Below are 288,358 nucleotides of genomic sequence, written 5' to 3' on the forward strand. Positions count from 1 at the left end.
CGCAGAGACCCCGCGATAGAGAAGATAGGGACTTTGTAGGTTTGGCTGACACAGTCATGGAGGACTATTGATACCGACCGGGCTCCATTCCCCTTGGCCGAGCGGAGCCTATGGTCGATGTAGCAATAGGGGAAAAAAGGAGTGCATTCATGATCGATACTGGTGCTGCACATTCGGTGGTGACTGACCTAGTTGCTCCTCCATCTGGAAGAGCTATCACCGTAATAGGAGCAACTGGAAGGAATTCTGCTAAACCGGTTCTTAAAAGTCGACTCTGTACATTGGGAGGCCACGTAGTGAAACATCAATTCCTTTATATGCCTGAATGTCCAGTCCAACTGCTAGGACGTGATTTGTTGTCAAAATTACAAGCGCAGATAACGTTTCTACCTAATGGAACAACATCTTTAAAGTTCAATGGACCTTCAGGTATAATGACACTATCTGTACCAAAGGAAGAAGAGTGGCGACTTTATATAGTGTTGACTAGCCAAAACCCTAAGAGTGATGAATCCTTGTTCAATATACCAGGAGTGTGGGCAGAGAACAACCCACCAGGACTTGCTCGCAATATTCCACCAATTCGAATCGAACTGAAACTTGGGGTTTATCCAGTGAGCTTAAGACAATACCACATCCCACAAAAGGCCAAGAAGAACATACAATCATATTTGGATAAGTTCATACGGTATGGTATCCTAAAATTCTGTACTTCCCCCTGGAACACCCCATTGTTGCCTGTTCAAAAGCCCGGTACAGATGAGTATCGGGACTCATCTGTGCAGGACTTGAGAGCAGTCAATGATGCGGTCGTAAGTATACACCCAGTTGTGCCCAATCCATATAACCTGCTTGCTTTAATTCCGGGCGGGGCTACCTATTTTACTGTCTTAGATCTCAAAGATGCCTTCTTTTGCCTTCGAATTGCTGCAGAAAGCCAGTGTATCTTCGCATTCCAATGGGAAAATGCTGTGACGGGCTCGAAACGCCAGATGACTTGGACAAGACTGCCCCAAGGGTTTAAAAATTCACCTACCCTATTTGGATCAGCTTTAAGTCAAGACTTACTGGATTTCAAGTCCATCCCAGGAGAGTGTGTACTATTGCAATATGTAGATGATTTGTTGATAGCGGCAGTTACTAGAGAAATTTGTCAGCAAGCAACACATGATTTACTACACATTCTCTGGAAGGCAGGATACAAGGTGTCCAGGAAGAAAGCTCAGTTGTGTCAGCCAACTGTCAAGTATCTGGGATTCCATATCTCTGAAGGTCAAAGAATAATGGGGCCAGAGAGAAAAGAAGCTGTATGCCAAATACCAATACCCAAGAATAGAAGACAAGTGCGGAATTCATGGGGGCAGCAGGCTTCTGTAGGATATGTATTCTCAGTTATGCGATATTGGCGAAACCTCTTTATGCAGCTATAAAAGGTACAGAACACGATCCCTTCCTGTGGACCCCTGAACAGCAAAAGGCATTTGAAGATGTGAAGAAGGCTTTGATGAGTGCCCCAGCATTAGGTCTACCTGATCATACACGCCCATTCTACTTATATGTACACGAGCAAAGAAGAATGGCTGTGGGAGTATTGACACAGTACTTGGGATCATGGCAACGACCTGTTGCATATATGTCCAAACAGCTGGATGCAGTGGCCAGTGGTCTTCCACCTTGTCTAAGAGCCGTAGCTGCCGCTGCCCTGCTGGTAGCCGAAGCTGATAAACTCACTCTGGGTCAAGAACTCTATGTGCGAGTCCCGCACGCAGTACAAACGTTGCTAGACTATAAAGGCAATCATTGGTTTAGTAACAGCCGCATGACTAAGTATCAAGCTATGTTGTGTGAAAGCCCAAGAGTGCATTTAGAGACTGTTAACACCTTAAATCCAGCTACCCTTTTGCCACAACCTACTGAGAGTCAACATGATTGCCTGGAGGTGATGGATGAAGTATTTTCAAGTAGAACAGATCTTCGTGACTTTCCCATCCAGAACCCTGATGTCCAGTACTATACGGACGGCAGTAGTTATGTGAAAGAAGGGATTCGCTATGCAGGATATGCAGTAACAACCATAGACAAGGTGATAGAAGCCTGGCCATTGTCAAAAGGAACATCGGCACAGAAGGCAGAACTAATTGCACTCACACGAGCGTTACAATTGGCTGAAGGTTTAAGAGTGAACACGGACTCCAAGTATGCGTTTTTAACCACTCATGCCCACGGAGCTTTGTATAAAGAAAGAGGATTATTGAATTCAGAGGGTAAAGAAATCAAGTACGCAGCTGAGATATTACAACTACTGGAAGCCGTGTGGGAACCGAAAGAAGTTGGTATCATACATTGTCGGGCGCATCTGAAAGGAGATGGTGATGTAACCAAAGGAAATCGGATGGCAGATAATGCAGCTAAGCGTGCCGCTGAATCAGGAAGACAGGAGTATGTGGAACATATAGCTGCTCTTATACCGACTCCACTGTCTCAATGTACTCCAGTTTATACAGCTCAAGAAGAAGAGTGGTTAAAGACTGAAACTGGGAAATACCTGGAGAACAAATGGTATCAGTTAGAAGATGGAAGAATAGTTATTCCAGCATCACTAGCTGTAGAAATTGTCCAGAACTATCACAACGGGACACATTCTGGAAGAGATAGTATGGAAGAATCTCTCAGGAAACATTTCTATATACCAAGATTGTCCAACTTGACTCAAGCCATTGTACGAAGATGTGTGATATGTGCCAAGAATAATGCAAGGCAAGGACCAGTGAAACCACCGGCAGTCCAGTATATGGGGGGACTCCCTATGTCCGATCTTCAAATAGACTATACTGTAATGCCTAAATCCGGTGGACATCGCTACCTACTAGTAGTTGTGTGTACCTATTCAGGGTGGGTAGAAGCATGTCCTACTCGGACAGAGAAAGCAGGAGAAGTTGTACGATTCCTGTTGCGAGAAATAATACCCCGATATGGACTACCATGCTCTATAGGATCGGATAATGGTCCAGCCTTTGTTCACCAGTGCCTACAACAACTGACTCATATGCTTGGTATTAAGTGGAAGCTTCATACGGCATATAGACCTCAGAGCTCTGGTAAAGTAGAAAGGATGAACAGAGCTATTAAGAACCAATTGGCAAAGATGTGTCAAGAGACTCAGCTTAAAGCGGCACTGTCATGCCGAATCCCGTTTTTTTTTTAACCCCCCTCCCGCCTCCACTACATCCAATTGACCCCCTAGTCACCCCCAAATGCCCCTAAGCCCCCCAGATTACCTATTTTTAAATCTGTATCTTCTGCCCCGATCTTTATTCAGGGCGCCGCCATCTTTGTGTGGGTAGGTGAAGTCCCTGTGGGACACGTCATCTACCCACACTAGACAGACTGTGAGATTTCCGCACATGCCCAGTGAAACACCTGGACATGCGAACGGGAATTTCATCTATTCATTCATTCATCAGACAGACGAATGAATGAATAGAAAAAATCAGACGAACAAACTAACACTGAGTATCAGTGTTCGTTTGTTCGATCAGTTTATTACAAGGAGGGAGCTACCGACGTGCAGCTCCCTCCTTGTAATATGTAAAGACAGAAGCGGTGGGGAGCTGTGCTCCCCACCACTTCATAAGCCCCCCAGGTCCCCCCCCTCACTCTATGGGGGTCAATATGACCCCCATAATAGCACAAGGGAGATTAAAATCTCCCCAATGCCCCTACTCGCTATACCGCGAGTAGGGGCATGTCCACTAAACAGTGAGCAGCCTGTGGCTGCTCACTGTAAAAACATAAATGGTAATAAGGGGGGGGGGGACCTACTGTCCTCCCCCCTGGCCCCCACCCCTGCGCGGTGGGTGGGGGCACTAATAAAATAATAAGGGGGGGGACCTACTGTCCTCCCCCCCGGCCCCCACCCCTGCGCGGTGGGTGGGGGCCCTAATAAAACAATAAGGGGGGGGACCTACTGTCCTCCCCCCGGCCCCCACTCCTGCGTGGTGGGTGGGGGCCCTAATAAAACAATAAGGGGGGGGACCTACTGTCCTCCCCCCCCGGCCCCCACCCCTGCGCGGTGGGTGGGGGCCCTAATAAAATAATAAGGGGGGGGGACCTACTGTCCTCCCCCCCGGCCCCCACCCCTGCGCGGTGGGTGGGGGCCCTAATAAAATAATAAGGGGGGGGGACCTACTGTCCTCCCCCCCCTGGCCCCCACCCCTGCGCGGTGGGTGGGGGCCCTAATAAAATAATAAAAGGGGGGGGACCTACTGTCCTCCCCCCTGGCCCCCACCCCTGAGCGCTGGGTGGGGGCCCTAAATAAAGATAGGAGGGGGGGACCTACTGTCCTCCCCCCTGGCCCCCACCCCTGCGCGGTGGGTGGGGGCCCTAAATAAAGATAGGGGGGGACCTACTGTCCTCCCCCCTGGCCCCCACCCCTGCGCGGTGGGTGGGGGCCCTAATAAAATAATAAGGGGGGGGACCTACTGTCCTCCCCCCTGGCCCCCACCCCTGAGCGGTGGGTGGGGGCCCTAAATAAAGATAGGGGGGGACCTACTGTCCTCCCCCCTGGCCCCCACCCCTGCGCGGTGGGTGGGGGCCCTAATAAAACAATAAGGGGGGGACCTACTGTCCTCCCCCCTGGCCCCCACCCCTGCGCGGTGGGTGGGGGTCCTAATAAAATAATAAGGGGGGGGACCTACTGTCCTCCCCCCTGGCCCCCACCCCTGAGCGGTGGGTGGGGGCCCTAAATGAACCCTCCCCCCCATCAAGGTGACTAGGGGTCCCAAGCCCCTAGTCACCCCCCCCCCCCACCCCAAAACATTCTAACCCCTACCTACCCCCCTCACCCTAAAAATAGTGAGGGGGGAATAAAATAACTAACCTGTAAAAAAAATAATTAAACTTACCATTTGACGTCTTCTTTTTTCTAAATTCAGCCCCCAAAAAGGCCAAATAAAAATCCATCATACCCGTTGCACTTAAAAAAAAAAAAAAACGAGCGCAAAAAAAAAATTAATCCATGTTCACCCATGGAGGGCACGCCGCGGACTGAGCTCCGCAGGGCGGGTCAAGGCTTATATAGCCTTGCCCCGCCCTGCAATTAGGCTTAGAACACACTGATTGGTTGGTTTAAGCCAATCAGAGTGCTCTGTGTCATTTTACAAGCGTGGGAAAATTCCAAAGAACTTTCCCACGCTTGTAAAATGACACAGAGCACTGTGATAGGATGGTTTTCAAGCCATATCGGGATTTCAAGTGTGTTTAAAGAGATCAGCAAGTGAGTGTTTTGACGGCCATAATAAAGCCTGACCACTTACCCACGTGTCATAGTCAGGGTGTCTTGAAGGGACCTCTGTGAAGGGAAGAGAGGACCTGCAGAACTCCATTCCTTGCTGCCCTTACATCCTGGAAGCTGAGGTGCCATCGCACGGACGAAGACTGAGGATGAAGACGTCGAAAGAAATGCTTTTGATAATGTATATATTTATGATTTTAATTATTTAGGAAGGTAGAGGTACCGACACACCTAGCTGTGAGGTTTGCATTAAGATTACTATAACAGGTAATCCTATTTCCCAGACCCTTATTTGGCATTCACAATATGAGTGTAAAGGATATGTATCTAGGTGTAGATACTTAGGTATAGAGTATAGTGTATGCCATTTAGGAGTAGGAGAACCTAAGTGCTTCAATCCAGAGTATCAACCCCGTACAATTTGGTTGACCCTCCGGAATGGAGACCCACAGGGGACCCTAATAAATAAAACAGTATTAGAAACCGTACATTCTTCGGGTGTTCTGCTATTTGATGCATGTAAGGCGATATCAAGTGGTAGAAAACCGTGGAATGTATGCGGGAATCTTAAGTGGGAGAGAACCTATGGGTCTAATGATAAGTATATTTGTCCCAGTAGTAAAAACAAGTATGTAAATCCAAAATGCCCAGATAGGGATTATAATTATTGTCCATATTGGTCTTGTGTGGGGTGGGCAACTTGGGGACAGACAGTAGATAGGGATATGATTGTTACTAAGTTGCCTACCAAACCACATTGTAAGTCTATGGAATGTAACCCAGTCCATATACTTATTAATAATCCCGAACAATTTATAGATAGGTTCGGAAACTTATTTGGGTTTCAGATATATGGGACGGGTTTGGATCCTGGGACAATATTATTTATAGGGATAGAGACCGATACCGTAGCATCCCAAACTCATCAGGTTTTCCATTCTTTTTATGAAGAGATGAGTATAGAAAATAAGATCCCCCATAATGCTAAAAACCTGTTTATTGATCTAGCTCAGAGTATTGCTGGTAGTCTTAATGTGACCAACTGCTATGTGTGTGGAGGTACTAACATGGGAGACCAATGGCCCTGGGAAGCAAATGAGGTAATGTATTCTGGTTCTGAGACAATTGAACAAATAATATCTTCTCAAGCCGATTATCAAATGAGTGTTAGAGGTAAATCTGAGTGGCGATTAAAGACCTCCATTATAGGTTATGTTTGCATAGCAAGGAAAGGAATAATGTTTAATACATCTGTAGGAGAATTAACTTGTCTAGGGCAAAAAGCTTATGATGATAGTACAAAGAATACAACCTGGTGGTCGGCTTCAAATGTCTCAGAACCACCTAACCCGTTTGCAAGTTATGCCAATTTAAAGGACGTGTGGTTTGACCTATCTATCACATCTAGTTGGAAAGCCCCGGCAAATTTGTACTGGATCTGAGGTAAGAAAGCCTATTCGGAGTTACCACAGGACTGGGAAGGGGCATGTGTGTTAGGTATGCTCAAACCATCCTTCTTCTTGTTGCCTATTGAAACAGGAGAGACTTTGGGAGTTAAAGTATATGATGTGAATCATAGGAAGAAAAGGGGCCCGCTAGAGATAGGTACCTGGGAAGATAATGAATGGCCTCCCCAGCGTATTATAGATTATTATGGGCCAGCTACATGGGCAGAGGATGGTACTTTTGGATATAGAACCCCAATATATATGCTCAACCGTATTATAAGGTTACAGGCAGTGGTTGAGATAATTACCAATGAGACATCACAAGCGCTCAATCTCCTAGCGAAGCATAATACTAGGATGAGGGCAGCCGTTTACCAAAATAGATTAGCTTTGGATTACCTATTGGCAGTAGAGGGAGGTGTATGTGGGAAGTTTAACCTAAGCAATTGCTGTCTTCAAATAGATGATGAAGGGCAAGCAATAGCTGAGCTTACTAGCCATATGGTTAAACTTATGTGCCTACTCAGGTATGGAAAGGGTATAATCCAAGTAGTTGGTTTGGTAATTGGTATGAGCAGTTTGGAGGACTTAAGGCATTGGTAGGTGGAGTCATGCTAATCTTAATGCTATGTCTTCTCCTACCATGTCTTGTTCCTTTGGTAGTTAGGTCTGTGCAGGGCATTATAGAAAATATAGCAGAGAGAAAGGCTGCTGCACAGATAATGGCCATATATAGATATGAGGCTCTAAATCAGGGAGAACCAGTACAGGAAGAGGAATGTTGAGGGATTCATGTCTTTTAGGGAGTCGCAAAGTCTGGTCTGGTTCATGGCAACCTGAGGTATATGCAAACTATGGTTAAGTGATGCCTCCGGAATTGTGAAAATATCAGAGGCATCAAAGGGGGGAATGTGGTGGAATCTCGGTAAAAATAAATTTAGTAGGCCGAGATTACCACGTGGCATGTGTACGTGCATATACTGGTGTATCGGTCGGTTGGTTGCACGTGGCAAAGATACAATCAGTAGGGTACGGAGCTTGTGCGAGAATACCGGATGTAGTATTCCCCTCCTCCATTGTGCTGGGCAAGCCATGCGGTCAAACAGGAAGTTAGTTCTTGTTCGATTGATTGGGTAAGAGTATGTGTGGGTGGAGCTTATTATGGGAGGAGTTACATGCCTATATAAGGAGCCTACACTATTGTCCGGGGCTCAGATCTTGTTGTATTTTGGTGACATTAGTCCCTCTGAGTCCCGTTCGGTGAATCGAATAAAGAATATCTTCCTTCCTGAAGAAACCTGTGTCCATCTCTCTGTGCTTGGCTTCCGTCAGTTTCTCCGGTATCAAAAGTAGCTCAGGTATTATCTTAACTGCAGGAATCCTCCTAATAGGTTGGCAGTCAAGTTCCGCACCTCCTCCCCCCTCAGTTGCCTTAACTTAACCTATGTTACAGATTCCACCTATGTTCCAGCCAGTGGAGTAACAACTTGACTACGAAGCCTCCACAGTCCCAGACCGGGAGGTCTGCAATATTCACCTCTCAGAGCGAGGTCTGAGACGCACGCCGTCTTTACCGGCAGCTGGAAAGAGGAAAGTGTTTACACCATCCGCAGCCATCCGAACCGGTCCTTGAGGCTGACTCCTATCACTCACATCCACTGTGCTGGTAACCATTTTGGATTTCGTTCCTGACATATTTTTTATCTATTTATATTTTTAAATTGTGAATAAACTGGTTTTTATCTTCACCCAGTTTTTATTATTTCAATTATTGTTCTAGTGGGTTTTTACAGCGATATAACAATTATATTGCACTGCAGGAATCAGTTTTTGCAATACTGTTTCTTTTGCCTTACAAGGTTTATATATTTTCACTAAAAGTATATGACTTGGTGTTTATTCCATATGTTCTGCCTATAGCAGTTTTTAAAGGTATACACACCATACACATTGGTTGCACTCTATCTTAGTTTCTCACTGTCTCTTTATAGAGATAGCGTTCTCTTTAAATAATTTTTATCACTTTTTTCATATTTATTACTTTTATTACCACATTACCAATAGATCACTATTTTTATGTGTTAGCCATTTTTTGCCAGTCAGCTCCTGGATCACGTACACTGCACTTAGGGTGTTACCCTTCATTTTATCTTTGGATAGTTTTTTAGGTGAAACCCTATTTTCATCCAGTTTTGAGCGACCATCCAAGAGTCCGACTCCCCCATTCCTGTGTGTTGCATTAGGCATACCAGATCCTTTTGTTCTTACAACGTACATATTGTTTGATCTTTACGTATATACATAGTCTTTTCTAATTATTATGAAAAGTATGCACACTATACAACAAATTGCTACTACCGCTGACAATATGTCACCTGCTAGTAAACTATGTCAAGGAAGAGAGACCAGACATTGGCTAAATGGTAATTATATGTATATAGATGTATAGACCCTATTAAAGGTCATTGCTTGTAGGGTGTGCAGAGAAACACTCAGCAGATAATTGATCTTTTTCAGCACACACGTCAGAGTGCTAATATCACCTTTTGTCAGAATTCACAGAATTAATAAGTTGTGATTTTTTGTGTGCAAACAAACATTTCCAGTGAAATTGATAATTGCAGGTGAAATTTGAGGAACATGATTGCTGATTGTGGCCATAGCCCCACCAAAACTAGAAAAAAACCCACACACTTAGGGTAAGGAAGACCTCAACAACATTACTCGGAGAGCCCAGGCCCCATCCAGACCATGAGGAATAGAGGACTAAGAAGGGGTTCTGGGCTGGGAGGCACAGGCTGGAGGGTGAGTTCATAGTGAAAATAGTCTTTTACGAGAGGGGTGGCATTTGGGGAGACATGAACCCGACTGAGGTGACCAGATGGCCCGTCACAATTTTTTTTCTTTTGTATTACAGGGAGAATGCTGGAATGGGTTACTTTTATTCTTGTGGCCGGGGAATTGAGGATCTCAATAGACATGTGAATGGCCTCGTAGTAGCCATTCTAAATGTTTCATCAAAATGTGCTTCATAGCAACTTTATATATGTATAATGCCTAGCTGGGATGTTAATTAATTCATTAAGAGTAGGAATATGTTACAAGCCCCCAAACATTAAACATTACTGTTTGGGAAGAGCAACTACTATCTTAAATCAATAAGGCTGCACAACTATAATTAGAGGGGTGGGCCCTATATAGGTGTGGAACAAGTCTGAGGGACAGATGAGGGGATAACCCTAAGTAAATGAGTACAAAGAAATAAGAGAACAGTTCTGTCCCTGTATAGTATCGGAGAAAATCTCAGAAATTAATCAAATTGATCCTTTATTAGTTTAGTTTAATTCTCAACACACGCACTGGTAACAACAAGATCAGTGGTCATTGCTGCCCCAGTGATGGATAACTGAGGTAGAAACAAATGACTCAAACTTAATAGTACTAAGTGAGGAATATGTACAAACGGGAAGTGAAAAAGACAAAAGATATATACATAAGAAAAAACAGGGGCACAAGTCACCGAAAACGGTGAAGTAGGTAAGTCCCTAAACAAGGTTACTATGTGTACTGTGTGGTATGTATAGACCCGAGAGTAACAGAGTAACTTATTGTCAGTTACCCGTGTTAATCATGATCTGAACATCTTAGTCCGATATGTGCAGTACACCTTAGAATACAGAAAGCTCCGATACTTGCTGGAGTAGCTAATATATACACAATGTATCTGTGCCGTCTAGTTATATCAGTGGCACACCCGAGCGTCGGGACAATAATCTGCACTATATGGTTGCTCTGATCGCAAGAATCTGCAGGGTGTTGATACAATTTAAGGTATCAAGGAAATATGTCCCTAAGCAAGGTTGCTATGTGCACTGTATGGTATGTATAGACCAGAGAGTAACACAGCAACTTATCGTCAGTTACCAGTGTTAGTCATGATCTGAGCACCTTGGTCCAGCACACCATAGAAAAAATCCGCAAATTGCTAGAGTGGCTAGTTTATACACTGTATCATTGCCGTCTGGTTATTTCTGGGGCATACCCGAGCATGGGGACTGTAATCGGCACCATATAGTTGCTATGATCGCAATAATCTATAGGGTGTTGATACACTCTAAAGGTATCAGAAGGGGGTTCCACACAGCGGTCCGATACGTGCAGTCCACCAAAGTAATGCCCCTACGGAGAGGGGGCTATTGTGGTCTGTTGGTTAGTACCGGGGGGGGGGGGGGGGTATGTGTGGAGACAGTATTAAAAAGTACGTGCCCCTTAAAAACAAATAATCGTTGCCCAGTCTAGTGGGAGCCTGGCAGAATCTCACTGTTAGAGGTGAGATGTCTGGGTGGCACAGTTGCAATGGCAGGAAGGTTGTACCCCTTGGTTAGCACACAGTGAGATAATGAAAATAGACCCTAAACTGTGCCTTCAAGGGCACCTGTGTCTAAAGAGTAAATCTCAAATAACTGTCTGTCAGAGGAGCAAAAAATGCCCTAATCTGTGCCTTCAAGGGCACCTATCTGTAGTGCTAACAGTGCTAGGCTAAGCTAGAACTTGAAGACAATCTTAGTCTTAGTGGACTACAGTGTATAAACTAGCCACTCTAGCAATTTGCGGATTTTTTCTATGGTGTGCTGGACCAAGGTGCTCAGATCATGACTAACACTGGTAACTGACGATAAGTTGCTGTGTTACTCTCTGGTCTATACATACCATACAGTGCACATAGCAACCTTGCTTAGGGACATATTTCCTTGATACCTTAAATTGTATCAACACCCTGCAGATTCTTGCGATCAGAGCAACCATATAGTGCAGATTATTGTCCCGACGCTCGGGTGTGCCACTGATATAACTAGACGGCACAGATACATTGTGTATATATTAGCTACTCCAGCAAGTATCGGAGCTTTCTGTATTCTAAGGTGTACTGCACATATCGGACTAAGATGTTCAGATCATGATTAACACGGGTAACTGACAATAAGTTACTCTGTTACTCTCGGGTCTATACATACCACACAGTACACATAGTAACCTTGTTTAGGGACTTACCTACTTCACCGTTTTCGGTGACTTGTGCCCCTGTTTTTTCTTATGTATATATCTTTTGTCTTTTTCACTTCCCGTTTGTACATATTCCTCACTTAGTACTATTAAGTTTGAGTCATTTGTTTCTACCTCAGTTATCCATCACTGGGGCAGCAATGACCACTGATCTTGTTGTTACCAGTGCGTGTTTTGAGTATTAAACTAAACTAATAAAGGATCAATTTGATTAATTTCTGAGATTTTCTCCGATACTATACAGGGACAGAACTGTTCTCTTATTTCTTAGGCTGCACAACTAGGTCATGTGTTAATCTTAGGAGATTTTAATTATCCAGCCATTGATTAGGCCAAAGGGACTAGTTGTACAGTTGTATGGAAACATATTTTTAAACCTGATAAAATATACGTTCATGTCTCAATTGTAGATTATGATAGTTTTAGTGTACCTATAATCTTAGTGACAGGAGGTGAATATTTTGTTTTACTTTCTTTATTGAACTCCACAGCAGCAAAGAAGCAGATCAGAACATAACACCCAATCAAAAGAGTAGTAGGAGGTAAAATAAGCCACTGATAACAAAGTCACCTCCTCTTTCTTGATGCGATGATGAAACAAAAATCCAATTATACTCGATTTGCATAGAAAACAAGAAATAACAACAAGAAATAGCAGGAACTATAGAAATAGGAGAAGGACAATCCACTGGAAATCAGACTGAAACAGAAGAGGATACACGTAAAAAAGGTATCTCAAAGTGAAGAGTGGAAGCATAGTATCCAACTATAGACATCAACATTGTCAAAGGAAAAACTATTTAAGTCTTTTTTTTTTTATGAATTCTTTATTTTGCAGTTTTAAATTTTCACTGGGGGTTGGGTACAGAAAAAAACTTGGGAGTGGGGTTAGAGTTACAGAGTTTTTAAATCATAGTTATGCTGTTTGTTACATATATAGTGTTTTAATATCTTTTCTTCTCTAGTTACAGTAGCGATCGTTTGCTCACATAGTATTAGGTTGTCCGTTTCATTTGTCGCTGTTGTTGATCTAAGGGTTGGGGTAGGGTACAGAATAGGAATGGGGGGGAGGGGTACCCTTCCTGGTGTTGGTGCCAGGAGGTTTTGAGTCTGGTCATCTTCGGTTACATACCATATCTGTCTTAGCAGTTTTGTGTTGCGTCTTAATTGTTCTTGTTGGGTGCGGAAGTCAGGGTGTTAGCTGGGGTTATTGAGTGTTTTTCCGTTCGTGTATAGTGTCGGGTCATTGCTGATGTCTATTGTCCTGTGGGGAGGGGATGAGTGATCGGGGCTTGGTTTCGTGGGTCGATCGTGTGTGTGTTTGGGGTTGTACTGTGGTGCGGGGGTGTGAAACTAGTCGTGGTGGGTGTTTTATGTGGGGTTCTGGTTCTAGCTGTGGGTGCTAGGTGTGGGGGTGCGGTGCATGCACTTTCCTTGCCGATGTCTGCTTGAGTTGGGCCCCTCTGTTTTGGGGTTGCTTATAACTTGTCTGGGCAGGAAGGAGGAGTTTAGGTTCCGTCCTTTCTTTTTCCGTTTTATGTTGTGTGTTTCCGAGGGGTGATTATGCCAGGTTGGTGTCCATGGCGCATGACTCGTCAATTTGTTGTCTTGTAGTGTCTATGTGGTTGTGTGGGGGGAGGTGCAGGGGGAGGAGGGGGGTGAGGGTGGGGTAGAGGTGGGAAGGAGAGGGGAAAGTAAAAAAAAAAGGGGGTGGCGTTGCTGCCCCAGTGTCTGGCTATGGTTCTTCGTGTGGCGAGTGCCACCCGGGCTGTAAGTTTGTTTTGGGCCCGGGTTAGGGATTCGTGTAGTTTTGAGAGGAGCCAGATCCAGGGATCTAGCGGGATGTTACTTTGGAACGCCCCGTTTATTGTTTGGGCTATCTCTCTCCATAGTGGGGCAATTTGGGGGCATTCCCACCAGAGGTGGAGGTGTGTACCCTGTTCCCCACATCCTTTCCAGCATCGGTCTGAGGTGGAGAAACGCATTTGTTTCAGTCTCAGGGGGGTGATATACCATCGGAACATGGTCTTGTAAGCCTGTTCCTTGTGTGTGATGCAGATGGTGAGTGAAGCTGTGGCTTCCCATACGTCCTTCCAGTCTGAGGGGTCTTACGGGTGTCCTATGTCTCTTTCCCAAGCTGCTGTGTATGAGAGGGCCTCGTGGGAGGTGGAGTTGTGGAGAATGCCATATATGATGGATATCTGCCTTTTTTGTATTGGGGTGTGCATGCACATCCTTTCAAAGGTCATGGTTGGTGTGGTGGCTGCTTGGTGGTTGGACGGTAGGGACAAGAAGCTCCTGATTTGTAGAAAGCGAAAATGGTCGAACGTGGTGAAGGGTGTGGTGTTCGGGAGGTCCGGAAAGGGGATAAGTTGTGGCCCTTTGAAAAAGTGGTAAAATCTGACCAGGTCATTGTCTTCGAACCGTGCAAAATCTTTGGGGGTCACTCCCGGTTCGAATTGGGTGTTACGCAGTATTGGTGTCAGTGAGGATGGGGAGTTGATTATGTCGTGTTTGCGAGTGGTCCGATCCCATAGTTGTATGGAGTGCGTTAGTGCTGGGGTTGTGGGGGGGGTCTGTGGTCTGTCTTGTTTGGGTAGCCATAAAAGTAGGGAGGGGAAGTCCCGTCCGAGTAGATTGTGCTCCAGGTCCACCCAGATCTTGTGCCCCGCGGGGGCCTGTAGGTGCTGGATTTGTGCAAGCTGGGCCGCTTGGTGGTAGTCCCAGAAGTTGGGGAGGCCTAGTCCCCCCATCTTGTGTGGTACGTACAGTGTTGCTCTCTTTACTCTAGCTTTTTTCCCTGCCCATATGAATTTGTCAGTACGAGTCTGTAATGATTTGAAGTCCGTTTTGGATATGGGTATGGGTAGGGCCTGAAAGAGGTATAGGAAGCGCGGGAGGAGGTTCATTTTTATTGATGCCAGTCGGCCCAGCCAGGAGATCGAGAGGTGTTGTCTAGTTTCTAGGTCTTGGGTCGCTTTAGTTAGTAGTGGGAGGTAGTTGAGTTGCTACGTTAAGTGCAATTCCGCCGGTAATCGTGTTCCTAGGTAATGTATGCATTGCGGTTCGTATCTGAACGTAGTCGTCTAGGAGGGCCAGTAGTGGGGGGAGGGAGGATGTGGGTTCTGTCAGTGTTAGCAGATCGTCCACGTAGGCTGCTACTTTGTATTCTTCGCCCCGGAACTTGATGCCGGTGATGGCTTTGTTCTGTCGTATTGTCTGTAGGAGGGGTTCTAGGGAAAGGACGAAGAGAAGAGGGGAAAGGGGGCAGCCCTGTCGTGTGCCATTGTGGATCGTAAAGGTGGGGGGTTGGGCGTTCGGGATGAGAAGGTTTGTTGTGGGTTGGGAGTATAGTCCATTGATCATTTCTATGAAAGTCACAGGGAAGCCCATTTTATCGAGGGTTGCGAATAGGTAGGGCCAGAGGATGCGGTTGAATGCCTTCTTTGCGTCAAGGGAGAGGAGAAGTGAGGGGTGCTTACGACGGTTTGCTAACCAGATGAGGTTGAACGTTCTCCTAGTGTTGTCGCATGCTTGGCGGCATGGGATGAAGCCATCCGATCCGGGTGTATCAGTTTGGGGAGGAATGGGTGTAGTCAGTTGGCTAGTAGTTTTGTGAAGATTTTGATGTCAGTGTTGAGTAGTGAGATTGGTCTGTAGTGGCCTGGGTCTTGGTGGTTTTTGTTGAGTTTCAGTATTAGGCAGATGTTTGCCCGTAACATGTCTGGGGGGGGGGGGGGGGGGGGGATCGCCATCCATGATGGAGGTGAACAGTGTTAGGAGGTGCGGAAGGAGTTCCGTTGGGTACGTTTTATAGTAGAGGCCGGAGTAGCCATTAGGGCCCGGGAATTTGTTTGGCTTCGGGGTTTTTATCGCTTGTGCAATCTCCTCAGTGGTGATTGGTGTGTTGAGTGTTTGGCGTCCCTCTTCTGTTAGTGAGGGCATGGGGATGCGTTCCAGGAACGTCTCTATTTTCGTCCTCGTGGAGGGGGGGTCCTGTCGTGTTTCAGGGGCGTGGTCGTAGAGCGAGGCATAGTAGTTTTGGAAGGTGTTCTCGATTTGATGTGGTAGCGTGTGCAATTGTCCATTGAGTGTTTTTATTTGCGTTATGTGTTTGGCTCTTTGCCTCCGGCGTAGCCTGTGGGCTAGTAGTGTGTCTGCCTTGTTTGATTTTTCGTAAAACATTTGTCTCGTCCATTGGAGTGCTTTTTTAGAGTTATGTGCCATGAATGTTTGCAGTTGGGCCATCAGGGTAGGGCTAGGGTTCGTTTTGTGCAGGAGTTCTGTGGTTCTGAGGGCTGTGAGATGTGTTTCAAGTTCTGTTAGTTGTTTCTTTTTATGTGCTGTAGCTGCTGCAATTAGTTTGCCTCTAATGACGGCTTTATGGGCAGCCCATAGGATGCCCGCTGAGGTGACTGAGTTTTTATTGAGATCGAAGTAGTCAGTGATGTCTTGTCGGATGGCTTCCTTGATGGTTGTGTTGTGGAGGTGTGTTGAGTTGAGTCTCCAGGAGGTGGTATTTGGGATGGTGAATTGAAGTAGGATCTCTGCGTGGTCTGACCACGTGATTGAGCCTATCGATGCGTGTGTGATATGGGGGAGTAGGGAAGGGGATGTGAGGAACATGTCGATGCATGAGTACGAGGAGTGGGGGTGTGAGAAAAAGGTGAAGTCTGCGGCGGTGGGGTGTAGCATTCTCCACGTGTCTATCAGTTGCGTTCGTGGCACGAATGCTTGCAGCATTTTGTCTGTGCGGTTTGTTGGTGGGGGTAGTGTGCCCAGGGTGTGGGCTCGTCTCCTATCTACTTCAGTGGACAGGGTTGCGTTTAAGTCTCCACCTATGATCATATGGTGCGATGGGAAGACGCGGAGGTGGGTTTGGAGGGTGTTCCAGAAGTTGGAGTCTGGGAGGGTAGGGGCATAGATGGAGGATATTGCATATCTGTGGGGTCCTATGTGTCCCCGGTGGGTCTGTCACTGTGCGCGTAAATTTGAAAGGGCAGGAGTTGCGGACTATGACGGCTACTCCGTTTTTCTTTCCGGTCGGGGAGTTTGCTAGGTGGCACTCCCTGTAGTGTCTATTGAGAAGGGGGAATGCTCTGGATTGTTCATAAAGCGTCTCCTGGAGTAGGATAATGTCGGCCGCGGAGCGGTTCGCCCAGCGGAGCAGGCGGTGTCTTTTGTTCGGATTGTTTAGGCCTTTACAGTTTATGGATAAGCAAGTGAGGCGTATTGGTTTGGGCCCTGGGTTGCCTCAGGGTCCCGATGGGGGCCCTTGTGGTGGACTGCGCGGCATTCGGAGAAGGGTGTGAGGGGGGGGTCGGCAGGGGGAAGAGGAGATGGGAAGAAAAGGGAGAGAGAAGAGAAAAAAAAACACGAGGGGGGAGTGAGGGGGAGGTGGAAAGTGGGTGGTGTGTGTAGTGAGGTTGTAGGTGTCTGTACAGTTAACCTGGTCTTATGTCAGGGTTGCCAGGTCGTTTTGGGGGTGGTTGTGAGCGCTGGGGTCTCTGTCGGTTTTGTGTGGACTATTGGTCCTATGTGGGGGGTGAGATGAGGGAGTTGTGGTCCGTTGTCTTGGATACGAGTTGTTCGTCGGGTAGGAGAGGGCAGACAGTGGAGGCCTCTAGTGGGCTTGTTGTTTTCCCCTGTGGGTTGAGTTGGGTATCGTCGTGCCTACCATGTCCTCATGTCGAAGGGGTAGGGATGTATTATAGGCTAGAGTTGAAGGGCTTTTGTATGGTGTATCTGTGGTGCCTGCCTGGAGTGGAGGTGTACTCCGTTCTATGCTTAAACTTTGTAGTTGGGGTAGGGGTTGCGTTGGCACGTTGGTGGGGAGTGAGGGGTGTCTCGTATTACCTGCCACCTGTGTGGGTGGGTGCCATGGTGGGTGGGTTGTGGGGACGTAGCGGTTGCGCTGTAGCGCAGTCTAGCGAGGCTTGATCCGTCGCTCTTTGTGTATGGGCCTGTTGAGGGTGGGGTATGGTGCCTCGTGGGTTCGGTGGGTCTGATCTCCCAACCTTGGGGGGATTCCCCTTTGGGGGGGGAGAGGTGATATGTTCCTCTTCGTTTGGGTTTATGGAGCTGTGGGATCCCCTTAATTGTGTAATGTGCCAGGCGGTCAGCCTACCTGTCTTTAGGTGCATTGACGGGTCAGGGATGTTGTGCGTGTCACATGATGGTATCTCTGGAGTTCAGTAAGGTGGTGCCTGTGGGCCCTCATGTCTCCACTCGTGGTGGGGGGCTCGGGGGCAGGTGTGGTCTGATGTCTCCCTTGTCTGAACGTGTCTCCCGTTGGTGCCCTGTAGGTGGTCTTTGGCTTGTCAAGGGGTGTCACTGTATCTGTTGAGTGAGCCTCTACTGTCATGTACAGTTCATTTACCACATCATACAGTGCACTGCAAAAGACAGAACGAACAAAGGCATTTTGAAAGACATCATGATATATAGCTTGATGGACTTTTTGGGTAATGTTTGGATGTGTACCCTGGGGCGACCTTTGAGCCCCTCTGGTCCCTGCTCGGCCTGTCATTCGGTGCGGTGGTCGGGAGGGAGACGGTTGTTTGTTCCCTGTTGTACGGGTGATTGTCTTGTATTATCCCCCAGTGGTGTGTCGGTGCTCGGGGGGGACGGGGGACCTGGGTCCCGTAGTTGCTTGGGTATTGTGTCGTGGTGTGACGTAGGGACAATTCTTATGTGTTGTAGTGCTATGCGTTCCATTTCCCTCGCCCCTTGTTCTGCTGGGCCTCCTTAGTTGGTTATGCCCTATTTTAGGTTCAGGAAGGTGCGTCCGGGGGTGCAGGTGGCTATCTGGGGTTTCTTTCATGGGCGGGTTTAGGTCGAGATGGTGGTCCCAGGGGTCCAGTTATCGGGAGTTGGGTGGGAGCTATTAGGGGGGGGGTGCGATCGGTTCATTCTACGGGACGGCTATCCCCTGGGGACAAGTTGTGTCTCGTAAGTCCGGGTTCTCCCATGGCTCCCAGTTTTGGTGACATGTATCAGGAGTGGGAAAAGGAAGCACTAACAATGTCACATTACATTACACAGTACAATACAGTACAAAACAATACAATACCCCTCCGTAGTTAGGCGATTATGGTTGCCGGGCACCGGTTAGTTGAAGTCAATGGCTTTCGGCATGTGGTGTATGAGGCACGTGTCGGTGCCTGGGTCCAGGTCAGGGGGTGTTGTTGGTGGGATCCCTCTGTTGAGGTGGCTGTGTGGAGGGCATCGAGGAGGAAGCGTAGTGGGGATGTCCATGTGGGTGCAGCCGTTGACCTGGCTGTGCGGTGAGAGTTGAGTCCTGGGGGTCTGTATAGCCGTGAGGTGTTTCATAGTGGGTTTCGGGGCTCCGGTGCTCGCTTGTTGGGGGGGAACGAGATCTAGGGCTATAGGGTTGAGGTGGGGAGAAGGGGGGGTATGTTTGCCAGTTCCAAGTGGTCTGTCATCGGTGGGCAGGTGCGTTCAATCATGTCAGTCGGAGGTGCATCCAGGAGGTTACAGGTTTGCGTTTAGTTCTGGTCTTCAGGTCTCGCAGAAGCCCTCTTGCGCGGTGTTCGGCGGGGGGAGTCCGAGAGTCTGTCTCGTTGTGGTCGCGGCCTGCTCCTCATGGTCATGGAGGCGGTTTGCTGGGCAGGTAAGAGAGTGAGTCCCAGCGATTCTGCGAATGGGGTCATTTCTGCAGCTCTTGTCAGGATATGGGTCTTACCTTCTTTTCTGACGATCAGCTTGAAGGGGTGACTCCACATGTATCGGACCCCATAGTGGTTAAGCGTGAGGGTGAGTTGTTTTAGATCTCTTCTCTTCTTTAGGGTGGATAGGGCTAGGTCCTAGAAGAAGGCCAGGCGAGTCCCTTGGTGTTGAGGAGGGTTAGCCCTGGATATGTTGAGGATCCGTTCCTTTATTGCAAAGAAGTGCAGGCGAACGATAACATCCCTAGGTGGGTCGGGATTGAGGGTCGGTGGTCAGAGTGCCCTGTGGGCTCAGTCCATGAGGAGATCTTGCGGGGAGGCCTCCGGTAGGATAGTTCGGAATAGGTCTGTGAGTGTGGTGTGTAGAGCGTCAGGAGTGACGTTTTAAGATAGGCCTCTGATCTTTATATTATTGCGCCGAGACCTGTTGTTTAAGTCTTCCATGTTTTCTTCCAAGGTTTCGATTTTCGCATGGAAGTAGGCAATATCTTGGGAATGCTCCTGGGATTTGGAGGTGAGTTCGGTGATATGTTCCTCGGTCTCGTCTGCTCTCTGTGCCAGGGAGTCAATATCCTCGCGGAGGCCTGTGAGTCTCTTATTGTGCTCCGATGCCATGTGGGACTTAATGTCTGTTGCAGCATTCGCCACATTACTTGCAGGGTTACAAGGGCGTCTGGTGTTGTGCCAGTGGGTTCAGCCGTGTCTCTTCCTGACCCTTCCATGTTTTGGCGGGAGGACGGTCCATTGGGCGCTTGCTGCGAGCGGAATAGCGTGGCGACCGACGGGTTCTGTTCTTTGGGATCTTTCTGTATTTTTCCGCCACCCATGACTAGTTTCGCATGTGGGGTGTTCGGCGTGCTGTTGTCTGGGCTTTCTTTTTCCTTTTTTAGCGCTCGTATGTGCGGATGTTTGCGGATTGAGTTAACTGGGAAGAGGGAGCTGCAGGATTATGCTGCCACCTTCCCCAGCAGTCAGGCCACGCCCCCAAACTATTTATGTCTAACATCAAATCACACATAAAATGTACAATAACAACAATAAGTATAGCATAATCTAAAGAGAACAAAACAATAAAGAGATGGTTTAGATGAAAAGTATGTGCCTCCTGTCATAAACAAAAGTAAGATTATAGGTACTCTAAAGGTAGCATAATCTGCAATTGTATAACATGACAGAAGGCTTTATATTTTAAAGTTTTGAAGCTCAGAAGAAAAGAAAATAGAGACAAAAGAAGGTCTAAAGTTAAAGACACAAAAGATAGCTGCCAAACCAAGATGTCAAACACAGTAGCACTGGGAAAAAAAGCCTGTAAAAGTAGCCACACCCTGAACTGTGGAAGCTCCAAAAGACTAATTTTCTGCAAGGGATAGAAGTTGATGTACCCACCAAGACAATGTGGACGTAGAAACAGGCTTGTGGGGATGCATGAAGGAAATGAGAAACTGCCCCGAGTGAGAAGAATGTAGCAGATCAGTTACCTCTACTGAAGGAGAGCAGAAACTACAAAAAGTATGGGAATGGAATATCATGAAAAAAAATGTAAAAAAATACAGAAGAAGAATCCAATTTTGCCCTTTACATAATTGTAAAGATGACCTCATCGGGGAAGAAGTAAAGACCATCCACATCAAACACTCGGATATCAGAGACAAGACACCAAAAGAGTAATCTTAGCTGAAAGTTGTCAGAGAGACAGTTCCTCATTGGTTGGACATGTCTAAAGTACATAACAAGGTTCACATCCCAAAGGTGGGAACACTTAGTGACCAGAAGTTTGGACAACTTAACGCCTGCAAAAGACAGCAATTAAGAGGATCCTGACTGATAGGGAGCCAAAAAACCACAGTGTGAACGACTCAGATGGCAGACCGCAACATGATGATTGAATGATAGGTCTTCCATAAGAAAAAAGGGTATAATAGAACATTTTGAATTGTGGTTACAGGTCTTGTAAAGGGTTAAATATATCTCCACATAACCTACCACTCCGAAAATCCCATTCAAAAAGGTAGCATCTTCTCACACCTGTGTCCCATTGTTATAGTGTAATTTAGAATTAAACAAATATGTTTAAATGTCTATCTGTTCCTGTCCAAATCTGAGATGATTAAATTGCGTATACGCAGAAGTAAGTTCACACTGACACATGGAGTTCAGGTTAAAAGCACTTCAGAAAATTTAATGGCATCTGGTTAGAAAACGGGTATGCAGACCCTTTTAAAGGCAAAATTACATCATCATTGAATATCAGATAATAACAAATAAACATCATTAATTGGATTAAATGTTAAGTGGCTATATCAGTGTCCACCCATCAAAATTATTAATTGGCTCAGGGATTTGAGTGACTAGCTAGGTGTCCTCCCACCGGGAGGTGGTATTGTTCTGGACACGGGTGTGGACAGATGGCTCAAGCGCCATCTCTCCCAGCATGAGGCTTACTCGGTGGGAATGGGGGCTTGAGCGTCATTTTGGGCAGTTAGTGATGTCAGACTCGTGGTCAGGTGCAAGGTTCTTTTATGAATAGAACATTTCATTAGGCCGGCGTTCTCATGGCCTTCAGATTATACTATGTTGCAAATTACAGGAGATTCAGCAATTCCGGGGTTAGTCATATCTTTATAGAAAATACAGTCTCTATTCATTATACTAAATGCTGTTAGGAAATTCTGTCATGTAATGTAGACAAAATGGAGGGTCTGTCATAATGTGAGGTTATGTGAGATTAAAATGGAGTTAGTACAATAATTCAATACAGGTACAATACAGATTTTTAAATAATTCTACATCAGTCCCCCCTATGAAATGTTAGATTCTAAAAAAGATAAACTTTATTGGTTAGTTCCAGAAGACAGGTTAGCCCAAAGGCACAAAACCCTATGAAGTAACGGTTCTTAAAGTCTTCTTAGTTCTTCAGAGGGACATCATAAAATAGACAAGCTTACATTACCATATGGACCTGTGTTATCTGGAGTATAGGCACAACAAGTCATGGTGACAGGTAAACGTTGTTGGTTGCAATAGATATAATAAATGCAAATCAAAATATTATTATTAGCAGTGACGGTTGGGAAAATGGACTCAAACTTTCCATTTACTGCAAAATCATCTGGTACCCCCCTTGGCACACCTATGGCATCAATATATATATGTGTCAAACTTTCCCTTTTGAGGGGTGCTCCTCTTTGTGTTCTGAAGCATGAATGTGGTGTGTCAAGAGTACCTTGTCATGTATTATGTGTATGGACATAATAACCTTGGCTAGGGCACGTTTGCTTATGCATTGTAGAATTAAACCTGTCCCACGCTACATCAGCGTAGGTGGACTCGGATCATTTAGTCAATATTAATATCACCACAAACTCAGGATGGGCAAATAATCCTGAGGAAGCTTGGCGTTTGGATCTCTTTAGCTTCACGAGGTCTCCTTTTGGGGTCCTCGGCTTTCCATCGATGGCAGGTGGTCAGGCATTATTATGGCCATCAAACACCTACTTGTTGGTATCTTTTTATTTTTTTTAACAAGTCATTTTTCCTTTAAAATCAAAAGTGTGTCAAAATCAACAAATGTTACTTCTCATGTTGCAGAGAGAGAGAGAGTCTTGAATCTGGAACAATGAATCCACTGAGTGATCTCTGCAACTTTCACAATGCACTATTGGGTATATGGTCTTGGTTGTCACATTGATGACCGGCTAGGCTTCTGGCCATCCTGACAAAATGTCTATTATAACTAGTGCATATTTAACCCAGCAGCTCTTTGTCACCTGGATTCTTGAAAGGGATAGTGAGAGTTAGCTAGGTGCTTAGGATTCTCCTCCTCTTCTGCCTGAGCTGTCCTTGGCACAAATAACACAGGATCGGCAGTAACTGATGATTAGAGGAGTAATTCTAGGTGCTTTAGAGTATTTAGAGATCAAAGAATTCATGAGGGTCTTGGATTGGTATAAAGTTCCATGGGCCCACTGCCCAGTACATGTTTTTGGGTAAACAGAACTTGAGAGTGTTGGAGTACAGCCCGTCTTCAAGGGTTGCCCCTTTCTGTTTTTCCAGATTTGTATTTCTTCAGGGTCAGCAGCTGCTTGTCATTCTTTCAGAAGCTTGAGATCTGTGGGTAGGATCTACATGGTGAGTATAGAAGTTTCTTTAGCGGACACCCTTCTGTCCACTTCCCTTGGTGCACTTGTGGCTTGGTTGGCAGCTTTTGGTCAGCTGAGTGGTGCTTCTTATCTTCCAGATTGATCCAAAATAATGTGCTGCACCCAGGGCATATCTTGAGTCAGTGTAGGTATTGGCATGTCTTCCTTCAGGCATTTTGTATGCCACTGAGAAGGCTGTCAATTCAGCGTCTTGAGCAGATGTGGGTGAGGAAAGTGAAGATGCTTGACGTACCTGATCTTCTGTAGCAACAGCAAATCCAGTATGGTACCTTTCCTCTTTATCCGCAAACAGAGTGGAGTCAGGATCTGGAAAAGCTACTGCATGCTCTGTTGAAAGGTGTCTTGTTTCTTCTTTCATCTGTTCAAAGCAACCATGAGGAGCAGTAGAAGAGGTTTCCTCACCTATTTCTGTGTGAGATTGGGGGGTATTTGTCTTTCTATTTACAGTTCTCTTGCTGACCCCCCTCTGTAGAGAGTTGTAAATTGATTGTTCATGTTTTGTTCTAATGAGTCAGGTTCCTTTCATGAGATTTCTGGGGACTTAGTGAAGAAAACATGAGGGACAGCCACCTCCCAGTGATGATACAGGTGTCTTACTTCCATGGGAATCTGGATCAGGACCGCACTATTTCCTTGAGAGTGCCCAAAACAGTTCTTTCATGATGAAGTGCACCTCCACCAGTCTGAATAATTTTTTTTTTTTCGTTAGAATAATTTTTCGTTAGTGTGGTATTCCCCCCTGGGAAGTGGCGGAAGAGTGGCCAGAGCAACTTTTCTTCAAAATATAATATTGTCAGGTAGAGGCAGAGTTGTCTATGAGCGGAGGAAATTGGTAAGGAATAAGAAGGGAGGAAGCATATAAAGGATATAGATATGGTAGTGGGGAGATGGAGGAATGAGTAGTGGATAGAGCGAGAGGGGAAGAAGGTAGAGTAGGAAGGACAGGGGAAGTAGGAGGAGGAGAAGGTGGAGTAGGAGGAGGAGAAGGTGGAGTAGAGGGAGGAGTATAAAGAGGAGGGAGGAGTAAGAGCAGGAAGAAGGAGTAGGAGGAGGAGAAGGTGGAGTAGAGGGAGGAGTAGGAGGAGGAGAAGGAGGAATAGAGGAGAAGTAGGAGGAGAGAGGAGAAGGTGGAGTAGAAGGAGAAAGTGGAGTAGAGGGAGGAGTAGGAGGAGGAGAAGGAGGAATAGAGGGAGGAGTAGGAAGAGGAGGGAGGAGTAAGAGCAGGAGGAAGGAGTAGGAGGAGTAGAGGAGAAGTAGGAGGAAAGAGGAGAAGGTGGAGTAGAGGGAGGAGTAGGAGGAGGAGTAGAGGAGAAGTAGGAGGAGAGAGGAGAAGGTGGAGTAGAGGGAGGAGTAGGAGGAGAAAGTGGGAGGAATAGAGGGAGGAGTAGGAAGAGGAGTAGAGGAGAAGTAGGAGGAGAGAGGAGAAGGTGGAGTAGAGGGAGGAGTAGGAGGAGGAGTAGAGGAGAAGTAGGAGGAGAGAGGAGAAGGTGGAGTAGAGGGAGGAGTAGGAGGAGAAAGTGGGAGACTGTAGATGAAGGGGAGGGATCGGTGGAAGGAGTAAGCGGGGGTGGGCAGGTAAGGGAGCAGACAGGTGATGTAGCAATGGAGGATACATCAGAAATCAAGACTAGGTAGAAATGCAATGGAGGCTGCAAATAGCCCATGTACAACAACTATTAACTGGCCCTATGCTTTCCCTAGAGAAAAATAATAAAAGGCTAACATGCTCATCTTGTCTGCACAGGCCTCGAACGTTTCACTCCGTGGGTGTCCCGCAGTGGCTAGCCCACCACTTCTCCCACACCAGACTTGTGCCCGTGGAGACAGACGCTATCCCTGACTCTCGTTCTTTATTCTATTAATTTATATCTAACATCTCAAAATGTAATTCCTACTTATATCACAAATATACATTATCACATTTTTATGTCTCGCAAATGGGATAAAATTTATTCTACTCTTCACTGATAATGTATTTTTAAAACATACAAAATAGACAAATAACATTGTCTTCTGCAAAATAAATGAAAAAGATAATGGGGATTCTGTTAAGCTTATAAATAGCTATACATTAATTCACATTTCTTGTTCTCCAGTTTCTGGCTGTTAATGACAATGTACAATGTAATAGAGCAGCAGAAAATGCTAGCAGAATGCTTGGTTGCATAGGGAGAGGTATTAGCAGTAGGAAGAGGGAAATGCTCATGCCATTGTACAGAACACTGGTGAGACCTCACTTAGAGTACTGGATACAGTACTGGAGACCATATCTTCAGAAGGATATGGATACCTTAGAGAGAGTTCAAAGAAGGGCTACTAAACTGGTTCATGGATTGCAGGATAAAATTCACCAGGAAAGGTTAAAGGATCTTAACAGGTATAGCTTGGTGAAAAGACGAGACAGGGGAAATATGATAAAAGCAATTTAAATACATAAAGGGAAACAACACAGTAAAAGTGGAGACTATATTTAAAAGAAGGAAAACTACCATAACAAGAGGACATAGTCTCAAAAATAGAGGGACAAAGGTTTAAAAATAATATCAGGAAGTATTACATTACTGAGAGGGTAGTGGATGCATGGAATAGCCTTCCAACTGTAGTGGTAGAGGTTAACTCAGTAGGAGTGTTTAAGCATGCGTGGGATAGGCATAAGGCTAAGCACTTGCTGCTAGTAACAGATCTAGAATTAATACACTATAATGCCCAAAGTCTCAAAATATCTGGGCTTACAACAAAAATTATGTTAGTCAGTCTTTTAATCTTGGAGGCATAAATTATCCAGTAAAAAAAAAACAGATTGGAACACACTCCCACCTTATTCATTTGTTAATAGTTATGCTTATAATGTTAACTGGTTCCTTTTCAATTAGATCAAAACATTTTGAAACCAATCCTTAATTGTATTACAATTTGTTCAAGAAATCTTGGTTTATTAGAACTTTCTTTTAGTAAATGTTCTTTAAGATAACCCTTCTTCCAGCATGTTATCAATCTTTGTATACAAAGGTCAAACACACTTGTTACTTACACGTGAATCGATACACATATATATTCTATCTACATATTAACCACCACTTGTCACAGACACTTTCCTGATATAGGGAAACTAATAGCAGGATTATTTTAGTAATTGTAACTTTTTTGTTCATAATATGTGGGAATTAAGGAAGACAGCATGTCTTAGGATAGGATGAGCATGGTAGAAGTAGATCTCGAATTGACACGATATATGGGCGGATATGACCTCACTAAGGGCAGAGTGAGGGCACTTAAGGACAACCTTCTTTTGTTCTAGGGGCCATTTTCTTTTTTTAGGGCATTTCAGCTTAGCTACACTAAGTTATAGCCTAATAAAATAAATCAGAGAAGCAACATTCTGTTAGGCAAAATGAAATACTAAACTATGGACAGACTTGACGGATTAAATAAGACAAATGAAAACATTATACATTTAACAGTCCGTGAAGCTTTGGAATAACATGGTGCAAAAATAAACTCACGGGATGCAACTAACCTCCCCCATCATTCACCAGCTATTAATCACCCAACACGTCCAAATACATATACAATGCCACGGAACCTGCTGGCGTCACACAAATGGCAACAACAACAACAATACACAAACCCTAGAAACCTCCTATACGACACATCACTCCTATGTAAGTAGCAAAATACACAATTAGAATATTTTCTAGCAAAAATTCCATTGCTAAGTCTTATCAGTAGTTCTGAATAACTCCCTTCCCCCCGAACCTCCATCTCACAGAAGGCAAGGAGAGAGAGGCGGGGGAAGTGGGAGTGAGGAACAAGAGAGAGAGAGAGAGACTGCAAGCAGAATCTCTTTAACCATGTCAATGCTGTACAGTAACAAGACAGAAGGATAGCCACGTTACAGTTATTGCGAAAGCAAAGAGACACAAAAACACAACATTTAGTAATACTCTCAGTGAAACTCAATACAAAACCCCCACCCTCTACCAGGGTAATGGCTAACACAAAATACAAAAACAATTATTATGATATACATACATTCTTAACCCTTTGTGATCTAGTTCTTCCTCAACCCAACCTTCCTGCTGAATAGCCTTCGCTACTCTGTACCATGCTTCAGCAGTCCGCAATAAATCATTATCTGATATCTGTAAGCTTGCCTTTCTTCTCTGTCAGTAATCTACGCCAGCTTTCTGGCTGCAATCTACCACATGAAGGGACAGCAATTTTACACACTTTTGCAATCTTTTCAACACCTTTAACCATCTCCTCGCCCTCTCTGTCTTCAACTAGATCACACGCGCTAGCCAGCCCTTATTGGGCTTTTCTAATCCCTGTCCCCCTCCCCCTATAAAAGGCGTCCCAGATATAGAGGAAAAAGGTTTTAAACAGAGTGTCTACAATGGTGGACTGCCACTCGAGAGGGGGTGGGTCCCCCCAAGTGCGTCTTCCCAAAACGTAGACTAGTCACTAATTGGAGCGAGGTGAGAAGTGTGTGACCAATCACTTCTCTCACAATAGAAATAGGAGAGGATAGTGTATATAACTCAGGAAGTATAGAAAAGGTAAAAAAGTAAAGTGGAATTTTAGAGACAGACACAGGAGTTTGAATGACTCCCAATTTAAACAAAAACAACAATACAATTGAAATACAGTGCATGCATCACAGTTCAAATAAAATCAACAGTAATCCCTTTCCTTTACTCGTGTGACCAAAGTCACCTCCCTCAACCTCGTAGTGTCCCCGCTCGGAGAACAACTTTCGTAAGTTTCACTACCAGCGGCCAAGGATAACGACTGACACCGGCCCGAAATCCATATGCCTCCCTCGTTACAGCAGTCCACTAAGTGTGGCCACCTCTATCCTCACCCTCGTAGTGCCCCTATGAACCCACTCATAAGTCTCACTACCCCGTGGTGATGGAGACAGCAATGCCTGCCCGAATCCACACACCACAAATAACAATTGGAATGGCTCCAGCTCAGCGCTCAAAGCTGGAGGGTACCACCTCTCTGCAAGCAGAGCTATGTGCACAATGAGGCTAGCTAGGCTATCAAAGTGACACCAGAAGGATCCCCAGGAAACTATGAGTCTACACAATCTCCACAGATCCAACACCCCTCTTTTTCCTTACAGCCACAGCCACGAGGCTCCTAAGACCCCCAGGAAAACTTCCACAGGTCCACCCCCCTTTTTCCCTACAGCCACAGCCACGTGGCTCCTAAAAGGAGTAAACAGGCAACAGAGGACCCCAGGCAAAACCCCCACAGGTCCACCCCCCTTTATCCCAAAAGGGGTAAACAGACAAACAGACAAACAGAGGACCCCAGGCAAAACCCCCGCAGGTCCACCCCCCTTTATCCCAAAAGGGGTAAACAGACAAACACTCTACCCGGGCACTTAAGCTAAAATAGGCCAATACAAACACACCCAGGCAACAGATAGACTAAATGCAGGTAAACAAGTGAGTAACAAGACACCGGGCAAGATATTACCTGTCTTTGATGTCCTCCCGGGAAGCAGTCACAGACACGTGGACGGGTCAATCAAAGGGGGCTGGAACATACCGGCTAGGCTCTGCAGAAGTCTCTACCGTGTAATCGTAGGTGATCAGTCTCCCTTTCCTTCCCCCCGGATTCCTCCGTCCAACAGCGTCTTCCTTAGGACGGCTTACCGGCCAGAGGCCATAGCCCGATGCCCCACGTTCTGGGCGCCAAATTGTTATAGTGTAATTTAGAATTAAACAAATATGTTTAAATGTCTATCTGTTCCTGTCCAAATCTGAGATGATTAAATTGCGTATACGCAGAAGTAAGTTCACACTGACACATGGAGTTCAGGTTAAAAGCACTTCAGAAAATTTAATGGCATCTGGTTAGAAAACGGGTATGCAGACCCTTTTAAAGGCAAAATGACATCATCATTGAATATCAGATAATAACAAATAAACATCATTAATTGGATTAAATGTTAAGTGGCTATATCAGTGTCCACCCATCAATATTATTAATTGGCTCAGGGATTTGAGTGACTAGCTAGGTGTCCTCCCACCGGGAGGTGGTATTGTTCTGGACACGGGTGTGGACAGATGGCTCAAGCGCCATCTCTCCCAGCATGAGGCTTACTCGGTGGGAAGGGGGGCTTGAGCGTCATTTTGGGCAGTTAGTGATGTCAGACTCGTGGTCAGGTGCAAGGTTCTTTTATGAATAGAACATTTCATTAGGCCGGCGTTCTCATGGCCTTCAGATTATACTATATTGCAAATTACAGGAGATTCAGCAATTCCGGGGTTAGTCATATCTTTATAGAAAATACAGTCTCTATTCATTATACAAAATGCTGTTAGGAAATTCTGTCATGTAATGTAGACAAAATGGAGGGTCTGTCATAATGTGAGGTTATGTGAGATTAAAATGGAGTTAGTACAATAATTCAATACAGGTACAATAAAGATTTTTAAATAATTCTACATCACCATGATCCTTAGCTGTGTGCAATAGGCCATTGACATTCCAAGATCCCCTGAAAGAATCCAAGCCATTAGATTTGTTTTGGTCTTGAAGAACAAGAGGATGAGAGGCTTATATTACCTCTTACTACTCTTTTGATTGGTTGTTATATTCTGATTTTTTTTTCTTTGCAGCTGTGGAGTTTAGTAAAGAACTAGAGCAAAATATGAAGCCTCCTGTCATGTTATAAAATTAGTAGAAACACCAGCAAGTATACGCATGACTGGATCTTGTCATAACTAAAAAGGTTGACCGATTTTCAAACATTCAAGTTAGGGAAGGTATCATTTGAGAATAACTGGAAAAAAATATATATGGACTATACAAAAAACGCTTATTTTTAAAAAGGCTAATTTCAATAGGATAAGGTCATCTTTATAACAAATTGAGTGGCAGGAATTATTCATTGGCAAAAGCACAGAAGATAAATTTAAGATCTTTAAACAAATTCTGCAAAAGTACATTTCTCTGTGCCTACCATTAGATAACAAAAATCAGAGAAGCAAATTAAAACCAATGTGGCTTAGTAATAGGGTCAGCCAAATAATAAATTATAAGAAAAGGGCATTCAAACATTTAAATCAGAGGGGTAAATAGCATCCTGTAGCAAACATTAGTATGCCAATAGAGCTTGAAAAAGGGCAATTAGATGGGCTAAACATGAAAATGAAAAGCAAGAGCAAACTCATAATGTGTTTTAAGTACGCCAAAAAGTTAAGAGGGAAAGTGTTGGCCCATTGGAATCTGAGATGGGTGAGTTAATTAAGGAGGATCAGGACAGAAATTCTATGGCTGTAGATTTGCAAATACTTGTTTCAAAAGTCTTAGGAAAAAAGATGATTGTTTAAGACAGCATAAAGTGCAACAAAAAATAAATAAAGTTAATGTAAACAAAGCCCCATGACCAGATGGTATTCACCCACACATGTGTAGGAAGTTGTGTTGAAATATACATAAAACTGGTTTTAAGCTTTCAGGAACCCCATCCCTCACTTACCTTATCTATAGGCTGTCTACCTCCCCCCCCCTTCCCTAACTTATCTGATCTATAGGCTGCCACTCCATCCATCCCTACCTTACCTGATCTATAGGCTGCCTCTCCACCACCCCATCCCTCACTTACTTGATCTATAGGTTTCCACCCCATCCCTCACTTACCTGGGCTATAGGCTATCTCTCCTCCCCCATACCTTCACTTACCTGATCTATAGGCTGTCTCTATCTCCCCATCCCTCACTTACCTGATCTGTAGGTTGCCCCCCATCTCTCACTTATCTGATCTGTAGGCTGCACCCCCACCCCTCACTTACCTGATCTATAGGCTGCGACCCCACCCCATCCCTCACTTTCCTGATCTATAAGCTGTCTCTCCCCCCATCTCTCACTTACCTGATCTGTAGGCTGTCTCACCCCCCCCACCCCTCACTTACCTGATCTGTAGGCTGTCACCCCATCCCTCACTTACCTGAGCTATAGGCTGTCTCTACCCCTCCACCATCCCTCACTTACCTAATCTGTAGACTGCCACCCCATCCCTCACTTACCTGATCTACGGGCTCTCTCTCCCCCCTATCCATCACTTACCTGATCTATAGGCTATCTCTACCCTCCCATCCCTCACTTACCTGATCTGTAGGCTGCCCCCATCCCTCACATACCTGATCTAAAGGCTGTCCCCCCATCCCTCACTTACCTGATCTATAAGCTGTCTCTTCCCTCCCCCCCCACCCCATCCCTCACTTTCCTGATCTGTAGGCTGCCTCTGCAGTCTGGTAGTTTCTGGCTGCACTCTGTGCTACTCCCCTGGGGATTCAGACAGGATAATGGCAGGGATAATATGTAGTTTCCTATCCCTGCCTCTCTCCACACACGGTATTGCAGTGTATTCTGTGCCCCCCCTTACAGACGCCCATGGTTAGGGGTACTTCAATCCAGTCAAGTCCATTTGATAGACTTGTTTGGGCAGATTTATTATATAATATATATAACTAAGCAACTTTACCATTCAGATTAGAGTTAACGGCTCACTTTACTAGTGTAATGTATATTGTTTTCTTTAAAAAAAAAAAGCGTCAGAGAGAATATGATAGCACTATACAAGTGCATATGTGCTACAAATGTGCTAACCTGTTCACTAGCAGGAATATACAACAAACAAGAGGTCACCCATTGAGACTGAAAGAAAAGTGTGTTCGCCTACAGCAGAGAAAAGGACTCTTTAAAGTAAGATCAATATCAAGATGTGGAATTCTCTACCTAAAGAGGCTTTTTTGTCAGATTACTTTTTTTTTTTTTAAGGCTCGGATGTGTTTTTTTGCAAAGACAGAATATTGTGAACAGGTTGTTGATCCAAGGAGAAATCTAATTGCCATTATGGAGTCATAACATAAAAGAATGGGTTTGCAAGGTTGAACTAAATGGACTTTAGTCTTTTTTTTTAACCTACATTGTAGCTATGTAACTGATGCAGCAGTAGAAGGCAATTAGCATTTGGACAGCCTGACTAGGAAATCCCCCTTTACAAAAACATAATTTTGAAACTGTGCAAATTTTGAGAAACAATTACATTTGAGCATAACTTTATTATGCTAAAAACAAAAAAATACATATTTAATTTGCACTAAATTACTATAAATTAAACAACATAGTTGGCGTTTTCTATGCATAGCAATCTTAAAATAAGTTGTGAAGGAATACCCCATCACTTTTGGCTCCTTTCGTATAATGGATTCATATTTAATTTTGCTTTGTTTATTTTGTTCGGTTTCCGAACCAAGACCAGCCCAGAGACCCATTAGAACGTGGAAAGTTGAGTATCTTGTACGAAAACTGCTAAGGAACTAATTAATAGAATGCTCCACTGGGTGACCGCCATTTCGTGCATGCGAACACACGTGGTCGGGACAATGGATAGCGGCCATTTTGTCTCCCGAACGCTGGTAGCGGGACTTGGTCGTCGAGTGACTGGAACTGATTACCATAGCAACTAAATGAATGTGTCTGCTGTAGAATTTGCACATAGGCAACACTGTAAAACATTTTCGTTCTAATGCTGTAAAAATGCTAAAATCCACAAAGTGAATGTGTAAAAAAAATTTTTTTTTTCATTTATTCAAAAAAATATTATTGAATTTTACTTTTTTTTTTGTTCGTTATTAAAAAGAAGTTGAGCACTTATTTCCTGCACCAGAGCAGGTGAGTATATGTTACATAGTGTAAGGTTTGTGCTCTAGTTCAATTTAAAAATGTTTTTAAAGAAATGACATTAACCTTAGGGAAAAACACAGTGCCACTTTGTGAAACTTTACACAAGGCAATTAACTCTTACTTGAAACATTTATACAACATGAAGAAATAACACATATCAGGAATATTTTTTATTTTTTTTTTATTAAAAAGAAAAGTCAAATAAGCAGTTGTGAAACAATTTGAGTATTTGGGTTGCATAGGCACTGGAAGCCCAGGCCCCAAACTTAAAAAATGCATTTTTTTTGTTTAATTATTATTAAAACAGAAATCTGCTTTTGTATTTTTTTCTCCCCATAAATAAAATCATTGTCAACAATTTAGAATAAAGTGAAATTATGACAAAAAAAAAAAATAGAAGAAATTCATAATTTGATACAGAAATTCTCTTCTCACTGTAAAAAATAAAAAAAGGAAATAAAACAAAAACAAAAATTTGGCAGTATTTTTTACACATCCTATGTATAACTAAAAAAATGTGCTACAATTAATATAAAATGCTTTTACTATAAAGTAAGCTACTAGTTTTATTTCTATACACAAAAGGAAAAAAATTGTAAAGATGTCTTTAGCACAGTCCTAAACCACATGATAAATCTACTTACAACTATTCAACAAATTATATTTTTCATAATTTTATCACATTGTGTGTTGTGTGTATTTGCACAGGTTTTGTTTAGTTAGGTATTTATTTAGCTCCCACTTATAAGAATCACTTGTTTGCTTATTTACTTGTTTAATTTTTGGCGTGGGGGTGTTTATTTAAAATGTACAATATTAACAGACCTCTTTACATATTTTATGTGGCTGGATGAGCTCTGAAAGAGTACCTTCCCCCATGTAAACTATATATCCTCCCGTGTTCCGTGGCCAATAGGGTGGCAAGTAGAGGTGTCTCTTTTGTTCTTTAGGTTTAAGGGGGTTTGGCTTCTAATTTCACCAAGAACGCTTTCCCAAACAAAACCGGTTCTCTGAGACTGAGGAGAACCAACCACTTTAGTCTGTGCGTCTTGGTGACCGTGATTTCCTTGGTCTATCCCTAGATGTCCAGTGCTGTAGACTTTCCAAAATGTTCATTCTTTTAGCCTTCATTTATAGTTGCGCTTGTGGCTCTAGGTGAGGTAGAGAGACTTATCTCCTGGCAGAGAACTGTATGGAAACACAAAAGAAAAAATACACTTTTAATACACTAATGTAGCTGCATAAAACTTTGCTATAATGATAACTATTTCATATTTAAAGGGATGGCTGGCAATAGGCACCAAAACAACTTTAGTTTAATGAAGTGGTTTTGGTGCATAGATCATACCATTGCAGTCTCATTGCTCAATTATTTGCTCTTTAGGAGTTAAATCACTTTGTTTATACATCCCTAGTCACACCTCCCTGCATGTGACTTGCATATCCTTTTTAAACACTTCCTGTAAAGAAAGATCTAATGTTTAAACTTCCTTTATTATACATTCTGTTCAATTTAGAATTGCTTATCTTCTGCTTGAGCACAATGACCACTTCAAAACATGGAACTAGTTATGGTGCTTAGAGAAAGCCTTTAATGAACCATGATATTCTAAGCTATCATTACAATATAGACCCAAAATATAATGCACCAGGGTGGAACATTGTTATTTAGCATCTGCAGATTCTAAATCCTGTAGGACATTTTATGTTAGTCTAAAAGCTTCAGTTGGTGTTGGTATCATAAAATATTGTTTGCTAAAAGACACTCAGAGAATAAAGTTTAGTGAATCAAACTGATAAACACACCAACTGATTGCGGTTGGTATGGATGCTTCACTGTCGCCTTATAAAATAAAGATTTGGTATCTATAAAATAATTGTTTTCCTCAAAAAAGAACTGTAAGAGTTGGCTGTTTTCAGACCGATGAATAGATAAATACATTTTGAAACACAAGCCCTGTTGTGTACTCACTTGCAGTGGCTGATCCCGCATTCTCTGTTGGGAAATTCATTGTCCCACTCCGTATTTCCTGGGGGATTAGAGGTGGCTGGGGATCGCGGACCAACACTATTTTGGAATTCCGAAGGGAGATGTGAGAAGTCCTATGTTGAGGGATAAGAAAGGTGAAAAACATTAGAGTGTTCTAGAACATAGTGAGAGAAAAGATGATGATAAAAGAGAGTACAACATGCACAGCTCAGAGTAGGTATGGGGCGGGGGATTTAAAGAAAATGTGACTATAGAATTTTTTTTACAAATAGCTAAGCATGAGATGCCATAATAAGCTAGGGTTTTTGAAATCGGAGGTAGTACAAAGAATCATGGACATGACTAAATTAGACAGAGGATAGGATAACGTTCAAAGGCAGCACAGAATTATGAGATTTGGGAATAGGACAGGTACACTGGCTAGTAAAGGCAGATAAATATGTAAGAGTTGAAGGCAAGAATTTAGGTTGAAATAGTTGAGGTATGGACACGACAGAAGAATTAATGATATAAGGAAAAAGAGACAGGTAGAACAGTACATAGTCTGTTGTAAACATGGAATACAAGTTAAATAGAGTAAGACAAGATGGAAAAGAGATAAAGAAAAAGGTCATCATTGTACTTACCTGTTGACCTGTGGGAGATGAACTCATGGGGGACTGCATTGCCATGGAGGGTGGAAGGATGGGGGACTGTGATACTTGCTGCATATTGAGGGACTGGTTGAGGAGGGAGTTGGAAGGGTGACGCAGGTGCTGGTGGAGTGGGGGGCTGATCTGGAATGGGGGTGGAGGAGAGGCACTAATGCTGGGTAACATGGATTTGGCATTGAGGCTCCTGGATAAACTGGGGTGTGGGTGCCCACGGTAGCTCTGCAGGTCTGCAGGGGACAAAAAGGAGGCCAGGCCTGGGTATGGGGAGGAGGGCTGCGGAGGCAGATTGTACATAGACTGCTTTGGGAGGATCATTTTGGAGGGCTGGTTGGGTTGGGCGTTCTTGGTTTCTCCCTGGTCATTGTAGCTCTAATGAGAAATAGAAAATAAAATTACTGTAATACTTAGTGATATAAATCAATTACACAAATCTCTTAACAAGATAATTACATAGCACAAAGAATGCATAGATATGCGTTATAGTATGATTATTCATAGCATGGCATTCTACATCTGAACAATAAAATATGTTTAACACTGATACAATTTTTTTTTTTTAAATTCTTTATTTTGTTCGGGTGATACAATATAGTTGAGCAAGGTAAAAGACAATTGGTAGCTAAACAATATGGTTATACTCGTGTGATGTACACCTCCTCTGCTTGTTGGAGGTGTTTGTATCCCGGTCACTGCACTTGTTTCCCGCTTTATTAACGATTTTGTCGTGGCTTGCCACAGAGCTGTGGGTAAGTGCGTCTCAACACTGATACAATTTTAAGGGAAATCATACCAGTCCTCAAAATAAAAAAATATAAAATATTTTTGGTAGGACAACCGTTAGAATATGTAAAAGGTTTTCCGTTTTTCTGTGTATGTAAGTGCAATATTGTTATATATTATATACTGGAAATGCCAACAGGTAGTTTTTTTTTTAATCTATTATAGATATTAAACTCTCATCAGACTATGGCATGCTTTGTGATAAGTTGGCAAAGCATCACAAATGTTCTTTAACAGTAGTACCTAGTTCAAATCATTGAACAGAAATCTGTTCTATTATTTTCTATGGGGCTCATAACGTATACAAGCAGAGTGCCTAAGCAATGACATATATAATGGTATGGTTAAAATCCAACTGACTGTTTTTTGTCCAACAACACTGCCTAAAAGAACACTCCAAGCACCATAACCACTACAGAGTGCCCTGTTGACCCACTCACTGCAAGCAGCCCAAACATTTTACAAAAGTTTAACTTATTACTTGGGGTCTACAACTCCCTGCCCCCACTACAGCTGGGAGCCCTCAGCTAAACCTTGCAGTGCAGGGTTTAGCTCATTGACTGAGAGCGATCAGCATAGGAGAGCTAACAGAAGCTCCCAGCAGGAGCTTCTGGTCCTCCTGGAGGCTGGAGAGGGGAAGGGGCACCCGCAAGACACCTGGTAAGAAATCAAAACATTCAAAAACAAACTGACTACTGAAAATAAGGGGTGCAGGGTACTATAACCACTACAGCATGCTCTAGTGGTCATGATGCTTAGAGTATCCTTTTGATAAATTAAGCCTAAGATTTATGGAATTATATAAACATACTCATATACTCAGTGATAGTTATAAGGGTCTCCTGCAATATAAATATATGTTTCAGCTAGTATTGGTGTACACGTTGTACAGTTCTGAATTCTATAAAGTGTTTTATTTATTAGAATACAATTCAGGATTCTGTTACCTTGGAAACCAGACTTGCTCTGTACGCTGCAAGTGCCTTTAGATACTCCTTCTTGGCTGCTTCTGTCTTCCTCTTATAGGCCTATAATAAATAATATCTAGCATCAGGCAAGAGGGAGGAAGTACGATAAGGCAGACACAAATAGTATAATCTACACAAACAGTAAAATATATAGAACATAACAGTAAAATATACAGAATGTAACAGGAAAATAAACAGAATATAACATATACTAATGCATGTTAGAGCAAACACACTTTTATGATCTTTCAAAAGTATTTGTATCTTAATACGCTGCTAATAAAGCGAGGGCTTGTTTAATAATGCAGTATCTGATACTACTTTGTTGAGCAAGGCCGGCCTATAAAAATATACAATAAAGAGAAAGGAATCATACATGATTTATGGTATTACCATATTAATGAATATTAACATTCTCCTACAAGTCTATTTTTGCCACATAACAGAATTGCACATAAGACTATCCTATACTGTTATTCTGACGTATAGTGCAGGTGGGGGTCATATTGATGTTGTATGTCCTGCAAGTCACAAGGATCCGACAACTTGGAATACAGGTTAGCATCAAAAGGATTTTTATAAAAAAATAGTGTCAGTATTGTTTATTTACTAAGTTCCATCATATTCTACAATGATTCAGAATTTAAGTAAGGAGCAATGGATAAATACCATATCTATTTGATGAATCACCTATAGCATTAAACATTATAATATCTGAGAATTTGATGTGTTTGCCCCTGAGGTTCTGGGTTGGACAACAGATCAGTATGCCTCCAAAGTAAGGTGTGGGGGTTAGTGTTTTGTCTGATTAGAGCCCACCATCAAACTCCGATGATTTTAGCAACGTCTCAATCGCTTTAAGGTCAGTTCTGACGGGCAGTGCAGAATTTTGCCCAGGTCAGATCACTTCCTGTCCCCAGTGAAAGTTAAATACATATAATATATATATTTCATCCTACCATTAAACACTCTCTGGAGGCTCATTGCTGAGCCTGCTTATATGTAATGTGTTTATATCTGAAATTAGAAATATGTTATAGTTCAGACCTTTTGCTTCCATCCTGAAGCATCAAGGCTACAAAAAGAAAGCAGGGGAACCGTCTACCTCTGGCCTACTTATGCTTCAACGTGTGTTCTTTTCGAGCATCTAGATTCATTAAAATAGTTCCTAACACAACAGTAATAATTAAATGATAATCATTAATAATAATAGTAAATAACATTCCAAGTCATGTAATCACTTCATCTTGAAGATGTTATGGTGTGTGAAGTCCCCAGGAGGTGTCCTACAGTTCAATGTTCCCAGGAGGTTTCCTACAGTACAACGGCACCTTTAGCCCTGCTTCTCCCTGCTGCTTGAACAACCGCCCATTTTGGCATGAGCTGGTATGGCCAAGGAGACTTAGACATATCTATATGTAATGCCAGGCAACCAGGGACCCTCATTCAGTGTTAACCCATTCAAATATGGGCACTAGAACTACTTAATTAAAATTAAGCAGTTATTTTGTATAGACAACCCTTTAAGTATAATTTTTTGCATGCGGTAGTGTAATTTAGGTAATGAGACACTAACCTGTTTCTGTTCTTCACCAAGGCTGTCCCACATGGATGCAACAATTTTGGACACATCCCCAAAAGTAGCATTGGGATTTTGTCCCTTGATTGCAGCTTGTGTGTCCCTAAAGAACAAGGCATACGCAGACACAGGTTTTTGTGGCTCATTTGGGTCTTTCTTCTTCTTTTTCTTCTGATTCTTGGGCTTCTTACCGAGATCAGCTGAGGGTCGTTTCTCTCCAGCAACCTGCACAGATGAAAGACAAGTTGGTGAACATTACAGTTTTATACAATTCAAGTATTATCAATTATTGGTTCCTTTGATAAAAATTAGGTTTTGAAAGACAAAACGCTACTATCTAATGCATCCTAGAAATTTTGTGTTCCAAAAATGTTTACAAATTTTAATTTTAGAATAGGATCCCTTTGTTTAATAAAAACACTTGCAAAATTATAGGAAATTTTACCAATATTTGAGGTGGAACACCAACTTTGGACTGAAAATGTATTTGCTGTATAGATCATGCCAGTGGAGTCGTGCATCTAAACACGTAGATACATTTTCTGGAGGATAGGGTGATAGGCTTTCTACGGAGACATATACTGTGTGGGAATCTGTGTATTGCAGTTCTGTGTAATCCATATGAGTGATCCTGGCTGTGTGGGACAGTTATGAGTAACTCCAAATTGTGCCCAGCTCTATGTGTTATTTTTCTGTATTTTAAACAGATCTACCTGTCATATGGGTATCTCTGTAATCTACCCAGCTCTGTGCATTATATAGGTATCTCTATATTGTTTCAGTCTCGCATTATAGCTCTATTTTTCTCAGCTCTGTTTGTGGTATGGTTATCTCTGTATTGTATTCAGCTATGTGTTTTATAGATATGTTTATAATGTGCCCAGCTTGTTTTATTGTATGAGCTTATCTTTATTATGTCCAGCTTTCTGTATTGTATGAATATCTCTGTACTGTATAGGGAGAAATAACATTCTGGGAGAGGAGTCTGGCGCCCCACCATCTTAAAACTTCACCAGCCGCCATTGGTTCATGCTCCTGTGGTCTAACTGCTCAATACTCTGCTATTTGGAAGTTAAGTCACATTGTTTATACAGCTCTAGTCACACCTCCTTTGCATGTGACCTACACAGTCTCCCCACACATTTCTTATTAAGAGAGATCTGATGTTTAAACTTCCTGTATTGCATGGTCTGTTTAATTTAGAATTTATTATGCCCTGCTCTGTTCACAACCTGCAGGAGCATAGAGTGTATGATTAAAGTTCAATTATTAAAGCTGGAGATAAAAAAAAAAAGTCTAAAGTAAACCCACTGTGCTGTCAAATCTGATTGAGAATTAAACCATGGTTTCATGTAGACTGTGTAAGTCACAGCTAGAAGAGGTGTGGCTAGGGCTGCATAAACAGAAACAAAAGCAATTTAACTACTAAATGCATAAGAATTGAGCTGTGAGACTGCAGGGACATGATATTTACACCAACACTGCTTTATAAGGTAAAGTTGTTTTGGTGCTCAGAGTATCCCTTTAACTGAACAGATTCCCTTGTGATGCACATGGCCGGTAAAAATGTTAACAATAATAATTGCATTTCTATAATTACCTGCTGACATTATTTAATATTTACCTAATATTACAGTATTAGTTTTAACAACAAATATCTTATAAAATAACACGTAAATGGAAAGATCGCTGATGTGAATTAAATCCATGTTTATGCAGCGTAACATAACACATTTAATATTGTCACAGATATTTCACTTTTTTTTTTGTAATGGTAGATTCTGAATTGCCTTAATTGCACTGCTGCCATGAAAGAAAAATAGATACTCCCAGAAAATCCATTCTTATTTTGTTCATACCTATTTCTCAAACGCCTAATAGAGAAGACACTACACAATGTATTAGGGCAATTATAACTAACAACTATTTTTCCGTCCGTTTTCACTTTACGTCCTGCTAAAGTTTGGAAATTTCTACACGTGTATCTGCGAATGTTACTAAATTCTCTTTTATTGAGGAAAAGCCTTTTTTATTAAGCAACAAACATAATAAGAAAAAAAAAATATTTAAAGCTGCTTATCAAAACTCTTTGAAATCCTGCACTGGTTTTAAAAGTAATCGTTGTGGTAAACTCCAGATGGATTATTCTAGATAAAACTAGCGCGCAATGTCCGTCACCTGCGGCAGAATAACCAGAAAACCATTCAGAAATAATAAAGTATAACAAATGTTTTTTGGTTTTACATGTTTAGAAATATACTAGATAACCTCCTTCACTGATATCACTGTTAAAAACATAGAGGAAGGGGCACAAAACATGGACTTGTATGGGATTCGAAGAAAAATATTTCACAATAAAATGGTGATCAATATATACCTCGATAAAATAATGATAATCTAGGTCAAGGGTATTGGTATTTATTAAACATGTAAAAAAAAACAAAAAAACACTAATCAGAGTGTTTATAGTATTCACATATATATTCACATGTTTATTGTATATATATATAATATATATATACATATATATATATATATATATATATATATATATATAAAATCAACATGTCAGTCCTCTTGTAGAACCATTTTCAAAATACAAGCAAATCACCAAACCAACCAATTTAGTACCTGAAAAATTTGCCTAAATGTATCTAAATCTGAAGTGATACAACAGATTCAAGAAATCAGACTCCTCCCAGCAATAATGGGAAAAATATAGAGTTTGACCTTCTTCACTTTTTATAATTTTCTTAGTAAATTAATATTTTTGAATTTTTTTTTTTGCTTTTAAATGTGACATGTAATTTGATCTAATTATTTTCCCTCTTTACCCACCCCCCCCCCCCCCAATTTCTCTCTTTTTTTTAGGTGCAGGTATCTGTATTTTTTTTTATTAATTTTTGTTGTGTACTGTTGTAGTATATTTTATGAGCTATTGTACTTTGATAGGTGCTGCTATATAGTATTTACATTCTATTGGTTTTAAAAAAAATAAATAAGCGCCATTATCACTTGGGGTTATTTTTTCATTTTCCCTCTACCAATAGTGTAGCTTATCTAAGAGTAATGGAAAAGAATACCCAAGCCTTTTTAAAATAAAAAAGTTAAATAATGTGCACGAATTCCGCGGCCATAGACAAAGTGTTTAGAGAAACAGTGACCAGGGTAGGGAGGTCTGTAAGTACTGACTGCCCTACTCTAAGACTGAAACACCAAACAGACACTCCAGTGGTGTCTTGGGGCTTAATCCTGAGTATTTGAAACAATAATGACAGTGGTCTACTTGCCAGAGCGACTTTTTCCTCTTCAACGTCTAGTGAACAATCAGATTAGTAGAGATTTATAGATCGTCAATTATGTTTACACTTTGGTCCTAAGTTGACTTATAGCTAAAGACTATTTGTCTGGCTGACATAGATTTAAATATGAATGCCTAGCAACTCATTTTCATATCTTGAATGGCCATTTGCTACATATAGCTTTCTTTTAAGCAAGTTTAAAGGCTGATAGACCTAGCCGTCAAACGAACACTTAGTTCAAACTGCAACATTATTGCAATACTGTTTCACAACAGAAATTGCAGAGTTACAGCCAGCAGACCTATGTGTCCTATCAAACAATCAACATAAGGACGTTAACTTTCTCTACTACTTAGTAAGAGAATAGCTGAACAAAGCATTCATACCTTTTTCCCTATCTCTTTATAACTCTCTATCAGCAATCTATAGAGTTGGTTTTCTGATCTCTATTACCTAGACTACCACTCACTTTTATATTAACATCCTACTCCAGATATAGACAACATTTATTAAAGTCTAAATTCTGGAGATTAGGAAGCATTATATTCAGAGTAACTAGACCTTCGGCACTGCAGATGTTTTGGACTACACCTCCCATGATGCTTTGCCAGCATTATAGGTGTAAGAGCATTATGGGGGATGTAGTCCACAACATCTGGAGTGCTGAAGGTTGCCTAAGCCTGAACTAGAGGAATAGTCATTTGGCTTTAGAAAACTTCTATGACCTTCTATATTTATGGTAAAATACATGGGTTAATATGTACTTTAGAATATCATTAATTTTTTAAAACAATTTCGCTATCATCTTCCAGTTGACATCTACTTACAGAGCTTCTACTCTGGCAAGTAGACCACTGTCATAATTTTTTTATAATGTGTAGATTCTGCTCTTTTACCATTTTAATCTGAACATTTCTAAAAGTTACAACTTTAGAAACACTGTGTTCTATTCTTTTTTTTTTTATTTTTCTATAATTTTGTGGCGACCAGAATTGCAAAAACGTATCTCTTGTATCTTTTTGTAGTGTACGTTAAAAATGGAGGGTACAGTACTGTAGGTTGTCATATAACCACAAAGATCATCCTGTGACTATGGGCAGGGTAGAATGAGTATGCTAACCTCTCAGTATCTATTGTATACTGTTTCAGTTTCAGAAGGCAGCAAGCTCTTTAACCCCTTAGGGACACATGACATGTGTGACATGTCATGATTCCCTTTTATTCCAGAAGTTTGGTCCTTAAGGGGTTAACCAGGACCCCCCTTTTCCCAGTGGTTTAATTTTGTAGATAATGAAGTGGAGCTTGAGGTAAGATACTATGAGGGTTATTCCCTAAAGTGAGAATTCAAAGTGCATTTCAAATTAAAGGGTTGAAATAGCCAAACTAGAATAACTCTCTTAGTCAACTATATTTCCAGTTTGCCTGCTTTGACTTACACACGTGTATTCCTGACACTATCATCCTGGTATGGCTGTTTAGGTCCCCAGCCACCTCAGATTGCAGTAAAAAAAGTGTTTAAACTCACTTTCTTTCCTACGCCATCCTGGTCTCGCCATGGTTAACTCCGCCTCCATTAGATCACCAAACTTGATGATCTCAGCCAATCGAATGTTTTCCCATAAGAAAGCATTGGGAGGCTATTGCGCATTGTGCAGCAAAATGGCTCGCTGCCTGAATTAAGGCATCGGTATGGGGATTTTTCAGCGTCTCCACGCAGAGCACACTGTGCAGCACTGGACTAAGAAGCACCTCTAGTGGCCGTCTAAGTGACTTCCACTAGAGGTGTTACTAGGCACCAATGTAAACACTTCTTCCTTCAAAAGGGAGCGTTTACATTGACAAGCCTGCAGGGACATGCTATAGACACCAGAACCACAACAAGCTGTGGTTGTTTTGGTGAATGTAGTGTCCCTTTAAATGTAAAATTCAAGTTAAATTCGCATTTTGGGGGTAATCCTGTATACTGTAATAACCAGCAAAATAAGGTTGCAATATAATGTCAACTTGCTTAGCATTAGACACCAATCCAGAGTAATTTATAGAAAAGCATTTGGTTAATGGCAACAGAGTGTGTGCACAGTTCATTTTTAAATCATGCACTATACGATAACCTATTTGTTTAACCCCTTAAGGACCAAACTTCTGGAATAAAAGGGAATCATGACGTGTCAGACACGTCATGTGTCCTTAAGGGGTTAAAGGAACACTATAGTCAGCTAAACTACTTTAGCTCAATGCAGCAGTTTTAGTGTATAGATCATGCCTCTCAGGTTTTACTGCTCAATTCACTGCCATTTAGGAGTTAAATAACTTTGTTTCTGTCTATGCAGCCCTTGTCACACCTCCCCTGGCTATAATTGACAGAGCCTGCATGAGTAACTGGTTTCACTTTCAATCAGATGTAATTTACCTTAAACAATTTTATCTCTTGCTCTGTAAATTGAACTTTAATCACGTACAGGAGGCTTTCTAGATCTAGAAAATCTAAATTAAATAGAACTTGCAATTAAGGAAGGATAATCTTTAGATGACTCTTTATAGGAAGTGTTTATGAAGGCTGTACAAGTCACATGCAGGTGTGACTATGGTTCATAAACAAAGTGATTTAACTCCTAAATGGCAGAGAATTGGGCAGTGAAGCTGCAGGGGCATGTTCTATACACCAAAACTGCTTCATTAAGCTAAAGTTGTTTTGGTGACTATAGTGTCCCATTAAGCTTATTATACGGTAAAAATGTTATGGCTCTCTATAATTAAAATAATAAACCCCAGACAATACATCAACTCTGAATCTGCACATAACAAACAAATACAATTCATGATTACCTTGTAATGAGATTCGGGCTCCTCTTCCTGGGTGGAGCTAGATGGCGATGGTGTGGCCGATTTGCTGCCTGGTGGAGAGGGGGATCCATGGTTTACTGCATTCCTCATGCCCATTTGTGATATCAGCTGTGATTGGCTGAGCGCATTCATGTGGCTGGGGAGCATTCCAGAGCGGTTTATCAGTGAAACTTGATGGTTGTGGTCGTAGGAAGACCCATCTGAGTGGACCAACTCCTGTATCTGAAAGGAGGAAATACAGAATGAGAGAAACGAAGGAGCTAGGCTAAAAAGAAAAAGTCAGCATTGCTTGATATATCAAAGACCCTTTAATGGCCAACTAGCTCCATAAATGCTTTGAGCACACATCTATTGAACCATGTAAAATCTCTCAAAAACCACTCTGATTAACAACCTAACTTCTTCAATTACTTTAACCATGTCAAGTAATGTTTAAAAGTACTTTCCATTACAGTATGCATACATTTTAACTTTGTTAATTCTTTTTAATAAACTGTGAAAAAAACTCAAGTTACAGAATAATTGAGTTAAATGGGAACTGTCACTTTCCTGAAAAGTTCCTTGTTCTGCCACCCTAGTAAACTCTTTTGCTGTGTTTACCAGGGTGAATAAAGTAGAAGAGGTAAGTAGAGGTATGTGCACTTCAGCATTGTGGGTGACTTTGTTGTCCTATGACAGCTCAGATTGGTCATTTACACTCAGGTATTTGCACAAAAATGGTGTACAGGCACACGTGTGATCAGGTAATATTTCAGCAACGCCACATGCTTGCATGTTCCAATCGTACACAACTGCAGATGTTACTAATTCAATACATACTATTCCCAGCGTGCTTTGAAGGGCATGACAATTATTTAAAAAAAGGATCATGTGAAATTTAAAAAAATAAAAAAGTACTAGCACAACTAGTAACACATTTTTAGTTAGTCCATTTTTAAATACCAATATACCAGAAAATGTATTAAAAAAAAAAAAAAGACATTGATAACATTGATGTATACCCTGCGACTTAAATAAATGTTATTGGAAGTGTAGGAGTTAACCCTTCCTAAGATCTTCTGAAACGTCCAAAAAATTTGTGCCTACTAACTATTACTAATCTAAACGTTCCATAAACTTCATTTTAAACTCTTCATAATCAACTCTCTATTGGTCATATAATTCCATAAAACTTCTCAAATTAAGTACTTTGATTTAATCCCTACCTATAGAATTGCAAAACTGACTCTTTACGGCTATTTATAGATATAAGCTGCCATACATAAAGTAGAACATATGATCTCAATAACCTCTGTAAACATAAATATTAATCTAGATTAGTGCACTGATCTCACTACAACTAATCAAACGCATAATTCATTACTGTGCAGAACTGAGATTTTAATTACCAATTAATGAATCATTAGCAGCCTGATTGAGCCACAAAGTGAAGTAATGTCAAGGTAAATCACACACAATCCAGCTGATTAGCTCCCTAACACTGGCTGGTATAAGAATTGTATTAATAATGACTGCTGTACTAAGTGGAATGTAAGGAAAGCTGTATCCACATTCTATATACGGTACATATATACATACATACATACAAATGACATAGAAACAAGTAATGAGGCTCCTACCGAGGGAATATATAATGAAGGCTGAATAATATAAATGGCCAAACGTGTGTTTCACCCACCAATAATTATGTATCCAGATATATAATTCAGTGTCAACTCAACATCTCACTAGAGATTTAATATACGAGCAGATACACTAAACCAATGGGATTTTAGAAATGACTAACACCGTGGCGTAAATTTATTTTCATTATTATTAATGTACTTGTGCAGCAAAGGAGAATCAAGCTAACCACCCTTACTGTTGGCAAACCTTTGCAACATCAATTTCTGCTAGATCCGTGGTACTGGGAGTATTTCTTTAAAGGTACATGGTAGGCACTGTAACTGCTGACCTGGATATAGTGTCTGGAGTTTCCTGGCATTGTCCTTCCATTTGACATTAAACTATTTTAATGTTTAATGTTAAACAAGAGTCCACAGCAGCCCGTTACGTCTGTGCTGCTTTAGCCTAAGCAGCAATGGGAGGCTGTGATTGGCTGAAAATGTCAGCTGACTGACCTGGTATGGATAAAGGAAGTGTATAATCTGTTACTTAGCCACACCTCCTGTCAGTGGTGTATTTTGGATTTGTGCGGCCCTAGGCATGACAGAACTCGGGCATGCTCTGATTTACATTTGCCCCACCCCTTCCTCTCAATGCCACACCTCTTCCTGTTAAAGACTAACACACACTTTGACTGACAGACACATACTCTCAGATACACTGACATACACACACTGATTTGACACAATCTGACACACACACACACACATTCACTGACATACACACACAATGACGCAGACACACTCACTCACTGGCACACACACTCACAGACACACACACACTGACAGGCATAGGCAATCACTCAGACACACACACATACACATTCACTGACAAACACAGTCACTCACAGATACACACTGACAGACACACACAATCACTCAGACACACAGGCTGCCTCACAGACACACACTGACAGACATACACATACACTCACAGACACACTCACAGACAGACACACACAATCACTCAGACACACAGGCGCCCTCACAGACACACACTGACAGACATACACACACACTGACAGACACACACAATCACTCAGACACTTAGGGATCCCTCACAGATATACACTGACAGACACACACACACACTCTCTCACTCACAGACACAAACACTCACAGACACACACAACCACTCAGACACACACTGACAGACATACACTCACTCACAGACACACACAACCACTCAGACACACACTGACAGACATACACTCACTCACAGACACACACGACAGACATACACACATTTACTGACAGACACACACACACTCACACACACTGACAGATATACACACACAGACACACTGACAGCCATACACACACACTGACAACCACACACACACACACACACACACTGACAGCCAGACACACACACACACACACACACACACACACACACTGACAGCCAAACACACACACACATTCAACCCCCCCAACACTCAGAGATTATTTTAAAATTTTAATTTAAATCCACCCAGCCTCCTTAACCTAATTCAATGAGATGAAACTGTAATAGTGCCTACAGTGTCTCTTTAACTTTCTGTACAGTGACATCAATTGGCAGCTGGTGAGGTTTGAAGATGGTGGGTGGGCTCCTCCCCTAAAATTTTACACCTCCCTATGCCTTACAGAGATACTCATACAATACAAAGAGCTGAGCACAATTCAGAGACGCTCATATCATACAATAAAACAAGCTGGGTACAATATAATATATTTCTATAAAATACAGGGAGCTGAGTACAATACACAAATAACCATACCACAAACAGAGCTGAGATATTTTATAGAAAAATTGAGATACAATACATAGAGCTGTGCACAACACAAGATACCTATACAACACACAGAGCTAGGTAGACTACAGAGATACCCATAGAACAGGCAGAGCTGAGTAAAATACAGAGAAATAACACACAGAGCTGGGCACAATAAGGATTGTATCATAACTATCCCAGGCAGGATCAATGTGATGGATTACACAGAGCAGCAATACAGATATGCCCACACAGTTCATATATCTATATAATGAGATGAAATGGTTATAGTGCCTACAGTGTCCCTTAACGTACTGACATATTGACTTTGTTTGCCACCTGCACTGATTGTGGACTCTTTTAACCCCTTGAGGACGGTAGACGGTTCAGGACCGTCATCGGCATTTTTCCCTTGCCGACCGACGACGGTCCTGAACCGTCCTAAATTTAAAATGTACTTACCCGATCGCCGTCGTTCCCCCGGCGGCGATCGGCGGTGCTCCCATTGTGGGGAGACTGCCTGCAGCCCAGACAGTCTCCCCATGGCTGATTAGGACCCCTGGGGCCATGTGATCGCCCAACAGGGCGACCACATGGTCACAATAGGTGTCCATGTGTCTGCCTGCAGGGGGACTGTCTGTGCTGACAGGCAGTCTCCCTGCCAGTGTAAAATCCTAAAAATAAAATAAAGTTAATGTTAATAAAAAAAAATATTATTATATATGTGTATATATATATGATATATAGACATATATTATACCTATATAATATATGTCTATATATCATATATATATATAATGTCATGCTAAGTGTATTTTTATATTAATATGTACATATATTAATATAAAAATACACTTATAATTAAATTACACACGTATATATATAATATATATAATAACTATATATATTGTGTATATATATATATATTATAAAATACAAATAATAAGTAATTTAAATTAAATTAAACATGTAAAAATAATAATAAAAATTAAAAAAAAATTATATATCTATACGAAATGTTATTCTAACTGTATTTTGATATTAATATATATATATATTTATATCAAAATACACTTAGAATGAAATTGTATATATATCTATGTATATATAAATGAATAAAAAGAATACGAACTATTCATATGACTAATATACAAAATTACATAAATAATTATATAAATATACACGTAGACTTCAAATATATAAATATGCATATATATTTAAATTCTACGTGCGTATTTATGTAATATTTTTACATAATTAAGTTATTTTATTGATTGCAATTGAAGGGACCTGCCTGCCAACCCAGGCCGAAAGTCCAGAGAATTTAATTTGCTGTCACTGTATTTTACCCTGTAACGTTTTACGACACCCTAAAACCTGTACATGGGGGGTACTGTTTTACTCGGGAGACTTCGCTGAACACAAATATTAGTGATTCAAAACAGTAAAACATATCACAGCGATGATATTGTCAGTGAAAGTGACTTTTTTTGCATTTTTCACACACAAACAGCACGTTTACTGATGATATAATTGTTGTGATACATTTTCCAGTTTTGAAACACTAATATTTGTGTTCAGCAAAGTCTCCTGAGTATAACAGTACCCCCATGTACAGGTTTTATAGCGTTTTTGAAAGTTACAGGGTCAAATATATGGGTCAAATATTTTTACATTGAAAATGGCCAGGTTGGTTACGTTGCCTTTGAGAGCGTATGGTAGCCCAGGAATGAGAATTACCCCCATGATGGCATACCATTTGCGAAAGAAGACAACCCAAGGTATTGCAAATGGGTTTTGTCCAGTCTTTTTTAGTAGCCACTTAGTCACAAACACTGGCCCAAATTAGCGTTCAATTTAGTTTTTTACTTTTTTCACACACAAACAAATATGAACGCTAACTTTGGCCAGTGTTTGCGACTAAGTGGCTACTAAAAAAGTCTGGACATACCCCATATTGAATACCCGGGGTTGTCTACTTTAAAAAAAATATGAACATGTGGGGTGTTATTCAGCGATTTATGACAGATAATAGTGTTACAATGTCACTATTGATACATTTTAAAAATGTATGTTTTGAAACCGCAATATCCTACTTGTACTTATAGCCCTATAACATGCAAAAAAATAGCAAAAAGCATGTAAATACTGGGTATTTTTAAACTCAGGACAAAATTTTGAATCTATTTAGCAGTTTTTTCATTCGCTTTTGTAGATGAGTAAAAGATTTTTCACATAAAAGTCAAAAAACATGTATTTTTTCAATTTTTCATCATATTTTTTCATTTTTTAAAAATTAAATTACATGAGATTATATAAATAATGGTATGTAAAGAAAGCCCCTTTTGTCCTGAAAAAAACAATATATAATTTGTATGGGAACAGTAAATGAGAGAGCGGAAAATTACAGCTAAACACAAACACCACAAAAGTGTAAAAAGATGCCTGGTCGCAAATGTACAACATCGCAAAAACAGTCCAGTCCTTAAGGGGTTAAAGGCATACTCTGAGCACTATCAGTGTAAGTGTAAAATGCCTTTCCAATCATCATAACCACTACAGCATCTGACCATCTACCTGAATTAGTGGAGGTGGAGAATGGCAACCGGTGTACCCTAAGAGGTCAACATTCTAAAACTGTTTCACACCTTACAATAGGGGGCACAAGGGCACTCCTGGCTTCTGCAGTGGTTATGGTGCTTGGAGTGTTCCTTTAATACAGAGGTACCCTTCTAATGTGTGCGTTTATTGCTAGTAACAAGCTTCTATCTCTAACAAGTTCCCGTTTTTGGTACTGGTGTGGTATTACTGTTGCCATAGTTGAATGCGGTGGATTAGTTACAAAATAAAATCTGCTTAATTGGGCCAAATTAGGGTAATATTTTAAGGAATTATCCAATCAGCTAGTTTAGACATTTCACACATAGATGAAAAGCAAGTAAGTCTCACTAGAGAATAGTCTTGAAACATCGCTGTATCATGACTTTTGAAGTCATCCTTACTCGTCTGTATTTTTTGGAAGCCATGTTACTTGGAGTCAGATTGCGCAATGAAATGAATGATTTCTGTGTTTATTAATTCACCGACCCATCTCGATCTTTGCTATTTAAAGACAATACATTCTAATAAACCTGCACATCCAGTAAAACATTCTGTGCTCTCAAGAATTCTGTGCGTGGAACTTGAGCTGTCTCTCTCAGCAGAGTAATAATGTCTTACACACAGGTGCCCAGCTGCTATTGTTAAACCAGCAAGCATTTAATTGAAACAAACGACCATAATAATGGTACATTATAATGGTACATTATCTCTGCAGGCTCGAAGCCATAACAGTTTTAATTATTGAGTTAAGAGTCAAACTAATTTATCCGTTAAAATAACAGAGGCGCCTTTGCCTGCTCTGATCATCTTATTAGGAAAGAGAATATCAGGGGAACGCAGTGGAAAGGCACAGGGACGCGTTCTGCTCTCTCGCAGCCTGCTTTTTAGGAAAAATGATTTCTGCATAATTTTAGGGATTAGGCATTTTTAATTTGGACAGAGCTCAAACATGCTTGCAAGCAAAGAGCCAAACATAGTAATTTTATGGAGGCAATGAAATTATTAATGATCTCATCATGAGGACTTTGGTGACCATCAGCAGTAATTAGGTGGATTAAATTCTAACGCAATAATACTGATACGTGGATTGATACAGCAATAAATACATATATAGGAGGTGTTATAGGAGAGGGTATAAGGAGGTGCTAAAGTAGGTTAAGGGCATTTTTGGAAAAAAACAGGTGTTTTTTTTCTCTTCTTTCCTGCCATATCTAATTTTTAAATTAAATCTCATACCAAATATTGACATAAAAATCTCTGCATGACGCAGTACGTAAAACTATAGAAGGACATGGAAAAAGTAAAAAGTACATATTACGCAATAGGAGGTTTAGATATTGTCCTGGGCGATATGGTGCATTATGGAGCATTAAAACACTTGATTTGTAGTCAGCAGTAATGGACTTGTAAATAGCAATAAGCCATTATACCGAGAGGGTTTACATTAAGCAATATAAAGTAGTTGCACACCACAATACAAGAGGCAACAAAGAGCAAGATCAGACCTGTCAATAGTGATTTAGTGCCACAAGAGGACTTGGTACATATAGGATTTGTTATTGACTCACAATATCTCTCAATATTTTTATTTTCCTTTAGGTGACAGTGAGGTAAGATGTGTTAAAGGTCAGTAGAGGTTTACTGTAGAAAGAGGTCTGCTAGAAATGGGGAAAACATGGCTCTGTTCCAAACAGGGTTTCTTGGAATGGACATAAAGATAATGGAACTAAACACAACACCACTCTCCACTCATGACAATCTGCTGTGAGACGCAGAGAGCTTGGGTCAAACCCACCCATTTCGTATGTATGTATTTGGCGAGGAGTTAGTAGTAATTTGTTAATAGTAGGGAGGAGTTTTCCATAAACTACCGAATAAGGTTAGTGTTTTATTTTAAAGAATTGCGTGATTACTATGTGAGGGAGGGATTAAATAGACTGATAGTAAATATAGCAAAAACACTTTATATAAACTACTCGTAAAGTAGTATACAGAGATAAACAATTACAGATTTCGAGTGAAATAGCAAATGTTAAAAATATACAATGATACGTTTACAGCAAACACATTTCTTATTTATCTTTACTTAAAATATATAAAAAGCTACAAGCAAAGTTAAATCTTGTAAATCACATCATATAGCAAGTTAGTATGTATCGTAACTTTTAAATATGTAGAAAAGGAAAGGGGGAGTACCAAGAAAAGAGAGAATGAAAGAAGACAGGGCAAGAAAGAGAGGAAGTGGAGAGGCAAATACCTAGGAAAGTGAGGTGAAATAGCAAGAGGAAAGTGGAAATGGTAATAACGATGAGAAGAAGATTAAGATGGAAAGGAACTAGATGAGGCATCTAAAGATCAGCCAGATACCACAAGTGAACGATATGATATTCAGTAGATTATCTAACAGAAGAAAATCAGGTTAGAAAGTGATAAATCAAAAAAGAAAAAATTAGAACTATGCGAACAGAGAAAAGCTTAGAGTAAACTTAATAGCTTGCCCTTCGGTACATCCCCACTCAGGTCTCAAAATAGTTTTTGTTCACTTGTGCTATTACAGAGAGAACATATCTGAAGCATATCAAACTGGTCCCACCCGTACAGGCAGTCCAGATCCGAAATGCCAGCAAGTTCCCTCTGCACGAGAGATACAGCAACCCCAGATGATCGTTTCGGACTTCGTTTGGGCCTCGTCAGTGAGGTGTAGCTGATATCCCTCTAGGCACAGTAAGTACGTGGTCCACGTCTGGATTACCCTTTTAACTTCGGGTGAGCCAAGTTAATGCATTAAAGCAAAAAAGAAAGAATGAGAACACGAAGAATGGACAAAAGCTTAGAGGAAACTCAATAGTTTGCCATTCGGTTCATGATGAATGTCAGGGTCACCACCTAAAATTTCAGATGGTGGAAAGAGCCTGACTCTAGGTAATTATTTCAGATATACTATACTGTAATAATGACAACAGTAGTTCCATCGATTTGAGAGCCGCTATTAGATGTATCCCTTTGCGCTCTGTTGAGGGGCTAATAATCTCTCCAATGGAGAGGTATCAATAATCTGGTCGCAGTCACGAGATGTCTAAATAGCAGGTTCTTGAAAGGTCGTTGGGAGAGAGGTGCCTAGAGCAAGAATATAAGTGCGATGGTAAACTATACTGGAATACATGGTTTGGTGTCCTGTGATCTTGTCCAGTAAACCACTTTGACCAACTATATCTTTGGCAATCTCAGGACATGACCTGATTGTCCAAAAAAAGCAGATAATTGCATAATTCATTTAATCTTAAATAAACTGATTCTGAGTGCCCACGTAAGCCTTTAAATCTGATTTCAGCATAGGGAAAATGTTTTCACAGTTATTATGGAAAATGGAGAAAAGGTCACTGGAATTGTTTATAAGCAGATATTTAATCATTGAAGGGACCCAATAAAAAAGGTAAGGAAGTTTGTAAACAGGTGGCATTTTCCTTAGGAACATTGAGGTTCAAGATTTATGATTTTGAGTAGGTAAATAAATTAGCAAATCTTTAAGAATGGTGGAGAGAGAGCAAGTCAAGAAGATCAGGTCATCTGGATAAACAATGACTTTGTAACACGTTCTTCTAGTAATTAATTAATTAAGCCCACAATATTTTACATCATTCTCACATGAACAAAAGAGGGAAGTGCAGCCCTATATCATGCTAATTCAGAGAGGGAAATTCTTACATTTCATATGGGGAAACCTACACTCTCTGTGTCATCAGATTGCAAGATCCTTGAGGTGAAAGCCTAAAGGTGATACATGGATTACAATGATAAAATGAATATAAAAATGTGTATAAATCTTTGAACCTAGAAACTAATCCATGTAAACTCATCTACTTAGAGTGCTATAGTAGAATGGCATTGTTTTATAAATAAATATGTTAATAAATATTGTATTCATGACTCTACTGGGAAAATTCAAATATGTCATGAGGACATCCCATAACTGCAAAGAAATATCTGACTAAATTCACTGAGATTTTAATGTATATGCATGACTCATGAATCTCCACAAACGCATCCCCAAATATATCCCAGCATGCAGTCGCATTATTGGAACTTCTAATAAATCTACTTAGGCATCCATTATTTTAATGAAAATACGTTCCAACATTTAAAAAAAACTTCCTGTCATTCTATAAAAACATATTTCAACGAAATGGAGCACTATATATCTGAAGTGTAACCTCACTGGAAATCCAATAATGTGCGCCTACACATATACTTAAAATATTTTATAAAAATACTAGGAACATTCGATAATTTATTTTAATTCTTTATTTTATTGTGCAAGGAGTAACATACATGCATGCAGTGCCACGACAGCATTAGCAGGCTTAATAGAAAAGTGTTATACATGTGTGACATTTGAGATAACTGCACATTTTATAAATTTTATGGGTCAAGAGTAATACAGATATATTCAATGGTAGCTACCTAAACAGGCTAGTACTAATCCGTGATGGTGTCGGTGCAGATTGACAGTTACAATACAAGTTTGGTAAAGAGTAATAGGTTTGAGTAATGTGAGTCTATGCTTGTACTGACACTTGTGGTGCTGGAATAGAACGTAGGTTATATGTGTCATATATGATTATTACAGTATGGTTTTAAGCAGCTGGAAACAGTAGATATTCATCTCAAGCTAGGTATATGTTACGTAAGCTTAATCCAAACCAACAATTCTGCTATGCTAACCACATTTTACAAGGGTTAAATAGACATAGGTAGTGCTGTGCATGAAATCAAAACATAAAAATGATTTTTGCAAGTTGGGCTAGGATAGTCACTGGGTCAGTCCTGTGGATGAGATCAGATAAAGTCCCGAGTGTTCAAGATTATGGAACATATTCGAGTTGGGCTGTGCATTAGGGGAACGGTGTGGGTTTGTGTGGTCCATACCCTGTGCTGGCAGGCTGTTTGCGTCTCAGAAGGGAATCCAGGATGGAGGTGCAGCCATTGCAGTCGTTTCCAGGGCGTTTAAGGTGGGCCCAGTGGAATGCTGATGCCCTCCACAGGTATAAGGGTTTTCTTTTTTCAGCCTAAAATATGTGATGTAGGCATCCCTTTGGTCTGCTCAATGTGGTCAGCTGGCACTTCTCTGGGGCAGGTTTCTGTAGAGGTCGGATGGCGTTGGATGGCTGCCTCTGCAGCAGGCTCCATCTTGCTGGCAGGTCGCACATGTGGCAGGCGTGCGGCAGCCATCTTGGGGGATGCCGCCGGAGAGTGTGCCGCAGCAGAATGCTAGCTTACAGCCCTGCTTGGAGTGATGGTAGTTGCTTGGGCAGACCGGGATAACCCCCCCCGGTCCAGAGGGGGGGGGGGGGCGCCAGACGCCGGCCGGAGACCCGGGAGAGCGGCCGTCTCGTCCCGGCTCATGCTTCTACGCGCCTTGGGCCTTCGTCGGGCCACTGTAGGTGCCGGGCTGATTCCTAAAAGGTATCCCCTCGTAGCTCTGGATCAGGGGATCATCGTGATCTGCTTTGCGGGTGGATGGGGGGGTGTGAGCCCCCAGTTAGCCCCGATTTTCCGGCCCCAAAGCGGGAGCTCAGACGGAGCATGTCTGATCCCGTCGGAGGTCCGGCCCCGCCCTCCAACATTCGATAATTTAAATGGTTACTCCAACCATGACCGCTTTTACTTTTAGTGGTCGACAGAGGAGGTGTAGAATCCAGTGACGGGAGGTCCACCCCTATAGTTCCACCCACCCTAGTTAGCAATGCCCAAATCCCATATCTGTATGTAAAACGCATTGACACATGGACATTTGAAGCACATTGACACATATGAATAAATCCCAATTTCTTTTGAATAAAAAAAAAAAAAAAAGAACACTCTTGTCACACATAATTCACTCTAGCAAGCTGAAGTGCTTTAGGAGTCTACAGTGTCTCTTTCAACAAGTACTTCGGTTGTAGTGCTTGTAGTAATTCTGTTTAGAGTGTGGGACCAATAACATCATTAGAACATTCCACACAAAAAACGAAAAAAAAAGATGTTTTAAGAAAACTTTATCACAGAGGTGTTTTGCGCATTAACTGACACACACTACGTAGTCTGTGACCCAGAAGCAACCGCCCTTCTCTAGGGTACATTGGGATAGAGTGTTGCAAAAAGCAATCAGCGCCTGATATAATATAAAATCCATAAAACTGAGGGAAGGGGAGGGCTGTAGATTGTTCTATTCGCTGAATTAATTTGCCAACATCTGAAAAGTCTGCTGTAAAATAGAATAATCTATTGAAAAACCCAACACAATGAATGAAGACCTGATGAACAAAAGCCTGGAATTTATCATTTTCAAATTATCCACACATCCTGTGACAGGCAATACATTGTTATATTTTATCACACTTACTCTCTGTGGCCTTAACACACTTACACGGTGTACGCCCTTGTGGTCAGTGTGTCAAAACTAATATTTTGTACGCCTGTTTTGTATGCCTTGTATGTAATTCAAGTTATAGACTAGGGGTGGTCTTCTTATCCTCTATCCAGTAGCCAAGTAACAAAGTGTTCTGACTTTTAGATGTATTTTAAAACATTTACTAAAGCAATCACAAACCAAAATTCAAAAAAACATTTAACTGCTGAAATTTTACACCAAAGTAAAAAAAAAACAAAAAAACCTTCTTGTTTTAAAACAAGGCCAAACTTGTGATTTGCATGTTATTATCGCAAGGTTAACAAGAAAAAGATTGGCACCTTCTCAGTGTGTTCAATTACTTTATAGGTTAGAGGTTAAGGACAGCCAAGTGCATTGCTGATGGTAATAAATGACAGGTGTGTAATTAAACCTTTATTTTCCTTAAATACATAAATAATCCTACAGGGTGTATGTTTCAGAAACTGTGCATATACGTATTTGTTAGGTTATTGATTTTACTATGTTATATATTACCTCCAGTGTTTATTTGTCCTTTAATTGGTCCTTTAATAATGATTATTTTTCGATGAATGAGTAATCATTATTTAAAGGGACACTCTAGGCACTGCAACTGCTTAATCTTATTGAAGTGGTTATAGTGTGTAAAGTCCCCTGGTGCCATCTATCCATTCAGCATTAAACCGTTTTTAATATTTTAATGCTAAATGAGAGTCTAAAACAGTCCATCCCCTCTGTTCTGCTTGGCCTATTAAGGCAACATAAGCCTGAGCAGAAATGGGCGGCTGGAATTGAGAGTGTCAGCTGACAACTTTCAGCTTATCTGACCACCAATTGCTTGTATGAATTTGTATTTCTACAAAAACTTGTGTAATCTCTGCTTTAGCCATTCCTAAAGTAGGGCCGTACTGTTGGTGGCCAGAGATCTTCATTTAGTGTTAAAATGCTAAACCACTGAATGGAGGGACAGCGCCAGAGAACTCCAAACACTCCAAAAACATAAGAAATTCAGTGAGATACAAAGATTATAATGCCTACAGTGTCCCTTTAACTCTGCTTAGACCTGTCTTCAAGTCAGAGAAGTGTTTGTGTTTGGACATTGCTGAGGAAGCATCTCTGGGTAGACTCGAAACGCGTACAGTAGGTTCTTTATTATTCTTGCCCCCCTTCATATTATTTTTTGTGGTCTATGGATGTATTTTTTGATAAATAGCTTGATTTGAACATCTCCATGTATTTTTTTTCCCTTCACAGTGGGTTCCAGTGACTTTATGGAGTGTGATTTAAAACATTATTTTATGTTTTACTTTACTGGTTTTGTTGAGGAACTTTAACCAGAACCGAGGCCATCTGCATGTCTATCGAGAAGTAAGTAATACCATTATTTATTTATGCTGGGTCTTGCTGAGGTAGTGGCATTTGCCATATGTTACTCTAAATGTTTGTGCTGTCTGTTCTGCTCATGTGCAATCACTTTGTTACTGTGTTAATGTTATGTTAATTATTGGCAGACTGTTTTCAAGTCCTTATAGGACCGAATGCACTAACAGGGTTATTCACTAATATAAAAATTTACATGCATTCCAAGTCAATTTTAAATGTATATCCAAAAACAGCAAAACTAAACACAGAGTTGACTTATATTTTTCCTAAATTTTCTATTTTGATCAAAATTTGGGAATTAATTTTGAATTCACTGTGAATTCCTTGTAAATCTCATTTTATTAAATACATTTGTAAGTGTCCAATGATCCTGTTAATGTCTTGATTAGTATCTTTAAAACTGATTAATGTAAGGTATTGGGTCTTTTTTTCCTGAACCAATTATGGTCAATGTGCTGAATAGTTAATGCCAATTGTCAATGAATAATGGACATGAGGTTTTAGTTTTCTCCTTTAACAACAGTCGTAAAAAAAAAACAGTACAAAAAAATGACAGTGAACATGGTTACTCTTATAGAAAATACTTAGAATGGACATTGGTCTCTTTCTTAGGCCTTGTTTTAATATTGTTTCATAAGCTTTCCAGATAAGTTAACATTTTAAAATAAACCTTTAAAAATTATGAAAAAATATTTTGATACATTTTTTGTATATGATATATTTCTTTATATTTTAAAAAGTTTTAAAAAAATATTTTAAAACATTAAATCCAAAAATATTAAATCATTTATAAAGCTTGTTCAACAATATTAAATCAAGGCCTTAGTAGGAAATGTTTGTTGACCATATGTGATTACATCTATGGTATAAATTAATATTTTCTATAGCTATAGCTACCTAGCTTTTACCTATTAATAAAGCATAGATTTTATTACATGCCATTAAGATATATTGACGATATATTAAAATGCATAAATACATAAATAAATATACATTTATAAAAATAGAATAGGGAGGGAACCATTGTCCATAAGATATATAAGTACTGAAAACTGGGTCAAATGTAGCAGTCAGAAGGCATTGGCTTATTTGCCTGATTTATTGCACTATTGGAGGCTATATATTTTTAAGAACTCATTTATTTTGTTTTAAAGTCTGCAGTCTTGAGTATTTAACTGCATGCATATGAATATTTTCATAATTTTCATCATAATGAATGATATATAGTCAGATAGCACCACAAAAATCATAATTTTGTAGGTTTTTGGTTTTCATATGTTTGAATAATCTGGGTGATATATCTAAAGGCTATTTATTCTTTTTTTTTTTTTTATTCCAATTTAATGTGAAATATATTCACACACCCTCAACTGCTTATCGTTTACGTGAAGCTTATCTCTCATCAAGTGTGTAAAATTCTTTTTTTTTTAATTATAAAATTTTTGGTATTATATATTTTTACTCTATTTGTAGTATGGTTTGTAGAGTTTGACATTATCATTTTATTTTTATATACATAGGATTTATTATACTTGCTTAATCACCTTCTAGCTGTGTGAGCTCTTTATGCTATCAGGTCTCCAGAATACCTTTAGCCTATAAATATCTAATTGATATGAAACGCGTTAGGAGAGAGCTCACACACAGTGCTGTTCTTTCAACTCTGTATCATGTAATTATTCTTTGTGTTAACCATCTGGATTTCAACTTACTCATCTTACATTAACCATGGTCTCAGCTTTATTCTTTATATCATAACACAAATTAGCATATTATAATATTACAATAAATTTGACATTTGTGAGATGTGTCTATGCAAGTAGTTTACCTTTTGAATTATTGTTGCTTCTTATACTGTACTTTGCTTCCTCTTTTTTTCTTTAAAGGGGGACCATCACTTCCCGAGATTTTTAATATAATGTCTGCTATCCCTTATATTTAACAAATACACATTTGTGATGTCAGAAAAATAAAATAATCTTTACAAGTGTTCACGGATTAATTTACTTCTGTCCTGAGATTGTGTGTCTCCATCTTGACTCTACATTAATAATTGTTATAACCTTAATACCGTTTTAAAACACCTAACAGCATAATCACTGCAGTCGCTGTACAAGCTTCTGGCTCCATATAACCCACTGGATCTCAATGGACCCAATAGATCCCAAATAATGTGTAAAACTCTTCACAACTGGTTTAAATACCTAACATGGGAGTGTGCTAGGGCACTTTGGGTACCATAAGCACTATAGCGGACAAGAGTGATCGTTTAAAACAACAAAGGTGGGACAGCGAGACAGGATCAGAAAATCAAGACTGTTCCGCCAAAATCGAGACTGTAGGAGAGGCATGAAATAGTGGATACATTGTATTGTGGAATGAGCTCTTTTACTGTGTGTATTTGAGCAAAAACACTTTTATGGTTGCACTCAATTTGAGATTGTGTTGCATCTTATTGATCTGCACTGGAATTCGAAATTGATTATAAAAATTACAGCACTTTAATAAGCGCTCCATCTTTTACGTTTTGAATCTTTCGTACCTGTCAGTCACTTTCTCCTCCTCCAATACAATATGTGCTCTGGCTGTGTTAAACTGAACTGAATTGTGATGTAATTTGCAACTTACAGAGAAGTGAAGTTTCCCTTTAAAAGGAAATTAATGTGTAAGAAAAACAATATCTATTTATATCCATACATGCAGGTAAACTAATTTTCTTCACTTGAGGACTACTCGAACTTCCTGAATCTACACTTAGCGGGCAGGTGGATTCCCTACGGAGGACTATTTATTTTATTATTCTCCTTTTCCCGGTGGTGTAAATAATGGGACTCTTTTAAAATATGTTGTTCTTTTTCTTGTTGTTGTCTTACTTTTAGAAGCCTAATAAAAATGTATGACTCCCAAAAGACGGAAAAACGTGCACGTGTTTCATGCACGTAGCTGTTTATTTGATGTGCTGAGTTGCCCCTGCAACCCTTCTTCTGTTACCTGTGCTGGGGCAACCAGGTGTTTTGTGAACAGGCTGGGGATGTAACAGTTAGGCCAAAAATTATTTATACAACGTAATACAGTTGTTTTAAGATTAGTTTCTGCTTAACTACTTAACAATTGCTTTAAAGGAACACCAAACATGGAAAATGTGGATTCAACATTTGCTTATGAAATCAAAAGAGATGTAGTCTCCTGTTTGTTGTTGTTCAATGGACATGACATGCGAGAAAATGGTCCGTATCCATATATTCTAGTATAAAAAGCACCAGACTGATAATACAAGTGGTTTGGCACTAATTTGACAATTTTGATTGTGTAAAAAGACACACAATTTGTCACTAATTTGGCAACTGCAGGGAACCCACCACATATGTATGATGAGAAATGGCAAGTTTAGATCGAAATTGAAAAATACTAGATTTAGAACTAATAGAATTAAATATAAAGCACCGGACATCAGTAGATAAACGCACCCAAAGATATATTTAGCTTAAGGATGGCGGCAATTGTCCAAGTTCCCAAGTTCTGAACCAAAAGAAAATCTAGAATTTAAACTGTATGTCGGTTCAACCATAATTTAACTCATTCATATTAAGATCACGCACACTTATTATATATCATCTTGTTCAGGAGAAATAGGGCGTTTATTTCCTATCAAATATTTATATATGAAACATAATTTAATATGAATAAAATCTAAAAAAAAAAAACTGTGAGAAAGTCCTGCATGGCATTTTAACTGTAAATGTCATAATACTGTTAGCATTTACTGCACTAAATTACACATATCTGTATGCTGTAATGCCCCACAAGTACAATGATGTCCCCCATGTACAGGTTTTATGGTGTTTTGGAACGTTATAGTGTCAAATGAAGTGCTTGCCCAATTCAGTTTTTACACATTAAAATTTAGCAGATTGGTTTGCTGGTCCCATGTAGCACTTGAGACTGTATGGCAGCCCAGAATTTAAAATTATCCCCATCATGGCATACCATTTGCCATGTCCAGTTTTTCTTAGTAGCCATTTAGTCACAAACCATGGCCAAAGTTACTGTCACTGAAGATATCACCGCCATACATTTTAATGCTTTAAAACACTCATATTTGTGTTCTGCGAAGTCTCCATGTACACTAGTAAGCCCCCCACCCCCATGTACAGGGTTTATGATGTTTTGGAAAGTTAAAGGTTCAGATATAGGTCTTGTAAATTAATTCTCTGGGATTCCTGCCAGGGTTGTCAGACAGGACCCTTAATATATAATTAACACAATAATAAATTATATAGCTATACATTAACTTTCCAGGTGTGACTTTGGGGTTTGCCTTCCTTTCCTGGAGAACCAGGTGTAAATACTCCATATAATTTTGTGTGTGCATTTCTCACAACTCGTACATATACTTACATTTTTTTTGTTTTAAATACATAAATAAATACGTTATGTATTTATTTATTTATTTAATACATATTCTGCAGAGTAGGATCTGTTAAACTAGAGTACTGTGTGAATGGTGGTAGGCTTCTGTAATGTATGATCCTTTAGTGTAACCGAATTCCCATTATTTTTACCCAAATAAGAATGTTTTTAAAAATGTAACGGTCTGTAAAGCAAACTTTTAGTTGAAAGTACTGTATTTTGTATTTTCTTGTAACCTTATAAAGCAATGCAACCTTTCACTTTATTACTATTATGTATTATTACAACCAGACCAAAAAACTAATGTTGCTACGGACCAAACCCTAATTTTGCTACATACTTTTCTCCTGCTAAACATCGCCTAGTGAACATGTCAGGGAAGCCCTTTTCAATGGCAGTTATTGTTGATTCACACAGAGAGCAATCTGTATTCTCTCTAGGAAGAATTTGAGCCTAATTACCTGACTTGGTAACCACTGCAGATTTGGCTGCGTTTCAAACACTTGCAAGACGATACATTAATTACCCTGTTAATATATACAAACAGCTTTGCACAGTGTTCTTCTCCAAACTCTTAATTGAGTAAGATAATGCTTTGTACACAGCAGCTAAATATTGTGTTGTCTTTTTTTTTTACTATATTAAAACAGACATTTAATAAAAAACTAGAAAAGCTAAAATAGTTGAATTTGTTCATGCTACGAAAAAGACATCGCTGTGGATACATTAATTGTGCGAAAAAATATACTCACACGCAGACACTATACATCATCTATATATCTGCACTTTGTCTGTCTAGTCGTCTATACAAACAGCCCTTTGATCACCTATTCATTAACAGGACTGTACAAGTCATTGAGACTTGGGGGAAAAGGAGATTTAATTTCCAGCAAAGGTTCTTTACAGGACATAAAAACAATTGAATGCCTCTCTGATTTATGAAATTCAGTAGATATATTTAAAGGGTCTGGGTGTAATTAATTTTTTTGGCAAACAATGACATTAAGGGTAGTAATCGGTAAAGTAAACAGTAAAATTAGCTTGGTGATCCAAAGAGAAATCTGATTTTACTGGGGGTTTTTTTTGGTATACAATTGGATTTGCTTTCAGATTTTTTTTAATCTTGGGCATCAACTTGCAGGTGTGACATATTGCACCCTATATTACTATGTTACATTAAAAAAATTGTATCAGTTCAGAGAGGTTTTTTTTTTAGCTTGTCTTTAACCCCTTAAGGACACATGACATGTCATGATTCCCTTTTATTCCAGAAGTTTGGTCCTTAAGGGGTTAAAGGTACAGGAACATCTCAGCAAAAGTTCTTTATATCACAAACAGTGCTAAGTACACAGATAAACTTACAACATTTTCTTCAGCTGCAAAGCAACACTAGCAATAAATATTATGGGTGCCACCGAGGCTCAAATTTGTTTAATAAAGTAAAATAATGCATACTAAATTAATGCAACAAGCTTTAAAATGATATAATGTAATAATATAGAAGATACGTTTTAAAAAAATGATTTTCCTCTCCTGAAAGATTCTTGAATATATGTGGTTAGGTTTTACATTCATTAAGTCTAAATTAAGGAACAAAGGTTCTTCTCATATTATAATAAAAAAAAAAAAGTTAATTTAGTGGATAATTCTGCTATACTTCAGTGCTATGCAATGGATAAATTGAAGAAAATATACAAGTGATGCATATAGGTGTAAAGGGTTAAAAGAAGTAACCATTCATTTATAAAAGTGTATAACATAATAAAAAAAATTATAATAATAAAAAAAAATAAAAAATAATAATCAATGGATAGATAATACAGGCCATAAGAAAACAGACATTAAGACGTTTAAAAAAAAAAATTATCCAAAGGGTTAACAAGGCAACAGGGCAATGTATTCTATACTGGAAGGAACAATGTGAAGGCTGTCAGTGTGTTCAGTAGCAGATTATAAATGACCCTCACTACTGAGGCCTGTTCATGCAAATCCAAACAGATGCAAATTTTCTCTGTAATGAAACATATTGAATAAATATTGTAATAAGATTCCTCAGGAAAATGCAAAATTTATGACAGAAATGTGATCCTTCCAAGCATGAATAGTTCTTCCCCTCCCCCATCCTCGCCAATAAGCTTTAACTCCTTTAACTACTTGTTCCCTGGAGAGAATTCAACTGATGGATGATATATTAGAAGAGACTGGTTAATGTGTAAAAAATATATACATATATATTTTATATGTTACGCTATATAGGATGTACTCTAAATGCACTCAGTAGTAAATGTGCTATAATAATTAATATAACAAAATATTTTTTAAAATTCCATTATATAAAATAAAGCACAATCCATTTTTGCTATTTTATTTTTTTTACATGGTGCGATACTCAAACACTAACTTTACAAAATACACAGGAATATAATAAACTCTAAACAGGCTTGAAAAAAACAGGGCAAAAATATAAATATATATGTATTTTTCTCTCCTTCCAGCCTCCTGCTCATTCATCATCACGTACGTGTGAAACCTCTTTCCCCAGAGATGATAAAAGAATTGAATTTTTTTTTTCTCTTATCGGTCATCTATTTTCCCAGCTCAAGCCATTACTCTCCCCCCAACGGTTGCCGGGCAACAAGAAATATTAATAGTTACCTTTATTAGCTTAGCTGTAGCGGCCCTGGCTCCGGGACGAGAAAATTGGAAACATAAACGTGTTACATAAATCTCTCAACCTTTCAGGCTCAGCGTTAGTCTGTGTTTTCATAATGATTTATGAAAGTAATGGTTCATTTATGAGAAAAAGAAGTGTGAAATAGGAAAATGGAACATTACCCCCATAAGACTGTTTGAAAATAAATAATTGCGGGCGAAAGTGTAGTAGGATATGCGGAAATGCATTTTTTTTTCTATGAGGCATTTTATGAAATTTAAAGAGTCGTAATTCTTTCGGTTATTGGCTAAGGGAGTTTATGGCGAATTAAAGGGTCAGCCGCATGTAGAGGCACAGTGACCTAATGACAGTGAGATTTTTACAATCCCATGGAGTGGCTAATGAACGTGACATTCTTAAAGGGTGTTCGCCATGTAGGAACCAAGCGTACCCTTTAATAATCTGGTGTTTTAAAGGTGAGAAATATAAATAAAATGGTAAGGCATATCTGGGTAAATCGCAGCCATGAAACTGTAAGCGCTGTGGAACAAGTTGGCGTTACATAAATGCCAATAAAAATAATAATTTCGTACACACATTCACTGCAGAATAATCTTTTGATATCCCCAGTGTGATAATATACGATTGCAAGTATCGTACACAAGCTACATTGAAATCAGGATGGTGAAGATCTTTTTGGGTTAAAATGAACCATATTTAGATTTTATGAATGGGTTAACAAAGTGTTGTAGCTTTTTAATAGACAGATTTTAGAAGCATTGACTGGGCTGAATCCAATTTAATAATAGCATCTAGTTATTAAAACCTGTGATTTATCCAAAAAGTTATTTTAAAAAAAACCTTGGGTTACCATCAGGACAACCCTACGTTAGTTGGTCAGTATTGGGTTAAAGGCCAATGCTAAGAATCAAGTAACCTAGTCAAATGTTTAATGGTTTAATAGTTCATTCCCCTGTTTGGACAAATAATTTAAAGATCGTGACATGGCCAACTGGTTTAGCCCCTGAAGAAGCAATGTGACTTATAGGCACTGACGGTCACGTTTCACTGATTAAATGGTCAATGTCGTGTATGTGTCTAACCACAGTCATAGTGAAAAAATAGATGATGTATGAGTGTATGAGAAAAAAATGAATATTGTTATATGTTAAAGAGGACAAGGAGTCAGTTCGTAAGGTGACATGACGACAAGCATATCATTAATGTTGATCACAGTTTGTTTTTTTCGAAGAAGAAAAATATTTATAAAATGTTGTCTTTTTGGTGTGTGGGTTATTTCCATCTACCAGTTGCAGTTATGTAAATTTAGTACTACTTTACCTTATTGCCCTTCATTCTGACAGCTATATAAGACAGAGCCAGAATATTCATTGTTTTGCTTCTTTGTTTTGTTTTTTAACAACCCAAGCAGGTTACCGACGAAGCTGTGAATTGTGGGTAATGTTCTTGGAGCTTGACATATAGCTGACTTTGATTTTTAGGCGGTTAGGCGATTTGTCCCAAAATATTTAATTCCCTGGTGTATTCCTGACAATTTGTAGTTTACTGCATAAAACCTTTGTGTAACTGTATGATTGACAAAAACTGTGTGTAACCGTATGATTGACAACCTAAGGTTGACCTCGGTTGTCAATCAACTGACAGAGTAGAAAAAAGCCAGTTCACATTCTGATAATGTAAGGCAGAAGAGAAGACCATGTGCTTATGTATATAAAACAATAAACTGTAAAAAGGACAAACATACACAACATAATCAAGAGAAAACTGTATTGTGCAACTATATCTCCAGATTATGGCAAATATAAGTGGTTAGTTGGCTCCATGTAAGAAAATGGGTCTTTAACAAGGCTGATTACATTTTAACCCATTTAAATTTGCACCGATTATGAACAAAACTCTGTCTAATAACGATAATGCAGTTGGATGACATAAGCTTGTCCATCCTGATCATTCCATTAGAGTTTAATTATTCCACTAAACAACTATCCATCAGTTTGTTTTGTTGTTTAAATCAATAATAAACAGCAAAGATAATTAATCAATAATCAACAGCAAAGATAATTTTATACCTCCGAGTATTTTAAAAAGACAAAGAGGCCCACTTTAGGGGTGTGAACGGGGAAGGGCTTTTTTGAGAAATTTTAGGTGACTTATTAATAACAATTTCTGTTAATATAAAATGTAATTTATATCTCGACCAATGTATCTTATTTACACAAACAGATGTCTTAATATATGTATTGTACTTTAAAAACACATTACTGTGAGTATTATTGCTGTGGAGCTGTTATACACTCAGACACGCCAATACAGAGCTACTAGAAAAGAGGTACATTAGAATACAAAAGAGGGACATAGAGATTAGCGTCCAAAATAAGGACTGTTCCTCCTAAATAGGGACACTTGGTGTGTATGTTTAAATACAATGGGATTCACTTTAAACCTGGATTTGATAATGAGTGATAATTGTTGAGAGTTAGAAGAGCACATTATCTCTTTAGCTCCACATATATCTGTGATCATTATTAAAATGCTAGGTACAACTGTGTACTCATGTTGAAACCCCATATTCTTAGTGTACAGGGGTAAACACCCTTAACAGTTTTGGCAGAATTACCATACACAGCGTGCAGATACCCCATTAACCAATATGGGTAGACCACTAATCTGAAGCACCCACTGACCGAATGTAACCCCAAACCTAAATACATTTTAATGTACCCCCTTGTTTTATAATGCCCCCTTTTGTATCATGTGGATGCTTGATTCTTAAAGGTTTATTAGGCATGAAAGTGTTAAATGGGGGGGGGGGGGGGGGCGGGGGAGGGAGGGGGGGGCCTTCCAAGACTGCTATTTACAATTCTCTTTAATGTCATAACAGATTTATGTTCAAATGTTTCTCCCGAGGGTAGAACTGCTAGGAAAAATAGAATCATTTCAGAATAGATTTTAAATGCACAGAGGATGCCCCTGCCCCCTTAGAAGCTCAAAAAAAAAAAATGAAATAAAAACATTATATATGCATTTCTTTACATTAAAATAAGGCGGATGTTGGAAGGCATTTTCATGTTTATGGGATGGAGTTTGATGGTAAACTAAACACTTCTCATCTCGGCTAACTCTGATTTATTGAAGCCAATGCTCCATTTGTAAAACGAAGCCATAAAACAGAAATATAGAACGGTTTCCAAGGACTGCTCAAAAAATACATTATTTCAGAATCCTAGAAGCTGCTTAATAAATCCAAACCCTCCACCCCCCCCTTAATGTCTCCCTAACCCGCTTCGATATTTTACAGACTGATTTATACATATTCTATTTCTGCAGCAGAAAGAGTGGAGTAAATGATCATAATCTGAAAATGGGGTCAAATACAGTAGTATCAGAAAGGGAATGGTTTTGATATGGGGTCTTGGCTGGAGGGTTTCTAACATACATATATTATCTGAAAGATGAAGAGCTATAACAATGCCATGCTACTGGGACTACCAGAGATTGTTAGGAAGAGTGACAAATCAAAGTATTGTTAGTAGGTAGGTGACATGACAAGAGTTAAAATGAAGAAGTTATAAGGAAATGAATGGAGCGACAGTAGGCATTATAAAATGTGGTTTTATGGCGCTATATAGGAGGAGTTATAGGAAGGGATATATGGAGCAATGGAGGACTTATATGGAGTGTTATAAGCAGCTGTAAGAGTAATTATAGGGATGTTACATGGAGCAATATGAGGACTTATAGGGAGGGTTATGTGGCGTAATAGGAGGAGTTATGAGAGGGGTATATAGAGTGATACGAGGAGTTATTGGGAAGCTTATATTGAGAAATAGGAGGAGTTATAGGGAGGGTTATATGCGGTAAAATGAGGTGTTATATAGGTAGTGTTATCTTGAGTAACAGGAGGAGTTAGAAAAAGCTGTATATGGAGCAAAAGGAGGAGTTACTGGGAGGGTTATATGGAGTTATAGGAGGAGTTAAATGGAGCAATAGGAGGAGTTACCGGGAGGGTTATATGGAGTTATAGGATGAGTTAAATGGAGAAATAGGAGGAGTTACCGGGAGGGTTATATGGAGTTATAGGAGGAGTTATATGGATAAATATTAGAAGGAGTCACCGGGAGGGTTATGTGGAGTTATAGGAGTGTTATATGCAGCAATAGTAGGAATTTAAAAAGAGGTATTATATGAAGTGTTATATGGAGTAAGAGCAGTAGTTGTAGAAAGGGTATATGGATAATATGAGGAGTTACCGGGAGGGTTATATGGAGTAATAGGAGGAATTTAAGAGTTTGTTACAAGGAGTAATATGTTGAGTTATTTGAAGCAACATACCTTTTAAACTCCCAAAAAGGAATGAAGTTCCTAGGTCAATGAATCTTTAAGAACCATTTTATGATTAAAATTGTCAAGGCATAGTGCCATGTTTATTAAAAAAAATCCTGTAAATTCTCAGTAAAGACGATTTATATTTAGACTGTAGATAAAAACTGCAATTTCGAAAGAGAGGGTCCATTATCTGTTCTTGAGAGGTTCCTATACTTTTCTGAGCAGCTTCTGAATCCACTTAAGCCAATTGGAATACAATAATAAACAATGCGTTTTCTAAATGGGAACTTGTAATGCAAAGAGGCACTGGAAGAATCATGCAAATTCATAGCATACGATCTGTCCTGTAGGGCTTGATTTGACAAACATGCCCCATCAGACAGTAGGTCCATTCTCTCCTTCAATCACCAATCAGCAGAGAACATTCATACATATGCATTGAAGACAATTACACTCTTATACTAAGGACAATTCAGGTTAGAAAAAAAAAACACTTGTACAATAAATGTGCTTTTGCTTGTTTTTTTTTAAATTATTATATTGTTGAATGCTTTAACCCCTGTAAGCAGCCGCCCCTCTTGCATCACCAAAGGGATACTCAACATTGAAGTTCACATCACACCTCTTTATTGAATTATGGAGATAATGTATTAAAAAGATGAATAATAAATAAAAAATATTTTTTAAAAAAAGTAATGAAAATAGAAAAAAAACTTCTCTCCTCTGAATTCTCCAATTTGCTGCAAATCCACAGCTTGTCCGTGGACCAGGAAGTCACAATCCTGGCATTTCTATTGCTTTTATTAGAAGCATGAGCATAAAGGTTAAACCACCTGCTCATCCGGGTTTATCGGATATGTAATTTTAATTTGTTGGTAGCAATTCCATTAATTAAACTATTAGAACCCGCAAAATGACTTTTATTGGAGTAAAGATTTGCTTAATTCATGTTTCTTTTTGTGAATAAAGCTAGGGTCAGCTGTACTTAATATGTATGATGCAGCGCAGACTCTCTCATTGAAAGCTAATTCCTATAATTATTTCATATACACTATATGGACAAAGGTTTTTGGGCACCTGACCGTTACATCAACAGGGACTTTTATGACATTGCATTCTAAATACATAGACATTAATATGTAGTTGTTCCACCCATTGCGGCTATAACAGCTTCCACTCTTCTGGGAAGACTTTTCACAAAATTTTGGAGTGTTTCTGTTGGAATCTTTGCCCATTCACATAGTGGAGCATTTGTGAGGTCAGGCACTGACGTTAGACAAGAAGGCCTGTCTCGCAATCTCCTTTCCAGTTCATCCCATAGGTGTAAGCTGGGGTTGAGGTCAGGGCTCTGTGCAGGCCAGTCATGTTCTTCCACACCAAACCCTTCCAACAATGTCTTTATGGACTTTGCTTTGTGCACAGGGGCACAGTCATGCTGGAATAGAAAAGGGCCTTCCTAAAACTGTTCCTCCAGAGTTGGAAGGATAGCATTGTCCAAAATGTCTTGGTGTGATGAAGCATTAATATTTCCCTTCACTGGAAGTTAAGGGCCTAGTCCAACCACTGAAAAACAGCCCTATACTATTATCCCTCCTCCACCAAACTTTACTGTTGGCACGATGCAGTGAGACAGCTAACGTTCTCCTGGCATCCACAAAACCCAGATTCAAACCCAAACCCATCAGACTGCCTTACAGAGAAGCGCGATTCATCACTTCAGAACACGTTTCCACTGCTCCAGAGTCCAGTGGTGGTGTGCTTTACACCACTAGATTCAAAGCTTGGCATTGTACTTGGTAATGAGAGGTTTGCTTGTGGCTGCTCGGCCGTGGAAAACAATTCCATGAAGCTCCTGCTGCATAGTTTGCTGATATTAATGCCAGTGGAAGTGCCTCAGCACTCGTGGACCCCGCATTGTGACTTTATGTTTTCTTCTGCTTCGTGGCTTATTTGCTGTTGTCCCTAAACGCTTTCCAATAATACCACTTACAGTTGATCGTGGAATATCTAGCAGGGATGAAATTTCACATACTGACTTATTGCAAAGGTGGCATTCTATCACAGTACCTTGCTTGAATTCATCAATTTCTTCAGAATGACCTGTTTTTTTTCACATATGTTTGTAAATGCCAGCTGCATGGCTAGGTGCTCTAGTTTATACACCAGTAGCAATGGGTCTGATTGAAATACCTGAATTCAATAATTAAGAGGTGTGTCCCAATATATATGTCCATATAGTGTACCTGATAAGTATAAAACTCCCACTTAAACCCATGGCAAGACTAGGATTGACTGATAGATTAACAAATGGTATGGTCTCTGCAAACATCACTGCAGAAGGAAAAGATTCTACAGATGTCCTCCAGTTGAGGAAAATTCTAATCTAAATCTAATTTATTTAAAAATAAAAAAAAACATGTATTTTTGTACTCCAGTTACATACATGTTAGTTATTTTATTTCTAAGGTGTTTCTTGAATGATTGAACTGCAGCAACAATTTGATGAGCAAGGTTTACTGACCCAGAAAACACAGACGAGGTTGTTGGGAAATTTAAGGAAATTGTTCCTTGTTTTCACAGCACAGCTAAGCGGAAACCAAATCCCTCAACCATAAGTCTGTTGTATTTTTTATTAGATAGTTTCTATCTCTATAAGATCTAGGGCCTCAATTTAATATTGTTGGATAAAATTTCCAATGTATTTAATAATTGTGGATACACTTTTAAAATATCCTTTTCAAAATATTCAAATACCTTATAATAGATCATATTTAAAAAAAAAAAAATCTATATAAATATATCACAATATTAAACATTTTACTATATTTTCATAATATTAAATTATTTTAAATGTTTATCCAAAAATATTAAATCATCTGGAAAGCCTTTCCAACAATATTAAATCAAGACCTAAGTAATGAAGCAGAGCCTGGAGATGACCTGTGACACTAATGCCGATTCTATTTAAATATAGTTTAAATAAACATTACTGTGAGTATTATATCTGTAAAGCTCTGTTATACACTCGGACACACTAACAATATGGAGCTCTTAGAAGATAGGGACATTAGGGTAGAAAACAGGGACAGGGGGATTTGGGCCCAAAGTAGGAACTGTCCCTCCTAAACAAGGACTCTTGGGAGGTATGTGTATGGATGCATGGCATGGCCTTGGATAATTCCAATGCATAATTTAAATATCACACAAGCGTCAATGAAAACAAGCTCAGTACTTACTGTGGGGAGCTGAGAAGAAAGAAGATGTCCTTCTTGGCTCAACATATTGGACACCATGATCGCAGGTAGATCCATGTTTTGATAAGAGTAAGTTGGTATCAGGCTATTTGGAGGGAGGCTATGACACAGTGAGTGATATCCAGACTCATGGTCCACCAAGTGCAGGAGGGAAGGATCCGGCAAGTTTGGTGGAGTGATAGGAGGAATCTCATAGTCTTCATTATTTTCGTTTTGACCATTATATGTCTGAAATCAGTAAAAAGATAGATATGTTGTATATGTTTCCAATATTTGTAATACACAATCGATATGACAATAGAAAATTGAAAGGCAACCTTCAGCACTTAAGATGTTGTGGACTACATCTCCCATGATGCTTTGGCAGCACTATGGCTGTAAGAGCACTCTTGGAGATGCAGCCCACAACATCTGGAGTGCCTACCTCTGCTCTAGAAAATGTCATATACAGAAGTCATTACACATAAAAGCACAAAATATGGCAAGCACATCATTTGCGTTTGGCTTACATTTTTTTGGCACATTAGATATGGCTGTTCAGAATGAATAAAAACAATTTTCTTGATTACAACATTAATTTCCCTTTGTAACAGGAAGATAACTTCCCCCCCTCAGTGGAGAATAAAGAAAATAAATAAATTTTCTCTTTGCGTTTCAGCCTATCTTCCTTGGCGACCTGCACCAGTTTTTTGGGAAACAAATAGAATGAATACACACAAAAAAATCCCAAAAAAATCCAGAAGAGATTTGTATGTTTTTTTTCTATAATGGAAAGGGGAGTCTTCTAGCATGTGAGAGAAAAATATAAAATATATGATTAAAGATATTTTAAAGAATACTGGAAAAAGGGCCAGTTATCTATCAGTCGTTATGATAGGATGCGGTTAGCGCCAAGGATAGCAATAAAAAAATCTCTAAGGCAAGTCAGCAGAGCTGTCTTATTAAAAATATATTTTATTAAAAACTGCTGAGACGTTTAAAAAAATGTTAAGACAACATTTCGGTATAGTGTATTGTTTCACGTGAAGATATTTTTAGATGACAGGTTCATTATTTGGCATTAGACTTAGGGTCACTATAAAGACTGTGGTGACCAGTAAAGGCTGTACAGATTGTTATATGTTTCTCGTAGTCAGTATAAAAAGATAGTTTTGCTAAAAGCACAAACAAAATACTGTAATAGCGACACAAAATGCTAAGCAAAAAATTACAAGCAACGAGCTCTATGTTCATTGCATAAATAACTATAGTTTGTGATTTTTACCAGCTCATTGGGGTTGAAAGTAAAATTTAGGAATACCCAGGAAGTGAACTCAAAGAATAGAAATGGGCAGCAATAATATCGCAGAGCGACGTGCAGATATTCTACACATTCATAGGCCATAATAGAAATGCTAATGGGCCGTTATCAGCTTGACGTTGCTGCTGTCAGAGTTACTCGGCCCCACTATGGGATGAGGATCCTAATAATGTGCCTATTGTGACAGCTGCATGATCCTTCTTAGGAATAATTACTTTCACAAAAATCTCTCCGGATTGTTCTTTTTATATGTGTAAAAAGAAATGCTATGTTCTGAGGGTATTTGAATTTAACTGCCACAAAAACTGCAACAGTGGATTTTACATAAGCACATTTCTACATATACATAGATATTTTTACACATATAATATACACACACTCGCATATATATTCATATACAGTATTTCTCTTTCTCTCTCCCCCCCCCCTCTCTCAATCTCTCTCTCTCTCTCTCTCTATATATATATATATATATATATATAAAAATATATATATATATATACCGGTATATATAAAATACAACAAAACTTTCTTGGAATAGAAAACCTCTATTATATTTTTACGTTATCATTTCCAAATAGCGAATCCCCTGTATTTCTGACATTATGGTGTTAACTAACTATTTAGGTGACCGTCTCTCCTCCGATGACATGGAAAAGGTGTTTTTACTAAAGCCTGGCCCCGCCTCCATGGCTAAGATTATCAATCTTGATGATCTCAGCCAATCAAATACTAAAGAAAAGCATTGGGAGGTTATTGTGCATTTCCTCATAGAGATGCATTGAACCATGGGGGAACATTCAGCGCCTCCGTGCAGAGCATGGAGACACTCAATGCCAGGGCTGCACACTCTGCAGCAATAGACTATGATGCACCTCTAGTGGGCGTTGGTGTGACTGCCACCAGAGGTGTTACTAACCAGCAATGTAACCACTGCCTTTTCTATGAAAAGGCAGTGTTTACAGTGCTTAGTCTGCAGGGACAGGCTATAGACACCAGAGGCACTACATTAAACTTTAGTAGTTCTGGTGCATATACTGTCCCTTTTACACTAGTACGCAACCTCCATATTATACAGCAATAGGATTTTCCACGTTAGAGCAATTCTTTGGAGTCACGTATCTGCTCTGGGCTGTGGAGAACTGACTACCTATCTCCTACGCGAGGAAGTACAAGTACTTTGTATTCCTTCCACGTATTGGCTGGTTACTAAGGTCTTATTGGTTAAATATGGTTTACATCAGTCTTCCGTTCTGGCTGAGATTGATTGATTGTCTGCTTTGGATGGCCCAGTGGGTATTTTTGCCTTTTTGCCCTAGGCAAATGGTACTTTAAGTACAGCTATCTCTAACCCCCTTAGAAGCACTTGCATTTGGTGTGCTTGAGAAGATGCTCCTCCTTACTTGATGCCCTAGGCTCTTTCAAGTAACTAGAAGAATGAGCAGTATATTGGGTTTGTGGGTTAAATCATGGCTGTGTTTTGCTTGAGGGTAGTTTTAGTACGCCTTTAGTCTGATAAGATGACGCTGTGTAGGTCTCTCTCTCTCTGACAGGTACATCTTCTACAATCTTCTTCTAAACAACATACTAGTTAACTTTTGTCTGTGAATTGTCAGTATTTTTGCTTGAGTAGCTATTTTCTCGTGCCTTTATGCCCCGTGTTTGTGACTCTCTGCGTGCTTCATGCTGAGAACAAGCAAACGGATGTCTAACAGCATAATATGAAGCTATATTATTATTTATAACTATTTATTTTAAGAAGCAACAGCAATTATGAGCAACATGCAATACGGACATGATCGCAGAGCTACATTTTATGCTGAAATAATTCTACTATGTTCTTCTTATTTGTAACCTACCAAGGCTATGAAATGAATAAAGAGGTGCATTTGTCGTGTTATTAAAACTGTATTTAAATCTGCTTGTGTTGTGCAAAAGCCAGGGAGAGTAGCTCAGCTGGTTAAGTCACCAATCTTTCACTCTCCGTAAACATTTTGGCTGCTTTTCTGTTCCTGGCAGGGTCAATTAACCTTTCAGCATTATGAAGTTGATAAAACGACTTCCGTTAAGATGAATATACATTCAGAGAGATACAAACAATAGGCGTGATGCATGCTATGAGACATCTGTGCATTTTATCAATACAACATCCCATAATTTCTAGGTATAATGATATGTTATATTCTGTATATATCGCCAATAGTTCACAACATATATTGTATACACAGCATAAGTGATGATGGTGAAGACTTAAAAACATGTTTCAATTCAAACTACATTTACATTTTTTGAATTTGGTATGCATTTTATTAGTTTGAAATATGCATAATGGCCTTGTACATAACCAAAACAAATTGTAAGCTTATTGATTCAGAAGTTAAAAATATCCCTGACCGTCAAGAAGAAGGTAGATTGCAAAGATGATGCAGGTATTTAGTCCCAATTTGCATAGGTTTCTCTAAAACAGGAATAATAGTTAAACTACACAGATTATTCAATAACGTAATCTTAAAAAAGGAGTTAATGCAAATTATAGAGTTGAACTTTTTAAAAGCAAAGTAAATGTTATGCCTCAGAATTATATTAAGTTTCATTAAAAAAAAAATAGCAAAACTACAGAAACAAACCCCCACTTTTTATATCACACTCTTAAGGACTACATCTGGCTAATTCACCCATAGCAACCATTTAAAAAGCAGTATGTTCCCACTTTCAGGGCTGATCGAGAAAGCACACGGACTCATTAAGTAAATTCAATCTCTCTGTAAATTATAATTGACTTTTATAATACTGTCGCGCACCTGTTCAGTAAAAAAAAAAAAAAGCTTTTAAAACGGGTCAGAAATACATGCGCAAGGCCTGCCTCTCTAGATGAACATGTACGGTACACACAAGCAAGAAAAATCACTCTTCACAATATGCAATCAGCGTAATTATACAGAGACATGTGCTACTAGTTATAAACAGGTCTGTGCACACGAGGTGATGTGTAATCATCAATGTATCTTCCCATTGGGTGTTCACATAATGTTTAACACCTGTGCTGTTAACATATTACAATAACAGCAACTTAACACTGTTATCGTGGACACCCATTTGCAGGGCTCTGGACAGACAATTTTGTGGAATTCTACTCATTTACATAATAATAGGCATAAGTAGCCACTCACATATAACCTGCCAAACACACCTAACTAATTACAGACAGACTCTAGTACACAGGGAAAAACTAGGATGCATACAAAGACAAACACTAGCGCACAAACATGCACACTAGCACACTTACACGACAGTGAAGACATAATTGTACATACATGACACCTTGATTTATATTCTTCCTATAGATTCCTAATATATCATGATGGCAGAAGCTTTCAGGGGGTAAATTAACAAGGTTATTCACTAATGTGAAGATTCAAATTACATTTAAAATTTAAAGTCAAAATAGCCGTATTGCAAAGCAGCCTGGCTACTCTGGCCTTAAATTTGCAATTTACTTTGAATACTCACTTTAATAATCAACCCTGTGAGTGTTTGAAGACAAGGTGAAAAAACAAAACAAAGTTAAAACTTATTGGTCACATGTAGGGCTGTCCAACCTGCGGCCCCCCAGATGTTGCTGAACTACAACTCCCATGATTCTTTCAATTAAAAAGACAGACAGGGAATCGTGGGAGTTGTAGTTCAGCAACATCTGGGGGGCCGCAGGTTGGACAGCCCAAAGTGTCCATTTTGCTTCATGCTGGTTAGTTGGTTTGCGATTAAAATCATTCATCTACCATGAAATGGAGTGAACACTGCTAATTTGTTCTTTCTAAAAGAGTCCAAACAAGAGAGGATGTTTGCAGTCGATGAAAAAATATAATCTCAAAAAAGGTGGGGGGAGTTATGCAATAAGTATATATAAACAGTGCAGCTTGTTGTAGGATTTAATTCAATGGTTGGTGCCCCCGCGTTTACAGGTAGTAGTTACTGAGCTTATTATATCTTTTCATAAATTGCATACATCCTCCCTTTTTTGGACTGTTTTATCGCCTTTATTATATCTCATTTGGGGTTGACAGCTTGATCCCATGAGAAACGGCCCTATACTGGTTAACTGCTATTGGACTTGATTTACTTATTTTTGCTACAATATTGCATAACCAATCAGTCTAGACTCTAGTAGAACTATTGTTTTCATTATATTGCATATATTACATTGTTGGCATTCAGTGGCTACTATTTATATAGATCCATTACATCCAGGTTATTCAACGATCTATATATTGCGTCTTTGCTTGAAATGTATATGTCAAGTTTATTTTTGTACGAGAATTGCCCTAATCACATGTTGTTGTTTGTTGTTTTTTTTAGCAAAACTTTGAGGGAAAAAAACTGTAGTTAATTTTGAATAAGTATATATTTTCTTGGCACACCCTAACTCTAAATTTAAGTCATACTTTAAGTTCAAACTTTGTTTGGCGTAAATAACCAGTGCCAACAAAAATAATTTAAAGTGCAATGTGCAACATTGTCAGCCCACCATTTTTACATCATTATTACATCATTATTACATCATTGTTTCTTAGCATTCTCAGAGCTTGTTAACAAAACGTCAGCTACGTCTTGCAGACAGTTAAGGACAGGTAAATTGAAAAGTGTACGGCTACTACATTAACCACTGAATCAATGTAGCGCACTTGCAGCACCACTGAGTACGCATAGCACACCTACAGCACCACTAGCAGTTTAACCAATGAGTGTATGTACTGCACGTGTAGCAGCAATCATTTATTAACCAGATAATTAAGACACTGCAAGTTTTGTCTTTGAGTGTGTGTTGTGCACTTTTACACTGCTATCTTGTATACTATGCCTGCAGCATCAGTACTAATTTCACCACTGACTATTAAAAAATGGAAGCATTCCTACTAGTTAGCCGTGTGTGTAATTACACTTACAGCATTGCTTTTAGTTTCCTCATTGAGTGCATTTTTTGCACATTCAGTTCCTGTTCTAGTTTCACTACTGAGTGTGTACGGTGCACCTGCACCACCACTAGTAGTTTCACAACCAAGTGTGGGTGGTGCAGCTGCAACTACTAGCTTAAGCACTGATTGCATGTACTGCACTTGCAGTACACCTCACTATTTTCACCAGCAAGGGAGAATGGTGCAAAAGCAGCACCAGTGCAAGCTTTACAATAGAGTGCCTTTAGTACAACCGCACCATCGCTGCTAGTTTCAGCATTAAGGGTGTATATTAAAACTGCATTAAAACTGCTCGTTTCACCACCAGTTTTGTATACTGCAACTCCCTCTGGTGCCTGCAATGGACACATCAGAAAGCTTGCACACAGAAATAAATTCAGGAAGTAAAAATATTATAATGTTTGCACAGATAACGGAAGCCAACAGATTTTACAGTAAACTGATTGGCCGGTGAAGACTGTTCGTTTTTAATGCTTATTGCTTTATCTTTACAATTACAACGTTATTTTATCCAACAACAGAGGCAACAAAACGCATTGCACCGGCGATGCTGATAAACATGCCTTTCCAGCAGAGACACTGCAATCAACTGGTACAGAAAGAGTTAAGCATCTGGTGGATGGGAAAATGTAATATAGCAGAAAGAGCCCTTAAAACATTTCCTAATGGATACGCTAATGGAATGGCCTGTAATCCGGGGGCACATTTGCTATTCAGAAAATGCATCACTCCGGCTGAATATTTTATATACTGTGTCTCAAATACCACTTTTGTATGACTGACGAACGGAGCACTTCCAACTGATGGGAAACTCAATATATTGTACATATATGCATGGGCAAACTATATAAACACACAATACAGTTCCTATTATTAACCCTTTCAGATCGGAGCTTAGATGTCTATGTGCACTGCAGACAAAGGATGACGGCATACAACACGCATACAGAGCTTGAGGTCGATTCATAAACTGAAGGATTAAGGCCTTGATTTCATATTTTGTTGGATAATGCCTTTCCATGATTTTAATAATTTGAAAAATATTTTAATATTGCAATATTTCGGAAGATGACATCTTGAATTTTACTTTGTCTGTAGGAGGAAGCACCCCTAGCGACTATCAGGAAGACAGACACCAGAGGTGGATTTAACCCTGCATGTTTTATATTGCAGGGTTAATGGTACAGGGTCACTGCATTGAGATGAAGTGGTATGGGTGACTACAGTTTTCCTTTAAATATTACTCACCATTGCAAGCCAGGGGTGATTTTTTTTTACTTGCCACGACTAAACATGTACTCCCTAGTAGCAAGGGGTAAGTTTTGTGCACTAAACTATATATCTCTCTAAGGAATCGTTTGACCGTATGTGGGTAGAAAATCCACATACAGTTAATACAGTTGCCAGGTAAAAAACAGGTTTATATTTTCAAAGAGTGAAGTAGGTTGCTAGTACAGCCAGTGCCTGTGACCTAAATTATGCCCAGAGCTCTCCTCGCCTCCTACACCCCTTGGATGCTGTTCAGGAGACCGTCATACATTGATCTGCATAGGCTCCCGTACAGTGCGGAAGAGGGAACTTGGTGATATAATGTATGGACTCACTACAAAAGACACAGTTTTTTTTTCCTGATTTTTTTTTTTTCTCAGTCAAGTGAGAACCACTCATGCAGTGGAGATGAAGTGTGTTTTATTGTAAAATGTTATTTAGCATTTTGATTGATGTCAAATTAAACCAGGAGCCCTCCCCAATAAATTGACATCTATAGACTTCTGTACTGTGTAGGACAGAAAAAAAAAATACAGTTAGGGCCACTGCTCCATTGGAGGTAAAATAAGTTTATTTTATTGCAAAATATTTTATTTTGCGTTTTAATGCAATGTAAAATAAAACCAACATATGTTGTTGACAGTGAATGGATTTTATGTGCTATTCTACAATATGCAGATGAGTTTAATGGAAACACTTTTAAATGTAAATTAGGCATTAAATAAATCAGGTGTTTGGATTTTTAATACCTACACTGAACATTTTCTTAGGGACCTTGTTAATTCCATTTACAAATCTGTATCCCTTCGGTGTCACATGATGCATGAATTAAATGAGCATTTGGTGGTAGAAACTATGTTGCCATAGCAACATAAGAAAATCGCCAAACCAAAGAAATCTAATTCTATATATTTTACACCATTTGCTCTTTAATTGTTGTTATTGGAGAACAATCATGTGAAAGTCGATATAACAATGGAATGACTCACTAAGGCCTCGATTTAATATTTTTGGATAAACGTTTAATATGATTTTTCAAAGTATCCAAAAATATATCATATATATATTAAAAAAAACAACACAATACTAAAAAATGTGAGCCCCAGTCATCCCTGTAAAAACATTGCTTTATCCCAACACTAAATTTCTGGGGGCACCATCCCTAATGTTCTAGAGAGAAAACGCTGATGTGCCTCAGTCATTTAGATCCCCTCTTTGTTCCTTAGTATTGTTCTTCTTACTTTATATTACCATAAAATATATTATTTTATATGACAGCATCTCATGTTGAAAACGAAGCAGAAAAGAGACTCCAACTCCTTCACACTAGGCCACCAGCAGGCAATGGGGTACACGCCAATGATCAGTTGCCCGTCCATTGAAACTTGATGCACAGTAATAATAATACTTCTTGTTATCTCTGTATGTCATTGCATCACCCACAATAGTGATGACGAACTAGGCAACCCATAAATTAACTGCATTGCCCATGACACTCAGCCTGCCTTTAGACTCCTGAAGTTAACGAGAGCGTTTGTAAGAGCTCATAGACTTTAATATTTGAATGATGGAATGCATTTTCCACATACGAGTACCACTTCTACTACCTGTATCTAGTTGTACAGGCTAGACAACAATAAGCACTGTTTGGATTTGCAGGTGTTCCGTGATGTGCCAAATATTTGTTACAGTATAAAAGAATGTATTACTCTAGCAAACCTCCCTTCCCTACAGCCCCTTGTAGGACACAACATACATAAACATTTTATCTGTGTCCCTGAGCTAAAAGGATATCACACCCACAGTATTGTGAAGCTTAATCACCTGTTTTTAATTATACTGGATTTTATTAACTAAACCCCAAATTGGAGCTAACTAAATACAGAATTTTCTAAAAATGTTGGCTTAAATTGCCTACTTGTGCTTTCAGCCGAGCTAGAGAATATTTACGATCCAACTATTGTTGCTTACATTTTGCAGTTTGCCTTTCAATTCACTAAAGTCAAGTGTCTAGTAAATAATATCCATAGTGTTTACATTTGTGCAATATTCTGATATACTTGAAGAAATTAAGCCTAGCGTGCTTTATTGGGTGACAACATTGCTACAACTTACATATTTTATATAAGTATGCTTATCCCAGAAGTCTCAGATGAGGTCTTTTATGCAAGCAAGATGGTTGCACAGAGACTCGCTTAGCATCATGGGGAATGAAACTTACTAACATTTTAGGTTTGGCGAGAATGATGGAGTTAAGAGAGTCTGCGTGTTTCTAGATACAGAGAGTATGCAACAATAGGCTTATTCAATAAGTTGAAATGTGCAGGTGTCCCATAACGTGCCAAATAATTGTGCTTAACATGACCTTGCATCCTTAATGTGCAAGGGAGGAAGGTACACTTGTTATCTGTGATGTGCTTCTGTGTAGAAAGGAATTCATACCCACAAAAGCTGGCTTGTTGTTTATGCAAAAAATAAGTATTGCTAGAATGCTAAATTATAGTCCATTGAGCTTTCATTGATTGATGGTTTTGTAGGGAAATTATACCAAAATTATATTTTAGCCATGCTTTTAGCATTTCAAGGAAACCTTAAAGGGAAACTCTAGTGCCAGGAAAACAAACTCCCATTTGTCAAGGCCCACCCCTCAGCGCTAGCTCAGCTCCGCCCCACCTACACTCCTACCCCTCAGACGTCCGCCGGCAGGGGAGACCTAATGCGCATGCGCGGCAATGGCAAAATTTCAATGCTTTACTATGGGTATCCCAGTGACGGTGGAAGTCCTGATGCAGAGTGTGAAGACATCCAGCGTCGTTTAGGCGACCAAAAGTCGCCATCGATCCTGGAAGTACCTCTAGAGGAGGAGTTAACCCTAGCAGGTAATTATTGCAGTTTATGAAAACTGCAATAATTACCACTGTAGGGTTAAGGGTGATGGGAGTTTGCACCCAGACCACATCAATGAACTGAAGTGGTCTGGGTGCCTACAGTTTCCCTTTAATTGGGATATATGCAAATTGGAGTTTTTCCTACTTTTCAAATTGAATTCCAAATTTAAGGCACAAATAGCTGGATTTGAAAATTCACACAGTCATCTATGCTTTTAGTTTGACTATTTTGGACTTAACTTGAAATTCACTTTGAGTTCCTCACAATTACCACTTTTGCGAATTACCTTGTGTCCTAGCAATAACTGTAAAACTCGCTGTGTTTCTAAAAAAAAACTAATAAAAAAAATACTATATAAATATATATAAGATACTTAGGTAATGTATATATCACAAAAAATAAGGCAAAGAAAAGTTTTTTTTAATGTAAGACCTATAAGGATGTGGAATTCTCTGCCTGAAGAAGTGGTTTTATCAGAGTCTGTAGGAGATGTTCAAACAGCAACTAGATACATATTTGCAAAAACAGAATATTCAAGGATATAATTTTTCAATGTAGGGTAATAACTGCTTGATCCAAGGATAAATCTGACTGCCATTCTGGGGTCAAGAAGATTTTTTTTCCTAGTTTGTTGCAAAAGTGCTTCAAACTGTTTTTTTTTTTTTTTGCCTTCTTTTGGATCAACAGCAAAAAACAAAGGAAGGCTGAACTTGATGGACGCAAGTCTCTATTCAGCTATGTAACTATGTAACTATATAACTATGTAACAGCATAATCCTCAACTATGCTTTATAAGAAAAAAAATGATTGTCCCCTATTGTCTTACATTAATGACTGAAAATAAATATAACAGAGTTTGTAAAAGCAATATTAAATAAAAAGTGACTAGGTTTAGTGATCTGAAATCTCTCCCTCCACTGCTCTGACACGGTTAAAAAAAACCCAACAATAATAAAACAATATCTAAGAAAAAATTAAGGTGCAGAACATTGTAAATGTAATATAAAGATGTAGATGCCTCAGCAAAGTAAAAAAAAATATTGCTGTATTTGCAAAAGGAAAAAAATATTTAATAAATTATACTTATACTAGGAGTGCAATCATTTTTATGGGATGTTGTATTGGAGAAATGGTTATTGCATTTTAGAAAGAAAAAAAAAAGATTTCTGTGGAACGATTTGATAAAAATGAGGAGAGACAGTTTCAGCAAAGAGAGAGGGAGAGAAATGGGATTTCTATGGCAACCGATTTTATTAAGGAAAATCATTTCAGCAACTGCATTATACAGCAACTGACGTTATGAAAAAAGGAGATTTTTTTTAAAGAGCGGAATACATTTCATGTATAGTAAGAAGTCGGGAGTTGTTAAAATGACACAATTTGAAGTAGCTAGCGCAGCAGTTCTTAAATCAATCATTTATTTGCAATCATTTTTTTTATATTAATTCATTAATTTTCATTCTAAAGCGGGGGGGGGGGGGCTGGGGGAAAAAAACATGTTTGGGATTGGTAAAAGATCTAAATATATTTTGTACATTAGACACATTCAGAAATACATGTTGAACCTTTAAGGTCTGTAATTAAATATATTCTATAAAATCAGTCTGTACAGTCTGGATTTGTAGTCCAGGAACAGCTGAAAGATGTTGGACCGCTAAGGTACATGGTGCTTATGACCTGTAGTGAAGGTTAATAGAATAAGTAGGATAGAGCAGGTTCTAGAGTTCACCTAAACATTCATGTCCATTGGAATTATTCACTATACAGCAATTAGTAGTTACATAGTTACATAGCTGAAAAGAGACTTCCTCACATTTGTTTTTTTCAGTTGACCCAAAAGAAGGCAAAAAAAACCCAGTTTGAAGCACTCCCAATTTTTCAACAAACTAGGAAAGAAATTCCTTCTTGACCCCAGAATGGCAGTCAGATTTATCCTTGGATCAAGAAGCTATTACCCTACATTGAAAAATGATATCCTTGAATATTCTGTTTTTGCAAGTATGCATCTAGTTGCTTTTTGAACATCTGTATGAACTCTGATAAAACCACTTATTCAGGCAGAGAATTCCACATCCTTATTGTTCTTACAGTAAAAAAAAAACCCTTTCCTTTGCCTTAGACGAAATCTTCTTTCTTCCAGTCTAAACACATGACCTCGTGTGTAATTTAAAGTCCGGTTTGTGAATAGATTTCCACACAATGGTTTGTATTGGCCCCAAAATATTTGTATAATGTTATCATATCCCCTCTCAGGCGATGTTTTTCTAAACTAAAGAGGTTTAAATTTGTACACAGGCTGAAATGCACTTAAAAAGAACCTAAAGTCCGAAAAAATAACAATTGTTTTTTTGGGACTAAAGATTCCCTTCTATCGATGTGATCACAGTCTTGCTCTGTAAAAGTGAAGCTTCAAAGAGATTACTCACCTCATATCCAGCGCTGAGACTCCTCCGCAGCAGATGACATCAGCATCCCTGCTGATGTCACCCGCTTCATTGGTCCAATCCAATGCTTTTTAAAGAGAAACATTGGGGACAAGAATGCATGCATGGCAAAACACTGCGCTTCTCGAATCAAATGCTGCTATCAGTATGTGATTGAAGAACTAAGTTATACTTGGTAATGGAGGCAGAAGCGCCCACTAGTAGATGGCAAGAAGATAACAACTAGAGGGGTGGTTGACCCCTTAATATAGACATTGCTGTTTTGTAAAAACGACAATGTTTTACATTAAAGGATTTCAAATTAAAGATAAAATTACACTTCTTTTGTCAAATTTAAGGTATCTTACGGTTGGACAAGAGAATTGACAATTTTAGCCTAAACTGATCTCGGAAAGTGCTGAATTTGTGACTGTTTTTTCTGTTTGAAAATGTTGCCCTTATATGTTTAATAAAAATAGTTAATTCTTACCTATTCCAGATTTTGGGAAAAACACGTCATGGGTAGGGGGTGCTTGACTACTAATGGCACATCCTAATCGTATGGCTCAATCAATCACTCCTATTCTTTGAACTTTCAAAATCTAAAATGTTAATTATTTTCTTGTGTCTTTTATTCAGAAAGTGTTTGCAGAGAACAATGTGGGAAGGGGGAGTAGGTATTGTTAGTGACAGAAGATTCTGTGGGACTCTGAAGTCATATGAAGGTACTGTAGAAAGTTGTACCACGGTAAAAGAGCTTAAATGTTAATAAAGTCCCTTTAAACCCTATATCTGGTATTGAAGACGCCTTTGAAAAATTTGTCAGTAAATCTTGGAAACTGGAAAGGTATATAACATTTTAATTTCCATCTAATTTTTTCATATGGACACCAAAAACAAAACAATAAATAAGAAAAAGTGTAAAAAGATTAATAATATATGAAAAGGAATGAAAAATCTAATAGACAGCTATTGTCACAGCAGAATAAGAAAGAAAGAAAGAAAGAAAGAAACATACATTCTCCAGTTGCGTTAAAACTGGATAACATGATAAAAATATGAATCGAGAAAGGCTTAGTGGTACCAAAACGTTGCCACCTATTGTGGATTATAACACTCCTTTTTACTTACATGTTCGAGGGTCTGGTGCCTTCTGTGAAATGTTGTGAAGAGAGTGCAATAAACTGTGTGGCAAGGGTGGGCATTCTGAAATTATGTTTTGTGTTTATGTTGGTTTATGAACAGCATCACAAAAAATAGACACACCGCCAGAGGTGTAACTAGAAACCACGGGGCCCCCCATACGTCTAACCTCCGCCAGCCCCCATATGTCTACCCTCCCCCTCCCGTACATTGACACCTCCCACACATATAGACAAACAGATACACATGCAGACACACAAAGACAAACATACACACACATACAGGCACACATACATATAGACACACACATACATACAAACACACACACACACATACATACAAACACACATACATACATACATACATACATACATACAAACACACACACACAGATACATATACAGATACACAGACAGACAGACACACATACATACAAACAGACACACATACATACACGCACACAGACACACATACATACAAACACACATACATACATACATAAATATACATAAAAACAGTCACACATACACAGAGACACATACATACAGACACACACACACACACACACACACATTCATATACACACACATACATACACACACACACAGACATACACACGCACAAACACACACACACATACAGACACACATACAGAGAAACATTCATACAGACACACATCCACAAACACATACATACAAACAAACACACACATTTACAAAATGTTTTAGTCACCCTCCTGTTTCCTACCTATTAGGTGCAGGAGGGTGACTTTCCCTGGGTCCAGTGGTGGCTCAGTCTGATGGGAGTCTCCACTCTGACTCCCTTCTTCCTTCCACAGCTCCCGGTGGTTGCTGGGAGGAGTGACCGAGGCAGTCACTTCCTCCCAGCGTGGCAGCATCTGACATCATCACAAAAAATTAATTTCCATCGAGTGGCCATAAAAGCATGGTCCACACAATGGACCCCTTCAATGCGGCCCCGGGGGCTTAATCCGCGCAGGCCCTGCAACCGCGGTAGTTCCGCCACTGCACACAGCCTAGAACTTTCCGCATTTGAAAAAAAATTATAATGAAATGTTCTTTTTGCATAGCTACATAGGCTTAAAAGAGACATATGACCATCGAGTTCAGCCCTTCTCACGTCTGTCTTTGTTGTTGATCCAAAAGAAGATAAAAACCCAGTTTATGGTCTTACCATTGATTTATAAGGAGGCAAAACTATATTTCATCCCGAGAATTAATGCCCATTTTTGCCTCTTCCATATCATCTATCAATTTCTATATTATAGAGTAAAGTGCTGTACAATCCCGATTTGAGGATCTTATTCCGCCATCCCGATTGTGTTCTGGGAGGTCCTATGTTAGTTAACACCAGGCAATCATCTCCGGAATAGCACAGAGCTTTATTAGGCATGCTTTGAATGGGCACTAGGGCCTAGCAGAGAGCACTTCTGCAGTACTCTCTGCATGCTCCTTTAGGTTGGGGCCAGCCAGACAGGCCACTTCAGTTGGCCCACCTGCCGTTATTTTCCTGGAGGGCTTGCCTATTATTGGCGTCACTAGTAGTGTGAGTTGTGTCAATGGAGATGCCCCACATTCGTCCTGATCATTGAGAAGTTGTTCAAGTCGTACCTTGATGTAACCAACCTAAGCATTGTGGGCGAGTTATAGGTAACCAAGAACATTATTGAGAACTGCACTATTATAAGGTTATTCAATATATTGTGATTTAATGAGAATAGCCAGGAGATAGCCAACTGGAAAAAAAAAATCTCCATTTATTTCCATTTCAGCTATACTGGCCTTAAATTTTCAATTTCCCGGTGGATTCCCAACAACTCACAGTTTAAACCATCAATATCTCTGTTATGCGCAAAGTCCTCGTTTCTCTTTTGCATGGCTCCGAGGATGGGCGGGTTAGCGGGCATTACAAACATGTGTTACACAGGCACCTTCAGATAATTAAAGGTGGACTATTATTAGGACAGATCTTAGCTCTGCTTTGTGTAAATTAAGAGCAAACATTTTATTATACAACCATTGTACAACACTACGGAATTTGCTGGCGCTATATAAATAATACAATTATTGTTATTATTTTAATCATACGTATAATGCACTATTCCTTGTGTATATGTTTGTAAAATTATGTTTCTAATAGTTTCTTATAGTATATATATTTATATATATATAATTTTTATCTTTGTATTTTTGTTTTTGTATTAATTTTTTTATTGTGTGTACATTTGTTTTTGTTAGTGTGTGTGTGTGTGTGTTTTGTTTTAGCTGCTCTGCTGCATCCACTTTCCCCTGAGTGAGTTTAGTAATGATGCTTGACACCTGCTGTAAATGGTGACCCTTGCCACATCCTGTTGTTTTGCGAACTGTGACCAATTCATTGTGATGAGAAGTCGTGGGGAGAATACAGTCTGTCTGAATGCTAGATATTACAACACTTTTGAACATGACAGTATTTTATAAATAAACTGCTTTTGAAACTTGTGCCACCAGTAATAACAGCCCACATCATTACATTTACAGCAAAGGAGCTAGTTTAAGTTTAATATCAGTCAAAGCACACAGATGTTTAAATAGAATTAAAGGGTTACTCCAAGAATCATAACCAGTAGCCCACTGAGGAGTACCCTGGTGCCATTCCCTGGTGATGGGGCAAACTGTACGCCCTCTTACCTGGGTCTTACCAGCTGTGTGTTCTCAGCTAGTGAAATGCTTTTTGTTCAAAGAATAAGCACAGAGTTTGCATTAGTTAGAACGGATTCGGGTTGGATAACGACACTGCCAGAAGTGAAGTTACACCTTGGGCAGCCAGCAATCTAAAATTGCTCTGTATGTGCAGTGTTTGAAACTAAAACATTGCACATATAGACTCTGAGCACCACGATCACTTGAAAACCCTGAAGGGGTCATGGTGCTTGAACTAACCCTTTAAAGTACTGAAAATTCAATTTATATCTTATATTGTGATAGCAAATGTATAGAAGTTAAGAAAAATCTATTTAAAAATGTCCCCGCTGGAGCCAATAATTTGTCATCATTAACCCCTATGCTAGTAGCATTTAGATATTTTTGACAAATGAGTGACGGGGAGAGCAGAACAATCCTTCTAATTCTCGCACGGACAATTCCCCTTATGTTGTGGACTACATCTACCCCGATGCTTTGCCAGCATTATGGTTGCAAGAGCATTATAGGAGATGAAGTCCACGACATCTGGAGTGCCGAGGGTTGCCTATGACTGGTTAGTGGATGAAACTCTAGTAATCTATATGCTATACCATGACATAAAGTGTAAAATGCATTTCTTACTTAACCCATTAAGGACACATGACATGTGTGACATGTCATGATACCCTTTTATTCCAGAAGTTTGGTCCTTAAGGGGTTAAAGGGACAAAAAAGTGAAGATTTCAATAGAAATTTGCACTTTTATAAATAAACCTTATTACACCCACTGGCTGTCAATCAGACAACTGGTCTGCTGCTTTTGCAAGTTGTTTTTAGATAAACACCTAATGAAAAAGAAAAGAAATGCAAAATCAAATGCATGCATGTTTTCACTGGGGGTATATCTACCAAACATTGATTTATATTTAGGCAGCGGAGTGATCCTTTAAAGAAGTAGGTAGTGACAAAAAGATGCTGTCCACGTGATTCTCTTTTTCTTACTCCAGTACAGGTACACCAATCTGGTTGTAAGTCAATTGGAAATACAACTCTCATGATGCTTTGCAGCTTACTAGCTGGCAAAGCATCATGTGGTTTGTAGTTCCATAACAGATGTCCTACGTTTGCGAGAGGGGGGTGGGGGGGGGGGATACTGTGTGGATTATTTATTTCCTCGATGACTAGTGAACCTCAATGACATGCTGTCAGATTAATTTGCCATTTGCAAATGCCATATCATTAATAATTCCAGGGGAAAGGTGAAATGCTTTATTCTGGAGCTATTTTTATGGCTAAGTCTAAGTTAGTCCCAAAAGATGCGTGCCAATGAACTCTGTTTCCCCTCTTTCCAACCCCCAACCACCCCCCCCTCCCTAATTCTGCTGCAGTTAAATCCGCAATGTATTTTCAACCACTTATAAATTCATAGTTATTGTTCACGGGGAGAAAGCAACATTTCCTGAGATTCAAACTCGTTGAGAATTCTTGGAAGGAAGCAGATTTGTCTGTTGTAAACATGGTGACATTGCGTATGTGTGTGTGTGTATGTGTGTAAGTTTAGTGTGTCCCACTGTGAGAGCAGAGGGGGTTGGGGGAGTAGAGGGTTTACTGTTTTGTAGGGCAGAGCTATTCAGGAGTTTATTTACGTGCCAGAGTTATTCACTGAATTGAGAATTGTCAGGAATTCAAATTAAAACTTAAAGGGACACTATAGTCACCAGAACCACCACAGCGTAATGTAATGGTATTTATATAATTTGCTTGCAGGCTGTCCAATATAAACGCTGCCTTTTCAGAGAAAAGGCAGTGTTTACATTGGTGCCTAGTAACACCTCTAGTGGCAGTCACTCAGACAGCCCCTCGAGCTGCTTCCTAGTCCAGTTCTGCAAAGTGTGCAGCACTGGCGCTCTGCGTGGAGGAGTTAAGCGATCCCCTTGGAGATGCATTAATTCAATGAACCTCTATGAGGAGATGTTGATTGGCTCAGCAAAGGAGGCGGAGCCAGCCATGGCAAGACAGGCGCAGCCTGGAGAAAAGGTGATTCAAATCACCTTTCCCATGTGATCAGAGGGGGGCTGATTACCTAAATTGTTAAACACTATAGTGCCAGGTGTTCCTTTAAATGATAAGTCAAAATAGACAAACTGGAAACATAGAAGACTTAAAAAGCATATGAAAATGGGCTATTTCACCTTAAAATGTTAAATTGCATTGAATTTTGCATAATGCACACTTTATTGAATAACCTTGAGAATAAGATGATCTAAAAATAAATAAATAAATAAACATTTGATACAATCTCCAAGTCAATTGATTTTATGATTTAGAAATCAATTAACCACAAGTTATAGTTTAGTAATTAGAGCCCTCAGATTACTCTGCATGTTTTTTTTTTTGTTTAGGAATCTGCTTGCTGTACCTGATCTATAAGATTATGACAAAAGAGCCAATAGTGGGCGTGCTGAGCAAACAAAACAATTCCGACATATATTACATAGCAGCATTATGCCAATATAGAAACATACGTTTAAAAGACGAGAGTTTTTGGACATGCAGACGGAGAGCGGGACAGTAGAGGGAGCACATAGTACAACGTGCAGTGTTTGCAGAGCAAACAGCTATGAAAATGCAGAGCAATCTGGGTAATTTGCATACAAGCTGGACAACAGACTAGGGCAGGAGCACACATAGAACTGCAGAAATTAAAGGGACATGTAATAGGCATTTTTAAAAAAAAATGATGTCTGCTTTTAAATTGTAATTTCCTCAAATGGGAAAAAAATCTAAAAAGGAACAATGCATTTTATTTATTCAGTCATTCTACTCCCCCTCCCCCATTATTTTGGTTACAGTCATTGTCCCATGGTTCAATGCGCTCATAATTTTGCAGCTAAAAGCCATAAAGTGCGTCTGTTGAGTTTGCATTAGGTTGAGCTTGGGATCGGAGTGCGCCTTGACACATGCATCTGGAATTTTCGTCTAGTGCAGCAGGAGCACATGCAAGCATTCACTCACACTCAATTTTGACTGTAAACTGTAAAAGAGCCCTCAGCACTTTGCTTCCTATAAGTCCAACCTTTCCTGCTGCAATTAAGTCATTGTTTATCTCCCTGTTGTACAAGCTGCAGAATATAATGGTCCAGAATCAGGACTGTACTCTGACTTCTGGAGTACTGGCAGGTATCAGAATACAAAGGGTAAATGATGGATTGTCAACAACACAAAAGAGAGCACAGATTAGCGGTAAGAAATACAGAAAGTTTTATTCAAAGAATGGTGAAGTGTGCTCATAGTGTTTGGTATGCAGACTAGTAAAGTGTGCGAAATACAATATACTTCAAAACAGAAAAAAAAATACCATCAGAGTATTTAGGATAAAAAGTGAAAATATATTTTGATTTCAGCAGGACTTCTATTTAATGGTCACCTTAACTTGTTTGTCATAATAAAGATAGACGGATAGACATATATGTAGACAGACAGATGGACAAACACACAAACGTATTACATTTTAACTTGGAAAACTATTCATTATTATAATTAAGACCAAAATCAGTAAGATGTGTGCAAAACGATTTCTTGCCACCTAGTGATATAAAATGATCCTTATGAAAATAAGGAAATAAACTCACGTCTTAGGGCAACTGATGACATCAACGTTTTGTGAGAAAAAACTAAACACATTCGTTAAAGGCTTACAGTATGCTATAAGCATACGCAGTCACTGTAAATCAAGCAACTGTTTACATCTTTGGCATTCTAAGGGTTATACACATTAGTGGCATGGCTTCCTTTCCAACACAGTGGCCCACAATGTAGCTGCCACATTACACCAACGCAAACGTTTTAAGCTTTGTCATCAAGAATCCTCCAATGGCCGAACGCCCAGAATGACACAATTGTTTGCATACTCCATTCATTCTTTTAACTTTTCAGTAAAGGCCCCTCTTTGTGCTAGTTAAACAATAGCAGGCTTCCGTATACAATCCCAGTCACACACAAATTATATCCCCCCATGTCCCCCCCCTCACTCTTCTCTCTAAGGGGGTCAATAGGTCACCCCTGAATGACTGGATGTCATCTTTCATTACCACTGGAGTTTGCTTCGACTAGAAAATCTCACTCTGCAGTTGCATTCAGGAGTGTCACCATGATTTGATTTAAATAGGTAGAATTACATAATTTGTATTCCTCCTCCGGCCATGAACAGGCCTAAAAGCAGCAGTAATGTGTTGCAAGCAGGGGTGGCTGTCTGAGTGACTTATCTGGAAGGGATTAACAAGGGAAGGCCGTACAATTTGCTGGCTGTAACTGGGGGTATGCAAGATCATAATGATATTAACGATTCTTTATATGTCTCATTGTAACACAAGAAACAAAAGCGTTAGATGTTTAATTTGATGCCAGAGGTATACTAGATAAATGGTTAATGTAGCACAGTTATCCTAATCAGGGAAGATGCTCTGAGTTGTAATTTGTTACATCATTGACAGCTGCAAAACAGTTAACTCTTCAGTGATTCGCTAAACTCATGCCAAGCTAAGGCTCCTAAGGATTATGGGAGTAGAAATGTAACAACAGATGGCGTTGCAAAAAACAATGGGAGTTGTCTTTAAACGGTGAATTGTATGGAACGGAAAGCTGAATTGCAAAACTTATGGAAAAAGAGCTGATTTGAAAAAAATATCCAACTACCCAGCTAATTACTATTTAATCTTTCATTTTAAAATTTGTCCAACAGTTTACCGTCATTTAATGTTTAGTGAATAAAATGTATTTTTTTAAATTTAGTTTTATTGTAGGTGAACATTCCTCAGGATTTTGTATATTATGTTGACTTATCGCTATATTTAACAAACATGTATTTTGTGAGGTATAAAAAGTCATTGTAGAAATCCACACATGTCTTGTGACTGGGCGCCTCCATCTTAGCTCCTCGTCAATCATTGTTATGAGCTGTGCACCTGGCACTCAGCAATACAGGAAGCATACAAGAGCAGATGAGAAATGAAACAAGGATTCTGTTTCTCCTACTCATTTGCAATTTTTGCCCTGGCTTTGCCTTGTCTGAACTGGATTACGATGTCATTTACTAAATCTTTAATATACATTGAAAAGAAAATGGAGCATTTCATGAAAAAGGTTAACACAGGTTATGTGACTTTCAACCTATAATTCAATGGTGTAAATTGGTGTAAAGGAAAAGTGACAGTTTCTCTTTATACTAACTGTTTCATAACTCTTTCACTTCCAGTACAAGTTGAGCCTTTCAATGTATATTACACTTTGACAGGCTATAGCTATGACTAAACTTGACTATCTAGGTCAATATGAGAAAATGACAATCTGATTATCTAGTAGATTATGAGAAAACGACCTCTATGACTGTGAGGTTCTTAAAGGGTGCCTGTCAAGACCAACGTGCCTTGGTACCACGTTAAAAAGAATAATATTTCATTTATATTGTGTCAGTCAAACTACTAACAAATGTACAGTTGAAACATTATTCAGCTATACATTATTTTGAAGTTCTTACACTTTACCACTATGCCACTGGCATAGCAATAAAGATTTGTAGGAATGTCACTTAACCCCTTATGGACACATGACATGTGTGACATGTCATGATTCCCTTTTATTCCAGAAGTTTGGTCCTTAAGGGGTTAAAGGGACACTATAGTCACCAGAACAACTACAGCTTATTCCATTTGTTCTGGAGAGTAGCAGCAAGCAGCACTGCCATTCAGTATCTCCACCCTCTGCATGCAGACACTGAACTTTCCATAGAGATTTAATTCATCTCTATGAGGAGATGCCGATTGGTCAGGGCACTGTTTGACTTGTGCTGGCTCTGCCCCTGATCTGCCTTCTTGACAGTCTCAGCCAATCCTATAGGGAATCATTGTGATTGGCTCAGACCATCACCTCTGATGATGTCAGCAGACAGCAGGCAGGACAGAGGCAGACAGAGCCAGCAACTGCAGACTTGAATACAAGTAAGATTTTACTATATTTAGGGAGGCAAGGGTGATCAGGGGGGCTAGATGATGGTTTTAACACTATAGGGTCAGGAATACATGTTTGTGTTCCTGACCCTATAGTGTTCCTTAAAGCACAACCCCCAAAAAAGCGTAAGACAACATCATTTTACATATACACCACCTGTTTGAGTAATCAGAGTGAAACATACCTGATTTGATGAAAGATAGTCCTGGTTACTTTCATTTGTACTCATGTACATGTTCTCCCCATCAAACTAGAAAACAAGAATATAATACAATTTTCATTAGTAAATGTTTCCAAAAACTGTGTGCAACATTTGTCAAACTGTATGGTAAATACATATTAAAGGGACACTATAGACACCCAGAACACTTTAGCCACTAGAGGTGCTTCCTGCTCTCTAATTTAGTTTAACTCCATTAAAGCATATTGAAAAGTCCCATAGGAAAGAATCAATTCAGTGCTTTTCTATAGGGAAGGCCTAATGTGTATTAGGTCTCCCCCATCACACTGACATTGGAATCAGGTAAGTAAAATAGTTTTTAACCCTTTCATGACCTGGGAGGAGCGCACAGGCACAGGGACACTATAATGTTAGGAATACAGTTTTCCTTTAACTTCAACAAAATATAAAGAAAGTTGGTACTTAAGAAATAAAATTACAACAAGAATGTAAGTTGAAATGAGAAGTGTTTGATCCCCAATCTTTTTCTGTACCGAAGTGGATGTGGTATTTTCTCTGCTACTAAGTAGATATAGTAAGCATTAATAATCTACTAATATGAAGTTTCATTTTCTACCTGGTGCTTTCTCTCTTTTTTAATGAATGGTGCAGTGTTTCATTCTATGCAATTAATTTTTATGAATGGCCATGTGAATTGTGAAGTTTAGGTAAAAACAAAAAAATAATCTAACGGGGGCGGGGCCGGACAGCCAAGATGGACGGTCGCAGGAATGATCGGCTCCTGCAATTTTTCCTATACTAAGCTGACATACAAAACTTTCATCGAATTTAACGAAATACAGTCGCGACCATCAGGGAGCATGGGCTATCGGACCCGAGGAGAGGCTGGCTCCGGGAGTTTCAGTCCCTCGGGGGAGAGATTACCGCTACCTCAGGCGGGACCCTATCCGGCGGTGAGTGGGGTAAACGGCCGCTGCCCCACTATCCTGCCCAACGTGGCCCGACAGGCACCTTTAGCAGGGGCGGATCCGTTCCTGTCCCCCCCCCCTGGACCGGGGGGGTTATGCCGGTCCCCACGGGCGATAGCCGCACAAACCACCAAGCCCAAGAACCAGCCCAGCAATGAAGTGCAGAGAAGGCAGCACTCAGCAAGATGGCCGTCAACGCGCAGCCACGTGTGTAATGGCGAAGCGGGACGAACACAACCGTGGGCTCGAGCCACAGACCCAGATACCATTCCTGGATTCCCTCCAGAATCGACAAGCTGGTGATGAGCTGGGCTACCTATGGGACTTACCTGCTACCAAACGGCCCCGCAATTGGGAGCGCATGCCACACGGCACCAGCAGAACACAAGCTCCTACCAGACTTGGGAACCGGCACCATATACATCAGAGTGCGTCCTGGAACCCGTGGAACAATACAGCTTCAGACCAGCTAGACAAAAAGCATATGTGCGCAAACAAAACCATACTACAGCCTCCTAAACCGGGACTTACTAACGACATGGAACTCTAATGTAATATCCACTGCTTGGTCGTTTCATCTTACTTTCTTTATGTTCCTTAGCCAAGCTCTTTATTTACGTTTTGTCTAACACATTTACGTTTTGCCTAACACGCTCACAATAGCCTTCCCACAACTGCATAAGGCCTTAACACAAATACCAGCTACACTCTCAGATTGCCTATCTTTAAAAAGAATCAAAATCTAAAGAACATGCTAGCTCCAAGCTACGCTATCAAAACCTCTTCCACTAACACCAATACGGGATCCTGCAGGGGATGCAATGTATGCAAAGCCTGTAGAACTGTGTCCATTGTTAGATCAGACACCTTTTCCAGCCACACCACTGGGAGGATATATCACATCAAATCAGATATTAGCTGCCACACGGACTTTGTAGTATACCTACTGCAGTGTCCGTGTGGCAGACAGTATGTGGGTCGTACTACGAGAATTTTAAAAGTTCGTATTCTTGAACACCTGAATAACATCAGGAAGGGGTTAACTACCCATTCGGTTTCTGCTCATTGCAGCACATGCCCTCTCTTTTCATGGAAACAGTTCAGATGCATAGGTATTGAGAGAGTCGCACCCCATTGGCGTGGGGGCGATAGGATTAAGAACTTATCCCAAAGGGAAACCTTTTGGATTCACCAGTTACAAACTTTGGAGCCTATGGGATTAAATGTAGATATCGATCTGATCTGTTTCCTATAAAGAATAGTGGTTTTGTGGTTCACTTGTATTTCTACTTGTTGATAGATCTATATTAGTTTATCTCTCTTTCTTTTCCCTTCTCTGGAGATAGTGGTATGTACTTGAGTCCTTATACCACACTCTGAATACACTGTGGAAATGGAATCAGGTTGTCCTCAATTGGACCTACTTTCCAGTTAAAGATGTATAATTGTGTGGAATGTACACATATATATATAATAATACACCTTAGGCGGATGTATTTAATATACTCCTCACTCATATATAACATATCTTTGGGCTATTGAATTTGTATTGAGATTTATGGAACATTCGATTGAAGCCCCCACAGTACAACTGTCTACTCATTTTCCTGAAAAGAAGATAGCTGTTATTACTATTATTCTCCATTACCCAATTAAGGGTGTTTCACTGGGATAAATACACATTTAGAAATAAAGTTCTGAAGGTAGATATGTGTATTATTATTATTATTTTTTTAAATTCACATATATTATTATTTAAATTGTATATTTCACAATTCTAAATGAAATTAAATATATTTGAATATAAACAGGGCACTTTAATAAATATTATCTATATAGATGTAAGTACTATTGTTCCAAATTTATATATTTTTTCAAATTTATATATTATGGTTATTTTAAGCGATGTATGTTGCATAATCCCAATTCTCCATTTTTTTGCTGCCGATATTATTTTGCTTTCTCTTGATAGATTCATATCTGTTTAACATGCCTATTCTCTGGGACTGTTCCCCTGGCGACCACTAGATGGCCACATCAGTACACTTTCCAACCTCTTTGGATTTCACTGTTGGAACGCATGATTCAGTGGAACGCGGAAGTGGCGGTCCACTTCCGGTTCCGGTTTTCGGCCGGTACAGAATGCGGGAATTACAACTAACACTGAAGGAAATCAGCTGGATGTGATCTACTGTTCCACCAATGAGGGAAGAAACAAAGGAGGACGCCCAGATGATCACTAATTAACTCAGGGGCTAGCCCTATAAAACAGGACTGGTGGGAGGGTGGGAGTAGGCTGTATTTTTTCATTTTGTCATTTCTGCATGTAATTTTATTCATTTGGTCCCTGAGGAAGTTCCAGTTTGCGAACGAAACGCGTAGGACCTCTTTTTTAAGCCTGTATTTCTACTTTTATCGTTGGGTGATTTTTCATCCTGAATAAATTGTTTTATTGGTTCCACCACCTTGGAAGTCCTGTTTTTTCACTTATCGTTTGGAGCAAGTGGAGAAAGGCATCAGCCCCCCATCACAATCGGGGGAGGCACCTTAGCAACGCTGTCTTTTCATCTACATCTCGTGAGTGCATTTCATGATCACTTACCATTGATTTAATGTAGATTTACACTATGTACACTTTTGTGTTTCACTTATAGATTTCTCAGCCGTATCCCAAACATTCCTGTTGTCTTGTATTCAGATTGCCTATCCTCTGCTAAATTACTGACGACATGCCCGCTTGCCTGGCACTATCTGTGCTTATCTCACCTGTTATATACTCGAGCCACATAGGCACATACTATATCTAAGCACATACATAACCGTACATGTAAGAGCTTCACATATCATTTGCTCGCCATGTAGCAAAACATACAGGATATGCAACTTAATGTATATACTATGTCCATGACTGGATAAACTAACAACTACTGCTAAATGGTGTATAAAAAATGTGCCTAGCAATCATTTGTCCCGCATGTTTAGCGACTAAAATGTCTGAGGACTGCTTTCGGGGCACCTCATGCTGCTAATCGATGTTACCAAATGTGATGTTCTGACTCCTGAAGCTATAGCATATCTCTATAACGAATGACACATAACTACACTAATTAGAGGGCCTATAGCATGGTTATTGCAACGATCTAACTTAAATATACCTTCAATCTATGTTTAAATTCAATTGTTTAAGCCTGATAAAAACATTAAAAATTGTGCTTGTTATTCATGTACCCCACATGTTCCATGTGGGAAAAGCCAAAGGACTGCTTTTGGGGCACCTCTCACCAGCTTGTATTATGTATTTGCACGTCAAAAATAAAGAATTGAAAAAAATAAAATAATAATCTAACCTATTTTGTACCAATAAACCCTGGATTCATGTAAGTATAAAATGATTTTTAAGGGTTTGAACACCAACTTGACACATTTTGGGAACTATTGTGGTGGTTGTGTTTAAGCACATTTAGCACCTAAAGGACTGTTACCTACTGGCCCATTTAACAGTGTACTCTCAAAGTAAAGGAACCGAGGAGGGGCAAAGGACACCTGGGGTGAGAGGATTGGAAGGTAATATAAGCAAATACCTGGTTCATATAAAATCTGGGGAATCTCCTGCACATGTATTACCAACTCATGGAAGGAGTGGAGGCATCCACTCAGGCTCCACTCATTTTTTTATTAAGCTCCAAGCTTTACCAATATGTGATTTGGGAATAGGCAGAGCAGGATCTAACATAAGGTGAACCTAGGCAGGGCCCCCAGAAAATATGTATATGGTGGGCCTTTATTGGAGTTAATGCTAATATGTAGACAGTCCAGGAAACCTCTGCATGTTTTCTTTAATTGCCCTAACTGTTTACCTTCTGGGGATTGAAGAGGCAGCTTCACTATTTCGAAAGGGTCTACTCATTTTTTGTTGCTGTGTTTTTATTTAATTTTTTAAACAGTTTGCAGAATGGTGCTAGTAGGCGTTTTAATAAGAAAGTATTTTAGGAAATCAAGAACACCTAGCCTAAAATGCTTGACTTGAACAACTCTTTAAGGGAGTAAAACACAAGCCCGTGCCGAGTGGTGCAGCTCAGTGTTTTTCCGCGCATGTGCATTAGCTTCACAATGCTTTTTTTATGAATTCCTTTTTTTTAAATATGTTTTATCAAGGAAAATCAGGCACAATACAATCAGAGAGAAAGGTAATATTACTATACATCAGCAAAGCAACAGGATTTTAAGTAAGGTAGGAAGAAACAAGAACAGATATATAACACATAAGGAACATGCTTTATGGTAAGGACTTTATGTTATAAAAGTGCTAACTTTAACAGAGTCCTTAAAAAGTCCTAAATTACAATTTAAGCTGGGAGAAATTCCTCCCACTTTCACTTAAAGGACCACTCTAGTGCCAGGAAAACATACTCGTTTTCCTGGCACTAGAGTGCCCTGAGGGTGCCCCCACCCTCAGGGACCCACTCCCGCCCGGCTCTGGAAAGGGGAAAGGGGTAAAAACTTACCTTTTTCCAGCGCTGGGCGGGGAGCTCTCCTCCTCCTCTCCGCCTCCGTTCCTCCCCGTCGGCTGAATGCGCACGCGCGGCAAGAGCTGCGCGCGCATTCAGCCGGTCACATAGGAAAGCATTCATAATGCTTTCCTATGGACGCTTGCGTGCTCTCACTGTGATTTTCACAGTGAGAATCACGCAAGCGCCTCTAGCGGCTGTCAGTGAGACAGCCACTAGAGGAAATAGGGGAAGGCTTAACTAATTGATAAACATAGCAGTTTCTCTGAAACTGCTATGTTTATAAAAAAATTAGTTAACCCTAGAAGGACCTGGCACCCAGACCACTTCATTAAGCTGAAGTGGTCTGGGTGCCTAGAGTGGTCCTTTAAAACTATAGTTCAAAGTTGATGGCTCTGCTTCTCATATAGAGTTTTGAAATGTGCAACCAAGTACTAAAAAGGGGTAGTTGGAGCAGATCCTTAAGAGTTGGGTAGAGGAAATTCAAGAGATGTAATCCAAAGTTCTATAAGTCAACATGGATGTTATATTAAACAATTGTAGGTAAGAGTGAGCTCATTAAAATGAAACTAATAGCTGTAGTCCAGATCAGAGAAGCAATCCAGAGTGGTCCCAGGGAAATATGTCCCTTAATGTAGAATCCTATCACAGGCTTCTCAATTATCACAATTTTAGTGGAACAGTCCCTATTTAGGATCCTGTCTTACCATCCCAATTTAGTTCCACTGGTACCAGAACCATGCAGAGAATGAGTCTATAGGGTCCTGTATGTTGGGGTCTGGCTGGAAGGCTGTTTGTCAGCCTTGCGTGCTTGACCAGTTTGCGGCCCCCCTTGGTTACTGTCAATTGCATTCACATTCTGAATCCATACTCCCAATGTAGGGAGGTATACCACCAGATCTCAGTTCATTCTCTTAAATGAGCCATGTATAGGCCCCAAATCAAAGGGAGAGTAGATCAGAGCCTTGATTCATTAATAATTCAGAGACTTAGATGATGTCTGGAAAGCAATTATACCATGTTTTTAAATGCAAATGTGGTTGCTGATTTCTGATGCTTGAGTTGTTTTAGGAAAGTACTAGGGAACTCAGTGGGGATATATACATATATAGATCCTGTGGGACAGACAAGCAAGTACTGGCCAACCAACCTGACATCGTGGTGATAGACAAGAACGGAAGACTGCAATCGTGTTGGATTTGGCAATACCCAGTGACTATAACATCAGGAAGAAGGAACATGATAAGATGGACAAATGCCAAAGACTGAAATAAGAGCTAGAAATTATATGGACAGTGAAGGCAGTAGTAGTCCTCGTTGTGATAGGAGCACTTGGGGATGTGACTCCCAAGTTAGGGGAGTGGCTACAACAGATTCCAGGTGGGACATCTGAGATCGTTGTCCAGAAGAGTGCAGTTCTAGGAACAGCTAAGATACTGCGTGGAACCCTCAGACTCCCAGGCCACTGATAGAGGACCTGAGAATGAGGGATAAATATACCACCCAGGAGGAGTGAAAAAATCTATTTTTGAAATGAACTGCAGAGTGAGTAATAGGTGAAATATACTTGAAATATACCTTTTCCTCCAGTCAATAGGGAATGTGCTTTAATGGATCAACAATGCATGATCTCTGGAGCCATTTCCTTTGTCTTTCCAAAATTGCTTTTATAATGCATTTTTTTCCCCCAAAGTCCAGGAGGCATTTTAATGGAGAAGGTGAATTAAGTTGAGCTTGGAGTTGTAGGCGTGAATATTTGTACAGTTGGACATGTACCTAATACAGTCAATGAACAAGCACTGTTGATGTGGTGGCTGACCCTATGACACATTTACTTTAGGAACCTACAATGTCACATGTCCATTTGTCTCCATTTGTCTCCTTTGACTAGACATCTCCCAACAGATGAACTGATTAAAGCAGCCCATTAAATTGGCATTTTTAGACAAGAAGACATGTTTTCCAATTACTGTGTTTCAACTCAATGATATAGTTCTAGGGAGAGTGAAGACTTGAGGTATACTAAGAATGAAGTGGGTGTAACATAAGTAAGTCTATGTGCAGCACAAATGTACAACAAGGTTAGATATTGCAGTTGGCCCATGTTGAATAGAAGCTGTTATTAAGATCTATGAGGAATGGGCAGAGGAAGCAAATTATTACAGAGCTGAGTACTTTGTATCAAGCTTTCAAACGCTCCAGAAGGCATTCCCGAAATTCCTACAACTAGGGACTAAATAAGTCAAAGCTTTGTGTTACAATTTTGAGAAACTGCAACAAATAAAATTAAACTATTCATGTACACAACATGTGCCTATACATATGCCAGCGTGTTTGTCTATTCATCTATCATCTGTCTGTACATCCATGTATCCAATTTGCCCATTAACTAATAGAAGGTGGAAATTAGACTGTAAACTCATTTAAACAGGTCATTTGTTCCTGTTTGTCAGACCTGTCCTGTAGCATTTACATGAATGTTTGTCTACCAAATGCGGACAATATTGGTACATTTTACTGAGAATATAAATAATAACTATAATTATATTATGTTTGCCCATTACGTTTTTACACAAATATATAACAGGGAATTACACAAATATAAATTTCTAAGATATGAATACGTAAAATTTCTAATATCATACATGCTTTTTCTTTTATCAAGCGAATCTCCATTTAATGTTTCTTCATTCATAAATAAAATAGCAACTTCAATCACAGACCAAGAACACGCAAACTGTGTTCCACACTACTTGTGGTCTCCAGGACCTATCAATGGAGCATGACACTCAGTGTGATACCATATGTCTCTGTTTAAGAGGAAATACATCTGTATACAAGACAGGAAGTGGGAACAGGAAGTAACTGGTACTTCAGTAGAATTTAACATATTTTTAATTGTTAATTACGGCAAACAGCACAGAAGTAGATATGGTCCTGGAGTTTCAACCCATTTCAAGTGGTCCCCAGAGATGAACCACTTTCCTTCATGAAGGATTGCTAAGCATTTTGACAATTGTTTAAAGAGTAAAGGAGCCTGAAAGCCCAATTTAGATGGCAGCCTGAGTTTTGTAGGAGCCCGAAAAGAGGTGCAAGGATAGAAAGACTATAAAATACTTTAAACGTTAGGAGCCCACATTACCATTTTTTGGAACAGTAGCCCTCAGGCTTATGGGATTTGTCAAGCACAGAATCAGCGCACCCCTCACAGACCTCAATTTGTTCAGACACAAGTTCTTGCACAGAAGGGTATTTAACCTTTGGTCCATCACTTTTATTATGTGAGAGATATCTGAGACTCCTGGCCACTTACATAGATACATCTATATTAAATATTTCTGTATTAGGAGGTTGCTGAACTACATACTATCACACAAGACCAACTCTATTAATGTTGTGCAATAAGTAATAGGCAACCTGGAGCTCTTAAATTGTTGCCTGGGTATAACTCCCATCACCATTTATGATTGCTTGGTTAGATTAGAATAATGTGAGTTAGGAACCAATCAAAAGCTGCAGGATCATAAACTTTCAATCCTCATGTATAGGATAGCACAGCAAGTCTCTATAACAAGAGGGGTTGCTGTGTTATATTACATTTTAACATATCGGACCTACACTTCCTAAGTGTCCCTATTTAAGAGGGACAGTCCCTATATTGAGCCCAAATCCTTCTGTCCCTCTTTTCTAGTAGCTCCATATTATTGGTGTTTCTGCCTGTATAACAGAGCTTCACGGCAATAATACTCAAAGTAATTTTTTTGGGTAAACACTGTCATTTCAAACAAAAGGCAGTGTGTACATTACAGCCTAGGGACACCTCCAGTGGCCACTCCTCCGATCCTGGGGCAGTGTGCATCCCTGACATTCAGTGTCTCCACCCTCTGCATGGTGACACTGAACTTTCCTCATAGAGATGCATTGATTCAATTAATCTCTATGAGTAGATGCTGATTGACCAGGGCGGTGTTTGGCTCTGCCCCCCCAGCCTGCTTCCTTGTCTAAGATCATCAGAATTGACAATATCAGCAAATCCAATGTTTTCCTATGGGAAATCATTGTTATTGGCTGTGATCATCACTTCTGATGATGTCAGCCAAGGACATAGATCGGAGGCAGAGCCAGCACCAGCAGACTTGAATAAAGGTAATATTTTACTATATTTAGGGGGTGTGAGGGGATGCCAGGTGGGCTAAATAGTGTTTTTAACACTATAGGGTCAGGAATACATGTTTGTGTTCCTGACACTATAGTGTTCCTTTAATACCTCTCAGTTTTTTCAAACAACAGTCTGTAAGATGACTAGGAAAAATGTGATCTAAGCAAGCAGCAAAACCAAAGGTTAGCTATTGATGTGCAAGATAGATACATATACAAATAATCGGTGTATAATATTGTAATTACTACAGCTATGCAAGGCTGCTAACAACACGGCAAAAAATACACATGTGTTACCAAAATGACTTGTAAACCCTAGAATATAATGTAATACATTTTCAATCTTTTCTTATCTGATTGCAATTAAGATTTTGTTTTATTTTAGACTGTGACCATTGTTACTTGATTAATGAAACCAGTTTAAGGAATCAGTGCTTTGTTGTTTGGGGAGAATTCTGGCTGTGATGCTGCTGTTGCCATGACAGCACCCTATAGTGACATCACAGTGAGACCAGGAAATACACTAATAAACTATGGCAGAACAACATACATTATGCAGTACAAATGTATATATATATATATATATATATATATATATATATATATAAAATATATATATATATATATATATATATATATATATATATATATATATATATTCAAATGAACCCAAGAGTATTTGGTTTTGAAAAGCATGTGCATAATTAGTTCATATTCATCAAGGCATAAATGTAGTAATTCTGGGACAAAGTGCTAGATTGAGAGCAATCACAACGGAAACCATTAGAATGTTTTTTTTTTTTTTAATTAGACCACATTTGGCGCATTGCCCTGAAATTGTTCCAGTTTTGCCCTGATAAAAATGGCTTTCAGAAAAATCTTGGAAATTTTTTTTTGCCAAAATCAGACTACTTTTCCCAAGTAAGTGATTTTAGTCTAAATTCTGGTTGCTAACATTGGTTGTTAAAGAACCATAACACACTGATTAGTGAATAAAAAAATAATAATTTTTTGTTAATTTATAATAAAACATTGTTTTGTTTTGCATTGATTGTGTTATGTAGAGTATATGCACGTGTAATAATATGCATGTTAAAGGAAATCGTACATCATTATGGCAATCCATTTGATAAGTTTTTACATGTATGAATTTTTTTATTTATTTTTATCTGGAATGTTTTAGCGTCCTCTCTTTTGGAGAGACCCAAATCTGTCTCTTTTGGTTTTCCTCCATTTCAGACGCACACAATGATAGGTCGCTATATATAAATCACAGAGACGCACAGCTCCGCTGCAATAAATATGTTTAGAAGTATGGTGATAAAATATTTTGTTGCTGTTCTATATTATGTGTACATAATATAATGTAAGTGGATCATTGTGTTCACGAAACCTATTTGCCAACTGATTTTACACTGAGAGCACATGAGCCACATATGGCCGGGCAGAGCAAACATTGGCATAGTAACCAAAGAAAATCTCAGGGGAACAGCCTTTCATAACAAATATGCATCCCTTAAAGGATACCTGTAGTCCTATTTTAACTTATGATTTTCTAAAAGAGCATAACATGCTGTCTATACATTGTGCTAGCAGTTTTGATAGCAAATGTATAGTTTGGGAGAAAACCCCATTTTGACCGGTAAGGGAGAACTCAAAGTATTGTCTGTCTGCTCTCCCAAGCGTAGCAACCACAGCGCATGGGATGCTGTTGCTATGGAAATCCCTTAGCCACTGTTTTAATGCTGGCTAGGGAGTACAGGAACGGAATGAAATGACGTCACTCTGTTCCGATGCTGGCATGGTGGCAACTAAGCCAGCTTGCTGGTGTCACTGCAGATGTTTGCCCTTTTTAGGGATGTATCCCTAAGCAGGGCAAGTCAACAAATCAGGAGGCGGAGCAGAGGACGGCCCAGAGGTGTTTTGAATATGGGGGCTCTGGAACGGAGGAGAGATGAGTACATCTTCTATATTTTACATTTAATACACAATGTATATTTGTGATATATGGCGTATTCAATTTATTTGGGTGCAATTTCAGGTAAGTTAATATTTTCCTTAAAGGTTCACTTCAAGGAGCTTGGTAAACCATGTGTTTTTTTTTTTTTTTTTGTTTTTTACAGGGAAAGGGATAGATTATTACTGGAGAGGGTACCAGTAGAATGGTATGAAGCAGGGTTGACAAAAAGGTAGATCCACAGACATTTGTAAAACTACAACTCCCATGATCCCTTGCTTGCCATTATAATTCTTTAGAATGACAAAGCATCATGGGGATCTACCTTTTGGGCACTCCTGGTATAAAGACTTATTTAAGCTACCCAACCTCACCTTTTTCATGGATTTAAATATGCAACCTCTCATATAAAATCAGTTGTTGATCCTTCCACTTTTATTTATGAATCTTTTGCTGAAATGTAATTGTTTTAAATGCATAGTAGCAATGATTTTTAATACACACTGCAGTTCATTTTCATAATCATTCCCAGGTAAAAGAACACACATATACAGACAGAATAATCTAAATAATTATTTGAAGCATCCTGTACAGCATGGGTTAACTGCGCAAGCTACATAAGCCCTCTCCCTTTTCACGCTATTTTACATCTTATAAACTATTATAAATTTAATTGCACGTTTAACAGGGAAAAAAATACCACACACACAATGGCTCATTAAGGACTAATTATGCACATGTTGTTTTCCACAAACATTCTCGTTTGGAAGCTGTTCTCTGTAATTGCTCAGCCTCATTAAATAGTACAGAGAAAATCTCATTTCAATTTGGGAACACGTGTTGGAAAACGTAGCTTTATCGGCGAGGGAACGGAACTGCATGGAACCTCCTGATTGGTTAATATATTTTTTAAACAACAGAACAGGTGCTTTACTTGATGATATCCTGGCACTATCATTGGCTCTGAGTGTTGCCATGGTTACAACAACCTATTTTCTATTTGCCTTAAGGCATAGGGTATTTAACACCTTTTCATACGAAATTATTTCATTTTGATAAAAATAAAAAAAAAATCACTAATACACCCAATTAAATTATGCAATTTAATCATGGAGCATGAAAGGCCCGTTTTGGAACCCTTATACTTATAGGTCATGATTTTGTTTAGAGATGTCTATTAGGTGAACAATACATTGTACCCATATCACCATCCCATATATATGGGAATAAACATCGCAGGCGAGTTGCATAGTAATTTTAAAGGGTTAATCCAACCACCATGGCCACTTCAGTGATTTAAAGTGGTCGTGGTGGTAGGAGTCAGTATGTGCAGTGATGATTTTCTGGACACATATCATCTCTTAATGACGATGGGCAATTCTTAAAAGGCGCAGTCTTGTCGAATGTAGCTTTCATATATTGCAGGAGGGAACTATTTAACAAATCAAGGTAGTAGCTCCTTTGGGATACTTCCTTGAATAATTCTGTTAGCCACATATCCAATAGCTTCTGAAAATCCTTTTCCAATGAACCAGTCAGAGGCCGAAATAGTGGACATATAGGATCACGTCTTTATTGCTACAGAGGAGAAGCAATCAAAACTATTTCTGAGAACGTACGCATTAAGATCTGAAATATATACATGATATCAGTGAAAGAGAATACATTTTTTTTTTTTTAAACAGTAAGGAATTTTATCTTGGCAGGCTTAGCATATACCGTTCTTTGTCTATTCTATGCAGGAAAGTAGACTCTTCTAAGTGGGAGATGGGTAACTCCTCACGTTGGGAGTAGGGCAACTCCTCACACACCTGCTGGCCTTGAAAATCTTAGTTACAAAGAGTGAAAGTTTTGCTACAAAATTATTATACTGCTAAGAAATTATACTACTGAGCATAACGTTTTGTCTATTACCCTTCTATTTTACCAGACAGCAAGCTTATCCAATATATCAGTTGGATGATACTCTCTCTCTCTCTCTGTATATATATATATATATATATATATATATATATATATTATCATTAGGGCTCACAAAATATTCACCACACACTTTCTGTACTGCCCAACACAATAAAAAGGAAATACTAGATGTCAGATCACTAATGAATGTATGCGATGAGTGAGAACGTCAGCAAGAGGGAGGGGACAACAACAAAAAATACTCTAAAAATAGTATAACCAACCATCACTGTCAGTAACAATTAATCGTCATTGTATTGTGTATAATATTTGTTTATTTAATTGGCACCCTGTGCACCTATGTTTCTTAAGATGAGCACATTGACAGACACAAACTAAAAACACAACGGGCACTGTATAGTACCCATGGGACAAATGAGTCATTAACCAATCCTTGAGCATAATCAGCAAACTTCATTACTGTATATTATTTAACGTTAGTTGGACACTCTAAGTGGCTCATTCTGGTTGGCTTATACACTAAACAGAAAAATGTTCACAAATATTCATTTTAAAAAATGACAGAAAAAAGTAGAATAAATTGTGTAAAAAAAAAAGTTAAGTATTTAAAAGGTAGTTAGAAAAAAAAAGATGTAGATAAACTAAAGACTGAACAGATATTTAACCCCTTCACAATGGGAATTGCATATACACGATTCCCATGGTGAGCACCTACACCCTGGAATTGTGTATACACAATTTTCAATGCTGCAAATAAAATTAGTTTTATGCAAATACATTTTTTATTTCCAATTTGTCCCCTTTTGGGGAACCCTAGCATCTGTGCAGGCTGGCGGAGAGATCGAACCATCTCCTTTTTTCTCCTTTTTTTCCTTCTTTCTTTTGAGGATATAAGACAATGAGAATAATCTATCTTTGGTATATATATATGAAATCAAATAATACAAAAAAAGATATAAAATAGATCAAGATAACATATATGAAATAATAATAATAATTAATGTAGTTCATATTATACAGTTATGTGTACTAATCAGGTATTTAGAATGTCCTTAACAAATAATATTCAGGGAACATTTGTAAAATTTATTGGTTATGGTTTTCACTTTTCTAGCCTATTAGGTATGAGTCACTTGGATAATTTTGTAATAGGTGTTTGTCACCTTTACAGATTCACGGAGGAATCTATTACTTTAAACAGGTTTTTGGAGATAAGGTGCTTGTCACTTTAAAATAAACCTATAGAGGGGTTTATTATGACAATATTCTTAATAAAGAAGAGGTTTACAGAGATTTATGAAGAGTCTGTCACTTTAAATAGATTTGCAGAGAAGGTGTTTGCTATTTCCATAGAACTGCAGACACCAGAAGTATAATGTTTAATTTTTGTCACATGACAAGTTCAAGTTCACTAAAGTAACTAATTATGTTTGTATATCATATATTAATTTATTTTTTTCTCTTTCTAGAGAGTAATTGCACCTTTAGTTATGTTTTTGAGCTTCTAGGGGCTTTTTTAAATGCATTAGGATGTTTCCGATTAAGATAGTTGTGTAATATTCACTGAGCATGTGCGGACTGCCCTTGGAACGCATGTGGAACGCACGTGGAACGCATGTGGAACGCGGAAGTGAAAGAAAACGTCTACTTCCGGTTCCGGCGTATGAAAAAACGCGCTCGTTTTCTGGGCATTGAAATGCCGAAAATAGAATCAGCTGGATGATACTATCCTTTGACCAATGGAGAGCAGCCTGGAGGACACCCCCCACACTTAGGACCAATGGGACATTGGGATTAGCCCTATTTATAGTGATTATTGTTAGGGTGAGTAGGATGTGTATTTTTTTACAATCTGCAATATTGCTGTTGATTTCTTTTACTGTGCGGTCCCTGATGAAGTTCCTGTGTTGAACGAAACGCGTTGGACCTACTGCTGCACTTTTATATTTTATCTGCTTGGTGTTGTATCACCTTTTAAAGAAAATAAAACTACAACATTTTTTCTACCATTACTCACCTGGAGTCCTGTGTCCCATTTGGCTGCTAGACACTACCTAAGGATACCAGCATCCCCCCATATTCCCTGGGGAGGCACCTTGAATGCTCTTTTATCTCTACTATCTCGTGAGTGCATCCATTTAAGCGCACATTTTCACTGTATATACTGTATCACACTATTGTTTTTTTTTCCTTGTATGTTCCCTATATAGACTGTACAGCCGTATCCCACTTCTGCTTGTGGTTCGAACCATCTCCTTGCCTGACCGTGTACTGCTGTCAGTGTAGTTCTGCACCTCTGGCTGGGTGCAGATTGCTGCCAATGCTCCCTCCCTGTCAGATACTGAAAGGGAGCATTGACATTATGGTGTTCTATTATGCTTAGATCCAGGTCTGCACCAAGTTCAAGGTGCAGACCTGGATCTAAGCATAATAGACCACCAGGGAATCCACTGAGTCCGGCTTTCCATACTCGCAGCGACACTGCTACAGAAAGAAGGCGTTCTGGATTAGCCCCCCCACATATATCGGGGGAGGCACCCTAAAGCGATTTATTAAACTGCATCCTGTGAGTGCTACTTTCTTTTGCACCATTATTTTATGTTATACAGTGTTACACTTTATATGTATCATTTGTGTATCCCTATTCTATTTGTAGATCTACATTATATTTACTGCTTTTGAATGCATCGGACCACCAAGTACATTAATAATTGCTCCCCTCAACACCCAAAGGGCAATTAGGAGACTGGAGAGGGAAAACACAAAGAAAAAAAAATTCTTAATAATGTGCTATATATTTTATACATTACATTTCAGGACACCACAAATACTCAGATTCTGGTGATGGTCTTTTCGCAAACTTGGTAGTGAAGGACCTAATTGTAATGAAGATTGAGTATGTTTTTTTTATTGCTTCTTCTTAATTTTCATAATCATTTCCTGTGTATAGATCTTACTTGTTCACTGCTGCACATTCAGCTATGTTTGGCAGGGTTTTTTCAAAATATATAACAAACCAAGAGACATGTAACCTTAGATGACCTTGTAACTAATGCGTACCTACGTATCTAAGATTCCTGAATAATTTGAGCCTCAAAGGCATCCTGAAATCTATAATAAGGTTTCACTCCCCTCGCGTCCAGACCTCCATATTAGCATAAATATGAACCAATTATAAATTGAGGCAGATATAATATTAATACCCGGTTTTGTACAAGGTTTCTTTGCAAGTATTTTTTTTACTACCCACTAAAAAGTAGCATGCTGTTTTATTGAGTACTGTAAGACTATATGGTGAGGTTTGATGAGAATTATAGCCACATTGTCTGAGTTTATAGATCGATATTGGTTATTGGTTAGTGGTTAGTGGAACCAATAAGAGGAGTTCATAGGAGTGTTTATATTGAGAAATGTAACATGTTATAAAAAAGTCTATATTTTATATTTTTTAACTGTTTTTGGTCCCAATGGTTGTTATGAGCTGTTTTTGAATGGGCTACAACTTTTGACCAACATGAAAAGCTGCAAAGTTATATATTTTGAAATAAGGTATAAACATATGCTTTAGATTGTAAGCTCACGGGCCATCCAGCTAAGTACTTTGCATACAGTTGAGCAAAAGGCTAAACTTGATGGACCAGAGTCTTTTTTTTTTTTTTTTAAACATTCTTTGTTTATTGGTTAGGTTTTGCATAAAGTCTTTTGACCAGAGTCTTTTTTAAACCTATGTAACTATAATAACGGAATATCTTGTTAGAATCCTGATATACAGCTGGAGGCGGCACCTACAATATGCATAAGTAAATGAGGTTACTCTGCCAAGGAGCGGATAGAGAAATCAAGCCAATTTAACTGAATCTGGTAAACAGAGATGTAGAGATAACTCTGTCACTGAGTAGAACAGGCTTTTCAGATATTTGTATTTCCTCCCCTTACCACAACATCAGATAAGAACCATGGAAAAAATACTTCTGGTTTCTACCAGAGTATAATTAGTTATCTTCATCTATCTATACTTCCGGCAAAAAACGCAGAGAACAAAACAGAAGGTCTTGACTTCAAGCCAAGCTATAAAACATCATTCAACGCTGACAGATGATCAAACTATCAACTAACTACTAACTACTAACTACTATACTGGATTGTGTGATAAACAAGGTATATAAATATAGACACATACCACATAGAAGATGGCTTCTAGGCATTACAAATATTTAAATGTATGCAAAAGCTCAGAAAATTCTTTAAAAAAATAAAAATAAGTCTACCTTGTGTATAGAAATTACACACGCAGACATTCTCTGGTTGGACCTCAGGGTCAGGCTTAGGGACCATCTCAGTGTCTACAGTATGAAGATGACCCTTCTTATACACTACTCTGATTTGATGAATGTTTATGTGCAAATGTTTTAGGCCTACATTTCAGATTAAATATTTGCTTGATCACAAGTGGCTTGTTGAGGGATATGTTTAAATTACGCTAAGCTAAGGGTTTTTCAAATAATTATGTAGAACTTCCAATTTGAACCTGAAAACTCTAAGATTCAGTTCCTTTAGAAAATCCCAAAGTACTTAAACATACTTCTAGCTATAACATTATGTAGATTTTTGTAAATATATACATTCTGATATGTGTTATGCGGTACTTTAAAATAGACAAGCTGTAACTATAGCCGAGTTTAATAATTTAAAGTCAGCAATTAAGGTCTTAAAGAGAAACTGTCACACCTAGGATTTTTAATATTATGTTTACTTATCCCTACATTTAGCAAATAAGTGTGCAAAAAAAACACAAAATTATGATAAGCTTTGAAAGGAACATATATATCCATAAGTGGGGATTATACCACTGCATGCCATTTATACTGGTGGTTCTGAAGCTCCGTAATATGTGAGTGGGCACTTATACACCGTTATGTTGTATGTCGCCCACGTATCAAGAAATACTATTAGTTCTCCTTTCAAGTTTATTTTATGTACCCACGGAAATAGCTCCCAGCTCTATAAGAAGCAAGATCATCTTGGAACAAGTTATACAAAAAATTGGATTGTGTCCTTTGGACTTTTTTTTTTTTTATAATTTTCTAAACACATTTAGTACCTGTATATCATCAGGCGCATCCTGTTGTGTTTTGTTGTTTATCCATTTAATAAATGTGAATTTGTGAGGTGTGAAAAATTAAGGTAGAAATGTACACGTCTTTATCTTGCTACTGGGTGCTTCCATCTTAACCCCCTGTCAATTGTGGCCAGAAGGTACATTTATATATAGTATTTTTTATTCATTGATGCTGCATTTCTGTTCAGAGGCCAACTGTGTTTCATTGTCCTTTTATGCACATCGTACAGTGATAATAAAGTTGCATTTAAAACTATGTTTGCAGCTGGCAGTCATCATAGAGCAGGGGTAGTCAATCTTCGGCACTCCTGATGTTGTGAACTACATGTGCCATAATGCTCTTACAGCCATAATGCTGGCAAAACATCATGGGAGATGTAGTCTGTAACATCGGGTGTGAAGAAAGTTGCCTACCCCCGGACTATAGAAAGCAAAGGAAAAAGAGGAGAATTAAAACAATGTTTCTATTTTTCCTCCTCATTTGCAATGTTTGCCCTTGTCTGAACTGGATTATGATATCATTTGCTAAGTGATTAATGATATAGAAATTAAAAAGAAAATGAATCTTCACGTGGGAAAAAAGTTAACAAGTTATAGGTGATTTCTCAGTGTTGTATTCAATGGTGTGAATTCCAGAAAAGCGAGTTACCCTTTATGTTTGCCATTCAGTTTACAATTCACTGTTTACCGAATAAGCTCTTCTGATTTCTATTTATTTATCATTAGCTGCCATAACATGTGAGTACTATTTGATTACTGTACTAAGCCCGACAGAGAGATATAATTGGGCAGATTGCAAACACTTGCCTTCTGGTGTTGTGTATTCTGCTAAGAGAAGCATTTCTTCGCATTGGTAACAATGTTACACCTTTAAGCTCACAACAATGGGATCGAGAGTTTAGAACTGAATGAGGCTGTATCATATCGTGTGTTTGTGTGTTAGTGTTATAGCGGTGTGTTTCTGTTACAGGTTTAGCAGTGGTTGCGGATTTAACTGCCATAGATGAAGCGATACGTACTGAAGTACCACAAAGCCACGTTTCCTGCTAACTGGTCTCTGAAATGAAAGGTGAATCTACACAGCACAAAAACATTTAAATGTGGCTCTATCTGTATATATATCTATACATACACACAAAATGACAAAAAAAATACTACATTCTCTATTTTTATTGTTAGAATACAATGCAGTTTTACTATATTCAAGATGTGTATTACATGGTTCAATTATTTGAGTTGCTTTGTAAATTTTCTTAAAGGAACACTTTAGTGTTAGGAATATGCCCCCCATCCATGAAAGGGTTAAAAAAAACCTTTCTTTAAATTACCTGTTTCCAGCGCAGATGTCCCTCTACGCCGGGTCGCGCAATTAATCTGCCGACATCACCACATGCGCATAAGCCCTTCCCATAGAAAAGCATTAATCCAATACTGTCCTATGGGGTTTTGCTGGATATTGTCATGCAAAGTGTGAGGACGTCCAGTTTCATTTCACGGAGTCAAACTCGGTGAAACAGCAGAAAGCGCCTCTAGTGGCTGTCTGGTAGACAGTCACTAGAGGCAGTCTTAATACTGCAATGTATACATTGCAGTTTGTCTAAAACCGCTTAGTTTTACACTACAGGGTTAAGGGGACAGGGCCATATGATGTGCCTATAGTGTCCCTTTAAGTTTCACTTAAAAAACAACTGTAATTATTCATTAATGTGGCATTGCATCGTGTGTTTTACCACTTGTTTTCTATACGTATTAAGTATATAATATAACTGCATTATAAATAGACATATATAGACACTTTATTTCCCAGTGCTACAGGTTTTCCCTAGGCTTTAACACCTCCTCTGGAATGCACTTTTGATATGGTCATCTGATATGTTAGACTTCCCTCTGAGGAATGAATAGGGGATCCCAATGCATACTTGAATTTAAGCTTTTGCAACAGTATTGTGCATGTGTGAGGGTCCTGCTGTAACGGACAGGTAGGCAGCTAATGTCTGGCAAATAGTGAGAGATATGCACTTTCTTTGGACCTGTCTGTAGTGTAGCCCAGATGTGGAACAGTCAAGTTCACAATCAGGACCGCCTTAGGAGATTTGGCATTGCCGTATGTGTATCTCTGCAAACTCACAGAAGAAAGTAACAAACTGTACTGCAAATAATTTTTATGCTCAAGGCCACTTCTTGAGAATAATTTAGGAAGTTAATTCTCGCTTTCCTCGAAGAACCACTTTGTTGTTTCTTTTAAAGGAACAGTCCAAGTAACATATCAACTTATGTATAGTATATGTGCAAGGAGGTCCCCCGTCCCGGTCTCTCGCAACACACTTACTTTTTACTGCATCGATTTGTAAAATTCACTGCAGCACTAAGTTTGTCCTTTTAATAACCATTACAAAAGGAAGCTATACTTCCTCTTATGCAGTATGCAATATTTTTAATGGTGATCACACAAAAGCTATGCAAATCTCTACTTCCCTTGACAGGTACCTTCACAGCTTACGGATCGTGTCTGACAGCTCCTTTAAAAGAACTGTGAACAGAACACCACTATCAGTAAGCTAATAGTAGTAACAGTGTTAGCTATTCTTAGTTTGGCCATCAACTCCATTCATCCAATGTGTGGAATGAAATTGTAGCCAAGTACTTAACTACAGAGTCCCGTAAACGAAAAAAAGGAGAGCACCAAGGTGCAAAGTTACCAACTTGTGAAAACTGGAGTGTGTCCACAGAACTAAAGAGGGGATAACCCTTGAATGTATACAGCGACACTAAAGAATGGTAGTCCTTAGCTCTAAAAGCTACAGGAGCAACAAGAGAGAAGTTCTGCGGGTGTTGTACTGTATCTATACAAAACCATTGAAATACTTTATTATGGGCATCAAAAAAATTTATGATCCCAGAGAGAAATATAAATATAAATGAAACTTAATACACCATCACAACTATGAACACAAGGGGGAGACTGGACTGTATATATAAGTCCACAGGTAAACTATGGTGGAGAGCACTAAAAATACCTGGATAGCTAAACAGTCTATCCTAATAGCAAGAAATAGAGCCTTGATGAAGTCAATGACTGATAAGGCTATCCTGAGTGAAGTAACTTCACTATGGGTTTACATGTCAAAGAGCCTCTCACAGGAGATAGTCTAAGAGATATAAAGGTGTCCCTGGATACTTGCTATCAAAGTAAAAATAAAATAGCAAAAAAACTCTCCTGCAACAGCATAACATAGAAAGTATCCTTGGTAAAAATGTAACAATACCAAATAGGAATAAAGAGGTGAACAAAGTGTCTCTCCAGCAAAGGTAAAATTGTCTAGAACTGCTGCATAAATGAAGGTTGTTCACTTTGTCTATCTGCTCACATCAGGCAAGATACACTAGTCAATGAGTGTAATGTATCGTTTGATCGATCACACTGTACATATATACTATGTCTCAAAGAGTGACGATCATACGAAGGAGAACATGTGTACCACATGATAATAACGAACATGTGAAGAGGAGGATGTATATACAGTGGAAGGTTTACTTGCTGAGTGAACCAAAAAATATATATATGGTTTTTTTTTTTCTTTTTTCTCTCTTCTCCTACCCAGCTACTCCTTCAAACTTGTTTTCTTTACTAAATAATGATCAACAAACATGTAATGAGCACACGTATAATACGATTTGAACTACTAAATGATAAAAATGTCGGATGATGAGAGTGCTGGTCGGCACACACACAACCGACCGAGAAGACACCCACACTAAAGTCTGCATTGGCTTCTGCGTAAGCAATGAAACTATGACCTGTAACAACAAAAATGTATACGCAATGGACGGTTTCTGCGCAAACCGGTCAAACTGTACAAGACGTGTTCTCGCATTTTCTGACAAACCTTAAATAAAGAATAAAAAAAAAAAAAAAATATATATATATATATATATATATATATATATATATATGGGGATAACCGCATTCAATACATGCCTACATGGGCATCAATTAAATCCCCCATTTAAAATGATAAACATAGCTCCTTAGTTGTATTAGAAGTCCCACAATAGTTATCCTCGTTGGTATTATACGAAGATCATTACTATCTATCTTAAAGGCATATAGCTCAATTTCACATTAAGACTCTCATGATGAGTGTAATATGGTGAGCAACCATAGAGATAGACATAGCTTTTTTGTTGTATTGTGAATACCACAGAGGGTAAGTTCTTGGTATTGTAGAATAATTATTGCTATCTTACTTAAAGGCATATATCTCCATTCTGAAATAGAACACCCATTGGGTGAGCATAGAACACCCATTGGGTGAGCATCCATACGGTACTTGTCAGTCATATTGTGGGACTTTAGGGTATCATTCGACATGCTCTCCATTTAGCATTGGTTGAGTGTACTACATTTAACATCGGCTAAGTGCAAAAAAGCAAGGTAGAGGTCAGGGAGACTGATCCAATGTGGATTGGTTTCAGACAGTCCTGTTTGCTGGGTATATTGGGTTAGTAGGTAAGTACCGTTATTCTTTAAATCTCTATATCTAAAATAACTTGGAAAGTATATTGATAATCAGTTACAACAAAACAACACATATATATATATACATATTTACAGATGCAGAGCCTCATGTGCCAATAAATGGAGTAAAGGTGAAACCCTCATTCAGATCCTTGGGGGCTAGTGTGTCAAACTTGTAGATCCAGTAGCATTCCCTTCTTTTGAGGGTCTGGTCTAAATCTCCCCCTCTTTTGCCCATTTGAATTTTTTTCAATCCCCGCAAATTTTATACATTTGGGGGTGTCCATATGATGGGACCTGATATGTCTAGCGACTGGCGTATCTCTATTTGAGGTTACCGAATGGATGTGCTCCATTATGCGTCTCTTAAATGGGCGTATGGTTTTGCCCATTGAAGGGACAACATTTCCCGGGCCACTGAAGGGACAACATTTCCCGAGCGTGCAGCCCGAGGATTGCTCAGCCGCCCACAGCACACTCATCTGAGGATTATTCAGCCGCCAGAAGCAGATTCAGCCGTCTACTAACAGTATCGTCCACACTTCATAGCTATGGCAGAAAAGAAGTATATATCTCTACCAGACAGTTTTGGTCCCTAGGAACAAGTTTAATCATTGGAAGCAATTATAGAGCTCATTTGAACTCCCTACTGCAACTCTACAAGTGGTGAGATCCAACCAAACTTATACTGGATACGTATATTACATATTTGCAAAGGACTTTTTTCTTTTTCTTCCCTTTTTTCCTCATTATTTTTTACTATTTTTTTCGTTTTTGTTGTTTTTTTCCTTTTTTTCTTTTTTCCTTTGCCTGTTCTTGGATCCATCAGAATACAGGACATTATAGAGTGCTATGCATAGCCTAGGTGGTGTGGACAGATTTTTTTGTATCATATATGAATTCTTTTTCTTTAGCAACTGATTAGTTATCTTTTCTATGAAATGTTATGGATTGAAGGAGATTATCAGATTTCTATGATGTATTTATTTTGTAGATATATGAATTCACACATGAAGTGTATAATTGATTAAATTTCACCTTTTTTTGCATATCGAATAGCAACTCATTCATCATTTTTTTTTTATATAGATAACTTTATTTGAGTGCGGTATTTATCTTGTGTTGTATATATATTGTTGAGGTTTTGTATAAGGGGAATACCTCTAAATACCGGCACCATTTAGTAATTGAGTGCAAACACTACCTATATTTTTGTATAAATAGTTATTGTTTCAAAATAAGAATCCTAAAAGGGTACTGTCCCTTCCCAATAATTTCAATATAATATTACTTATCCACTGTATTTAACAAATATGTATTTGTGCAGTGTGAAAAATAAAATCAACATCTCTTTATCCTGCATCTGGGCACCTCCATATTAGTTCCCTGTCAATTATTGTTATAATCTCTAACCTTTGCACCTGGTAGTCAGTACACAGAACGCAAACAGAGAAGCGGAGTAATGAAACAATGTTTCTATTCTACTAAAAGAAAATGGAGCATCATGGGTAATTTGCAATGTTTTCTTTAATGGTGTAATCTCCAAGGAAGTGATGACTTCTCCTTAATTATGTGACTGAAGCCTATGGACAGATGTATATCCTAGGGACCTTAACCCCTTAAGGACCAAACTTCTGGAATAAAAGGGAATCATGACATGTCACACATGTCATGTGTAATTAACATAGAAACATAGAAACATAGAATGTGACGGCAGATAAGAACCATTCGGCCCATCTAGTCTGCCCAGTTTTCTAAATACTTTCATTAGTCCCTGGCCTTATCTTATAGTTAGGATAGCCTTATGCCTATCCCACGCATGCTTAAAACTCCTTTACTGTGTTAACCTCTACCACTTCAGCTGGAAGGCTATTCCATGCATCCACTACCCTCTCAGTAAAGTAATACTTCCTGATATTATTTTTAAACCTTTGTCCCTCTAATTTAAGACTATGCCCTCTTGTTGTGGTAGTTTTTCTTCTTTTAAATATAGTCTCCTCCTTTACTGTGTTGATTCCCTTTATGTATTTGAATGTTTCTATCATATCCCCCCTGTCTCGTCTTTCCTCCATGCTATACATGTTAAGATCCTTTAACCTTTCCTGGTAAGTTTTATCCTGCAATCCATGAACCAGTTTAGTAGCCCTTCTTTGAACTCTCTCTAAGGTATCAATATCCTTCTGAAGATAGGGTCTCCAGTACTGTGTACAGTACTCCAAGTGAGGTCTCACCAGTGTTCTGTACAATGGCATGAGCACTTCCCTCTTTCTACTGCTAATACCTCTCCCTATACAACCAAGCATTCTGCTAGCATTTCCTGCTGCTCTATTACATTGTCTGCCTACCTTTAAGTCATCAGAAATAATCACCCCTAAATCCCTTTCCTCAGATGTTGAGGTTAGGACTCTATCAAATATTCTGTACTCTGCCCTTGGGTTTTTACGTCCAAGATGCATTATCTTGCACTTATCCACATTAAATGTCAGTTGCCACAACTCTGACCATTTTTCTAGTCTACCTAAATCATTTTCCATTTGGCTTATCCCTCCTGGAACATCAACCCTGTTACATATCTTAGTATCATCCGCAAAAAGACACACCTTACCATCAAGACCTTCTGCAATATCACTAATAAAAATATTAAAGAGAATGGGTCCAAGTACAGATCCCTGAGGTACCCCACTGGTGACAAGCCCAAGCTTCGAATATACTCCATTGACTACAACCCTCTGTTGCCTGTCACTCAGCCACTGCCTTACCCATTCAACAATATTGGAATCCAAACTCAAAGATTGTAGTTTGTTGATAAGCCTTCTATGTGCAACAGTGTCAAAAGCCTTACTGAAATCGAGGTAAGCAATGTCTACTGCACCACCCTGATCTATAATTTTAGTTACCCAATCAAAAAAATCAATAAGATTAGTTTGGCATGATCTCCCTGAAGTAAACCCATGTTGTCTCTGATCTTGAAATCCATGTGTTTTTAGATGTTCAACAATCCTATCCTTTAACATGGTTTCCATCACTTTCCCCACTACTGAAGTTAGGCTTACTGGCCTATAGTTGCCCGACTCCTCCCTATTACCTTTCTTGTGAATGGGCACAACATTCGCTAACTTCCAATCTTCTGGGACTACTCCTGTTATCAATGATTGGTTAAATAAATCTGTTAATGGTTTTGCTAGTACACCACTAAGCTCTTTTAATAGCTTTGGGTGTATTCCATCAGGTCCCATTGACTTATTTGTCTTTACTTTTGACAGTTGAAATAGAACCTCTTCCTCTGTAAACTCACGTGTAATAAATGACTCATTTATCCTTTTTCTTAACTGAGGTCCCTTTCCTTCATTTTCATCTGTAAATACCGAACGAATTAAGGGGTTAAAGCACACTTCATAAATGAGTCGTAGTTCCTCTTCAATCAACTTATTTTTAAATTATGCCATTAAGCTCTTCTTATTCCAGATATCCATCGTATGTTAAAGTTGCACTAAAGTCACTGAGGCCACCTTATCGGAATGAAGTGGTCTGGATGCAGTGTTCCTGTCTTTTTTACCCTGCAATGTAAAACATCTTCGCGACAGTCAATAAAGGAACTTCATCATCTAGAACCAAGAGAAACTCGGTCCTGCTCATAGCAGCATTTGATTGGAGGAACTCAGCTTGACAGCACATGCCAAGTTCCAATCCACTGCTTCTCCACAATGCATGGTGACGTCTTGTAAGTCAGAGTGGGCGGTAAGCAGAATGGGCGGCTCCAGCAAAAGTGATCGCTTTTAAACCTTCACTTTTTAAAACCAAACGGGGCTGGAGGGGAGGAAGAGGGGTGTAAAAAGTGGGGTGGATAAAAAGGAACTTATAAACCCTAAAAATTATTGATTTTCTAGACAAAAGGTTCCCTTTAAGATGAGGCCTAGATGTGAGGCTATATTCCGATGTCTACTATAACTTTTTCATCTGGAGAAGTTGTTCCCTAGCCATCATTTAGTATTTCTCATGGCATGGGAATATGCAAAGGCATCTGTCAATGAAGTTGATTTATGACTTGTTTATTTAGATTTAAAAAAAAAAACTATGTCAGACCAAGGACCTTGAAGATTCAGTTTGAAATGCCTTAACTATATTTGATCAGTTGTGATGGATTTATTTACTTTGAAAACTGGTTTCTTCTTAAGAAGGCACTGTCATTTCTGAAAAAATTTCAAGCCATCAAATAGCTAACTAAAAGTTAAGTATGGGTTGTACGATTTTTAAAAATGCTTTGCAGACTATTTTTTTTTAATTTTAATTGACATGCTTTTACATACTAACATTTTTAAGATTTTAAAAGGTATTGATTTAATATCGTCAGATAAGCTTTTCAAATGAGCCAATATTTTTTAATCAATTTTTGTGTAAATGTTTTAATATTTTTATATTTTTATATATATATATATATATATATATATATATATAAAATTAAAATGGTAATATATTAAAATCAATTAAACTCCTAATCTATGTAAATATCACAGAAAAATTAAATATTAATATTATGGTAGAATAATATTGATATATATCACTTGATCTATTAGTCTTTTTAGACCCCTTTTTAACACACTTTTTTGGAAAATTACTATTTAAATTGATGAAAACACTCTACACACTAAAAGTTTATTTTTTACAAATATTTTGGCAAATTATTATTTAAATTAAATTATTCACTAATATATTATTTATAACATACTCTATATTATATACCATAATAAATCATATTTATATTATATTCACGATTATATTTGTTATTTTTAATTTGGACATTTAGTGTAGATTTAGTTTGGTTAGGAATAAAATGGAACAATTCTTACTGTAGTTTTCTTTCAGATGCATTTCTCATTTGTAACTACTTTTTCAACAGCAACAGGTTAGTATATAGTTTCATGATTTTTTTGGCACATACAGCGTTGATACATCAGCACTTTATCACCTACCACTGCAAAGTGTTCTGATTTGACATACAATAGCCAAGTCTTCCAATTTAAACTACTAATACTCAAGGAAATATGTTACTGTTATAATAAGTGCATTTACAATTGTCTTGCCCTCTGGCCAGATCACACTGCACTGGTAAAATAAAGGATTAACACAGTACTTATACAGTATGTACTGAAGAATTGTAATCATATCTACTGATTTTCAGAATGCCTACGAGGGACACCTTTTTTCAAATGTATTTCATGTACACTGTATAGGGTCATACTGGCTCTAGCAGCAAATGTAACAAAGTAATTTATTTCCAGTTGTTTCGCTGGCATAATTAAGCAGTAGTTTCAGAATACTTGTCGTGTTCAAATGTAGTCAGAATACATTCATGCATTTTTCAAGGACCACGCTGACTTAAGCTCTGAACCTAGAAAAACTATTATATTTCAGTTATTAAAAAAAAATAGATAAAAATATGCTGAATATTTTCAGCCTCGTTGCTAAATAACAATGCTGTTAAGGCAATGAACAAAAATTAGCATTTTGAAAGAGGCATGCGATTTAGAAACACACAAGATAAAAAAACAACAACAAAAAACTCCAATATGCTACTTTAATCCATTTACTGCTATAACTAGCATTGTTTTTAACCTGCTGGCTTGTGCTTATGTGTTCACAGATATTTATAAAGGTGAGTTTTAACTTCGCCTTCAGCATCGTCATCAGCTGACTAATGTTAATTCTGTGCATATTCTGTGCACAGACACTCATTCATTGGCTCAGAGCGATCAGCTGGTGCTCTCAGCCAATGCATGAACCTCATTATAGCCCCATAGCAACCATGGTAACTGTGTTTTAAAAAGCTACTCTGACCACCATGATCACTTCTGCTTTTTGAAGTGAATATGAAATAGTCATGGAGGTAAAAATCTGGAGAGCCTGCAAGAGGAATGTCTGTGTCCCCTCCCTGCAGCCCGTTTACCTCCCAACCCCACTGTTTATATTTTTATGTCTCCCTCCCTCTTCCCATTTGCCAGCCAAAAGATAAATGGCACAGTCAAAGGCTTTGATTGAAAGTGCATTGGCTGCCGTGACGCACTGGGTGCTTCTCCTGGCTCTGGATTACAGGTAACTGAAACTTAGTTTAAACCAATTAAACTAGCAAAAATGACAGACCTTTCTTTAGTAACCCTTCATTTCTGGTCTCTCCTCTCCAGGTGCTGTCGTGGAGGAGCAGGGCTTCCTTCAGCAGGGTCCAATCCAAGGGGGAGCATTGGAAACATAGAGGAGCATTGGGGACCTAATAAATGCTTTCCTATGTGGCTTTTGCATTACATGACTGAGTTTTACTCTGCCTGTTCCACGAGAGCACCTCTTGTGTCTGTCAGTATGATCTCTATAAACACTGCAGTTTCTCAAAGTCTGCAGCTGTTTTACATTGCAGGGTTAGGGAGACAGGGACACCTCACCTAGACCACTTCAATGAGATATAATGGTCTGGGTGCCGATAGTGTCCTTTTTTTTTTAAACTATTTACCTGTTTATCCATCCATTTGTCTGTCCGGCCGCCCATACATCAATCCTTCTGTCTACAATTTAGTTTAGCCACCTCTGATAAATTAAAATACCTACTTTTATGCTGGTGAATATTGTATACGCATTGCTCAAGACCCCACAATATATTGTGTGTGTTTTGCATAGTGTAATTGCCAGACGTCTGTCGTGTTCTGATAAATAACAATGCTTCCTCAAAGTCTAACCTGTATAAAAACTTTGATTGCAAACATATTTTGATTTATAGGATAGATATAATTCCTCACTCTCTGGTCATAATGGGGGTTTGTGTTGTCACTCCCAGGAAAAACGAGAGCCTGATTGCCATAATTTGTTTACAATATTATGAATTTAATAGCCCTGCTCTCAACCTCTCTACAGTGTATTTTCAACCTATTGGTCTTACCTCCCGAGGCTGTTCTAACTCCATAAGTAATTTCCCCTGTTGTCCCAACAGTATGGACTAATTGTTTAATCCAGTACTGATTAATTAGCAGGGAGTTAATTACTAGACTACTCTAGCTTCAAAACTACAGGAAAATAAACATCAAAAGTTCCACACTGATACAAATTAACTGAATGTTTCTGTTAATTAAAATGTGATTAAGATTAAAGGTTTGAGAAAACAGATAATCAGTTTTCATAAAATAATTGTACTCCATTGGTAATACGCTCACATTGTGTTTTCCCGTCATCTTATCATATGCAAATCAAATTTGTACAGTTAAACAACCTGCACCTCAAAGGCATTAGAGAGACCTTAAAAAACCGGTAGACAGCTAATTAAGGACAAGAGGTACTGTAATTGAGCAAGCAAGCCAATGAACTATACCGAAAATTTGTGAAAAAGGTGGGTGATATCTCCGAAAGATGCCATGTGTGTTTGTAGATTCACAGAAATATATCCTGAAAATTTACTTTAGTATCTCGAGAAAAAAATGGGACTGTGCCGAAAAATAAACTAGACTACGCCAAATTAATGTAACATCTATAAAAAAAAGTGACCCCTAGTGCAAAACGCGTCAGGTGTATCTAATTTCCACCTGCCACTTTTTTTTATTTTTTATTTTGAATTTATAAAGTTTTGTACATATAGGTCACTTGTATTAGTCTTCTTCTTTACTAAGTTTAACCCCTTAAGGACACATGACATGTGTGACATGTCATGATTCCCTTTTATTCCAGAAGTTTGGTCCTTAAGGGGTTAATTGGTTTACTATTATCTCTATACACTTCTCATGTCTCATACTGGGAAGAGACAAGACCCTGCATTATTGTTACTCTGAAATACACAAAGTTGCAATGTAATGAATGTGAATACAATCTGCAAAACTGGTTGGGTTCTGATATCTAATTTTCCTAATAAACCATCTGTTCTTCATTTGCAACAATATTGCTTGCGAGAAACATATAAACTGGGAGATCTTTGATACCACTTTGATTACACTTCATACATTGTTTTGAAAACAATTTATCACGATGGTTGGGAAGTGGGAATATTGGATGACAATGAGATAAAACCTATATCATGTCTGTGTTTAGATAATTAAATATTCCTCCTTCTACTCCAACACTATTACACAGCACATCGAAATTGCTAAAATACAACAGGAGAGAAAAACAAGTAGCAAGAAAGGTGAGAACAGACAACAGCTCAATTAGCCTGCCCTTCGGTGGGTCCCCGCTCAGATGTCAAGCTGGTTTTAGCTCAACTTGTGCCATTACAGAGAGAACATCTGAAGCAGACTGGTCTCACCCATACGGGCAGTTCAGATCCGAAATGCCAGCAAGTTCCCTCTGCACGAGAGATACGGCAACCCCAGATGATCGTTTCAACCTTGTAATGTATCATCAGTGAGGTACAGTCAATATCCCTCTATGCACCGTGAGCAAGGGGTCCACGTCTGGATTGCCTTTATAGCTTAAGGAGAAAAAAACAAGTAGCAAGAGAGGTAAGAATATCCCTAGAGGGATATTGGCTATACGTCACTGATGATACCTTACAAGGATGAAACGATCATCTGGGGTTGCTGTATCTCTCGCTGGCATTTTGGATCTGGACTGCCCATATGGGTGGGACCAGTCTGAAATGCTTAAGATATGTTCTCTCTGTAACGGCACTAGATGAGCTAAAACCAGCTTGAAATCTGAGCGGGGACCCACCAAAGGGCAGGCTAATTGAGCTGTTGTCCATTCTCACCTCTCTTGCTACTTGTTATTTCTCTGCTAAAATACAACAGCTAATTGTTTGGGCATTTATAGATCATTCAGATTAATGATGTAACTCCATTCATTTAACCAACAAAATAATTCTAATTTATAGCATACTCTCGGCTATAACATGTAAGATAAGAAAGCATGTGTTACCACGTAAACCCAAACAAATCCCAAGTGGTCATCGTGTAGAACCCTACAGTATACAGCATAAGACCTACTCTTCATCAAATGGTCTGTTTGTGTTTTCCACTATTCTAGAATTCTTCTTAGAACCTAAAGAAAGCCATCTCTTTAGTCCACCTCCTACCATCGTTCCCTCCTGTGTATATTCTTTTATTTATTTATTTTTCTCAGTTTTAGAAGCCCCCACGCATCATTTCCACAGAGAATTCAGAATTTTACAGGAAAAATGCAGATAATCACCGTCATTATAATAATAGGATAATCAAGTTATCAGTGCAGAGCAGCTTAATAAAAGAAAAAAAGAAATCCGTATGGCACTACATGTTATTAAAATGAAATAACTCTGAAGGTAAGAAACGTGACCACTTTAAGTTGTAATAAATGTTTTTGCATAATGACAAAGCTGTCAGTGATTTATTTTCTTCTTCTTCAACTAGTCTTTTTTTTCCCAGAGGAATCCAATTCATTATTACCATCTGAAGTTTAGTTACTATTATTACTGTCAGTTTGGCTTTGTATTATATGCGATTCCAGATGGGTGTGGAGCTCAGTTTAAAGAACGTTGATAAGAATCTTCACTGCAATGAAAACAAAACAGAACCACCCCACCTCTCTTCCCAATTAATTCACAAAAGTGATTAGCCAAAGGTGGCTTAGCTTAGACCTACACTGATCAGTCACAACATTAATACCACTGACGGGTGAAGTGAATAACATGTTCTTACAATGGCACCTGTCACGAGGTGGGATATATTAGGCAGCATGTTAATAGCCAGCTCTTGAATTTCATGTGTTGGAAGCAAAAAAAATGGGCAAGCAAAAAGATCTGACTTTGACAAGAGCCAAATAGTGATGGCTAGATGGCTGGGTAAGAGCATCTCCAAAATGGCAAGTTTTGTGGGTTGTTTCCAGTATGCAGTGGTTAGTACCTACCAAAAGTGGGGCAAGAAAGGACAACAAGTGAACCGGCATCAGGATGATGGTTTCCCACTGCTCATGAATGCAAGTGGGGAGCGAAGGCTAGCATGTCTGGTCTGATCACATAGAAGAGCTACTGTAGCTCAAATTGCTGAAAAACTTAATGCTCAACAAGATAGAAGAATGTCATTAAACGCAGTGGATCACAGTTTGCAGCATATGCAGCTGCATAGCCACAGACTGGTCAGAGTGCCCACGATGACCCCTGTCCACCAATGAAAGCACCTTCAATGGTGATGTGAGCGACACAACTGGACCATGGAACAATGGAAAAAAGTTTGGCCGGGTGTGTACATCGTATACCTGGGCAAGAGATGGCAGCAAGAAGCACTATGGGAAGAAGGGAGACCGGCGTAGGCAATGTTATGCTCTGAAAAATGTCTTGCTGGGTCCTAGCAGCCGTGTAAATCTTACTTTGACACCTACCACCTACCTAGATATTGTTGCAGATGATGTACACCCCTTCATGGCAACGATGTTCCCTGATGGCAGTGGTGCCTTTCAGCAGGATAATGAATGCATCTAAAATGTCACCTAAAATTTCTCAGAACAGCCTAGCCCCTGCATAAACAACCATGCACAAAAACAAAGTGTCCCTCTTTGTCCGTTTGAAATGTGGGGAGGTCTGCACATATAGCTACATGAATAGATCCAAGAATCCTATAGACTGTAAGCTTGTTTGAGCAGGGTCCTCTTCAATCTATCGTTCCTGTAAGTTTTCTTGTAATTGTCCTATTTATAGTTAAATCCCCCCTCTCATAATTCGGAATCTGTTGGCGCTATATAAATGGCAATAATAATATTAATTCTAAATTGATTGGGTGTGGAAGGCAGATCTACTGAGCTACATTTATTCTACTTTTCTAGCAATCAAAAGAAAGGAATTCAGAACTGTTTTATCAATTGGAAATGAATCAATCTCTATTTGGCAATCCTTACACTTGGAGATTGGATTACAAATCCATCTGGGGCCAATACATGTCTGTGTTTTCACTGGACAGTCAAATTTTCAGGTTGTTATCCAACCGTGAAAGGGCAGTTGACTTTATTGCTTGTACTTGTCACATCTCCTTAAATTGCTTCTAATTAATGGATATTTGCCTTGCCTGCCTGACAGACAGTTGTTATTATTATTATTATTGCCATTTATATAGCACCAACAGATTCCGTAGCGCTTTACAATATTATAAGAGGGGGGAATTAACTCTAAATAGGACAATTACAAGAAAACTTACAGGAACGATAGGTTGAAGAGAACCCTGCTCAAACGAGCTTACAGTCTATAGATCCATATGGAACACAAAGAAGGCATTCTCCATTGACAAAAATAAAAATCCACTTATTAGTTAAAATTAAATAAAATTATGCATTTTCATAGTAATGAAAGAATTGGAGAACCCATTGGATTTATGAAAAAAAGTAGAAAAACTATGTTTCATTCTTGTGCTCCATCCTAAAACTTTCTAAACAAACATGTTCACTCGAACTTTATCTATTGGTCTATTTTGAGGATGTGCTTTCTAGAATAACCACCTCCTTTTGTACATTTGAAACTAACAGTCCCCTGACAAAACGTGGTTGTTACCCTTGATTGCTCATCTAAGACTTGCCCAAAAATTGAAACGTTACCACTACAGGAAGGTAATTACTCCAAAGATAATCTGTTTTGCATTTGTATCACCAGTCGTGTCAAGTAACAGTCAGACACACATAAGGCTCTTCACCGGTGAGAATTATTGGGAATTCAAAGTAAATATCAAATTTAAGGCCAAAATACTCGAACTGGAAAAAAAGGTCCAAATTAGCTTCTTCTAATTTGTTTATTTTGGTCTTAAATGTAAATTTTTAAAAACTTTTAATTGATTTTGAATTATCGACACTTCTCACTTTAGTGAATAACTATGACAATATTGGGGAGGTGCAGGGCAAATCAGCATTTAAGAGGAATTACTTGGGATGTATTACAGGCCATATCAGCCCATAAGCGAGCACATGGATACACTCTCTTTATCAGAGGCACTTTGCCAGTGACACTAATTGCATTATGAGCAAACCACAGCTTGCCCATTGGTCCGTTTGCCCATTCTGTCCCACCCTCAGCTGAACACAGATGAAAGTGTCTCAAGCATATTGCATATCTGTTTCACTGAACCAACTAAACTTTCTCACACTGCAACTCATATCTTCCAACAGCCTTGATTTCGTGAATTCACCGGGACTGATTACTTAGTGATAACACACAGAATTCAAAACTAGATAGAGAAAATCCTTTTTTAAATGTAAAACATATAACACAGGCACAGCTTGCTGAACACATACCACAGATAACAAACATGCAAAGAGTTTTCAAACCCAGACAGTTATACAAGACCAATCTTTTTCCTACATCACATCTAAATTTGTTTCTGTGGTCACCCACTTTATATTTCTCTCCTTTTTCTACAGAAGCAACCGATGTTGTAAATTCCAATTCCGACTATGCCCTCTTATCAACTGTCAATGGACTTCCTGATCTGTCTCTCCCACTTCCCCTGTAATTAATGGCTTGTCCTTGCAGGTGGTGTCAACTTCCTCTACAGACATCAAAAAAAATATTTGGGGGTTGCAATATTCTCTTTCTTTAGGTATAGCAATGATCCAATTTTTTAGGTATATACTTGAGATGTATTTGTATCTTGGAGCTTGAGAACATTGATGCAATAAGCATTATGTATTTAGTGTTAAATACTGGGTTAAAATTGATTATCTATCGCTTTCTGCAATTATGTGCAACATAACTATCAACATTTCAAAATATTAAAAACAGGAAATTGGCGATAATATAAATGTGATTTATAACTTGCTGATTTCTTTGATTATATACCTCATTTTTTAGCAGTGATTATTTTATTTATACAAGCCAGCTTATGAACATTTCACTACATTTTACACCTATATGGCTTGGAGTAGACTAGAGCATAGGTGGTCAAGTGGCAAACTATTATGGAACTTGCAGTTCTAGAATATCTGGGAATCTACCTTTTGTCAGCCCAGCTCTAGAGTATGTCGAAGTCTCATACACATAAAAAAAATCTATGCTACTAGAAAGGAGGGATGCCATATTAAAAATAAAGCAAACAGAATAGAAATCTCCAGGCACTGAGTGTGTCTAAACCAAAGGCAGGTTTATTTGGTCAAAAAAATGTGACAGAGCAGCAATGTTTCGGTCTGTTATGTCAAGCTCATAGCAGGTCGAAACGTTGCTGCTCTGTCGCAATTTTTTGACCCAATAAATCTGCCTTTGGTTTGAACGCCATGAGTTTCTGGAGATTACTCTTCTGTTTGCCTGAGCGTTGTGGGACTGCTGGAACTGCTCCAGTGCACCTGGTGTCCACTGGAATTGAGTGCGGCTCCTCTCTCCATTTTCTAACACAATATTAAAAATATCCAGAAAAGGGAAACTTGGTAAGTATAATTAGTGAGGTATGTTAGTGGGTATGTTTTAGTGAAAGGAAAAGCATTGGAAAACAATTCTAAAACAAATTTGATTGCTTCATTAAGGTCATAAACCAAGCTACATCACAAATCTTATTTGAGGTAAGTGCTCAACCAGATTTAATATGTATTTTATTATATGAAATGTTCTTGTTTTGTGTTATACACCACGCTGTTGACATGCATACGCACCAAGAGAACCTTTCATTCTTCATCATTCTCAAAGAGTATTACACATATATAATAAGTGTTATTATATTATTGAACACTATTGAATTCTAGCTTGTTACATTGATTTTTATGATTTCTGTGCTCTTTACCCTAGCTTATCTTTTCTTATCTTTCTATTTTTAAAACATTTCTTGTTTTACATTTATTCATTCCTCTGGCACTCTGACAGTGGCTTGTCCTTGTTTACTCTATTAAGTTACCAATAAATATTCTGTTACATCCTTTCAAAAGGTGGTTTGTTTTTGGTCGGCCACCTCTAATGACCATTGATATAGCTTTCTATCCCTTTTCACCCCTAAGGCCTATCTATCATGCAATTCTCTGTTCCTTTATAACATTACAGCATTCCAAATCTGATCCACTCTTAGTCTGTGATAACCTGTAGAAGGTGGGCTGGCATTCTTAAAATACCTATATATTTTGCAGGGCATTCTGCGAGTAGAAATATAATGATTCACATCTACTGAGTATTTTTAAAATTATTTGTAACTTTTTCCTTATGTCCATTTATAATGTGTAAATATAACGCAGGGATAGATAGACAGACAGAAAGAGAGACAAATAGGTAGATAGATAGACAGACAGACAGATAGACAGAGAGACAGACAGACAGACAGACAGATAGACAGATAGATAGATAGATAGATATATAGATGATAGACAGACAGACAGATAGATAGATAATCAGTGTAGGTGTGTTACTCTGTAGCAAATCCTTTCCCATGTTGTTGTTCCATTTTTAGTGGATTGTATATGACTTTCTTTTCCAAACATAAGCTCTCTTGAGCAAAACAAATCATATTGTACTCGAATGCCTTGGACAATCAGGCTAGATTCTTACAACCCCTCTAACAAGAAATCAGTTTGGCCTCTAAAAAGAACATTTCCAGTGAAACTTGGCTGAATACCAAGATGGGGAGAAAGTCAGACTTTAACCAATAAAATCTCCCTTGCCGTCCTTAGCAATTTCTATTCCTATTGTTCTGCAGGCATTTGGAAATATATTTGAATTGGTGGAAAACGCATGCATTTAAAATGGGAAGAAAAACTGTTTAAAACCTGTTCAAAATGTGATTTCTGTGCTTTGCTGATAACGGAGTACATGAATTATATTTCCCTTGAAAGCAAAATTTAAACAGATAATGATATAATCACTTTTACTTCCCTTGTGTAACTCCTGTATACGTAGGCAAAAGCTTCTAAAATATCCCAATTTTATTTCTTTAACAGGATACATTGGGCTTGATTAACAAATGAATGATATTCGGAGAATTAAATGTTTCTGTAAGTGATAGATCATAAGACACATTTTAGTTCACTTTCAGTTAATTAAACAGTCGGACAAAAAAGATATCTTTAAGAAGTACTATTATATTATAATAGGTAATAAAGTTTGAGGGAAATATGATTTTTCCCACAATTCATAGGGAGTTACATGTCGGCCATTTTACAAACCAATAAATACAATAAAAGGGAGGAGTTCAAATGTTTATCCTACACTTGCTTATTCTATACTGTTGAGTAACTATATTGTTAACTATGATAGCTTTTAGTATGATTTAGTCTGCCAACAATGTAAATACCATCTTCTTTTTATATATTATGATATAAAAATGTCCTTTTGTTTAGTAAGTAGAGTGGTAATGTTATTTACACGGAGACATTTTGCAAAAGTCCTAGAGCACATTCACATGAGGAAATAATACAAATAAAAAGAAAGTAATAAATGAAGACATCGTAAGCTAATTTTTTATAAAGTCCTGCTTTTTGGCACTCTGTGCCGCCATCTCAGAACTTGGACAACAGAGGCAAAACTCCAGGAATTACTGTGCCAAACCTTTATTGCATGGTATTGTGGCATCAGAGCTTATTTAGGACCTTTCTGCTCAAAAATGGAAGCTACAGCATGGATATCCACATGGGCAGTCCTGATGGTATGGGTCTAACTCAGGTCTGTCCAACCTGCGGCCCCCCAGATGTTGCTGAACTACAACTCCCATGATTCTTTCAATTAAAAAGACAGACAGGGAATCGTGGGAGTTGTAGTTCAGCAACATCTGGGGGGCCGCAGGTTGGACAGCCCTGGTCTAACTGGAGGCTTTTCGAATTAACCAATGGTGTGCGGATGCGTCTCGATAAACAGGAATGGTAATGAATGATGATAAGAGTATGGAAGCGTTGTTTGTACAGTACTGCATAGCATTTCCAACAGTCAAAGAGGGAAAATTAAATTATTTAATTTATATGTATTGCATTATTGCTAAACACCACCAAGACACACAAAACAAAAACATATCATCAACACCAACTAAAAAGCTGTGTTTATTTTTGTTCTAAGGGTCACCTTAAAAAGACAAAGACCAAGGGCAGTACAGGGGACCAAGGGCAGTACAGAGACTCAAAAAATCCAGCCCCCGTATCTGAATATCTGTTTTAGCATTAATTGTAGTAAAATATCAATGGTGATTAGCCTTTTATTCATATCCACAAATCCATTAAACATCACTGCTAATTTGCAGTGATAATCTGATACATATATTGCACATTAGAATAGTTAGAATGTGTCATTGAATATACACCGCATCCTGCTTTATGTGGGAGAACTTGCCATGTAATCAGAAACACTTGGGTCTAGTTAGCATTGGCGTCTTGCTAATTTAGTCTTCCTACTGCTGAATAATACATCATAGAGGCATTGCCGCCCCTATTTATTAGGCTTTTAGATAAAGTAATTTAATTGTTCATTGTTCCATGGTAAACACACACACACACATACACAGTAACTCTCTGAATTTGTCCCGGAGTAGCCAACAATTACAACTAATTACAGGATCTCCCGGGACACTGGCCTGCAGAGTGCCACTTGTTTTACTCCAGCTCCTGTCATTTGTGAAGATGTATATTTAATACGCTTCCCAAAGAAATTAATAATAAAAAAAAAGACAATGAAGGCACCTAGTTCTGGGCCCCGAGGAACTCCTGTGCAGTTTGAAAAGGTTTTATTCATAACAATTCTCTGGGATGAAGCCAGCATCCAATTTGTTTCCAGTGGGAAATCATTCTATTGAAAATTAAAAATAGTAATCTGACTATGACTGAATTAGCTTCCCTTAATTACTTTTGGTTTTCGGTCATGTACGACACACAATTTATTCAATTTTTATCAAGCCAGATGAAATTCTGTTCAATGTTATGTTAACTCTTCATTGGTATTTACCAACAGAAGTGGAAATATCAACAGAATGGCACAGCACTTTTAAAAACTCTTTAGAACTTGTGTTGATTTATTTTAAAATTGTTTAGTACACCTGTGCATATTCTATAGACATACCAAGCATTCAGCTTCGTCAAGGGGCCTTTTCTCATTCCTGCACAGTGAAATGCTCAAGCCTATTCACATATCACCGCTTCTGATTGGCCGTTCAACATAATAAGCAGCCATTTTGTGTCATTGCTACATGCCACCACCATAAAGAAAAACTGTCAGATCTCCAAGTGATAAATACAGCTAGATTTGTTATGGCTTGATAAAAATATGTTGTTGATATAAATCTGTTGCATATATTATTTAAATTGTTCCATATAATAAAAATGTGGGTATCGATATTGCTTTTATAAGAACACTCCAAATACTACAACAACTGCAGTCTGCTCTTGTGGTTATAGTGCCATGAGTGCCTTGGCGTGCTCCCAGATTAGTCAACCTACCTAGGTCCCTATGGCAGGTTATGCAGTCAAACCATTAGCAAACAGTTTGTCACTGGACACCTATTAAGGAGCTTCCATTGAGCTAAGTGTCAGCTCATCAGCTGAGAGTTCTTGGCCAATGAGCTAAGACTTGCACCGCCAGTTTTAGCCCTACAGCTTTTGGCTAATGGAGGAGGCAATTGTGGTTCAATAAACTCCAGGAAGTTTGTCAAACCATTTGACTACTTACCCTGTGAAGACACCAGTGAACTCCTGGCACCAAAACCACTGCAATGGCCTGTAGCATTTATAGTGCTTGGAATATATTATCATATAATATAATACTCCTACGTATCAGCTCAACAATCTCATAAGCTCAGCAATTTATGTAACATGAAGTTGTGATGGTGACAAATACAATGTTGTTTTTTATTCTGAATAAAGTGCAATAGATTGGTATATAATCCCATTTATACTAGAGAAACGAAACCCCATCATTTGGTGTAATCGCTCAATGGTTTGTGCGATAGTTGCAAGTGCGCGAAGTCACATCATTACAAAATGGAGTACATTTGCGGGATGCGCAGTTTCTGCATTCAAAAACAAAGCAGGTGAAAGATTTTTATTCACAAATGCAAAACAAATATTTGCCTATAAGTAGTAAATATGATGTTCGGGTTCTTAAGTCAAAAACCACATGATAGTGATAGACCGAATGAAATTGATACAATCAAGAAAACTAAACAACATCATCTGGGCAAATAACCTCAGGCCGAATATGTATCAGCTGTAAAGTGTAATTAATTGAAAGGTAGGTGTCATAGAGTATACCTAGGCTCAGTCACTTATTTATGTATTTTTTTAAATCAGCTACATAAGCTTTTTTTTAATTTGCTGTCAAATGCGCTGATTAAATTATCCACGGTTAATTTTGTTATGCGATAGTGTATCAATAAAGGCCTCGATTTGACATTTTTGGATAAGCTTTCAAATGCTTTAATATTTTTGGCCAAAGTCTTTCCACCGCTAAACTCAGAAATATACTCATATTTACACTAGTGATATAGCCTTGAAAACAGGTAATTTAAGAAACACTCCAACCACCATAACCACTACAGTCAAGCTCTATGTCTCCTCTGAGCGAAGCAGGGCCGATACATGGCTGTGCTCACTGGTCAGTCTTTAAATGACAACATACTTTGGAAGGGCGCCAGGGCTCTACTGGTTATGGTGCTTGGCGTGTCCTTTAAAAACGATATAATATTTCCAAAATTATGCTACTGGGAGAAAATTAAGCAATTTATGTCATCTATATTCATTCCTATGTGATCTAAATTACATAACATTGTGTCCACCGTTACTAGCATGATTAAGCTACATCACGTGTCGCATGATATGAAGCAGACAGGAATGGATATAGGACTTAGAATATTAAAGTTGCGCTGCCTTTAGAACATTTCTATACATATAGCACTTTAAAAACTCTCTATATCTTGAGTTCATGCTTTCTAAATCTGTATGGCATTTTGTTCAATAATAAATAGTTAACAGCTTTCATAACCTTTGATTTCCTTTGGCACAGTGGGCATTTAAAGTGCACACAACCTTTTCCACTTCATCGCACAGGAAGTTGGAGGGGGCTATTCAGCAAATCACATATTCTAACTGACTGCTGACATTGCAGATATTTTATCGAATGATGTCACTGAGGGATTTGAAATTGTGATGCAATCCAAAATGGCCACCTCCACACTACAAACTTAAGTAGTAGAAGTTTAAAGCAGCGTTGTCATGGCCACATCTGTTGTTTTTTTTTTTTTTTTTTTTTAGTCCTCTACTACCCTACTCTTCATGGTATCTCCAATATGTATAAAATAACTCTAGCCCCCAATTTCACAATTTTTAGTTTTTTGTTTTTGGTCCGGATCTTTTTCCTTAATTACGCCATTTTAGCTGTCCCGGTAAGAACGATAATGATCATCTTGTTCTGCCCACACCAGACCAGTTCACCTGTGCACGGAAATTATGAAGGAAGATATCGAGAGAATACGGAAGAAGGCCAGCTTGGAAAGTATTCTGGGAGAAATGTGGCTCCACCCAGTGTCTATGAACGTGAGGCATAGGAAAACTAAATAAGACAAAGTAGTCCTTACTTTGTCTTGTGTTTTTAGTTAGAAAGCTCAAAAGAGAGGAAAATAAAGACAGAGTAAGAAAAAAGGAAGAAAGGAGGAAATGATTGGAGAAAGGTAAGTAAGGCGTGGTTTGAGCACTTTAGCTCATTTCATCAAGTGAATTAAAGGACCACTCTAGGCACCCAGACCACTTCAGCTTAATGAAGTGGTCTGGGTGCCAGGTCCTTCTAGGGTTAACCCATTTTTTCATAAACATAGCAGTTTCAGAGAAACTGCTATGTTTATGAATTAGTTAAGCCTTCCCCTATTTCCTCTAGTGGCTGTCTCACTGACAGCCGCTAGAGGCGCTTGCGTGATTCTCACTGTGAAAATCACAGTGAGAGCACGCAAGCGTCCATAGGAAAGCATTATGAATGCTTTCCTATGTGACCGGCTGAATGCGCGCGCAGCTCTTGCCGCGCGTGCGCATTCAGCCGACGGGGAGGAGAAGAGGAGGATCGGAGGAGGAGAGCTCTCCGCCCACCGCTGGAAAAAAGTAAGTTTTTACCCCTTTCCCCTTTCCAGAGCCGGGCGGGAGGGGGTCCCTGAGGGTGGGGGCACCCTCAGGGCACTCTAGTGCCAGGAAAACGAGTATGTTTTCCTGGCACTAGAGTGGTCCTTTAACAGGACATCGTTTTTTAAGACAAATAGTCACATTGCCATCTCCCCACTCTTTGTACAACATCGGCATCACATTTGAGGGTACAAAATGATAAAAAATCTTTTACTAAAATCACATTTGGCCTGGCACCTGATAAAAAGTACATTTAGGCCTTCATCATGTAAAGTAGTCCTGACCCTATCAGGCTTCATAACTCAAAAAAAGAAAACAGAAAATGACACTTAAATCCCATAACTGGGCATACTAAAGCTAACGCAAATATAGAACTTAAAAAATATGTTGAGATTAGAATTATTATTTTTTTTTAAATCATGCATCTATATAAAATCTAAGACCTTGTGACCAGAGGTGAATTGAATCCCAAGTGCATTGACTGTAAAATACATAACATTACTGTATGTATACTGAGTATTTTAAGGGATGATCTGTCAGTTTCATAAGAAATTTATATATTGCATTTTATTTTTACTGTTCCATGGAAGCAAAGGGCCTACTTACAGTTCTGAAATTCAACCTAAAATTCCTTACAATGACTTATGTAAGCCACCGGCACAGACCATCAAACTGTCAAAACAAATTATATCTTGTAGTATACCTGCAAAATATTTTAAGTCTGTATATTTTTAAGTAAGTGTTTCTAAATTAAACTACTGTAATGGGAGACTTACTGGCAAGCCAAATATTAAATTCCGGCTGCATACTGTTGTTACTCTCTAACAACCTCTCTCTTATCCTTATAATAGTTATTAATGCAACATCACTTAGATATCAGTGATCTTTATATCGAACGTGGAGAATCAATATTATATACAAATTAGTTAAAAATAACACTGGTAGTAGCAGTTACAGCTTACAGGTATAATATATACCATAAATGTCTAATAGTATGGGTTGATAAATATGCACAGAATGTATGAGCCAGACTGACAAAATTAGCAGCCAAACTAAATATTATTGAACACTACAAGGGGAAAAATGTATAAAAGACAAATACATAATAACATAATAATAATAATAATAATAATAATAATAAATAGCATATAAAAATAAAAATCCCATAGGAGAGCGCAACCATAGTAAATTTAAATTCCTTAAAATAAAAATAATATAATCCAGCAGCTATACACAAAATAAAGTTAAGTTAAAATCTTTACCTAAATAATCTTTTCAAAAATATAGCGCTGACACTCATTTTTGAAAATAAATAGAATATATAGAATACATATACAAAGTTGCATTCTGCTAAATATGCACTCACTAAATTAGTAGAATCATGCACTTGATAATTTATTGCTCCAACTTTTACTTTGCTGCCACTGTTTTCTTCATAACACCAGATTACTGTCACAGTAGTCACAGGATGTATTTCATTTGCTTGCAATGGCCGGAAACACCCACTCTATGTGCCTCCCCACTGATTGGTGCAAATGTAAAATTTAGATAGATATGCCGGTGATGCACAACAGTATTTTATTAGTTGTGCATCTTCTAATAAGGCCCAGGTCCTATGTGCTTTGTTTTCCACTCTCGCAGCCTGGGTTCAATTACTGGGTTCAATTACTTGTGAGGGAATAGAAAATATATTTTGTTATGATTTTTCTTAAATATGTTTGAGGCATTACATGCAATAAATTTATCATTTTTACACAGACCAATATATTAGTAAGCTAACATATTCACCTTTCCATGTTAACACCACAGAAACTCAATGAGATTAGTGTCGTTAGTCTAAGTTTTAATAAGGCCTTGGACAAAAATATATTAAGCATATGGCAGCAAAATATAAATGTACAAATTATGATAATCTTGAGGAAAGAAATATATTAAGTGTGCAAAAATAAAAGAGACTGAAGTGGTGACTAAGTGCATTACAATCCTGAAACTGTACCTCCAGGCTATGATTTCAATACAAAAATGAGATTTGTAAACATTTGAACTATTACTAGTAGGATGTCCAGGTTCGGACACCATTGTGCAATCTAAATGGGTGACATCACAAATTGACTTTAGGAGCAGACTGAGCATGTCTGAGGTCTACAGAGATTGGACATTTTTCACAAGCGACCTATGTTCTACACATGCCTAGCTGCTCCCAACAGCTTTTCCATACATCCACTATAAATCAGTCAGCCAGTTTGTGCTATGGAGGAAGACGGTAAGGTAAAATTGTAGCACTGCTTTATAGTATGCTGTACATTTACTATATAAATAAAAATGTGCATTTTAACACACCCTTTAATACCCAAAAATGATTTGGTGGGGAGTTGCCTTTAGGGGCCCCGCCACCCTTATAGGTAAGCCTTGCTGGCAGTTCTAATGGTTTGTAATTTAGAGATCTACTAATGTTGATCCAATAAGTACATTATATTGATATATCCTGAGCCACTGGGTGATGCATGAGATTTACTTTACTGAAAAAGATTTGTTTTTGTAAACAAAGCCATTTGAAGCAGACTAGGAAAATGATTGCCTTTCTGAGGATATCTCTGTTATTTAAATCTGTCAGACCCATTTTTAATTACAATATTTGTCAATGCTAAATGCTTCTCGTCTACCCCTTTTAGAAGATCCTCACAGCAGTGAGAGCTACCACTGTCTGCTTGTTATAACGTCAGCCAATAACATTCAGGCGATCAATTGAGACTGCCATAATATGAAATAATAAATAGTATAATCAAATGATGTGACTTTAATCAAATATGTTGTATTTTTATTTGGACGTGACTTTAAACCGTGTCATTAAGGCAGACACGTGTTGTAGCAAGTTCTTAGTTCTATAATTCTGCAATGCTTCAAAGTGACCTGCTTATCCCTAATCTTCTTGTTCTTTTATAACAGCACAAACCTGTACATTCAATTCCTTTTTAATCAACAGATGTTTTACTGGTTATCAAGAACAGGAGGCCCAGATTAGATCCCAGATTACTAACCACAACCCTTTGTTTCACAATGTTTCTAACTGAGACATCATTAATCAATTACTTAAACATAAACTATTACAAAAAAAAGAGATTGACTGGCAGTTGTGGCTACAAAAGCCCAAAATGGTGCAATTCATTAAATGCCACCAACCCAAGATATTGAATATTGTCTTTTTAACATCAAAAAAGCAGAATGTTGAACACAAGGTTTAATTTTTCGACTTAATCTAACAGACAAACCAATTTCGCTTTTCTTATCTCTGACCTATTGAATCAGGGGCCACAGTGACACCAAGTGGTAATATTTAGAACTGATGTTGCGATATATGTTACACTGTATTGATATAGCGTGCTATTTTGGGTGTATGCAACTATTATTCTATTTTCACATACCAGACTTCTGCACAGAGCTTGAAATTTGCATCATAAAACAAGTTGGTGTGCTTCAGCACAATGATTAGCACTGGGTAAATAAATGCCCACATATACACACATATGTGGGTGAAATCTAAAAATGTGTGTGCTTGTCTTCATATCATTGCAGTGCATTCTGGGAATGCAGAAAACATATTAGGTTTCTTAGATTGCTATGATTAATTATGGTTTCTAATGTATATTTTAAAGTGCTGATGAAGCATACGAACACATTAAAAACTGTACCTCATACATTAGAGCACTTGCTCAACATTTTTTATTCTGACCACAACTTTTATGACCTTTACATTCTATATATATTATACATGCATATTTATATAAACAAAGTGTACCGTTTTATATATATATATATATATATATATATATATATATATATATATATATATATATATATACAAATATAGTCAAAATTGTCTTTGTTTTTATCTTAACATTTTACTTTAAAAAAAAAAATACGAGTGTTTTAAAAATTATTAAACTGAAAACGGTTTTACAAATATTTGGAGCATTATTATGGTTTTATCCACTTTAAATGTTTTGTTTGTATACTTTTTATTATTGTTATTGGTATAGCATAAACATCTGAAAATGTCTTTTAGGGCTAAGTATTTTATTTCCACATTAGTTTTATTTCTAAAAAATAAATAAAAAATGAGTACATATTAACTACATATATTAGCTGCTGGATATCCCAACCCCCCTCCATGTAGGCCAACATTAACCCTTTCAGGTCTATAAAGCATCCGTCTCCAAGTTGTAGAATCAATGCAAAGTGCTAGCACTGAATTCTGAATGAAGTTTACTGTCAGTCCAAATAAAGGGCCGGTAAGTGTTTTTAAATCTATTTCTAACTGAAAACTACAAATGTTTACATTAGTGTAAATATTACAGGCGGTTCAACAAATAAGATAATCAAAATGTGTGCCCTATTTCAAGCTGGTGTTATTAAAACGATATCGCTGCTGCACAGCCTCTTGAAAATCAGACCTGTCAATCAGGTTTGCGCTTAGTGAGTGGGGGACAAAATCACAACATCTAGTACATTCTTAATATATAGATAAACCTCATTATTTTTAATGTTGTACCTGTTTCAGATTTGAACATTGCATGAATCATACTTATTCCGTAACTGAGAGATAAAATATTTAAAAATGCTAAAAAATGAATTAAAATGAAAACATGTATATTTATATATACATATATTAAAACACACATGATCTACATGACAGAAAATGTCAGCTATTTTTTACCCTCATGCCTATCATGTATAATAGATATGACACAGCTGTATGCACAAATGGAAAAAAAAATCCTTTCACTTTCCAGATTAATGTATACATATCAAGTATGCACATTTTAACAGAAACAGAAAAATATATTATAATTGCTGTGCTAACACCAGGTTTGCAATGAAGGCTTCTCTAGTACGCTGCTAACTTGCTTGTTTTATAAACAGGACCCGTTATATCTCCTGGGCACCTAACTAACACTGTGTAGCACTGAGCATATCACCAAGTACCATGTTTACACTAACTCTTTTGTGGGCAGAGGCCTGTAATAGGTGAGGCCACTTAGATTGGCATAGACAGGCTCCCTATCCTAACTGCAAGTTTTAGCCTGGCATCCAACCAGCTATACCTGATACTACTCTGTTATGGAACATATTACAGAAGTGTGCTTTTGGCGCCTTTCTTAACCCTTTCAGTGCCAGTAATGCATTGCTGAAAAGGTTGAGAATTAGTTGGAAGATAAACCTCTCCAAAATAACACTCATTTTACATAATTTGCCTTCTAATATTTAATCAATATAAGTTAAATGTTATACACAGACAACAGCTCACTTGCCATTGGTAGCATTATGACTATATATATATATATATATATATATATATATAAAATCTATATATATATATATGTGTGTGTGTGTGTGTGTATATATATATATATAGTAAGAATTCTTAGAATTTATACTATATGAAAGCATTGGAAATTATATATATATATAAAAAAATATATATATCATATATATATATATATAAATATATATATATGTGTGGAAAAAAAATATCTATACATACATACATACACACACACACACACACACACACACAGAAAGACACACACATGTATTTGGGCAACTGTTTACATAAACACGCACACTTACAGAGAATATTTAATAAACATATATAGATCCCTAAGAGCACTCTTGAAATTACTCAAATATAAACATGACATCTATATATGTTTGTACATATAGATCTATTTGCTGTCTATAGTTACACAAATATACATAGATGCAAATATATTTGTATTTTTGTGTGTGAGCACAAGTAGATAGATAGATAGATAGATAGATAGATCATACCAGCACATTTCCACATTAAAATATTTTTTGAACCACAAAAATAAAAACAACTATCTGTTCTTCACCTGTTCTTTTACTTAAACTTTTCTTCTGATACATTCCTGTTAACATAGTATAACAGGACATTCGTCTAGCCCAATAATCTCTGACAATCCACTGATCATTATTCCACATAAATGGGATTTTGCCATCAATGAAAATACACAGCTCAATGTTACATACACATAGATAATCATAACTCAGTATTAACAATATCAAATCGTAAAAAAGACAGAATCAAGAGGAAAAAGCGCAAGGAACCAGACTTAAACTGCTTTAGGATGTTCGCAAACAATGCAGCAATAAAAATGAAATTTAAAAAATTTCCATGCGGAGCAATTATTCATAGTATGATTTTTCTGAGTTTCGTATTTTTTTTCCCAATTTTACAATTTTGGCCTAAATTTTGTCGGTTATCAACTTACCCCACAAGTCACTAGTGCATAAACCGTTTTGTGTCCTAAGTGAAGATGCAACGACAGATATTGATAAGTGTAAAAGTCTAAGAAAGGTCACGCAGCGAGACCCCTTTCCCACAAGATAAGTCCAAAAAAAAAAAATGAGTGGGTGTAATTAATAAGCAAAGCATTCAATGCATATTATTGTTCCTCGATTTAGTGGATCAACAGCGAAAACTTGTAAAACGCAATATTGGACAGAAATAATGACATTCATATAAATATTTAACTCATTCAATGCTACGTGTGGTGGGAGAGGACACACAAAGCACCCTAGGGCTCTCTAAAGATGAAGCCTCTAGGTTACAACACTAATTCCACAAAGTCATATTAGCCATGGGACAATGGTTACTACATACGACATCTAAGCTACTAGATACACAACAGCGTTAAAATATATAATCAAACACTAACACAGTACGTTTTTCAATAATGCACCTGCTATAATATAGCCTCGCTTAATATGTAAAATCTGAGACTCAATTCATAAGCCTTCCTCACTTAGAATATTGCAATTAGCTTGAAAGCCTTAATTAAAATATAAAATACAAACATTTCTCCGTGTACTTACCCTTAGGTATTTGTCTAATATCCGAAACATTGTTTTGAATGATTGAGATGCAGATTGTTCTATATTTTCTAGAGCCCCTCTCAAAGACACGTCTTACCATGCACAGAGCAAGTTTACTCTAAGAGCCTGATGCTGCAAATGGCATGGGGGGTTTTCCTGTATGCAGCTATACAATGATGTTTGGTTGCTTCATTACAGAAAAAAAAAATATGTTCTTGCTCCATATAGCAAAATCAATCACAGCTAGCAACAAAGGGTTAATAACAACTAAATGTCAAATTTTCCACCCCTCTTTTTTTGGAACTTGTTAAAGGAAATGAAGGGTTAAAACAAAGGCACATTTCAATGGGAATGAAAGTGTGATTCTATAATCATTTATTTGTAATGGCCTGAAAAAGGAGGGTGGGTGTAACAGAAATGGGTTGGTGGGGGGGATTGGGCTGGGGATGATTTTTTTTTTTTGGACTGGGAAGGACAGTTGATACAGTGTAGCCAATAGCAGAGACAAATTAAGTTAAGTTGTAAGGTGTTTCTATCCCATCAGGAATGTCACACTGGACTGTGCAGGGACTCAGGTGATGCTAGATAAACACACCTTCCCTTAGAGACCTGTAAACTACTATCTAAGAGGCTGAGCCATTCAATAAATAAGCCTTTGAATGGCTGTAGGAGTGTGCATGTACACCCCTGTGCAAATTAAAAGGTCTACCTGTTCAATACTGTCAGATTATAGATCTAACCCTTGTCAGCATTCCTGCCCTGCTGTTCAGTGCTCTTCCCATCCCATAGTAAAGACACAATATTTTTTTTTTTATTTTTTTTAAAGAGGGAAATAAAACAAAGCCCAGCAATGTGATGCTTGTTCATAGGAAATTGAAAAAAAGGTTTACAATCTATGGGAGTTATAAGGGATAAAGGTAGTTAGTTATTAAATAATCTAAAGCCATACTCCCAACCAGACTGTTACCCTGATCATCAGTGTTAAATATTACAGAGCTTGTATTTCACAGTCATTTCAGAAATTCTTTGTCAGATGCTACTTAGTAACTATCCAAACCCTCCTGCCAGGTGATCAGAGAAAACAAGTGGATTGGCACCTTGGCACCCAAACTAGCATGGTACAGGATTGAAAATAACTTCTTTACTGGATACCTCTTTTAACACAGGGGTAATAGCAGAAAAGTGACACTCTGCAAACATTAATATTCCATGCAACATCCATCCATCCCATACAATACTGTCACACCAAAGTTTGTGCATCCCCCCTTCCCACACCCCCACCATCACCTCTACCCTTCTCCCATTGACTGGCCTTAACCCCTTCTTGCCCAGGCACAGAAAGCAGAGAACATGGGGTGAAGCAGCAGTCCCAGAAAGGGTTAAGACTGTACCTTGTTGCAGTGGTAAAAGTCCAGGGGGCTGAGGCAGGTGGGGTCTGCGGATAAGGTGCCCACGCTGCTGGGGGCAGGAGGGTAGAACCTAACGTCCATCACAAGGCGGCCGGTGGGGCATTAAAACGGCTTGAGGTGTAAGGTGGTGTTGGTTTTGGATATATAGATTTTTGTTGTTGTTGTTTTATATTTGTTGGTTTGAATTTTTTTGTTGTTGTTGGAATTTTTTTTTGTAATGTTTTTTTTTTTTTTAAATTCTCTTCTCAGGGCTCCTGTGTAGCTGTGCTGCCTCTTGCTGAGTGTGTGTGTGTGTGATAGAGGGAGGGAGTCTGTGTCTATTGTTTGAAACAACAAGACGGAGAGAGAGAGAGGGAGTGAGAGAGGGGGGAGAGAAGAGAGAGAGACTGAGAGAGGGGGGAGAGCAGAGAGTGAGAGAGGGGAGAGGAGAGAGGAGGGAGAGAGGGGGGTGGGGGGGGGTTGGGCATCATTTATTCCCCTTCTCTCAAACATCCGTTCTGTGGTCTCTACTCTTTCTCTCTCTCTCATGCTTTTTCCATCTCTGCTATTTATCATTTACCACCCTCTTCCTTCATTCTCTGTACAGTTTTCTCTACCATCTCTTTCTTTAGCTACTATACACCTAATTCTTTCTTTCCCTCCTCTCTCTATGATGCATTCTTTCTTTCCCGTCTCCCACTTTCTCTCTTCCCCCTTTCTTTAATTTGCCCCTCTTTCTCCATCCCTCTTTTTCCCTCCTCTTTTATTCATTTTTATCCCTCTGCTTCTCCCCTCGCCCTCCCTTTACATCCCTTCCACTCCCCCTTTCTCTAATTCGCCCCCTCTTTTTCAACATTCTCTCCATCCCCCTCTCTCTTTCCCTCCACTCTTTCTGCCCCTTGTTTATTTCTAACCTCTCTGTCTTTAACTAGTTCCCAACCTAGTTTCCAGCCATTGCTAGTTCCTAACCATTGCACAATAAGGGTTAAAGCTCACACAATTTGCTTATTATAGGGATGGTGCACTGTTTTTATATACTGTATTCTTTGTGTAGATTGATTTGGGGGGGAAGAATAAAGTGATGCACAAGTTGCTCTCTTTCCGGACTATAATTAACCTGTATTCTGTGTACACTTCGGTTACACAAAGCTTCAGTGGGACTTGGTCATTAACATGACAGAGTGTAGATGATTAACTATTTAATAATACGTATATACACACACATTCTTTTTGAAATGCTGATTCGACTTTGAAAAAAAACCCAATACTTATGAAAAAAAGAGAATGCAGTTGCTTCAACTCTGCTAATGTATAGAGGGGGAATACAAATACTGGCATAAATTAGTACTTACATAGTAAAGATATTTGTGTGTGTGTGTACAAAGACACAACATAAGATTATTAGAAATTGCTAATTGTAAAAAAAAAAAAAAAAGTACATTTTGAATTGAAAATTGCTTCTATAAAAATATGAAGAATACTTTTTGAGCATTATACTTTTTAACCCCTTTTTTTTTTCACATAGCACTTAAAACGAAACCGTAAATTGGAAGCCAAGTAAGCAAATGTGCACAATTTATTTGAAACACGGGGATATGTGGCGCGTGAAATGAGAAAAAGAGTCTGTTGTGACAGAAGGTACACAGAGACAGATAAAAAATATCATCAAGCACACACATAACATTTTTTTCTGTTACATATTTATTGATGTTAAATAGTTTATCTGCAGCAGTGTTTAGGAGGTTCGATTTTTTTGTGGCTTGTAACATTAAAGTTACATCTGAGTTTTCAATTAATTTCCAGGAATTTAGGTTGAAGAAACGTTGGTTCAGGTTGGTTTACTAGAACACGCCAAGCAGTATAACCACTACTGGTTATGGTGACAGGAGTGCAATGGTGCCCACATTGTAAGTAGTCAAACCATTACAGAGGAGTGATGCCCGGCAGATCCAAGGTTAGAAGTTAAACCACACTGTACTGGTTATGGTGCTTGGAGTGTTTATTTGTATTTAGCCAGTATGTTGTCATTTTTTTTTACTACTAGTTGAGGATGGGAAAAATTTATATTTAAAGGGACACTATAGTCACCCAGACCACTTCAGCTCAATGAAGTGGTCTGGGTGCCAGGTCCCTCAGGTTTTAACCCTTTAGATGTAAACATAGCAGGGTTAATCCAACCTCTAGTGGCGGTCTTCCTGACAGCCGCTAGAGGCGCATCTGCGTGCAGAACGTCCATTGGAAAGCATTGAGAAAGGCTTTCCTATGGACTGTTTGAGGAGAGGTCACAAGCGCCGAGGGAGCGCGGCGCTGGATTAAGGTAAGGTAACCCCTTCAGCGCCAAGGGAGGGGGACCCTGAGGGTCACCCTTAGGGCACTGTAGTGTCAGGAAAACGGGTTTGTTTTCCAGACACTATAGTTATCCTTTAAAGTGGCTCTTTCACCCTCCCCTCCAGCTCCTCCACCCCAATATGAAAAAAAATATGAACATTTAATAAAGATAAATTTTTTATAAAATGCACATAAAAGCTGTTGAAATTTCAATGAAATCCCAATGCTTTCAAAATACAGTATATCATAAAAATAAGTAGGGACTAGTTTTTCTTATGGTAAATTCTCAAGATGACAGAACTTGACAAAAAGGCTTCAATTGTCAATATTTGTCCCTTACCCTAGGCTTGCTGGACTGTGATAATAAGGAATTATTTTGTGCATGTGCGAGAGTTCCGCACTGACACAGACTCCTAGTAGATGATGCTCCAGAAGTTGAAGATTGTGCTTACCTTGAGCAGGGAGTGAAGAAACCGCTGGATTGAGGCGGCACGTGATCGGCGGACCGCCGTTTCTTTACTCCCAGCTCAATTTTTGAGCCGCCCTGACGCCGTTGCGTGCTGGCAGCATGATGCAGCAGATGCGTGCTGGCAGCATGACATCATTGAAACTAATTCCTTACACTTTCAATGCCCTCTCAAGTTCTGGGGGCATGGTTACTGCAATAACTCCCACACCCTTTATAAGTGCACAGTGAATTGTGGTTCCCCGAGGTTGTGTCCCCAGAGTCAGTGGTGTATTTTGTGCTGCCTTAGGCATGTCGAAACTCGGGCACCCCAATCTAAATTTGCCCCACCCTTTCCTGTCAAGGCCACACCTATACCTGTTTAAGACCAACACGGTCTTTGACTGACAGACACACGCCCTCACTGATGCATACACTGACATACACTCACTGACAGATACACAGTCATTGGCACACACATTGTTTAACCAACACACACATTCACTGAGAGACACACACTCACTGACAGACACACATACATATTCACAGACATACACACTCACTCACAGATATACACATTCACTGACAGACACACATACACACTCACTGACAGAAACACACACACACACTGACAGACACACATATACACTCACTAACAGACTCACACATACTCAGTGCCAGACACACATTCACCTACACACTCACACACTCTCACTAACAGATACACACATTTACTGACGGACACGCACACACTGAAAGACATACACATTCACTGACAGACACATACACACTCACTGACAAACACACATACACTCTCACTGACAAACACACATACACTCAGTGACAGACACAAACACAAACACACTCACTGACAGGCAAATGCACTGATACTGACACACTCACAATTTATTTATTTAATTTCAATCCACGCAGCCTCCCTACCTTTGGTAGTGCTGGAGTGGATTCTCTATTTCCCTGGGATCCAGTGGGGATCCTTTAACTGCCGGTCTGGCGGTCAATGCAGGCAGTGAGGGAGGTCTCATCTACCTGCTCTGGTCCCTTGCTTTCTACTTAGTGATGTCAGTGACATCATATTCCAGCTCTGGCATCACTGCGGCGCCCGCCTACAAAATGAGCAGATGCCAGCCGTGGGAGGGCCCTAAGGTTACCAGTCAGCCAGCTCTTTGGCCCTCCAGGACAAAAGGCTAATAAGGCATCTGCTGAGGCAAATGAAAGAAATGTGTCCTTAAGGGGTTAAAGTAGTCAAACTAAAAGCATAGGTAATTTCGAGATTTTTTTCCAGTTTGACTATTTTTACCTTAAAGGAACACTATAGTGTCAGGAATACAAGCATGTATTCCTGACTTTATAGGTCTAAATAACCATATAGGTGACTGACACCCCCTTGTCCCCTGTTAAAAAGGTGATTTTATTTACCTTTTTCCTGCACCACATTGGTCTCCTTGCGGCTGGCTCTTCCCCCGCTCCACCCAGGGCCGTCCTTAGGGGTGTGCGAGCTGTGCGGCTGCACAGGGCGCCATGGAGCAGGGGGCGCCCTGCAGCCGCACAGCTCACACATGGCCGGGATAAAAAAAAAAAATTCTAAAATGCCGTCTAACTGCTGCAGGGGAAGCAGGAAGGAGTCCCTGCTTCCCCCAACAACCAGAATCCAAGAGCTGCACTGCCTGTCTACCTCCACAAGGAACAGAGGTAACTATGTGATTGTCTGCTTGTGTGTTTGTGTGTCTGTGTGTTTGACTGTCTGCCTGTGTGTCTGTGTGTGTGTGACTGTTTGTGTGACTGTCTGTGTGTGTGTGACTGTCTTCCTGTGTGTGTGTGTGTGTGTGTGACTGTCTGCCTGTGTGTGTGTGTGTGTGACTGTCTGCCTGTGTGTGTGTGTGACTGTGTGTGTGTGTGTGTGACTGTGTGTGTGCGTGTGTTTGTGTGTGTGACTGTCTGTGTGTGTATGTGTGTGACTGTCTGCCTGTGTGTGTGTGTGGCTGTCTGCCTGTGTGTGTGTGTGGCTGTCTGCCTGTCTGTGTGTGTGTGTGTGTGTGTCACTGCCTGTGTGTGTGTGGCTGTCTGCCTGTGTGTTTGTGTGTGGCTGTCTGCGTGTGACTGCCTGCGTGTGTTTGTGTGTGTGGGAAGGGGGAAAGAGGGGGGAATGAGTGGGGGAGGGGGGAAGGAGGAGGGGACGGGGGATGAAAAGGGGGGGCGCTGTGAAGATTTCTCGCACAGGGCGCCCAAAGGCCTAAGGCTGGCCCTGGCTCCACCCCCTTGGTGATCCCAGCCAATCTAATGCTTTCCCATAGAAAATCATTGGGAGGCATTAGTGCAAAACACAGCACTGTGCCAATTAGCATCTCCTCATCAGAACCGTCTTTAATATTGATTGGACCCTGGGCAAGCATTGCTTGTGCCCCCTGGACCGTGCCCCCACTCCCCCCCTTCCCCCTCTACTTTCTAAAGTAGAAAGGACACTGGTGCAATAATTGTTTAGGGCCCCCCTATTGCAAGGGTGGGAAAAAGGTAGATCCTTATCTGTGGTGCAACTGCAACAATGCTTTGACAGCTGGCGCTCTACCATTTTCCAATGCTTGCAGGGTTCTATGTAGCACTGAGCAGTGTTTGTGTGTTTGAATGTAAGCATGTTTTTGTATGGAGTATGTTTGTGTGAATGTATGAATGTTTTGTATGTGGTGTTGGTGTTTGAATGTGGTGTTGACGTTTGAATGCAAGCATGCATTTATGTGTGTTGTTATTTTTTGAATGCAGAGGTGTATATATATATATACTGAGGTATGTTTGTATGTAGTGTTGACATTTCAATGCAGGAGTGTGTTTGTATGTAGTGTTGAAGTTTGAATGCAGGGGTGTATTTGTGTGTAGTTGTGAAGTGTTTGAATGCTGAAATATATGCACATATACACATACACTGCTACACACACATACTGATACACATGCACACTGTGATACGTACACACGCACACTGACACACATGCAGATATACAGACACATATACACACTGACACACATGCAGATATTCAGACACATATACACACAAACTGACACACATGCAGTACAGACATACCGATGCACATATAAACAGATACACAACCTGACACACTCGCAGATACACATACACAGATACAAACACTGGCACACACGCAGATACTCTGACACACGCAGATAAACTGACTACATACAGATACACATGATGACAACATACAGATACACACACACATATACTGTTAGACATAATTACACACAGACACAAATACTGACAGACAAACTGACACACACAGATACATACACTGACAGACATACTGATACACATTGACACACACAGTGACACACACTGACAGACATGCTAACACACACACACACTGACAGACATACTGACACACAGAGAGACAGGCATACTGACAGACAGACATACTGACACACACCACAGACAGACATATTGAAATGCACACTGACAGACATAGTGATACACAAAGAGACATACTGATACACATAGTGATACACAGACTGACAGACATAGTGACATACACATTGACAGGCATACTGATACACACATTGACATACATACTGACACCCACATTGACACACACTGACACACTGACACACACACACAGAAACACGCTTGCTGACCGACACGGACATACTGAAATGCAGACAGATAGAGATACTGAAACACACAGTGACAGACATACTGACACACACACACACACACAGACATACTGACACACATATACACAGTGGCAGACACACAGACATACTGACACACATACACAGACATACTGACACACACAGACAAACTGACAGACACTCAGAAAGACATACTGACAGACACACATACTGACACACACACACACACACACACACAGAGACATACTGATACACACACACAAACAGACACAGACACACACACACACAGACAAACATACTGACACACATACAGACATGCAAAATTTACATTTGGAAACTCACCCTCCAGTTTCCTACCTTTTGCTGGAGTGTGGCTTCCTGGGATCAAGTGTGGTGCCTGAAGTTGTTGGGAGTAAGGATCAGACTCCCAAGCCTTCTTCCTCACTGCCTTCTCCTGCTCCTCCTTCCTCCCGTGTGGCTCTGTGTTTTCTCTGGGAGGAAGTGACTCATGGCAGTCACTTCCTCCCAGTGCTGATGAAAAGCAAGGGGACTGATACAAGCCCACCGGGTGGCCATAAGTGCGTGGGCCACCTGTTGGACCTGCTCGGTGTGTGGGCCCCCATCTGCACCGGCGGGCCCGTGGGGGATAAGGTAAGATTAGTGAAGGCAGCGGGACCCACGGGGCAGGGGCAGCTGCCTTGGGCCCCCCAGAAGTAACTGGGCCTGGGGCAGCTGCCCCGTTTAAACTGCGTTAAAGACGGCCCTGCTCCTCATAGAGATATACTGAATCAATGCATCTCTATGGGGAGAGTTCAGCGTCAACATGCAGAGTATAGAGACGCTGAACATCACTGCTGCCCATTGTGTAGCACTGACCCAGGAAGCACCTCTATTGGCTGCCACTATAGGTGTTACTAGGCAACAATGTAAACACTATTACAGTGTCAAAAACACTTTTAGGTGTAGTGAAAAAAACTTATGTATATATAAAAGGGAAATGGTTTTTACCCTTTCACTTTAAAAATTTAGGTTAAACACAGGATTCCTCTATATCAGGGCTCCCAACAGGTAGATCCCCAGATGTTGTAGAACTACAACTCCCATGATGCTTTCAATGCCCTTAGAATGTATTTAGAGTGACAAAGCATCATTGGAGTTGTAGTTCTACAACATCTGGCGATCTACCTGTTGGGCAGCCCTGACCTACATCCTCAAGAAGTATAAAATAGACAAAGATATACCTACAACAAGTAAAAAAGATACAATTCGTATAATAATAACGTTAAGGCTTGTAAAGCAGAAATAGTTTCAAGGTTGCACTCACAAACTCCATGCAATTTTAAGCCCATCAAAGTAGTGTAAGCTCCAGTTCACTATTATAAGATGTTTAAAGACAAATGCGATGAAAAATTTGAACAAAACATAGTGCAACAATGTAGCATAAAGTATAACACGCTTTAACATAGTGCACTTACAAAGTGAACATGATAAAAATGACCATCAGTATAGTCCTGATCGAACAGACGCTACTTACTACATTCCCCCTGAGGAAGTCTTTTATTACAAGACGAAACGCGTAGGGCTGATTGTAAACATTTATTTACTTTTTGTGTTATTCACTAATTATTATTTATTATTTTGATGTGGGAGTTTTTATGCTAACATTAATACTGCACCTGAAATACCCTCAAAGACTGGATACCTATTACATTGATTACGAGGATTTCTACCGGAGACTTTTTTACTTGTTGTAGGTATATCTTTGTCTATTTTAACAATGTAAACACTGCCTTTTCTCTGACTATAGTGTCCCTTTAAATTTGAGATTCACTTAGAAATCACATTGAATTATTACTTTTGTGAGCTTTCAATGTAATTTCAAAGTGAATTTCATATGTAAATAAACTAGTGTGCCTTTATATGTGTGTATATATATATATATATGGGATGTGAAAGGGGCCCAGGACCTATGTTTTCCTAGGGACCCAGGCTACTGTCAATCCCTATGCAGCTATATCAATCTGGAAACGTTGTTCCGTGGAATATACAACATTGCTGCTGCTTAAAGAAGAGCTGTATCCCCTCTAAGTGATACACATGCTGTTATACTAGGTGCCAGGTCTAAGGCACCTAAGAAGGTGAGAGGCTCACTGTGTGTTCGTACTTACTCTTGTATTTTAAGAGTTAATGTACCAGAACTGGCTATACTCCCTACCCCCTTTTTATTGTCTCCATACATATGAGGATATCATCTCCATATACTTGAGAAGAAATCATTGATACCGAAGCCTATGTGATTGGAATATCTAATTTGTCCAATTATCATTCTGATTGTGCTGCTTAACCTTTTAGGGTAAGCCTTAATTCTATTTAGCGCTGAATTTTACTTTGCCACTGGCTGAGTCTGCATGTAATAACAGTGTTACTCCACTTGGATTGCAAATAAGTCACAGGGAACATGTCTAAATCCCCAAATCCTGGAAACCACTGCTCTATCATCTACTTATTTTCACTGCAAATTACAGTAAGGTTTGTAGCCGTGTAGTACGATGATGCTCTCCTATGGGAAGGGTCTAATGCCCTTGCGGTGCTCGACATTAGCCCCACCGTCGGGTGACGTAAGAGGAGGCGGATCACTGTATTTAAAAGAAAAATTAAATTTAGAGCAGATTTAGGGATTACTCAGTTGTGTCAAGGTGTATTTTTTTTTTCTTCTAAAAGCACCTTAGACACAACTGGATAATTCAGAAATCCTGGACTGGTAAGTGTCCCTTGAGGACTGGTTTGGAAATCACTGCTCTACATCTTTGAATTTTTTTTTAAATACATACAAATACAATATCAATACATAAGATAATATAGCGACAACTTTGGCAGCATGATCTTTGGCAATGGGCAGAGCTTAAAGGACAATTGTTACCAAAAAAAAAATAACTTTCCAGAAAATGAATCCTGTATATGGAAACTTCTAAACCAAGCATATTGAACATATTTATTAAAACCTTCTCTAACCCTCTCACCGACCACATTTTAGCTTCCCTCTAGCTCAGGCTTCTCCAAACTCCGGCCCTCCAGACAGGGGCGGACTGAGAACCCTCAGGGCCCCCGGGCAAAATAAATCAAGGGCCCCCTTACAGGCCCCACCCATACTCCGCAGCAAGCGCCACCCATGTCCCGCCTCCAGCCACACCCTACCCAATCTTTAGACACAAGGAACAAAAGTGCAATAATCCCTTCAAGGCCCCAGTAGAGACTACAATTGAGGGCTAATGGGCCATGGAGGGGGGTCTTTCTAGCAGAGGCTATCTCAGTGTCCTTTAGAGAGTGTGTTAGAAAGAATCCCCTCCAGGCCCTATTAGAGACTACAATGGAGTCTAACAGGCTTGGAAGGGGGTCTTTCTAACAGAGGCCATCTCAGTGTCCCTGCTGGAAACAGTCGCCTCCAGGCCCCAGTAGAGACTACAATTGAGGGCTAATGGGCCATGGAGGGGGGGAGCATTCTAGCAGAGGCTATCTCAGTGTCCTTTAGAGAGTGTGTTAGAAAGAATTTCCTCCAGGTCCCATTAGAGACTTCAATGGAGTCTAATGGGGCCTGGAGGGGGGTCTCTCCAACACTCTGGTTCCTATTCACAATATAGCAACACAACATAGCTGATACCTAGGCCAAGTTGGCTCCTCTTACCTTAATTACTGTTGCTGGCTGGCAGTCTGTGGGCTTGCTGGAAGGCTGTGGGCTTACTGGCTGCGGCTGGCAGGCTGTGGGCTTGCTGGCAGGCTGTGGGCTTGCTGGCTACTGCCGGCAGGCTGTGGGCTTGCTGGCTGCGGCTGGCAGGCTGTGGGCTTGCTGGAAGGCTGTGGGCTTACTGGCTGCGGCTGGCAGGCTGTGGGCTTGCTGGCTTTAAGCCTAACTGGTGGCCTGTAGGCTGGCTGGCTGTCTACTGGCCAGCCTGTGGGCTGGCTGGCCTGTGGGTTGGCTGGCTTGCTGGCTACTGGGGCACTCGTAGATTATTTAAAGAAATAATCCATGCACAATAACCACTACTACTCTGTGTAGTCGTTATGGTGCCAGGAGGGCCGGGCCCCCCTCCCAGAGTAAGTAGTCAAACCGTTTAACCCCTTAAGGACACATGACATGTCTGACATGTCATGATTCCCTTTTATTCCAGAAGTTTGGTCCTTAAGGGGTTAAGAACAGTTTGACAACTTACCTGGGGTCTGCTGGGATATGAGGCTGTAGTAGGGTATAGGAGCAGTGGTGCAATGTGTAAGGGGTGCAGTCTGTGTGAAAGGTTCAGTGTGTGTGAGGGGGTGTAGTGTGTGAATGTGTAGGGTGTGTGGGGCAATGTGTGTACGAGGGGGCTGTGTATGTGTGTGGGAATGTTAGTATGGGGGGCTGTGTGTGTATGGGTGGGCAGTGTATGTGTGTGTGTGTGAGGCAATGTGTGTAAATGTGTATGGTGTGTGTGGGGGCAGTGTGTGTGTATGGTGTGTGTGGGGGCAGTATGTGTGTATGGGGGGCAGTGTGTGAATGTGTATGGTGTGGGGGCAGTGTGTTTATGGGGCTAAAGTTCACTCTCACCACTGCGACCACCAGGAATAGAGTTTACTCTTGCAAGAGCCGTAACGTTGCCGTGGTAACCGCGGCAACGATCTGTGCTCGCGCAAGAAGGACCCAGAGGAGCTGCAGGCTGAGCTCCCGGGTCCTCTCTTTCTCCCTCCCCTGCCGGCTGCCCGCACGGTGCCTGCGGACAGGGGAGGGGGCAATTGCCCTCCTCTTACTCCCCCCTCCCCCTCTTCTTACCCCCTTCTTACTCCCACTCTCTTCTTACCCCCATTCTTACTCTCCCCTCTTCTTACTCCCCCCTCCCCCTCTCCTTACTCCCCCTTCTTACTCCTCCCTCTTCTTACTCCCCCTCCCCCTCTTCTTACTCCCACCTCTTCTTACTCCTCCCTCTTCTTACTCCTCCCTCTTCTTACTCCCCCCTCTTCTTACCCCCTCCCCGCTCTTCTTACCCCCCTCCCCCCTCTTCTTACTCCCCCTTCCTCTTTTTACTCCCCCCTCCCCTCTTCTTACCCCCTTTACTCCCCCCCTCTCTTCTTAATCTCCCCTCTTCTTACCCCCTCCCCCCTCTTCTTACTCTCCCCTCCCCCTCTTCTTACTCCCCCCTTCCTCTTTTACTCCCCCTCCCCCTCTTCTTACTCCCCCCTCCCTTCTTACCCCCTCTCTCTCTTCTTACCCCCTCCCTCTTCTTACCCCCTCCCTCTTCTTACCCCCTCCCTCTCTCTTCTTACCCCCCTCCCTCTCTCTTTTTACCCCCCTACTCCCCTCTCTCTTTTTACCCCCCTCCCCCTCTCTTTTTACCCCCCTCCCTCTCTCTTTTTACCCCCCCTCCCTCTCTCTTTTTACCCCCCCTCCCTCTCTCTTTTAACCTCCCCTCCCTCTCTCTTTTAACCTCCCCTCCCTCTCTCTTTTAACCCCTCCTCCCTCTCTCTTTTAACCCCTCCTCTCTCTTTTAACCCTCCTCTCTCTTTTAACCCCCCTCCCTCTTTTAACCCCCCCTCCCTCTCTTAAACCCGCCTCCCTCTTTTAAACCCCCCTCCCTCTTTTAAACCCCCTCCCTCTTTTAAACCCCCCCCTCTCTCTTTTAACCCATCTCTTTTAACAACCCCCCCTCTCTTTTAACCCCCCCTCCCTCTCTCTTTTAACCCCCCTCCCTCTCTCTTTTTACCCCCCTCCCTCTCTCTTTTTACCCCCCTCCCTCTCTCTTTTTACTTTTTACCCCCCCTCCCTCTCTCTTTTACCCCCCCTCCCTCTCTCTTTTAACCCCCCTCCCTCTCTCTTTTAACCCCCCCTCCCTCTCTCTTTTTACCCCCCTCCCTCTCTCTTTTTACCCCCCTCCCTCTCTCTTTTAACCCCCCCTCCCTCTCTCTTTTAACCCCCCTCTCTTCTCTTTTAACCCCCCCTCTCTCTTTTAACCCCCCCTCTCTCTCTCTTTTAACTCCCCCCTCTCTTTTAACTCCCCCCCTCTCTCTTTTAACTCCCCCCCTCTCTCTTTTAACTCCCCCCCTCTCTCCTTTAACTCCCCCCCTCTCTCTTTTAACTCCCCCCCTCTCTCTTTTAACTCCCCCCCTCTCTCTTTTAACTCCCCCCTCTCTCTTTTAACTCCCCCCCTCTCTCTTTTAACTCCCCCCCTCTCTCTTTTAACTCCCCCCTCTCTCTTTTAACTCCCCCCCTCTCTCTTTTAACTCCCCCCTCTCTCTTTTAACTCCCCCCTCTCTCTTTTAACTCCCCCCCCTCTCTTTTAACTCCCCCCCCGCCTCTCTCTTTTAACCCCCCCTCCCTCTCTCTTTTAACCCCCCTCTCTCTTTTAACCCCCCCTCTCTCTTTTAACCCCCCTCTCTCTCTCTTTTAACTCCCCCCCTCTCTTTTAACTCCCCCCTCTCTCTTTTAACTCCCCCCTCTCTCTTTTAACTCCCCCCCTCTCTCCTTTAACTCCCCCCTCTCTCTTTTAACTCCCCCCTCTCTCTTTTAACTCCCCCCTCTCTCTTTTAACTCCCCCCCACTCTCTTTTAACTCCCCCCCTCTCTCTTTTAACTCCCCCCCCTCTCTCTTTTAACTCCCCCCCTCTCTCTTTTAACTCCCCCCCCCTCTCTCTTTTAACTCCCCCCCCCTCTCTTTTAACTCCCCCCCCTCTCTCTTTTAACTCCCCCCCCCTCTCTCTCTCTTTTTACCCCCTCCCCGTAGCGTGGCCGAGAGGCTCTGCGTCCGCGGTGCCGGCCGGATTGATAGGAAGGTGCACACACACTGAGTGTGCACCTTCCTGTCAGTCCGGCCGGGTACAGGAAACAGAAACTCCTGTTCCGCGCGGAACAGGAGTTTCTGTTTCCTGTACCCGGCCGGACTGACAGGAAGGTGCACACTCAGTGTGTGTGCACCTTCCTATAACTCCGGCCGGCACCGCGGACGCAGAGCAGCTCGGCCACGCTACGGGGAGGGGAGGTGAGAAGCTGCAGCCGCCTGAGCGCTCTTAGGAGAGCGCTCAGGCGGCTGCAGCATTTAAAGGGGCGGCCGGGCCCCCTGATGGCGGGCCCCCTGATGGCGGGCCCCCCTCCCGGCCGGGCCCTCGGACCATGTCCGAAGTGCCCGACCGGTCAGTCCGCCCCTGCCTCCAGATGTTGCTGAACGACAACTCCCATGATTCTATGAATGAAATAGATAGGCTGAGAATCATGGGAGTTGTAGTTCAGCAACATCTGGAGGGCCGGAGTTTAGGGAAGCCTGCTATAGCTGCTGCTTTAGTAGCATTCCATGTCTAATTGGCTGTTGTGTGATTGGTTAGTCAGCCTTGTTGTGGCTCGTGCATAGACCGGTGACATCATTCATCATTGCCTTTTGCTCTCACTGCACCAGGGTAGAGTCATTTTTGATTGGGCTAATATTTTAACATTATGTTGCATTCTTTAGTGGTTTATAATAAGCCCAATTCCTAATGATTAAAACCAAAATATTTTGATTCACTATATTGTAATTACTGTGAGGTAAAAAAGTATTTGAACCCCTGTTGATTTTGAACGTTTGCCCACTGACAAAGAAATGGTCAGTCTATAATTTTAACGGTAGGTGTATTTTAACAGTGAGAGACAGAATAACAAACAAATAAAATCCAGAAAAATGCATGTCAAAAAAGTTACAAATTGATTTGCATGTCAATGAGTGAAATACGTATTTGACCCCTTTGACTTAGTACTTGGTGGCAAAACCCTTGTTAGCAATCACAGAGGTCAGACGTTTCTTGTGGTTGGCCACCAGGTTTGTACACATCTCAAAACAAACTAACACCACAATATGAATGTGAATGTAGTGGGTAACAAGTATATAATATACTTATCTATTGAGTCAAAGTGGACAGCCTCCCAAAGATCACGTCCCAGGTGATGATCTTACATAAACCAGAGTACAAACAAGAAAAACATGTGGGATACGACTGTTAAATCTAAAGAAAGAACATACACAAAATATAATGTAATACAATTTAAATAAGGAATGTGTACTGTAAATGTATGCACTCACAATATGAAGATGTTTCATGCACTCAAGGGTGCCTCCCCCGATGTTGTTAGGGGACTGTAAATTCCTCTTTTTGATCTGTATGTGCTGCTATGAATCAGGACTCCAATTAATAAAGGTAAAAAATCAGCAATTTTATTGTAAGTAAAAAGGTGAATAATCATCTATATAATGCCTTAGAAACAGCAATAGATGGTCCTACGCGTTTCGTCCCAGACTTGGAACTTCCTCAGGGACTTTAAAATCCAATAACAAAATATTCTGACAAAGCAGCCTAACAAACCCCACCCGCAATTTATTTTAAATAGGGATAATCCCTACGTCTATTGGTCGTTCTGTGGGCGTTATCCTTCATCCATGGTCCTGATTGGTTCAATTGCAGCTCCTGTTCATCTGTAGATGATTTAAAAAAGATTTTCCCTTGTCCCAGCCGAAATTTAGTCACCTGTTGGCAACCGGAACTGGAAGTGCGTCCCACTTGGTACTTCCGCGTTCCATTGACTGAAGCTTTGTACCATGAAGGCCAATATAGCGGTGTGTTCCACAGTGGAATGAATAAATCAAAACATGTGTCCATCTAATGATCGCCAGAAGAATTGCATGTTAGAAAATAATAGATAGAGGGAAAATCGTTGTATATCTGCTTAACCCCTTAAGGACCAAACTTCTGGAAAAAAAAAGGGAATCATGACATGTCACACATGTCATGTGTCCTTAAGGGGTTAAAGAGAGATGATGTTATTACCCCATGTTAGGCTCTCTACTTGAATGATGTCATACATGAGTTAAAGAAGAGTTCAGCAAACAACCAAATATTGGATCAAATTGATTATAACCATACGTGTTCACTCATTATGTCTCTAATAATATTTAAAGTAAACCAATTGAAATAAAAAGTGACAAGTACATTAATGGTATATAGCACACATACCTATCCTTATATTCTGTTTAGTTGCTGCATAACTTAATCTTACAGCAACATAATATTAAATGCCCCTACTGTCATGGAATACCAGAATATTCATTTAAAGAGGAACGTTGTATTTTCATAAAAAATATAGTGTTTTATTTTTCAACATCCATAAGGAGTACAAATGAAAAAAGAAGAGAAAGGGGTAAACTAAAAATAAAATGGGTATCCAAAAAATAGTTTCCCAATATAAAAACGAAAAATAAATCTATGTCCACATTCAGTCCCTTAGGTTCTAGTGTTTGAAGATTGTGGATCCAGTATGTCTCACGTTGAGCCAACTTTTTCAACCTATCGCCGTCTTGCCATTGTGGCAGAACTCTTTCAATGCATATACACTTAAAGTTCCTAAAATAAAAATGAGGGCAGGAATTGCAATGAACCGGGACTGAATGTGTCATAAGACCTTTTTTGATATTATTTACATGTTCTAAGACCCTGACTTTGAGAATTATTTTTGTATCTCCAATGTACTGGTTTGCCACATGGACACTGCAGTAAATAAACTACAAAGTCCGTGTGGCATCCTATCTCTAATTTGATCTTATAAGTATCACCTGACGTGAAACTGGAAGATACATTGGCCCTATTTGTGGATATGGTAGAGCAGGCTTTACAAGAATTGCAACCCCTGAATAGTCCCATATTTACAATAGTATTTGTGGTAACTGGTTTGATAGCATAACTGGGAGCCAACATATTTTTGAGGTTACAATTCTTTTTGTATATAAGTTTAGGATGATAGGGTAAATTAACTCCCAAAACCGAGTCCTGTAACAAATTGGACCAATGATCATGTAGTCCATTTCACATCCTTCTATGATCCATATTATACTGAGTAATGAAGGCAGATTTAAAGGTGTCATTTGAGGTTTGTAAAATAGGTCTATCTGACATTAAAGTATTCCTCTCTACTTGGGTAATTAAACAGATTTCCCTTTCCAAGGCATTCCTTTCATATCCCTTCTCAAGAAGTTTATTCTTAACGTGTTGAGATTGTGTCTCAAACTCTCGGACATTGGACAGTTATGCCGTAGGCATGTAAACTGTCCCTTAGCTATACCTCTCAGCCACAGACGATGGTGACAACTTTTTTGATGGACATATCCATTGCCATCGGTGAGCTTAGAGAAGCATTTTGTTTTTATTTCCCCATTTTCACAAAACAAGGTAAGATAAAGGAAATTGATCTCTCCCTTGTTCCACACAGGAGTGAACACATCTTCTTAATCTTAATCAATACAATCGTATTTTAACACTTTGAGGTACTGTTTTATTATATTTTTTTATGTTCTCTGATGCAAATTATGTTTCATACATTTTTAATTAATTAACTCTTGGTCACATGACAGATTACACCACCTGTTTTAAAGCTATTAAAGGACCACTCTAGGCACCCAGACCACTTCAGCTTAATGAGCTTAATGAAGTGGTCTGGGTGCCAGGTCCAGCTAGGTTTAACCCATTTTTTTTATGAACATAGCAGTTTCAGAGAAACTGCTATGTTTATAAATGGGTTAAGCCTTCCCCCAAATCCTATAGTGGCTGTCTCACTGACAGCTGCTAGAGGCGCTTGTGTGATTCTCACTGTGAAAATCACAGTGAGAGCACGCAAGCGTCCATAGGAAAGCATTGTAAATGCTTTCCTATGCGACCGGCTGAATGCGCGCGCAGCTCTTGCTGCGCATGCGCATTCAGCCGACGGGGCGGAACGGAGGAGGATCGGAGGCAGAGAGCTCCCCGCCCAGCGCTGGAAAAAGGTAAGTTTTACCCCTTTTCCCCTTTCCAGAGCCGGGCGGGAGGGGACCCTGAGGGTGGGGGCACCCTCAGGGCACTATAGTGCCAGGAAAACGAGTATGTTTTCCTGCCACTACAGTGGTCCTTTAAAACAAGATAGCTCTCATAAACTGTAACACTTTGAGAAAGCCTGTTGTAGGTGAAACGCGTTAGTGTTTTATAATCCCTTTATGTTATTCTTGGTTTTATATTTTTTTATCTCCAAATAAAATGTATTATTTTATACTACTTGGAGATTCCAGACCTATCTTCGAAGCTTTTTTATCCAGAGGACTCACACCGCAATATCCTTGGTGGGGATGATACCACCTAAGCCCATTGGGATTGAGCAATACCTTCATTTGCTCTCTGTTTGGGAGTATATCTCGTTTTCTTTTCTTTTATCCCAATCTAAACATACAGAGAGCGCTATATTTTGTATTTATCTCTTCTCCTGTATACTGAGGACACCCTACTGCCAGACTGCGGTATAATCACTAAGAGCACGGGGAACAACACCTGCTAACAAGCACAAGGACCCACCACCATGTCCACAGACGGGGATTATTCCATCCATACGCATACATCTGAAGCAGAAATGTAGGACGAGGGAAAATATTTTTAAATCATCTACAGATGAACAGGTGCTGCATTTGAACCAATCAGGACCATGGATGAAGGATACCCCCACGGAACCACCAATGGACGTAGATATTAGCCCTATTTAAAGGGACTTGCAGGTGAGGTTTGTTAGGCTGCTTTGTCAGAATATTTTGTTATTGTCGTTGATTTTAAGGTCCCTGAGGAAGTTCCAAGTCTTGGACGAAATGCGTAGGACCATCTATTGCTGTTTTTATAGCATTATATAGGTGATTATTCACCTTTTACTTACAATAAAGCTGCTGATTTTTTACCTTTTGGAGTCCTGATTCATAGCAACACATACAGATTGAAAAGATGGATTTACAGCCCGCCAGCAACCTCGAGGGAGGCACCCTTGAGTGCATGATACATCATCATCTTGTGAAGGCATTTATTTACAGCGCACATTTCTCATTTAAATTGTATTACACTATATTTTGTTTATGTTCTTTCTTTAGATTTAACAGCCGTATCGCACATGTTTTTCTTGTTTGTACTCTTGTAAACATCTCAGGAGGGATTTCGTCCCACTCCTCTTTGCAGATCCTTTCCAAGTCATTAAGGTTTTCGAGGCTGACGTTTGGCAACTTGAACCTTTAGCTTCCTGCACAGATTTTGCATCCCCAAAGCATAATGTTTCCACCTCCATATTTGATGGTGGGGATGGTGTTCTTGGGGTCATAGACACCATTCCTCCTCCTCCAAACACGGCGAGTTGAGTTGATGCCAAAGAGCTCGATTTTGGTCTCATCTGAACACAACACTTTCACGCAGTTCTCTTTTGAATCATTCAGATGTTCATTGGCAAACTTCAGACGGGCCTGTACATGTGCTTTCTTGAACAGGGGGACCTTGCGGGCGCTGCGCGATTTCACTCCTTCACGGCGTATTGTGTTACCAATTGTTTTCTTGAAGACTATGCTCCAAGCTGCCTTGAGATCATTAACAAGATCCTCCCTGTAGTTCCAGGCTGATTCCTCACAATTCTCATGATCATTGAAACTCCACGAGGTGAGATTTTGCATGGAGCACCAGACCAAGGGACAGTTATTTGACAGTTATTTTGTGTTTCTTCTATTTGCGAATAATCGCACCAACTGTTGTCACCTTCTCACCAAGCTGCTTGGCGATTGTCTTCTAGCCCATTCCAGCCTTGTGCCTGACATCCTTGTACAGCTATTTTGTCTTGGCCATGGTGGAGAGTTTGGAATCTGATTGATTGATTGCTTCTGTGGACAGGTGTCTTTTATACAGGTAACAAGCTGAGATTAGGAGCACTCCCTTTAAAAATACAGCTTGTAACCTGTATAAAAGACACCTGGGAGCCAGAAATCTTGCTGATTGATAGGGGATCAAATACTTATTTCACTCATTGACATGCAAACCAATTTATAACTTTTTTGACATGTGTTTTACTTGATTTTTTTTGGTATTCTGTCTCTCACTGTTATAATACACTTACCATTAAAATTATAGACTGATCATTTTTTTGTCAGTGGGCAAACGTTCAAAATCAGCAGGGGATCAAATACTGTTTTCCTCACTGTATATATTAGGGTACTTCATGCAGGTTTGCATATGGAGTTTCTTTAAAGGTGCTGGTAGCCACAAAGTTACAACAGTCAGTATAGCACATTATTTTTATGGCATTATAACTGTTACCGGTTGCCTTAGATTTACATGAGACAATGATACCTTCAATAAAAAAAGACAGTGGAACCAAGGAACTTAAACGGTCTCTTACCAGAACAATTCGTTAGTCGAACAGAAATTTAGGGAAAAAAATGTCTCGGTGCACGAACAATCCTCAGTACACGAACAAATCATGCCACAAACATGTTGAATTATAATGCTATGTCTCACTTTAGACACATTTTAAATGCCAGAAGAACAGTTACCTATCCCCATCCAAACAATAATATTTCTTGTCCTTTCCATTTACATCATCAACTCTCATCATTACAGGTAAAGTGAAGTTACATTTTCATTTAATTTACTGTACATTGTGTTTATTTTTTTTTTCTAAATGATTTTATGCAAGTAAGGCATTATTAAACTAAAATATGTGTTAAAATGCTGTCATTTGGGGGGGTCTGGAACGGATTAATCACATTTACATTAATTCTTATGGGAAATGTTGAATCGGTTCTCGAACAAATCAGAACTCGAACAGACTTCTGGAACAGAGTAAGTTCGAGTTTTGATGTTCCGCTGTATATATTGTTGTTTTTTAAAAAAAGATAGAGCTCTACACATTTTTGCGTCTCCCTTGCGCAGCTCTTTTTTAGGGAGATTGGCTTTGTGGTCCCCTAAATGTAATCTTTCTTTAAGTAGGATTCACTGGCTTTAATCCTTATCTTCATGTAGTATTGGCCACTGTTGGCTGATATTTTTTGATTTCCTTTTAATAACCTACTACTATAGCAATATTTTCTTGAAATAGTTTTCTCCTTAGAGTTTGAAATACTTATCTCCATCTATCTTTGTTATTTCTCTAGGTGCTTGTAATAAAAGATTGTTGAGTATGTATTTATCTTAAAGTATTTTCAGCTTGGTTTTCAAAAAGTAGAATTTACTGGGCAATCCCTTATAATTTTGGGTTGTCATTCAACATGTGACCAATCATATCTAACTGTTAACATCCATACATAGAGTATATTAAAACATATATATTAATATATATATAAGATATTTTTATCTTATCATATAATATTCATTGTACCATAATTTATTGTACCATATCTCACCTGTTCCTATTACCAAAATCGTGGAATCTCAAATTCTTTATCATGTCTCATTATGACCTTTTAAATAAAAAAATATATATAATCAATAGCAGCAATAGGTCAGTAGTTTATCACTTCAGCCATTGCTCCCATATTGAATATTGTTCCTAGTATAATAGGAAGGACTGTTGTTCATGTTGTGCAAGTTGTTGATAAAATTAATCTCTAACCAAAAAACATTACTTTTCAGAATACATAAAGTGCTCAAAATGAATACATGTTAAGACTCAAGTAAAAATATGTGATATGTTCTATCCCTCTTCCCTTCTTCCTAACTTTACCTTGGGTTACTCCGAGCACCAGGACGACTTCAGTAAATTAAAGTGGCCATGGTGCCTAGACTCTGTGACTCCACCTCCAACAGCGTCATTGTGGTGTCATTAGCCATCCCGGAACTAGAGTTGCCAGCTTGCTAATGTTAATTCTGTGCAACTTTCATTGCACAGTATTGCATTAATTGGATGCAAGAGGTCAGGTGACACAGTCAGCTAATGAATTGCAATGGTCTCGGCTTCTGGCTTCTGTATGTCACTGGAGCACCAGGGATCATCAGAGGTCAGCAGGGACCCAGGTAAGGGGGCAAACCCTTGCTAAAACACTATGATGCTTATGTAGTGCTTATGATGCTTGGAGTAACTCTTTAATTAGTTTCCTATTTCTAAAACAAGATTGTAAATATTACAAGATCCTTCCTTAACCAGAGTCCATTTGTACCTAGTTCCATGACCTCTTCAGCTAGATTCTTCTCTTTGACCAGCATTACTGATAATGATCTAATCATCATCTAATGCAATCCAACTCTGCCATATATGCAAGGCCAGTGTGAATAGCTCTTTGATAACTTGTTCATTAACAGGACTGTACAAAGGACAATAAGTCATCAATTTATACTTGAAGAAAGGCGATGGGAGAGAAAATTACTTTTTAAAGTAAGAACAATAAATATGCAAAATTCTCTACCTAAAGACGGCTTTATTTTATAGTTTTGCGTATTTTTTAGAATTATTTGGATAGCCCTTAATTTACCCATCTCTTCAGTCTGGCGCAGTACCTCACTGTGCCACTACCATTCTGTGGTGCTGTTCAGATTTCTGCACCCAGACTGAAGAGATCTGACTCTGTCCCCAGCTAGCCCTACCTTCTAAATATGTTCTATCTATTTAGTCTAGTCTTTTTGTTTTTCCGTTTCAGTCCATTGGATTTGTTCTAGATTTGCTCCCTGTTTTCTTCTCCGGGAGGCACTCCTCCCAGTAGTCTACCTCCTCTACTGCCTCCAGATTTTGTTTACTAAATAGCAATTTTCTCAAAGACTTTGTGGAGGAATTGCCATGCAGAAAGCAGACTAAACTATTATTCTGCCTAGAGAATCCAGCTCGTAACAGTAAATATATAGGGTAACAGCTTGTGGATCCAAGGAAAAATGTTTCATTTTGGAGTTAAGACTTTGGTTTCCATTTTGTGTCAAAATTGAAAATTATCTTAAGTTGAGTTTTTCACCTTATTTTGGATCACCTGGAGAAACAGAGATAAATGAAAGGCTGATAACGAGTATGCAATTACCTGATGACATTTTTTCAGAAGTACTTGTTCTTTCAGAAAACATAATAAAAAGCAAGGTAGTTAAAGTATACAGATTAAGAAACGTGAGCAATATGGTAGAGTTCCGAAGTCTAATTAGGGGATCACTGACACCACTTCTCCTTGTACTAAGGGTATAAAGAGTAGCCCTGTGCAATGTAAATGCTCAGTAAGTTTGTCCAAATCAATTCACTCGGGATTTACCTTATTCATTGAATATGACTCTAAAGGTAAATCCTGGGTGGATCGATTAGTTTGGATTTAAACGGAGTTGATCCAGACGAATTGGTCGAAACACATTTTTGAACGTCATAATGCCTACAGTAACAGGAAAACCCACACTATGGATTTTGGACTTTAGCACTTTGCCATCATAAAACAATACATTGACTTGAAGACCATTCCAGTACTATTGAATGCAGCTATGTATAGGGTAGTACTACCCTTTGAATCTTATTGTAAATTATGAGTTGTTCTTGTTCTTGAATTGCACATTGGCTTAACCCCTTAAGGACACATGACATGTGTGACATGTCATGATTCCCTTTTATTCCAGAAGTTTGGTCCTTAAGGGGTTAAAGATAGGGTACAGAGAACAGTTTCAAATGACACCTCTTCAGGTTGGACATAGGTGAAATTGGGTCCTTAAAGGATCTGTTCAGGATACACTTATATTGAGCCTATTTCTTATTAGGTAATCTTGCAATAGGAAAAAAAAAACATATAATCTTACTTTCTATGAAATCAATAATGTAAGACATCCGTGTTACATATGCGGTGCAATTTATGGCACCTGTTATAAAGAAGAATATTATGGATCTAGAAAAAGTAGGTGGGATACTAGAGGTATCTATCATGAAGAGGTAGCAACCAGCATCTTGTATCTGGAGTAACCTTTTAGGGTAGGATGTAATATGCAAATAGTTTAGGTTCTCTTTGTAATGGCACAAGAGCTAAAACTAGCTTGAGAACAGAGCGGGGACCCATCAAGGGCAAGGCAAGCTATTTGAGTTGTTGCCTGTTTTATAATTTTTCTGTTGCGCTCTGTTTTTGGTTTGTATATAAAATAATACCTTTGTGAATAAACTCAGAAGTAAGCAAGTGGTAGTACCAAAATAATCGTGTATGTTTATCTGGGCATTATAAATAAATGTGCAAGAAACAAGTTGCTTGCTGTACCTGTAAATTGTAGACAACATCTATATGTTTGTCTGTCTTTTGTGTCTCGTGCATTTTTTCATTGAGATGCCATTGATAGGCTGAGAGAGTCCTTCCACTCCATTGCAACACACTTGTTATGATTCCTGGAGTATTTCTTTAAAGTTCATGGTGAGTAATGTGAATTCAGCCAGAAATATGTTAAAGGGACACTATAGTCACCAGGACAACTACAGCTTAATGTAGTTTATGATTTAATGCATCTCCATGAGGAGATGCTGATTGGCACAGCACTGTGCTTTTTCGTGCATGCACAATAGCGTCTTAATGCTTTCTGAGATCATCAATTTTGTCAAGGGGTGGAGAAGGGGCAGACCACTGGAAATAAGGTGAGTTTTAAACCTTTTTAAAGTAAACAGAGGCGGCCCAGTGGCCTACATGTTTGTATTCCTGGTACTATTGTGTACCTTTAACTTTAAACACTAGTAAAAATTCTGTATATTGCAATAAAAAAGGAAAGGGGGGGAGGTGGGGGGGAGAATCCATCATTATATAGGCTTCACAAATACGGGGAAGGAAAAAAACGTTGCCTATTTGCAAATGTAGCAAGTAGGTCATCTGTATTCTGCTAGGAAAGAAAAAAAAAACACAGAATAAAAATATATATAATCAAAGCAGACAAAAAAATCTATAAAATCCATAATGTGCAATCCATGCAATCACCGTCTGGTTTTGGCATGAGAGCCTTTGTCAATGTGTGTCTGCTGGAGTGGTGCATGTTTCTTTTATTATTATTATATGGTTCCTGGAGATCAGTTCATTATTTATTATTATTCTTTTGTATACAAATGAGATTGAATTTAATTTAATCCAATGCAGGGACGGATAAGGAGCGCATTGGGCCCGGTGCTTACAATTATGATGGGACTATTTACAGAATCTTATCGACAGAAACACTAAAACAGGCATATCTCCAAAGTATCATGCATCTGATTGCGTTTGTGCTGGAGTAAAGTCACAGGAGGAATTTATAAGAATACACTCACTGTATGCTACTCTCTTGCTTTTATCTCTTAACAAAACTCATATGTTCCTTCATCAGCATCCTATGAAGGAGGACATCGGTGTCCAGGTTCTCACCGTGCCATATAGATGGCCAAGCGTGGCTGCCCTATGGGTGCCCACCAGGGGATTTGAACTTGGGTACTTTGCTGTTCTGGGCCTGCTATCTGCCTCTGATTCACAGCAGTTCTGTTTGTTTTGAGCTGTTCTACCAGACACCAGGGTAAAAAGAGCTAGGCCAGTGATAAAAATCGCTTTACTGGCACCACCCAAAGGGGTGGACCCACCCGGAAAGAGGGCAGTTCTGCTCAAAGAATTGAAAGAGAAGCTTTGCTTGAATCCATGCCAGGCTGCCTGTCAATCACTCTGGCTGGCCAACTAACAGTGGACTATGCAGTCAGACAAAGTTGTTTCAGCACCATGGTGTGCTTGGTGCAAACGAGTCTAATGATGCGCTTGCTCTATGCGTTCTGGGGACTTTTGACTGATGTCCCCCAGCACTCACTTGTCCACTCCTTTCCTCCTCTTATTACTAGCAGGCAGAAGCAGTATACAGTCTGAGACAGAGAAAAAGTTTGATGTAGTAAGTGTTGAATTAAGGGGACATACCACACTGTTTGAGAGATTGAAGCAGCAAGAGCATTTGCACAGTGCGCAAATCAGCTTTACCTTAACTAATTTATAGTCAGTCGGGGGGCGTGGCCTAGCAGCGGAGCGGAATGGCTGCCTAATCTCTGAGCTCCTCCGTGCTCGCCCTGCAAATCACTAGAAAGCTGCCCCAAATGCAAATATGGGGAAACACACTAAGACTGGGGGTACCCCCAAACCATCGGGCACCCGCCCACCTGCAATCCAGGCGTCGGTCAGGCAATATATGACCACACAGCCGGACCCATCATCCCAGGCCTCCGCTGAGGCCTTCCTGTACTCGGAGGCCTCATCCATGAGCCCGAACTCCCAGGTCGGCGAAGCGAGCGGAGAGGCCACAGATCACCCACCGGCAGACTGGATGGCCCTGCTGAGAGCATTGCCCACCAAAGCCGACTTGACTCAAGCCACATCAGCCCTCCATGCCTCGATCCGGGCCGACCTCCAACTGATGAGAGCAGACATGCAAGGTATGGCAGACTGCATGGCACGGCTGGAAGTGGAACAAGACAACCTCACCGTGGCCCACACAACCACAGAGTCCACGCTTCACGGCCACACTGCCCACTTGCAAGCCATGGCTCGCCATGTCGAAGATCTCGACAACAGGGGCCGCAGAAACAACCTGCGGATCTGAGGCTTACCTGACGGCGAAGAACCCTCAACCCGGCTCACTGACACACTTACCATCTTATTTAACGACCTCCTGGGCCGTCCTGCAGACACACCGATCGATTTTGTCCAAGCCCACAGGGCACTAAGACCCAGAGGCCCTGAAGGAGCGCCACCGAGGGACGTCATATGCTGCTTAACTGTTTTCTCCCTCAAAGAAGACATACTACAGGCGGCTCGCAATACGGGACCCATCACTCATGAGGATCACCCTATCCAAATATTTCCTGATCTTTGCCCGGCTACATTGGGCTACCGCAGGGCTCTGAAACCCCTCACTCGTGCCCTGACAGCACAGAAGGTGAGATATCGATGGACTTTCCCGACCGGCCTAATTGCTCACACTCCTAGCGGTCCCATGCCGGTACGCAATCAACAGGACCTACGGGATCTCACTGTCGAGCTCCAGCTCCCACCCTTAAACATGACATGGCCTGACCCGCTAGACTTCTACACTGGCCCACCCAGGCCGGCACGAGACGACCCGCTGCCACAAAGAAGAACCAGATCCAGAATGGAGACGGCACGACCAGCCGGCAACTCCCGTTGAGTTCCGCGGCTCCTGTGAGACTCTGAGACCCACCGACCGGGGTATCTGACTATGTACTATACTCTGCTGGGGAGCTTGCCATAAGGTACCTCACTAACCACACCGAACTGCCAGACCCCCTCTTTTGTTTCACTTTTGGGCGGGGGGCTTGAACGGGGGATTTGACGACCCAGCGGCCTACGCTATGCTCTGACCACCACTTCGACAGGGAACATACTCTTAACCAGCCGAGCTGCCGTAAGGGGACTGACTCTGCCACACCACCAAACACGGGCCACAGAGACGTAGAGACTCGATGCCACCGACACATCTTGAGAACACTGGCAACGGAGACATTGAGCCTTTGTCGGAGGGCCCAACCTTTATAGAAGTGGATGGGAATATAGGATGAGGAAAGGTAGACAGGAGAGGGACACAGCCACCACACACACACTTGCCGCTAGAGCTCAGGGCCACATCACGACACACCACCTAACTAGATACGCCATGAAGCTCACACACACACACGACTCATAAGGCTTGACGCCTGGTTCGCACGACACACACAACTTTTAAAATACCCCACTCACAAGACAAGGATAACCTAGGGGCTAGAGCACTCTTTGGGCGGGGCGGGTAGGGGGACGCAAGAGGGGCCTTCCACGTGGGAGTTTTTGTCACCGCTAAAGGTGACCCCGCGGGGAAACACCCCGTCTTTTTCTTTCTTTTTTGTTTCTCCCCTCTCTGAACCGGGACCCCGGAGAGGGACCGTGTACATCCGAGAGGCATTTTGTAACCAGTAGGCCACGTTCCCACCTGGCCGGGGTGTCAGGAAGAAAGGCAAGGGGACTCGACCGAACCGCTAGTACGGACGGGACGACTCCACCTCTGCCTACACCCGAGCCATTACTTTATATATTGTTGTTTATTGTTTGACTTGTGTTTAATTTTATTTTGTCTCTGCACCTACTCCTAGGCACTAAAAGTCTGGCTGCGGTGTCCGCGAGGGGACTCGGGAAGGGGCCTCATCAGGGACCACCCGTCCAGGTAATAAACTCTCCCTACACCCCTGAAACGCACCTCCCCTGAACCCACCCAACACTTGGATAGTAACACAGCCCGTAGGCCCACCACTTATTTGTCCCTATTACCCCTGACAGAGAGGTCAACCGGAGTTACGCCATGCAGACCCCGAAACCACTAGCTAGGGCGGACATCAACATTATCTCTATCAATGCCAAGGGCCTCAACCACCCTGAAAAACGATCACAGGCGCTCCGCCACTTCCACAGCCAAAGAGCCCACATAGTATTTATACAGGAGACCCATTTTAAGGAAGGTCTGACACCTAGAATGACTGACAAAAGGTTTGCCCAATGCTACCTCAGCAACAACCCCATAGGGAAATCCAAAGGTACGACCATCCTCCTTCATAAATCCCTACATTTTACACCTACAGCAACCCTGAAAGATGACTGGGGAAGGTTTATATGCTTTAAGGGAACGATAGCCGACCGTACATACACGCTAGCCAACCTGTATGCTCCTAACACTGCCCAACACCGTTTCATGACTAGATCGCTGAAAGCCATCATGGCCTTCACGGAAGGTTGTCTGATCATGGGGGGAGACCTTAATGTGGCCCTACAACCAAGCCTAGACACATCTGCGGGCACCTCGACGATACCCATACATGTGTTGACTACTATCAACAAAACCCTTAGAGACCGACGCCTGACAGACTGCTGGAGGGCGATACACCCTGACGACAGAGACTTCACCTTCTACTCCAACCCAAACAAGACGTATTCCAGACTGGACTACTTTTTCATGCAACACTACTACCTGACAGATGTTAAGACAGTGACGATTGGAACCGCGACATGGTCAGACCATGCACCACTCACCATGACGCTGACATCTCCCCTCTACAAACCGACGTGCAGCAACTGGCGACTGAACGAAGCCTTACTTAATGACCTAACAGTAACCACAGAATCCCGAACCAAACTTACTCAATACTTCACAGACAACGTTACCCCAGACGTGACACCCCTCTGTGTGTGGGAGGTCCACAAATGCGTTATACGAGGCTACTTCATAGCTAAAAGCGCAGCCATGAAAAAGGAAAAGGCTGCTAGAATGGCGACCATAATCGCGGATATACAGGTGGTGGAGGCCAGGCACAAACTAACACGGCTCTAGAGCGATGGTGCCAAGATACTGACATTACGCAGGGAATTGGCATCCATCATGAACGCAAACCACCAAAGGGCACACCTGCGCACCAAAGCTTTCTTTCATACACACACCAACAAATGCGGGGCCTTGTTGGCCCATATGATCGCCAAAAAGAGAGCAGAATCCTACATACCTAAAATACGCGACAAAGACGGACGACTGAAACAACTCCCGGGGGACATGGCAGAGACTATACGGGAATACTACGCGGGGCTTTATGCCATACACCCCGACAGGGAGCCACCGCGCCCGGGAGACGTCCTACCAGAGACCAGACAATACCTACACACACGCGTACATAAACGACTTCCCCGGGAAGCCACGAGTGCCCTAGACGAACCGATCACACCGCACGAGCTGTCCTGGGCCATAAAAGAGTCGAAATTGGGCAAATGCCCAGGCCCTGACGGTCTACCCACTAGATACTATAAAAAGTTTGCTGACGTATTATCCCCACACCTCCTGACTGCCCTTAACGCCCTGCGAGACGGAACCAGCCTACCCACACAGACTCTAGCGGCCAACATCTCCCTAATCCCGAAGGAAGGTAAAAACCCGGAACTCTGTGCAAGCTACAGACCTATCTCCCTGCTAAATTGTGACCTTAAATTCTTCACAAAAATCCTAGCCCGCAGAATACAAACCTACCTCCCTGATCTCATACATAGGGACCAAGCAGGGTTCACGCCCCAGAGGGAAGCGAGAGACAACACCATCAGGACACTCGATCTCATTCACAGGGCACAATGCGGTCGGGAAGGCCTCCTCTTGCTCTCCACAGATGCGGAGAAGGCCTTCGACCGCATAGATTGGGGCTACATGCTAGCAGTACTAGAAGCAATAGGTCTGGGCCCGCATATGATGAGCTGGATACGAGCCCTGTACTCTAAGCCCACAGCAAGGATATGCGTGAACGGGTTGTTCACGAACCCGTTCCCCATTCGGAATGGCACGAGGCAGGGATGCCCTCTGTCCCCACTGCTGTTTGTACTGGCACTGGAGCCCTTTCTTAATTCTGTCCGGGACAACCCGGCCATACGAGGGATGCAAATAGGGCGGACGAGACACGTAGTGGCTGCCTTTGCAGATGATCTGCTGTTTTATGTCACCCAGCCTGAAACGTCAATGCCAGCAATCATGGCAGAGTTCCAGCTCTACGGCCTACTATCGAACTTCAAAATTAACCTCTCCAAATCTTCAGTCCTGAATGTCTCGATCCCACCCAGTAGAGTAGAAGCCCTGAAACACACACTCCCATTCCAATGGTCTGACACCACTATAAGATACTTAGGCACCTCCATACCAAGAGACCTGGCACAAATATACACCGCTAACTTTCAACCCCTCCTGGCCACAATACGCAGAGACCTGGAGGAATGGACTAAAGTCCGTCTTTCCTGGTTTGGTCGCATTGGAGTATTGAAAATGAACATTCTACCCAGGCTGCTCTACCTGTTCCAGACACTACCTATCCACATACCCGAGGCATATTTCTCAACGCTGCGCTCCATGGCACTCAGATTTACATGGCACAACCTGCAGGCACGGGTCAAACATGACACACTCACGCTACCAAAACGGAAGGGTGGCCTGGCCCTCCCAGACTTCCAGGTCTATTACAAAGCAACCCACCTCCAGAGGGTAATGGAATGGTCCAAATCGGAGGTCCACAAGTTGTGGAAGGAAAAAGAGTCAGACCAGATATCCAGACCGATAGGGCTCTTACCGTGGCTAGACCACCACCAGGGCAGACAGCTGGCTAACCCACACCCACTAATTAGAGCGACCTTAATGGTTTGGCATAAAGTGGGGACACCCTCCTCCCTCACCACACCCATTTCCCCACTCCTCCCCCTGACACATAATGAAGCTTTCCCACCCGGACTAGACGCGGGCCCGTTTCAACAAATGCTAGGAAACTCGCTACCTAGACTCTGCCACGCTACCACCAACGGCACGATACGGACTCTTGAGTCCCTGCTGCCCGTGGAGAGACCCACGTTCATGATGCAGTTCAGATACAAACAACTAATAGCCTACCTACTAATAATCACCAGGGACGTTCACGCACACAGGCCACTCACAGACTTTGAAAGGCTCTGCCACGACCCAAGCCCACTGGCCAGGGGGCTGTACACACTCTATGGCCTCCTCATGGACGCAAAGAGACTTCCCCCACCGAGCTTCATGAGTAAATGGGAAATTGACCTGGGAATCACACTCTCGCCAACCCAATGGGAAAAGATCTGTACCCTTTCCCTTCACTGTGCAACATCCAGTGGCATACAAGAAACGACCTATAAGGTACTATCCCGCTGGTACCGCACGCCACTGGTCACCCATTCCTACGACCCAACCGTCACCAACAACTGTTGGAGATGTGAGAAAGCTCTAGGCACTCTCTTCCATATCTGGTGGACATGCCCCTTGATACAACCCTACTGGGCAGCGATCCACACGATCATCACAAAATTTTCTGATACTCCACCCCAACTGGACCCAGCAGCCTTCCTCCTACACCACACCTCCACCCATAGCTCAACTTATAAAAAATCCCTAACGATCAGGATATTAAACACAGCTAAGAGCCTAATTCCCTTATACTGGAAACAAAAAACCCCACCACCTGTGTCTGCCTGGTTTAAACGCATGGAAGAGCTCAGGGCGCTAGAGGAACTTATCTCACACGCAGAGGTCGTATATGACGACCTGGACACACTGGATACTGACTACGACGAAACCCGACTTCCAGACACTTCTCACAGACTGAGTAGACATCAGTGGGAACACTGCCCGAGACGATAGATAGAGGTGACAGGGAATGACCGCAAAGACAGCGCACGTCCTACATGGAGCCACCACATACTGAGACTAACGCGACAGACTTAGCCCTGACGGGGACAAGGGGCCACACAGACCCATTGGGCAGGGATGACGCTTCCCCAAACGCAGAAGATTCCCCCCCCTTGTTTTCTAATCTCATCTCCCCTCCCCGCCCGCCCCTCACCCCCTCGCCCGGCCCGGGCGAACTTGCGGGCCACGCAGCCGGACCAGGATACAGCGGACCACAGGTATACCATTAAAGGCTTAACTTTACATGCTTCGAGCTGGAAACCTGCGCGTTTCCTTGCATTGATGTACCGACACTTAAGATTCGCTAATACTGTACCTGATAATTTGTATGTGCCATTTACTGGAAACCTGCGTGTTTCACCGAACCACCTTTGAGACATTTACTTTTATTATTGTTCGAATATATACTGTTGAAAACCTGAATAAAATTTAATTCACAAAAAAAAATTTATAGTCAGCCAATCCACACAAGTTTTCTACCCTACATCCCTCCTTAGTTCCCATACTTCATCCCCTCTGCAGAAAGCAAGAGCATGTGAAGAGTAGTTTTTTTTTTTAACTCAACAAGTCTATTCCGTGGGTATGGGCCTGGAGCTTTAGTTCAATTAGTCCCTATGTTAATCTGGCCCTGATCCTATGTTCTATAAGGTCCCCACATCTCAATTCGATACAGTACCTTTTAAAAGACTATAGAATTAATGCTAGGCAGCATGGACTAAAAATGACAACAAATGTTCCTAGTACCTATTTAGAAATCATGGTACCTTCACCCTAAAAAACTTAATAGCATTTTAAATATATGAGTGTCAATCAATTGTATCTATCCATCCCATTCCTCCCATCCATCCATCTATCTATTCATCCATCCATCTCTCTCTCCTTCCATATATAAATGGAAATATAATCAAGGAAGACAGATTGCTGTTTTAAACAGAACCATTTGTAAAGATGAAGAGAAGATTCTCTTTCCTGGACAGGAACCAAAAATCTGGTGCTAAATGAAGGCAGAAGCCATCTATTGTAGAAATACGGAGACGTAGTGTTACTTTTGATTTTTAAGCAACATTAAATGCCAAATTGGTAACCTTGTTTTATGTGCCAAATCTAATTTATTTTAAGTTTTGACTGTTTAAAATGCATTTGCATATATCAGGAGGCACAAATCACATTTACACACATCCAGTCAAAATACACTCCGGAATGTAATGTTTGTGGTATTATTATGCTTTGTGTTTAAACTTGCGGTTGTAAGTTTGTCATTTATGTTTTTGAATTTGGAAATCATGTAAATGAAGAACACCAGTTAATATAATTATCTTCTTTTTTTAAGCAGATGGTATTATATATATTTTTGTTTGAATATTTAAAGACAGTGAAATTACTGCTAGATTAAAGACAATGCAAGTATGCCCCTCTGTCTACTTTAACACCATTGACATAACAGGCATTGGAACCCCAAAGATAACAACAGCAAAGAAATCCATCCAAATTTGGACCGATCGGGTGATCAGATGAATTCTCAAACTCCATGCCAAAATGGTATAAGGTAAAAAGCGAAATACTTCTCCTTTAAATCTTTCATGTAAATATAAAACACAGATTCAACAAATCTTCTGATACACAGTGTGATGGAGCTCCTGTACTCTGACTGAGTACTTCTGCTCAGTTTGCTTTCTAGACGCTTGCCGGGACTCTGAAATGATTGAACCTCAGTCCCGAAGCTTGGTTATGGTCTCCCTGGAGCTTTTCCACCCATCCAGGCTGCAGCTCTCCTTCCATGTAGGTATCGTCCTCTCAGGGCCGGTGCAATGATTTTTGGGTAAACAGGTGAAGATGATTTTGATGATCCCCCCCTCCCAAAGCATCTTCACCTGTGTGCCTCTTAACCCGCCTTTTGTTTCTTATCCCCTTTTTGTTAATGTCTTACCCACTTTAGTCTTATCCCCTATTTTTCACCATTGTGTGTCTTAGACCTGCTTTGTGTATCTCTTACAACCCCCCTTTGTGTGTCTTACTCCCCCCTTACTCCTTCTCTCTCAGCCACTTTGTCTTTTACTCTTACCAGCGCCTTTGTGTGTTTCTCTTTCACCACCAGCACGTCTATCTTCCGCCAGCCCCTCCGTGTCTCTTTTTTCCTCTTCCCCAGCCCCTTTGCATTTCCACCCCAGGCCCTTCTGTGTGTCGCTTTCATCCCCAGCCCCTCTGTGAACTTTCTCACCCCAGGCACATATGTGTCTATTTCTCCCCCCTCGTGTCCCTCTGTGTGTCATTCTCCCCACTCAGGCCCCCCTCTGTGCCACTCTCCTCTCCATGTCCCTTTGTGTTCATCTCCTCCCCTCCATGTCCATTAGTGTGCCTCTCCCCTCCCTTCCCTGTCCCTTAGTGTTCCTCTCCCCTCCCTTCCCTGTCCCTTAGTGTTCCTCTCCCCTTTCATGTCCCTTAGTATTCCTCTCCCTCCCATACCTGTCTCTTAGTCCCCCCCATTCCCCTTAATGTTCCTCCCCCCTTTTAGTGTTCCTCTCCCTTCTCTTTTAGTGGCCCCCCCTATCCCAGTGTTCCTTTTCCCTTCCCTCCCATGTACCTTAGTGCCCCCCTTAATGTTCCTCTTTCCCACCCTAGAGTTCCTCTCACCTCACTTTTTTTAGGGTTCCCCCATCCCATGGTGTTCTTTCCCCCTCCCTCATAGTGTTCTTTCCCCCTTCCCCTGTCCATAGTGATCTTCCCCCTCTCCCCTGTCCCATAGTGTTCTTTCCCCCTTCCCTGTCCCATAGTGTTCTTTTCCCCCTTACCCTGTCCCATAGTGTTCTCCCCCCCTTCCCTGTCCCATAGTGTTCTTTTCCCCCTTCCCCTGTCCCATAGTGTTCTTTTCCCCCTTCCCCTGTCCCATAGTGTTCTTCCCTCCCCTGTCCCATAGTGTTCTTCCCTCCCGGTCCCATAGTGTTCTCCCCATCCCATCCCTTAGTGTTCTCCCCTCTCCCCCCCATCCCATAGTGTTCCTCCCCCCTGTCCCCAGTGTGTCTCCTACCTTTCTTGTAGCGTGACCGAGCGGAGCAGACCGCGGTGCAGGAGCTTCAGTACCGGGCCGGACTGACAGGAAGTGCTCTCTCAGTGAGCACTTCCTTTCAGTCCAGGCGGGAACAGGAAGCAGAAGTGTCTGTACCGCAGTGCGCACTGCTCCGCTCAGCCACGCTACACATAGTGAATGGCAGGAGGTGCCCCCAGGGCCAGTGCGCATTAAGGCGACTGCTTGTGCCGCCTTATGGACACACCGCCCGTGCGTCCTCTCTGCCTATTCCGCTGCAACCCTTCTTCCAGGTAAGTATTGTCCCCTCTGCCTATTCCACTGCAACACTTCTTCCAGGTAAGTATCATCCCCTCTGCCTATTGTGCTGCAGCCGTTCTTCCTGGCAAGTATCAGCCCTCTGCCTATTCCACTGCAGCCCTTCTTCCAGGCAGGTATCGTCCCCTCTGACTATTCCTCTGCAGCTCGGCTGACAGTGATTGCTACTGCCTTTAAAAAGGCACTTGCGGCTCTCAGGCCTAGCTCTCTTGATTTGTCCCAGGTCTAGAGGCATCATGCAGCCAGCCAATAGGTCCGAAGACTCTGTTATTGGGATCCCTAAAAATCCAAACAGGACATACAGTTCCAAAAGGAACTAACATACCATTCTTTATTTTTACCCGGGACTAGCCCATGTGCTCATTACATAAGGATTACTTTGACAACTCAATAAAAATACAACAATCAAATCACATTAAACATATAGGAACTTATAATAACACATATGACCAGGGCCGGCCTTAGGCATTTAGACGCCCTGTGCGAAAAATCTTCACAGCGCCCCCCCCCCCCCCCGTCATCCATGTATGCTGTTATGTTTGTGTTGTCTGTGTATGTAATAGTACGTGTGATGACTGTGTGTGATATGTAGGCTATGTGTGATAATTGTAATGGGTATATTAACAGTGTGTGATATGCGTGTATTGGTTGTATGTGACACACACACACACAGACACACACACAGAGTCAGACGGCCATACACACACAGGAAGACATACACACACACACAAGCAGACAGTCATACACACACACACACACACACACACACAGGCAGGCAGTCACACACACAGACACACACAGGCAGACATACACACACACACAAGCAGACAGTCATACACACACACACACACACACACACACACAGGCAGGCAGTCACACACACACACAGACACACACAGGCAGACAGTCAGTCATACACACAGACACACACAGACAGTAATACACACAGACACACACAGAGGCAGACAGTCATATACACACACACACACACACACACGCAGACAGTCATACACACAGACACACACAGGCAGACAGTCATACACACAGAGGCAGACAGTCATACACACAGAGGCAGTCATACACAGTCACACACACAGAGGCAGACAGTAATACACACAGACAAACACACAGATGCAGACAGTAACACACACAGACACACAGTGGCAGACAGTCATATACACACACACACGCAGACAGTCATACACACAGAGGCAGACAGTCATACACACAGACACACAGAGGCAGACAGTCATACACACAGACACACAGAGGCAGACAGTCATACACACAGAGGCAGACAGTCATACACACAGAGGCAGACAGTCATACACACAGAGGCAGACAGTCATACACACAGAGGCAGACAGTCATACACACAGAGGCAGTCATGCACAGTCACACACACAGAGGGCAGACAGTAATACACACAGACAAACACACAGAGGCAGACAGTAATACACACAGACACACAGTGGCAGACAGTCATATACACACACACACACAGACACACAGAGGCAGACAGTCATACACACAGACACACACACAGAGGCAGACAGTAATACACACAGACACAGTGGCAGACAGTCATATACACACACATACAGTCATACACACACACACAGGCAGACAGTCATACATACACACACACACACACAGAGACACACACAGGCAGACAGTCATACACACAGACATACAGAGGCAGACAGTCATATACACACACACACACACGCAGACAGTCATACACACAGACAGAGAGTTACACTCACCTGACAATCACACAGTTACCTGTGGAGTTCATTGTTGAGGCAGTGCAGCTCCTGGTGACTGTTTGGTGGGGAAGCAGGGACTCCTTCCTGCTTCCCCTGCAGCCGTTTTCCGGCGCTTTTAGCTCCGCCCCCGCCGCACGGTAAGCTCCGCCCCCGCTGCAAATTTAAAAAAAAAAAAAAAAAAAATTTTTTTTTTTTTTTTTAAATCGGCTGTGCGGCCGCACGGCGCCCCCTGCTCCATGGCGCCCTGTGCGGCCGCACAGCTCGCACACCCCTAAGGCCGGCCCTGCATATGACATATTTATAATGTGGTGGGAAAGACAATTAACACAAAACATTTCTACTGCGTGCAGAAACAGGACAGCACACAAAACCATTAGCAATACACAAATACACATACACACACTGCACCTCTAATGGGTACAGGGTGACTTAGACATAGGAGTAGTCCAGGATCCTATATAATATGTTCATCTGAAACTCCTGGTGAGGGTGACTACCGTCACACATAGGATAAGGAGTGTATAACAGTCTACATAAATAACAGGGCATACTACTGTATTGTAGATTATTGCACAATTAGGAATACAGAACCACTTACATGTACTAGAGCTGTGTTCAAGCTTTAAATAATATACTCTAAGGTTCCCCCTTCATAGGTATTGGATAGTAGTGGAGTCTCCAACACACCAGCCAATAAATCAGTAAAACACTTTTTTATTGTTTAAAATCTATTTTAAAAATAATAATACAAAAAAGAGCAAAGAAAGCCAAAAATTCATATCAAATGGTGAAATAAAGTGAATACTTATCACCAATAATAAGCTTTTCAAACCTATGACACATTTCCAGTCCCAATAACAGAATTTATAGGGTCCATTTGAAGAGTCTGTCTCTTCCTCCACGTGTTCCGTCTTATTCAGCGTCATGTGACCACCAGGGTCAAAGGATGCACCTTCTTTTTTTTTTTTGCTGTGCAAAAAAGAAATACAGTCAAATTTGTGATGCCACAATAGTTATAGCAAGCGCAATCAGACCTATAATTAGACAGAGATATGGCATTGGAAACTTTGCAAAATTTTGTGTCAGAACATAAACAAACATGACTGCTGACTCCTTCGATTGCCAAATCCCATTACTCTTCCATTCCCAATAAGTAACGCAACACCATGTTAAGTGGGTAAGGGCAACGGCCACAGCTTTATTTAAACCAGCACAACCAAATACTGTCAGCTGCTGGTTTTACCGAGCAGACGGGTACACTTTAAACTTCTCCAAGAGCCTCTTCAGCCTGTCCTTCATCATCAACCAAATTCAGGCTGCGACTCCCCAAGCCCGTCCGGGCATTATTCATTTACCAAACTTGCTGGCGCAGGAAACCCGCAGGTGTGACAAAATGAGAACAAAGAAAACACAACACAAAACAACAATTCCAGAACAGAACAGTTGGGGAGGGTGGGTCGGGAAAGACACTGCCAGGCTCCCTCAGCATTGCTCACCAGTAGTCTGGTAATTTTCCCCAGAATTTCCTGCTTCCAACTGTAAACCAACTGTATCCATTTGGATGCTATGCCAACCCCTCAGGGCAGTAGTCATGCTCCCCCCTCCCTATTCGCTCCCGGGGTTGGCCTCTTTTGCTGCGGTATAAGTATAGAAGACTGTAAGCCATTAGATGTACTGATATATCAGCGCTAGACCATAAATCTCAAATTGGTGTATCAAGAAAGTATTTACACAGATTTTGACAGGGAAAATACAAAAAAAAGAAAACCAGGAAAGCAGCATTGCTAAGTCTAAAAGCACCCATCCACCTAATTTCTTATAAGTAACCGGGCTAAGATAACAGTGTCAAAGAGGTACTTGCACATGTCTGGAATCACATTGACTACCCTCTAGCACCTGTACCTTCTAGGTAAGTCTGAATCACGTGATCTCAACAACATCTTGTCAAATGTTCCAGCGATGCACTCATCAATCATGAAATGGCCCAAATACCACATTGGAAACGGGAAAAACCATAGAAGTTTATATAACAATGTAAGAAATCTTTCTCCTTAAACAGCAAACACTTGAAAGGCATTAATAAGTTTGGGTAAAATCAAAGTATTATCCATTAGGAAAATAGGAGGAAGAATGAAGAGGGCTACTGGATTAACCAAAAATACAAAAAAAAAAGAAGATTAAAAAAATCGAAAAAACAATTTGGGACCTATCGAATTATTGAGACAATAGTTATATCTATGAAGCTATTTACATTAAGGGTCTTCAAGAAAGTTTTAGTTTTAATCTTCTCTTCAAAAATATAAATTTCAAAACCTAAAAATTGAACTTTATTATTATAATATGTTTTAAACTAATTCCCCAATTATTACTACTCAGATGTTTCAAAAATAACTCAAGAGTCTCCACACCACCATCCCAAATTAATAGTAAATTATCAATGTACCTGCGATAGAGGACCAAGCCTGCTGCCCAGCCATGTCCCCCTATATATAACTATATAACCTCCTCTTCCCAATGGGCCATAACTGTGAGCAAATGGGATGGGGAGCATCCCCATCATAGAACCGGAAAGCTGGAGAAAAAAAAAACCATGTCTAAACCAAAAATAATTATGAAAAATAAATTATTAATAAAAATATTATTATGATAAAATGAATTTAAAGAGGAATGATGTTTGAATCTAATAAAAAAGTACTCAACAGTTTTCAAACCTAAATCATGTTGGATGATAAATTAGAGATTATTAACTAAAGAAATTAAAATAAAAGGGTAGATGTTTATTTTAGAAAAATAATTAGAAAAAATATTAACTTCCAGAGGGTTAAGATTTCATTAAACTCCCACTTTTGACAGTGATAATGTGGAGTATATGGATATTTTAGATTTCGCATTGGAATATTTTTCTATGAGGATGATGAGTATCATCATCTATAGAGAAAGAGAAACCTCCTTAACCTTGACAAGGACATCAACGAGATTCCAGAAAAAAAAAAAAACTGCAACTTGTGAGGAAGTAAAAAACTCCTTATCCAAGGTTAAGCATAAGGTTGATAATTTGAAACAATTGGTTGTTAAAAATAATAATAATAAAAAAAAAGTTTTACAGGGATAGGGATGATTATGCTGATAATAAAACTAGGTCTTTTTCACATTTCAGAAAAAAAATAAAATAGGCTTAAAGATCATTTTAATAGTAATAAAAGATCACAGAATTTTGAAATTTCAGAAGAATAAAGTGTTAAATTACTCTCAGGTAGTTACGGGAAACAATATGAACAATGTGAAAATGCTCAATATCACAAGCTAAAAATTTAACCTGGGGTAATAAAACACCTATTTTTCAACAGCCTTTTAGGTCTAATAGATTTCAGGTTCTAAACAGGATTCTCTGGGTAAAAGGAATTATATTTTAGAGAAACCTTTACACAAAGAGAGATTGATAATGACCAACCATTCACCCTGCAAGAGGTTCAGAGGATCAGAAGGAGAGCTAGAGCAGGACGATTGTAGCAAAGACAAAAACGATTAGAAATAAAACCAGTTAATATATGTTTAATCTCACTAATAAAATACTTACTAAACATCAAATTAAATTTTCTTAAATCATTTTCTTAAATCAAATTAAATATCATCTTAAATAAAGGTTTAAAATATGCCCCCAGTCAAAATATTGATTCTTTTACAATATTTTTAGACATACATAACTTTATTAGAAAAGTGTGTATCCTTTTTGTTTTTTCAATACTATTTTGAAAATTGATACCGTTGGGAAAATGAATAAGGATAATTTTTACATGCCTAAAATCTTGTATTTTTCCCTACACATTTCATAGACACCTCGATTACGTTTTTGAGTCCTTAGTTCCTTAGTTATAAAGGAGGTAAGGCAATTTACTAAATTGTTTATGGTAAAAAGAATTGAAATACTTAACAATTTAGAGCTGTAAAAGAACTCAAGGTGGATAAGAAAATAATTATAAAACCAGCTATTGTCCTCCTCCCTAAGGATATATATGATAATAAGGTGTATAGACTACTTGGGGATGACAAAAACTTTTATTTTTATGAATTCTTCTTATTTAGTTCTATATGAAAAAACACAAAGACAGATGGCATACAAAACAAACAATTCGTAAGCATACCTATTTATGTACATATACATTCAACTGTATCTTATATCACCTTTTTCTCATAAACACCTAAATACATACCTACATATAAATACCTACATTTATAGTGTACATAAACAACAATTAACATGGATATATTCCTGCGAGAGAAGCATGTATTATGAGATATACTCAAAGTGACCCTTTTATTGATAATCGGCTATGCTCAAAATGAAATCTAGTTTGGGGATAACAAAAACCCACAAGAACCCCTATAGTGCCAGGAAAACAAACTGGCACTATAGGGTCTTTAGGGTCCCACTCCCGCTGGGCTCAAGGGGTTTGAAGGGGTTAAACACTTACCTTTCTCCAGCACCTGGCTCCCTCGACGCTGGGGAACTCTCCTCCTATGGTAATTAAGACCTTTTTTTATCTTATGACAGCACAAAGCACATGCACTTCATCCTTTTTCCATTCAACGTATTCAATCCCCAGATCGAGTAATAGACTGCACATACTTCTATAGTTAGCTAATGGTGTTGCTACCCTATCTCCATAGTGACGCTGTGTGCGCCGCATCGCCATAGCAATGGACGCGATGACGGCACGCTACAACGTCATGTGGGAGCGGAGCTTCACCACGCATGCGCACTGGTCACATTAGAACGCCGATCTGAGATGCACTTCACCTGTGGGTAAGCCAATTTTGTTAATGTATCTGCCTATATATGTTTATTTTGTTGAATGTTTAATTGTATTGATCCTTAAGAAAGTCCCATATAGAGGACTGAAATGTTGATCCTGATTTTTAATATGAACAAATAAAGATTGGAACTTTTAAACTCCGTGAGTGCTGCTACCTGTTTGGATATCTATATATATATGTGTGTGTGTGTAGATGATGCTGAGGTCCTATAGCATATTAGTTATGCATTTAAAGTGATACTGACAAAAAAAAAAAAATACAGTCCCACCACTATCACATAAACCACACAGCAGCAAAATGCAGTTCTAGCTGACAGTGTGGAATTTACATGGTGAGCTATTTTGCTCATCGAGGCTTTCAAACTAAGGTAGCGTTAGTTTTAGAGTCTATAAATCATCTCTGTAAGGATTCATTGATATGATATTGTATGTTTACGAAAGATATATATGAATGTATATACGTAATATATAGGCATATATGTTTTTATGAGAGTACAATAGCCACAATATATACTATATATAGAATCCATATAAAGCATTAGTGCAGAGCATTTGTCAAGAAATCTTTTGGTTTCAGCTAAAGAGCTACTCCTGTATGGTCACAATGAATACTTGTCTTTTAATCCTGTATGATCACAATGAATACTGTCCAGCATCTCCAGTATGGTCCCAATGAAAATTGGCCAGCTATTCCTATATGGTCACAAATGAATACTGGACAGTTTCTCATGGATGTTCACAATAAATATTGGCCAGGTACTCATGTATGGTCACAATGATTATTGGCCAGTTACTCCCATATGGTGACAATGATCACTGGAAAATTACTCCTGTATGGTCACAATGAATACTGTCATTTTAATCCTGTATGACCACAATTAATATTGGCCAGCAACTCCTGTACTATGTGATGTCATAATGAATAATTGCTACTCCTTTATGTGAGATCACAAAGAATGTTTGGTCATCTGCTTTGTCACAGTTGTGGCTAGACTATTTTCAGCCATTATCTGGGAAGCAAGCTCCAGTGAAAAGCAGTCTGTTCCCACCTTTTGCTGTAGTCTTATATTCAAATCAATTAAATGTAAGTATATATTAAATATAGGTCTCAATTTAAAGGAACACTATTGGGGCAGGAACACAAACATGTATTCCTGACCCTATAGTGTTAAAACCACTATCTGGACTCCCTTGCTTCCCTAAATATATTAACATTTTACTTGTATTCAAGTCTGCAGCTGCTGGCTCTACTTTTGATCTGCCTGCTTGGCTGACATAATCAGAAGTAATTATATGAGTCAATCACAATGCTTTCCCATGGAATTGGCTGAAACTGTCAATGAGGCAGATCAGGGGCAGAGCCAGCACAAGTCAAACACAGTCCTGGCCAATCAGCATCTCCTCATAGAGATGCACTGAATCATTGCATTTCTATGAGGAAAGTTCAGTGTCTCCATACAGAGGGTGGAGACACTGAATGGCAGTGCTGTGCACTGCCCCAGGAAGCAAAATCTAGCAGCCATCTGAGGAGTGACCAGTGGAGTTATCCCTAGGCTGTAATATAAACACTGTATTTGGTCTGCAAAAAGCCTGAAGGAAATAAATTCTACTCACCAGAACAAATACAGAATGCTATAATGACTATAATGTTTGGAAAAACTTTTAAAAATATTTAATATATAGAATTTATTTGAAATATTTTGATATTTTATTTATATATTCATATATATATATATATATATATATATATATACATACATATTTATTATACTATTGTTTTAATTTTGAAAAATCAGTTGAAAATCTTAATAGAGATATTAAATAAAGGCTTTAGTTCTAGCTTATAATATTGGGGCACTTTGCTCAAATTTAGGGAGTAGCGACCATTGGTTCAATTTCAGATCTTTGAAATTATATATATATATACATATATATATATATATATATATATATATATATGTATATATATTTTATTTAAATGAAATAATCACACTCATATATCCAGATCAAATTTTGGCATCCTTTAAGCCTTCTGCAGGATCCGAGTGAGAGGAGATGTGTGTATATTTAATTTGAGTAGTATTTTGTGTTTATTCAAAAGATTTGAATTTGTACTAGTCTACTTTGCCTACTTTGAAATTCGATATTCAGTGTTGGATTGCACCCAGGTATATGTATTTCTCATCTTTTAATAACCACAATATATGTAAAATGTCACAATAAATCAAATATCAAATATCAAATTCTAGGGCTCATATACATTATTATAATAATATACAAAACTAGGAATCCTTGCACTCAGCCTAAACAAAATATTTTCTTTAAGTTGCCGGGTGCCAGACCTTTGGGCCTCTTTTATCCAAGGGTAACAGAAGTAGGGCTGCACTCACGGTCTTTCATCGATTATGTATCTTTATTCAAATTCTATAAAATCCATAGATCAACATTAGTCCTCTCTGGGACTTTCATCGGGATCAAAACACAAAAAAGATTATATGATTATTTGAATGTACTAATAGGTAGGAAAAAAACAAACAGATTACAATAGAAGCTTCATGGTATCTTTCATTTATTAGAGGGTTATTCCATGCATCATACCCACGATAGCATGCTACAGTGGTTATAATGCCAAAAGTCTCCTGGCTAGGTTCCCCAGTAATGGAGCAAATCAAATAGCAATGGTTGCCACCCTTACCTGGGTCCCCACTGGGTTCCAAAGCTCACTGGTATTTTGGTGACAAGCTTCGGGCTTCTGCACAGACTCCACCTTGCAATTTATTGGTTGAGAGTGTCAGCAAACCATTCTTAGCCAGTGACTGACATTCTGTGTAACAAGAGTTACATAGAATTAAAATTATTAGTCCAGAACCATACTTCCAGGCCAGAGGCGTAACTAGAAACCATCAGGTCCTGTTGCCCCCCTGATGTGTCTCAACCCCCCCCAACCCCTTCATGTATCTAATTCCCTCTGCCCAGCCCCTCTATATGTGTTCTATTCCCTCCTCCCCTCCATGTGTCTCTCCCCCCCCATGTGTACCTACATGAGAGTTCAAAATTAATTCAAAGTGAATTTCAGATTTAAGGCCAGAGTAGCTGAACCGAATGCATAGTTGCCATACATTTTTTTTTAAATTCAGCTATTTTTTACTTAAATTTGAAATTCACTCTGAATTCTCACTTTAGTAAATAACCCTGATTATTATAATTCTGTTTAATTGAAATATACAAATTTGCATATTTTTTCACACAAGCATATAGTGTTATTCTTCTTGTAATATTGATATGACAATTTCACGGGTGTAGGCTGATTAACATTGCCCACAGTAGAAGCCACAAGCACTGCCAGTTACTCATGTCTGAATAATAACAGCCTACACCCTGGTAGTTCATGTTACAGGATATGCAATGCAAAAATGTATAGGCTTTTGACGATACATTTAAGATAAAATAAATACCAGCAAATAATTATGTATATATGGCATATAAACAAATCTGATAAAATCCTTAATAGAGTCTGAGGATCCAGACTAAATTATTATATAAGTAAACACAGAGCTACGCAATAGAAAAAAATGTTTTACAGCAGAATCGAGTTTCCTCATGGCAGAGGTCTTTAGAACCATAATGGTATGATATTAGTGGTACAGAGAGGTGTAGAGACTGATCCATAGGGAAAGGGGGGCAGCCCGCATAATTTTCATACCTCTCAATAATTGAGACAAGGTAATCATGATTGGTTGGGCGGGACCCTGAAGGGGCCTCGCCAACGACATGAACCATGTCACTAGACAGTACTCCCACTGACGGGATGCGTGGCCGGCCCTCAGCCTTCAGGGCCATCTAGGGAGCCCTGCGCTCTTTTGCCTTGGGGACAGTTCCCTGGTGTCCCCAGATGTGGGACACCAAGGGACATAACCAGGATAGCCACTATCAAATTCAGCTATTTTGCACTCGACCCTAAACATGGGACTGTCCCACCAATAGCAGGAATGCTGAGAGGCCAGATTTTTTTGTTAAAAAAACAAAACAAAACATTTTTTTGCCATTGTAAAGACTACTGATAAGTGTGTGGTAGGAAAAAACATGTCTGACATAATCAGTAGTTTCCATTCTCCTCTTTTTTAATGACTAAAGGTGCAGCTGGTTTTGAACATGGCATCTCTTGGACTTAAGTGGGTAGAGCCCACATTTATACTTCACCATCTGCCACTGCTAGAGAGGTTATTTTAATCAAAGCTGAATGTATTGTACACGACTATGATCCTTCATTTGGGTATTGATCAAAATAACTTATTGATCCAATGTGAAATCTATGATGTAATGGAATTTTAACCATCTTGGGGCACAATTCCAAATGGGTGAATTGTTTTGTCTTCTTTCAGATCAGTAGCAGTAACTTGAATGTCTTTATTTAATCTTTGTTACTAAGATACTGTGATAACCCAATCAGCGGTGTATCCTGGTTTTGTGCTGCCCTAGGCAGGACAAAACTCAGGCACCCCCCTTCCCCCCCGCCCAACCCTTCCCCCCGCCCCGCCTTCTAAATACACACACACACACATTCACTGACAGAAACACACACACACACACACACTAACAGACACTCATACACTAACAGACTGACACACACACTCACTAACAGATAGACATACACACGGACACATTCACACTCACTAACAGACAGACATACACACACACACACTAACAGACACACGCACACTCACTAACAGACATACACACACTAACAGATGGACACACAAACAGACGGACACACAAACAGACGGACACACACACTACCAGAAGGACACACACACACACACTAACAGACGGACACACACACACACACTAACAGACGGACACACACACTAACAGACGGGGATGCACACAATAAAAGATACACTCACTAACAGACATACACACACACACTAACAGACTGACACACACACACTAACAGACACACTCACACTCACTAACAGACACACTCACACTCACTAACAGACAGACATATACACACACAGACACACACACTCCCTAACAGACAAACACACACTCACTAACAGACAGACATATACTCACACACACTCCCTAACAGACACACACACACTCACTCACTAACAGACAGACATATACACACACACACACTTACATTAACACTTTTTTATTTTTTTTATTTACCCCCACAGCCCCCTTACCTTTGGGAATGCTGGGGGGGTGGTTCTCTTTCTCCCTGGGGTCTAGTGGGGCTGCTGCTCAGCTCCCTCGCCGGCCGCCCGCCCTGCAACCAGCCCAGCAGCCCGACCGGCATGTCAGTTAGCCGCAAGGCTAACAAGAAATTTGCCCTGGGCATTTGGGGGCGGCTTTTTTTGCTGCCCCCTGGAAAATGCCGCCCAAGGCAAATGCCTTGTTTGCCTCGCGGCTAAAACGTCCCTGAACCCAATAGCTTATACTACACAAAAACAAAATTAATGTTTTAACATTTCATAGCCTTTGGGGTTTTCTCTCCCATTCTGTAGAAAGGTTTGGACCTAAGGTGTACCTTCCACACCATATTTGTTATGTTACCTGTCCAGCCTGCGCCAATCCAGCATTGGCGTAGCACACGTTGTGACACTGTGTGTAATTTCAGCATCATGTTTATAGTGGACTATTTCACCACGACTTCTCATACATAAAATGGCTCTTCATACTTTTTGGTGTCATCCAATTGATGCTGCCCACTAGGATTCCTTTATATCATATTTACGCTAAGACCACGCTCTGAGCAGTGCCATGACTCATGGTCTTTTATTATCCTAGAGCGTGTCTGTTATATCTTTTCTCTATTTTATTATTTGCCTTAAACCCGGCCACCCCTAATGATCAGTAATGTACTTCTATACTCTATTACAGTTACTATGCTGACCAGGGCTTGTCATATTGACCAGGGCATGACATATTGCTGTTTGATGTCTAGATGATGACCAGTATGTATTAAAGGAACACTCTACACACACATAAAGTGTTTTAGCTTGTCCTTTCCCATATACGTGAAGAGTATTTTCTCTTTTACAAAAACTGATGATGTCAATCAAAATTTGCACATTTAGAAATTAATCTTGTTACACCCTCTTGGCTGTATATAAAACTTTCGAGCAACCAGTCCTGTTAGTTTCTGGTAGTTTAGCTCCGAGGTGCTAAACTCAAGAGGCAGCAATTGACCAGAGCACTTACCTTGCAAAGACTTCTCATTGAGCTGCATTGGGGAAGTATGTGATTGGACATCCACAGAAAGTCTGAGCTGGGTTAGAAAGGAAGTTCTTGCAACAAACCAGAGAGTTGCAGCTTTTGCAAGTTGTTTTTAGACATACCCCAATTTAACAAACTCCATACTTAAAGGGACACTATAGTCACCAGAACAACTACAGCTTAACATAGTTGTTCTCGTGAGTACAATAGCTCCCTTCAGGCATTTTCATGTAAACATTGCCTCTTTATAGAGAAGGCAATGTTTACAGTGCCCCTAGGGACACCTCCAAGAGGCACTCCTCAGATGGCCACTGGAGGGGGCTTCCTGGCTCAGGGCAGCACAGTAAGCAGCCCTGCTGTTCAGCGTCCCCGCACTCTGCATGGAGACGCTGAATTTTTCCTCATAGAGATGCATTGATTCAATGCATCTCTATGAGGAGGTCCTGACTGGCCAAAGCGGCATTTGGTCCCGCCCCTTACTGATTTTAGCCAATCCAATGCTTTCCCTATGGAAAAGCATCGGATTGGCTAAAAAGCGGCCATTTTGATGATGTCACAAAGGGGGCGGAGCCAATGCCGGCAGACCCGCGCGCCGCTGGAAATAAGGTGAGTTTTATAAACTTTTATAGGGGGGCTAAGGGACGGCAAGCCACCTAAATGGTGGGTTTAACACTATAGGGTCAGGAATACATGTTTGTGTTCCCGACCCTATAGTAATACTTTAAATACATGCATGTTTTCATTGGGCGTATAACTACTAAACTGTTAAAAAAAAACTAAAAAAAAAACCATGTTTCCGTTGGAGTGTTCCTTTAATGATACAATCACGCAAACGGAAACATTGATCTAGTTGTGTATAGAGACAGAATTACATTGCCATGGCAATCATTGGTAATTAAGAGGTCTATTCACTAAGCAATAAGTTTCAGTTTTCGTACTTAAAATCCTGAGATGGAAACAAGCTTCATCTTATATGAAACACTGATTTTTTTTGTTCCACCTGAGGCCTAAATTTTGTAAGTCACGTCTCCAGACACCACATTTTCCATTTGCTGGTTTTTAACTTGCTTATGTGTTAAATGTTTTACTTATAGCTGTGGTCTACGTTTTTGTCGGAAAATGAAACTTTTAGGTTTTTCACCCAAGAATTTTTACAATTTTGTCTGTTTTCTCTCTCAATTCCTCGCAAATGCCCTCACCTTGAATTTTCTTTTCCTCTAAATTATATTACAAAGTACTATTTTTATGTAATCATTCCAGTTGTTGTACTTTTCTCTTTTATTCTAACCAAAAAAGGGGGAAATAATGTTTTTTATTTTTTGTTGTTGAATTGAAACACAGTTGAGAACGACGTCACAGAGATTACATAAAAAGTTGTCGTACTAACCTATTGTACTAGAGCAATCATGGCCATGTTTTGCGTGATACTGAGCCAGTTCAATGATTGTTTGAAAATCATAGGGGATATGATAACTTTATACAAATATATTCGGGGCCAGTACAAACCTTTATCTGGAAATCTATTCATAAACAGGGCTATACATAGGACACGAGGTCACACATTTAGGCTGGAAGAAAGGAGATTTCATCTAAGGCAAAGAAAAGGTTTTTATACAGTAAGAGCAATAAGGATATGGAATTCTCTGCCTGAAGAAGTGGTTTTGTCAGAGTCACTACAGATGTTTAAACTGCAATTGGATAAATACTTACAAAAACATAACATACAGGGATATAATTTCTAATTAGTGGGGTAATAGCGGCTTGATCCAAGGAGACATCTGACTGCTATTTTGGGGTCAAGAAGGAATTTTTTCCTAGTTTGTTGCAAAATTGGAAGCGCTTCAGACTAGGTTTTTTGCCTTCTTTTGGATCAACAGCAACAACATATGTGAGGAAGGCTGAACTTGATGGACGCAAGTCTCTTTTCAGCTATGTAACTATGTAACTATGTAACTATGTAGTCTAGAACAGGGGTTCTAAATATAAACAGATACATTTTTGTTCTTGGAAAGCAGGAATCCGTTCTTGTTTCTAGAAAAGATTTCCTGCAACAGACTTTTTCAGTGGGTGAGCTGGCGTGAGATGTTATAATTTTATTAGTAAAATAAAAATAATAATTAAATATGCATAGGGATTCGGGACAGTGTAACTTTTTTGGGTTTTGTATTATGTATTTGGGCTAATGAATACTATAGCCATTGCTGCGGCCCAAGAGTAGTGGGAATCGGATCGCAGGGCAAGAAGCGTAACTAATATATTTTGGCACCCTCGTAACTGTAGAAGGTATCTCAAACCTTTTGTTGCTTACTTTACATGCATACATTTACATTCATACACACTCATATTTACACGTACTTACATTCATAAACATAAATACATTCATATACACACACAAGTACTCATATACATAGACACACAGATTGATATACATTCACACAGGCATACACATACACAAACATAAACATTCCTATACAAACACACAGACACACACATTTATATACACAGATTCATACACACATAGACACACTTAATCTTTATTGTAATGTCATCTTTGAGGCACGCCTCCAAGATGACATTACACTAGGAGGAGGCTGCAGCAGCGCTGAGTAATTCACAATACACCACCTTAGTTAAATCAGAATGGTAAGAAAATAGGCGAAATTTCCAATTCTTTAAATAAATAACCAGATTCACGACTAAATAACAAATTCTTACTCTCGAACTAGTAAATAATCCTGTGGGGTTTTCTTTTTTGGAAGCTACTCAAATGATTTGATATTTTTGGATGAGCATTTAAAATGATTTTTTTTTAGAATATTAAAATATCAAAAAAATATATAATATATATAAAAAAATGAAAATATCAAATTATTTTTGAAAATATTAAGTCATTTGAAAAGCTTAGCAAAAATAGTAATTTGAGGTCTTAATTTGCTCAAATGTGGTAGTGTATAACCCTGTAAATATTATTCCTCTGTGCAAATGCATAAAAAAAAAATACTGTATTTAAAAAATATAAATAATTATAAATTTTCTGCCATGGGGATGAAGTTCTAAGCACTAGACTAGTGCAAATGGCGTCTGTTCTCAGAATGTTGGATAAACTATCTTGTCTGTTAGAACATAAATATATGATAGTAGATTACTAGTTTCTTGATGCTTAGCGTATTATGTCGTTTATGAGATCAATGTTTTGACACAAACCTGTCAGCAGGGAAGTACAACTTGTCTTGAAGCCGTGTGTGCTAACCAGAGAAAAGAATTAATTTGTTTAATTGTAAAACCATGTGGGAAAAAAGAGGAGAAGGGGAGATTAGAAAAGATATGAAGAGAGGGGACTAGAGGAGGATACACAAGTGAAAATTAGGGCTTGGAGGGCTAATAATGGAGAACTGAAAGGACTACTCAAACCTCCATAACCACTTCTGCATCTACAGAACCCTTTTACAAAATGCTACATTAAAAGTTACATTTTATTATTCAACTATTTCTTTTTGGGATAAAAAATTTCCTTCTCTCCTCCAACATTTCTGCATCTAGATTATGCCCATGTAACAAGCAATCTGTATTTGCCGCGTTGCAGCTTGGAACACTACTTGTACTGAGAAATCAACACTTAACTTAGACAGCCCTGAACTTTGTTCCAGACTGCCTAATATTAGTTTTGGGCAAAAATTATGCCTGTAATCAACATGCACTGTAAGCTAGCGACAGATGTAATCAGCTTCTTGACTTGCAGGCAGCTTTGTGCATGTTCCTGCACAAAGAAACCTTTAGGACTGGATGTGCGTGACCTCCCTACATGAATTGTCCTTTTTTAATGTCACCTCCCTTTGTCCACTCCCATTGTCCACCACATTTGCCTCACTCGTCACGCATGCACTTGTGGTCCAAGAAAGAGAAGCATTTGATTGAAACTCAGAGAGGAAACCAGTGACGCCACGGTGGAGGGTGGCATGGAAAGGATCAAGGACAACTTGACCCGGCGCTGGGTTATAAGCTTAATTTACAGTCTATTTAGGAAAAAATACAGTATCAGAGGGCAATCAAACCACAGATAACCAATAGTTAAATTTCAAATAGAAAAAAATCAAGTTGAACAGAGAGTTGGAGTAACCCTTTAACTCTGATCTGATGACTGCTAGCATTAGTAATAATTGTGGTAGTTCATTTGCCTAATACACCAGCCTTAGTAGTGGTCAAGCTTAAGAGTTGCAAGTTTGATTTTCCCCAAGACACTTCAGCCATTTCCAAAGTCAATAAAATAAGCGCCATTGACCTAGCCAGGGATAGGCAACCTTCGGCTCTCCAGATGTTGTGGACTACATCCCCCATAATGCTCTTACACACATAATGCTGGCAAAGGTGTAGTCCAAAACATCTGGAGGTTCCCCACCCGTCCTAGGCAATAATACTATCTAATACAAAAAGTATGGGTTCTGCACTCACTATACATCACTTACAGAAAAAAGTCATTGAATCCAGCCCTCACAACTGAATTAAAACTGCACCCACTTACACCTCTGCTGTTTTCTCCATATACTCTTACAGAACTATTTACTAACGAGAGCATTTAACATGAATGTCATATTTAAGGCCGTCGTAGTCAAACTGAAAGCATAACTGACTTGACCTCCAATTTGAAATTGACTGATTGAATTCTAACTTTTATTATAACCCTGTTAGATGTGCCTAGGCTACGCATCTCTATTCTTCTCTCACTAGTTCCTCCCAGTCCAATCTCCTGGACATCTCCAGCTCTGAATGTATCCACTGGAATTCCATCCTTATCTAGCAGTCACACTGTTTCTTACATTCCACAGTTTTTAACACTTTTTGAAAACTCACTGATAGAATCTTAGAAATTCCTCCAGCTATTCTTCCATTCACGTTCCCTAAATCTACACTCAACCATCCTGCATCCCAATATGTGGTTGTGTATGTTTGTTATGTAATGTTTCCTATACTCAGGTGATACCTTATAGAGAATAAATATAAAATTGTAAATGAGTTTTACTTTATGTTTAGTTTATTTTTATAATTTGTGTTCAGTTAAATTATGATGTGACATTCACCCAGAGCACATGCAAGTCCATTTATTTTGGTGTTATATAATATATATACTGGTCTCTTAAGTGACTTATGCTTAAGAAAACAGAAATGCAAATATGAATTCCTAACGCTATAGTGCCCTAGTCACCAATAAGGTAGCCGGACTCACATTGCCAGGGTTAAAAAAAGCTAATTTACTTACCTTTCAGCTCTCGCAGTCCAGGCTTCCTCCATGTAGCTCCGATGATCTGAGCCAATACCATAGGAAAGCATTGCGAAGCAAGTGCGCATGCGCGATAAAGTGCTCCACTAAATCAATCAAATGGGCTCCTGAGACCATCGGTTTAAAATAGCCGAGTTTTACACTATTTCACAGAAGTGCCTCTACCTGCTGTCATATTGACAGCCACTAGTGGCAGTGTAACGATCCTGCAGAATGGCAATGTTTTCAACTGCAGTGTTAAGAGGGGAGCACATGGCACCCAGACCACTTCATTGAGAGGAAGATTATAGTGTTCCTTTAAATTTGATTGATCAGTGAAAGAGCCACATTGATGTTGGTTTAGTACTGGCCTTTTAAATAGGAAGGTAACTAGAAATAAGGATACAATGAAGAAGCACTGATTGTATTGCAAGATGAGAAGAGGGTTCTGCGTTATCAGTAAGAGCAGAATCCAAAAGCCATTTATCAGAGTTAATGGTGGAGCATATTAAGGGCCAAATTTTTCAAAGCAAAAACAGGTGCATGTCTAAATGGGGGATGTACTTACATGCCAGGACTAAAAAAAAATATCATAAAAACGAATGGTATGCGAAAAAAGTAGCGATAATGAATGCTCAGTTTAATTTTCTTTATTTTGCTTTGTCTGTCATAGAAGTAAATACATAGTGGATATGACTGCTTTATTGAATAAAACAGAAAATACAAATCTTCACAATAAATATCTCTTGTGATTGTTATTTTTTTGAAATTTTATGTAAGGTGCTGAGATAGTTTATTTTTTCATGCGCTCTTTAACACAGTAACACAATTTTACTGATAGTAAAAATGTAAATAAAGAAAATTAGATGGAATGTTTTTTTAGGATGACTTTTTAGACACACTTTATTTATTGAGTTGCCCCAGACAGTCACTGCCATGCTATTATTTGCCTCCATTTTCAGACCCTTCAAAGATATTAAGGGCATAGTGATTGGCTGTGATTGGCTTTGGTATAATATATTTTATCTATATACAATATACAACAATCACCAAACAAAAAAAAGTTAAACTATAAAATAGAACAGAAAATATACTTTACAATGGTGCCATCTCTTTTTCAAGTGTTTTCACACAAACGGCAACAGTAAATTCTCAAAATAAACCAAAAAAGGGCTAGTTGTAACAACACATGGAACTTTCACACACAAAAGTTATCACTGATAAAGTAAAAACGAACAGTAGCTTTAGCTAGAGTTATCTTCGTAGAAATAGTGTTGTCAATAGTAATTAAAAAGAACATTATTTATTCTTTATTTTTGAATGACAGAGATGTAGCATATCAGGTATAGTCAGGCTTGTGCAAAAGTCAATTCTTTTGAAAGTCAATGCAGTGTTACAGAATACATTCTATCATGTTAAGGTAGGCATGGCAGTATACATTGGTGTGATGCCTGGTTGCAATCCGTCAACTTTTTGCTTTTACTGTTATATCATATAAATTAAAATAGGGGCGGGTCCTGACCGCAGAGCCTAGCATTCGTGTGTGTCTGCGGCTCCAGCACTGCCTAGCGATCTTACCTGATTTCTGCACAGTACAGGCTGAGAACCGGCTCATCTTGACGCTCACGTAACAGAGGACCGGGAGACCAACATGTGGGTATCGCATATGCGGAGTTACTCACCAGCCTCATCAGATCGGACCTCGTGGCCCATCAGCATGGCCGGCGCATGGGAGACGGCCACTCCCAGATTGCTGTATCTTTCTGTTCACACCAGTGTGGATCCCCGTTCCCCTCACTGTGGACCAGCGGGGGTTATCCCTGTCCCCACTGACCCAAAGCACATGGCTACTATGCCTCACAACGTCAGTCCAGAGCGTGCCAAGCCCAGCAAAATGGCGGGTGTGCCCCGGAAGTCAGGACCCACACCTCAGCAACTAAACAGTAACTACGTGGACACTGCCCTACAACGCCTGGAGAAGATATTTAACAGTGTCAGGTTGTATATCTGTGTGTCTGTATGTGTGTCAGCGTGTTTGTAGTGGATGGCATTGGACTGTCCTAAAAATTGCATTTATGTCTATGTGTTCGGTTGAATTGTAACCTGTATATGTGAAGTGTATGTAGCATTCGGGTGATTGTTCGGTAAAATCACTCCAGTTACTATGCGAGTGAAACTACCGAACAATCAGACCACCCCAGGAGTAAGTGTGCCTCCAATTACTGTTCGCAACAATGTTGCAAACGGTTAATTGGCGGTTCGTGTAGTGGGTTCTTTGTTCTCTGGGTGGCCGTCATTCGGGAGACGAACACGTGGCGGCGGCCATTTTAAACTCCCGAACAGCGGTGTTTTGCCGTCGAGTGTCCGGAACCCAAATCGGACACTCGGTTAGGCAAACACCGCTGAGACCTCCATACTGCTGCCAGTTCGTATACAAACTACCGAACAGCTTTCCGTTCGGTAGTTTGAAACCCACGAACATGGGAAATTACCCGAAACCTTCCCAGCTCTCCTAACATAAGCCATTCGTGTGTTATATTCCCTTTTCTGTGACCGACCGCAGGGCCAAAACACATGGAACCCTTTTCGGCTGTTAAGCCCAGCGCGGTCGGTCATTTTAGTACTACCATACATTTCCCGAATCCCTGGTCCGATCTGGGTGATTTTTAGATATGTGTCTCACCCAGATCAGGGCTACCAGGGGATGTAACATTTAAAGGGGTACCCCTATGTTTAGGGGTACATCCAGAAACTCAGGGAATGTGTGTCCTGTATAATTGGATTATGTGTAACACTGAGGGGAGGGGATGTGTGGGTGGCAACTCGTGGATGATTGGCTACTGTAATAATTATTTCAAACCCCTCCCTTGCATGGGAGAATGCTTTATAAGGATGTTGTGTGAATTAAAAGTCAGTTCTGCTCCTGATGCTGTGTGTCGTCCAGTCATTGGGATTGATGTTGGGATATTGTTGGATTGTTTTGCCTGCTGGAATTATTGCCGTATGGGTTTATAATACTTGTTCCTGAGCCTTAGTGGGATCTAAAGTGGAGATAACCTGTGTAATAGCAGCTCTCCGCTACAGTGTTTGTATCTGTATATCTGCATGTGTGTCAGGTTGTGTATCTGTGTGTTTGTTTGTGTGTCAGTGTGTGTGTGTGTCGCTGTATCTATATGTAGTCAGTGTGTACCTTTGTATCTGCATGTATGTTAGTGTTTGTATCTGGGTATCTGCATGTGTCAGGTTGTGTATCTGTGTGTGTGTCAGTGTGTGTCAGGGTATCTATATGTAGTCTGTGTGTATCTGTATGTTCTTGTTGTGTGTATGTGCATGTGTGTCAGGTATTGTATTTGTCTGTCTGTTTGTGTGTATCTATATGTAGTCAATGTATATATCTTTGTATCTGCGTGTATGTGTATCTGTATGCATTGTATGTTCCTATTGTATGTATGTGTGTATCTATATGCAGTCTGTGTGTGTATCTGTGTGCCATTGTTTGTATCTGTTTGTGTATCTGCATGTGTGTCAGTGATAGTATCTGTGTATCTGTATGTGTGTCAGTGTGTGTACATGTATGTTCTCATTGTGTGTATCCGTGTATCTATATGTAGTCAGTGTGTGTATCTTTGTTTTAGCATGTGTGTCATTGTGTGTATCTGTATGTTCTCATTGTGTGTATCTATAAGCGATCAGTGTGTATCTGCATGTGTCAGTGTGTGTATCTGTGTATCATTGTTTGTATCTGTATGTGTGTCAGTGTGTTTCTGTATGTTCTCATTGTGAGTATCTGTGTATGTATATGTAGTCAGTGTGTATCTGTGTGCCTGTGTATCGTCATGTGTTAGTTTGTGTATCTGTCTGTATGTGTCAGTGTGTGTATCTGTGTATCCATATGGAGTCAGTGTGTGTTATTGTTTGTATCTGTATGTCTGTGTATCTGCATGTGTGTTTCAGGTTGTGTGTCTGTGTGTCTGTGTATTTGCATGTGTATCACAGTGTGTGGCAGTGTATGTGTATATGTGTATACATCTCAGTATTCAAACACACTCCTGCATTGAAACATTAATACTACACACAAACACACATCTGTGTTAAAAACACCAAAACTATATAGGAACACACCCCTGCATACACATAAATACATGCGTGCATTCAAATGCCAGCACCACATAAGAACACACCCCTACATTCACACTAACATACTCCATACAAAACATGCTTACATTCAAACACACAAACACTGCTCATTGCTAAATACAAGCCTGCAAGCATGGGACAATGATAGATCCCCAGCTGTCAAAGCATTGTTGGAATTGTATGACAGTTGGGGATCTACCGTATGGCCACCCTTGCCCAAAATAAGCATTGCACCAGTACCCTTTCTGGTTTAGTTCTGCCACTACATTGCAGTTGAGGGCGTGGCTGCATGCCAGGGAGTGGGATGGGGGGCAGGGGGGCCCAAAGAAATGATTGCCCAGGGTCCAATCAATATTAAAGACGGCCATGTGTGTCAGTGTATTCATCTGAGAATGTGTGTCAGTGTGTGTGTGTGTGTGTGTGTGTGTGTGTGTCAGTGTATGCATCTGTGCATGTGTGTCAATGTATATGTGCATGTGTGTGTCAGTTTATGTATCTGTTTATCTGCATCAGTGTTTGTGGGTCTGTGTGTGTGTAAATCTGTTAATGCATGTCAGTATGTGTCAAAATTTGTATCTTGTTATCTGTACGGCCGTAAACCATATATTTGTATATATAAATAACACAGGTGCCTCATTCTAGGGCCCTATTTAACCTTGCACTACAGAGAGCCCCAGGAGGAAGGATTTCCCAGGTAAGTAGGTCAATCTCATAAGAGCTGGCATTGGGTTGTTAGGGTAGGACCTGACAAAAAATGAGTAGGCTTATGTAATGTATGGTATGATCATATACTGAAACTAAATACCCATTTTTTGCCTAGGTAAGGTGTTTGAAAAAAAAAATAAACAAGGAAAAAAACTATTACAGTATGTGAGCTTTGAAGATGATTAGTGAATGAGTGAGCATGCTGGATCTTGTATGTAGTATGTGTAACTGTGTATGTATGTCAATCTCTGTGTGGATCAATCATAGTGTATCTGTGTCTGTGGGCATCTGTGTGGCACTGCATGTGTGTTTCTGTGTTTCCCTGTATGTGTGCGGGACAGTGCATATCCATTTGTGAATACACATTTGCATGCAGTCACCAATATTACACATACACACTCCTGCACGCACACATTATACACAGTAACAGATCTACATTCAAACGCCAGCACTAAACACAAACACACTCCTGCATTCTCATGTAAACATTACAGACAAACACACTGCTGCATTCATAGATTAACACTACATTAAAACACTTGCATTCAAACACCAACACTAGACACACCCATGCATTTAAATGCCAACACTACACAGAAACAGAACCCCTGTATTCAAACCAAATTTAAACACAAACACACAAGCATTCACACAAATATACTCCAAACAAAAACATGCCTACATACACAGATACTGCATACAAATAGAATCCTGCAAGGATGTGTAAATAGTGAATCCACAGCTGGCAAAGCATCATGTGATTTGTATGGCAACTGAGGATCTACCTATTGGCAAACTCTGCTCTATAGCGGGAAGGGTGGTCTTAATAGATTATTGCACCAGGGCTCTGAGGTTTCTAGACATGCCCCTGGGTTATTTATTTAATTCATCTAAACTTTATTATATATATATATATATATATATATATATATATATATATATATATATATATATATACACACACACACACACATATATATATACAAACACACACATTTACTCTATTTTGTAGTGTTTTTGGATTAACTTTTCTCTCATGTTCCCCCTTTCTTAAGTATCTCTTCTGTTTTTGTCCCCCTAACTCTCCTTACTGCTTTTCTCTACAAAATCTCCATAGCTGTCTTCAACCTATGAACACAGGCTTCATGGATGACCAGTTATGTTATGTTTTGATGTTATATTATCAAGTCTTTATGCTTACTGTTTTTTGTTTTACTTTTTTCTTTCTCATATCATGAATACAAATCTAAAGAATATAATATAAAGTATACACGAGCCTAGTAAAAAGCTTACCTTGAAATAATGAAAAATAAAGGAATAAAATAGACAGAAGAGAAGAAGCAAAAAAGGGTGATTTATAAGGATGGGTTCAATGAATGCCCTTCTGGTCTACTGGAGTAGGAGGAATATAACATTCTCTGGCAACTCCAATAACATTTAGACTTAAAGAAGATTGGTCACTTTTTAGTATTTCAGAAATCTTTGTGTTCTATAAGTTAACAAAATTTGACAAATACATGGGTCCGCTGTTGAGTTTTGTCTGATCCCAGATGTCACAATTGATGCCCGTGGGATTCAAACATCGATCTATGGAAGGTCTTGTGAGCTCACCTCCATAGACCTCAGTGATATACTCTCACGCATGCGCAAAAGTACACCACTAACATGGCTCCTGGCAGATGAAGAGCGAAGATGGCACATGTTGCAACGGACAGCTTTAGATAAGTACAACTATATTCCCATGAACTCTGCAGCCAACACACCATTACTGGAGATGTTACTTTCGGTCTTTGCTAAAGAGATGCAGGCATTAGCTGCTAGTGGCAGCTAGTAACATGCTGTCGCTACTTGTTAAATTTTGCAGTTGGGTATAAGATGCTAATCACTAAGAGTAGTGAAAAGTACGGTAGCGAGCCCTAAGAGGGAGCCTTTGTCATATGTAGGACCAAGATAGTATGAGGATATTAAATAACATGAACAGTGAAGTGTCCTTCATTTATCAGATCAATAACAGCAAACAAATATAATACGTCGACATGTACAGGGTCTTGTTTACCATTGTTAGTTTATGTTTACTGAACATAATTCAAGATTCTGAGCTTTCAGTTTTGAACTCTAATACCTTGCTCGTTATGACTGCTTTGGTTTAAAATCTTAGATTTCATGAAGCAAAAAAGGGGATTGCACTCCTGGTTCCCACACTGTACCAGTGGCTGAGAACTGCTCCAGATAGGTGCGCTAGAACAAGGAACTTGCATGTTTTTCCTTTTTTTTTTATTAGCCACCCACCGTCAATAGGTGTGGGCTAGAGGAGACAATAGGTCCACCTCCCCATTATTATTTAGGGCCCCCAACTGCCGGCAATGGGTGGAAGCTGGGTGGGGGCTATAGGTCCATCTCCCACTTTATTATTAAGGGCCACCACCCACTTCCAATGGGTGTGGGTGGGGTGACACCTCCCATTATTATTTAGGGCTGCCACCCATCATCAATGGAGGAGGCTGGGAAAACAATGTCTCCACGTTTATTTATTTAATAACCCCCACTCGTGGCCATTGGTGGCGGCTGTAAGGGGACACTAGGTCCACCCAGTTTAGTTTCATAGCCCCATACTATGTCCCACCCAGTTACCCCCTAGTTAATTATATTACTAAGTGCCCCACCATGAGGGTATGGGAGACATGTATGTTCCAGGTCCCCCTTTATTGGATTAATGACTGGGCAGCAATAGCTTGTCGCTTGCCTTTACTTAGTTCACGTGACAAAGCAGAAGTTCTACTTCCACAGTTTAATACCAAACTAATATCAGGTTCGGACATTAGCTGACAATCTCAGCCAGTGATTATTGTCCAAGCCTGGTTGGTATGAATTTCTTCTTTATCATACAATCTCAGACTTGAAGGACTGTGGGTACCCAACACAACAAAGTAGTGTCAAATCCGCTAACCAATGGACAGATCATTGCTGGATAATGTTCCGAGAATCCTGGCATCATAACAACTACAGCAGACTGCAGTGGTTATGGTGCATAGAGTGTCTCTAATTTAAGACAATGAAAATAAATAAATAAATGAAAATAATCTAAAACACTGTCCGCTTTTTCAAATAACCATAAATTCAGCTGTGTGTCTGAATACTGCCTGACAATGAAGGGTTCAGCTAGTCATATTTAATGATATAGTACATACAGATTTTCAGATAACGGTTTAAAAATGGAAACTTATCTGCTAAAGCAAATATCTGCAGATGTCGGGAAATTAAAGATGAATTAAAGATAATTGAGTTGAGTGCTCATTCTAACCTAAAATGCAAACCATGCCTTTTTGTGTTAGGGATTGTTGAAAAATATGTTGCCCAGGGAATTAAAAAATATATAGAAGTTATTATAAATTTACATAGCTAAAATGTTACATCTCCTGTTCGACTCATAGGAAGTCTAGTTCTTAGGCCATATTTAAAGGAACAGACTTTAATGGAGATGCGGTCAAAATATACAAAATTATTTACTTTGTAATACATTTTAAACCATATATATATATATTTTTTTTTAATTGTTTAGCAATTTTGGTAGCATTTCAGCCGTCATTTTGTTAAATACCTGAGATTCATGAGACTGAGTACAGGCGAGGAATAGTAAATAAGGGCACCATTGCAAGAATGAAATAGGGAAGTCAATGTCATTTGACTCATAACTCTCTGATTGGTGGGTTAAGTAACCAATCAGAGTGTTATGAGTTAAATTACACAGCGTGGGAAAATTCCAAATTCCAAAGAACTTTCCCACGCTGTGTAAAATGACACAGAGCACTCTGATTGGTGGATTTCAAACCAACCAATCAGAGTGCTGTGACAGGTAAATGTAGAGACTTACCTGTCAGTCTCTTAATTTACCTGTCAGAGCACTCTGATTGGATGGCTTAAACCCACCAATCAGAGTGCTCTGAGCCTAATTGCAGGGCGGGGCAAGGCTTTATAAGCCTTCCCCCGCCCTGCAGAGCTCAGTCTGCGCGGAGCCCTCGCCGGGTGAAGATGGATTTATTTTTTTTGGGCGCTTGTTTTTTTTTTGTTTTTTTTTAATTGCGTCGGTTATTATGGATTTTTATTTGGCCTTTTTTGGGGCTGAAAAAAGGAAGATTTTAGAAGAAAGAAAACATTGAATGGTAAGTTTATTTTTATTTTTACAGGTACTTAGTTAAATGGTCCCCCCTCATTATTTTTAGGGTGAGGGGGGGTAGGTAGGAGTTTATTTTTTGGGGGAGGGGGTGACTAGGGGTGTGGGGACCCCTAGTCACCTGGGGGCGGGGGGTTACATTTTCATTTAGGGCCCCCACCCACTGCTCAGGGGTGGGGGCCAAGGGGGAGGACAATAGGTCCCCCCAATTTGTATTTAGGGCCCCCACCCGCTGCTCAGGGGTGGGGGCCAGGGGGGAGGATATTAGGTCCCCCCCATTTGTATTTAGGGCCCCCACCCGCTGCTTAGGGGTAGGGGCCAGGGGGGAGGACAATAGGTGTCCCCCCCTTATTCTTGTTTGGGGCCCCCACCCACCGCTCAGGGGTGGCGGCCAGGGAGGAGGCCATTAGGTCCCCCCCTTATTCTTGTTTAGGGCCCCCACCCACCGCTCAGGGGTGGGGGGGAGGACAATAGGTTCCCCCATTTGTATTTAGGGCCCCCACCCGCCGCTCAGGGGTGGGGGCCAGGGGGAAGGACATTAGGTCCCCCCCTTATTCTTGTTTAGGGCCCCCACCCACTGCTCAGGGGTGGGGGCCAGGGGGAAGGACATTAGGCCCCACCCCAATTTTTATTTAGGGCCCCCACTGCCGCTCAGGGGTGGGGGCCGGTGGGGAGGACAATAGGTCCTCCCCGCTTTTTTTACTTTAGGGCCCCCACCCGCTCAGCGAGGGGGTACCCTTTTTTATTTTTAAAACATTTTTTTTAACAGTGAGCTGCCACAGGCTGCTCACTGTTTAATAGACATGCCCCTAGTCAGCGAGTAGGGGCACAATTTACTAATACTAAGTAATTTTTACTTAGTATTAGTAAATTTGTCTGAAAGACCAATTTAGGACTTTCAGCCTTTTGGTAGATAACTCCCTAATACCGTGGGAATTAAGGAGTTATCTACCAAGCGGCTGCAACAAAAGTCCTGAAATGCCGGAGTTCCAAAGTTGCCGAAGTTGCCGAAGTTCCGAAGTTGCCAAAGTGTCTAAGATCCGAAGTTGCTGAAGTTCCGAAATTCCGAAGTGACGAAGTTCCGAAGTGCCAAAGTTGTGAAGTGTCGAAGTGCCGAATTGCCGAAGTCCCGAATTGATTAAGTCCCAAATTTCGGAATGCCGAACCGAGCCGAATATTTTCCCCATGCACATGCCTATTTTTTTGTGTGTTTTTTTTAAAATTTGTGTTTTATTAGAGTTTGTGCGTACAATACACAACTTCGTCATTGGATGAGTAAAGATGGTAGACAAATATCTATGACATCAGATATAGGTACGAAGCGTCAAACAAAAGCGCTATGCGCAGTAATTCACAGTACTAAGATTAATAGATGAAGCTCTGTAGAGTACATATACTGTTCAGACTATAGGCTCTACAGTATGGGATCAGACAATATGCTTTTCATGAAGAAAAAAATAGTTACGGCGCACTCAGAATTCCAAAAATACATAACTAAGAAGGCTACTATAAAATGCCTATCTAAGAGAATAAATATGGTTATTTAGTTCCACCATATGGCCATGATGTTAAGCCCACCACTGCTTCAAAGTACCCCAATGTCAGTGGGTCCTACGCTAATTACTAAATGTGGGAGACTAATTAAATAGTTTAAAACTGGGCCGGGTCTCCCTGGACTCCTCTGCTCTTGCTGTGTTGTTTCTCGGGACATCTTAAGACTTGTGTGTTTAGTAGATAACTCCAGTTTCTGGAGGAGCATTCCCGGGTCATCTGTAGCAGTAGGGAAAGCATGTCGGCACCCTGAGTGCTCCCCCAGCCTTTTGGCTACTGGTGCAAGTGGCCTTTTTTCTGTTAAAATGGAGAAAGGGAGGTCAATATATAGGGACACTGCACATCCTTCAAAGTTCCCTGTTCCTAGTTTCCTGGAACACGCCATTATGGTAGTTTTCGACGATATGTTTCAAGTGGTGGCTATGGTATCCCTGGGGCCATGCGTTGGTGCCGCTGCAGACTTGCGCACTCGGAAGGTGGACAAGATAAATAGTAAATTCATAGTGCCCCCAAAACCCATAGAGGCAGTGAGCCTCTGAATGAAGGAGAGTAAATCTTCTCCGCTCACCATTTCTGGTATGCCCCTCAGACGTATGTTACGGTATCTGTGTCTTGTTTCAAGAGAGGTCACCATTTTGTACAACTGCAAAGCCTGTTTAGTATGATCCTCAACCTGGTGTTTTGTATCTTGGAGCTGGCAGTCTCTGGCTTTCTCCCTCTCTTCCACTCCATAGACCTTCTGTTGTAGGATTCCCAATTCCGCCTGAGTTTCCTGCTGGTCTGCCTTCCAGATGTGTCTCAGGTCCACCAGCAGCCTTTTTATGTCCCCTTTAGTTGATGGGGATGTATCATCATCTGACTCCGAGCTGTGTTATACCTCGCCAGATTGCGGCATGGCAGAGGATTCCTCCTCCTCCGGCGAGTCCCCCGAGGCCTCCTCCTCACTCCGTGGATGGAGCACCATCTTGGCTGTCACCTGCGGTGCAGGCCTTTCAAATGCAAGCCTGATTTTGGGTGCTGTGGGTCACTCTAGGTATAACTATCGTCAGTGTTTATGCCCCATAATGTTCTCTGAGGGGGGGGAGATAAATTAGGGGTCTCAAAAGCAGTTGTCAGCTTAGAAAGTCTCTGTTTGGTGTTTGGCCTCAGTGGAGCTCCACAAATGTGCGCCTGCTCTGCTTCTCCAAAGAATAAGGTTTTATGTGAGTGTAGCACCCTACAAAGAAATACAATGTTTCGCTAAAGCTCCTTAAAGGGGCACTATAGGCATCAAAACAGCTTTAGCTAAATTACATAGTTTTAGTGTATAGATCATGCCCAATGAAGTCTCGCTGCTCAATTCTCTACCATTTAGGAGTTAAATCACTTTCTGCAGCCCTAGCCACACCTCCCCTTACTGGGACTCACATTGACTACATTAAAAAAAGTTTCAATCAGACAATAACTCGCCTTAGAAGTTTTTATTTCCTGCTCTGTAAATTAAACTTTAATCATACACACAATGCTCCTACAGGGTCTAGAAGGCTACTAACAGAGCAGGCGATATGAAATTCTAAATTAAACAGAATATGCAACAAAGGAAGTTTAAATATTAGATCTCTTTTTACAGGAAGTGTTTAGGAAGTGCACGTTACATGCAGTGAGGTGTGACTAGGGCTGCATAAAGTTAACTCCTAAATGGCAGAGAATTGAACAGTGGCATGATCTATACACCTGAACCACTCCATTAGCTAAATTTGTTTAGATGACTATAGTGTCCCTTTTATTATAATATGATTAAAACAATAATGTAATTATTTGGAGTGTACAATCTCACATTAAATTGTATTCTTCATCTGCATTGGTTTGTAAAGTCTCCATGTTTATTAATTTAGATAACGGCAGTTTTACCTTGGATGGAGCACCAACCTTACTGAAGGGGTCTTTATTACTTCCGGGAATGCATCATTTGTTTCTACATGTTGATGCATGAAGAATAGTTTGGGATAAAACTAGTAGTTTCAGATTAGGAAGATCAATCAATAGAGGAGAAATGCACTTGCTGCTAAAGACTGCCAGATTCAGTCCAAGTGTTAAAGGACTACTAAAGTCACCCAGACCCCTTGATCTCAATGAAGAGATCCTGTCATTGTAATTGTGCAATGTAAAACATTACAGTTTAAGCATGCCTAGTTCCAATCCATTGCTTCTCAGTATGAAGCAATGGATTGGAGAAGATTGTAGGTGATGTCAACTTAGATGCTGACATTACTGGAGGTGGAGTTAGAGGCTGCAGTGCAAGAGTCCCTCAGCAGGAAACGAGGCAAGTGAACATTATTTAATGTCATTTTACTGAGCACAAAGCTTTAAGGATAGCTTCAAAGCAGAAAAAAATACTTTAAAAATTGCAATACTTCTCCACTCTGGTGCTCGCACGCAAGTGCCAACGTTTCAGTCAAGCCTGAGAAAGACCTTGGTGAGGTGAAAATGTTGGAATTTGTTAGAACCAAACAATGGAATGCTGAGTTTATCTAGATGAGTGCCAAATATTTTTTTTATTCATTTAAAAAATATTAGAAAAAAAAAACTTTCTAACTTTGTAGAACCCTAGTGTACCCCTCACCGTCTCAAAATAATGTACCATAGCCGCAGTGATCAGAGTAGATCATTTATTGCTTCTGTGTTCATCTTGCTATCATTTTTATTTGCTGTCAGAAAGAAAATTACAGTTACTGTACGGTGATATTTTATAGCTGAGTCTTGTATTTAAATAGACTTTATCAGACTGAAATCCATGTTTCAAGGGCATTACTACTGAATTTTAAAACAATAACAGAGCACAGTGAATACAATTCGTGGCTAGGTTATTGAATGTATGATTGTATTAATGCATTAACTCTTTGCCTGATGCTGAAATTAGGGGGCAGAGGGTGAATAGAGGTGATGGCGTATTCCTACTTTATGTAAAAAAAATTTATAAACCTAAAATCTGAAAATAAATAAACTGGCCTTCAGAGCCTTAATAAATTTATGCGAGAAAGACCATCACAAATTGTTCAGCATCCATTTTCTTTTCTGTTAAATCAACGGTTATTAAACTAGTACCAATGCACAGCCTAATGGAGTCAGTGGCGTACACACAACCCATGGGGCCCTAGTGCGAAAACTGATCCATGCCCCCCTTCCTATCCCCCCACGCTTAGTCTGCGTGGGCCGGGGCCGCAACACATGGCGGCGGGCACCTGATCGCAGGGTTGCGACCTCTGCGACCGCGGTATGTACGCCAGTGCATGCAGATACACATTCACTTAAATGACACCCAGATTACATCAGCTCAATGAAGTGGCCTGGGTGCCAGGTCCCTCTAGTTTTAACCCTGTAGCTGAAAACATAGCAGTTTCAGAGAAACTGCTATATTTCACTGAGGGTTAATCCAGCCTCTAGTTGCTGTCTCATTGACAGCTGCTAGAGGAGCTTCCGCGATTCTCATTGTGAAAATCACAGTGAGAAGACGCTGAACGTCCATGCTTTCCTATGGGCGGTTTGAATGCGCGCACGGCTCTTGCCGCGCATGCGCATTCGGAGCTGAGCTGAGAGGCGGATCGGGGCAGAGGGATCCCCAGCGCCAAGGGAGTCCGACGCTGGAGAAAGGTAAGTGCTGAAGACACACACATACACTCTCACGAACAGACGCATACACACTAGCTAACAGACACACACTCTCACGAACAGAAGCATACACACTAGCTAACAGACACACACATTTACTGACAGACACACACCCAGTGACAGACATACATACACACTCACTGACAGACAGACACATACACACTCACTTACAAAACACACACTCACTAACAGACACCAAATAGACTCACTAACAGATGCACACAAACTAACACACTCAGTAACACACACACAGTAACACACTCACTGACACACACAAGCTAACACACACAAACTAACACACACACTGACACAAAAACTAACACACACACACACACTCTAACACACACTAACACACACACTCTAATTCTAACACACACACACACACGCTCTAACACACACTAACACACACACTCTAATTCTAACACACACTCTAATACACACACGCACTCTAACACTAACACACACACTCAATCACACACTAACACTAGCACACACATGCTCTAACACACACACACACTCTAACACACACACACACATACTCTAATACTAATACACACACTAACACTAACACACACACACACACACTCTAACACACACATGTTTTAAAAAAAATTTAATCCCCCAGCCTCCCTACCTTTGGGATAGCTGAGGGGATTCCCTGGGGTCCAGTGGTGCTGCTGGGTGGCCGGTCACCGGGCGGGCAGGCTGGCGTGCGTGTGAGGGAGCACTCTCCCCTGAGTGCTCCCTGTACAGCTCCCTCGTGCGCCACGTACTGATGCCTGAGCCGGAATAGGACGTCATATTCCGGCTCCGGCATCAGTGCGGTGCGCGAGGGAGCTGAAGAGGGAGCACTCATGGGAGAGTGCTCCCTCGCGCACCCGCCAGCCCGTCTGCCGGGTGACACCAGGGCCAGCCTCGGGGGGCCCTGAGGTGGCCACACTGGGTACATACCGGGTCGCAAGCCGCGACCCCTGCGACTGGATGGAGTTATAGGAGGACTTATTGGGACGCAGGGCCGATCCTAGGGTCACACACACCTGTGTGAAGACATTTTTTTTTGGAGCCTCCATGTGGGCGTGGTCATCTTACTAATGTCCAGTCCAGCTGGAGTTTTGGACTTTTATACTTGGACTTTCTACCTTTTAGCTTATATGCTTTTGAGAAGTCTTAATATTGTTTTTATTATTTTTTATCTCTACAATAAATCGATATTTTTTTATATCAGTCCATATAGTCCTTTCTAGCCTCCAGGAACACTATGTGGGGAATGCTATCCCAATAAATTAGCATATTGCCAACAAACCTCAGAGCCAGGAATTCAAGGCTCTGTCTAAGGTGAGCATAACAATTACTATCTCACTATTTTGTATACACTATCTGTACAATACCACCTATGAGGTTCTCTCTCTCTGCTTGTTCCATATCTTCGGGAGAACATCGTTTGGGATAAAGGGGTGTGTTGCTGCCTCAAGAGCAAAAAGGAGTCACTTACGGAGCCAATAGCTTATAGGCTCCAACCCACGTGAGTGGTTTCAACCAATTGCTACTATTATTCATTTTTTATTTTTGTAAACCTTCTGCACTATATTCTCTCTTTTTGTTGTTTTACTTTGTATGTACATTTGGACACATTGTATCACTATGTTGGAGGGGTGAGTATACCCCCTCATTATTTATATTAATATTCATTATAGCGCTCCACTTGCTGGTATATTGTTTATACCTTTCTATTCTTATATTTTGCACTTTATTGTGGATTAAGGTATTCCACTTTTTGTGTTGAGCTGCTTTTATTCAGGCACTTTAGTATATCACTCACTATCTCAGTAAGGGATAGTTATTGTTTCCCCACAGTAAAATCTATATTTATATATGTACAAATAATATCTTTATTAAATATAATGTACATAAAGATGGATTTTTTTTGACTGGTCCTCTTCTCCCCTCACCCCCCTCTATTAGTCACTTCTCTCTTGATCTGTGAATAAAATCTACCTTTAGTGGCTGTTTCCTAACCATCTTTGTTTCTTTCATTGTCCATTAGTGATGTCCCGAACGGTTCGCTTGCGAATAGTTCCTGGCGAACATCGCTTGTTCGCGTTCGCCACGGATGGCGAACATATGCGCTGTTCGGTCCGCCACCTATTTGTCATCATTGAGTAAACTTTGACCCTGTACCTCACAGTCAGCAGACACATTCCAGTCAATCAGCAGCAGACCCTCCCTCCCAGACCCTCCCACCTCCTGGACAGCATCCATTTTACATTCATTGTGAAGCTGCATTCTTAGTGAGAGGAGGTACAGTGTAGCTGCTGCTGATTTGATAGGGAAATTGATAGCTAGGCTAGTATATTCAGTGTCCACTACAGTCCTGAAGGACTCATCTGATCTCTGTTGTAAGGACAGCACCCCAAAAAGCCCTTTTTAGGACTAGAAAATCAGTCTGCTTTTTTTTTCTGTGTAATGTAATTGCAGTTGCCTGCCTGCCTGCCAGCCTGTGTGTCAGGCTCACAGCATATACTGTGCCCACTTGCCCAGTGCCACCACTCACTCACTGGTGTCACAATGGCTTGCATTTAAAAAAAACTAAACTTTTTGGACTGTAATATAATAGCAGTCAGTTTCCTTCATGAGTGTGCATTTCAGGGCCTGCCCCGTGCCACCACTCACTCACTGGTGTCCCAATAGCTTGCATTTAAAAAAAACTAAAACTTTTTTGACTGTAATATAATAGCAGTCAGTTTCCTTCATGAGTGTGCATTTCAGGGCCTGCCCCGTGCCACCACTCACTCACTGGTGTCCCAATAGCTTGCATTTAAAAAAAACTAAAACTTTTTTGACTGTAATATAATAGCAGTCAGTTTCCTTCACTAGTGTGCGTTTCAGGGCCTGCCAGGGCACAGTGTCACACCATTGCAACTCATATCTGGTGTAACAGTAGTGTACATTTAAAAAAAAAAAAAAATACAATTTTGACTGTAATAGATTGAATAGCAGTTAGTTGTCTGCCAGCGTGTGTGTCAGGCGCACAGCGTATACTGTGCCCACTTGCCCAGTGCCACCACTCATATCTGGTGTCACAATAGCTTGCATTTAACAAAAAAAAATATTTTTGGACTGTAATATAATAGCAGCCAGTTTCCTTCACTAGTGTGCGTTTCAGGGCCTGCCAGGGCACAGTGTCACACCAGTGGAACTCATATCTGGTGTAACAGTAGTGTACATTTAAAAAAAATAAATAATTTTTTTGACTGTAATAGATTGAATAGCAGTTAGTTGTCTGCCAGCGTGTGTGTCAGGCGCACAGCGTATACTGTGCCCACTTGCCCAGTGCCACCACTCATATCTGGTGTCACAATAGCTTGCATTTAACAAAAAAAAAACGTTTTGGACTGTAATATAATAGCAGTCGGTTTCCTTCACGAGTGTGCGTTTCAGGGCCTGCCCAGTTCCACCACTCACTCATATCTGGTGTCCCAATAGCTTGCATTTAAAAATAACTAAACTTTTTGGACTGTAATATAATAGCAGTCAGTTTCCTTCATGAGTGTGCATTTCAGGGCCTGCCCCATGCCACCACTCACTCACTGGTGTCACAATAGCTTGCATTTAAAAAAAACAAAAACGTTTTTGACTGTAATATAATATCAGTCAGTTTCCTTCATGAGTGTGCGTTTCAGGGCCCGCCCAGTGCCACCACTCACTCACTGGTGTCCCAATAGCTTGCATTTAAAAAAAAAAAAACTTTTTGGACTGTAATATAATAGCAGTCAGTTTCCTTCACGAGTGTGCGTTTCAGGGCCCGCCCAGTGCCACCACTCACTCACTGGTGTCCCAATAGCTTGCATTTAAAAAAAACAAAACTTTTTTGACTGTAATATAATAGCAGTCAGTTTCCTTCACAAGTGTGCGTTTCAGCAGTGGCGTCTCTAGGATTCATTATTAGGGGGGGCACAGGGTGGGCCAGGGACAAAAGTAGGGAGGCACATTCAACCCCGCCCTCGCCGCAGTTTGACCCCGCCCCTGTCGCATGTTAAGCCCCGCTTTTTTAAAATCACATACAAAGGAAACTTGGGTTTCCTGTACGCGATTTTAATTCTCAAAGTTATTTATTTCATAAAATTCTTAAAAAGCACTGGCATATTTTAAGACAAAATGAAGATCTTTTGACTTTCGTGGGAGAAAAACCACGGATTGTATACAGAGGTGCCAGTAATCTTAAAAATGTTTTAACAAAGAGTTGTATCTCAAAAAATCCCCCAAAAAACAAAGACATACAGGGCAATGATTTAAAGGGGTTTTATAATTGTGGAAATTGCAAAGCCTGCAATACTAGTAGAGTCATAAATAGAAAAACTGAAAAATTCTATTCTAGCCAAACCAAAAAAGAATATGCAGTTAACGAATTTATCACCTGTAACTCAAATAATGTGATTTATCTATTGACATGCAGTTGCGGACTGCAATATGTAGGGCGCACCACTAGACCCCTAAAAACTAGAATTTGCGAACACCTTAGGAACGCGCAAAAGGGAGTTCTTAATCATGCCGTATCGGCACATATCAATCAAATTCACAATGGTGATATAAAAAATCTGCACTTTATGGGGATACAAAGAGTACGGAAGCCATGGAGAGGGGGTGACCATATAAATTTTTTTAAAACAAAACAGAGATGTGATGGATCTTCGAATTGGAAACCCTCTCTCCTAATGGCTTGAATATTGATTTTGAGATGTATAACTATATTTAATAAGTTTATAATATTTTTATAATGTTTTAATTGATAGGATGTATTTTTTATTGATTATATGTTTATGTGCTTTTTCCCTACTTCTCTTTCTCTGAGTCACTTTGGACTATCTATATATAAGGACTTTGAATTGAATGCCATGGAAGTTTTAAACATTGTAAATAGTTATCTGCAATGAACGTTGTCATTTTCGGAAAAAAATGATACCAGAAAGAGGTGGAACGCATGAGTATTACAAATGGAACGCATGCGAACCCGGAAGTGCCAACGGTGGAATGCATAGATGCGGAAGAGAAAAAAACCCGACCGGAACATGATTGGAGAATGAACAGACCAATATGATTGGTTTACGTGCAAAGGGGGCGGGTTGTATGTACCCGTTCTCCGCGCCAAATTTTCTTTTAAAAAAGTGAGGGAGCTTGTTTGTAATATTGCACCTGAGGAAGACGTATCTGTGACGTCGAAACGCGTTGTGCTCGTGGCTGGCATCAAAATACCTTGAATGTAAGATTTTATATGCTTTTGTAATAAATGATACTTTTGATATATTCTTATTTGGTGTTTGCCTATCTTATCCATTATACTTTGGGAGGATCAAGCTCCATTCGTTTGAAAACCGGTGAAAGACTCCTTTTAAAGCGATATTACCTGAGCCAGTGTGATAACAGGCTCCAACCCATGTGAGTGAGACCATAAAGACTGCTGCATTGAATTGATTTACTTATGCAGTATTATGCTATGGTTTTTCTTATCTTTTATGTATAGGAGTGATACCTACTGACCCACTGATATACATTCCAATCGGGTATTTACTGTTTACATATATATGCACATTGGGTGAATACACCATATATTTTTTTGCATATGTGTTAATAGCGCTGCACACTTTCTGGTACTTGTTGTGTTCTTTATTTCTGTGGGACTTTTTGTGATTAAATCCCACTAGTGTGTCTCAGCAGCTGTTCTTTAGCGCCATAAGCTATACCTTCTCTCTGATTTTTTGTGTGTATAATAAATTGGGACAGTCAGTACTCCCTGTATAGTGCTGCTCTTTGTATAATACAGGGTTGTGTGTGTAATAAATTGGGACAGTCAGTGCTCCCTGTATAGTCCTGCTCTCTGTATAATACATGGCTGTGTGTATAATATCCCAGGACAGTCAGTGCTCCCTGTATAGTGCTGCTCTCTGTATAATACAGGTAAATACAAAAATAATTCAGCGCTAATAATCACAAAATTAGTCAAGGTAGGCAGCAACCCAAATGAAGGAAAAACCCTCAAGTCCTTCAATGGATAAATATAGATGGAGAGAAAGAGATGAAAGGGCTGCGCCAAGAGAGGGTAGATAGTCCATAAAAGTATTGCTAGGGTATCACTAGATGATCTGGGATACTTGGTAGAGTTTCTTAGTGAAGGTGGATGCGTCTGCTCTTGACCGTTCCGTATATGTAAATACAAGAGAGGTAGAGGCGACCAATGGTATAGTATGTAACGTTCAGGGTGCAGTAGATAATAAAAGGTAGAGAACTCACATTTATGAGAGCTATGGCCAGCTCTGGTGTGGAATGCGTACAGTGGTATAATCTCCGCTTATGGGATATGTAGGGAGGGGGTCTCCGTCAACACCGTCTGGTAGTTCAAAACTCGGAAAAGAAAGTAGAAAGCAACAATAGTGCTCTCAATTTTGATGTGGTTCAATGTGCAATAGGTAGAGAAAGGTAAAGAACTCACATTTGAGGGAGCTATGGCCAGCTCTGGTGTGGATAGCGTACAGCGGTATAATCCCCGCTTATGGGATATGTAGCGGCAATACGTCCGTCAACACCGTCTGGTAATCCAAGGCTCCAAGATAGAAAGATAAAAAGCAAAGATAGTGATCTCAATTGTGATAAGTTAAGAGAGTAAAATAGAAGATAAAATAATACTCACAAAGATAGAGCAGAGGTACTGCTCTATGGATAGGCGCTGGTGGTATGATCCCCACCTGGGATTTCTTGGAGTACTGGAACAGTAAAATTGCCAGTGGAGGTAAAAGTAACCAGGAAAGGTTAAAATGCCAGGAATAAGTAAAAAAGTTTAAAGTGCAATAAAAAGAGGATTGGTACAGTAAAGTAACCAAAATACTGGGATCAAATTCTGAAGAAGCCACTTATGGTGAAACGCGTTTATGGTCATTTAATTTTGTATTTTACTGTGTATTTTAGAACAATAAAAGTTTTTTGGTTACTTTACTGAGACAGGCCTGCGTGCTGTGCGGAGCGTTGCCATAGTAACCCGTGGCAAGGCTCTGGCGGCCTCAGGGTGCAGGAAAGTTAGACAGAGAGCAGCTGGAAAAGAGGACAGAGTGTGCTGCTGGGCCCCCCTTCATTGTACAGGTAGGCCCTCCATACACACACACACACACACAGACTGCTGAGTACATACACACACACACACACACACACACAGACTGCTGAGTCCATACACACACACACATCAAGCCTACCTGTTGCTGGGGTCAGCCATCTTCTGGCCTTTGCAGCAGCAGCAGCATGGGCTGCTGCTTAACGTCGGGGGCGGAGCTTATGTGCGGGAGGCGGGGCTTCATTTGGGGGCGGGGCCTGTGCCGGGGAGCCTGTCATTGCTCTCTCCGGCCACAGACAGCCCCCAGCCTCCAGCTGAGCTGCTCTGTCCTGCATTCCCTCGGGCTGTCACAGCCCGAGGGAATAGAATCTAAACACATGGCCAGCAGGTTGCTGGCATTTGGGGGGGCCCAAGGGGGGGCACAACATGATGTAGGGGGGCTATGGCCCCCTCTGCCCCCCCCCTAGCGACGCCACTGCGCTTCAGGGCCTGCCCAGTGCCACCACTCACTCACTGGTGTCCCAATAGCTTGCATTTAAAAAAAACTAAACTTTTTGGACTGTAATATAATAGCAGTCAGTTTCCTTCACGAGTGTGCATTTCAGGGCCTGCCCAGTGCCACCACTCACTCACTGGTGTCCCAATAGCTTGCATTTAAAAAAACAAGAAACTTTTTTGACTGTAATATAATAGCAGTCAGTTTCCTTCACGTGTGTGCGTTTCAGGGCCTGCCAGGGCACAGTGTCACACCAGTGCAACTCATATCTGGTTTAACAGTAGTGTACATTTAAAAAAAAAAAATTGACTGTAATAGATTGAATAGCAGTTAGTTGTCTGCAAGCGTGTGTGTCAGGCCTACAGCCTCTACTCTGCCAACTTCTGCCACTGCACAGTGCCACTCATCTCTGTTGTCACAGTAACTTGCACGCATAGTACCACGTACGGTGTGATGATGATGATGTTGTACCCGCTGCTGCTTCCTTTGCTGAGTTGTCAGATACAAGTGAAGCGGTTGATGATTACGATGCGTCCATGGATGTCACGTGGGTGCCCGCTAGAAGAGAAGAAGAACAGGGGAAAAGTTCAGATGGGGAGACAGAGAGGAGGAGGAGGAGACGAGTTGGAAGCAGGGGGAGGTCGTCGCAAGGAGCTAGTGGCACAGTCAGACAGCATGCATCGGCACCCGGGGTCAGCCAGACAGCACGCCAATCAACGCATGCTGTTGCCACCACCAGAATGCCGTCATTGCAGAGCTCAGCAGTGTGGCATTTTTTTTGTGTGTCTGCCTCTGACAACAGCGATGCCATTTGCAACCTGTGCCAAAAGAAACTGAATCGTGGGAAGTCCAACACCCACCCACCTAGCTACAACTGCTTTGCGAAGGCACATGATCGCACATCACAAACGCCTATGGGATCAACACATGAGTACAAGCAGCACACAAACTCAAAGCCGCCATCCTCCTCCTGGTCCAGCATCTTCAGCCACGTTAACCACTGCTGTCCTCTTTGCCCCCTCTCAACCATCCGCCCCTCCGTCTCTCGCCTTGAGCAGTTCCTGTTCATCTGCCCACATTCAGGTGTCTGTCAAGGACATGTTTGAGCGTAAGAAGCCAATGTCACAAAGTCACCCCCTTGCCCGGCGTCTGACAGCTGGCTTGACTGAACTCTTAGCCCGCCAGCTTTTACCATACAAGCTGGTGGAGTCTGAGGTGTTCAAAACATTTGTAGCTATTGGGACACCGCAGTGGAAGGTACCCAGCCGAAATTTCTTTGCACAAAAGGCAATCCCCAACCTGTACTCGATTGTGCAAAAGGAAGTAATGGCATGTCTGGCACACAGTGTTGGGGCAAGGGTCCATCTGACCACTGATACCTGGTCTGCAAAGCATGGTCAGGGCAGGTATATCATCTACACTGCGCATTGGGTAAACCTGCTGACGGCTGCCAAGCATGGAATGTGTGGCTCTGCAGAGGAGTTGGTGACACCGCCACGGCTTGCAGGCAGGCCTGCTGCCAACTCCTCTACTCCTCCTACTCCATCCTCTTCCATAACCTCCTCGGCTGAGTCCTCTTCTGCTGCTGCGTCTTGCTCTACATCAACGGCACCCCCCTAGCTCCCCAGGTACTATTCCACATCCCCAATACGGCAGTGTCACGCTGTTTTTGGGTTGACTTGCCTGAAAGCAGAGAGTCACACCGGACCAGCACTCCTGTCCGCCCTGAACGCACAGGTGGATCAGTGGCAGACTCCGCACCAACTGGAGATCGGCAAAGTGGTTTGTGACAACGGAATAAATTTGTTGGCGGCATTGCATTTGGGCAAGTTGACCCATGTGCCGTGCATGTCACATGTGTGTAATCTGATCGTACAACGCTTTGTGCATAAGTACCCAGGCTTACAGGATGTCCTTAAGCAGGCCAGGAAGGTGTGTGGCCATTTCAGGCATTCCTACACAGCCATGGCGCACTTTTCCGATATCCAGCGGCGAAAAAACATGCCAGTGAGAGGCTTGATTTGCGACTGCCCGACACGTTGGAATTCAACACTCCTAATGTTCGACCGCCTGCTTCAACAAGAAAAAGCCGTTAATGACTATTTGTATAACCGGGGTGCTAGGACAGCCTCTGCGAAGCTGGGAATTTTTTTGCCACGTTACTGGACGCTCATGCGCAATGCCTGTAGGCTCATGCGTCCTTTTGAGGAGGTGACAAACCTAGTCAGTCGCACCGAAGGCACCATCAGCGACATCATACCATTTGTTTTCTTCATGGAGCGTGCCCTGCGAAGAGTGCTGGATCAGGCCGTAGATGAGCGTGAAGAGGAAGAGTTGTGGTCACCATCACCACCAGAAACAGCCTTATCAGCATTGCTTGCTGGACCTGCAGCAACGCTGGAAGAGGATTGTGAGGAAGAGGAGTCAGAGGAGGAATGTGGCTTTGAGGAGGAGGAAGACCAAACACAACAGGCATCCCAGGGTGCTCGTTGTCACCTATCGTACGTGGCTGGGGGGAAGAACATACCTTCAGTGAGATCACTGAGGACGAGGAACAGGACATGAGTAGCTCAGCATCCAACCTTGTGCAAATGGGGTCTTTCATGCTGTCGTGCCTGTTGAGGGACCCTCGTATAAAAAGGCTGAAGGAGAACGACCTGTACTGGGTGTCCACGCTACTAGACCCCCGGTATAAGCAGAAAGTGCCTGAAATGTTACCGAATTACAGCAAGTCGGAAAGGATGCAGCAGTTCCAAAATCAATTAAAAAGTATGCTTTACACAGCGTATAAGGGTGATGTCACAGCACAACGGGAATCTAACAGGGGAAGAGGTGAAAGTAATCCTCCTCCTCCCACGACCACGCCGGCAAGGACAGGATGCTTTACAGATGTGTTGTTGATGGAGGACATGCAGAGCTTTTTAAGTCCTACGCATCGCCACAGCCCTTCGGGGTCCACCCTCAGAGAACGACTCGACCGACAGGTAGCAGACTACCTCGCCTTAACTGCAGATATAACGACACTCTGAGGAGCGATGAACCCCTTGACTACTGGGTGTGCAGGCTTGACCTGTGGCCTGAGCTATGCCAATTTGCAATAGAACTTCTGGCCTGCCCCGCTTCAAGTGTCCTGTCAGAAAGGACCTTCAGTGCAGCAGGAGGTATTGTCACTGAGAAGAGAAGTTGCCTAGGTCAAAAAAGTCTAGATTACCTCACCTTTATTAAGATGAATGAGGGATGGATCCCAAAGGGACTGACAGTGGGCGATACATTCGACTAAAAAAGGCCTGATGAGGGGGACGTAACAGGGTGTCGCGGCTGCCGGCCCGCCGCGTGATATTTAAATCCCAAGCTCACCCCAGTACCTTGCCCTGTTGTGGTTTCCTGTTCCTGGTTTCCTGAGAGTGCTTTATCATTGTGAATCTGATTTCCTGGTAATCTTTTCCCTGGTTATTCTGAATTGTGGTTTCCCTGACTTGGCTTGTGTAAACGGTATTGTGTATTTTCTGGCTTCCTTGACCTCGGCTTTCCCTTTGACCATTCTCTGTCTCTAGCGTCTTAGTCCGGCCATTCTAAGGTCTGGTTTACGCTCTGTCCTTTTATTTTCCTTTTCTTGCTTATGTATATGTTTACATAGTTTCTGTGTGCTGGAGCACACTAGTAGTCGTGACATTGGGATTAAACTGATAAGAATAGTACTACTTAACACACCACTCCTATCTGGTGGCACATTAGATTGCACGCGCAGTGCCCCAAATTTGAAGTAGGAGGACCGACCAACCATCTTTTTCCATCTCCCGGTTCCTAAAATCGATGCCTTATATACACGTCCCTGATAGGGGACGTAACAGGGATTAAACTGATAAGACTAGTACTACTTAACACACCACTCCTATCTGGTGGCACATTAGATTGCACGCGCAGTGCCCCAAATTTGAAGTAGGAGGATCGACCAAGCATCTTTTTCCATCTCCCGGTTCCTAAAATCCATGCCATATACACGTCCCCTGATAGGGGACGTAACAGGGATTAAACTGATAGGAATAGTACTACTTAACACCTTATAATAACGCAGAGAGAGGCAACGCAAAGAGAGAAGAGTCTGAAGAAGAGGAGTCAGAGGAGGAAGGTGGCTTTGAGGAGGTGGAAGACCAAACACAGCAGGCGTCCCAGGGGGCTTGTTGTCACCTTTCGGGGACCCTTGGTGTTGTACGTGGCTGGGTGGAGGAAGAGACCTTCAATGACATCAGTGAGGACAAGGAACGGGACATGGCTAGCTTGGTATCCAACCTTGTGCAAATGGACTGTTTGCGGTTGTTTGCGGTGCGTTAAACGGGGAGTTTGGTCTGTCACTGTTAAAGCAGGTTATTCCAAACAATTTAGGAATGTTAGGTGATTTATGCCCTTTATGGATTAAAACCAGACTCTGCATCAACTATGTAATTTTCCATGGGAGTTTTGCCATGGATCCCCCTCCGGCATGCCACAGTTCAGGTGTTAGTCCCCTTGAAACAACTTTTCCATCACTATTGTGGCCAGAAAGAGTCCCTGTGGGTTTTAAAATTTGCCTGCCTATTGAAGTCTATGGCGGTTCGCCCGGATGTTCGCATTCGCCGTTCGCGAACCGAAAATTTTATGTTCGCGACATCACTATTGTCCATTGCATTTGTTTGATGATTCATCCATATAGCGTTTCGAGGATTTCAGACAAATCGCCAAATGCCCAAAATGTGTCCAAATTGCAATTTCTTTAAAACTGAATGCATAAGACTAATAAGGACCAAAATAATATATACGGTAATGAGCTATGGAAAAAAGCAATTGTTTTGTTTCCAGTTATGGTATGTAGATCTATTTATATTTATGAACAGTAAAGCTGGAATAATTGTAAACTCTTCTTTTGCAATGCGGTAGTTTTCTTTAGATCTATAGCAGCCTGATATTTTTATTTTAGTAGTAAAACATTTTAAATAAAATGAGTTATGCATATATGTAGTGTTTAGTTCATGCCTGCACCCATAGTTATTAAAAATAATTTACTTTCACACACAATATACTCTTCTACTTTTCATTAATCACCCATGTTAAATTTCAACTCATAGTCATCGTTTAATATTTTTAATAATAAAGTACCCACATATTATGTTGCACATCTTAATCACACACTTGCAATAGACCATTTCCCATTCCATATCCCATGACAGCCATATATCACCCTTCACTCGCCATATTTCACCGTGATTACACCCCCAGTTGCCATAACTTACCGTCCACTTGACATAAATCACAGCCAAGTCAGATTTTATACTTACAGCAACAGAAAATCAATTTTACTTTGGATAGAATGCACTTTACATTTGTATGATTACACCCAACTCTATTTAATCTCAATCAAACAGGACTGTCATTGTGTCTTGTTTCTGTATAATGGTAAACAGAATTCATCAGATCTTCCCAAACCTGCCAATGCCATTATTCATGACACCCTGAGGCCTTTAATGGTCACATGTAGTCCTGTAGTTGATCTGGCTCTAATTATTTACTACATTGACTTGATTATCCATAGTGTAGCATTGCGCTTTTTAAATCTTTCTATCATGTGGATTCAAATAATTTTTATTGTAAATACAATTATTTTTAATAATTATATATACATATATGAGTTATATATAATTCAAATCCATTCTTAAAAGCACATTGGTTTCAGTATTATTTTGCCTATGCAATAAATTGACATTTATCGATCTAGCAAAATAATATGTAATATTCAGTGCTCATAAAAACACAAAAAAGTGCTTTGGGGAAGTTGGGGAAAAACCTTGTGACTGTTGCTTGAAATACTTGACCTTTGTGTGACATTTTAGTGAACATACTAAAAATTGCTCAATTTTTTGTGAATATAGTCGTATATCAATTTAGATTTTCACTTCAAGTTTGATTGTGGTATGTAATGCTGCCTATGTTTTCTGACTGAAAGTCCATGTGTGGGATGAAAACCTTTAATTCTATCAGGGTTATTTACTAAAGTGAGAATATTACTATATTATATATACTATTACTATATCACCCTATAGTGTCCTCCTCTCCCCCCCCTCCCCCTCCATAGGTTAAAGGGTTAAAAACCATTTTGTCACTTGATTCCATGACCGATGTCCATCAGCGCTAGGTCAGGCTCTACCTCCGCTCTTCCTCTGCCGACGTCAGGGGGGAATGCACATGACGAGCATCACGTTCGCATTAGGAATACCCCATTCAATCAATGCTTTCCTATAGGGTTTTAGCTGATGCTGGGTCTCCTCATGCAGAGGGGGAGGCAGTGTTAATTTTGTCGACTAACAATTTTAGTCGACTAACATTTTTGAGATTTAGTCGACTAAAACTAGACTAAAACCAAAACAATTCAAATGACTAAAACGACTAAAATACGAATTAAACTAAAATGTCTTTTTAGTCAAAATTCTATGACTAAAATTAAATAGAAATTTGCCGCCAGAATTAACACTGCACGGAGGGGCTGAGGAAGGGGCAAAAGAGACAGACCAGATCTTGGGAGAGAGACACCTAGAGGGGCTGGGAGGACACAAAGAGACATAGAGGGGCTGTGGAAGGGGCAAAAGAGGCAGACAGAGACTTTAACTTTCTACTGGAGATTTAGTCGACTAAAACTAGACTAAAACTAAAACTATTCAGATGACTAAAATACGACTATGATTAAAACTAAATTGAAATTTGCCACCAAAAGTAACACTGGCGTGGGGACGTCCACCGTCAGTTAGGCAACCAAAAATCGCCTAACCACCCGGAAGTGCCTCTAGTGACAGTCTGGTAGATATCCACTAGATTTGGCATTAACCCTGCACGGTAATTATTTCAGTTTCTCAATAACTGCAATAGCTATCATTGCAGGGTTAAACTGATAGGGACACTGCATCCAGACCACTTTAATGAGCTGAAGTGGTCTGGGTGAATATAGTGTCCCTTTAAGATCAAAATTGGCGCACTAGAAAAATTCTCAACGTCATCTCTGCTATCAGTTTTGCTACTTTGGCACTAAAATTGAAATGTACTTTAAATTCAATTTGGATTCTCATTTTAGTGAATAACTCGGGATATGAGATAAAAGGTGAGAATTCAAAGTGAGTTTCAAATTTAAGGCCACAGTAGCTAAACGTCAAGTATAGCTGACTTAGAGAATTTTTCCAGTTCAACAATTCTGACCTTAAATTTGAAATTCACTTTGAATTCTGACTTTCATGAATAATCCTATGAGAGAATTCATTGTATGACACTGATGGGCCAAAGTACAAATGTGTATCAATTGTCTCCTCTTTAATTCCATCATTTATGAAATTGAAAGATGTTTTTTTTTAAATGTGTTTATTTGCTAGGATACTTAGCAGCCTTCTTCTTACTATTTCGATAATCTACAGAGGGTTATGGCCTGTGATTTCACACTATTTCTCTGTCTGTTAGAAGCAGAATAACATTTTAGCTGGCTATGCCCCAAAAATCTCCATAATTCTATTGATTTGTCTATACACAATGACACATGTGCAAGAGTAGTTACTGTCTCAAATGGCAAAACACTTATCAAAGTGCTGGTATTCAAAACTGACAGAGTCAAAGGTTCTCATTTAAGGACCAGGACAATTTTCAACTATTTGTTAACTAGTGTCTAGCATTCCATGGGAAATCATTATATTAAACATGTGCAATACTCTCATTATGAATGCATTATATGTATAATTGTTATTCCCGTTGTATGATTAGCCATGAAATTATTTTGGTCACATAAATTTGTAGAAGTTACAAAAAAAAGTAAGCAAAAAACACAGTTAGAACAGAAACAAAATCAGAGGTTTTGTTTAATAGAAGCACATTGTATAACAATGGTTTATGACATTTATGATGATCAATGTAACCATTTTATAAGTTTGAGAGACACTCCACTTGCAGCGTTAATTCATTACGGGACTATAAAGCCCTTTGCAGGTTTCTTGGTATTGAATGTAGAGGTTAAATGTCATAACCCAACCAGATCTTTCCACTGAGGTGTTAAGGTGACATCACCAACCACGACAATTGAATCACAAATGTCAAGAATTCAAGTATTTTAAATTCAGATTAAGGAACAGCACACACACACACACACACACACACACACACACACACACACGTTATTTTAAGTAACCTCTGTGTGTGCACTCTTTCTTAATCTGTATTTTGGTGTTTCTGTATTTTACAGAAACACCACTGCTGAGAAATGCACGTTCTAGGTGTGCCCCCCACATCCTTTTTATTTCTAAACATTTTTAATTAATATCCCACCTCTTCAACAAAGGAGGCACACTATAAAGAATTATAGTGTACCTTCTTCAACAATTTTTTTTTAAGTTACGGTAAGTTAAAATACACTTTTGGGCATCACTGTCAAGTCTCTCCCTTTCAAACACTATAAACAAGCTTTAAAACTTATCTGTAATCCAATGCCGGGAGAAAGTCCCGGCGCTGACCTCCCTCCTCAGTCTGAGGTCAATATAGCATCATGCTGTCCGGTCACAGGCTTGTTGTAAAGAAACCTGGGATTGGACCATTTAGTTGGCTCAGAAAACATGCATGCAAACTGGGCCAGTAAGGGTAGAGAGGTAGGTAGTGGGGGGTGGTAAGGGGTGGGGTAATAAAAAAAAAAAGAAAAAAAAAGAAATGCAGAGAGGTGGGGAGGGCTTACAAACTGAATATCTAAGTATACAATGCCTGGTAATATAATCTGATTGTTAGTATAATGGGATGCATGATAGAAATTATGTTTAGTCAAGTAAATAAATGCATTTTGCTGCAGATACATTGTGATTTTTAAATTAAATATTTTTTTGTAAATCCTTTTCCAAGATTTGCAAAGTGTTATTAATCACCGATGGGACATGACAAGGTAAAGAGCCAAGTCTCAGATTCCAAAATCCTACCATGCTTTGCATAAAAAGCACATCACAAAATAATGTGTAGATTTTTCGTGTATGCAATTTGGTTTTATAGATCTGCATTTTGCAAGCAGCCATCTGGAACTGAAAGCAAATGACCCAGGTATGGGAGTGACTGTGCTGTAATAACTCTGTAATGTTTATTTATAAGAACGTACGTGTGTCATGTGAAGACATGCATGTACTCACAATTGGTGTGTTAAAGAAGCAGTAAAGGCTAACCAGAAAACAATCCATTCACTAAATGGCCAGCTGTTTTGAAAGATAATATAACAATAGATAATAGAAAACATATCAAACTCATTCAAGCAGAAGAGGTTCATTTAGACTTTCATTAGTTTTCAAGCTCAACCTGGAGGTCTAACTCTTATTATCACCCATATTTTATTAGCCTTCCCAGAATTAAATTAACAACTATCTGATACATTGAAGCCCTACCACAACGTAGTTATCTTACCACTTATTATACTTAAAGGGTTACTCAAAATATCATAACCACTACAGCCCGTTGTAGTGGATATGATGGTAGGAGTACCCTGGCTCTGTTCCCTGGTAATGGGGCAAACTGTTTTACAATGGTCTGTCCTCTTTCCTGGTCCTGATGGGTGCCGGGTCTTTGTTGTAGACAGTTTTACGATATCTGGCTTCTGCAGAGCTGCAGAAACTGGATGTTGATCCTGCTACTCATTGTAACGAGAATATACCCCTACACGCAGGATCCAGCTGAACAGAAGACAGCACAGAGGAGAGATACGTCTACCGGACCTTAGAATGGCCGGACTCGACGTATATAGGAGAAGTACAGAGACAGGAACGATCCAAGGTCAAGGGCACAAAGAGACAGCGTAAACGAGGACTAGCCGGGGTCTGGTACACAGGAAACAGCAAGCCGGCAAACAGAACAGACAAGGATAAAGTGAAAACAAAATCAGAATACAAAGCCAAGGTCAAATACGGAGGAACACAACTGAACACAACAAGCGCTAAAGGGAACTGAAACAGAAACCACGATAGGGCAAGGAACTAAGGGAAAAGGGTAAGTATAAGTAGCTTCCAAACTAATGTGATTGGCTCCTGTCACTTCCACACCCCCAAAAGGTAAGTGTATGGGGTGAGTGGCATGACAGGGGCCAATGGGAGCCTTTTTGCAATTTAGGCTCCCACTGTCTCTTTAACCCCTTAAAGGGACACTCCAGGCACCCAGACCACTTCTGCTCATTGGAGTGGTCTGGGTGCCAACTCCCACTACCCTTAACCCTGCAAGTGTAATTATTGCAGTTTTTCATAAACTGCAATATTTACATTGCAGGGTTAACTCCACCTCTAGTGGCTGTCTATTAGACAGCCACTAGAGGTCACTTCCTGGGTTCTAGCACAGGTTTCCTGTGCTAGAGCGTCGCTGGACGTCCTCACGCTGTGTGAGGACCTCCAGCGTTGCTCAAAACCCCATAGGAAAGCATTGAAATGATTTTTCAATGCTTTCCTATGGGGAGACGTAATGCGCATGCGCGGAATTTCCGCGCATGCGCATTACGTCTCCTCGGCCGGTGAGTGAGATTAGTCTCGCCCACCGGCCGACGTAATCACTAGGAGGAGCGTCGCGGAGGCGGAGACAGCGGCGAGGGACATCGCCGCTGTCCCAGGTAAGTCACTGAAGGGGTTTTCACCCCTTCAGTAACCGGGGATTGGTGGGTGGGAGGGAGAGGGACCCTCCAGTGCCAGAAAAATGGATCGTTTTTCTGGCACTGGAGTTTCCCTTTAAGGACACATGACATGTCTGACATGTCATGATTGCCTTTTATTCCAGACATTTGGTCCTTAAGGGGTTAAGAGCGCGCCTGAGACTCGCGGCGCGCTCTTAGATTCAGGCGGGACACGTGACCGAATCTCGCGGTCACTGCCCGCCTTCATGTTAGAAGAGTCGGATGAGCCGCACGCGGCTCGTGCAGCCGCAGGACCGCGGGCGGCTTGAAGAGAGGACCGCGGCCGGACCCGGATAAGGTAAGTAACGCTACAGTACCCCCACTGAGGACACGCCCTCCGGGCGGGCAGGACCAGGCCTGGCAGGAAAACGCGAATGGAAAGAACGCACAAGGCGGGGAGCATGAACAGCATCAGCAGAAATCCAACTGCGCTCCTCAGGCCCATAACCCTTCCAATGTACCAAGTACTGAAGCCGACCCCTAAGGAAACGAGAGTCAAGAACAGCAGACACTTCGAACTCCTCATGACCCTCCACAGAGACAGGAGGGGGAGGAGGAGCATGCCGGGTATAGCGGTTGCGTACGTAAGGCTTCAACAACGAGGTGTGAAAGACATTAGGTATACGCAGATTCTTAGGCAGACCCAAGGCATAAGAAACGGGATTAACCTTATGTATAATACGATAAGGACCAATGAAGCGGGGAGCCAATTTCATAGAAGGCACCCGGAGGCGAATATTCCATGTGGATAGCAAAACCCTGCCCCCCACAACATAGGAAGGAGCCGCTCTGCGATGCTTGTCAGCCTGAGCCTTCTGGCGGGCAGCAGAGTCCACCAAAGAACGCTGAACCTGCTCCCAAGTATTATGCAAACCAGCCAAATGCTCATCCAGAACTGGCATGAACTGTGAGGAGAATGCAGCCGGAAGAACAACGGGATGCTGGCCATAGACGACGTAAAAAGGGCTTTTGCCGGAAGAACCATGAGTGGCGTTATTCCGAGCAAATTCAGCCCAAGGAAGCAGGTCAGACCAATTGTCCTGATGGTGAGACACAAAACAACGGAGGAGACTGGTTGACACGTTCAGCAGCTCCATTAGACTGGGGATGGTAAGCGGAAGAAAATGAGAGAGAAATACCCATTTCCGAACAAAAGGCTTTCCAGAACCTGGAAATAAATTGGCTACCCCTATCGGATACAATAGATAAGGGAATACCATGTAACCGAAACACTTCTCTAGCGAAGATAAGAGCCAGTTCCTTGGATGTGGGCAACTTGCGAAGAGACACAAAGTGAGCCATTTTGGAAAACCGATCTACTATCATCAGGATGACTGTGTTACCATTCGAAGGGGGTAATTCAACAATAAAATCCATTGATAGATTAGACCAAGGTCTCTCGGGAACGGGTAACGGATGCAACAGCCCACAAGGAACTCTACGAGAGGATTTCCTACAGGCACAAGTTGTACAAGCACTTATATAGTCAGTGACATCCTTCCGTAAGGAATCCCACCAAAAATACCGAGAAACAGCTGACACCGTTTTGGAAATACCAGGATGTCCAGCAGTCTTAGTATCATGATATAGTGACAGAATATCCCGTCTCTCGGGAACGTCAACGAACAATTTATCATTAGGCCTCTCGCTAGGTGCCATGCTTTGTTTCGCTTGTATGGACTGCAAGAGGGACGAGGAAATAGACAATATAGTAGTTGCTATTATCCTGTCTGGGGGAATGACAGGAGTAACATCAATCTCCTGTTTGTCAATAGTTTCAAACTGTCTGGACAGAGCGTCCGCTTTAGTGTTCCGATCACCTGGCCTATAGGTGATTATATAATTGAAATGAGACAAGAACAGTGACCACCTAGCCTGCCTGGAAGACAATCTTTTAGCTTCGCTAAGGTAGGATAGGTTCTTATGGTCCGTAAATATGAGGATGGGATCCTTAGAGCCTTCTAACAAATGTCTCCATTCTTTGAGTGCTAAAATGATAGCAAGGAGTTCGCGATTACCCACATCATAATTTTTTTCTGCTTTGGACATTTGTTTAGAAAAGAAGCCACAAGGATGCAATGGCTTTTCAGGCGACTCTCTTTGAGATAAGACAGCACCTACCCCGATATCAGAAGCATCAACTTCAAGTATATAGGGCAATGAGGGGACAGGATGCTGTAAAATAGGTGCAGAGGCGAACGTAGTCTTAAGAAATTCAAAAACCTGAAGTGCCTCGGTAGACCAGACACGAGTATTGCCATCCTTTTTTGTCATACGGGTAATAGGTGCTACAATAGACAAAAAACCTTTGATAAAACGTCTATAATAATTGGAGAAACCAAGAAAACGCTGGATGGCTTTCAGACCTTGCGGTAGAGGCCATTCTATGACAGCAGCGAGCTTCCGGGGATCCATACGAAAACCCTTAGCGGAAATCAAATACCCCAAAAACTGGACTTCGGATTGGTCGAATAGACATTTTTCTAGTTTACAATAAAGACCATTAGCAAGAAGGGTCTTCAGAACTGTCGTAACATGTCTGTGATGAGTGTGTAGATCTGTAGAATATATTAAAATGTCATCCAAGTATACAATAACAAACGTGTGAATAAAGTCTCTTAAGACATCATTAATAAATTCTTGAAATACTGCTGGGGCATTGCAAAGCCCAAATGGCATAACAGTATACTCATAATGGCCTGATCTAGTGTTGAATGCTGTCTTCCATTCGTGGTCCTTCTTTATACGTATTAAATTGTATGCTCCTCTAAGATCCAGTTTGGTGAATACCGTGGCATGTTTGAGCCTGTCAAATAATTCTGTGATTAATGGTATAGGGTATGCATTTTTGATGGTGATTTTATTTAGACCTCTATAATCGATACACGGTCTTAAATCACCTTCTTTTTTTGATACAAAGAAGAACCCCGCTCCAGCCAGAGAAGAGGATCTCCTAATAAATCCCTTGTCTAATGATTCCTTAATGTATTCCTCCATGACACAGTTTTCTTGAACCGATAGATGGTACACCCTGCCCTTTGAAGGTATAGTGCCAGGCAACAAGTCAATAGCACAATCGTAGGGTCTGTGAGGCGGTAATTTGTCAGCCTCTCTTTTATCAAAGACAGTCTTTAGAGATAAATACTGAGAGGGTATAGCCATTGACAAAGGAGGAATGGTAGGAACATTAATAGAATTCACAGGCGTGACTTCAATAGTACAAGACTCATGGCAGGCTTCACTCCATGATTTTATCTGCCCTGTCTCCCAGTCAAAAATGGGATTGTGGGCACGTAACCATGGATACCCTAACACTAATTGTGAAGAGGGAGAGGTGATGACCTGGAACCGAATGGTTTCATAGTGTAAAACCCCTGTGTACATGTGTAACGGTGCAATCTCATGAGTAACAACTGGAGAAATTAATGGTCTACCATCTATGGCCTCAACGGCCAAGGGTATCTCCTTCTCTCTGATGGGAATGTTGTTTTTCTTTACAAAACCAGAGTCTATAAAATTTTCAGCTGCCCCGGAGTCAACCAGAGCGTATATGTTTTCAACTATACAACTCTCTCCCATATGTAAAGAAACAGGGAGAAGCAGTCGGTTAGGAGGCAATGTAGGAGACTTAGAAATCACACCCAAGGCCAGTCCCCTATAAGGTCTTAGGTGCGAGAGTTTTCCGGGAGCAAAGGACATTCCTTTACCATATGGTCTCTCTTACCACAATCTAGGCAGAGTCCCTCCCTTCTCCTATGTAATTTTTCAGTATCTGAGAGTTTGGCAACCCCTAATTGCATAGGTTCCTCTTCAGATACTTTAACACTCTCCGGTATATTAACTCTGGGGTGAATAGGTGTAACAAAACGTCTATTCCTGTTCTTAGTATAGAGCCTGTCACGAATCCTATTGTCTATATCGATGAGGTAGTCAATAAGGTCCTCTAAGGCAATAGGAAGCTCCTTAGATGCTACCTCATCCAATATAGAGTCTGATAAACCTTCCATGAAGGCCGTAGTTAACCCATTGTTGGTCCAATCTACCTGTGAGGCAAGGGTACGAAACTGAATAGCGTAATCAGCCACAGACCTAGAACCCTGTTTAATTCTCATTAATGCTCTTGCGGCATTCTTAGACCTTTTCATTGTATCAAAAGTTCTGCGAAAAGCTGTAAGAAAACTGTGAAAATCATGTACCATAGGTCCATTAGCTTCCCAAATAGGATTTGCCCACTCAAGGGCTTTATCAGTAAGTTGGTGCATAAAGAACCCAACTTTAGACCTCTCTGTGGGAAATGAACGTGGATACATCTCAAAGTGGAATTCTATTTGGTTAATGAACCCTCTGCATGTCTTAGAGTCCCCTCCATACCTAGGAGGAGGTGTTAAATGGGCCGAAGTATTAGGCAAAGTAGATACTTCAGGAAGAAGGGGTGTAGGAGGGTTAGGTGTGGTTGCTGGAATGGTTCTAGCTAAGAGCGTCTGGAGAGCCTGGGCTATCTGATCCATTCGGTGATCCTGCTCTACAAATCTAGCCTCATGGGACGCCATCTGTTGAGCTAAATCTGCGGGGTCCATGGCCCTATCGTAATGTAACGAGAATATACCCCTACACGCAGGATCCAGCTAAACAGAAGACAGCACAGAGGAGAGATACGTCTACCGGACCTTAGAATGGCCGGACTCGACGTATATAGGAGAAGTACAGAGTCAGGAACGATCCGAGGTCAAGGGCACAACGAGACAGCGTAAACGAGGACTAGCCGGGGTCTGGTATACAGGAAACAGCAAGCCGACAAACAGAACAGACAAGGATAAAGCGAAAACAAAGTCAGAATACAAAGCCAAGGTCAAATACGGAGGAACACAACTGAACACAACAAGCACTAAAGGGAACTGAAACAGAAACCACGATAGGGCAAGGAACTAAGGGAAAAGGGTAAGTATAAGTAGCTTCCAAACTAATGTGATTGGCTCCTGTCACTTCCACACCCCCAAAAGGTAAGTGTATGGGGTGAGTGGCATGACAGGGGCCAATGGGAGCCTTTTTGCAATTTAGGCTCCCACTGTCTCTTTAAGAGCGCGCCCGAGACTCGCGGCACGCTCTTAGATTCAGGCGGGACACGTGACCGCATCTCGCGGTCACTGCCCGCCTTCCTGTTAGAAGAGTCGGATGAGCCGCGCGCGGCTCGTGCAGCTGCAAGACCGCGCGCGGCTTGAAGAGAGGACCGCGGCCGGCCCCTGGATAAGGTAAGTAACGCTACACTCATTCATTGACTGACAGCATCAGCTGGCCTCTCTTAGCACTCTTAGATTTTCTGAGTCTCTGTGCATTGAATTTTGCACAAAACTGACATTAGCCAGCCTGAAACTCTTGTTCTGGGCTGGCTGATGACGACCCATGACACTGCTGGAGGTAGAGTTACATCTCCGCTAGCCAATTGGTTGAACTCAATATGTGCAGCGTTCTGTAGCGGTACATTGCACATACAGACTGCAGGCTCTATGACCATTTTAAATCACTGAAGTGGTCATGGTGCTTGATGTAACCCTGTAAGCCACCCCAAAAACCAAGTTACAATTTTGTCTAGTCTAGTGGTGTAATAACATGCAGTATCCCCCATTTATAGGCACTAGAGGCTTCTGATGTAATGGGGCATTATTTTACATTTTAGTAGGTTATAGTCTGAGGTTGTGCAATGGTACACATTAACCCTTGCATGCAGTAATGTACCGGTACTTTCTGTTGTGGAGCAATCTGAACTTATATATCAAATTAGAGTTGTGTGGTCTCCATGCATTGCATATTATACTCTTAATCAGTAAATTGATGTCTAGTGGATAAATACGACCATATACAATATTTTGTTTGATCAATTTAAGGTCTAGTATTCCAAGGAGACCTTATTCTATATTTCCAATAAATTAGAATCTAGTAGTGTAATGTGATAGTGTACAGATCAGTGATTTCGTAGGAGATTACACTAACACTATATTCTAGCAGATTGGAGTATAATGCTGGTATATTGGAAATTATACAATATGTATACTGGATTAGAATCTGGTGGTATAATTGAAAATGTATGCTTTTATATTTAGATAGGCAAAAAATACATACTGGTGATATAACAGTGCTTCATAATACAAGTCTAAAATAAATAAAAGTGGTATATTATGATATTATTATGCTATATTTGTAGTGCATGTAGCTATAGCAGTAAGGTATAATGCTATCTTATATTTGTAGTGGATACTAACATCTAGAAGTATAATAAGGTAATATTCTGTATTTTTTAGTAGATCAAGGTCTAGTGGTCTAATACGATATTATGCTTTAGTAGATTAGTGTGTAGTGGTATTGTGGGGATATCTATGGGATGATAAGATGTGATGTTGTGCTATACAATAAATAGATTAAAGTTGTGAAATCTACAGTAATGTTTTACTTCTAGTATATTGGAATACGGCTGTGTAAAAATACATTTTACTATAGTCTACCAGGGTAGTTGGATATTTACACTGTACTTAAATTATACTTGAGTCTAGTGGTTTAGCTTAGAGTCTTTGGGGAATATGATATAAAGGTAAATAAAAAAGTAAGTATATATGTGATAACACCATACTAATCAATGACATATTCAAATATACTGCATAAGTATATGTCCAAACAAAGCCGACTTTATATAAACCATAAACTCACCAATTACTTTAGCTATAAGAGAGTGGAGACCACAGCCCCAACGTTTCGGCTTGATGTCTTTCTCAAGGAGATCACCTTCCTTTGCTTTGTTCGCACATATACTGATATTGTATATTTGAGTGTGTCATTGCTTTAATAGTGCTATGTGTATTGCTAGGTATCAATAAACACTTTTTGCGTAATGTCATTGGTGTGCTATGGTTTTGTTTATTACAAAAGGTAAATGTACAATAAGGCCTAAAGGGAAGATAGCTGGCTGCATGCTAACAATGAACAGTATTTAAAGGGACAGTCCAGGTGAAAAAATGCATTTGAACAACCTTCCAATCAGCCTAAACGATTGCATAAGACTACTTCCCAGTCTTTAGAATCCTGCCGATTCTGCAAGTTCTGCATTTAAGTACATAAACCCACTTTTACACAGCACTAACTTCCTTATCCATGCTGGGTAGTGTCCAATCAAATGCTTCTCACAAACAAGCATTGTGGATGTATTAAGCACATTTAAAAGCTATAAAGCATGCAGAGATATACATATTAGTATAAAAAATATATATCATTATCAAATAATTAAAGACTGTATCATTTACAAACTATATGAATAAAAATTGAATAATTCTCACATTTGCTTCTCTGATATTAGAGACAAGTTTGCCAGCATGTTCCCTCATGTGATATTCAGATTTTTTCTTTATATATTTAATCTCACACCAGAGGCTACTTTGCACTAGGATGCAATTAGCAGATCAGGAGACAGGAACCACTAAAGTAAATCCATTCAGCACTGTAAGATATCTTCAAAATGAAAGCTTATATTTAGGAAGCATACAGTGAGCTTGTGTGAGTCACAGCCAAGGGAGGTGTGGCTAGGGGTGGAGAAATAAAGGTTTAAAAAAAAATATATATATATTTTTTGAAAAGTTAGTTTTTGAATTGCAAAGTAATAGTTAACTATAGTGAATAACAATAAAAAAGAGCATTCACTATAAAATAGTGTGAATAACATCAAGCATCCAGGACCTTTGGATAGTTCAGAAAAAATATAAATCACTGTCTCATTAGCACATAAACAAATCCCCTGTGCAAAAGATAAGGTATGCAGGACCCATTGACGGATGTGTGAGGCCTCAATGCTATTTGGTCAGATGGTAAACTATGAAGTTGTAAAAAGCTAAGGCAGTCCCTGTTGCTTAGTGGAGGAGAGTCCATTAAAAGATGTAGGAATTTAGAAAGACCTTTGTCTTGGAGGCATGCATGTCAGGGAGGTAAGAAATTAAATAATTTAAAGACCAGTTTGAGCACCATAACAACTTCATCAAAGTTAAGTTGTTTTGGTGCCAGGAGATCCCTGGCGCTGGCTCGGCGCCGGCTTACTTTAGGGGTTAAACTGTTCAAGCAAAATCAGTGCTCCAGCACCGCATAAATCTGCCCCTCTGTTCTTTCTCTTTCTAAAATCCTAGATAGTGGAACGCTTGGGCATCATCGGAGAGGGCAACTTAGAGGTCAGCTGATACTCTTGGCCAACCAGTAGAGGTCAGCTGATGCTCTTGGCCAATCAGTAGTTCCCTATTCATAAAAGCTATTTCATTAGACTATTTTATTACTATTTTATTGAGAGCTACTGACAAAAAGAGGAGGTTCCAAAGAGCCTTCTCTGTCAACTCTTCCCACATTAGACAGAAGTGAGAGCTACTGGGAAGAGATTTCTTCTTGAGACATGCATGACGAGGTCTACTGTTCCTCCACAGACCTGTTTTTTTTAACTCTTTTATATATGCATATCAGAACAGTAGTCCCCTGGCAAATGAAGTGCCAGGACCTGAAGACAAATACCAGAAAGAAAATGGCGGCCTCCTCAAAGGAGGATACATGAATGCAAATAGGCATGTCACCTTGAAGGATCTTTGCAAAATATACTTGAAATTTAGCGATCTAACAATTTAAAATTGAGTGATCTAACAAAACACTGGAAACTAGGTTACATTTTAATGGGGATAGTCGTAATAAATGAGCAGTCCTACAGTTCTGAAATTGAGAGTTGGGGTCATGGTCAGTGGTGTATTGTGCTGCCCTAGGCAGGACTAAACTCGGGCACCCCCCTAATCTTATTTTGCCCCCCCTTCCTATTTAAGACCAACACACACTTTGTCTGACAGACACACATCCTCATGGATACGTGTACTGACATACACTCACTGACTGATACAAAGTCATTGGCGCACACACACTGTTGAACCAACACACACTGACACATCCACACCCTGACAGCCACACACTCTCAGATACACATACAGTGACATACACACATGGACACACTCACAGACACATAGCTCCTCACTAATTTGATGCACACTGACAGACACACAAATACACACACAGACACACACACTGACAGACAGACACACACACGCAAACAAACTCACTGAAAGACAAACACATTCACTGACAGACACACACTAACAGACACACACATTCACTGACAAAAATACACTCTCACACTATTGTGCTCCTGGGGGCAGAAATGGAAACTCCTGTTTTGCTGGGGGAAGTGGGGGCTCCATTGCTGCTAAGGGTGGAGTGGGGGCTCCTGTGCTGCTGTGGTGAGGGAGAGGGGGCTCCAGTGCTGCTGAGGGGTGGGAGTAGGGCTCCAGTGCTGCTGGGTAGGAGGGTAGAGTGGGGCTCCTGTGGCTGCTGGGCATGGAATGGAGGTGGCGAGGGAGCTGTAATCATACTCCACTCCCTCACGCAATGCTTACTGATGCCGGGACCGGAGTGAAATCATATTATGGCTCCCGGCATCACAGAATGGCGCTCAAGGGAGTGGAGAGCATCTTACGGAAGATGCTACTAAGCAGCTTGTCCATGCTCTAGTTATTTCCCGCATGGATTATTGTAACCCTCTCCTAATTGGTCTTGCCAAAAGTCATATTGCCCCGCTACAGTCTGTAATAAATGCTGCCGCCAGACTGATTTTCCTCTCTAGTCAGTCTTTTCACACCTCACCCCTCTGTCAGTCCTTACATTGGCTTCTTGTATCCTATAGGAGTCAATTCAAAGTGCTAACCCATACCTATAAATCATTGACCAATTCTAGCCCCTCTTATATTTCTTCAAAGATCCATAGGTATGCCCCTTCTTGGTCTCTCGGCTCTGCCCGTGACCTTCTCCTGTCCGTTGCTTGCACGCATATGGTCAACTCATGCTTGCAGGACTTCTGCCGGGCGGGTCCCTTCCTATGGAATAGCCTGCCTACTGCTATCAGACTCTCCCTTAGTCTTCATTTGTTTAAGAAGTGCCTTAAACCCCATCTCTTGCTATCTGCTAAAAGGCAACACTCTACTCTCTCCTACAGCTCCCTCCCACCTTATCTGATTGCTATTTCCTGACCTATTGTGTTTTACACCCCACCTCCTATAGACTGTAAGTTCGTTTGAGCAGGGTCCTCTTCAACCTATCGTTCCTGTAAGTTTTCTTGTAATTGTCCTATTTATAGTTAAATCCCCCCTCTTATAATACGGAATCTGTTGGTGCTAAATAAATAGCAATAATAATAATTATATATATATATATAATACGCTATATCTCTGGTACATTAGATTCTAGTGACTTTAACTGACATTATACTATTTTCCTATATTATATTTCCATTATATTTTATTCTGTGGTATAATGAAGCATTACATCATAGATCTATTGAAATGTATTGTACTGGTTTAACAGGACATTATAGTAAATTTCTAAAGGAATAGAGTGTAATACAAAAAAAACCACTATTTAACAGATAAGTGCCAAATTAGTGAAAGTGTGTAGCGCTAAAAAGTGGATTACTTACTCCCAACTTATTGGGGATATAGTAGTTGTAAGTGGCTGTATAAGAACAAAAGGGAAAAATATATAGTGCAACACTGTTAAATTAAATGTGGAAATATATATTCCAAATTGGAAGCACTCACGTGGTTTAGAGCCTATTATGGATTGGCTCTAATCACTTGCGCCGTTGTGCACTTAAGGTGGCACACACCTTCTAGGTCCACGTGTAAGATGTTCCTCAAAAGCATGTAAAACAAAGAGGTAGGGGGGAGACAGGGAGAATTGCCCTGGTGCAGAAATCCTTAATCAGGTAAGGTATAGTGTAAACACATATAGATGGCTTCTCACCTTAAAAAGAGCCTATCACTTGGCTCTTAAGTGTATAAGCAGATGAGTCCAGTTCTAGGGTGACTCTACCCTTCTTTAAGCAGGATAAATGGTCCACCAAAGTGTAGATTCAATAAAATTTATATTTATTCCATTAGTATAAAACTTTAAAAAAATAAATTGCAATACATACACAGTGGTGATAAGTCCAAAGTCCAAAACGCGTTTCGCCGATTCTGTTCGGCTTTTTCAATTGGTAATGTACTTCCTGCTTTCTCATACATATATATCCCTGTCTGAACATTTGATTGGTTGCAGGAGATCGTGATACAGCCAATCACGAGTGCTCCTGTTGAAGATGGGTGTGTAGCTCCAATATGCCAGTAATCTATCCCGTATACGTGACGTCATCACGCACGCACACGCGTGCGCGTGTCGTCACTTCCGGGAACCTGAAAGTTGTGTATACACCTCTGTAGTCCTATTAGTCCGATCCCACTGAATCCAGAAAACGGATCTTTCTTTATATCTTGCCTCTATAGTTCATAATACTTCATTGTCTTGCATCAATATAGCGGATGGTTGTGTCTTTAGTGTCTTCGTTCAATCATCGTTATATCGATGTCCATGTCTCCATTTTGGTTATGGGCAAAGTCCTGGCATCATTTAGTCATTGTAATGTGTAGTTCCTAAAGCCATATGCTCGTTATCAGAGCAACACAAACAGATATAATAACATGTAAAAAAATTAGTATGGGCACTATTTTATTGGTGAACTCTTATAACAACATATATAAATAACCAAAAAAGTGGTGATGTGCAGAAATAGTATCTATAATTGAGGACATGATTAATATTCATAAGCTCTTGTACAAGCCAGATCATACCAATATAAGTGTTGGTCCACCCATTGTTAGAATCCAAAATAGATCTAGACCCAAAGGTGATTGAATGAGCCACTATTAAAATTAGAAAGTTATTAAAATAAATAAATATAGATATATATTGGATTTTAAACAATAATTATTTTTGGTACGGAGAACAATTTTATTTACAGACTTGTGGAACGGCGATGGGCACGAGGTTCGCACCCAGTTACGCAAATCTCTTTATGTCCCATTGGGAACAACAATTTATCTATGGAGACCGTAGGTGGGATGCGAACCTCGTGTCATATCGCCGTTACATTGACGATATATTTTTTATCTGGGAAGGAAATGAGGAATCACTGAACGTATTTTTAACCCATTTAAACACCAATGATTGGGGCATTAAACTTACGAGCCATTTTAGTAAAAACTCTGTAGAATTTTTAGACCTCAATATATATGTTGAAAAGAATGTTTTAAAGACATGTACATATTTTAAAAAGGTTGACGTTAACAGCTACATAGGGGAGAAGAGTTGTCATTTCTCCCCATGGCTGTTAAACGCCCCAAAAGCACAACTGTTAAGGATAAGAAGAAATTGTACAGAACAACATAAATTCCAAGAACAATCAGAGAAAATAATAAACGATTTCAGGGAAAAAGGCTATGATGATAATCTTTTAAGTAAGGCTTTTAAAGAGGTCGAAGGAAAGGATAGAAATGAACTGATTAAATACAAAGAGAAAATTGATAATGCAGAATCACAAAATCTGAAGTTTATTTGTGACTTTAACCATAATAGTAGGCATTTGAAAAAGATCATCCAGAGATATTGGCCAATACTGAAAAATGACCCTGTCCTTAATTCTATATTGCCAGACAAACCTTATATAGTGTATAGAGGTGTGCAAAACTTGAAAAGCAATTTGGTAAAGAATCACATACCCCCCAAAAAATCTACAAGTCAGTTTTTTAAAGAATCTAATGGCTTTTATGGTTGTGGCATGTGTGGGGCATGTAAAAACTCGAGGAGTAGAAGAAGAGTGATAAAAGAGTTCCATCACCCACAAGATGTAAATAGAAATTTTAAAATTAAACAAGTCATCACCTGCCAATCCACTAAAGTAATATACATGATCAGCTGTCCATGTGGGTTGACCTATATAGGGAGGACGATGAGGACACTCAACACAAGAATTCAGGAGCACATTAGAAATATCAGAAATGGCTTCCTAAAACACAGCGTGTCCCTACACTTCAAGAATAAACACAATAGTGACCCATCACTACTGAAATTTATGGGAATCCAGAAAGTAATCGGTAATTGGAGAGGAGGGGACCCTATAAAATTGATTGGACAAACAGAGATGCAGTGGATTTTTAACCTTAATACCATGCAACCACATGGACTCAATGATGATTTTGAATTATGCCACTTTTTATAAGCAATTTAATATATAGATTTTTTACATTTTTTATTGTATTAATTAATATCTATATTTATTTATTTTAATAACTTTCCAATTTTAATAGTGGCTCATTCAATCACCTTTGGGTCTAGATCTATTTTGGATTCTAACAATGGGTGGACCAACACTTATATTGGTATGATCTGGCTTGTACAAGAGCTTATGAATATTAATCATGTCCTCAATTATAGATACTATTTCTGCACATCACCACTTTTTTGGTTATTTATATATGTTGTTATAAGAGTTCACCAATAAAATAGTGCCCATACTAATTTTTTTACATGTTATTATATCTGTTTGTGTTGCTCTGATAACGAGCATATGGCTTTAGGAACTACACATTACAATGACTAAATGATGCCAGGACTTTGCCCATAACCAAAATGGAGACATGGACATCGATATAACGATGATTGAACGAAGACACTAAAGACACAACCATCCGCTATATTGATGCAAGACAATGAAGTATTATGAACTATAGAGGCAAGATATAAAGAAAGATCTGTTTTCTGGATTCAGTGGGATCGGACTAATAGGACTACAGAGGTGTATACACAACTTTCAGGTTCCCGGAAGTGACGACACGCGCACGCGTGTGCGTGCGTGATGACGTCACGTATACGGGATAGATTACTGGCATATTGGAGCTACACACCCATCTTCAACAGGAGCACTCGTGATTGGCTGTATCACGATCTCCTGCAACCAATCAAATGTTCAGACAGGGATATATATGTATGAGAAAGCAGGAAGTACATTACCAATTGAAAAAGCCGAACAGAATCGGCGAAACGCGTTTTGGACTTTGGACTTATCACCACTGTGTATGTATTGCAATTTATTTTTTTAAAGTTTTATACTAATGGAATAAATATAAATTTTATTGAATCTACACTTTGGTGGACCATTTATCCTGCTTAAAGAAGGGTAGAGTCACCCTAGAACTGGACTCATCTGCTTATACACTTAAGAGCCAAGTGATAGGCTCTTTTTAAGGTGAGAAGCCATCTATATGTGTTTACACTATACCTTACCTGATTAAGGATTTCTGCACCAGGGCAATTCTCCCTGTCTCCCCCCTACCTCTTTGTTTTACATGCTTTTGAGGAACATCTTACACGTGGACCTAGAAGGTGTGTGCCACCTTAAGTGCACAACGGCGCAAGTGATTAGAGCCAATCCATAATAGGCTCTAAACCACGTGAGTGCTTCCAATTTGGAATATATATTTCCACATTTAATTTAACAGTGTTGCACTATATATTTTTCCCTTTTGTTCTTATACAGCCACTTACAACTACTATATCCCCAATAAGTTGGGAGTAAGTAATCCACTTTTTAGCGCTACACACTTTCACTAATTTGGCACTTATCTGTTAAATAGTGTTTTTTTTTGTATTTGATGTAATAGGAATAGAGAGTTCCTATTTTTGTGTGAAAGCTGCTATAACTGAGAGCACTTTAAGTTTCACTATTTTAAGCGCCTTACAACACAGAACACTTTGTATATTTATTGAATAGAGTGTAATGGCTAAACGGTAGTGTATACTAGATTTAAGGTAGAGTAAATTATAGTGACTTAATGGAATGCATATACTGTATTTCTATTGAGAATTATTCATGTGCGGTAATGTTCTGCTAATAGTATCTAATGGTGTGGTTTGACATCATTTTTTGTAGAGTAGATTCTTGTGTTGTAACGTGACATTCTTTTATATTTTTGGAACAATAACTTTTACAGGACACTCACTATATGTATAATATAGTAGATCTTTGTGGTGTAAACGTACAATTATATCATATTTCTAGTGCATTCTACTCGTTTTTCATGACTTTATACTAGATTTTTGAAACATAGAAACATAGAATGTGACGGCAGATAAGAACCATTCGGCCCATCTAGTCTGCCCAATTTTCTAAAATACTTTTAAAGTAGAATTGTATTGGGTTCTTAAATGGGACAATATTTCTAGTAAGTTGTTTGAGTTATACTGTGACATTTAATATCTGTAGTAGAATAATGTATTTGTCTAGTGGTGTAAGATAGAATAGATTTTGGTTCTTAGTACCCTGTAAAATCTGTTTATCGTTAATAAAATGTTATTGTCATTCACAGCGACAAACGTTACAAAATCTTGATTATAGAAAACATTCAAGTACAATGTTTATCAAACAGATTTTGCAATCTGTAAGACATTGTAAATGTTTGAGCTTGACCAGAACATGAACATTCAAAACAAAAGAGAAATAAAAGGTAGATAAAATAAAATATATATGAAAAGAATATATTGTAAACTGAATTTCAATTGTTAAAAAGGTACTGCTTTTGCAAAAACATATAGTAAGGAAGAAGAGCTAGCAGCGGATGCTCACTACCTTTTTAACTGAACACAATCAGTCCATAATAGTACCTAGAATAATCGCCTTACCAAAGCATATTTGATATAGTAGCACATTATTATTAATATTATTATTTTATTATTTATATAGCGCCATCAGATTCCATAGCGCTGTACAATAAGTACATAACAGGTAAAAACGGTTTGGCATCACCTCAAAGACGAACATGTCAAAATAAATATTTTTGGGTTTTTTAACCGTTAGTGTGACACTGTTAAAATGTTGCATTTGCTAATATTTTTAAAAAAACATGCACACCCCAACCATTATCCATTTTTTAATGTAGGTTTTTAAATAAGTGTCACACGTCTCATTAGTATTCTTTTTTTCTGAAAAAAATTATATAAGTACATCGGTAACAAGTCGACTTTAATTCAAACATTTTATTTTTTGCTTTCTGCGAGGAGGGCCCTTTTTAAGCAGCTACCCTACGACACCCCTCCCACAGAAACAGAACAGGGGATTGCCTCAATTCTGGGCTTTTGGTGTGCCGTAATTGTTGGGTTTGGAATCACGGCTACAGAATATAGTGGTTTGCTTCTAGAATTCTTTTGTTTTGTATAACTAGGATTCATGATAGATGGAATGTGTAATCTGTTGTCAGTTCAAACCTCTGTACCAATATTTGACAATCTCAAGGGCTGAGAATGTCCTGAAAAATGTCAATATTGTTTTTAATAAAAAATATTACGATTTTACAATTTAAGTGTATTATAATGGCAGATATCATCCTAGGAAACCCACAAATTAGGGGTAGACTATGACGCAGCCTTGATTTGTGTCAAACTCTTTTTTAATGTTTTGATAAAAGCAGGACTCTCCTAGCGCCTTAACCCCAGATTTTTTCTTCTGATTTGGTTAATGCCAAAGTGGCTTAGAGCACTGGGGTCAGGTAAGCTCAGATTTCTCAGCCTATCACTGCTGCTTAACGTTGCACAGGCTAATATGTTAATTTAAGTTAATTTCGGGTTGGCAGTCAAGCAGCGTGGGTTTGGGCACTGGAACATCCTTATTTTCTTCCAAAACATTTGTAAACAGTTGACAAACACAGTTGACTTGGAATGTCCCTTTAAAATGCTGTGGTTTAGCATCATAAAATAGGTTGTGGATTAACATCATAGAATACAATCTATCTATCAGACGCATCATTTTAAAATAGTGATGTATTCTAAAATGTGCCTACTGCCCCTCTTCTTCTACAATCTATGCTTTCCTCCTCACCTCACCCATTCCAACATTCAGCTTTAGTGAATCAGACTCGTATAGCGGATTTGCATATATAGTATTGAGATCAAGAGGATAGGAGATTTAAATGCAAAATTCAATGTTCTCATGAATAATTCAGCAACAAGACAGGGCCCCCTCCCCCTCTAGCTCTGCAAAGGAGATTGTAATCTTCCACAGGAGAGCACTGGTATTCACAAAGGAACCAGATTAACCTTTTCAGCACCAGAAGATGTTGCCACTGTTTTGCATTCAATGTTATTTAACCCTTTTTTTCACGCCCGGGGATGGATGTCATAAATAATTAGAGAATATTGAGTAATAAAGAATAAATAATTGCACTCCGATGAAGATATACAAGAAGAATTTGCCTTGACATAAACATTAACAATAATTGGGAGCTCAATGTGAATGTAAAGAAAAACGATTAAATAGATGTAAAGGTACATCACACTCAACTTGTTATTTATTACAAAAGCATGTCAGCTAAGATGGTTGGTTACTTTAACATGTACATAGATAGTTTTTATGACAACTTTGAAAAGGGCATCTTTTTTGCAGACTGGAAGCTCTGGTCTGAGCTAAACCCTGCAGAGCTCAGGAGAGCTAATAGAAGCCTAATCAGGAGCTTCCAGCTCTCTGGATGAGGTTGTGGAGGTGGGGGGCAGCAACCTGTAGTGACCCCAGGTAAGAAGTTAAACTGTTCTAAAACCACTTTTAGTGGTTATGGTGCTTGAAGTTTTCTTTTAAAGGCAATACGTATTATACTTTCATAATATTTTACCCATGCATCACACACAATCTCGACACTCACAGACTGCCCGTAGCATATATAATCATGCTCTTGGAGGTTTACACACTTTGTAGTATTGCAATCTTGAATTAGTATAGGTGTTATAGGTATTTTATTACCAGTTAATATATGGTTGCGTAGGCCTTTATCCCTCTGAGCCAATGCCTGAGAGAACCAAATTTAACACCTCTGCCGGCCTGCCTGTTTCCCATAGTGCATTCTGCAGCCATCAGCCACCCAGGTAAACGATGTACACACATCTGGCCATCCACCTTATCCAAAAGAAAATATAATTTATTAGACCTGGCAACCTTCTTTTATTGCTCCATGGTCCAGTTCTGATGATCATATACCCAATGAAGGCACTTTCGGTTGTGGACAGGGGTCATCATTGACAATCTGACCAGTCTGCAGCCCCATGAAACTGTTCTGAGACTGTTCTACAGTAGCTCTTCTGTGCTATCAGACCAGTCAGACTAGCCTTTGCTGCCCAGCTGGCACTTATCTGATTTTATAGATAGCCTAGATGCTGTGTAAGTATTGTTTTGTGACTGGGATCCAGCTTAGCAGGCCACTGCTCTTATAGAGGAAATACTTCTGGTTAGTCTCCTACGAGAAGTAGGTTTTTGTTTGCTTCTGGTTAGATCTATGTCTGAAGGGAAAAGTATTGTGGATGATAAAAACTTGTCAGTCTTCTAAATAAAGATCCCGAAAAAGCATTTTGTGGCTGTTCCTGCAGTGGTCTTATCACAATATATAAATATATATATTAAATATTGTGGCGAACGTGACCTCACCACGGGCTCCTGGAGGAGCCTGCTTTCCAGCCTCCTGCCGAAAGACAATGGGCCCTGTAAAAGCCACGGGAAAAGACTTGGTTCATGGGATTTTATTATTGGTTTGGGAACCGAACCAACTCCCGAACTAAAGACCACCCTGGAGCTTATTAAACATTATTGATACCTCGTAACTATTCTGCCAGCAGTGTTCTAAGTGTTCATCTGGGTAGACGCTGTTCGTATGCCCAAACACGTGGCAGCGGCCATCTTGTTCGCGCGAAAGGCAGGGAAAGCGGTGTTTGGTCGTTGAGTTCATGGAACTAAAATCTTATTGACTCGAGTATAAGACTAGGGTGGGAAATGCAGCAGCTACTGGTAAATTTCTAAATAAAATTATATCCCCCCAAAAATATATTAATTGAATATTTATTTACAGTGTGTATATATAATGAATGCAGTGTGTGTGTGTATATATAATGCATTATGGTTGTATGAATGTGGTGTGTGTGTGTATGAATGCAGTGTGTGTATGAATGCAGTGTGTTTGTGTATGACTGCAGTGTGTTTGTGTGTATGAGTGCAGTGTGTGTGTATGAATGCAGTGTGTGTATGAGTGCAGTGTGTATGTGTATGAATGCAGTGTATGAATGCAGTGTGTGTGTGAATGAATGCAGTGTGTGTGTGATGCAGAGTGTGTTTGTGTATGGGATGCAGAGCCTTGGTGGGGGGTGGGCATTTTTATTATTATTTTTTTAATTATTATTATTATTTTAATATTAATATTTTTTTATAGTATTATTTTATTATTATTTAAATCTTTATTTATATTTATTTTAGTCCCCCCTCCCTGCTTGTTAGCTGGCCAGGGAGGGGTGCTTTAATTCCCTGGTGGTCCAGTGGCATTGGCTGTGTAGGAGGGGGGGCTGTCAGCGAGCTGTAACTTACCTTTCCTGCAGCTCCTGTCAGCTCCCTTCTCTCTCCTCTGGTCTGGTCAGCTCCCCTGTCAGCTCCACTGTAAGTCTCGCGGTAACCCTTGGCAACGCTCTGACCCCGCGGCTCTCGCGAGACTTGCAATGGAGCCAAAATTGGCGTTCAAATTAGTTTTTTTTCATTTTTCACACACAAACAAATATTAACACTAACTTTGGCCAGTGTTTGTGACCAAGTGGCTTCTAGAAAAGACTGGACATACCCCATTTGCAATACCTTGGGTTGTCTACTATTGCAAATGGTATGCCATAATGGGGGTAATTCTCATTCCTGGGCTACCATACGGTCTCAAAGGCAACGTAACTAATCAGGCGAATTTCAATGTGAAAAAACTAAAAAAATTAACATGCTGTATTTGACCCTGTAACTTCCCAAAACACCATAAAATCTGTACATAGGGGGTACTGTTTTACAAGTGAGACATCGCTGAATACAAATATGTGTATTTTATTGCAGTAAAAGCAAACAGTATTATGATATTTACAGTTAAAGTGTCACGTAGAACTCAAAATTTTTTAAACAATTCTTATTTTCTTAATTTGTTTTATATTTTAGTCATATTAAATTATGTTTCTTACCTAAATATTTGATAAAATGCATGCGCATTAGGTCTCCTCGGCCGACAGAGTAAGAAGGAGGAGGAGACAGCGACAAGGGACATCGTCGCTGCATCAGGTTTTCACCCCTTCAGTAACTGGGGATTGGGAGGTGGGAGGGAGAGGGAACCTCCAGTGCCAGGAAAACGGATTGTTTTCCTGGCACTGGAGATTCCCTTTAAGCCAATATTCTATCCAAGAACCATATTAAACGCCTTTGCAAAATCCAAGTAGATAACATCCACTGCAAAAGCCAATTCTAAACTAACTTACTTCTTCAAAGAATGCCATTCAGTTAGTTTTACATAACCTGTGTTTCATAATAGCATGCTGATTTTTACCAATAACAATGTTCTTTACAATGAATTCCTGAAAACCTTAAAGGGAATCTCCAGTGCCAGGAAAACAATATGTTTTCCTGGCTATGGAGGTTCCCTCTCCCTCCCGCCTCCCAATCCCCAGTTACAGAAGGGGTGAAAACCCCTTCAGTCACTTACCTGGGGCAGCGACGATGTCCCTCGTCGCTGTCTCCTCCTCTGCGCCGCTCCTCCTTCTTACTCCGTCGGACGGTTGGCGAGACTGATCCCGCCCACCGGCCGAGGAGACCTAATGCGCATGCGCAACGAATTTCAATGCTTTCCTATGGGGATTTGAGCGACGCTGGAGGTCCTCACACAGCGTGAGGACATCTAGCGACGCTCTAGCACAGATAATCTGTGCTACAGAGCAGGAAGTTCCTTCTAGTGGCTGTCTAGTAGACAGCTACTAGAGGTGGAGTTAACCCTGCAAGGTAATTATTGCAGTTTATAAAAAACTGCAATAATTACACTTGCTGGGTTAAGAGTAGTGTGAGTTGGCACCCAGACCACTCCAATGAGCAGAAGTGGTCTGGGTGCTTGGAGTGTCCCTTTAATAACATGTCATATACTTCCCAGCCAAAGAAGTTAAGCTCATAGATGTATAATTTCCAGGCAAACGTTTTGTACCATTTTTTAATATAGGAATCACATCTGCCTTTCTCCAATCCCCCCATACAATCCTGAAAATCTTAAGAAAAATTAAAAACAGTGAAAGATTAAAAACAGTTTAGCTTATTTTCACACATAGCTCCTTAAGTACTCGTGGGTGAATACCGTCAGGCCCTGGGGCTCTGTTTACATTAACATTCTTTAGTTGTTGTAGCACCCTCTCTTCCAATCCCATTTTTTCTGCACATTTTATGCAGCAACCATTTTCATATCTCTTGCCATAGATTCCTCCTTAATATATACTAAAGAAACATTGTTATTTAAAATTTCTGTCGTTTCCTGGCCTTCATTAACTAACACAGCCATCGCTGATTTCAATGTACCTACTCTTTTATTTAATTTTTTGGGGATTGCCCTCTCTTTTTAGATTGTGCTTGCGCCGACCCATTGTATTGACTCTCCTTATGCATTCCAGGGAACAGGAAAAGCTTTCTTGCGTTGCACGTAACACAAGCGTTCATTTTAACTTCTATTATTATTCATTATTTTGTTTGACTTTACTATTATTTTTTCTTGTCTCTCCCTCCTTTGACACACAGAGATAAGCCATGGATCATTGTGTTTATCGACATTGTCTGTAATTTGTATGGTTTGTGTTAATTACTTTTGTTAAAGAATTTTACATAAAGACACACTGCAGGCACCCAGACCACATCTGCCCACTTCTGCCCCTTAGTCCTGTTAGTCAAAACACTGTGGTTATGGAGAAACCGCAGTGTTTTGATTACAGGGCTAATCCCACCTGTAGTTGCTGTCTCTCAGACAGCCGCAAGATGGTGCTTCCGGATTCTTGCAGCACCAAAGTGTTTTAAATGACGTTTGACGTCCCCACGCTCTGCAGTAGGATGTCGAGCGTTGCCGGAATCCCCATAGGAAAGCTTTGAATAATGCTTTATTATAGGGAGGCCTAATGCACGTGTGCGGCCATTGCCACGCATGCGCATTAGGTCTCCCCCGCCAGCAGCTGGCAGCGGGAGAGGAGAGTGGGTGGAGCTGAGCCAGCGCCGAGGGACATCGGCCCTGGACCTAGATAAGTGCTTGGCTTTTTTTTTAAAGAAAAACTAGCTTGTTTTCCTGGCACTATAGTTTCCAATTAAGTGAATTATTGGTTGATTTTGTTTGCATTGTTTGATATATAGTGATGTCCCGAACGGTTCACTGGCGAATATCAATGGGGGGGACCTATTGTCCTCCCCCCGGCCCCCACCCCTGAGCGGCGGGTGGGGGCCCTAAATACCAATAGGGGGGGACCTATTGTCACCCCTGAGCGGCGGGTGGGGGCCCTAAAAAAAATGTCCCCCCAGGTGACTAGGGGTTCCCAAACCCCTAGTCACCCCTTCCCCCCAAAAAATAAAATGGTCCCCCTACCTACCCCCCTCACCCTAAAAATAATGAGGGGGGAGTCAATAAAGCTAAAAACCTGTAAATAAATAAAAATAAACTTACCATTAGATGTCTTCTTTATTCTAAAATCTTCTTTCTTCAGCCCCCAAAAAGGGCAAATAAAAAGCCAATATAACCGTCGCACTTTGAAAAAAAAAAAAAACGAGCGCAAAAAAAAATTAATCCTTCTTCACCCTTCGAGGGCACACCGCGTACTGAGCTCCGCAGGGCGGGTCAAGGCTTATAAAGCCTTGCCACGCCCTGCAATTAGGCTTAGAACACTCTGATTGGTTGGTTTAAGCCAATCGGAGTGCTCTGTGTCATTTTACACAGCGTGGGAAAGTTCTGTGGAATTTTCCCACGCTGTGTAATTTGACTCACAACACTCTGATTGGTGGATTAAGTAACCAATCAGAGAGTTATGAGTCAAATTACACAGCGTGGTAAAATTCCACAGAACTTTCCCACGCTGTGTAAAATGACACAGAGCACTCTGATTGGGTGGCTTGAAATCCACCCAATCAGAGTGCTCTGTGTAATTTTACACAGCGTGGGAAAGTTCTTTGGAATTTTCCCACGCTGTGTAAAATGACACAGAGCACTCTGATTGGCTTAAACCAACCAATCAGAGTGTTCTAAGCCTAATTGCAGGGCGTGGCAAGGCTTTATAAGCCTTGACCCGCCCTGCGGAGCTCAGTACGCGGCTTGCCCTCGAAGGGTGACGAAGGATTAATTTTTTTTGCGCTCGTTTTTTTTTTTTTTCTTTTTTTTTATATTGGCCTTTTTGGGGGCTGAAGAAAGAAGATTTTAGAAAAAAGAAGACCTCTAATGGTAAGTTTATTTTTATTTATTTGCAGGTTTTTAGCTTTATTGACTCCCCCCACATTATTTTTAGGGTGAGGGGGGTAGGTAGGGGGACCATTTTTTTTTGGGGGGGGGGTGACTAGGGGTTTGGGGACCCCTAGTCACCAGGGGGGGATATTTTTTTAGGGCCCCCACCCGCCGCTCAGGGGTGGGGGCCGGGGGGGAGGACATTAGGTCCCCCCTATTGGTATTTAGGGCCCCCACCCGCCGCTCATGGGTGGGGGCCGGGGGGGAGGACAATAGGCCCCCCCGTTGGTACTTAGGGCCCCCACCCGCCGCTCAGGGGTGGAGGTTGGGGGAGGACATTAGGTCCCCCCCCTGTTGGTATTTAGGGCCCCCACACGCCGCTCAGGAGTGGGGGCTGGGGGGAGGACAATAGGCCCCCCCCTATTGGTATTTAGGGCCCACACCCGCCGCTCATGGGTTGGGGCCGGGGGGAGGACAATAGGTTCCCCCCTATTGGTATTAAGGGCCCCCACCCGCCGCTCATGGGTGGGGGCCAGGGGGGAGGACAATAGGTCCCCCCCTGTTGGTATTTAGGGCCCCCACCCGCTGCTCAGGGGTGGGGGACGGGGGGAGGACAATTGGTCCCCCCCGTTGGTATTTAGGGCCCTTACCTGCCGCTCAGGGGTGGGGGCCAGGGGGGAGGACAATAGGTCCCCCCGTTGGTATTTAGGGCCCCCACCTGCCGCTCAGGGGTGGGGGCCTGGGGGAGGACAATAGGTCCCCCCCTATTGGTATTTAGGGCCCCCACCCGCCGCTCATGGGTGGGGGCCGGGGGAGGACAATAGGTCCCCCCTATTTGTATTTAGGGCCCCCACCCACCGCTCAGGGGTGGGGGCCGGGGGGGAGGACATTAGGTCCCCCCTATTGGTATTTACGGCCCCACCCGCCGCTCAGGGGTTGGGGCCGCGGGGGTGGACATTAGATCCCCCCTATTGGTATTTAGGGCCCCCACCCGCCGCTCAGGGGTGGGGGCCAGGGGGGAGGACATTAGGTCCCACCCCCAATTTGTGTTTAGGGCCCCCACCCACCGCTCAGGGTGGGGGCCAGGGGGAGGACCTTAGGTTCCCCCCTTATTCTTGTTTAGGGCCCCCACCCACCGCTCAGGTGGGTGGGGGCCCATCACTATTGTGGCCAGAAAGAGTCCCTGTGGGTTTTAAAATTCGCCTGCCTATTGAAGTCTATGGCGGTTCGCCCGTTTGCGAACATTTGCGGAAGTTCGTGTTCGCCGTTCGTGAACGGCAAATTTCGTGTTCGCAACATCACTATTGATAAATATACACTTATGTTTGTTTTGTGGCGTTAGCTTGAAAAATACCTCTTAGGAGGTTGAAACGCTGCTGTTCCTTTTGTTTCATTAAAACTGCCTGCAGCTTCAACACCTTGAGTGCCTGGGGAATTTATTTGTTGCCTCTTTATTTACAGGACTACTTGAATGTTGGTTTCAGCACATCACAACCAACCTTCACCACATCCAACGTACTCTCTATGTATATTATATGTGTATTAGTAATATATGTACGCCTATATATTTACACATATAATAATATACATGTATATATGCATAATACGCACAGAGATGTAATTCATTTATAACATAAGTAATTAATAACATAAGTAGTGAGTACGTATCGGCCCAGTCTTGTAGCTAGGTGCACACTCCAGCACAATAACATATTCAAAGTGAAGAACATACTTATAGAACTTCCAAATAAAGGAGATCACTTCATTTTTTACAGTTGTGCAACAGCATACATTTACCATTTCAGTCCCATTACCAAACTTTCCTTAATATGTCAAGGTAGTTGGACTGAAACATTAATTGTATGCATATGCACACCTGCTTAAAAGAAACACGCATTTTTTTTATTTTGAAGTGTTTTCTTTCCTAATCTTTAATAATTTTGAATCTTAGTTATCTTTTCCACCTCTATATCTGTAGACTATACTGGTGCCAGGGCCAGCGCTACCATAAGGTGGGACACACAGTCACCTTAGAGTGCATCGGCCCGGGGAAACATGGAGCTTCAAGGGATGGCAGGAGAAGTCAGCACACTGGATCCAAGAGAAGCCACCCTCCTGCACCCAAAAGGTAGGAAACTGGAGGGTGGATATAAAAGTGTAAATTTTGACCAACATCTGTTTCTGTGTGTGCATCTGTATGTCTGTCAGTGTGTGTGTGTGTATATCTGTGTGTCTCTGTGTCAGCGTGTGTATCTGTAAGTCTGTCAGTGTGTATATGTCAGTGTGTGTCTGTATTTGTATATCTCTGTATGACTGTGTCTCTATATCTCTTTACGACTGAGTCTGTAGGTCTGTGTGACTGTCTTTATGTCTCTGTATTTCTGTCTCACTGTGTATGCATGTCTCTGTTTGCTGGTGTCTGTATGTCTCTGTATGACTGTTAATGTCTTTGTATGACTGTATTTCTGTGTTTGTATGACAGTGTGACTGTATATCTGCACCTGTTTGACTGTATTTGTATGATTGTGTACCTTTTATGACTGCGTGTCTGGCACAAAAGTGGTTAGAAATACAAGAGCGAGGGTATGAAACACTAAAGTGGGTAAGAAATTCAAAAGTGAACTCTGACAAAAAGAGGTGAAGAAAGATGCATTTGTTTTGTGTGTGTGTTTGAGGATGAGTCTGTGAGATATATGTGTGTGTCTATGTTGGTGTTTATGTAAATGTTAGTATGTGGGAATATGAATGTATGAGTTTGTAATTTACCTCCAAGAAGATTAAAGGGGATGCAGAGTTTATACAACTTGGGGGCAGGAGGCATGTAACATTGGTATGCCTCAAATGTATTTTATCCATTTTTCCTCTGAATGCAGACCTTGTTCATCATGCCTACTGCATTTTCTGTGGGGATTGCATTCTAGGCGAGATGAACAGTGATATGATTTCAATAAGTCCAAAAAGTGCAAATTTTTGTCTGTTTTGTCAATCACATGCTTATTGGCAAACTCCAAATAAAATTCGATTCAGATGTTTTAAGCAAAGGCTACCTTCATGCTATTAATCCATAAAGCTCAGCTTTGTAGAGTGACTGGGTTGCAGTGATCCCATGGTTGGTTTCTTTTACGTTAGATATTTCTCCCATCTGAGATCATCTCAGCTTCTTCAGATATACCACTTGACCTTGACTTGCTTCTCTAACTAATGCCTCCATTGTTTACCAGGTCATGAAATTTTGGTATACAGTATTCTTTCAGTTGTCATATTTGTGTTTGTTTGTGTGGATTTAATAGTGAACTTAATAGTGCTCTAAAGGGTTGCAGTTTGGGATATTTTTCAATGGCAATTTTCTCTGTAACTTTATACTAGATGTGTTTTTATACCACCCTGCACTTCATAATGCGGCTTATTTAACCCTTTAAGGATCATTAGCTGTCTAGATTGTCAAAATGGAATGTCCCACTCTATTAATTACAGTAGGAGTGCACAGAACTACCAAAGCTAAACAAGCATTGCATTCCATGCCCTCAACCCCTCTGTAAAGTAACTTGGATCCTGATTGGGGTGACTGCAAATTGTAACATTTAGTCCTCAAAAGAGTTACACTATATATTTCTGTTGCTAAACTCTGTTAGAAACTTTAGAGCATTCCAGAAACAGGTGTGTTTATTTTGACATCCAACTCTTCCCATCTCTGCAGTCCTTCAAAAAAATCCCTTGTTTAGAGAGGCCTGCCAGCTATTCCCTTAAAGGGCACTTGTCCCCCGCCCCGAACAAGTTATGATCATTAGACTGAGCATACGGTTTTATCTGTGCATTGTGCTAGCAGTTTTGCTGCGCATAGTTTGCTAGCAAACAGGTTTTTCTCCCAGTTATCTTTTCACAGACAATGGAGAGCAGAAGAGACCTCCCACAGAAGGTCCCTCTGCTCTCCTCCCCTAGCAACCACTGTGGTTGATATGAAAACTCCCTAGCTGATGCTAGCAAGTATAGGAGCGAAGTGACGTGACATCACTCTGTTCCGACGCCAGCAACAAAGCCAATGTATCAATGGCACTGACAAGATTTGCCACTCTTGATGATGCCTTCCAAACAGTGCAAACAAAAGAAGAACAAATTCGGAGTGCAACGAGTGTTAATATTTAGGCAACCAATTATTGCCTTTTTCTTTCGTCTAATTAACTTTTTGTGTCACAAAAATATTTAGCACCTTAGATGTGTTGTGTAGGTCTAATGATAGAAATCCCAACAAAATCCATTTTTATTCCTTGTTGTTACTTGTAACACAATAAAATATGAGAATTTCGAAGGGAACAAATAATCGTGCAATACACTGAATCTAAATCTTTTGTGTTTCTGTCCCTAGTAATATAGGTTCCCCCTGTGTGTCGCATAAACATGAATAATACGAAAATAAAAATGTTTACTTAAATGTTATTCGGCCCGGGCATTTTTTATTCACAGCGGCCACTGAAAAGGGGGCAGGGCCAGATAGGGTGTGTTTTGTCATAAACACAGTAATAGGTCGCGCTATAAAGAATAAATAAAATAAAATAGATATGAATGTAATCTACTTACACACGCTAAAAGTGTAAGATAAAACAGTATACAAATAGTAGTCCAATACTTAATAGTCTTCTTCTGGATTCCAGTAGGTTAGTAGAGAGCTTGATGTATAGTAATTTCCAATAGAAAAACTGGATCCTCTAATACTTAGGCAGTCTTGACTCGGTGGCAGACATAAAAAAGAGAAGACAGAGAAACTCCAATAGTGCAAACTGAGAGTACGTAGGTAGAAGCAGGATAGATACTAGGGAGGTAATACACTCAACTATTCTAGAGCATCAACTAGCTCAAGTATGATTGGCATTCAGTGGCGTCTGCCCCCCACTGGTGGGATAAGGTGTAGATAATTCCTCGGTATAGAATAAAAAAAGCCAAATATAGTGCTCACTGTAGATATGATAAAATGAGTATAAAAAGTAGAAATGAAGGTACTCACATTTAAATGAGCAGGATATACTGCTCAATATATTCGCGTGGGTAGTACTATCCCCACCTGGGATTCTTTAACGGGTGTCAACTTCACGGTGATGTGTGACCAGGTAAAAAAAAGGATAAAAGAATAAAATAAAGGATATATGGCAAATATATAGTAAAAAAGCCAATATTCCTTTATTAAAATAATCAAAATATAAAAACAGCCAAAACGCGTTTCGCCACACAGGGCTTTATCAACTGGCAATAGTAAAAATCAGCCTGGTACATAGATGCTTATATAAACTGAGAAAATACATGCTTATTCAAATTTTGGCGCCAAAATGACGTCATCAATACAAAGTGTAGGATACAGAAAAATTATAAAACAGAAAAAATAAAAGTCCATAATAATACTAGTTTGAAAAGTAATTAAAACCATTAATTTTAACCTTAAAACGAGTGTTGGAATTAAAAATAAGAGAGGAGTACATAATCACGTGATCGCGGGCTGCCGCGATCACATGGGGTGCCCTAAAGCCTCTTGGGGGATGTAGTGCATCGTAAAGAATAGGAGGAGACCAGAGGGGTAGGAGAGAGAAGTAGACACGTGATCGCGATCGTCCGCGATCACGTGATATGCCGCAATGGGTATTGGGTAGTGTAGTCATTAGACGGAGGTCGGCACAAGAAAGCACGCCTCCGTCTAGCAAGTGGGCGTGCTGAATAGAGTCTCTGCGCTCGTGATGGCAAGGCATAATGCTGGAGTGTAAGAAATATAAAACGGACATTGATTGTTAAAAATAAAAGATCACCTTAAACAGTAATAAAAAATGGCATCATTAAAGTGATATGTAGTATGTATAAATGTGGGAGAAGGGTGTGAAAGATGAGATGAATATAAAATAAATAGAGGAATGGATAAACATATAGGACAAAATGAAAGTAAATAGAAATCTCCTCTAAATATAATGTAAAAAATAGCATAATAAACATGATAAATAAAATATGTGAATGTATAAGAAAAACTAAATAGACATATAGGGCATAATAAAAATGAGAGGGAATCTGCTCTCACTGTAATATAAATTTTTTTTTAAAAAATATAATGGTATAGTAAAAATAATATATGGAATATAAAGATATATAAAAATAAATGTAAGAGGGATGTAAAAGAAGAAAAAAATATATATAAATGGATAAACATATAGAACATAATAGAAATAAATAAGATAAAAGGGAGAGGAAAAGTGAAAGTGATTGGAAAAAAAGGATTATTAGTTATAAAAAGCAGAAGAAAAAGAATAGAATAATAATATAATATAATATATTATAAAAAATTAAAAAGATCAAATTCTGCATTGAGTCCTTCTGGGGAGAGGGTTCTAAGTTGGAAAACCCAATACTTTTCCCTTTTACCCAAGATATTTGTAATATCTCCACCTCTCCACGGGAGGGTAACATGTTCTATCCCAGTAACTTTTAAAAGTGTCGGATCTTTATTATGTGTTATAAAGTGCTTGGAAACTGAATGATTATCATAGCCTCTTTTAATGTTACGGCAATGTTCTGCCAATCTTACTTTAGACATCTTTTAGTCATGCCCACGTACTGAAGTCCACATGGGCATTCCAAAAGGTATATGACACCTTTAGTGTTACAACCAATGAAGTCTTTAATGGGATAAGAGGTTTTAGTAATAGTAGAAGAGAAATGAGTAGTCTTGGAGTTTGTGGCACCCTTTGTGGTTCTACATACGATACAATTATTGCACTTAAAACAGCCTTTAGGCCTAGATAAAAAGTTATTTTTTTGTTGTACACTTTTTTTTGTATAGTTTTTAGTAAGGATTGTTCTGAAGTTCGGAGCTCCTCTAAATATAACATTGGGTCTGTCTGGAATATGGTCCTTTAAAAGGTCGTCTTGTTTCAAAATATGTGTTTTTTTTATAATTTTCTTTAAAGTTTTGTTCTTGTTGTTGAAATCTAAAATGATAGGTAATTGTGGGGGATCTACTTATTTCACTTTATATGTTAGGAGCTCCTTTCTCTCCTTCTCTTTAACCAACTCTAGAGCTGTATCTAATTTTTTTGCTTCATAATTTTTTTCTAAAAACATATTTTTCAATGAGGTAGATTGGGCATTAAAATCAGCTGTAGATGAGCAATTTCGGTGGAGGCAAAGGAATTGGCTTTTTGGAATGCCATCCAACCAAGGTTTATGATGACAGCTAGTCTGATCTATTATCGTATTTGTACAGACTTCTTTAAAGAAGGTTTTTGTTTGAATGCGTCCATCTTGAATAAAAATATTTAGGTCTAGAAAATTGACTGACATATTGCTAAATTCTGAAGATAAAACAATACCCCTATCATTCACATTTAAATGGTCTAAAAGCAGTTTAAGAGACATTTCTGAGCCTTGCCAGATAAAAAACAGGTCATCAATATAACGGAAATAGGAAACCAGGTTTGCCCGCCAGATTCCCAATCTGCCATGAAGAGGTTGGCATAGCTGGGGGCAAACCTGGTTCCCATAGCTGTACCCTTCTTTTGAATATAAAATGAATCTAAAAACCAAAAATAATTGTTAGTAAGAATTATATTAATACCTTGTATAATAAAATTAATTTGAGAATCTGAGATGGAGCTATTTTGTTTTAAGATCCTTTCTACTGCCTGGCATCCGATATTGTGTGGAATTATAGTGTACAGTGATTGCACATCGCAAGTTACTAGTATATAATCATGACACCATTTAAAATCACTTAAAAAAGATAAAAGAGTCAAAGAATCTTTCAGATATGACCTGGTTTGACCAGGGGTTTGACCAGGGTTTGACCAGGGTTTGACCAGGGGTTGCAATAGAATGTCAATATATTCCGAAAGATTTGATAAAACTGAATTAATACCTGATACTATAGGTCTTCCAGGGGGTTCTTTAGCATTTTTGTGTATTTTTGGAAGAAAATAGACGACTGGAATTTTAGGGTAAAGAATATTAAGGTAATCTAATTCATGTTTATTTAAAATACCCATCTCTAATTCATTTTTTAAAAACTCACTTAAATTATCTTTAATATTGGAGGTAGGGTCATAGGGTAATTTATTATATACCTCAAAATTACAAGTCATCCAATTATCACACCAATAAATATCACAAATCACCAGATTATCAAAATTTCCCTCATCACACTACCACAAACAAATCCAGTTACACGCAACCCTCAACACCTACACCAAGACCTCAAAGATCTAGATTTGGTCACAAGTATTCAGACCTCCCCAAGTCACCACCCAACTACACCCATAACAATATATATCAACTACTGTCTATCGACTCAGAGATTGAAGAAAAGTTTTTAGACATTCGCACACAGAATCTACCTCACACACAGACCCCATACCTACCCAGAGCAAGGAAAAGAAGCTTAAGTATAGAGGAGGGAGAGGTGGCAGAAGATTACAAAAGAGAAAGGAAAGAGAGACAATAATAAATAATATAGATGAGAAAAAACTTGGAATTTTTAATCTCTCCCAAAAAGTTTTAACATCCACTCAGATTTTGGTTTTAAGCAAAGGTCTTAAATACGCTCCCACCAATACTTTTAAACCCTTTCAAGCTTTTCTAGACATTAATAAATTCGTAAGGAAAGCTACAATAAAAATATTCTTTACTCATAATAGCAATACTTCCACAGAATCCAATTCAGCTTCACAACATTCTAATCCTGACACATCTATTGAAAGCCCTATTACACACACCGTTTTAAAAAATCCTTCTAAATTTTATCCTTCTAATTTTAAATCAGGTCCTATAGAAGTTTTCGAAAAACTGGTCCTTAAGGATTTTGACAAAATTAAACATAATAAGTATGATCATCAGAACCTTACTCAGAAAGAATGGAAAGCCTTAAAGGAACTTCAAACAGATGACCAAATCGTCATCAAACCCGCCGATAAAGGTGGGGGTTTAGTTATTTTATCAAAGTCTATGTACATAAAAGAAGCCAATCGCCAACTTAACGATTTTGAGGTATATAATAAATTACCCTATGACCCTACCTCCAATATTAAAGATATTTTAAGTGAGTTTTTAAAAAATGGATTAGAGATGGGTATTTTAAATAAACATGAATTAGATTACCTTAATATTCTTTACCCTAAAATTCCAGTCATCTATTTTCTTCCAAAAATACACAAAAATGCTAAAGAACCCCCTGGAAGACCTATATTATCAGGTATTAATTCAGTTTTATCAAATCTTTCGGAATATATTGACATTCTATTGCAACCCCTGGTCAAACAAACCAGGTCATATCTGAAAGATTCTTTGACTCTTTTATCTTTTTTAAGTGATTTTAAATGGTGTCATGATTATATACTAGTAACTTGCGATGTGCAATCACTGTACACTATAATTCCACACAATATCGGATGCCAGGCAGTAGAAAGGATCTTAAAACAAAATAGCTCCATCTCAGATTCTCAAATTAATTTTATTATACAAGGTATTAATATAATTCTTACTAACAATTATTTTTGGTTTTTAGATTCATTTTATATTCAAAAGAAGGGTACAGCTATGAGAACCAGGTTTGCCCCCAGCTATGCCAACCTCTTCATGGCAGATTGGGAATCTTCGGCCATTTGGGGTGACCATTGCTGGCGGGCAAACCTGGTTTCCTATTTCCGTTATATTGATGACCTGTTTTTTATCTGGCAAGGCTCAGAAATGTCTCTTAAACTGTTTTTAGACCATTTAAATGTGAATGATAGGGGTATTGTTTTATCTTCAGAATTTAGCAATATGTCAGTCAATTTTCTAGACCTAAATATTTTTATTCAAGATGGACGCATTCAAACAAAAACCTTCTTTAAAGAAGTCTGTACAAATACGATAATAGATCAGACTAGCTGTCATCATAAACCTTTGTTGGATGGTATTCCAAAAAGCCAATTCCTTTGCCTCCACCGAAATTGCTCATCTACAGCTGATTTTAATGCCCAATCTACCTCATTGAAAAATATGTTTTTAGAAAAAAATTATGATGCAAAAAAATTAGATACAGCTCTAGAGTTGGTTAAAGAGAAGGAGAGAAAGGAGCTCCATAACTTTTTATCTAGGCCTAAAGGCTGTTTTAAGTGCAATAATTGTATCGTATGTAGAACCACAAAGGGTGCCACAAACTCCAAGACTACTCATTTCTCTTCTACTATTACTAAAACCTCTTATCCCATTAAAGACTTCATTGGTTGTAACACTAAATGTGTCATATACCTTTTGGAATGCCCATGTGGACTTCAGTACGTGGGCATGACTAAAAGATGTCTTAAAGTAAGATTGGCAGAACATTGCCGTAACATTAAAAGAGGCTATGATAATCATTCAGTTTCCAAGCACTTTATAACACATAATAAAGATCCGACACTTTTAAAAGTTACTGGGATAGAACATGTTACCCTCCCGTGGAGAGGTGGAGATATTACAAATATCTTGGGTAAAAGGGAAATGTATTGGGTTTTCCAACTTAGAACCCTCTCCCCAGAAGGACTCAATGCAGAATTTGATCTTTTTAATTTTTTATAATATATTATATTATATTATTATTCTATTCTTTTTCTTCTGCTTTTTATAACTAATAATCCTTTTTTTTTCCAATCACTTTCACTTTTCCTCTCCCTTTTATCTTATTTATTTCTATTATGTTCTATATGTTTATCCATTTATATATATTTTTTTCTTCTTTTACATCCCTCTTACATTTATTTTTATATATCTTTATATTCCATATATTATTTTTACTATACCATTATATTTTTTTTAATTTTTTTTATATTACAGTGAGAGCAGATTCCCTCTCATTTTTATTATGCCCTATATGTCTATTTAGTTTTTCTTATACATTCACATATTTTATTTATCATGTTTATTATGCTATTTTTACATTATATTTAGAGGAGATTTCTATTTACTTTCATTTTGTCCTATATGTTTATCCATTCCTCTATTTATTTTATATTCATCTCATCTTTCACACCCTTCTCCCACATTTATACATACTACATATCACTTTAATGATGCCATTTTTTATTACTGTTTAAGGTGATCTTTTATTTTTAACAATCAATGTCCGTTTTATATTTCTTACACTCCAGCATTATGCCTTGCCATCACGAGCGCAGAGACTCTATTCAGCACGCCCACTTGCTAGACGGAGGCGTGCTTTCTTGTGCCGACCTCCGTCTAATGACTACACTACCCAATACCCATTGCGGCATATCACGTGATCGCAGACGATCGCGATCACGTGTCTACTTCTCTCTCCTACCCCTCTGGTCTCCTCCTATTCTTTACGATGCACTACATCCCCCAAGAGGCTTTAGGGCACCCCATGTGATCGCGGCAGCCCGCGATCACGTGATTATGTACTCCTCTCTTATTTTTAATTCCAACACTCGTTTTAAGGTTAAAATTAATGGTTTTAATTACTTTTCAAACTAGTATTATTATGGACTTTTATTTTTTCTGTTTTATAATTTTTCTGTATCCTACACTTTGTATTGATGACGTCATTTTGGCGCCAAAATTTGAATAAGCATGTATTTTCTCAGTTTATATAAGCATCTATGTACCGGGCTGATTTTTACTATTGCCAGTTGATAAAGCCCTGTGTGGCGAAACGCGTTTTGGCTGTTTTTATATTTTGATTATTTTAATAAAGGAATATTGGCTTTTTTACTATATATTTGCCATATATCCTTTATTTTATTCTTTTATCCTTTTTTTTACCTGGTCACACATCACCGTGAAGTTGACACCCGTTAAAGAATCCCAGGTGGGGATAGTACCACCCACGCGAATATATTGAGCAGTATATCCTGCTCATTTAAATGTGAGTACCTTCATTTCTACTTTTTATACTCATTTTATCATATCTACAGTGAGCACTATATTTGGCTTTTTTTATTCTATACCGAGGAATTATCTACACCTTATCCCACCAGTGGGGGGCAGACGCCACTGAATGCCAATCATACTTGAGCTAGTTGATGCTCTAAAATAGGTGAGTGTATTACCTCCCTAGTATCTATCCTGCTTCTACCTACGTACTCTCAGTTTGCACTATTGGAGTTTCTCTGTCTTCTCTTTTTTATGTCTGCCACCGAGTCAAGACTGCCTAAGTATTAGAGGATCCAGTTTTTCTATTGGAAATTACTATACATCAAGCTCTCTACTAACCTACTGGAATCCAGAAGAAGACTATTAAGTATTGGGACTACTATTTGTATACTGTTTTATCTTACACTTTTAGCATGTGTAAGTAGATTACATTCATATCTATTTTAATTTATTTATTCTTTATAGCGCGACTTATTACTGTGTTTTTGCCATTTCTTCTTTGAGGATATTAGAGGGAACCTCATACCCATAGGTTGCAGCTCTTTATTTGTTTTCACTCCCATTAGATTACTCAGCGCTGATCCTATACTCATCTCTGTGTTTTGTCATCCCCAATGACAAGCACGCCCCATCTCAAAGTGAGCATGTTAGTTCAATGCTCTTCCAGGGCCCTGAGAAAAGGGCCCTGTATTTGTTCTGCACAGTTTGCTTGAAACTTGTCTCAGTGGTTTCCATAATTGGGATACTCACTGTATCCCATTTATGGAGACACTATGTGTTTGCTTACATGGAATCTAGTGTATGCATAGGGGATCCAGAGTGTGTATGTTAGAAATGTAGTGTGTGTGTAGGTGGTGCAGTGTCTGTGTGTAGGGGATCTAGTGTGTGTTTCAAGGACTTAGGAGTGTGTATAGGAGATCTAGTGAGTGAGTGTGTGTGTGTGTGTGTGTATAGAGGATTCAGAGTGTATATAGAGATCTAGTGTGTGTATATCTGTAGATATCCAGAGTTGGGTAAGGAATCTAGTGTTTGTCTGGAATTTAATGTTTTTAGGGGTGCAGTATGTGTGTGAGGGGTTTTGTAGTATATATACATATATGTTTGGAAGTATTGTGTGTGTGAGTGGTGCAGCGTGTTTGGGGGCTGCTGTGTGTATGTGTGAGGTGTGCAGTGTGTGTGTGTGAAGGGTGTAGTGTGTATGTGTGAGGGGTGTAGTGTGCATTTGTGAGGAGTATAGTGTGTGTGTGTGTGTTAGGGTGTTGTCTGTTAGGGTGCTGTGTGTGTGTGTGTTAGGGTGCTGTGTGTTAAGGTGCTGTCTGTTTGGGTGCTGTGTGTGTGTGTTAGGGTGCTGTGTGTGTTAGGGTGATGTGTGTGTTAGGGTGCTGTGTGTGTTAGGCTGCTGTGTGTGTGTGTTAGGGTGCTGTATGTTAGGGTGCTGTGTGTGTGTGTTAGGGTGCTGTATGTTAGGGTGATGTGTTTGTTAGGGTGCTGTGTGAGGGTGATGTGTGTGTGTGTTAGGGTGCTGTATGTTAGGCTGATGTGTGTGTGTGTTAGGGTGCTGTGTGTTTGTGTTAGGGTGCTGTATGTTAGGGTGCTGTCTGTTAGGGTGATGTGTGTGTTAGGGTGCTGCGTGTGTGTGTTAGGGTGCTGTCTGTTAGGGTTCTGTATGTTAGGGTGCTGTGTGTGTGTGTTACGGTGCTGTGTGTGTGTGTTAGGGTGCTGTCTGTTAGGGTGCTGTATGTTAGGGTGCTGTGTGTGTGTGTTAGGGTGCAGTATGTTAGGGTGCTGTCTGTTAGGGTGATGTGTGTTTTAGGGTGCTGTGTGAGGGTGATGTGTTTGTTTGTAAGGATTGTGTGTAGGGGAGGCCAATATTGATGTATTTATTTTTTAATAAAAACAAAAACAAAAAAGAAATTACATTATATCCCCCCTCCCCCCTTCTTACCTGCAGCCTGGAGGGGGTGGGGGTGGGGAGGGGAGTGGGTTCCGCCATCCATCCCTGTGGGGCTAGACTTCACTCTCGCGAGATCAGGACCGTTGCCATGGCAAGTTAGTTCAAGTTAGAGCTCCGCCGGGTTCCTCTCCAGAGACTGGCTATCTCCCTCCTTCTCTCCCCGCGGCCGCGTTTGACAGCATGTGGGCCGGTGAGGGAGATCTTTGATCTCCCCACCGGCCCTTCATGGAACACAGCGGTGCCGACTCTACATGGACTGGCCGGCCTCGGCCCGTGGCCATCGCAGCCCACCGGGCATTTGCCCGGTTTGCCCGATGCCAATCCGGGCCTGGATGTGAGGGAATTGGATCTAGGGAGCAGGTGGTGGGGTGGGAGGACTGGAGTAGAACAGAAACCTCTTCCGCTCTAGTGGGTGCAAATGAATATAGAACAGCAGAGGGAGTGAGGTTAGGGGAAGTAGTGTAAGGGGAAGAAGAAAGATGAGAGATCTCTCCCCTGATAGTAGAGATTGATGATGGAAGATGTCAACACGGAGATGGAGGAAATTAGTAAGCACTGCTAAGGAGCTTGGTGATGGTAACCCATGTCCCCAATGCAGCAGTGGGTTGTGTTAGGTGACATTCAGTTGCAAAGGAAACTAAAAGGCGATAGAAGTGGGATGTGCTGACTAGAAGATTGGCAATGAGTGGAAAATGTATTGTAGGACAGTTGGATGTAACAGAATGTCTTATTCCTACATTTTCTCCCCATTTCGCAGAGTACATTCACACTCTTGGAACTTCAGTGCCTATTACACTGGAAAAATATGAAGACGATGATGATAACCTTAATACGACCATTTGTAAACATTCACAGTTGACTGAATGTTAGTGGTGTGCTATGGTCAAATGTCAAAAGTGTTTCGAAGCCATGGGGGGGTTCTGCAAGTAGACCAGCTGGCACAAGCATTATCAACAGAAGTAAAATGTGGAAAAGATGAATGAAGGGAACAGGAAGTCATGGGAACATCTAGGCAGCGGTGCACTCCTAATATTTAAGAGGGTGATGGAATGCTCTTGAGATTACCAACTATGACCAATGGTATGACCAATAGAGGCGATAAATCACCTTGCTTGAGAGCTGTTAGGCTTATATATCTGCCTATTTATGCCTTTGCATAATGTGTTATATGGTAGTAAGTGTTTAGTATATTTAAAAAAAAAAAAAAAACAATTCTCAAAAACTACTGAACGAATGTAACATTTTATTAGATGGTAGAACAGCTAGAACTTTAGCTGTTAAGAAAACAAAAAAACAAATACAAAACTCTTCAGAAACTTCAGACAACAACTCATATAAGTGTGTTTTAAAAATAAATACGGAAATTTTATATATATGTTTTCTACAAGCTTTGTTGTATTCAGTTGCTGTATTAGCATCTACCCACTCTGTGGAATATGAATACAATAGCCTTTTTTTCCAGAGAGAAATTGTATTGCACTTTTTCAGCTACACAGAATTGAGTCTTATTCAAGTACTTTTCTCTGATACAAGCTTAGTTTTTTTTATCATATCCCCTTACCTTTATTATTTTGCATAAACACCATGTTGTTGGTTAATCTTTAAAAAAAATTATTTTAGTTTTGTTATGTTTTTTACCTTTAGTGGCTTAGTAGTGGGAGGAGGTTTTGTGTATTAAGAATAAAATATAGTAGAAATAAAATCAACAGATTAACAAAGCAATCATAAGGGGATAAGAAACTTGAGAAAATTGGAAAAAATATTTTTACTTAAATAACAATTGTTGCTATAACATGCTTTGAAATATTTGTTTTTTCTCTTCTCTACCTGTCTGCAAAAACATGATAAACCGTCTCTTTTTAGAGATTCTTCGCTAACACAATCAATGCAGAATGTCTTGTTATATTTTTCTAATCCAAGGAGAGACTTTCCTGAAATATTGAATTTAATTCTAGCACAAAACCTATAATAATTATATGTATAAATATAATAATATATCAAAAATTATAATCAAAATTATGGATAGCATTCTGAATAGTGAAGTAAGAAGTGAATTTTATAGATTATACATTACCTTTAAGATTGCATTTGCAATCCGGTTGTGTTTAATGTCCAGCAATCTTTGAAACTCTGTGTTTCTATATAAATGTTTATTGTCAATATGTGTCCGCAACACAGGGAAAGAGGACATAGTGTTTGCCAGGTAAAGAGTCCTCTTGGAATAATAAGGAAGGGAGAACATGACAGCTGCCCAAGTTAGGCAGTTTGCACTAATAGGGATATAATTGTTGCAAGTTAGCAACTAGATAAATGGGGAACAGGAAGGTGGTGACTTACCAGTTGTAGAGAAGAACTTGAGGGATCCTGACTTTTTCTGTCCCGCTGGACACAGTTTACTGCAAGAAAGTGTAGATTTTAACAATTAGCGGCCACCGGGAACTGGGCACAATGTCTGATGTCTTGAATAATGCCATGGTGACCCTCCTTCAGTCCCATGGTGCTGGTTCCTTGGAGGAGGTCCTGGCTTTAGTGGAGGTTAGGCACAAGTCAGAGATCATTGAGGCCGGTTGCTCAGTCCCCTGATGGTTGTCGGAGGAAGAGGTGATCAAGGCCTCCGACACACACCTGTCCCAGAGGACAGGTGCAGAGGAGTGGAGCCGTGCAGAGAGGAGCAGGACCTGCCAGGAGCAGGACGGTGTTGGTCCTCTGAGGAGAGAATTCCCAGGAGCAGGAAGGTGTTGGAGGCAGACCAGAGGAGTGGCGGACATAAGGGCCTAAGATGGTGGTTAGTTGTCAGGAAAATACCGCAGTCCTTATTCTCTTCCAGTGCAGCTGTAAGTGAAGTCAGTACATTGGATACACAGTGCCGAAAGGAGGCAAACGCCGGAAGAGGCGGTATCGGTTGAAGTCCAGGCAACACTGTAAGTTACAGTGTGTGCTGGAAGTTCATCGGAGAAGATGAAGGGCATGTATGTGACGTCGGCAAGGCACCCCATGACTGCATCACAGTTCCCGTCAGTACGACCCTTCCGGATCATGAATGAAGCCACCTGGGAGTAGAGAATGCTGATGGCGAGCTTTACTAGACTCCAGGTCTGATATTGGTGGTCCAGGAGTGCCCTGAGCCAAGAACAGAACACTCCAAGCAAAAGTAATAAAAAACAACATAATAAACAAAAGATATATAAAAAAAAGTCCACAATAAAACCTTGAGGTAAAAAAAAAATACCAAATGGTAAGGCACAGTCTTAGAGATAACCACATATCTTCTAGCTTTTGTATGTTACTTATTGGCTAACTTCGCTTGGTAGCAGCATATGAAAAAGCAAAGAACAAAGGTAAACCGATAGTGCAATATTGTTGTAAATAGTCAGACAAACAACACTTAAAACAGTTGTCATCTCACATATTGTAGAGCTATAGCCAGCTCTAGGTAAAACAGCATTCAATGGTTTTTAATCCCCACTTGCAGAATATCCCTCTGATGTTTGTACACAGTAGAGTGGCGGTGAGGCAAATCACAACAGGATAAAGGTGAGGTAGATCATATGGAATGACAAGAAGCAGCCAATAGTGTTCTCTATAAAGGTAAGTATTGATAAGATAAAGTGAAATATACTTACAATAAAATGAGCAGGCTAACCTCTCTATGTATCAAGCATGGGTGGTATAATCCCCACCTAGGATTCTTTTGTAGTCTTGTGTAGTTGATAAGGATAGTATTAGCATTTTAGGTTCCCTGGGGGTAGCGTAGGGGGTTCTGGCACTAGCAGTCAGGCACAGGATGGTCCAGTAGCGGGGGAATATTACCACTGCTTTCTTAGTTGCAAGTTGTTGCTCTTGGGTTTACATGTTCTAGGGGAGATTCAGGAAAAAATATTGAAGGGTGAGTATGTGGATCTCCTCTCTTTGGTGCCCACGGATAAGGAAGCAGTCGACAAGCTGTGGCAAGGTGACCCTCAGGATTCATTCACCTTCCACGTAGGTTCGGGAACAGGGCCCCCCTCTCTGTTCAGGTACCTGGATGGTACCGGAACCATCGGGGTGGCCACGCAGGCTAGTTTGTTGGGTTTTTCCGATTCCGGGGTTAAGCGATTGGGCAGAATAGAATAGGTAAGTTCCATTTGTACGTATCATAAAACTTGTTATAATTGCTGTTTCCATAGGTCCAGTCCCTCGTTACATATATATTTTGGATCACACCTACATTTATTGGGTAGCACGGTGACCGGAAGAGCGCCATTATGGACGGAATTTGTGTTTCTCCTTTGAGGTAGCTCGACTTATATGGAGGCAGTTTTAGAGGGCTTACATGGAATCAGGTTTATCTCGAGAGTGTGACTTTGAGCAGGTTTGTGTTGGGCGAAGCTACCCTTGTGATTCACACTGGAGGAAATGACCAGGGTCGTGGTTTTCATGGCCAGTGAAGATGCAGTGGATGAAGATGCAGTGGATGAAAATGCAGAGTTGGCTTGGGATTCACAGCCTGCCAAGAGCTGATGGCAAAAGGCGGGCTGCCCTGGACACTTGAAATTGGAGTAGAGCTATCTGTTGGAGAAACACCACAACAGCTGACAAATTAAACATGTTTGGAATTTAGGGTCCACAGTCCAGGCGTTTTTTAATTTGATAAAATTATTATTTTTTTTTAAGTCCCCCTCCCTTCTTACCTTTGTTTAGGGAGGAGGGGGGACATTTCTCGATCCCTGGTGGTCCAGTGGGGAATCCCTGGTGGTCCATGTGGTGAGAGTGAACTCTAGCCCCGGTCTCCAGGGCTAGAGTTCACTCTCGCGAGATCTGGAGCGTTGCCGTGGCAACGCTCTGTGCTCACAAGAGAAGGACCTGGAGGAGCTGCATACTGAGCTCCCCTGGGTCCTCTCTCTCTCCCTCCCCTGCCGGCGGCCAGCAAACAGTTCCTGCGGACCGGAGAGGGAGAACTCTGATCTCCCCTCCGGTCCATGAAGGCACATTGCAGGGCTGGCGCTTGGATAGCGCCAGCCCTGCATTAGCCAGCAGGGGAGAGGGAGAACCTCGGATTCGCCAGTGGTGCAAGCTACACCCTAAACATGACAGCCATCTTTCACAACAATGTACTGCTATATACTCATAACCTCAGTGCAACTAGCCATGATATACGCACGTTCAGCCTAGCAAAAAAAAAAGAATAAAAAAAAAGAATGCAGCTTCAGAATGAATCTAAAATGGATGCTATCCAGGAGGTGGGAGGGTCTGCTGCTGATTGGCTGGAATGTGTCTGCTGACTGTGAGGTACAGGGTCAAAGTTTACTCAATGATGACGAATAGGGGGCGGACCGAACATTGCATATGTTCGCCATCCGTGGCGAACGCGAACAAGCTATGTTCGCCAGGAACTATTCGCCAGCGAACCGTTCGGGACATCTCTATTAAGGACTATATCAATTGGGAAAAAGGATGAAATGGACTTACCAGTTGTGGAGAAAAAGTTTAGGGATTCTGACTTTCCCACCCCTTCTCCCATATTTTTTTTTCTGTTTGGTTTTGCTTTGTGGTAGTGTGAGCTTGCTTGTTCTTGTTTTGCCACAGTTTGCAATTTTTCTGGGCAGCACAAATTCAGCAATGAAAATGCCGAATTGGTTTGGAGAGTCACATCCTGCCAAGAGCTGATGGTGGAAAGCAGGCTGCATTGGACTCTTGGTTTTTAGGAGTAGAGCTGTCTGTTGGAGAAACACAAATACTACTAGACATGTGCAATTTGTTTCGGTCCGAATATGAATTCGGACGAATTTCGGACAATTTGGACATTTGGGTACTTCCGAATGTCCGAAGTGGCGAAGAGCCAAAGTTCCGAAGTGCTGAATTGCCGAAGTGTCGAAGTGTCGAAGTGCCGAAGTCCGAAGTGCCGAAGTTCCGAAGTTGCCGAAGTTCCGAAGTGTCAAAGTGCCGAAGTCCTGAAGTTCCGAAGCACAGTATTGCCTAAGTACTAATATACTTACCCAGTGGAAGAAGAATAATGTTATATTGTAAACTATTTAAAATAAAAAATATACAAACATAGCCAGGATTCAGCTGTAAGCATTTGCAACACTTACAACAATCAAGTAACATACATTCATATAAAATGTAAGTTACTTGGCCAGTCAATGTAATGACAGGAATGAATAAGTAGATAACTCCCTAATTCCCACGGTATTAGGGAGCTATCTACTAAAAGGCTGAAAGACCTAAATTGGTCTTTCAACCAAATTTACTAATACTAAGTAAAAATTACTTAGTATTAGTAAATTATACCGCGAGTAGGGGCATGTCTATTAAACAGTGAGCAGCCTTTGGCTGCTAACTGTAAAAAAAAAAGAGGTGGGTGGGGGCCTTACAGTAAAATAAGGGGGGGGACCTATTGTCCTCCCCCGGCCCCCACCCCTGAGCGGTGGGTGGGGGCCCTAAATACTAATAGGGGGGGACGTAATGTCCTCCCACCCCTGAGCGGTGGGTGGGGGCCCTACAGTAAAATAAGGGTAGGGGCCCTAAATACTATTAGGGGGGGGACCTAATGTCCTCCCCCTGGCCCCGACCCCTGAGCGGCGGGTGGGGGCCCTAAATTGGAATAAGGGGGGAACCTAGTGTCCTCCCCCTGGCCCCCACCCCTGAGTGGCAGGTGTGGGCCCTAAAAACAATGTGTCCCCCCCATGGTGACTAGGGGTCCACAAACCCCTAGTCACCTTTCCCCCCAATAAAAAATTATCCGCCTACCTACCCCCCTCACCCTAAAAATAATGAGGGGGGACCTTTAACTAAGTACCTGTAAAAAAAAACAAAAAACTTACCATTCGATGTTTTCTTTCTTCTAAAATCTTCTTTTTTCAGCCCAAAAAAAGGCCAAATATAAAACAATAATAACCGACGCAATTATAAAAAAAAAAAGAGCTAAAAAAAAAATAATCCTTCTTCACCCATGGAGGGCTGCGCGCAGACTGAGCTCTGCAGGGTGGGGGAAGGCTTATAAAGCCTTTCCCCGCCCTGCAATTAGGTTCAGAGCACTCTGATTGGTGGGTTTAAGCCACCCAATCAGAGTACTCTGACAGGTAAGTCTCTACATTTACCTGTCACAGCACTCTGATTGGTTGGTTTGAAATCCACCAATCAGAGTGCTCTGTGTCATTTTACACAGCGTGGGAAAGTTCTTCGGAATTTTCCCATGCTGTGTAATTTGACTCATAACTCTCTGATTGGTTACTTAATCCACCAATCAGAGAGTTATGAGTCAAATTACACGGCGTGGGAAAATTCCAAAGAACTTTCCCACGCTGTGTAAAATGACACAGAGCACTCTGATTGGTGGATTTCAAACCAACCAATCAGAGTGCTGTGACAGATAAATGTAGAGACTTACCTGTCAGTCTCTTCATTTACCTGTCAGAGCACTCTGATTGGATGGCTTAAACCCACCAATCAGAGTGCTCTGAGCCTAATTGCAGGGTGAGGCAAGGCTTTATAAGCCTTCCCCCGCCCTGCAGAGCTCAGTCTGCGCGGAGCCCTCCATGGGTGAAGAAGGATTATTTTTTTTTTTTAGCTCGTTTTTTTGTTTTTGTTTTAATAATTGCGTCGGTTATTATGGTTTTTTTTGGCCTTTTTGGGGGCTGAAAAAAGAAGATTTTAGAAGAAAGAAAACATCGAATGGTAAGTTTTTTGTTTTTTTACAGGTGCTTAGTTAAAGGTCCCTCCCTCATTATTTTTAGGGTGAGGGGGGTAGGTAGGGGGATAATTTGTATTGGGGGAGAGGTGACTAGGGGTTTTGGGACCCCTAGCCACCAGTGGGGGGACGATGACATTGTTTTTAGGGCCCCCACCCACCGCTCAGGGGTGGGGTCTGGGGGGGCCTTAGGTCCCCCCCTTATTACAATTTAGGGCCCCCACCCGCCGCTCAGGGGTGGGGGCCAGGGGGGAGGACATTAGGTCCCCCCTTATTAGTATTTAGGGCCCCCACCCACCGCTCAGGGGTGGGGGCCAGGGGGGAGGACATTAGGTTCCCCCCTTATTAGTGTTTAGGGTCCCCACCCGCCGCTCAGGGGTGGGGGCCAGGGGGGATGACATTAGGTTCCCCCCTTATTAGTGTTTAGGGTCCCCACCCGCCGCTCAGGGGTGGGGGCCATGGGGGAGGACACTAGGTCCCCCCCCTTATTCTTGTTTAGGGGCCCCACCCACCGCTCAGGGGTGGGGGCCAGGGGGGAGGACATAAGGTCCCCCCCGTATTCTAGTTTAGAGCCCCCACCCACCGCTCAGGGGTGGGGGCCAGGGGGGAGGACATAAGGTCCCCCCCTTTTTCTTGTTTAGGGCCCCCACCCACCGCTCAGGGGTGGGGGGCAGGGGGGAGGACATTAGGTCCCCCTCTTATTAGTATTTAGGGCCCCCACCCACCGCTCAGGGGTGGGGGCCGGGCGGGGGGACTATTTTTTTTCTAAACAGTGAGCAGTAACAGGCTGCTCACTGTTTACTAGACATGCCCCTACTCGCGGTATAGCGAGTAGGGGCAAAATTTACTAATACTAAGTAATTTTTACTTAGTATTAGTAAATTTGGATGAAAGACCAATTTAGGTCTTTCAGCCTTTTGGTAGATAACTCCCTATTACCGTGGGAATTAGGGAGTTATCTACCAAGCAGCTGCAAGAGAAGTCCCGAGGTGCCGAATTACCGAAATTCCGAAATGCCGAAATTCCGAAATGTCGTAGTGCCGAAATGCTGAAGTTGCTGAATTTCCGAAGTGTCGAAGTGCCGAAGTTCCGAAGTGCTGAATTGCCGAAGTTCCGAAGTTGCTGAATTTCCGAAGTGCTGAAGTGCCGAAGTTGCCGAAGTTCCGAAGTCTTGAAGTGCCGAATTGCCAAAAATCCTGAATTTCGGAATGCCGAACCGAACCGAAAATTTTCCCCATGCACATGCCTAAATACTACATTCATACGCACAGTAACATTCTACATAAATACACTACTGTACTGAGATGCTTATTCACATACTTTACATAAATGCCCCATTGCAGTTACTCAAATCACACATACAGCCATGTATTCACATCAAATTTATATTAAAATTACTACTTATAAGTCAGAATTAAAAGCAAAGTTCTGTTCATACGCATTTAAGTTGGGGCGTAAATTTTAGACCTGGCTGTAGACATGAACATGGAATTTTGACACCCCCCCCATATTGTATTTGATGTGCCTACCTCGTTTATTTATTTAACTCATCAATTCTACTATTTTACCTGCTATTTTGCCATTTGGTTGCCAATCCATCCCAAATCACTGCAAATCCAGAAAATAAAACTCCCCAAACATTTGTATTTATTAAAGTAGTTCTCTTCAAATCTCCGTGTTTTGCTATATGGTCGATCCTATGATGTATAATACATTTTGGCTTTTGATAAACTGGGTTTTGCTTTGTTTTGTAAAAGATGACATTCATCTAGATTGCTTAAATTGTCTTGTGAAATATATGAATGGACAATAAATTGCTCTAACAAATTAAATCTAGAGAAGCCAGCCTAAGCAATTGGAATTGCCACAGCAATTAGGACAGATGTCTAGGAGTGGGAGGTGGGGGATTACTCATGTACAGCAGGTTATAAACACGGAGGAAATCTTTTGAATTACATTCTCATCCACGGCTGATAATAGGGTAACGGATGACCTATGCCTGGATTGGTCGAACTGTTGGCAATCATATGCTGACTACAACTCCCACGATGCTCAGCCAGCTTACATCCTACCAGCTGAAGTACACATTAACTAGCCTGACAAAAAGTAATCTAAGCCAGTACTAAAGCAAGCAATCACTCGATAAAAGATTAACAATACTAACAAATGTTTTTATCAGACTTGAGACAACTAGAACAGTCCACTTGTGGGACCACATTTTTGTCAAAGTAGTATAGCTAGGAATCGAATAGTGTAGTAAAAACTATAGCAGCATGATCTATTAGGAAAAAATATTAAATCAGCAAAATAATGGCACTAATTGTTTAACCTTGGAAATATTGAGGATTAAGGTACTTCTGATGTGGTAGTGTAGTCTATGAATTAACCAACTGAGCCATCTTACTGGCTTGTGAAAAGACTGTGCAGACTGATATACATAGTCCAAAACAGAATCCTGAAAAATACTGAGAATGGCCTTGCCGTTCAATGGGTCCCGAACCAAAACGCTTGGCATATCACACTAAACTCACCCAAAACGGCAGTAGAGATCATCGATACTGGCTATCTCCCTCCTGATGACAAGTAAAACAATCACAGATATACATTTTGCTTTGGTTGGCCTCATCAATGTGGAGTGGCTAGTACCACACTAGGCAAAGCTGGATAAAGGTTGGGCTCTGTCTCTCTGAGTGTTGTGTGTGAGAATGTGTGTAGTGGCTGAGTGTTGTGTGTGAAGGAGGATGAGAGTTTTATGGGGAGAAACTGAGTGTACAGTTGCAATCAAAATAATTCAACGTCCATTGGAAATCAGGGTTATTGTCAAACTTTACAGACTTTCAGCTGTTTGAAATGAACAAATCAAACAAAAGCAATTGAAATAGCTCAATACAACAAATGCTTCAAGTGGTTTACCCAAATTCAATTGAAAATGCAACTTATAATGAGTTCTCCAGTCTCAAAATTATTCAACCACATGAATAGAATCCCTCACAACAGCACAAATATGCAAAACAGTTGCTGTCTCAAGCACACCTGATGCAACTAATTAAGGGCTTCATTATTACTATTATTATAATTTATAAAGCGCCAACAATTCCACAGTGCTGTACAATAGGAGGAATAATAGACATGTATTTATAACCAGAGGAGATGGACACACGGGAACAGAGGGGTTGAGGGCCCTGGTCAATGAGGTTACATACTAGAGGGACTGGGGTATACTGACACAAAAGGTATGGGTAGGGTAGAAAACTAAGTTGCTACAAAAAGTAAATGATAGTAGCTGGAGAGAAATCAGGGTGTGTGTAAGGAAAACTGTTAACAGTTAAATTGATATGTATGTGAAAGAATGTAGACTGGGTGAAGGTCTAACAGAGCAGGGAATTGAGTTCCACAGGAATGGTGCAGCCCTAGAGAGGTCTTGAAAGCGAGCATCAGAGGTGGGAGTACGGACAGAAGATAGACGTAGGTCTTCAGCAGAGCGTAGGGGCCTAGAGCGGACATACTTGAGTATTAGGCAGGAAAGGGAGGCTGTAGCAGCATTATGTAGACATTTAAAGCAAGTACCAGAATCTTAAATTGAGACCTGTATCTTATGGAAAGTTAATGAAGGGACTGGCAAAGGGGGGGAAGCGTGGGAGGTGTGGTTGTACAGGAAGATGAGCCTCACCGTCGCATTCATAATAGACTTTAACAGGGCACGTTGGGAGCACATAAGACCACTGAGAAGTGGATTGCAGTAGTTAAGGCGAGAGAGGACAGCAGGATGGACCAGCACCTTAACCGCGTCCAGCGTTAAATAGGGGCGAATACGTATGTTTTGGAATGGAAGCAGCAGTATTTGTCAATTGACTGGACATGAGGGGTGAAGGAGATGTCGGAGTCACAGATAATGCCTAGGCAGTGAGCCTGCAAGGTAGAGGTGATTGTAGCATCGTTGACTTGGAGGGAGACAGACACAGGCAGGTAGCAACACTTGAGGGAGGAAAGACCACAAGTTCTGTTTTGAACAGGTTGAGTTTAAGGAAGTGAGCAGCCATCCTGTTGGAAATATCAGAGAGGCAGTCAGAGACACGATTAAAGAGGGGTGTAGAGAGATCAGGATAGGATAGATTGTGTGTCACTTGCTGGAGACCTGCAAGCCTCTGTTTATATTTACTCACAACTGTTTATTCGTGAGAACACGCTATGTTATTTTTTGGCCAGTATTTCCTTTGAAAACTCAATAAAACTCGTATATAAAAAAAAAATAGATTGTGTGTCATTCACATAAAATTGATTTTGGAAGTCAAAGGAGCTGTTTAGCAAAGAAGGCAGTATAGATCATGAACAGTAGGGGACCAAGGACAGAACCTTGGGGAACACCAGCAGAGAGGGGTTGGGGAAAAGATGCAGAGCCAGAGAATGAAACACTGAAGGAGTGATTGGAGAGGTACGAGGAGCACCAAGAGAGAGCAGTATTATGTAGAACAAGATTACGGTGGATGAGAAGATGCAGCAGAAAAGTCAAGGAGAATTAAGAAAGAATAGTGACCGCAAGAAATTGCAGCAATTAGATCATTGGATACTTTGGTCACAGCTGTTTGGTCACAGCACGGAATTCAGACTAAAGCGGGTTAAACAGAGAGTCTGATTCAATGAAGTCTTTCAATCTCATATATACATCTTTCTCAAGGATCTTGGAAGCAAACGGCAGTATCCAGACAGGGCAGTAGTTGGATGGGGAGTAAGGGTCAAGATTGGTCTTTTTCAGAATTGGGATTACGGTTGCATGTTTGAAGAGTAAAGGAAGACAGATACAGAGTAAGAATTTCACTAGTAGCGTTCAGCGGTTCTCGAACATTTTTGGTATCGGGTCAGCTTGGTGTGCCAAGGTTGTAATTGGGAGCCCTTGCTGCATTTAAATGTAGGAATGTTCACGTAACTGCATATGCACCAGAGAAGCATGACCAAATTGAGGATTGAGGTCTTCAAGCAAGTCAAAGACTTGTAGTTCTTTGCCAATTGTTGCTATGTAACCAACACATTTTTCAAAGAATAATCTGCTCTAACATATATTTAAGGGTTTTATTCACTAAGCCGTAATTATATAGTGACTTGACATCGTACTATTCTAACTCTTGACTTTTACAAATAGTTTTTCCAATAAATACACCTGTTTATGGATTAATTTCCTTAAAGGAACACTATAGTCACCTAAATTACTTTAGCTAAATAAAGCAGTTTTAGTGTATAGATCATTCCCCTGCAATTTCACTGCTCAATTCACTGTCATTTAGGAGTTAAATCACTTTGTTTCTGTTTATGCAGCCCTAGCCACACCTATCCTGGCTATGATTGACAGAGCCTGCATGAAAAAAAAAACTGGTTTCATTTTCAAACAAATGTAATTTACCTTAAATAATTGTATCTCAATCTCTAAATTGAACTTTAATCACATACAGGAGGCTCTTGCAGGGTCTAGCAAGCTATTAACATAACAGGGGATAAGACAATCTTAATTAAACAGAACTTGCAATAAAGAAAGCCTAAATAGGGCTCTCTTTACAGGAAGTGTTTATGGAAGGCTGTGTAAGTCACATGCAGGGAGGTGTGACTAGGGTTCATAAACAAAGGGATTTAACTCATAAATGGCAGAGGATTGAGCAGTGAGGCTACAGGGGCATGTTCTATACACCAAAACTGCTTCATTAAGCTAAAGTTGTTCAGGTGACTATAGTGTCCCTTTAATATAATGGAATATTAACAATTTGTATAACTTTATCTATTTTGAGATACAATGAAAGCTCTTTTACACCATTGTTTTGATTATTTAAAAGTGTTTGCTTTTATTTATTTATTTATTTTTTGAAATTTGACAATTTTTATTGGGTCATGTTGGTACAACGGCAGCGTTTAAAATAACTTACGTTAAGCATAACGTTATTGCAGAAGGAAGAAATATATTATGTCAAAGCATGTATGTATATATTGAGATTATTATCACGACTTCTGTATTGCTACTTAACAAATCTTATACATGACCCTAGGATTTCAAGGAATAATCATAAGGAGGAGATAGGTGTAGAGTGGGGAAAGAGTGGGTGTAAAGGGTGGGAGGAAGGGGGATGGAGGAGGTCTGTCTTGTAGTTGCTCCCCCCAATCGGAATGGGGGTTCATGCTGAGGGCATCGGTGGAGGATGGTTGCCAGTTAGTTTCTCACTTGGTCTTTTCCTGTGATTCAAGACAGATCCAGCTACTCCATTATTCCACGCCTCGGAGGTCAAGCTCACTTCTCCCCAGCTACATTGTCAGTGGCCTCTTTTTCTGTAAGTGTCCCATATTAGTTATGCTTTGGCTAGTGTGGGTTTAGGGCCAAATTGGTGCTGATGCATTGCTTCGTATATCCAGTTTAGTGCAATTTGATGTAATAGGTGTGTGATTGTAGGTGACTCCTTGGATTTCCAGTGTCTTGCTATTAATATATGTACTGATGTGAGCGAGTGGTACACTAGGGCTTGGTGTGTTTTGTTCATCGTGTCTGGGAACACATACAATAGGCATAGTACTGGGTCTGCTGCTATCTGGGTTCCAAGCAGGTCCGACATCATTCAGAGTGCCTGTATCCAGAAGGGTATGAGCTTGAGACACGTCCACCATATGTGGATCATCGTACCCACTTCTTGCTCGCAGCGTCAACAGATATTCGTGGAGCTTGGCAGGGGCGTATTAGCCGCGAGGCAAACAAGGCATTTGCCTTGGGCGGCATTTTCCAGGGGGCGGCAAAAAAAGCCGCCCCCCAAATGCCCAAGGCAAATGTCTTGTTAGCCTTGCGGCTAACAAGAGCTGCTGGGCGGTCGGGCGGCGCTGGCGGGCAGCTGGCGAGGGAGCACTTCCTCTGAGCTGTCTGCTCAGCTCCCTCGCGCGCCGCACAGTGAGGCTGGGAGCCGGAATATGACGTCATATTCCGGCTCCGCCTCCCAGCCTCACTGTGCGGCGCGCGAGGGAGCTGAGCAGACAGCTCAGAGGAAGTGCTCCCTCGCCAGCTGCCCGCCAGCGCCGCCCAGCAGCCACTGGACCACCAGGAAAAAAAGATGACCCCCCCCAGCATTCCCAAAGGTAAGGAGGCTGGGGGGGTTAAAGTAAAAAAAAAAAGTGTTAATGTGAGTGAGTGAGTGTGAGTGTCTGTTAGTGAGTGTGAGTGTGAGTGTCTGTTAGTGAGTGTGAATGTGTGTGTCTGTTAGTGAGTGTGAGTGTGTGTGTCTGTTAGTGTGAGTGTGTGTGTCTGTTAGTGTGAGTGTGTCTGTTAGTGTGAGTGTGAGTGTGTCTGTTAGTGTGAGTGTGTGTGTGTGTCTGTTAGTGAGTGTGAGTGTGTGTGTCTGTTAGTGTGAGTGTGTGTGTCTGTTAGTGTGAGTGTGTGTGTCTGTTAGTGAGTGTGAGTGTGTGTCTGTTAGTGAGTGTGAGTGTGTGTGTCTGTTAGTGTGAGTGTGTGTGTGTGTGTCTGTTAGTGTGAGTGTGTGTGTCTGTTAGTGTGAGTGTGTCTGTTAGTGTGAGTGTGTGTGTCTGTTAGTGTGAGTGTGTGTGTGTCTGTTAGTGTGAGTGTGTGTGTCTGTTAGTGTGAGTGTGTGTCTGTTAGTGAGTGAGTGTGTGTCTGTTAGTGAGTGTGAGTGTGTGTGTCTGTTAGTGAGTGTGAGTGTGTGTGTGAGTGTGTGTCTGTTAGTGTGAGTGTGTGTGTGTATGTTAGTGAGTGTGTGTGTGTGTGTGTGTGTGTGTGTCTGTTAGTGTGTGTGTGTGTGTGTGTGTGTGTGTCTGTTAGTGTGTTTGCCTGTGAGTGTGTGTCTGACTGTGTGTGTGTGTATGTTAGTGAGTGTGTGTGTCTGCTAGTTTGTGTCTGCTAGTGACTGTGTGTCTGTTAGTGTGTGTCTGTTATTGTGTGTCTGCTAGTTTGTGTCTGCTAGTGACTGAGTGTGTGTCTGTTAGTGTGTGTCTGTTAGTGTGTGTCTGTTAGTGTGTGTCTGTCTGTTACTGAGTGTGAGTGTGTCTGTTAGTGTGTGTGTTTCTGTTAGCGAGTGTGTGTTTCTGTTAGCTAGTGTATGCGTATCTGTCAGTGAATGTGTGTGTGTGTATTTAGAATGAGGGGCGGGGTAAAGGTTGGGGGGGGGGGGGGGAATGGCGCCTGAGTTTTGTCCTGCCTAGGGCAGCACAAAACCAAGATACACCACTGGAGCTTGGCCAAATTTAGTGTATTTTTTTCTGGTACCATGTACCATCTAAACAATATCTTCCTTTGTAGTTCTACATGCTGGGCGCATGATGTGTTGCCTTTGTGGGCTGTGTATGCTTTATGCCATTGTGTGGGGTGTAGTACAGTTCCTATCTCTCTGTGCCATGCTTCCCTGTAGGGTTCAAGGGGTATTGGTTGTAAGTTCAAGAGCGCCTGGTAGCATTTGGAAAGAGGCTTTGTAATAGGAGTATTTGATAGGCAGCATTTTTGTGGGCAATTCGAATTGTTCTTGGAGGCATGGAAAGGTTTTGATGGTTCCTCCTTTGTATAGGTGGAGAACATGGGTGATGCCCCTCTCCGACCATGGCTTGTGGTTAAAAGTGGGAATAGACCAGCTGATAGATTGTAGTGGTGCTGCTAATGGTGTTTTGGGATGTTTGGCTAATTTACCCCTCACCCCATCCCATGTTTCTATAAGCAACCAAGTAGTTGGAAGTCCTGTAAATGGTTTGGGTCTCTCCAAAAGATTGGACGTATATGGGCTGTCTGGAGTCAAAAGGCTTCTATCTCTATCCACTGTGAATTATAGTGTGTGTCATGTGCAGTTAACATAGTGCCTAAAAGCGCTGCCTTGTAACAGACATGTAAGTTTGGGGTGCTCAACCCTCCTTCTGTAACTGGTCTGTGTAGGAGTTTGGCTGTCACTCTGCACTTTTTATGTTGCCAGGTAAATTTCATGAATAGTGATGTTACCGATTTTAGGTAGGTGTTCGGGAGGGGGATTTGTAATGTTCTGAATAGGTACAGCATTTTTGGAAGTTGTGTATGTTTGAATTCTTTCAGAATTCTGGCGCAATTCGCTTGGAATAATCCAGCAGGTTTTTTTGTTGGCCTAATTCCCAGGTAGGTTAGGTAGTCTGATCTCCAATCTAGAAGTAGTGCTTCTTTTAACCTGTCCCGTTCCTCCCTCCCCACACCTATAGTAAAAGCTTGTGTTTTCGTGACATTCAGTTTGTAGTAGGAATGAAGACCAAAGAAGTTGATTTGGCACATTAGATTGGGCACGGTTATGAGCGGCTGCGTTAGAGTGAGTAAGATATCATCCGCAAAGATGTTTAATTTGTATTCCTTGGCACCTAGGGAATTTTGGATGCCAAACGGTGGCGTACACATGACCCATGGGGCCCCGGTGTGAAAATTGATCCGTGGGCCCCCCCCCTCGCGCTTACTCTGCGCGGGCCGGGGCAGCAACACATGGCGGCTGGGCACCTGGTCGCAGGGGTTGCAGGGCTGCGACCGCGGTATGTACGCCAGTGCATGCAGATGCACACACACTTAAAGGACCACTACAGACACCCAGATCACATCAGCTCAATGAAGTGGTCTGGGTGTCAGGTCCCTCTAGTTTTAACCCTGCAGCTGAAAGCATAGCAGTTTCAGAGAAACTGTTATGTTTCACTGAGGGTTAATCCAGCCTCTAGTGGCTGTCTCACTGACAGTCGCTAGAGGCGCTTCCGCCATTTTAAGACACTGAACGTCCATAGGAAAGCATTGAGTAATGCTTTCCTATGGGCGGTTTGAATGAATGCACGGCTCTTGCCGTGCATGCGCATTCGGAGCTGAGAGGCGGAGGGATCCCCAGCGCCATGGGAGTCCGGCGCTGGAGAAAGGTAAGTGCTGAAGACACACACACACACACTCTCATGAACAAATGCATACACACTAGCTAACAGACACACACATTTACTGACAGAGACACACTCAGTGGCAGACATACATACACACTCACTTACAAAACATACACTCTCACTGACAAACACACACTCACTAACAGACATCAAACAGACTCACTAACACACACACACAAACACACTCAGTAACAGACACACACAGTAACACACTCACTGACACTCACTAGCAGAC

At 40.4% G+C, this 288,358-nt stretch overlaps 1 protein-coding gene across 2 annotated transcripts; it reads right to left on the reverse strand.

The window, feature by feature from the left end:
• Positions 1-33,823: 33,823 nt before the first annotated feature.
• TOX2 (TOX high mobility group box family member 2) lies at positions 33,824-148,877 on the reverse strand. Of its 2 annotated transcripts, none has more exons than XM_063455740.1 (9): positions 148,238-148,877; positions 96,830-96,895; positions 73,941-74,186; positions 45,463-45,702; positions 39,332-39,559; positions 37,735-37,815; positions 35,981-36,376; positions 35,337-35,467; positions 33,824-34,552 (listed from the first exon to the last, which is right to left on the reverse strand). In XM_063455740.1, exons 1-9 carry the CDS (start codon positions 148,334-148,336, stop codon positions 34,516-34,518), a joined length of 1,524 nt encoding a protein of 507 aa, XP_063311810.1. In that variant the 5' UTR covers positions 148,337-148,877; the 3' UTR covers positions 33,824-34,515. The 2 variants fall into 2 exon arrangements, with proteins under 2 accessions (XP_063311810.1, XP_063311812.1); XM_063455742.1 differs by lacking the exon at positions 148,238-148,877 and adding an exon at positions 146,847-147,212.
• Positions 148,878-288,358: the final 139,481 nt, after the last annotated feature.

This window comes from Pelobates fuscus, chromosome 5, assembly GCF_036172605.1.
Source record: "Pelobates fuscus isolate aPelFus1 chromosome 5, aPelFus1.pri, whole genome shotgun sequence".
In the NCBI taxonomy this organism is placed as follows: Eukaryota; Metazoa; Chordata; class Amphibia; order Anura; family Pelobatidae; genus Pelobates; species Pelobates fuscus.

What these genes read in the sequence shown, in the direction of transcription:
- TOX2 (XM_063455740.1), bottom strand. Translation starts at nt 148,336, where the DNA reads ATGGACGTTAGGTTCTACCCTCCTGCCCCCAGCAGCGTGGGCACCTTA. An exon ending in ACTTTTACCACTGCAACAAG is followed by an intron (nt 96,896 to 148,237) that starts GTACAGTCTTAA and finishes CTTGTTTTCTAG; the next exon opens with TTTGATGGGGAGAACATGTA. An exon ending in TTTCTTCTCAGCTCCCCACA is followed by an intron (nt 45,703 to 73,940) that starts GTAAGTACTGAG and finishes TCCTCCTTTCAG; the next exon opens with ATACAGGAGTTGGTCCACTC.